At 41.8% G+C, this 281,113-nt stretch overlaps 4 protein-coding genes, 1 long non-coding RNA gene and 1 pseudogene across 10 annotated transcripts; 2 read left to right on the forward strand and 4 right to left on the reverse strand.

The window, feature by feature from the left end:
• Positions 1 to 7,798: 7,798 nt before the first annotated feature.
• Positions 7,799 to 182,616, reverse strand: hip1rb (huntingtin interacting protein 1 related b). Of its 5 annotated transcripts, XM_072247668.1 has the most exons (45): positions 182,487 to 182,613; positions 179,862 to 179,955; positions 179,695 to 179,735; positions 178,656 to 178,814; positions 175,310 to 175,502; positions 174,493 to 174,659; positions 174,291 to 174,392; positions 173,158 to 173,329; positions 172,590 to 172,691; positions 169,062 to 169,150; positions 165,457 to 165,557; positions 162,364 to 163,317; positions 161,162 to 161,339; positions 159,954 to 160,094; positions 97,794 to 97,858; positions 96,123 to 96,264; positions 94,385 to 94,441; positions 86,567 to 86,647; positions 84,596 to 84,672; positions 78,582 to 78,643; positions 65,252 to 65,392; positions 56,120 to 56,177; positions 54,886 to 54,961; positions 53,135 to 53,278; positions 49,277 to 49,350; positions 49,115 to 49,187; positions 46,718 to 46,901; positions 44,885 to 44,973; positions 37,856 to 37,972; positions 28,147 to 28,248; positions 26,137 to 26,331; positions 25,180 to 25,327; positions 24,023 to 24,109; positions 21,067 to 21,174; positions 19,828 to 19,964; positions 18,402 to 18,512; positions 17,581 to 17,639; positions 17,449 to 17,479; positions 17,113 to 17,175; positions 15,785 to 15,885; positions 12,977 to 13,082; positions 12,135 to 12,258; positions 11,968 to 12,029; positions 11,220 to 11,414; positions 7,801 to 8,779 (listed from the first exon to the last, which is right to left on the reverse strand). In XM_072247668.1, exons 1-45 carry the CDS (start codon positions 182,535 to 182,537, stop codon positions 8,729 to 8,731), a joined length of 5,664 nt encoding a protein of 1,887 aa, XP_072103769.1. In that variant the 5' UTR covers positions 182,538 to 182,613; the 3' UTR covers positions 7,801 to 8,728. The 5 variants fall into 5 exon arrangements, with proteins under 5 accessions (XP_072103770.1, XP_072103769.1, XP_072103771.1 ...); XM_072247669.1 differs by lacking the exon at positions 37,856 to 37,972 and having other exon boundaries at positions 7,799 to 8,779; positions 182,487 to 182,616; XM_072247670.1 differs by lacking the exons at positions 165,457 to 165,557; positions 173,158 to 173,329; positions 174,291 to 174,392; ... (4 more) ...; positions 179,862 to 179,955; positions 182,487 to 182,613 and having other exon boundaries at positions 7,811 to 8,779; positions 172,590 to 172,681.
• Positions 182,440 to 215,711, forward strand: denr (density-regulated protein). Of its 2 annotated transcripts, none has more exons than XM_072247674.1 (8): positions 182,440 to 182,922; positions 190,735 to 190,840; positions 191,550 to 191,569; positions 198,006 to 198,090; positions 205,652 to 205,729; positions 210,084 to 210,200; positions 210,638 to 210,777; positions 215,320 to 215,711. In XM_072247674.1, exons 2-8 carry the CDS (start codon positions 190,744 to 190,746, stop codon positions 215,362 to 215,364), a joined length of 582 nt encoding a protein of 193 aa, XP_072103775.1. In that variant the 5' UTR covers positions 182,440 to 182,922; positions 190,735 to 190,743; the 3' UTR covers positions 215,365 to 215,711. The 2 variants fall into 2 exon arrangements, with proteins under 2 accessions (XP_072103775.1, XP_072103776.1); XM_072247675.1 differs by lacking the exon at positions 182,440 to 182,922 and adding an exon at positions 190,276 to 190,379.
• Positions 215,712 to 238,709: 22,998 nt separating this feature from the next.
• Positions 238,710 to 275,855, forward strand: LOC140190797 (uncharacterized). Its single transcript, XR_011883686.1, has 4 exons — positions 238,710 to 238,828; positions 249,094 to 249,236; positions 249,624 to 249,669; positions 275,267 to 275,855. It is a non-coding gene; the product is annotated as an uncharacterized lncRNA (long non-coding RNA).
• Positions 259,839 to 260,870, reverse strand: LOC140190795 (hydroxycarboxylic acid receptor 2-like). The gene has a single exon (XM_072247641.1). The coding sequence runs from the start codon at positions 260,868 to 260,870 to the stop codon at positions 259,839 to 259,841; it is 1,032 nt and encodes a 343-aa protein (XP_072103742.1).
• On the reverse strand, positions 270,201 to 272,477 carry LOC140190780 (hydroxycarboxylic acid receptor 2-like). Its single transcript, XM_072247614.1, is given in 1 exon segment — positions 270,201 to 272,477. A coding segment is annotated over 1 exon segment (1,047 nt). The 5' UTR covers positions 272,435 to 272,477; the 3' UTR covers positions 270,201 to 271,387.
• A 1,666-nt stretch (positions 275,856 to 277,521) lies between the features above and the next one.
• LOC140190714 (hydroxycarboxylic acid receptor 1-like) lies at positions 277,522 to 278,491 on the reverse strand (annotated as a pseudogene).
• Positions 278,492 to 281,113: the final 2,622 nt, after the last annotated feature.

Here is a 281,113-nt window from a genome sequence, read left to right on the forward strand (position 1 = left end):
CAATGAAACTTAATATTAATTCTGACCAATAACTCTTTGAAAACTTTTTATATATTGAATAATCGTGTGTGTATATTTTTTGAATTTTTATATACAGTATATTAAATTTATTGATTTCCATCTTGTTTAACATTTACCTGCTGATAACTCTTTGTATAATCCAGTTTTTAGGCAAAATATCTTTCCAGTAAGCTTGGAACATACTAGTGTTTATGTGAATTGAATCTTCAAGTGAAAATGAGAAAGAAGATTTTCCTTTCAAAGTCTTCACAATTATGCAATGAAGGGTTAAAAGTAAAAATTCTGATTTCAAGCTGTGTATTGGGTAGTTGCACGAATCACGAGGTAGAATGTTGTAGCAATAGTTTTCATTGTATATTTATCTATCTTTTGATGTAAATGTTAATGTCAACTTGATGTTTTTTTTAAAAGCAACTATTTTAAATTCTAAACATTGACTACAGAATCACTACAAATTGTTTTAATTGAAAGTTATTAAAAAAAAGGTTGCATGTCCTTTGTACAAAGTACTGTTGTCTTTAGAACCTAAGATGCTTGGATCTTTTATTGCTTGATCATAGTTATAATTAGAATGTTATAATTATAATTAGAATGTTGACATTCTCATTACAATTGTGGTTGACGCAAGAGATTAATCATACTGGGTTACACGAAGGCTGTAACTTACAACTTGGGTGGTATGAAATTGCCCATAGTTCATTACCATTAAAATACTGATGCCCCTTCCCAAAGTTCATAAAGAATATCTTGTCTGTGAAGTTTAATGAAAGTTGTAAACCTTTTACAAAGTTATATTTCAGATATATAATTTAAGGTTTGTGTTCTCTGCTTCACTTTCGCTACCAGCACCAAACCCCTTCCTCCAACACTGCGGGATTGATTTCAACAACGTTTATTTGTATGGTACCAATGTAACAACATAATTTGATCCTGATTCGGGTCTTTTGGAAGGTGGTTGGTTGATTTTTATCACCTAATGTTACTAAATGAGGTGGAGATTTTTTAAATGGTCTTTTTAGGGTAGATTTTATCTATCAAATGTTTAATGTCCAAAAGGGAGGCTAGTGGTGGATGATAATGTTAGTTAAGCTGCAATGTGGGAGCAGTGCAAGAAAAAAGATGCAGAAGAATGACGGGTAGAAATTAAATGGGAGAGAATTAAAAGTACTTCTGTAATCCATGTTATTGAGTTACTTTAGAGCAGGGGTTCCCAGCCTAGGGTTCACTGACCCGTTGATTAATGGTAGGGATCCTTGGCAGAACAAACAGTTAGGAAGCCCTGCCTTAGAGGTTAATATTGCAAAGAGGAAAGGATTAAATTTCATGTGTCTGCATGGTGATGCTGCCTTTGAGATTAATATTATTGAGGCAAGTAATGTTAGAATATTCTGAGGAACCAGGATTATCTCAATGTTGAAGATGAGGGAAGTCGACTGGATTGTGTCCTGAATGAGACTAGTGGGAGGAGGCAACACTTGCAGGAAATGGGGAAAATGAGATAAATAAACAGCAAATTCAGTGTTTGAACACTCGGGATTAAATACGGTTGTTGCACCTGAGCTAGACATAAAAGGGGAGTAAAAATGTAAATCCTGTAGATCTTTATGTAATTCCTGTTGGAAACAAATAGGTTGACGTGGTTGATCGGGTCTTCACCCAGCAATAATCAGGGCAGTAAGGCCAATTCTAATTCTTTCTACTTGCCAGGGATGGCAAGCTCGCAGGACTGCATTTGAACATTGGACTACACCCAATTAGGTGTACGTATTACCCACTTTTCGTATGGCTAATGAGTTTCAGATTATTTATAATGCTGTTATACAACAATTACAAAAATGGAGAAAATGTAGCTTTAATTATTGTGGAGCCATTATAACTGTTTGCCAGGAATGCAAGTGTCTGCTTCAGAAAATGCATTCTTTTTAATGTTGTGCCAGTAATAGAATTTTTTTTTCTGTTCTAATTTCATGGGGAACCTGTACTCAATAATTCCAGCTGATGAAATATAGGCAATATACAGATTCTGAAAGATTTGTGTTCACTGTTAACAGATCTGGAATTGAGTGCATTTAGGAGCTGCTATTGGCTCTAGTAGTTTAATGCTAGGATTAATTCCTGTTCCCATTTCCATTCCGAAATGTCAGTCCGTGATCGCCTCTTCAGCCACAGTGAGGCCACTCTCAAGCTGAAGAAACGACAACTCGTATTCTGTCCAGGTAGTCACCAAACTGATAACGTGAACGTCAGTTTCTCCAGCTTCCGTTAATCTTTCACTTTTATTCAATTCCCCACTCTGGGTTCTTCCCTCTTTTCCTCACCTGCCTATCCCATCCCCTTCATGCCCCTCTTACTTCCCCTTCTCAAATTCCTCCTTCTCCAGCCATAAGACACAGGAACATATTTGGGCCATTCGGCCCATTGAGTCTTCCCTGCCATTTCATCATGGCTGATCCATTTCCCTCTCAACCCCATTTCCTGCCTTTCTTCCCATACCCTTTCATGCCGGGACTTATTGAGAATCTACCAACCTCTGCTTTAAATACTCCCAATGACCTGGTCTCCACAGCTGCCAAGGGTAACAAATTCCACAGATTCGCCACCCTCAGGCTAAAGAAATACCTTCTCATTTCCGTTCTATGTGGACGTCCCTCTATTCTGAGGTTGCGCCCTCTGGTCCCAGACTCTCCCACAACAGGGAACTTCCTCTCCGCATCCACTCTATCTTGGCCTTTCAACGTTCAAGCAGCTCCAATGAGGAACTTGCCCTCGCCCCCCCCCCCACCCCCATCTTCTAAATTCCAGTGAGTACAGGTACAGGTCAAACACGCCTCATGCGATGAGCTGTTCTTTCCCAGAATCATTTGAACCCTCTCCTATGTCAGCATATCCTTTCTTAGATAAGGGGCCCAAAACTGCTCTCAATACTCTTGAGGCCTCACCAGTGCCTTGTAAAGCCTCTATGTTACATCCTTGAGTTAATATTCTAGTCCTCTCAAAATGAATGCTAACATCACATTTACCTTCCTCACCACCGACTCAACCTGCAAATTAACCTTTAGGGAATCCTACAAGAGACTCCCAAGTGCCTTTGCTCTGCAGATTTTTGAATTTTTTGCCGGTTAGAAATTAGTTTACACTTTTATTCCTTCTACCATAAGTGCATGATCATACACTTGTATTCCATCTGGCACTTATTTGCCCATTCCAATCTGTCTAAATCAAGGATTCCCAATGTTTTTATGTTATGGACTCCTACCATTAACTGAGGGGTCCATGGATGTCAGGTTGGGAATCCCTGGTGTAAATCCTCCTGCAGCCTTCCTTCTTCATCAAGGCTCCCTGTCCCTCCACCTTTCTTCGTATCGGCTGCAAACTTGGCCACAAAGCCGTCAGCCGCATCATCCAAATCATTGACATACAATGTTAAAAGAAGTGGGCTCAACACCAGTCCCTGTGGAACACCACTAGTTGCCAGCAGCCAATCAGAAAAGTCCACTCTTTGCCTTCTGCTAATCAGCCAATGCTCTAACTATGCTAGTATCTTTCCTGTAATACCACGGGCTTGTACCTTGTTAAACAGCCTCGTGTGTGGCACCTTGTCAAAGGCCTTCTGAAGATCCAGGTTCGCAACATCCACTAATTCTCTGTCTATCCTGCTTATTATTTCCTCAAAGATTTCCAACACATTTATCAGGCAAGATCTTCCCTTAAGGAAAACAAACTGACTTTGGCTTTTTTATCGTGTGGCTCCAAGTGCCTGAAACCATCTTTAACAATCGATTCCAGTATCTTCCCAGCCACTAAGGTTAAACTAACTGGCCTATAATTTCCTTTCTTCTCCTCCCTTAATTCTTGAGTGGAGTGACACTTGCAATTTTCCAATCCTCCAGAACCATGCAAGGATCTAGTGATTCTTGAAAGATCATTCCTAATACCTCCACAATCTCTTCAGCTACCTCTTTCAGAACCCTGGTTTGTAGTCATTTGGTCCAGGTGACTTATCTACCTTTGGAACTTACAGTTTCTCAAGCACCTTCTCCCTTGTAACAGCAACTGCATTCACTTCTGCCCCCTGACTCTCTGAAGCTTCTGTCATACTGCTAGTGTCTTCCAAAGCGAAGACTGATGAAAAATATTATTCAATTCATCCTCCATTTCCTTGTTCCCCATTACTACCTCTCCAATGTCATTTTGTAGTGGTCTATCCACTCTCTCCTCTCCTATACTCATTAAAAGTTAGAAAAACTTAGTATCCTCTTTGATATTATTGGCTAGTTTACTATCATATTTCATCTTTTCACTCCTTATGACTTTTTTAGTTGCATTCTGTTGGTTTTTTTTTAAAAGCTTCCCAATTCTCTAACTTCCCACTAATTTTTGCTGTATTATATGCCCTCTCCTTTGCTTTTATATTCGCTTTGACTTCCCTTGTCAGCCAGTTGTGTCATCCTTCCCTTTAGAATACCTCACCTTTGAGATGTATCTATCCCGCACCTTCCGAATTGCTCCCAGAAACTCCATTCATTGCTGCTCTGCCTTCATCCCTGTCAGTATCCCTTTCCAATCAACTTTGGTCATCTCTTTTCTCATGTCTCTAATTCCCTTTTACTCCATTATAATACAGATACATTTGACTTGGCTTCTCCCTTTCAAATTTCAGGGTGAATTCTATCATATGATCATGACCTCCAAGGGGTTCATTTACCTTGAGCTTCCTAATTAAATCCAGTTCATTACACAACACACAGTCCAGAATTGTGCTTTCACCTAGTGGGCTCAACCAGTCTGCTCCAAAAAGCCATCTTGTAGGCATTCTACACATTCTCTCTTGAGGTCAGCACCAGCCTGATTTTTCACAATCTACTTACATATTGAAGCTCCCCCACTGACTGTCATAACATTGCCCTTTTTATCTGCCATCGTAATTTGTAGCCCACATCCTGGCCACTGTTCGGAGGCCTGTACATAACTCCTATTAGCGTATTTTGACCTTTTACATTTCAGGAACTCTACCCACAAGGGTTCTATGTTTTCTATGCCTATGTCATCTCCTTGATTTAAGTATTTTTTTTTACCAGCAGAGCCACCCCCCCCCTCTGCCTTCCTGTCTGTCCTTTCAATATAATGTTTATCCTTGGATATTAAACATCCAACTATAAACTTCTTTCAGCCATAACTCAGTGATGCCCATGACATCATTTCTTTAAATCTCCAGCTGTACTAAATGATCAACTACCTTATTCCATATATTGTGTGCATTCATATACAACAAAGTCCTCTATTTGTCATCCTTTTTGATCCTGTCCCCCTGCTACACTGCAATTCATCCCACTAACTGCACTTTTGCCCTATCGTCTGCCTCTCCTTGCTAGCAGTCTCCCCACACACTTGACTCTTGTATACCAACTGCCCCATTCTCAATTCTATCACTCAGTTTCTCATCCCTCTCAAACGGTTCTAACCAACCTGCCTGCAAGGATACTGGTTCAAATTGGGTTCAAGTGAAACCCATCCCTTTAGTATGTCATACTTTCCCCAGAAGAGTTCCCAATCTGAAACCCTGTCCCCTGCACCAATTCCTCAGCCACACATTTATCTGCCAGATCATCCTATTCTTAGCCTCAATGTTGCATGGCGCAGGCAGCAATCCAGAAATTGCTATCGATGAGGTCCTTCTTTTCAACTTTCTACCTAGCACCTTAAATTCTTTCTTCAGGACCTCCTCACTTTTCCAACCTATTGTATGTCATTGGTACCAATATGTGCCAAGACTTCTGGCTGCTCAGCCTCTCTGTTTAGAATGCCTTGGACCTGATCCAAAACATCCTTGGCACCCAAGAAGCAACTTACCTTTTGGGTGTCTTTATCGCATCCACAGAATCTCATGTCTACTCCTCTAACTATGGAATCCCCTATCACTTCTCTTCTTCCCCCTCGCCCCCACCAAGCCACCTTTCCTATTGAGCCACAGTGCCAGAGACCTGGTTACTGCGGCTCCCCCCCCCTTCGTAGGATGTCCCCTCAACGGTATCCGAAGCGGTATGCTTATTATTGAGGGGAACAGGCACAGGAGTACTCTTCATTGGCTGTCCATTTCCTTTCCCTCTCCTGGCAGTCACCCAGGTATCTGAGGGTGACTACCTCCCTGTAGCTCCTGTCCATCACAGTGTCCTGTGTCACTTCCCATTTTATTTCATTCCCCCCCCCTTTTCTCCACCCACCTGGCTTCATATATCTTCTTGTTTTGACCCATACCCCCACCACCTTATTTTGGCAACACACACAAAATGCTAGAGGAACTCGCCCGGCCTGGCAGCATCTATCGGAAAAAAGTACAGCTGACGTTTTGGGCGGAAACCCTTTGGTAGGACTTTATTTTTCCATAGATAATGCCTGGTCTGCTGAGTTCCTCCAGCATTTTGTGTGTCCAGCATCTGCAGATTTTCTCTTGTTTGTGACCTTATTTTGGCTCTTCTCCACCCTGATGAAGCATCTCAGCATAGATGTCGACTGTTTATTCCTCTCCATAGATGGACTTGATGAGTTCCTCCAGTGTTTTGTGTGTGTTGTTCAAGCCTAGACACTCATTCCTTATTCTGGCAATTATTTAGAGATCTGTATTGGAACTATATGCAACAGCAATATTGCACTTTACATATAAAAGAAAGATTTTTTTTGCTTTTTAAAAAAAAAAAAAATTCTGTTTTGTATTGAAAATTTACCCTGGTGATTTTTGGCTGGATGACTGCCAGAAGTCTTCCTGAACTAATCCTATGAAGGAGCAGGATAAGATATTTAAGACAGGTTAAAGTACTGGTCAGAGAAACATCATTTTGGGTTTAGAAATACCTATATTCTTTAAAATTAGTTTATTATTTGATTAGGATTAGAATATAGTGCACACAGAGTATGTATTTGCTGTGGTTGTGTGAATCCAGTTTCAAACTTGTATATTTGCCATTGTCCAGCAACTCCTTCATGATTGGTAGGGCTGTGTAACCTTTAATTTTTTTTTTCTTCATTGGTCCTCTGCAATATATTCCAACCATACCTAGAGCTGGAAAGAACATCAACTTGATAGAATAATAGTAAGTTGATAAATATGCAATTTTAACACCTTTTCAGAGCTGCAAGAGCTCCAGGCCCTTCAACTTGTGATAGAGCACCAGAAGCTCGGTTGAGTAGATTTCAAGTTAATGGGTCAAGGTGGGAACCAGATATTTAGTGCGTGGTTCATTAAGGTATGATAGCCTTTGCCTGCTTTTGCAATGACATAGTCAAGGCGGCAGACTTTGAGATGCTTAAATCTTGGTGGTTCTTCGGATAAGTGTGAACAAGGATTAATTTGAAAATTATTTGGATAACAAGAGCCACAATAGATGAGGCCAAGGAGATGTATAAATATTAGTGTGAGCAACAGAAAATGCTGGACCTCCTCTGCTTGGCCAGTAGCCACAGTGGACAAAATTAATAGTAGGAATGAGCAGTGAGAAGGGACAAATGGAGAGTAGAAGGGAAATACTATTCGCTCTAGTTGAAAAGGGTTGAGGAAAAATACAGGAAATAGATATGGTTGAGAGTCCTATCAAATATAGCAGTGGAGAAGCCTTAGCTAAAGTAAAAGATAGTGCAATCAAAAACAAGTTCTACAACTCCGCAGAAACTGGGAGAGAACAATTCCTTCATCTGAATAGTGCTTTTTTTCTCTTTTCTCTTCCCCCACCACCCCCACCCACCCATTGTTTTTCTGTCCACCCAAGGTTTGGGGGCATTCAGTGCAACTTGAGCGAAATAAGTCAAATATTAGAACCATTGTTTATTTCTGAGTCCCGTGCAAATATAAAGCTCTAGCCCCAACTCTTTCCACTATGTGAGGGAGAAAATAGCAAGACCCCTTGAGGCAAATGGAAAGTTGGATTGGTTTATTTACCTGCTCTCAAAATTGACCTATACTTAATTTACTTCACAGGCAGGAGGGCGGGTGGGAGGCATAAGTTAGTTATTGAAGTTTAAAGTTCAAAAATCAAAATAAATCTTAAATTTAAATGTATGTAACAGTAATACATTCTTATGGATACAAGATTTCTTTGACTGTTTGAATCTTTGGTTACATCTGATATACAAAAACAATACATTTACTCAGTTTATTTCAAATTTTACATTAAAATTCAGTTCTCAAAATTGAATACAACTAAAGAAAATGTTCATAGGGCAAAATTTTCTATTGCTAATAAATACAGCACACCTGTTAAAATTTCCACATACATATAAAATACTTTAGATTTCCCAGAAACTGAGTTAAAATTATGTACAAAGCTTTTGAAGCTACTTAATCTTTACTTAAGGTTGCTGGTGCTTGCCAACAACTAAACAAATATTTTAGCCCAGTAGGAAATATACAGTGCACCTAATTAATCTTCCTAACAAAAAAAAGTCTGATTCTTAAAGGACTGATTGCAAAAGGTTAAAATGAATGGTTATTTCAACCACTGATCCCCCATTTCATCTTGTATGACCAATTTGAAAACATGCATATTAATGTATGAACTTAGCTCCTACAATTCTGCTTTTCATTAATTCATAGGGGGCACATCGAAAGAGTAAAGTGAGCAAGTTTATGGAATGTAGCACTGCCATCTGATGGGCTTGACTTGTAAAGGATGCAGAGCGACTTGTTCTCTGGTCCAGCATACTGCAGCCACCAGGTTTATTGAGAGTTCCGTAAATGAGAAACGTAGTTTGGTTCAGATACATTTAACTGCAAAATATTGAATAGTTAAAGTCAGAAGTAACCCATATTAAGCTTTAAATACAAGGGATGCACATTTTTTTTTACAATTTTAAAAACTGCCTTCCATTTTATTCTACATTATTAGCAACTAGATCACCCAGGACATGCCCTCTTCTCGCACATTCAGTGATTCTGGAACAGCTTCTTCTCTGCCATCTGATTTCTAAATGGGTATTGAACCGATGAACACTACTTCACTATTTTATCATTTCTGTTTTTGCACTTTTTAATATAAATATGCACTTACTGCAATTCATTTATTTCTATATTTATCATGTATCGCTGCTAAGTTACCAAATTTCATGACGTATGCCAGTGATAAGTTCTGATTCTGGGGAGGGTTTAAACTAGATTTGCAGGGGGATGGGAACCAGAGTGCCAGAGCAGATAGTGGAGCGGGGGTGAAAATAAATGTTAAAACTTCATGCAAAGTCACAAATAGGAGGGTTGTGTGTGGTGGTAATAATCCTCTGAGGTGTGTCTATTTCAATGCAAGGAGTATTGTGGGGAAGGCTGACGAGTTGAGGGCGTGGATTGACACCAGGAATTACAACATTATAGCCATTAGTGAAACTTGGCTATAGGAAGGGCAGGACTGGCAGTTTAATGTTTCAGGGTTCCGATGATTCAGGCGTGATAGAGGCAGAGGAATGAAGGGTGGGCGGGGGGGCGGGTGGCATTGTTAGTCAGGGAAAATGTTACAGCGGTGCTCAGGGAGGACAGATTAAAGGGCTTGTCTACCGAGGCCATATGGGTGGAGCTGAGAAACAGGAAAGGTATGACCACATTAATGGAGTTGTACTATGGACCACCCAATAGTCAGCAAGAATTGGAGGAGCAAATCTGCAGAGAGATAGCAGACAGCTGCAGGAAACAAAGTTGTGATAGTAGGGAATTTTAATTTTCCACATATTGATTGGGATTCCCATGCTGTTAAAGGTCTAGACAGGTTAGAGTTTGTAAAATGTGTTCAGGAAAGTTTTCTAAATCAATATATAGAGGTACCAACTGGAGAGGATGCAATATTAGGTCTCCTATTCGGAAATGAGTTAGGATAGGTGATGGAAGTGTGTGTAGGAAAACACTTTGGTTCCAGTGATCATAACACCATTAGTTTCAACTTGATCATGGATAGAGATAGATCTGGTCCTTGGGTTGAGGTTCTAAACTGGGAAAAGGCCAAATTTGAAGAAATGAGAAAGGATCTAAAAAGCGTGGATTGGGACAGGTTGTTCTCTGGCAAGGATGTGATTGGTTAAGTGGGAGACCTTCAGAGGAGAAATTTTGAGAGTGCAGAGTTTGTATGTACCTGTCAGGATTAAGGGCAAAGTGAATAAGAATAAGGAACCTTGGTTCTCAAGGGATATTAGAACTCTGATAAAGAAGAAAAGAGAGATGTGTGACATTTATAGGAAACAGGGAGCAAATGAAGTGCTTGAGTATAAAAAGTGCAAAAAAAACTTAAGAAAGAAAGCGAGAGGGCTAAAAGAAAACATGAGGTTGCTTTGGCAGTCAAGGTGAAGGATAATCCAAAGAGCTTCTACAGGTATATTAAGAGCAAAAGGATAGTAAGGGATAAAATTGGTCCTCTTGAAGATCAGAGTGGTCGACTATGTATGGAACCAGAAGAAACAGGAGAGATGTTAAATGGTTTTTTTGCATCTGTATTTACTAAAGAAACTGGCATGGAGTCAATGGAAGTAAGGACATAGGTGAAGGGGAAAAAGTTTAAAGGGAACATGGGGGGGGGCGGTTCTTCACACCGAGTGGAGGGAGTGTGGAATAAGCTGCCAGATGAAGTGGTAAATTAAGAAAAACTTGGACAGGTACATGGATAAGAGGTGTATGGAGGGATATGGTCCAGGTGCAGGTCAGTGGGACTAGGCAGAAAAATGGTTCGGCACAGCCAAGAAGAGCCAAAGGGCCTGTTTCTGTGCTGTAATGTTCTATGGTTCTAAGTGTTTAGAACACAAATTCTTGCCAGAGTCATGCACATCCTAAAGAAGCTAGGTTAACAACTTAATTCTTGGTCTAGATCAGGAGTTCCCAACCTGGGGTCTACAGCCCCCTCAGTTAATAGTAAGGCTCCATGCCATAAAAAAAAAGGTTGAGAATCCCTGGTTTAGATCCTTGGACTCCATTGGTCACTCGTATGTTATCAAATACCAGTTTGTTGTTCCTCTCTGCACCTTGTGGCACATCAGGTGGCAAACTTTTGCCATTTCCTTAGCATTTTAAACAAGGCTAAGTTGCTAGCTTGGTGCTCAACCCAGCACTGATGGAAAGTATGCAAGGAGCCAGCCGGATTTGAACTCGGTATCACTTGCCTCAAAGTCTAGAGCGGATGCTACTACAACACTGGCCTCGATTACCAGTTGCAGTACAGATTGGACGAGATTAGACTTGCCTGGGGATCTTTCTTGGGTGGGATGGTTGGTTTTTGGGACACTGGCGGTTTCTTTGAAATTTCAGGTTTTGGAGGTAGCTTCTCGTCTTCTAATAGTTCATCGTGTGTTCCTCCCAGCTCATAATGTTTCTTCCGGAGATCTCCAAGCTTCATCCTCTCCTGCTCCAGTTTATTTTCCAGCTCCAAAACTTTCACCTACACAAAGCAGTTGATATACAAGAAATCAGGCTTCATACTCCATCACCAGCCCTGTATCTGTTGATCCCCTTAAATTTTTTTTTTTGAGAAATATGCCTTGAAAATGGAAGAGACAGAGCTTCCACAGTTCAAGTAGAAGATTTCATAGATTCACGTGAGAGTGTGTGTGTGCGTGCGCGCATGCCTTAAATTGTGAATAGCCTTTAAAACTCACTTCCCCGTTGCAGGCTTTCAAACCATAGAATCATCCTTTCAAATTTGCCTTCAAGAACTTTGTACAAGTCTATAAAATCAGCTCTTAATTTGAGAGTATTAGACTTTTGTCTCCCAAGTCATCTCCATGCAAGAAAGAAAGCTAACCTTGTGTTGCATGATAGCACAGCTCTAAGTAGGAAGTCTCTTAGAATGGAGCACAATGGGGCTTACTGGAACTAAATATACAATGACTATGCTGAAGGAAAAAATCACTATTCCATCATAAGTGCTGTCTCTCAAATGAGTATAACACTTAGTTATTTTAATAGGCAACTATTGAAAGTAGTAACTTTACCTGTGTTTCAATTTCCTGCTTTTTAAGTTTAATCCTTGACATTCCAGAAAAATCCATAGTATCTGGAAAATGGTGGAACAGTAATCTCAATACTCAAACAAACAAATGAACAATGCAAGTATCAAACTGCAGACAAAACTCTGCTAAACCCCATGGGGTCTGGTTACCTTTATCTTCAATCTGTTCCTGTCCAGATTTTGTCGATGCGACCACATTAGCAGCCATCTCATTTACGTGCCTGGAGGCTTGTTGCAACCGGGACAGGTTTCTGCTGCTCCGGTCTGCCTTCACCTGAATGGAGAAGTTCACCATTTCAGTGAGTAAATGTCGCTGGGGTCATTTTAAACAGGAATAGTGGAGGCCGGAGTGTAGCAAGGATTTGGAGAGGGATAGGAATGGAGCTGTTCTAGTGTCAGAAGATGTGGTGGGTTACAGTGCAGATAAACAAGATGAAATCCACTTCAGCAGGATACACTGTCACCACTATCTGTCTGATCCATCATTGTATTTCAGATGTTCCCTTCACGCTGCTTTGTTTTCTATGAGGGGGTGATCAATAGGTTTCAACGGGTGCATTTAATGTCAGAGAAATTATACCATATACATGCTGAAATTCTTCTTCTTTTCAGACATCAAACAGAGGAGTGCCCCAAAGAATGAATGACAGGTAAAACATTAGAACCGCAGAGCCCTCTCCCCCCCACCCCCCCAAGCAGCAGCAAGGCAACGAACCTCCCCACCCACCCCCACCAGCAAAAAAGCATCGGTGCCTTCCACCAAGCACTCAAGCGTGCAACAAAGCATCAGTAACGACACAGGCTTGCAGTACCCCAAAAGCTACCTGTTCACCTGATAATTCAACATAACACAGGCTCTCTCTCTTCCCTAATAAGGAAAGAAGTGTCCCCGTTTCCCTATTCCTCCTTTTAGTTGTACTGACTTCTCCATCTACTCCCTTCCCTTGTTCTCTCTTGCGTGGGTAAGCTGTTGTTATTACGAGTCTCCTCACCTTCGATGCAGCCACAAGCTGCGCTGTGCTGGCTCCAACCTCGTGTGAGCAAACAATCAACTCCTCGTACTTCCCGGTCTTCAGGACAACCTTGTCAGCTGAATCTCTGGATTCCCAAAAAAAAACAACCACAAAAACATTCCTTATAGATCATTTCATCTCCTTGATCCTGGAACCAGCCCTCTGCTTGCCCCAAAATCTGATTACTGAAAGTGTGAAAGAAAATTGCAGCGTGTCCTGTTAGCTGCTACAGTGAGAAAGGATGGTTACGTACCCTGGCAAAGGGAAAAAGCTTGCTTATCTGTCAACCTGTTACAGTTTCATCAGCTAGCTCAGTGGTCCCCAACCACCGGGCCGCGAGGAAACGATACGAGTCAGCTGCACCTTTCCTCATTCCCTGTCACACATTTTTGAACTTGAAGTAACCTACCAAATCATACCAAATAACACACAAAACCTAAAATAACACTAAGATAATAAAAGCAGGAATGATGTGATAAATGCACAGCCTATATAAAGTAGAAATAATGTATGTACAGTGTAGTTTCACTGAATAGAATTGGGAAGATTAAGCCAAAACCGATTTGTAGAAAAAAATTGGCACATACACGTATGCGCACACAGGTGTCCACGCAAAGCTTCATGGTCATGGTAGTCTTTCTCAGGGTAAACACAACTGTCCCGTATTTGACTGCTATTTTTGTCCCTTATTTGGGAGTGAGAAAGTTGGCAACCCTACTTGAACACCCCCCGCCGTCGGCCGGTCTGCAAGAATATTGTCAATATTAAGAATATTGTCAATATTAAACCGGTCCGCAGTGCAAAAAGGGTTGGGGACCCCTGAGCTAGCTAATCCACAACATGATTACTTAGTGTTTCTTTTATAATCCTGAATGCAGGGGCTTGGTGAGGCTGCACCCAAAGAATGTATGTGGTTTTGGTCCCCTTTCTGGAAAAGACCTACCGGACTGGTGGGTTCACCCCACGTGATTGAGTGGGCTCGGCTTGTGATGTTTTAGTGTCTGAACTTCACAGGACGTGTGCAAATGTAGAAGGACGTTGCTCCTCTATGAGCTGTTTAATGTCAGGGCTCGCTATGGGCAGCTTATTCGGCATGAAGGTGAAAAAGCTTCACTCATCTTGCTTCTCTGGTGACTGTAGGGGCCAAGCTGAATTCATTTGTGTTTCTGGATATTAGGGGATTCGAGGACTATGGCGATTTGGTGTAGTAGATCAGCTATTACCTAGAGCTGACAAAGTTCCAGTCCAGACGGTCTACTCCTGCTCCTGGAACTTCCTGCTTTAGTTCAACAGGAAGGAGGATAGGAGCTGGAGGAAACTGTATCCAGACATACTGCTAGTTAATACTGGACACATGGGTATGAAGAACAAAACAACTAACCTGAACTCAATTGAAGGTTCCTAACAGGTAGGCTAGGAATGTTGATTGAAGGTTTCATGGAAAAAGCCCAAAGGAAATCGCACAAGATTTTGCCCTGTGCAATCCCCTGCAGCAGCTTTTCTCATGAGAGCAGAAATGAATTTTTATAAAGTTCCTTGTTTCCTGACAGCTCCACCTCAACTCACCACTCGAGCCTTGGGATATATTCCAACAGTGCGATTATCTCTGGGTTTAAAGTATGCTGGGTTCCATGAGGAAGGGGTGTGGGGGGGGCAGAGGGAAGAAAGGTGGTCTGAACCCATACAAATACGATTTCAATCTACATTTCAACAACCATGTCTATTACACAAAGTGGTCATAGGTGCTGTTTCCATAGGCTGCAGTGTATCTAATATCAATGACAAAACCTGGAAGAAGATGGTCAATAATTCTCCTAATAAAGCTCCCTGCTGGGTAAAAATTAATAGCAGCAGAGACACTTCATACTGTATGCAGTGCTTCTCAATCTGGGGGCCACAGACCCACCCTTCCCCAGTAAACAGTGAGGCTCCTTGGCATTAAAAAGGTTAGGAACCCCTGCTGTATAATTTCAAATGTAACATGGTACAAAGAACAGAATACTTCTCCCTAAACAATTCAGATCATACTGGAAGCCTTCAACAACAAGGCCTCGGCACAGATTAGTTAATACCAAAGCAGCCAAAAAGTGAATCATGGGGAAAACTAATTTCTTTGTCCAGCGGCTGAGCTCACCTTTCAGGGTTGGGTACAACGCTAGTCTTTTAAATTTGGGCTAGGAACTAAGCTTAGCGTTTGAAGCATACAGCCTGATTTGCACAGAGAAATCTTAATAAACTCATTGTATTGTTCTATGATGGGGAAATATGGTGCAGTAGAATTTTACTGCCACCATTGCCCAGTGCATGAACTAAGCTCGTGTTCATGTATTTAAAAAAAGGACTAATGCGGTATGTAATGCAGTTTAAGTGAAACCGATACTAGATCAGCATCTGAGCTGAAGAAAAGGAAAACAATGTAAGGAAATGAATCAGAATTGTTGAAGAATCTTTGCAACCACAGACCACGATCAGCCTTTTGCACTCTAGTTTATATGCATCAGGATACAGAATAAGATTCAAACTGAATTCTAAGGATTCCCATAATACAGGGAGCAGAAATTTACTTGGTGTCTGAGATGGGGAGTTTATACAGTGCCCCTGTGTCATTATTTGTTACATGGTCTATGAAATACACCATGCCTTTCTATTTTCCAACACACTTTCCATCTAATACTACCCCCACTATTAGACGTAGGTATTTTATCCATTACTAGTGATACAGGGACTAAATTGCCACAGCACAAAGAACAAGAAAGCAACTACCTAGAGGTTGCAGCCAGTACTTACACCAACTGTGTGGCACCCCATCCAACAGCTTTGGAGGCAGAGATTAGGCCCTCTGTCCAGCGAGAGTTCTTTGCATAGAATTCTTTTGGAGTTGCTGCCCCCTGTAAATGAGTTATTTCTTCATTAATCAAGTTCAAAAATCATCACTTTCATGCATGTCAAAAGACACAACTGGCTTTGTACAAAACTCTCGGGTGTTTTCCTTGAATTAGCTTCAGATTATTTTGCACTTCAGTCCCTCCAAAGTAACAAGTGCTGGAGGGAGCATCCATCCTCCTGGCCATGTGTTTGAGTGGGGAAGGCCCAATGGAATGGAAACGAGAGAGTGGAAGTGCTGGAATCTGGAGCAACACCTGAGCTGCTGGTGGAACTCAGCAGGTCAGATAATATCTATGGAGAGAAATGGACAGTTGACATCCTGGGTGCCCAAGTTATGATTGTCCTAAATTGCAGAAACAAACTAACAGGTCATAATTTTAAAACCATGAAGTCGATAAATCAACAAGGAATGTTTCCAACCATCTACTTCAGAACCATCACAAGCATATGTAGGGAGTTTTCTGGAGCTCTGTGAATATAGCAGATATCAATTTTTTTAAAAAGTCTTCAGTTCTCAATGTACATTGCAAGCAGTAAATTAAAGTTAAAAGTACAGACTATCCCACAGACTACGAGATTACGGTTAGCAAAATGGTGGTCATGGGATGTATGCATAGGCTCCGCCAAACGTTAAGACAATCGGGTTGTGTTATTTGGCCTGCAACAAACCAGGCAACATGGCTAGGTTATCTGCACCATTGTGACTTGAGTACAAGCTGGCAGACCAGGCTGAAGTTTCCACATTGCAACTATACCTGTGGCCATGTTAAAGACGCTATCAATAGCTGATCAATTGTGTATTCAGAGTCAACTCACACTGACACTAATCTTGGGCATCCAGCTCTCTGTCTTCAGAAGTTTTTAGACTATCTGTGTCAATTAGTGTGTCCCAGCAGGGATGTTTGAACATTCAGAGGTGTCTCCCACTGTGGATAAGTAATTCAAAGGAGGCATTGTCAATCCAAATATTCAAATAAACTATGTCATTGTAACTACTGAAATGTCTTGTATCACTGTTACCTTTGGCCTGAAAGGTATAGAAAGGTACCTTGGAGTTTAAGACTCTACATTGAGTGTCTACAGAAGGATGCTTGTTTGTTGGGATGAATAAAGATTTCTATACCACCAGCTTCAGTGGCCCTGTGGTGACTTCAATCATAGTCACAAGAAGCAGTAGTGAGATGCTGGTGTTCCTCTCTACTGGATTGGACAATGACTTTTATGCTTACCCTGCCACTTTCCACAATCTCTTTCTGCAAGCTCGTTGAGGCCATCACCAGCTGCCTTATTGCCTGAGAAGAAATGCAGATTGAAGTCAGTGAGAATTGTTATCTGATGAGACAACCATGAATTCTAGATTCAAAGGTGGCAAGTCTAACAAAGCAGTCTGCCACAGACAACATTTGTTTAAATGAACCAACAGCTCTTCAGCGAAGTGTACTGAAGTCCCTTTTTACATGCAGAAAGCAGAGAATTTGTTCAATGAAACACTGTCAAAAGTACAACTGGATTTTCTGTCTGATAAACTGATTAGCGTCAGAAGACCACAATGCACAGATTCTTACCTTCATGAGACTGGTGCAAGAGTTTAGAATTCTGAAACAAAGATAACAGGAAAACCTCAGTGTACAGCGACAAAAACACTATCAGTTTTTAAGTAAACAGAGTTCTGAGCCTGATGGTGGAGATTCACAAACCTTTCGTTAACTTCAAGTTTAATCCCAGAGCTTCCTTGTCTGGCTTGCTCCATCATTTCCTGCAAGGTGGAACATTGAATGTTTTCAAATCTTGACCAGAGATTCAGAATGTACTGCAGAGCTCCACACTCCAGAAGGTGAGAACTCTAAGATCTTTAAACACAAGGTGGGCGAACACTTCCCAGCTGGAATTTTTTAAACCATTAAGAACGCCAATCATACTTGCCATGGAAACAGAACAAGCTTAAGATCTATATCTGAGTTTTGTTCATTTGATTACAAGGTACATCTTAAATGCCTTTAATACAAAAAGTGCATTTCTAAATGACTATTGAGATCCAACTATATTCATGTGCCACAATCCATACTGAAAGTTCACCATGAGCAACACATGATCTACTAGTCCTTACAATTAAAATATAGCAATCCCTCTCACCTAATAACTAGTGAAGAACAGTAATTAAGTACAGTGGTTGGTTGCTTCCAATCAGTCATGGGCTCATCAAGCCTGGCTGAAGTGCACAGGAACACAACAACTGATATCATCAGTAGCAACATGTTTTAGAACATGCAGAAAAGCTACTTACTCTCCCTACCTGGGATTAGACCAAACTGAAAGTAACAACCTACAGGAAATTGCCCAGAAAAGTTTGTAAAGACATCTCAAGAGATACTATTCTGTAATAAAACTGATTAGTCATCTGATAGTAAGAATATGAACCAAAGAAAGTGTAAATCATTTTAGTCATAATGATATTGCACAAAATTAGGGAAACTTACAATGACCTTTTGCTTTCCACAAAAGGTCGACTCTATCCTACCTCAATTCTCTTTACTGCGTCGTCAATGGCTGCTGATGTTGCCACCATCTCTTTATCCACCATGTCGCCAAGCTCTTCCTGTCTGACGTCCATGCTCTTGGGCCTCAGCTCCTGAGGGGAAAAAATATAATTAAAGTCTCTACTCCAGCTACAATTTTAAAGATTGAAAACATCTACTGAAGATTGCTTAATATCGTAAGAATTTCTGTTTTCTCAAAGCTACTATTTAACAATGAAAGCAAATGCATTTGTCTGAATATAAATTGCAATTGGCATTTATCCTCCTGGATAAAGCTGCAGTATTTCTAGGGCTGGAGATGCTGGAGGAACTCATTAGGAGAGAGCTCATCAATGGAAGGAAATGAACATTTGGCATTTCAGGAGAAGACCCATGAAGTGCCTTGATCCAAAATGTTGACTGACCATTTCCCTCCATATATGCTGCCTAACATTCTGAGTTCCTCCAGCATTTTATAAGTCACTCCAATATTTCCAGGGCTCTCAGGATTCAGTTAACCAGCCATTTTTCCTCTTCAAACTGTTGTAACCTATGTTTTATTCTCGTAAAGTACTGACCCCAAGTCAGATTCCGACCAGATTCAAGAACAGCAATACACGGAATCCTCCCCAGGTTGAAGGGTCCTACAGTCTAAACTCTGATCGGATTCAGTGACAAATCTAGTTTAAAAACAGAAGCAGTTTACTGAGGATTTAGCACAAATTTCAAAGAGGAATATTGATTTATTTCCAAGGTAGAGGGTTCAGCTGCTGTTTTGCAAGCTGAAAGGAGAAGCCAGTTTTCAGAATGCAGAAGGCTTCCAGCTGCTCCACAATCACTTTGATAGAGAAACAGCACTATATAATGGAACTCTGGAGGGCAGATGATCAAGGTGCAATTAAATGAGGCAGTGGTCTTGCTGTTGCTTCTAGTCGTACGTTCCTAATGGACCTCCCTGACCACTGGAGCCGTCACAGTACCAGATTATCTGCTGCAATTACAAGTTTCAATCAATAGCATAGGGATTCAGCACTGCCAGCTCATGGGGTCAGAGAGTCCCACCTCCAGAAGGGTAAAGATGGAACTTCTTGATACACGTCAGTGATTTCTCATTGAAAGCAGAGTGAACCTGCTGAGTGCAGGTCGGTGGGACTAGGTGAGAGTAAGAGTTCGGCACGGACTAGAAGGGCCGAGATGGCCTGTTTCCGTGCTGTAATTGTTATATGGGTACGGTCAACAGCTGGATCTTCACCTTGCAAAGAAATCAGTGCTCCTCCTTGAGGTTTATACCACATCTCCAGTGCAATGAATTGAATTCTGCAGCTTTTCGTGTGGAAAATGATCAAATCTCTTGGGAGTTGGCATACATCCAGACTTGGGCTTTCCTAGGACCACTTAAGAATATGCCTGGTCAGTTGAAGGTCGTACCTGCCCAAGGTCAAGGATTTTCTGAATCGCTCTCCGAGCAGCTGTGGGGTCTGCATGCGCAACTGACTGCTTATCCTTCAAGTGACCCAAATAGCATAGGCTCTCCTTCCCACACTCTCTGCAGCTGTCTGTTAGTTCTGTGGGGTTGGAAAAATATTTTTATGAGAACAAGCTGAAAATCATTTTAACAGGCTCCAATGTTCCCCAGGGAAGACCCTGGAAAGTGATTACTTTGGAACAATACTCCCACAAGTGATTGCATCCTGTACATCCTGGTCCCAGCGAACTGATGCTTAATTATTAAAACAGTATTTTTCTTAGCCACACACAGAATGCTGGAAGAACCCTGCAGATCAGGCAGTATCAGTGGAAGGAAATGAGGAGTTTCCAACAACCAATGATCTCACTTTTGTGTGGAGCGTGGCCAAGTGGTTAGGGTGTTGGACTAGCGATCTGAAGGTCGTGGGTTCGAGCTTCAGCCGAGACAGCGTGTGTGTCCTTGAGCAAGGCATTTAACCACACAATGCTCCAGTCTACCCAGCTGAGAATGGGTACTGGCAAAAGTGCTGGGGGTTAACCTCGCGATAGACTGGCGTCCTATCCGGGGGTGGGGGGGGGTGGTCTCATACTCTCAGTCGCTTCACGCCACGGAAACCGGCATAAGCACCGGCCTGATGGGCCACAAGGCTCGTGACAGATTTTAATTTTTTTTAAAAATGATCTCACTTTAAGAACTCTTCATCTCATGTTATTATTTATTGCTATTTATTTATATTTATCTTCTGCACTCTGGTTGATCTTTCATTGATCCTGTTGTAGTTACTATTCTATAGATTTGGTGAGTATGCCCACAGGAAAATGAATCTCAGAGTTGTATATGGTGATATATGTGTACTTTGATAAAAAATTTAACTTGAACTTTGAGTTGATAATTCAGGCCTAGACCTTGCATCTGGACTCAAAGCATCACCTGTCCATTTTCCTCCAAAGGTGCTGCCTGCCTGGTTCTCAGAGTCCCTGCAGTATTTTGTTCCAGCAGGAAGCGTACAACCAAACTGCAGAGAAACAGCTCTAGTGCCCACAGAGCTCTGTCGAGACAGACTCCAGGAAACCGCAGGAGGAATTCTTAAGTATTTCGTCTGCAGTCTAAGCTCTGCTGCTGAACGGTATGCCGAGACTGCTGTTAAGTGTTTAAGTTAAATATCTTTTCCAGAGTCTTCAGATACACTCAATACTCACTGTCAGCGTGATCAGTTGGTGCCAGATGCGAGGTGGCACTGCCATTTACTATGGTGTCCGCAGCCAAATGTGCAAACCTGGTCAATGCCTGCAAGAGGCTGCTAGCATCTGTGGGAACCAATGGAAGAGTTTCAAACTGAAGGGAATAATTCATTGAACACGCGAAATAAAGAGGATCAGCAAATTAAGGGCAAAATGCACATCTTATAAAATGATTTGCACAATACTTTCTAAAGGCTTCAATGTGCAGAACACTTAAAATGAGCCTCCTCAACACCCACAACATGATCTTTAACAACTATTCTATTAACCCCAAATAAGGTCATTTTGATATTGATATGACACCAAGTGAGGTCTTAATAAGTTCAGGCTCCTGAATCACTGAGTTTGGCACTAAGGCATTCTCATCATGATTTAACTCATTTGAACACACGAACACGGAGTGGAGAAAGCCACTCGGCCCCTCAGTCCACGTAAGATCATGATCAACCCTGTATTCCCATCTGCCCTTTCGCCTCTTTGACTGTCACACACCTACCTACTCCACCCAGTGTTTTACGAATGTTCAAGAGTCCTGCCACCATTGTCCTCTGTGGAAGTTTCCCAAAGACTAATGACATTCAAGAAAAAATACTTTCATTTCATCTGAGTCTAAAATGTGGAACTCATTTTTAATCTGGGTCTCCAAGTTCTAGGTTATCCCACAAAAGGAATCATTGACTGTGTAGCCCACCGCAGATTCTTATTTTTAAATCATCTCCTGCTCAAAAGCTTGCCAACCTGCCCATTCCAGTCCAATAATCTTTTCCTTGAACGGATGCAATGCATTAAGACCCTGCCCTAAATATAGAGTACTCCAGAATAGGTCTCAACAATCCCCTATATAAATGAGACATATCCTCCATTTGTACTCAATTCTTTTGACAACTATCTTTTGTTAGTCTTCATAATTACTTGTAGCACCTGCATTTACAAATTGTACACTGGACACTTGGATTTTTCAGCATCTCAAAGTTCTGCAAACTCATCATTTCGATACCATGTTTTTTTCCCCCGCTAAGATTCGCACTTTTCCACATTAAGTTGCACTTGGCCAATCTTTGTTTCTTCACAATTTGTTATCTTCACAATCTACTTTGCTAAGTTTTCAGAAAATAGAAAGATAGCAATTTTAACTCTGGTACCCTTCATACAAATACTGAGGCCCCAGCACAGATCCTTAACACTTATTACATCTTGCCAGTAGAAGAAGACTCAACTGACCTAACTAACCAGGTACATCAGATCTAGTCATATGTTACTAACCAGGTACATCAGATCTATAGTCATGTGTTAACCCCCACAATTTTAGCTCTTAGTCTCTGCAACAACTTTCGATGCAATACCTAAACAAAAGCCTTTCGGAAATCCGTCTAGATTATGTTACTTTGTTATGCTAGTCAATTTAACAGAGCTTGATTTCCTTTTTGACTTTGCCTGATTAACTTAAAGTTTTCTAAGTGCCCCACCACAATGGCTTTAATAACACCTTCTACCATCATCTTTATAAAGAGTTGTTAAATGTAACTCCTATATTCTTCTTGAAAATAGGAGTTGCATTTGATATTGTTCAATGTAATTGAACTTTCCTCAAATCCATGGAATTGCAGTAAGTTGAAATCAACTATCTCATTCGTTATTGTCTCCAAAATTCAGGAATGAAGTCCTTCGGGATAGGAACTTGTCAGCCCACAGCTCCAACCATTTGCTTAGCACAAATGCAGGATGGCAGTGATACTGCTCTTGCCATTGCCCCAGCACACCACCGCAGAGGAGATTGTGAAGGAAAGGCCTGCATACTCCAAAGGACCTCAGTCTCCTCAGGAAAGAGGCGACTCATGTGCTATTCTGGGACCACCATGAACTCCTCATTTTCTGTCTGACTTCTCTAGTCTACAGATTAAAATCTTTCCTGATTGTTGCTGTATCTTTTAGACAGGCTCCAACTATTTCTCCCTTTGCACCCTGCCCTGCTGTGTGGTTACTGACAAGTGCCCCACACAGCACATTCACAAGCCTTTATTATTTCACATCTGCACGGTAAATGTTTCCACATCACAGTGAACTGTGGGATCCTTAGTTACAACAGGTCCTAATAACCATGGACATCGGAAGCAGCTGAGCCTCAAGTCCAATAACCCTCTGCACAGTCATGAACTGAAGACCTTTGTAAAGTTGGCCTTGACATTGTCAATATCCACGGTCACACAATCTGTGACCTGATTGTACAACTTGAGTAAGAAACTGCTCCAGGGTAAGCGGTAGGGGGTGGAGATACGTCTCTACCAAAGGAGGTGTAAGGTGCTCCTTCCCTCACTGGCCTGCAGGTCACCTTGGGCAAGGTATATAGCGGCTGCTTAGAACCCCGATCAGGGTCATGTGAAGCCATGGGAACAGTGGGGGATGGTCGTATGAGCAGCTGGTGCAGATCACAAACCCTGGTTATGCGACCACTGACAGCAGGCAGACAATCTCTGACAGAGTATTGATAATGGCTGGGGTCACCCATCTTGAAAAGACACTGCCCAGAAGAAGGCAATGGCAAAGCCACTTCTGTAGAAAATTTGCCAAGAATAATTACAGTCATGGACCAGGTCGTATGACACGGCACATAAAGATAATGATAGGATAAACATCCTGTGAATCTTCACGTGGCAAAATGCAACATGATAGGACAGTCTGTAATCTCTACAAACCTTTCATAACATTTTAAGCCCAAGCAGACCGAATAGTACTAATGAACAGTTGGAAACGGGCACTTATCCAGACTCTCAGCTGATAGGAAAATCCCAGAAAAGTGAGGGAGGAAAATATTTAAGAGCTAGTAATTCACCTTTACAGCAAAGGTGAGCTCAGCTTTCAGAATAGCCACTGAATAAAATGTGGCCATTTGCGATTGAGACGGAGGTGACGGTACCTGCCATGTTCTTTATGTACTGGGAGTGTCCTTGCTGCATCAGGTTCACCGATTCCAATGCTGCCTCTGCCCTGTTGATTAGGTAATCTATAAGAGACGGAAAAGTCAGTTCTTCCCTTTAAAGTGCAAACAAGACGCGTCCTGGGGCTGTCCCACCATTATACAATACCAGCCTGCACATAGCCATCACAAAGCCCTGAAGGGCACTCAACGCGGGTTTAACGCTGTACTTTGCAACTGTGGTCACGCCCGCAGATAATGACCATAAACTCAGAGAACAAACATTGCCGACAGAGCAGGGCACAGCTGTTTCTCCAAACTTTATCACTAATGGATCTCCGGAGCAGATTTCTAATTGTGAAGCGGAGAGCAAGCTTGCTTCATTAACAGGGGCGCTACAGCGTTTCAATTGTTACTTGGGCAACAAGCTGCTTATTAGAATGTGGTGCAGTAACCCAATATAGGACAGAACTATATTATATGTGTTTAACGTTAGTCCGCAAAATTAGAGTGGCGCGTGGTGGGGTAGAAGATAAAAAGGGAAGAGTGGAAATTGATTCATTGAAGAATATGAAAACATTCATAAAGGTGCAGTGGTGTCATTATAAGTGTTGGGAAGAGGAAGGAGCCACAATGATTGCCCCTTTATTAGGGAGAGAGAGAGCCTGTGGTATGTTGAATTGTTTTTGTTGTACTGCAGATCATGGTCTTTCTTGCGGGCTTTGCTGTTGCTTGCTTGGTAGGTGGTGGGTGCTGGTGCTTTTTGCTGTTGTAAGTGGGGGGAGGTTGACGCTTGTGCGTGGGAGATAGGAGTGGGGGACTTTGGGGTTCTAACGTTTTTACTGTCACTCATTCTTTGGAGCACACTTCTGTTTTCATGGATGTCTGTGAAGAACAAGAATTTCAGGTTGTCTATTATATACATTCTCTGATATTAAATGGAATTATTGATCGAGTGCCCACGGTTACAACACAGCACAACCTCTTGATATGATTCTTGTCACAAAGTCATAGTTTACTGTAAAGTATATTCCTGAACAACTTTTATCACAAGCTGCTTCAGAACATCATTATATTGTGTTCTTGTGCGCTGTTGTTCTCCCCAAGATGACAATTTAACAGAAGCCCCATGTTTAAACCCCAGGGCATGATCCTACCTGGTGAACTGGTGCACCGGATGTGCAACGGATCGTCCAGTTTTGCAATAGCATCTTGAATGATGCTCTCAGCTTCCCTCACAGTGCCCTGGACCATGTGGAACTGCTCGTCTAGAAGTTTCTGCTGAAGCTGCTGCTCTTGGTTTGTCTGAAATACAAATCAAAAGACATGACGCAGCCATTTGATGTTCAGCAATTACTGGAGGGAAGGAAATACAGTTTTCCTGCCCTCTGCCTTAGACCATAAGACATAGGAGCAGAATTAGGCCATCGAGTCTGCCCCACCATTCTATCATGGCTGATTTTATAATCTCTCTCAACCTCCTTCTCCTGCCTTAACACTTTGACTATTCCCATTTTTCTCAGTAGCTGTCTTTCGTGTCACCATATCAGCACATCATCCATAATCACTGTACACCAGCAGTTCCCAACCTCTTTCATGCCACGAATCCCTAACATTAACCGAGGGGTCTGTGGACCCCGAGTTGGGGACCTCTGCTGTACACTGTTTTTCACAAAGTCGCTTTGTATTCTTCCAGTCAACCCATCTGAGATGTGTACATGTCTGCTCTTCCCACCGACACTTGCATTTCCTATCACAAATGGTGCTATAATGCTGTAATGCACTGATACTACAAATAGCAATGGTAAAATTAAAGAGAAATCAGTAATGATAGATGGCCAGGATCCCTGCTCCTTTTCTGAATTGTTCCCTGGGATGTTATGCCTATCAGAGAGGGAAGGTGGTGCTTCGGCTCTAAGCTCCACCTAAAGATTTCACCTCAGATAGAGCAGCTTTCTCATAGTCTTGCACTGGTTTCAGGTTCGAAGTTGCACTTGTGAACCCATAAAACTTCTGATTCTGTGACGGAGCTAATACTGCAGTGTGACAGCCGAAAACTATATAATCACCAAGCAGGCGGCCAGAACTTGGAATGATAATTTAAAGACCCTGACCTTCTCCATGAATTTTCCCTGGAGTTCTTCCAGCTCCCGTGAGGCTTTGTCCTTCTCAGTGCGCATCGCCGTCTCCTTCTCCTGAATCGCGTTCTTCAGCGAGTAAGCTTCGGCCTCCTTTTCCGCCACAGTCTTCCTCAGGTTGTCCTTCTCTGCCTCGAGGCCTTGCAGTCTTGCGTTCATCTCAGAGCCTGCCTGTAATTCAAGCACCCAGTGCATTAGTGAATAAAATCCCGGGATCCGTTCGTACACCCTGACTGATAAAGCACGTTACTACATGAAATGTCAGGATCCATTCAGATAGGTGGAGAGCTATTTATCAGAATACAGAATTCGACCAATCTGTCCTGACAAGAGCAAAGTCCCCTTCATATCGAATCCCAGCGTCATGAAGGAAGCCATTTAGGACCCTGTGCCCATGCTGGTTCTTTCAAAGAGTTATCCCACTCTTTTCTCTTTCACCACCACTCTGAAAATGTCTATTTTAATACTGTTTTTGTGAGTGATGCTAGTCACCCGGGTGCATTGGAGCAGGATACCTTTCCTTTGTGCTGTTGTTGAACTATAAACTCTCCAGCTGTTCATAGGAAAACAGTCATCTTATAACAGTGACACTGGAGGCTTTGTTACACCATCCGGTGTGAAGACAAGCAATATGGTTCGAGCATATTTCTAACTGCCCCTCTTTGTGGAAACAACAGTTCTTGGTGCCCCTGAGATGGCAGTGGGGTGGGGGGTGGGGGGTGGGGGGAAGGTGGGGAAATGATATTAATCACAGTTCCAGGATTGCTATTCACTGCTTGGAGGTGGAAAATGCATTCACCTAAATTTACGTCTGAGGAGTGGCCATCTAGCGCAATTGTCAACAGCCACTTAGCTGTGCCTTGTCACGAGTCGGCACATCCCAGCAAAGAGGGGAAGAAAACGGAATGAAGACGATACAACCTGTGTATTAGCACACGCGCTCCCCTCTACCCTGTACCCGTGTAATAGCACACGCGTTCCTCTCTACCCTGTACCCGTGTAATAGCACACGCGTTCCCTCTACCCTTTACCCGCGTATTAGCACACACGTTCCCCTCTACCCTTTACCCGCGTATTAGCACACGCGTTCCCCTCTACTCTGTACCCGTGTATTAGCACACGCGTTCCCTCGACCCTGTACCCGCGTATTAGCACACGCGTTCCCCTCTACCCTGTACCCGCGTATTAGCACATGCGTTCCCCTCTACCCTTTACCCACGTATTAGCACAGGCATTCCCTCTACCCTGTACCCGTGTAATAGCACACGCGTTCCTCTCTACCCTGTACCCGTGTAATAGCACACGCGTTCCCCTCTACCGTGTACCCGTGTATTAGCACACGCGTTCCCCTCTACCCTGTACCCGCGTATTAGCACATGCGTTCCCCTCTACCCTTTACCCACGTATTAGCACAGGCATTCCCTCTACCCTGTACCTGTGTAATAGCACACGCGTTCCTCTCTACCCTGTACCCGTGTAATAGCACACGCGTTCCCCTCTACCCTGTACCCGTGTATTAGCACACGCGTTCCTCTCTACCCTTTACCCGCGTATTAGCACACGCGCTCCCCTCTACCCTGTACCTGCGTATTAGCACAGGCATTCCCTCTACCCTGTACCCGTGTAATAGCACAGGCGTTCCCCTCTACCCTGTACCCGCGTATTAGCACATGCGCTCCCCTCTACCCTGTACCCGCGTATTAGCACACGCATTCCCCTCTACCCTTTACCTGCGTATTAGCACATGCATTCCCCTCTACCCTGTACCCGTGTATTAGCACACGCGTTCCCTCGACCCTGTACCCGCGTATTAGCACACGCATTCCCCTCTACCCTGTACCCGTGTAATAGCACACGCGTTCCCTCGACCCTGTACCCGTGTATTAGCACACGCATTCCCCTCTACCCTGTACCCGTGTAATAGCACACGCGTTCCCTCGACCCTGTACCCGTGTATTAGCACACGCGTTCCCCTCTACCCTGTACCTGCTCGGAGTTGCGCAGTGAGCCCTGGACGGTAGCCAGCTCTTCCTTGCTCGCCTCCAGTTCCCTTTTCAATTGTTCCATTATGAAGCTCTGGTCCTCCAGCTGTGAGTGGGGATAATAAGCACAATTAGACTTCAGAGACCAAGCAGACATAGGAATTCAGGAAGAGTCCATGAAAATAATACTAGTCAGCGACCTGCTAATCAGTCCAACTCCATATTATAGGGGAGAACGCACGACGATTACCCGTTCCAGATTATGTGCCACATGGAAAATTAATCCAAAGCAACCGTTGTTGAAAGATACATCAGGATTTTTTTTAAAAATAATATTTATTCACCATTTACTTCAACTATAAAATATTTTCATTTATTTAGCGACACACAGTGTGGAATAGGCCCTTCAGGCTATTCAAGCCGTGCTGTCCAACAATCCCCCGACTTAACCCTAGTCTAATCACAGGACAATTTGCAATGACCAATTAACCTATTAACCGGTACGTCTTTGGACTGTGGGAGGAAACCGGAGCACCCGGAGGAAACCCACGCGGTCACGGGGAGAACGTACAAACTCCTTACAGGCAGTAGAGGGAACTGAACCCTGGTCGCCTGTACCGTCAAGCGTCGTGCTAATCACTACGTTACCGTGCCGTCCCACTAATGAACAGAGTTAGCTCCTTTCTTCCCCAATCGGATTATTTAGTTACTCTTCATATTGAAGAAAACATTTCTGAAAAAATGAAAACTGCTGGGACAATCACTAGTAGTGATAGAGGCGTCTATATAAAGGAGAGGCATTTCATCAACTTGGTGTGAAAACTTGGGCTACTAAATAAATAACCAGATGAACCATCCCTGCTAAGTTTATTTCACTCATAAGTCTTCAGCAGCTGGAAAATAATGACTTAGTCACTTAGCCCATTTGTCAACTCCGTCTAATAAGCACAGCTAACGTTGGAACTCCATTTACTACACAGGGCTGCAGTCTCTTGTTTCATTAGTGGATCATATCAAACCTGACTTCACACATTCCTCCAACTCCATGAGTTGTTTGCAAGTTGCATTAGCAGTTATGCAAATGGAAGCAATTCCTCATTTAGTGAATTTTCACCCCCTTGAAAGCATTTGGAAACACATTTTAAGATATAAAATCTATTATGGAAAAGTTAGATTTTGGGTCATTCAATAAAATTTAGTTAAATGCATCAATGAAATTAAATATCCACTCAATGAGGTTGTGTGTTAGAAATTCAGTCCATGGAAATATTTTGCTGCATCTCAACTCTAGGGGGCGCCCTAGTACGTATTAAGCAGACCATGGGACAAGGTGATCTAGCTAATTCAATCAGATATATACGGAAAAGAAATCAAAGCATATTTTCATATATATATTCCTATTTCCTGAGGAGACTGAGGTCCTTTAACATCTGCCGGATGATGCTGAGGATGTCCTACGAGTCTGTGGTGGCCAGTGCAATCATGTTTGCTGTTGTGTGCTGGGGCAGCAGGCTGAGGGTAGCAGACACCAACAGAATCAACAAACTCATTCGTAAGGCCAGTGATGTTGTGGGGATGGAACTGGACTCTCTGACGGTGGTGTCTGAAAAGAGGATGCTGTCCAAGTTGCATGCCATCTTGGACAATGTCTCCCATTCACTACATAATGTACTGGATGGGCACAGGAGTACATTCAGCCAGAGACTCATTCCACCGAGATGCAACACAGAGCGTCATAGGAAGTCATTCCTGCCTGTGACCATCAAACTTTACAACTCCTCCCTTGGAGGGTCAGACATCCTGAGCCAATAGGCTGATCCTGGACTTATTTCCTGGCATAATTTACATATTACTATTTAACTATTTATGGTTTTATTACTATTATTATCTTTGGAGCAACTGTAACAAAAACCAATTTCCCCCTGGATCAATAAAGTATGACTATATATATAGTGCTAATATATTATATACATATATTAGCACAGTATAATAACATTATATTCACATATAATTTATAACTAGTTACACTGTTTACAAAGAATTTTCATAAAATGACAAAATAAATGCCATTTTGTAACAATTAGATCAATTCACAAATTAGTTTGAAAAACTTTATGACAGTGAAGCTGAGGAATGTACCATGCACCAGAATTTGTTTACATGTATTTATAGACAAGACAGGCATGGTGTTGTATATTTGAATCCCCAAGTTACTGAAACATAATTCACCCTCACGTTCGACCTCAATCAGCTAAACTTTTGACACAGTGGGTCACATTATTCCCCTCAAGCACCATCTAACAGGGTAGAAACTCACCGGCTGCTATTATCCTTTCCTATCCCCTTGCAGACAAAGAGTCACTGACCATGGGCAACCTTGCCCTTCACACGTCCCCTGCTGGTGTTTCCCAACGACCTAGGTCGTGCTTCACACCTATTTCTCACTTGCCCCCACCCCCCCCCCCGCCAAAGTGCACACTGACTCAATGAATGAAAAAGCAAAAAGCTGCAGAAGCCGGAAATCTAAGGAGGGAGAAAAGGATTAGTTTTATAAAGGTCAACACTGAACTCCACCTTGTCACCACTCTTTCCGCTCCTCCAATCACTTATCTGTCAGACTGAAAGGAATGTTGCTCTGGGTATTGGGAAAACCAAACCTTCTAATCCCATCACAAACTGCACTCCCTGGTCGTGAATGTCATCTCTTTCCCTAGCAATGTCAGGTACTGAACTAGCTAACTTACCATCTTAGCATGTTTGAAAATTCTTATGGGGCCAGACTGTATACCAGTGCCACCTTTAAAATTATTTTCATCTATATAACACCTACATACCTCCATGGCCAATCCTTAGTTCTTTTACTGAACACTTTTCCGCAGGGCAGCACAGTAGTGTAGTGGCTAGCACAACGCTTTACAGTACCAGTGACCCAGGTTCAACACCCAGCACAGCCTGTAAGGAGTTTGTACGTTCTCCCCGCGACTGCGTGGGTTTTCTCCAGGCTCTCCAGTTTCCTCCCACAGTCCAAACACATACTGGTTTGTGGGTTAATTGGTTGTTGTAAATTGTCCTGTGATAAGGCTAAGATTAAATTGGGGGGTTGCTGGGCGCGTAACTAACTCGAAGGGCCGGAAAAGCCGATTCAGTGTTGTACATCAAACAAATAAATAAAAATCTCCATTGCTTCAAGGCAAGACTGCTAAATCATATGTGGACAGCCTCCTGCACTGCCCTTGGGAGTCAGAGAGCATCCAAAACTGTGCTAACTCACAATTCGATCAATGTCCCTTGGCTCACTGGCCCATAATGTCTTCTGGCCAAACAATACCACACAGTCATTATTCTTGATTAGAAAGTCTCTCCTGGCCTCATTATTCTCCAGTTCTAGCCCAACCATCAAGATCTGCTCTCCTTCTATCCAAACTTGTTAACTACTATTTATTTGCTTGGCTGTTGGCAGCTGGGCCATCGGCTACCATGAACCAAGGATCTAAAGCAGGAGTTCCCAACCTTTGTTATGCCATGGACCAATACCATGAAGTAAGGGATCTGTGGACTCCAGGTTGGGAGCCTTGAATTCCCTGCTCCTCTTTTCTCCCCCCCACTGAATCTCTCAAACCCCACCCAAGTTTCTAGTCATCAGTCTTTACACTCAGAGGCCACTTTATCAGGTAAGGTCTAATAAAGTGGCCTTCTGCTTTATGTGATCTTCTGCTGCTGTAGCCCATCCACTTCAATGTGTTGTGCATTCAGAGATGCTCTTCTGCACACCACTGTTGTAACACGTGGCTTTCTGAGTTACTATCATGCTGCTGACAACTGGAACCAGTCTGGCCATTCTCCTCGGACCTCTTTCAGTAACAAGACGTCTTCACCCACAGAACTTCTGCTCACTGGATGTTTCTTGTTTCTTGTACTATTCTCTGTAAGCTCGACTGGCAGCGCAAAGTTCTAAGATTCTGTTGTCTTAGACGTGATAGGGGAGGAGTTATTAAAGAGGGAGGGGTGGAATTACTAGTCAGGGAAAATGTCATGGCAGTGCTCAGACAGAACAAGCTGGAGAGCTTGTCGTCTGAGGCTATATGGGTGGAACTGAGGAATAAGAAAGGGGTGACCACATTAATGTGATTATATTATAGACCATCCACCAGTCCATGGGATTTAGAGGAGCAAATTTGGAGAGAGATCACTGTTGCAAAACAAAAATAAGGATGTGATAAAAAGGTGTTTTTAACTTTACAAGCACTGACTGGGGCTCCCATATGGTAAAAGAGCTGGAAGGGTTAGAGTTTGTGAAATAGGTTCAGCAAAATTTCCTTAATCAATACATACAGGTCCCAACTAGAGAGAGTGCAATACTAGATCTCCTATTCGGGAATGTGACAGGGCAGGCGACAGAAGTTTGTGTAGGGGAACACTATGCATCTAGTAATCATAATGGCATTCTGGGCCTCCACTGATTTACTAAGAGCAAAAGGATAGCAAGGGGACAAAATTGGCCCTCTGAAAGATCAGAGTGGTTGTCAACGCATCGAGCCAAAAGAGATGGGGAAGAGCTTAAATGGACTTTTTGCATCTGTATTTAATCAGGAGATGGGCAGAGTCCACAGAGGTGAGGCCAAGCAGCAGTGAGGTCATGGTCCCATTAGAGATTATGAAGGAGGAGGTGTTTGTTGTCTTGAGGGAAATTAAGGTGGATAAATCCCCAGGGCCTGACAAGGTGTTCTCTCGGACCCTGTGGGCGGCAAGTGCAGAAACTGCAGGGACCTGAGCAGAGATATTTAAAACGTCCTCAGCCACAGGTGAGTGTAATAGAACAAGGGGATCTGGAAATCAGATTCATAATTCCTTGAAAGTGCATCACAGGGTCATTAAAAAAAGATTTTGGCATATTGGCCTTCATAGATCAAAGTATTGAATACAGGAGTTGGGATGTTACGTCGGAGTAGCAGAAGACGTCTGGGAGGCCCAATTTGGATATTATGTGCAGTTTTGGTCACCTACATACAGAAAATGTATGAATAAGATTGAAAAGGTGCAGAGAAAATGGACGAGAATGCTGCCAGGACTTGAGGGCCTGAGTTACTGGGAAAGGTTGAGTAGGTTGGGACTTTATCCCCTGGAGCGTAGGAGAATGAGGGGAGATTTGATAGAGGTATGGAAAATTATGAGTAGGGTAAATGCAAGCAGGCTTTTTTTCCGCTGAGGTTGGATAAGATTCAGATTAAAGGTCATGAGTTAAGGGTGAAAGGTGAAATGCTTAAGGAGAACATGAGGGGGAGCCTCTTCACTCAGAAGGTGGTGAGAATAAGGATCGAGGTGGCATCAACAATCATTCCACGATCAAAGTTACTTAGATTACATTTTTTCCCCATTCTGATGGTTGGTCTGATCAACAAATGAACCTCTTGACCATGCCAGCATGCTTTAATGCACTGAGGTGCTGCCACGTGATTGGCTGATTAGATATCTGCATTAACGAAGTGTACAGGTGTCCTTAATAAAGCAATCAGTGAGCGTACATTTACCCGTGTGGCTTATTATCAATCTTTATAGCAGAGCATTCTGGGATGTTCCAAAGATGCACTTACCATGTTACAGACTCAATATAAAGACGTCGTCACCTGTCTTAGCAAGCTTAATGTTGGATTTGGAAAATGATTCCTTCTGAAAGACTTCGGATGGAATTGATCTCACTACGTTTAAAACCATTAGTGGAAGAATATGCTGTGGAAGAATGAGTGTGCTTGCATTTCAACTTCTTTACATGTATTAGTGACAGCTCCCCTGATGATAAGGGGTTGGATAGATTTATTGAAATATATGTGCTCTGTGCCCGCTAATATGAAGAACTGATAAGCAAGGCTTTGGGCCTCCTCCAGGCTTCTCTGGGGCTCGGATCTGAGGACTCAATTTGGTTCGGAATGCTGTTGTTCACTTCAATTGTTTACACGGTTTGTGTTTCTTTCCCCCTTTCTCTTGCACATCGGGTGTTGGTCTTTTATTTTCTTCCCTTTAATTGGGTTCTTTCGGGTTTCTTGCTACATGGCTGCCTGTAAGCAAACAAATCTCAAGGTCGTATAATTTCTACATCTTTTGATAATAAATGTACTTTGAATCTTGAACTAAAGACTGCAGATGCTGAAAGGCCTTAGCAGTTCAGGCAAAAGGGGTAGGTGAGCGAGACCCCTGCGTCAGCACTGAGATGGAGAAGGAGAAGGTTGCCAATATAGATGACTGGGTGGGGAGAGGGTACAGTGGGACAGAGGCTGATACATGAATAATAGAGACGGACGAAGAGCAAATGGAACCAGGTGGGGTGAGAGGTGAACAATGAGAGAAGAAACGCGGTAGGCAGGCGATATATGTGGAAAGAGAGCACAGCGGGTGTCGGTTACCTGATATTGGAAAATGCAGATGCTCATAGCATTGGGTTATCAGCTGCTCAAGCAGAACATAAGATATTGCTCTTCCAGTTTGTGTTTGGCTTCTCTACAGCTGAGGAGAAGATGGAGGGCAGACAAGTCAATGTGGGAATGGGAAGGGGAGTTAAGATGGCATGCAACCAGAAGATGTACTACATGACGTCACGTTGACCGTCATAATCTCTGGTTCATCCTTGGCCTGGGTTGTTAACTGATTTTTTTAAAAAAGAGGCAACATAATTTCACTGTGTCCTCCGACTTGAATTAAAATCTTGACAAGATGGCTAGCTCAAGGCCTTTCATAATCCCCTTCATCCACCAGCAAGCAGCGTTAATGGCTATTGATCGGTTTGCAGAAGGCTGTGGCATATTTATCATGTTATGAAGGAATTCATTTGAAGAGACTCCAGAAAATTGTCCGATAAGTGAATTAAAGGTTAAAAAGGCTTTCAATGGAATCTATATAGATCTTAATCTATTGCTGTGATTGCTTTGTTCAATAAGTTGTTTAATCATTAATGCCTTGAAACTCCATAAGTGTTCTCCTCCACCACAGTAGCTTCAAAAAGGCAGCATTATTATTAAGGCCCCGCATCACCTAGCTCGTGCCTCATTCTCATCGCTTCCACCCGCAAGGAGGTACAGAAGCCCGAAGGCTCACACTCGATGATTCAGGAACAGCTTCTTCTCCCTGCCATCTGGTTTCTGAACGGACAATGAACATTGAACCCATGAACACTGAACCCATGAACACTACCTCACTACTTTCTTATTTCTATTTTTGCATTGCTTACAAATATATACACATGCATACATATATATATATATATATATATATATATACACACACACATATAAACGCCAGCAATATTAAACCTGATCCTGATTCAGCAGGACTCCCAGATGACTCATATTCAGACTACATTCCTTTTTAGAGTTATATCAGTCTCCACCCAGGAAAAAACCTTCACAAAACCTCCAGGCTAAAGGTTGACAAGTCATCACCATTCCATCGCTGGACAGATCAACTGGTAACCCCATCAAGTTGAGTAACCCCTGCAACAGATCCCACAAACGCTGATATGCAAGTTGCATCATTTAAAAAGTATGTCAGCTTTATTTTTCGGTTTGGTGGTTCGAGAATGAACTTCACTGCTATGGGCTCAGAATAATCAAATCTTTCAATTCTCAGAGATTGACAGCAATCTCTGACAAAATGCTGGAGGAACTCGGCAGGTCGGGCAGCATCTGTGGGAGTGAACAAACAGTCAATGCCTCCGGCCGAGATCCTTCTTCAGGACTGCAAAGGAAGGGGGGAGACTGAAAAGGAGAGGGGAAGGAGGTGACAGGTGGTCAGGTGGGTGGGGAAGGTGAAGGGCTAGTGGGGAAGAAATCTGATGGGAGAGGAGAGTGGACAGCAGGAGAAAGGGAAGGAGGAGGGGACCTGGGGGAAGGGATAGGCAGATGAGAAGAGGTAAACAGCCAGAGTGGGGAATAGAAGAAGAGGGGAGGGGGAGGGGTGGGAAAAATTAGCGGAATTTATTGCCTATCTCCATTAAATTATGTTTTTTCACCTTTCAGAGATGCAAGCATGTATAAGTAACAAAACCTCTTGCACTTTGCATTCACAATTTCTACTCCATTAGAGACAAGGCCACACATTGCATCCAGCTCCAACTTCATACCAGAGAAAGTTAAAATCTCTCTCAAATCCCATCGTTAGATCCTTCAGCAAGAGCTCCAAAGGACCATGTACATTATCCATCGCTTCAAGTGACTTATTGCAACAGTGCACCGCATCCAAATTCCAGACAAGCAAATGGGAAGATCTGACACTGTCTTAGAGCTGCCGGTCTTACTTACCAATCAACATGGCCTACCAAGTTCTGATCACAATGTTTCAGCAAAAGAAATCCATATCTACCAAGATCAAGTTGTCAAGATTCAATATTAAACAAATAAGGGGAGGCAAACTCTTGTCTAGGAATAGAATTTCATCTTTTTTTTTGCTGTCCGAACCACATGCACCCGTACTCAGTCAGAACCTGCACAAATTTGTGAATCAGCCAAATGTACTGCAAGCTCAGTGCTACAATACCTTACATCCCAAACCCTACTTAACTACAGTAGCTGGGCAGTCCCCAACTGGACAAAAACTTGGCAACTGTATGTATATGGCACGTAATTGCTACTTGGAATGGTTAGTTGGAGAACTTTAAAACCATCGCTGCACTAGTGGGCTGTGGAGAAGCTGCTTGTGTCTTCACATTGGGGACACTAGTAAAATCTAATTACTATAAATAGGCTAATTTAAAATAGAGTTCTGTTTATTTATCAGTTTAAATATTGACTAAGTTTGTCGGTTTAGAGTGAAAACATCCGTCAAGTAGGGGACCGTGCACAATTCTGATTTGATGGAGACAGACATGAGTATGGAGGAACATCTGGAAAACTTCTGAAATGCCCGCTTCTCTGCCGCTGCTACTGTGTGGTAACCGGAATCTCCGGAGTAGGAGGCCCCGGATCCTTGGCTTTGCTTGTTTCAGCGGCTGGGGCGAGGTTGAAGGTGCTCGGCAGAGGAAGGCGCTCGGGAGGCTGTATCGGAGGGGCTATCGGAGGCTCAAAGTTTTTGGACGGATGGACTCAGTGTCGGCTGTGGTCGGCTGCTTCCAAGGCATCGGCAAGTTGACGGTGCCTGGAGGTTTATGGCAGGGAGTTTCTCCTTTATGCCGCCTGCTATTGGGGACTCGGGAGTCGATCGACTCGGGGACTTTGAGACTTTTTTTACTGTGCCCATGGTTTGTTCTTCATCAAATTATGGTATTGCTTTGCACTGCTGTAACTATATGTTATAATTATGTGGTTCTGTCAGTGTTAGTCTTTGGTTTGTCCTGTTTTCTGTGATATCACTCGGAGAAACATTGTATCATTTCTTAATGCATGAATGCATTTCCAACTGACAAGAGAAGAGGACTGAGTGTTCTCATAATCTAATCTAAATCATAATCTAAAACTGGGATTACACTGCAGGCATGGAAGTCTCGTGGCAACAGGTCTACAATAGGCACAGCTCTCTGATGTTAAGGTCTCAATACATTTACCTGGACATCAACCAAATAGCAAAATCCCCTCTAACTCAAAGAAAATGCCCATCACTGACTGCATCATTGGCCATAATTAGAGTGCACTCATATTCTGATACTTAAGGTCATTGACACATCGGTAGATGCCAGGTCAGATCAGATATGCTTCAGAGCAGGATGACAGACGGTTACCACTCAGTATTACCTTCATCTCCGCTTCCCTTTTGGCTTCTTCCATGGCAAATTCAAGCTCTTGTTTTGTACGGGCCACTTCCTCTCGAGTTTGCTGTGTAACTGTCAACTGCTTCGATGTCTCAGCACTCTGCATGTATCAAACAAAGAAAGGATAGAGATTTGATCCCTCTCCTAGTCTAATATTATACTCTAGTTTACTCTCTATCCAGTGTAAACTGCATTGCGCAACAGAGAGATCTATGGATAACTCTATTATTCGGGTGCTAATCATAATGAACTTTATCATGGATACTAGAAACTCGTAAAACTCGGGGCAAATCATGCAGACTTCAGAAAGAGGAGAACAAGGGAACACAAACCAATCCTCACAGAGGGATCAGAAGTAGGGAGAGTAAGCAATCTCAACTTCCTGGGCGTCAATATCTTTGAGAACCTAACCTGGGCGCAACGTATTGATGCAGCTACAAAGAAGGCTGGACAGCAGATATATTTCACTCGGAGTATGAGGAGATTTGGTTTGTCAACTAAAACACTCAAAAACTTCTGCAGATGTACTGTGGAGAGCATTCTGACTGGCTGCATCACTGTCTGGTATGGGGGGGGGGGGGGGTCCAAGCAAGTTGTAAAATTAGTCAAGCTCCATCATGGTACCAGCCTCCGAATTACTGAAGACATCCTCAAGGAGCACTAACTTAACTATTTAATAGACACATATATTCTTAATGTAACTCAGGTTTTTTTGTTCTCCATATTTAGCTCTGTTTTCATTGTACTGCTACCACAAAGTTAACAAATTCCACGACATATGCTGATGATATTAAACCTGATTCTGAAATAGAACACAAACAAACACTTCCTTTTGCGCCACTGAAAAACGCATGAAAATATACTACATCGCAAGAGCCATACGTATTCGACCTCAGGTTTGTCTTCCTTCTGTCACCAGTCGACCATCTCTGCTGCCTCTTGTCCCTGTCACAACATTTGCAAATGTTGATGCTTTGCACACCGGTAGTGATGGGGCCAATATGGTGGTCAGTTCGGTTAAAGAGTAACAAGGGTACCGGTTCAAGTTTCCTTTATTGTTGCTGTAGAATGCTTCAGCCAGGAAAGAATTTGTAGAGTGAGATCGGGTTTCGCCCATTGCAAGGTCAAACAGTTTGTTGAAACTCAGCATAAACACAGAGGTTGCTTTTTGCCAAGTTTACGAAGCAGGCCAATTCGACTCAAAAATCTAGAAGTTGCTGAATTGACTAAGTTTTTGAAACATCCACCATGGAGTGGAAATCAGAATTAACCCTCCAGGTGAACGATCTTTCATCAGGATTAGGAGATAAAAGTCCAAAAAGAGAGGTGGAATGAAAAAGAGGAATGCCTGTGTCCGTGTGGAGGTGAGGAGACAGATGGCAGAAGAATGGTGCTGAGAGCTTGTTTATAGTAACTAATGTGTTGTGGACATGTGAAGAGAAAGCAAGCATAAGAGCGAGAAACTGTACAAGATCCAGAGATGGAGGCGGCTCCTAGAAAAGCCCAGCAGGTCAGGCAGCATCTGGAGTGGAGAAAAAAAAACTGGCATACAGTATCACAACTGGCCAGTGATTGAAAGAATATTAAAAAACTACTAATGCTAGAAAACTGAAACAATGATGATACTGGATACACTGAGCTGGCTTGAGAATTTGTCTCTTCATTGACTCAGGACCTTTGAAGTTGTTGATAGTCAGTCTACTATTCATCGTGATCAGCAGAAGCTGCAGATTAATCTGCTGATCCTTCCCAATTATCCAAGAGCTTCCTTAAGCAAGGGACAGGAAACAATAGAAAATAGAGCTGGTGGTCAGCATCAGAGCAGTAATGAGTTTTCATTAGCAGCACAGGCTGGGCTGGGCATTGACAGTAATATGTGGGTAAGGCTACACCATATTGTAGGGTCACAGACCTTCAAACCTGTGAAGTACCTTTGAATGTCTTACTGCAAGACAGACAGTATGTAAAAGAAAGCAGTTATCATTTCAACAATGATTTTAGTTCATCCAAATCCATTATGGTTCTGGATTTTTGACTGAAAATAATTCTGGACCTTTAGTACCACACACACACAAAATATTGGTGGAACTCAGCATGTCGGGCAGCATCTGTGGAAATGAATAATTAATCAACGTTTAATGCCAAGACTCTTCTAAAACTGAAAAGGAAAGGGGATGATGCCAGAATAAAAAGGTCTTTCATCATACTGAACGCAAACATGAGGAATTCTGCAGATGCTGGAAATTCAAGCAACACACATCAACCCTGACGAAGGGTCTCGGCCTGAAATGTCGACTGTACCTCTTCCTAGAGATGCTGCCTGGCCCGCTGCGTTCACCAGCAACTTTGATGTGTGTTGCTTCATCATACTGAAACTATGTTTGTATCATGGACCTGGATTTGGTATTGAGTACTTATGCTGCACCAAAACCTCTCAAATTTCAACTGACACTACTTTGCAGGCTGCTGTTTGACACTATTCTAGAGAAAAGGAATCCAGCTGGAGGATGAACCACCTGATCTAACTTACTCCCTTTGCAAATAGAATAACAACACATTTTACTCAGTCGTTGGATGAGTAGATTTTACTGCAGTTCAAAGAAAACCTTGTAAACTCGGACTAGTTTGCTAGGAAATTATTAGCAGCAGCATAGTGTGTAAAGGTGATTATAGGAAGCCTTGATCAGCCTGGGCAAAAGCTGGTACAGAAATTAAAGCAGAAAATGCCAGAAATACTCAGTAGGGCAACTAAGAGCTGTGGGCAGAGAAAACGATTTAACATGTCAGATCAGTGCACGTTCATCAGAACTAGAAACAAGAGAGACAGGTTTATTTCTGAGGTTTCCAGACTGAGTAGAGGAATGATGACAAGAAGAACATCAATGAAGCACAAGTGGAAAGAAATGAACAGTTCTCTTCAATGCTTGGGTCCACAGCCAGATAATTGCTAGAAAGAGATAGATAGACAGATCAAGCAAGTGGGCCTCAGCATGAGATCTTAACTTCAATGCACTGAAATATTTTAAGACGACATCTCTAAAGAACAATGCTACTCAACCTAGTGCTTAACCTTGAATATTGACCAAATTGTTGAAAAGATTCAGCCACTTTTACGTCCTGATCCACTAGCATGTTTACCTATTAGAAGTGTATTAATGCTTTTATATCGCTAATTTTGTCTGGCCAATAAAGTTAAAACCAATATTCTCCTCAAAGATTTGCAGACTTTTTGTCTACCATCTGACAATGCCTGGCTCCTGGGCTTGGGGGGCAGGAAGGTGAGAATCTGGTGCCTTGCTCCAGCAGTTGGAAATTTCGCCATCCTCTGCAATAACTGATTGGTTGATTGTTGTCACATGTACCAAGGTAGTGTGGAAAACTCTGTTTAGCCTGCCATCGTACTGAGCATTTCACCACAGCAGTACGTTGAGGTAGTACAAGGGAAAAGCAATAACAGAATGCAAAATGTAGTTACTCCAATTCAGAGAAAGGGCAGCGCAGGAAGACAATAAGGTGAGATACGTGAGGAGGTCAGGGACCCCATCTATTGTACAACAGCTCAGTTCATTATCTTATAACAGCTGGATGTTCTTGAACCTGGCAGTATGTTCTTTCCAGTTTTTGTATCTCCTGCCCAAACGAAAGGAGCTTGAGAGAGAGTCACGAAGAAGGTCCTCAGCCCAAAACGTCGGCTGTTTACTCTTTAACTCTTGCCTGACCTGCTGAGTTCCTCCAGCATTCTGTGTGCATTGCCTTGGATTTCCAGTATCTGCAGATTTTCTCATGTTTGTGAGGAGGAGTGCCTAGGGTGGGAGAGTCTATGATCATGTTGGCCTCTTTTATGAGTCAGCGAGAAGTGTAGACAGGAGTCCATAAGACCAAAAGACGTAGGAGCAGAATTAAACCACTTGGCCCATTCCATGGCTGACTTTTTATCCCCCTCAACCACTTTCTCCTGCCTTCTCCCCGTAGCCTTTGACACACAGACTGATCAAGAACCTATCAACCCCTGTTTTAAATACACTCAATAACTTGGCCTCCACAGCTATCTGTGGCCATGAATTCCACAGATTTACCCCTCTCTGGCTTATGACATTCTTCCTCATCTCCAATCTAAATGGACGTCCCTCTATTCTGAAGCTATGCCCTTTGGTCTTGGACTCATCAACAACAGGAAACATCCTCTCCACATCCACTCTGTCTAGGCCTTTAAATATCCTTCTAAGCTCCAATGAGTACAGGCCCAGAGCCGTCAACCACTCTTCACACTTTAACCCATTCATTCCTGGGATTATCCATATGAACCCCCTCTGGACCCTCTCCAATGCCAGCACATCTTTTCTGAGAGAAGGGGCCCCAAACTGCTCACAATATTCCAAGTGTGGTCTGACCAATGCATTATAAAGCCTCTGCATCACATCATTGCCCTTTTATTCCAGTCCTCTTGAAATGAACACCAGTGTTGCATATACCTTCCTCACCACCCAATCAACCTGCAAGTTAACCTTTAGTGAATACTGCACAAATACTCCCAAGTTGCTTTACTTTTCTGATTCTTGACTTTTCTTCCCATTTAGAAAATAGTCTAACCCCCCTTTGGTCCTTCCACCAAAGTGCATGACCATACACTTCCCGACACAATATTCCATCTGCCATTTCTTTTCCTTTCCCATTCTCCCAATCTAACTAAGTCCGTCAGCTGACCTCAACACTACCTACCCCTCAACCTATCTTTGTATCATCTGCAAACCTGGTCACAACACCATCAATTACATCATTCAAATCATTGACATATAACGTGAAAAGATGCAGTTCCAACACCAAACCCTGCAGAACACCACTCGCCACCAGCAGCCAACTAGAAGAGGAAACGAGTCCATGGAGGGAAGGTTGTTTTTCATGATGGATTAAGTTGTGTTTGTAACACTTGGCAGTTTCTTGCTGTCTTGGACAAAGCAGTTGCCATACCAAGCTATGAGGCTATCCATTGTGCACCTAGAAACTGGATAAAGGTGTTTTGAGTCATCTGTAGTTTCCAGAGGTTTCCTCTGGGGACCAAAACCTGTACAAATTCAAGTCTGACAACGTCAAGTTTCAAGCTTGGTTCTCTGCACAAGCAGGAAAGAACGTGGCCCTGAGATTTGATTCCATGTGATGATGCATTAGAAGGCAGTGAGATGTGTGTCAGCACTTTAATTCTCTAGGAAGAACTTAGAATAAGACAAATAGTTCAACTGACATTTCTTACCACACCCAAGCAATTAACACACATTACACAAACTTCACATTGTAAACCAGCTGGTTGAACCAAACATGCACCACCCCACCTAGTACAGCAGCTTCTGGGCAAGTTTTATTAGGTGCATATTCAGAAATTGACCTTATAACCCAGCCTCAAATGTTTTCAACATCAACAAATCCCAGAAAGCAGCTTTGGAAGGCAAATTTGGTCCCATTTCCAAACCTGTTCTGATTTCAATAGTGCAAGGAAAACATTTATTTTCAAGTAGCTGCTGCAAAGATTGGTGAAAAAATATCCAGACCACTATGAAACATCCGTAACATGTATACAAATTTCCAGCTATTCCAAGAAAATCAATGTAGCATGCCTGAATGATTGGCGCCCTGTCGTGCTCACCTCAATTATAAGCAAATGCTTTGAAAGGCTGGTTAAAGACTACATCTGTGGCATGCTACTACCCACACTGGACCCCCTACAATTCGCCTACCAACAACGCCATAGTCACAGCACCACACACCGTCCTCACTCACCTGGAGGAGAAGGATGCATACGTTAGAATGCTGTTTCTGGACTGCAGTTCAGCATTCAACACTATAATTCCCTCCAGACTTGACAGGAAGCTCAGAGACCTCGGCCTGCACCCCACCTTGTGCAGCTGGATCCTGGACTTCCTATCGGATTGCCGACAGGATGGGCTCCCTCACCTCCGCCCCTCTGACCTTCAACACAGATGCCCCCCAGGGTTGTGTCCTAAGTCCCCTCCTCTCCTCCCTTTACACCCACGACTGTACTACCACACACAGCTCCAATCTGCTGATCAAATTTGCAGACGACACAACTTTGATCAGCTTTATTCCTATTGGTAATGAAACAGCCTGCAGAGGAGAGTTTGACACCCTGATACAGTGGTGTCAGGATAACAACCTCTCTCTCAATGTCCAAAAAAACAGAAGAGCTGATTGTGGATTACGGGAGGAATGAAGACAGGCTCGGCCCGATCAACAGCAGAGAGTCTGCAGTTGAGAGGGTGAGTAGTTTCAAGTTCCTCGGTATACACATCACCGATGATCTCACCTGGACTGTACACACCAGCTGTGTGGCAAAAAAAGCACTACAGTGTCTCTTCCACCTCAGGCGACTGAGAAAGTGCAGCATGAGCCCCCAGATCCGCAAGACCTTCTACAGGGGCATCATTGAGAGCATCCTGACTGGCTGTATCACCACCTGATACGGGAACAGCACCAACCTTGATCGCTGGGCACTGCAGAGAGTGGTACAGACAGCCCAGCGCATCTGTGGATGTGAACTTCCCTCCACTGAGGACATTTACAGCAGCAGGTGCAGAAAGAAGGCCTGGAAGATCATCGGGGACACCAGTCACCCCAGCGGTAAACTGTTTCAGCTGCTTCCGTCTGGCAAATGTTACCGCAGCATTAAAGCCAGGACCTACAGGCTATGAGACAGCTTCTTTCTACAAGCCATTAGACTTAGAAGTTCACTTGTCTGTACATTGCCAATGAGTCATAACGCAAAGGTTTTTACTCCCTCATGTCGTGGGATGGATGTAAGATTTAAATAAATTCTAGTTTCTAACTTAAAGTCAAACACAACCGAGTGAGAGTAATCTCAGCCTCTTGTGAACCGGGATCACACTTTAAAGAAGGGACAAACTGCAAAAGGTTAATTACGGACAAGATGAGCAGAAGTCAACTGCAAAATAATTTTACTCATTTTGAAACGGACTGTGCTCAGCGAAACGCTCTTCCATACCTTTCTGAGGAGCTCCGCGTGAGTGTTGACAAGATCGCTGTGCTTTTCTTTCAGCTTATTGTAGCGCTGCTCATTCGCCTGCACTTTCTCTGTAAAAGCAATTTGAGTGACATTTACAGCAATACGGGACAGAACTGTTGATATATTGAGCCAATGTCTTGGCGTACATATCTTCATTTATGAGAATTTTGTGAAATCTAAATTGCTTGCGCTCTCAGAAAGATAACTAAATCCATAAATCCCTCTGCCATTCGATTTCAGAATGAAGATTGAATCCATGAATATTACCTCACTACTTTTTAATTTCTGTTTTTGCACTACTTGATTAATTTAACCATATATACATATGGTTAAATTAATCTATATATATATACACACATATACATACACTTTCTGTAATTCAGTTTCTTTCTACATTATTATGTATTGCATTTTACTGCTGCTGCAAAGTTAACAAATATTACAACATATGCTGGTGTCATATTTATTCAGGTTCTGATTCTGATATCTCCAGCTCTCAGGTGAGCTATCAGTGGCAATGTGCACTGGCTGGAGAGAAAACAGATAATAAATGAGCACTGTTCGAAGTACATTTATTGTCAAAGTATGTATACTATATACAACCTTGAGATTTGTCTTCTTGCAGGCAGCCACAAAGGAACCCAATAGAACCCGTTAGACATCGAACACCCAATGTGCAGAAAATAAAAACAAATCATACAAACAACAAAAGTAAATGAACTACTCTTCCGCTGTTCACCTGTTTGCAATTAAATAAAACATGCCAATAAATATATCACATATATTCTCACCATGGCAACGCTTCCAAGAACTAGTCACTATAAATAGCGTATTTGCAGACGTAACATCAGGGTCATTTACGTTCTCTGTGTCACTTGGCGCACAGGATTGTCTATTGATAAGGTGCATGCAGACAAGCACACACAATACACCAATTCCTTCATAAAGTTAGCCCCAAATTTCCGGTTATCGATGGCACATAGATTTCTCTGCCATTTAATGCTTCCTTTGAGTAAGGTCATTTCTGTGACTCAGGGGGAATGAGAGCATCAATAGGGTAGGTTTGTAAAAGCCTGGAGACACTAATCCTACAATCATTAAACAGATAAGGTGGGTTGTTTCCACTGGCAGGTGAGACTACAACTAGGGAACATAGCCTCAAGATTCGGGGGAGTAGATTTAGGATGGAGATGAGGAGGAACTGCTTTTCCCAGAGAGTGGTGAATCGGTAGAATTCTCTGCTCAGTAAAGCAGCAGAGGCTACCTCAGTAAATATATTTAAGACAAGGTTGGATAGAGTTTTGCATAGTAGGGGAATTAAGGGTTATGGGGAAAAGGCAAGTAGGTGGAGATGAGTCCATGGTCAGATCAGTCATGATCTAATTGAATGGTGGAGCAGGTTCAACAGACCAGATGGCCGACTCCTGCGCCTATTTCTTATGTTCTTATTCAAGATTATCATTCCCATCACAGACTAATAGTATATTTTTGCCTTGTAGAGGTCATGAAACCCAAGTACTATTCTGTACAGGAACAGGTTTCAGATGTATTAGTAATAGGACAGTCATAAAGTAGGATTGAAACTTAAGCACTGGCTTAAAATTCAGAGTATTAATGAACGGGAGTGAAGAATTTGCAGGGATGGGTTAGATTATGGCAAAAATGCACAGAGCGTGGGCAGGAACTGGAATGACATTAATTAGGCCTCATTGTGGTGCCAATTGAATGGGAAAGTCCCGCTCATTGGACAAACGCCCTGATGCAGGCAGTATTTTTTTTCTTCTGAATGAACGTGTCAAGAATACAACTCACTCTCTGCCTCAACTAGCAAGAACTGTACTTTGTCCGTATCACCCTTCTGCTTCCGTAGGCTTTCCAGCTCATCACGCAGCTCTTCGTTATCGACCAATGCCTTTTGCTTGAGCTTGCGTGTTTCCTCCAGCTCCGTCTCCAGCACATTAATCTGGGCTTTCAATTGCGCAATATACGTCTGGGCCTAGCAACAAGATAAAGCCAGCTGTAAATTCTGCAGATTTAAAATTTTTTTTAAAAAGGTTAAAACGCAAAAGATTCACTGTCAGCATTAGTGCTTCCCATTCCTTTAATTACGATGTGCCAAATCTGACTGCACACACACACTGCAACCAAACGTCGACACGACCCTGATTATCAAACCTGAAGCTGGTGTCTCACACGGACGTCAGCCAGCTGGGCTTAATGCCCACAAAGTACTGTACCAACATTTACGTAGCAGTGCTCAAAGAAGGTAAAGTTTGTTTTGTGTTTATATTCTACATGATCCTCGTTATGGTTGGAATTCAACTTGCAATTTTTGGACTTCCATTTCCATATGACACCATGTGCCAGCAAGAGTAGTGGATGTTCACCTATCACAAAGTAAACTTTATATTTTTTAGGGAGAACTTTTCAATTCAACAGGGACATAAACCTGATATATGAAATCAGGTTTGGAGTGCAAATCTTGCTGGAAAATATCACACATTTTCCCCCCAAGTAGAACGATACTCCAAACCCGACACTGAAGTTATGTTCTGTCATTATCCAGGATGTCTCAAAATGTTCCACAACCTCTTGAAGAGCAATCACTATTGTTTTGCTGTTTTGTACAGCAATGTATCCAACACAGCAATCAGAGGGCCAAACAGCTAATGTTGTTTTGGTGACATTAGTTGGAACTGTGTGGACTGAAATAAAGTTGAGAAGCACAAAATATTTGCAAATTGACAGAACACACCTGAAGACTTGGCTGAGCACCTCAGTCAAAAGATGGCACCTTCACCAATGCTGCGGTCTTTTGTTTCTGCCCTATATTAAGCCTGATCATGTCAGAAACACGGGCATCCATGTGTGCCTTCTGTAGGGGTCCCCACATTGTGAGTGCATGGCTGCAAATACCCTTGGGTCCTTACTGCTGTGATTGCTAAAGCAGTGCAGACTGAAGACTGGCACCCAACTGCCCCAATGGCCTTAAGTTTAGACTTAGGATTGCCAACTGTCCAGTATTAGCCGGGACATCCCATATATTGGTTTGTCCCATACGGCACTGCCCTCATCCCGTATTTCCCACGCTAAGGTAAAACGTTCCTATGAAACCATTCGTAAGCCGAAATGGCGTAAAGCGCAGAAGTAATTACCATTAATTTATATGGGAAACATTTTTGAGCGTTCCCAGACCCAAAAAATAACCTACCAAATCATACCAATGACACATAAAACCTAAAATAACACTAACATATAGTAAAAGCAGGAGTGATATGATAAATACACAGCCTATATAAAGTAGAAATAATGTATGTACTGTGTATCAGAATCGGGAAGATTAAGCCAAAAGCGATTTGTTAAAAAAAATCAGCACGTATGCACATGCGCACATCACGCATGCAAACACAGGTGCCCGCGCACGGCTTCATGGTCATGGTCGTCTTTCTCGGGGTAAGCACGTGTCCCGTATTTGACTGCTACTTTTGTCCCTTATTTGGGAGTGAGAAAGTTGGCAACCCTACTTAGACTACAATGACAGATCTTCCCTGTTCCTAAAATCTTTGTGGTCAGGGACACTTGCCAAATACTGAAGCACATTTAATTAAAATACATCCATTTAAAAACACAATCAACTAGTACAAAGAAATTCACCAAAACATTAATTAAAACAAATATTTAAAAACAAAATCTTAGCTTTGCTTCTCTTTTCCCTGCAGATCAGATGAATGGGACTGCACTAGTGGTGCCAGCCATGGCTGGTGTGGGCCCGAGGAGCCAGGTACAAAGGGCATCCTACTCTGCTGTTCAGACACACACACACACACACTCACACACACGAGGAAGCTGCTGACACACATACTGGAGCTAGCTGGCTGGCTACAGAATCACCGTGTTAGAAAGCGAGCAGGGCCATCAGGATCCAGGCCGGTTTACAGAGCCTGAGGCCTTGCAGAACAATCACCACAAGGAGGCCTCAAGGACTTCGGGAGCTGTGCGGTAGCAACATGAAGGTTACCTTCCTGCTGTCGGCCACGATTCATTAAGAGAGGCTGGATATTTCTTTTAAGAATGTATTTTTTTTGGATTTTACTAACATTAAATCAAACATTGAGAGTTATTTTAAGGTTGGTAAAAACTCCTTATGTTTTACCTTTCTCAATAACACTCCTTCCAAGTTCAAGGCGAAGTTTATAAAGAGGGTCTCACCTCTGCCTTTACTTTTTCGAGCTCTGCTTTCAGCAGTTCCACCTCTTTCTTCAGGTTGTCAATTTGAAGGTCTCTGCATGAACAATGCACAAAAGGAAATGTCAAACTCAAGCAGAACATCTTTTGCTGAACCCAGTCATTCACTCCCAAAGCTCAGCTTACCGATCATCCGTCAGAAAGCCATTATTAGTTGGAGGACCAAAAGCAGCATCAAAAATATCCACATCCACCAAATTCTAGAGAAAAAAAAGATATTCAGCTCTTTAATATGCAAAAGTCTCAACTTCTTAAAACCTACGAAAAGGAGCAAGCAGCATCATTGTGGACCCATCACACCCTGGACATCACCTGTTCCAACTCCTTCCTTCTGGTAGGCGCTTTAGATCACTGTATGCCAGGACAAATAGGCACAAGAACAGTTTCTTTCCGTACGCCATCAGTTTTATGAACACTTGAATTTTAGTCTATTGTAAACCAAGTCCACCTGTACATACACAGGTATACCTCATTGTATATAGTTCACAACTATTTGCACTATTGTTTTGTTTGCTTTTTGATTCTGTACAGCGAGAGCTCAGGGAAACTGGCATCAAATTCCCTGTATGTGTCCACATAACTTGGCGATAATAAAGGATTCTGATTCTGAAAAGCTGAAAGGGACAAATAGCTCTCATCCTTCAAAATTCATATTGTTCTCACCCCTCTTCTAGCCCCTTTGAAGATCGAGACCTCTCCCCTCCCACATATCTGTTCCACTGACCATCCCTGGATTTATTCAAAACACCACTGCCAGCCAGGACTTCAACTCAGGAAGGAAAGTTGATCTTAAAGTAGGTTCAAGGGTCAGCACAACATCAGGGGCTGAAGGGCCTGTGCGTGTGGTAATGTTTCTGTGTTTCTGTAATTAGTGAGAGGCAAAGTTTTAAGCTTGGGGTAAGAAAACAATCTGCGCAAGGGTGCTTACGTCGTGGTTGGATGATAAGGCCACTGCAACAATTTTGACTCATTATATCGTTTCAGTTTGGACTTCCCCACCGGTATGGTCGGTAGATGGGCGGAATCAGAATTGCTGCCACTGGGAATGCAAAGAAATCGCTGTCCATGCGAGGGGAGGGATAACAGAGGGCTGGTTGGGCAGGTATCATAATCACAAGGATCAACACAAATTCCAAACATCCCTTTGTGGGCTCCTCTGGACAATGGTGCTCTTCCTGGAAAACGCAGAGCAATTTTACACAATGTATTAATCCTCTTCAGGGCCTGAATCCACGTCAGAGCAAAAATGACCTGTACATGTTTGTGTGCAACCTGCATTGCCAGGGAATGAAACACCACTGGAGCCCAGATGATACAAGTAAGCTCTGACTGTTGTACTTTCATGACTATCTTGCATCATGGGTGACACAACTAACATGTTAAAGTAACACACTCTGACTCCGACCCCAACCCAAAGCACAAAAATGGAACTTGACTACAGACATTTCTGAAGGAGCTACTGAAATGGTCCGAAATTTTAAAGCTCAAAGTAAAATTTATTATCAAAGTCACCATATACCACCCTGAGATTCATTTTCCTGTGGGCATACTCAGCAAATCTATAGAATAGTAACTGTAAACAGGATCAATGGAGGATCAACCAGAGTGCAGAAGATAACAAACTGTGCAAATGCAAATATAAATTTATAGCCATAAACAATGAGAACATGAGATAATGAGATAAAGAGTCCTTAAAGTAAGATCATTGGTTGTAGGAACATTTTAATGATGGGGCAAGTGAGTTATCTCCTTTTATTCAAGGGCCTGATAGTTGAGGGGTAGTAACTGTTCTTGAACTTGGTGCTGCGAGTCCTGAGGCTCTTGTACCTTCTACCTCATGGCAGCAGTGAGAAGAGAGCATGACCTGGATGGTGGCGATCTCTGACGATGGATGCTGCTTTCCTATGATAGCGTTTCACGTAGATGTGCTCAATCGTTGGGAGATCTTTACCCCATTATAGAGATCAACATGTTGGCATCAAGTGGAGGCTTGTGTGCTTCAAGGACTCCAACATGTGATGCCAACTCAGGGCCTCCCACGCTGGAATGGCTGTGGATGAGATGCCAGACAAAGACTGATCCAACCCCAGTGCCGGAACAGACAGACTCTCATTGGCTCCTGGGCCAAGCCATATGAAACAACAAACCCTGTTATATACTGGGCCAAATCCATTACCTTTACTAGGATTTTCTGTTCAAGTGCATTGGTGCTCCCATAAACTATAGTGCTGTTTTTTTGCCACCAACGTAAATCCAACACCAACAGTACAAGTACTCCCTGTGCTCTCTAGGGTTCTTGCTCAGTCCTGGTCTCTGAGTGGCTGAACTGGTAGGGTCCTAGCCCAAGTTATACTGTAACGTGCTCACACAAGGAATTAAACAAAAGGTCTGTGTATGTGTTAATGATATTCATTTAAGCTTATGTTAACAACTGGTAATGTTGAATAAACTCTTCTCTGGCTTCCGGCCAGGCACAGGTATCAATTTTAACTGATGTTTCAAAGACAAACTCTGCTATTCTCATCAGGGGTGATGCCTGGGCATGTCTAGTCCGGTGGGATTTATACCCCCCCTCGTCCGTCCCTCCTGATTGGTTAGTCCTTAGCCAATCAGTTTTCCGCTGTCCCACCTATTTACAATCAAATTCCAGTTCTTACTTAGAGTGCGATTTGTCGTTATTAAAATTCTTTTTCTCTAGTCTTATTTCAACGGCTTCCTTCACCAGGTAGTCCCAAAATCCATTGGCATGGCACAGTAGTTTTGTGCTGTCGAAGTCAATCCTATGGATATTGTGAATGGAATGCCAATTTCTCCGGGTAACCCAAATAAACACATCACCAGGATCCTGAACAAGTAACAGAGTAATACCATCCACAAACACGCAAGGAAGCTCAAATATCAGCTTATGCAAGGTTAAAGATGACCTGGGACTCAGGCTGGCTGGCGTTTACAAGATTCCCTGTGAATGTGGAGCAGCATATATCGGCGCAGTGGAAACCCACATCAAGGAGCACAGGAGGTGTATCCGTTTGGGTTAACTGGAGAAATCGGCAGTAGCAGAATATTGCATCTGCAATGGCCACAGGATTGTCATCAATGGCACAAAACTACTGTGCCGCGCCAGTGGCTTTTGGGACGGCCTGATGAAGGAAGCCATTGAAATAAAACTAGAGGAAACTAATTTTAACAAAGCCAAAGGTCTCTCTCTCAGTAAGTCCTGGAATTCGATTGTAAACAAGGTGGGACAGCAGAAACCTGATTGGATGAGGGCTAACCAATCAGGAGGGAGCGCACAACGGGGTATAAATACCACCGGACTAGACAAGCCCAGGCATCGTCCCTGATGCAGATGGCAGAGCTTGTTATCGAAGCACCAGTCAAAATCGATACCTGTACCTGGATGGAGGCCCGAGAATTATTTATTCTTCTTACAAACTGGGAAAGCACTTGATCCTTTTTCATCTTGCAATGTTCATGCTGCTGCTGCAAAAAGCTAGTTCAATGCCTTATGTAGATATACACCTATGGCAATAAACTTGAACTTTTCTCAGAAGGATGCAAAAAGGAGGTCGAGCTATCTCCAGTGCCCTGGCAAAAAGAAAATCAGCCCTCACCTATTACTTGTTTAAAAAAAATTATATGGCATGATCCAATAGTTATTTGTGGGTTCTTTGTAGTACAGCAGTGACCCCATTTCAAAAATACTTCATCCTTTTCAAAGACTCTTTAGTACGACACAACATCAATGCATATCTTACTTTCCTCCTTACTGATCTAAATCCTTAAGTTGCTATTATTGTATTCGAAAGCACTCCTCCCCTTCACGCCTCAGCAGCCTAACAAGATCTGTCCTAAACCTTCATCTTGATTCATTGTCTTACTTTTGACGTCTCAAGTTGCATGCGATTAAGTCCGTCACATGCTATTTCAGGCAAACAAAAATTCCCTGCCAGAAGGATCTTCTTGGAAAAGACTTTTGCTTACCTGGGATTCAACCACAGGAGCGGCAGAAACCTCTACAAGACTTTCCGATTCCTCAATGTCATCTGCTGGGGCTTCATCGGGAATAATCACTACTGGTTTCACGTGCTCTGCCAGGGCAGAGGCTCTCAAAAAGTTTGGAGGACTCTTTCAAAGCAAAAGAAAACACATGATATATATCTGAATATTGTCCAAAGGTATTGATAATCCAGAGCAACACACAAAATGCTGGAAGAACTCAGCAGGTCAGGCAGCATCTAGGGAAATTAATAGATGGTCAACATTTCAGGCCGAGACCCTTCTACAGGATTGAGAAGGAAGGGGGAAGATGCCAAAATAAAAAGTCAGGGGGATGGGGAAAAGGCTAGCAAGAAGGTGATAGGCGAAGCCAGTTCAGCGGGAAAGGTCAAGGGCAAATGGAATGTTGGGCTTCATTGCTAGAGGGGTTGAACTTAGGAGCAGGGAGGTTATGCTGCAACTGTACAGGGTACTGGTGAGGCTGCACCTGGAATATTACATGCAGTTCTGGTCTCCTTACTTGAGGAAGGATATACTGGCTTTGGAGGCAGTGCAGGGGAGGTTCACCAAGTTGTTTCCAGAGATGAGGGGGTTAGACTATGAGGAGAGATTGCGACGCCTGTGATTGTACTCGCTGGAATTCTGAAGACTGAGAGGAGATCTTACAGAAAGAAATAACATTATGAAAGGGTTAGCTAAGATAAGAGGCAGGAAAATTGTTTCCACTGGTAAGTGAGACTAGAACTAGTGGACATAACCACAAGATTTGGGGGGAGTAGTTTTAGGACGGAGATGAAAAGGAACTGATTTTCCCAGAGAGTGGTGAATCTGTGGAATTCTCTGTCCAATGAAGCAGTGGAGGCTGCCTCAGTAAATATATTTAAGACAAGGTTGGATAGATTTTTGCAGAGTAGGGGAATTACGGGTTTTGGGGAAAAGCCAGGTAGGTGGAGATGAGTCCATGGTCAGATCAGCCTTGATCTTATTGAGTGGTGGAGCAGGCTCAACGGGCCAGATGGCTGACTCCTGCTCCTATTTCTTGTGTTCTGATGGAGAAGAAAGAATCTAATAGGAGAGGAGAATGGACCACAAGAGAAAGGGAAGGAGGAGGGGACCCAGGGGGAAGTAATAAGCAGGTGAGAAGAGGTAAAAGGTCAGAGTCGGGAATAGATGAAGGGGATGGGAATATGTTCATCAGAAGGGGAACAATCCATCTATGGCTCTATGAGTTATATGTGAATCCGAGTTTCTTCCTATAAATGCCTCATGATTCCCACATCTGGTCGCATCAGCAAATGATAGTTGTCCATGAAGAATATCCTGGTAGCTGTAACACAGGAGTTTCGGGTCTTCAACCAAGAGCATCGATTGTATCCCAAACCCAGATGATGAGAATGAACTTGAGAGGACAATTTCCCTCATCTTGATTCAGGAGAGATGGGAAGGAAATGCATTTAATCAAAGCACGTGCTGGCTGACCATGCAGAAATGCCAACATCATTAACAGAGAAAGTTTTGATTTACTTTAATCTATGCAGAAAGAAATTTAAAAAAAAATAATTTGCTCTCCAAGCAGCAGGAAATGGGTAACACTAACCATCTTCAGAAGCTGCAAAGGAGTCTGCATTAATTTTTCAGCCAATGAAATTGAGGTCACTAGTTTACAAGTTAAAACAAGCAGATAAAAGCCTTCATTAGGTAATCATATCACGCTAATATTCTAAGAAATCCCATACCTCAGGTAATTTTGGGATTTGGATGAGACGCTTGAAATATAACATGTCACGAGATCGGCTAAAGAAACTTCTTAAACTGCAACAAATTAAAAAGATGGAAAAATTAAACTGTCTGTGCATGTCCATAATCACTGTATAAAAAGTGCATTATAATGTATTACACATTATCCACCAAACGGTACCTTCCCCCAAATCTTTCCAAAGACTTTTACAATCTCCTTCATCAAGTTCCCACCCACTTTTGTGCTATCATTAAATATCAGGACTCACACCCAAGTCTATTTAAACATACATAGTACAAAGGTAAATTTGGCAATAATTCACTGCTTAAGCAATAAGATTGTCATTCAAGTGCCAATTGATTCATGACATAGCACAATTTTCCCAGGCATAGCACGCTACAGGCCAAATGTTTTTTTTTTCTTTTTTTTTACTGCCTGTTATACCACTGGCGTTTAGGGCAGCAATGCAAGTCCTCTCAGGGCTTCCTTCATCACGTTAGTAGCTTCCTCTCGGTGTTCACTACTGTCAGTCATGCAAGTCCTGGGTGGAGACTCAGGAATACCGTCACACTCAAATGTGGAAGGTTTCTTCATTGCTGTTCCCGTAACAATTCTGTTTTACCAGTCTGGGTTGTTATCCCTAAGCTGAACCTCCAAAGCTGGACCACTCTTAGTCTGTCCTCTACCCTTTGATCTGTTCCGCATGCGGGACCCCACCAGGAGCCAAAGCACAAGACCCTGACTCCAGCCAACATAGCCCTCCGGGTCATTGAGGCATGCAAGCCTCCAGACCCTACGACAAGGCTGTGGTCCTCTTGGAGTACTAATGTTGGTACATGGGAGTAACTTAGAGGAGTATTCGTTGGTTAGCATAGACATGATGATCCAAGGGGCCTGTCTGTGTGCTGTATGACTACAATATCACCCAGGTAAACAAGCTCAGTCTGAGAGTAGGTATAGACTTCATTGTTTGGGGCAAGATAGCCGTATAAAGCAACTTCTGGCACAACAATTACAATCTATTTACACTTTGTAGCACAATTCTACACAAAAGACAGCATAAATGTACTGTCTAAACTTCCCCTCCCTGTTACTACTTTGTTCAAACTTAGAATCAGTCTGCAGGAGATTAGAAGAAACTTTATAAATTACAGAACATTTATTTTTCACCCATCGCTCCAGCCAGAGAACCCTCTGCTGTTTGTTAAAATTATCAACAAGTTCTTTAGTACCTGTGAAATTCGTCATAGAATCGATCCCTATGTCCTTGCAAAGTGTCTGCTGGAAGACCTGGTAAAGAAGGCACACAACAATGCATGAATAACAACACTCTCACTTACAGCTCATACGGTAATTTAAAGCCTCCAGTACCAGCAAGTTATCAAACCCAAATTTGTTGATTAGAACAGAGACATCCTTTCAATAATTCACAAATATATCACACATGGTTTTGGAAAGCTTCACGCCAACTATTACACTACAGAGACTAGGTGTAAATGAGCATCTTGGAAACAGAGGAAAATAAAATAAAATTTGGTTGAAATTAATTTCAAGTTTATTGTCATCTGACTGTGCATATATACAACTAAACAAAACGACATTCCTCCGGACCACAGCACACCCATAATATATATACACAGCACATAAAACAAAATATTACCACAAAAAGAAGTTAATAAAATATAATTCAAAATGCATGTGAAGTGTGCAGCACGGGTAAACAGTGAACTGCTTGCTGTCCTAGTGATGGGAACACAATGGTGGCAGGGTGTTCGTTAGTCTCACAGCCTGGGGAGAAGAAGCTGTTGCCCAGTCTGACAGTTCTGGTCCTGATGTTCCTGTATCTCCTTCCTGACTGTAGTGGGTCAAAGAAATTGTGAGATGGGTGGTAGGGATCCTCGACAATGCTTTGAGCCCCTCGTATACAACGCTCCCAGTAATTGTCACAAATAGTGAGGAGGGAGACCCCAGTGATCCTCCCGGCAATTCTTACTGTCTTCCATAGGGTCTTGCGGTCCGATGTCTTATACTTATGTACCATACAACAGTGCAGCCAGACACCACACTCTCGATGGTGCTCTTGTAGAAAGATGTGAGAATGGGGGCAGGAGCCTTGCACACCTCAATCTCCTCAGAAAGCGTAGACACTGCTGTGCTTTCTTGACTAGTGAGGAGGTGTTGTGGTGCCAGGCGACATTGTCAGTTATGTGTTCACCAAGGAACTTCGTGCTCTTCACTTTTTTACAGCGGAATCATTGGTGTGCAATGGACAGCAGTCAGCCTTTGCCTTTCTGAAATACACAATTATCTCTTTTGTCTTGTCCATGTTGAGACTCAGGTTGTTGTTCTCACACCGTATGACAAACCTCGCCACCTCCTCTCTGTATGCCGACTCATCATTGTTGTTGATGAGGCCAGCCATTGTTGTATTATCAGCGAACTTGATGATGCAGTTTGGGCTGGATCTGGCAGTGCGGTCGTGAGTCAGCAGCGGGCTGGGCACACGTTCCTGGAGGGCACCAGTGTTCCGTGTGATAGAGCCTGACCTCTCTGACTGAATGGCATCTTACCTTCAAGATCCAGTTACAGAGAGGGGTCTTGAGACCCAGCGAGGACAGTTTACAAATCAGCCTCTGGGGGATGATCATGTTAAATGTTGAGCTGAAGTCAATGAACAACCTCCTGGTGTATGAGGTGGAACAGGATGGAGTGGAGGGCCAAGGCTATGGCATCATCAGTAGACTGGTTTGAGCAGTAGTCTAACAGGAAAGGGCCCAATGTAGCTGGAAGGTGGGATTTTATACGATCCGCTACCACCCGCTCAAAGCATTTCGTGACTGTTGAGGTTAGTGTCACTGGGCGGCATTGTCGCTCTCTCGGGCACCAGTACAACGGTGGCTGCCTTTAAACAGGTGTTTTGAGCACAAGAGATTCTGCAGGTGCTGGAAATCCTGAGCAACACACAAAATGCTAGGGGAACTCAGCAGGTCAGACACAATCCATGGAGGGGAATAAACAGTCAGCATTTCAAGCCAAGACCCTTCATCAGGAATCAACGGCAACAAAAGCCGTGTTGATTTTGCCAAACAAGATCCATAATTATACAGTCTGGGAAAGTTAGTGCAGTGGATTATTAAAAAGAGGAGAATGTTAATAGTCTTGAGTTCTCTATTAAGAACAAGTTTGTTCAGTGCAAATAGTGATGGTGAAACTCAGTGATTGTGACATAAATGCAAATGCACTTAACAATAATTGGATTTACTGCCTTAAACTCTTCCAAAATGCATATAAAACATGTCCTGTAAGCTAATATTTAAACAACAGAGCTGGAGGTGATTCTAGACTCTGCAGTAGATATTCAGTGAGCAAAGTCTGCACATGGCCCCGCGCGCGCACACACATACACACACGCACACAAAAGGATGCACATAACTGCAATTGATATTATTCTCAGTCTGAATGTTTTAAAAAACTGACTTTGCTTTAAGTTTCCATGAATTACAGCCTAAATAAGATTTTAAAAGAAATAAAAATAGCCTTTCGTCTGAATTCTTAAGAATTATTTTTATTGAGCATTTTCCATTTGCAGACATATTGGAAAAGCAAAATTGACAAAATTTGACAAATAATTCCATACAAAATGTTACTGTATCTTTACTTATGGGTTTCCTTATTTTATTCATAGTTCTGACAATTACAATTCCTGCATCTCTGGGTATGATTACAGCTTATATTGTGTTATCTTGGTGACATTACAGAGGAAGGTGTCTGTGTGTGCCTGATCTCTCTTTCCCTACCTCAAACTTCTTTTTGTTCTTTTTTTTTCCCTGTTTGCGCGATTTTTACTTCCAGGGCGCCAACATCACAGGCGACCCTAATAGCAGCTCTCATTGAAAATGATGGAAAACATCATTCTCGTTTTAGCCTGCTACGCCTATAGGCACTGAAAACTTCACCCAAATGAAGAGGCCACAGTCAGTTACGACCTTATGGGGGCCCTCAAGAAAGATCTAAAACCAGCCCCATTTTCTTTCTTGGAGTAATAATTAAGAAAGCAGAAGAGATAAATCCAACTTTTGCTGTTGCCTCAATTTGGTGATGTAACACTGGTCATCATAGTAATTTCAATGCTCTACCGAAGAAGACTGACTGCATCTATTACATTGTCAGAGAAACTCTTCTGGGAAAAGAAGGGAATACAGGCAGAGCTAGGACACTGAGACGTTGACCCCATAAGTACTACCTCACTACTTTTATTTTTATTTTTGCACACTTATGTATTTAACAGTTTAATTATATATATATATAAAAAATATATATATTTACTGTAATACAGTAGTTTTTCTATTATTAAATATTGCATTGCAAGACAATAAACTTCACAACATATGCCGATGATACTAAACCAGGTTTTGATTCTGTCTCAGTGGGTGGGGGCAATATAGTCTGTGGGGGGGAGGGGGAGAAACTGAGCCGAGAGGGGGAGGATGGGGAAAATGACGTAAAACCAGATCTGAGCAGGTGAATGCAGTTGCCTTTGAAGAGCACCGTACTCCGTCACACATTCCGTGGGTGTGCCACAGCATAACAGTGAGACATTGCAGACTGGCCAAACCGGATTTTCCAGACAGCTCCTTTCAGCTTTCAAAGAAAGGTCAAACTGACAAACGAGTCTGCATATGTTGGAATCTGGAACAAAAGAATTCAGGTTGCTGTAGAGGGCAGGATGGAGGTGACAAGTGGAATCAGATTGGAGAGTGGGAGAGGTGTTACCCTCCCACGCACTCCCCTGTCCACCTGGATTTCTTCTTCTATTCACCTTTAAATCTGTTCCCTGGATTCCTCTGCCCATTGTCCCCTCTACATCTGGCCCCATCCTATCAGCTAGCAGCATGTTTCCAACTCCACCTCTCGTATTGCTATTCATTGGCAATCTCTCCTCTCTCCTGAAAAGTCAGTTTATACTCTTTTGCCAGCACAGGCAGAGGGCCACAGTTAAATAGCGTCCTGTTGGCTGAGAGTAAACAATCATTTTTGGAAAAGCCTCACATTCATTTAACATGAAGTGCACCCAATCGTCGTCTAAACTGACCCATCCCACACTGATTTCAGAAGGTATCTGAGCCACAGCTATAGTGTTACACAATTACAGCAAGCAAAGCTTTTCCACCATCACCTCTGTCTCCAGGTCTACTTCATTGTCAAGGATTCCCACACTTTTCGCCAATGACCCCTTCTCTCGCTTTAAGCCCTCCTCCTCTTAGACACCTGCCTGCTGCCTGCTCTGGATCTTTTCACCTTAACTGCCAACAGAACGTTACTTATCTCATAATTACGTCTCCTCCCTCCTCTTCCATCCTGCCCCCGTCTGAATGCACTGCTCTCTCCACACTAATCCGAACCTCACCAAATACCAGGACACTGCTGTTCCAGTCTGGTGGACTTACCTCTAACTTGCCCAGGCCAGATGACTGCTCTCAGATGCTTCATCTTACCGACCCCTGAACTAGTACTCCACTGAGAAAATCAGGCATCTGTCTCCCACACCATCACCAACCTCTTCATCTCTGGAGATCTTTCCTCCGCAGCCTTCAACCTCAGTGTTCCACAACTCTACACTGCCCTTTTCTACCCCCAACCTAAGATCCACAAATCTAACCGCTCTGAAAGACCCATTGTTTCTGCCTGTTCTTGCCTCATTGAACTAATGTCTTCATATCTCGACACCATTTTGTTCTCCTTGGTTCAGACCCTTTCCACCTACATCCGTGACATTTCATATTCTCTCCAGCACTTTAATAATGATCATTTCCCTCAACCTGACCACCTCATTTTTTTTTTACCATGGATGTCCAGTCTCTACACACCTCTATTCCTTATTAGGAAGGTCTCAGGACACTGTTTTTTCACAACCAATCGGTTCCCCTCTGCCACCACCCTCCTCCATCTACTGACATTTTATAAACACACTGACTCCCACAGTTACCTTAACTACATTTAACATTGAACAGTACAGCACAGTACAGGCCCTTCGGCCCATGATGCTGTGCCAACCTTATAACCTACTCTAAGATCTCTAACCCTTCATTCCTTCATCGACCTCCATTTTTCTATCATCCACGTGCCAATCTAAGGGTTTCTTAAATGTCCCCAGTACATATCCCTCTACCATCAGCTCTGGCAAGGCGTTCCATGCACCTGCCACCCTCTATGTAAAAAAACCTACCCTGATATCTCCCTTTTACTTTCTTCTAATCTCCTTAAAATTATGCCCCCCTGTATTAGTCATTTCTGCCCTGGGAAAAAGTTTCTGGCTATTCACTAGATCTTTGCCTCTTACCATCCTATACACCTCTATCAAGTCACCACTCATTGGGTCTACGACCTGGAGCATCTGACCTGACATTACTCTGTGAGTAACCTCAACATCTTCCTTCACCATCACTGGGTCTACGACCTGGACCACAACATCTCCAGGTTGTAGACCCAGTGTTGGTGAAGAAAGATGTTGTGGTTACTCACAGAGTACTGGCAGGTAGGGTGCTCCAGGTCATAGACTCAGTGATGGTGAAGAAGGATGTTGTGGTTACGCACGGAGTACTGGCAGGTAGGGTGTTGGAAGGGGTGAGCAGTTTCAAGCACCTAGGCATCAGAGGATCTCTCCAAGATGCAATCACAAAGGCGGCACTTCATTAGGAGTTGGAGAAGATTTGGTATGCCACTAAAAAAAAAAAACTCCTGTAAATTTCTACAGATGAACGATGGAGAGCATTCTGATTGGCTGCATCGCAGCCTGGCACATGATTGCAAAAGGCAGCAGAGGGCTGTAGACACAGCCAGTCCCACTGTGGTCACAGCCCACAGATACAGCTCTTAATGATAGCGGAGACAAGGGATATGGGGAGAAGGCAGGAATGGGGTACTGATTGTGGATGATCAGCCATGATCACAGTGAATGGTGGTGCTAGCTCGAAGGGCAGAATGGCCTACTCCTGCACCTATTGTCTATTGTCTAAGCCACCCTGCCAGAGAATATATTCAGGAGGTAGTACCTCAAGAAGTTGGCATTCATCATTAAAGATCCAGGACTTCATATTATCAGCAAGGTGAAGACCAAAGCCCAATATTTTAAGAAAGCTTCTTCTCCTCTACCATCAGATTTCTGAACGGTCCATAAACAATACATTGCTATTTGTCTTTTGTATTATTGATTTTTGTAACTTACAGCAACTTTTATGTTTTATACTGGGTGCCTCAAAACAACAAATTTTATGATAAATGTCACTGATAATAAACATGAATCTGTGATTGTGTAGATTAATATCTGTTTGCTAGATTCAGACAATCTATTAAATTCCTGCTTGCCTGGTGACAGAATTTACAAAGAACCTCTTTTGTGTTGGACAGGAGGATTAGGGATCTGGGTGGAAAAACGCAAGCCTAATTTTGTAAGCATACAGACCTTTGGTTCTTCATCATGGACATCTATATGCCCTGTGAAGCCTATTTAGGCTGATTATGAGTGTTCTTGTGCGAGTATAAGTGTGGGCCGGGTATTCAGCACCATCTGCCTGCTTCTGGACTGGCCTCTCTCTCTCTCTCTATCCTTCTCACTCGTTGCTGCCGGAATCCTGGGTCTTGGGCAAGGTTTAATCAATGCAGTTTATGGTTTGGACTCTGCAGTTCAGGTTTCTGGTTATTCCCCTTTTCGGTTGCTATTTTGTCCGATTTTGATCGGGGCAGACCGGCTCTGCGGTCTGCAGTCAATGACCAACAGTGTTAAACTGAACTAAACCGAACTTCCCTGGGCTATACCATGACCCTGTGGTTTGCCATTTGCGTGATTTATTTTTTTGCGCGGTGGGTGTTCGACGTTTTCTTTGAATGGGTTCCATGGTGTTTCTTTGTTTCGTGGCTCTCTGTGGGAAGATGAACCTCAGGGTTGTATTATGCATACATACTTCGATGATAAATGTACTTCAAGTGTTTGAATATGTATACACAATATCTCCTTAACCTGTGCAGTCCATCCACTTGAAAGGAGTACCTCCTGAAAGCTGGTCTTATAGTACCCAACCTAACTAGCCAACCAGTGCAAGAGCAGCTTAACAGAGCTCCACTTCGTTAAAGCACTGGGAGTAGCTTGTTCTGTAATCTGTTTACCGAGCTAGCATTGAACACTTTTTTTTTCCCTGTTATGTAAGCTGTCAAACTAATGATATGTTTACTGCAAAATTAATGTGTAAATTAATGTTGTGGAAATGTTTTCTCTCAACATGTTGTGCAATGCAATTTTATTAGGCTTATCTGCAACGCAACTTTAATTATTCATCTGCCCTCAACAAACAAATCTCAAATATTAAGGACTGATATTAGATTCCAAATATTAATATTTATGGAGGAATAACATCTCAAGGCACTTTGTAAAGGTGCAAGGAAAAACTGAATGAGACATGGGTACAGTATGTAAAAGGGAAAACAAACTGCTATGGACACATTTAAAAGGAGAGGTTAGATCTGGAGTTAGAAAGCCCAATCCAGTTCTGATCAAACCCCAGAGCTGTGTGGTTCATCGAGAGGTGATGAGCATGTAATCAGTGGCAGACTGCAAGAACCAGAATGGCCAGACAATTTTGCCTCATTGTACAATGAGATGGACCCTTGACCTCGCAGATTACTTCATTAATATCTTGCACTTTATTGTTTACCTGCACTGCAATTTCTCTGTAAGCTTTTACGATTTATTCTGCATATTATTGTCTTACCTTATTCTACCTCAAAGCACTGTGTAGTGACTAGATCTGTATGAACAGTATGCAAAACAAGCTGTTCACTGTATCGTGGTACATGGGACAATCATAAAACAACATTAATACCATCCGGTCCATCTCCTTTATCTACCTTCAGGCCTCTCGCCTTTCCCAGCACCTCCTCCTTAATGACCACCACACTCACCTCTGCCCCGACTCTCCTTCAATTCGGGCACATAACTGGTGATTTCCATGGTGAACACTGATACCAAGAACCTCATCAGTTTCTCCACCATTTCTCTGTTACCCACTGCCATTTCCCAGTGATCCAACATCTACTCTTGCCTCTCTCCTACCTTCTACACATCCAAAAAAAAAATTAGATCCCCTCTCCTTCTTCCTTGGAATAATCTTTTTATACCCTGGGCTAGTTTTTAAAGTCTGCCACGAGCCTTGTGGCCCATCAGGCTGGTGCTTATGCCGGTTTCCGTGGCGTGAAGCAACTGAGAGTATGAGACTCCCCCCACCCCCGGATAGGACGCCAGTCTATCACAAGGTTAACCTCCAGCATTTTTTTGCTGGTACCCATTCTCAGCTGGGTAGACTGGAGCATTGTGTAGTTAAGCGCTTTGCTCAAGGACACACATGCTGCCTCGGCCGAGGCTCGAACCCACGACCTTCAGATCGCTAGTCCAACGACCTAACCGCTTGGCCATGCACCTCACGTGGGCTAGCTTTCCCTCATATTTAATCTTCCCCCTAATAACATCCCGAAGTTGTCTTCTGTTGATTTTTAAAGGCTTCCTAATCTCCTGGCTCCCTACTTTGTCATACCGTATGCCTTCTCCTATGCTTTTATACTATCCGAGACTTCCCTTGTTAGCCCATGAATGCCTCTTTCTCTCCTTAATATGCTTCTTCTTCCTTGGGATAAAATTCTACAGTCTCCCCCAAAATTATTCCCAGAAATTCCTGCCTTTGTTAGGGATTGAGTGTATTTAAGGCAGAGACTGATAGGTATCAGAATAGCCAGGGCATCAAAGGTTATGGTGAGAAGGTGGGGGAGTGGGACTAAATGGGAGAATGGATCAGCTCATGATAAAATGGCGGAGCAGACTCGATGGGCTGAATGGCTGACTTCTGCTCCTTTGTCTTATGGTCTTTGTTGCTCGATTGTCTTCCCTGCTAGGGTCCCCTTCCAATACACTTAGGCCAGCTCTTCCCTTATGCCTCTGTAGTTCCCTTTACTCAGCTGTAATACAATCACATCCAATTTCAGCTTCTTCCACTCAAACTCCAGGGTTTGGGATGGAAACACTCTGCCTTAAGTCCTTTGGTTTATTAAAAGGACAGTAATATGAAACTGGCCATCCAAAAACTACAGGGCTTCCAAGCATTATTTCTGCACTGAAAAATCACACAAGACACCACCACTAATAAAGGGAAATACTCCAGGGGGATTATTAATGGTGTCAGCAAAACTTAATTGAGATTTCTATCCAGCAATGATTAAGTGGCTTAAAACCTGATTAATATTCTCTGCAATACATTTATTTCGCAGTTCCTAGTTTCGCCAGGCATTTAAAAAGTGCTACAGCTTCGCTGGGTACTTACATGAATGGAGCTTGAACATTAACTTTACAATGTAGTGATACAGGTGGCTGCAGTCTTGAATCACCTGAATGAGAGGAGCCAGTCGACACTGACCAGATGGTGTCTGTGATACTGCGTACGAAGTATCCAGTGACCTGAATACTAAAAATAAGTGCAGAACAACAAAGTTAAAACGAGTGCTGTGTTGCTACCTAGTTATTACATTGCGTACTGGGGTCACAGGATGTAGGGGAACAGATTGGACTATGCCACATTAATTTTAAAAGGGCCATTAAATCAGAGAGGGAAATGAGAAATGAAAGTTGGTAAACAAACCTAGAAGCCTAGGTTTAATTCATAATCTTGCACAATCAGCTCCAGATAAAATGACCTGCTTCTATTTAACCATCTCTGGTTAGGTTTACATGGAAAAGTACTTAAGTGTATGATGTGAATAGAAGTGGCCCATTGTGCAATTGGTTCTGCAAATTGGACAGCTTAGCCAACATCAGATGCATTGCTGCAACACACTGAAAATGCTCCAGGAACTCAGCAGGCCGTGGATCCCAGCTCGAAACGTCGACTGTTTACTCTTTCTCTGTGGATGCTGCTGGGCCTGCTGAGTTCCTCCGGCATTTTGTGAGTGCTGCTTTGGACTTCCACAGCATCTGCAGACTTCTTTGTGCTCGTGAAACACATTGCTGTCCTCGTTCCAGGCATTGCACGCCACAGTTACGCTCGGGGCAAATTAAGCAGAATCTGTAATTGTAACTCGCACCACTGATCTGACTAACAACCGTGCACAGCCGTCAGTCCCCCCCCCATCATTTTCACATTCAGATTTAGATTTATTTATCACACTGAAACATTGAAATGTGTCACCCAATATCTTCCTTGCATTTTAAACAGCTTAAATGCTTACAACAGAAAAATCCTCAATGAACCAGCAGCTCATACTGACAGGATATGACTTTTAAACCACAATTACCGAAGCACTGTATCCAACCAAAAGGACGTGCTGTTCAAACTTGCAGAGCAGGAAGCCAAAACAAGAGAAAAATCAGCTGATGCTAGAAATCCGAGCAACACATGCAAAAATGCTGGGGGAGCTCAGCAGGACGGGCAGCATCTATGGAAAAAAAAATTTCCATAGATGCTGCCTGGCCTGCTGAGTTCCTCCAGCATTTTGTGAGAGCAGCAAGCCTTAAGTTTTTATCCCTTATTTAAGAAAAATTAACTGACCATACGGTAAATTTGCATTTGGATAATTACATCCTAAGGCATCTCATAGGAGCATAATCAAGAATTTCACAGCCAGCTAAAAGTGCTGCGAAGTGACTGAATGCTTGGTTAATTAGTCGGTATGAAGAAACGACATGGAAGTAGGGAGAAGTGCAGACGTAGAGCGGTTTGAAAGCATTCTATGGAATAGGACATTTCTCCTCCTGTGTATGTATGTGAGAATAAACGGGCTTTCACCATGCCCATCGTGGTTAAATAACCTGCTGATGCCCTCTGTAAGTCTCCTCTGAGCAAGGAAATGAGTCAATGCCAACACCCACAGAACTAGAGAGGAAGATCAGCCGACTTCAACCCTCAAAACTTTTCCCTGCCAACATTTTCTCAAGCTCTGTCAAGATGTTGTATTTATTCCACTATTTATTTACAAATACAGCCGTTTCTTAGACTCTTACTCTTGTCAATGGATTAAAGCTCCTGACAATCTCATTCTTCTCTTCATTGGTCCTACCCGGTTACATTTGCCAAAGTAAGCCCATGGTGTTGAACAGAAACCTTAATAACTACCACCTAGTGGCTGTAACATCTACCATCATAAGACTATAAGACCTAGGAGCAGAATTAGGCCACTCAGCCCATCAAGTCTGCTCCACCATTTCATCATGGCTGATCCCGGATACCACTCTACCCCATTACACCTGCCTTCTCACCATAACCCTTGATGCCCTGACCTATCAGAAGACTATTAATTTTCGCTTTGAATATACCCACGGCTGTCTGTGGCAGAGCATTCCACAGGTTCACTACCTTCTGGCTAAAAGAGATTCCTCCGGTGTGTACCGGTGTCATGGTACACACCGACTCCAGCGCCCTAGACACTGCAATGTTAAAGATTAAAGTCTTAGTATTGGAATTACAATCTGCTCAGGGCTATGCACTTGGCTCTACTTTAGGTTCCTCTCTTCCTTTCAATTTGAAACGCCTCAAACTGGTTTCTAACCCGATAGTTAAATATACCTTACGTATTTGGTTTCAATTCAGAAAATTTTTCAATCTTAACCAATTTGGGCTAGCGATCCCTATTTTAGGTAACATATTTTTTCCTCCCTCTTTCACGGATCGTGCGTTTCAAATTTGGAAGACTAAGAGTATTTCACGGTTTTTGGATTTATTTTTAGATGGTTCCCTTATGTCTTTGAACAATTATCTAATAAATATAATTTACCACGAATATTTTTTAGATATCTTCAAGTTAGAAATTTCCTAAGTACTATACTTTCTTCCTCTCCAATGCTTCCTCCTACATATATTTTAGATACTATAATTAACTTTAATCCATGTCAGAAAGGTGCAACGGCTATTATTTATAATATTATTATGAAACTTAGGAAAGCTCCATTTGATAAGATTAGGTCAGATTGGGAACAAGAATTGGGTTCTATTATTTCCGTGGATGACTGGGGGCAGATTTTACAATTAGTCAATACTTCCTCTATCTGTGCTAAACATTCCCTAATTCAATTTAAAGTTGTTCATAGAGCACGTATGTCCAAAGATAAATTAGCTCATTTTTATTCTCATATTAATCCTTTTTGTGATAGATGTCCAGGGCAGACAGCTTCCTTAACTCATATGTTTTGGTCTTGTCCTACTCTGGAAACTTTTTGGAGAGACATTTTTAATATTATCTCAAAGGTATTGAATATAGATATCTGTCCTCATCCTGTTACTGCTATCTTTGGATTACCTAAAATTTCCAGTAATCTTTCCCCTTCAGCCCGTAGAATGATTGCATTTCTTACTTTAAATGGCAAAAAGATGTATCTTACAACATTGGAAAGAGCCTAATGCTCCAACTACCTTTTTTTGGTTCTCCCAGACGATAATTATGCTTAAATTTAGAGAAAATTAGAAGTAATCTTTATGATTCCTCATTTAAATTTGAACAGACCTGGAGATCTTTTATTCAATATTTTCATTTAATGTAATTTTTTTTCCTCTTTTGTTTCATATTTATATTCCCTTCTTGCTTTTTTTAACTGTTTTTAATGGAGGTCAGGTTTGAGGACGTGATTTTAAGTTTTTTATCTCTACCTGTTTCCAAGTTAGCCCATTGCTTTGCCTTGCTTTTAGTTTAGTTGCACGGTGGGTTTTTTTTGGGGAGTTTTTTCCTTTTCTCTATTGATATATATATATATATATAAAATTAGTATACTATTATTTTACCTTAATATTTTATGTTTAAATTGCACTGTTTGTATCAATTTTTTTCTGTATTAATATCTCCTGTAATTTCTAACAGTGTATTAGTGCTTATATGGTTTACCTTTTGTATACTTATTTAATAAAAAGATTTAAAAAGAAAGAAAAGAAAGTCTGTCACAAGCCTTGTGGCCCATCAGGCCGGTGCTTATGCCAGTTTCTGTGGCGTGAAGCGACTGAGAGTACGAGACTCCCCCCCCCCCACCCCCCAGATAGGACGCAAAGTAAACCTCCAGCATTTTTGCCAGTAGCCATTCTCAGCTGGGTGGACTGGAGCATTGTGTGGTTAAGTGCCTTGCTCAAGGACACACACACTGCCATGGCTGAGGCTCGAACCCACGACCTTCAGATCGCTAGTCCAACGCTCTAACCATTTGGCCAGGCGCCACACAACACTGTAATGTGCCTACCACTAAAACAGGTCGACGGCAGACACCATTTCCCTAGCCATACACTCATCTCTCAGACACCTGGACAGTGAAGGGTTATGGTGTGAAGATGTCACACTATTACTTATCAACTACAGTTCTGCCTTCCATACTATGATTCCAAGCAAACTCATCACCAAACTCCAGAACCTGGGAGTTAATGCCTCCCTCTGCAACTAGATCCTTGGACATTCTGATTAGTGGTCAACAATCAGTCAAGATCGGCAGCAACACCTCCACCACGATTATTCTAAACACTGGTGCCCCACAAGGCTGTGTCCCCAGCCCCGTTACTCTACTCTCTGTACGCTGACAATTGCATGGCCAGGTTCTTCTTGAACTCTGTTTTTAAAGATGATAACCACTGGACCGTGTCACATATCAAATAACAATGAGTCAGAGTACAGGAAGGAGATAAGAGAGTTTAGTGACATGGTGTCATGACTACATCGTCAGTAAATGAGCAGGTTGTTAGCTTCGGAAAGGGGGGAGGGGGTGGAGTGCAATTGCTCCTGACCACATCAACACTGTTGAGGTTGGGACAGTAGAAAGCTTCAAGTTCCTTGGTGCAGACGTCACCGACAGCCTGTCCTGATCCAATCACCCCGACGTCATGACCAGGAAAGCACACCAACATCTCCACTTTATGAAGAGGTTAAAGAAACGTGCTAACTTCTCATTGACTCTTAACAATATTTATTGATGCACCACAGATCCGCCTAGGTGCAAACCAGCATAGTGCGGCAACTGCTCTGCGTGACTGCAAGAAAGTTGCGGACAAAGCGCAGCATGTCACAGGAGCCAGCCTCCCCCCCCCCCGTGGACTCCATCTGTACTTCTTGCTGCCTCAGTAATGCAATGATCTTACCCACCCTGGACATCCTCTCCCATCAGGCAGAAGATCCAGAAGCCTGAAAGCACATACCACAAGGCTCAAGGACAACTATCCTACTGTTATTAGACTCTTGAATGGATCTCTTCTGCCATAAGATAGACTGCTGGCCTCACAACCTACCTGGCTACGACCTTGCACTTTATCATTTGCCTGCACTGCACTCTTCCAGTAGCTTTTATGCTTTATTCCGCATTGTGATTGATTTGCCTTATTCTAGCTCAGTGCACTGTGTAATGGTTTGATGCGTATGAATAGGATACAAGACAAGCTGTTCCATCAGACCATAAGATATAGGAGCAGAAGTAGGCCGTTCAGCCCATCGAGTCTACTCCACCATTCAATCATGGGCTGATCCAATTCTTCCAGTCATTCCCACTCCCCTGCTTTCACCCCATACCCTTTGATGCCCTGGCCAACCAAGAACCTATCTATCTCTGCCTTAAATGCAGCTGCTCGTGGCAACAAATTCCACAGATTTACCATCCTCTGACTAAAGTAATTTCTCCACATCTCTGTTCTAAATGAACGTCCTTCAGTCCTGAAGTCATGCCCTCTTGTCCTGGACTTCCCTACCATGGAAAATAACTTTGCATTGTCTAATCTGTTCACTGTGCTTTGAAACATGCGGCAGGAACAAACCAAGAGCAGTAGCAATGGAAAACCTTTATTCAAATTGATTCAGCAACAGGATTTATCCCTGCCTTCACCGAAGACAGCTTTGATATAAAAGTCTGTTACGGAATGGACTCCTGATTAATAGACGATTAGAAAGTTAAAACTCGTGGGATTAATACAAACCAGGCTCCCGTGCTACATCATTTTTACAACTTGCAGATTTTTTTTTGAAAAGTCCATACTTCCCGGTCAAGAGTATATTCTTACAAGCAGGTCCTAAAATCTTGCTCCCTTTTTATTGGTCACATAAGGTGCCAATAAATTAGTCCAAACAAGGGCATATTTTAGCACATCTACAAGACATTCTAAATAAACTGACAGCCTTCATTGTTTAGAGAGAACAGCTGAGCCAACAAATGGCTACACTGCAAACATTAATTAATGCTAATTAATTAATTAGAGATTAATGTAAATGGATTAATCCTAACCAATGATAACATCAGGGATACCCGAGGCCTAGTTAGTCCACAATACAGAACTGCTTGGACTGCTGTTCAGATTATACGTTGTGTCATAATGGAAAGTGCAATGGTGAAGGAGTGGGTGGGGGACAACAATTGCAATAAACATCTTCACAAGAAGATGCTTGTTGCAATGACTATTGCTTAAAGAGTCTTTTCAGTGCATTTTCTAGATTACTATGCAATACATGTGGCGTATAGCAAACTTCTTTCAGGACGTCTCTGCGACCAGCTCCTGACAATTCGGCGTTACATAACCATGGCTAATCTATTGTCAATCACCTTATCACTTCACCCACATCACCTTCTTTCTGTCCCCTCATTCACCCACTCCATCTCATTGCATCTCCTCCCCCGGCTACTTCTATCTGCACCCCCCCACCTCACCTCCTTTATTTGGTTCCATGCTCCCCCTTTCTCTGCTTTCAGATTCCAACACCTGCTGCCCTTTACTGCCTCCACCCGTCTCCGAACAGCCTCTGCCACTATTTCCACTCTTCTCTGCTTTGTATGCCCACCACCCCTTCTCCGCACCTCTTTACATGGGCCACCTCCCCTCTATCTTTCACCGCAGATGAAATGCCTCAACCAAAACCCTTGTCCATTTCCCTCTGCAGGTGATGCCTCACCTGCTGTGCTCCTCCTGCTCTTTGCTGCTGCTCAAGATTCCCGAATCTGCAGTCTCGTCTCTCTGTAATGTCAACTTGCCATATCCTCCAAAAGAGCACAGGGCCCTGCAGGCGCACCCAATCTTGCTGGAGCTTTCACTTTTTCACGCCCCGTTCGAGTAAAAAGTATTTTTGCACTGCAACTTGCTGAAAGTCTTAAACTTAATACATGGCTCAACTGGGCTTATCGGGGGGGGGGGCAATGAAACTGAGTGTTTCCCCTTGATTAGATAGTACAACATTAAGAAAGACCGAGGAACAACGGGGAAGGAGGGTGAATTCTTGTCAAAAGTCAGGTACAGAAGTAAGACTGTAGAGAGCTGGAAGTGTGGGTGGTAAAGGAGGAACAACTGCCTCCTCCCTCACCCCCCATCACTGTTGAAGCTGAGGTACATTTTGGGAATTTATCAACTGAATAAGCGAGTCCCAGAGATGAAACTCCTCAGTTTCTGGGCTACAGATGGCAAATTTCGCTGCAGTAGTAATTGCCATGTTGTTAAATAGACGTATAGATCATTGGCTACCAGCCTTCTGTGTCAAATTAATCGTCAATCAAGGTGAAAATCCAGTTGAGTGGCTATGGGTAAATAAAGTATTTTAAGTAATCAATGTGTATTTACACCCCATTAGACAATAAACACACCTGTCATTAATAACAAAAAGATCAATTACAAATTCTAAAATGAGAAACAAATAAAAGTGAATATTCTGGAAATCTGAAATTAAGATATTCACAACATGAGAAAAGCTGCAGATGCTGGAAATCCAGAGCAATGCACACAAAATCGATTTCCATAGACACTGCCTGACCTGTGGAGTTCCTCCAGTATTTTGTGTGTGTTGTTTCAGATATTCAATTTAGATTGGCTTCAGCATTAGCAACAGAACTAAATGAGAATTACAAATCTGACATCCATTTGCCTTTCCACTTCTCACTTACAAAACTTCAATATCTTGATATTGCTATGGTTACAAATGATTGTGCTTTCATTGATACAAGTTTTTATTAAACACGCTGATACGAATGTCTTCTCCTTTCTCTGGTGTAGTGGCATCAGCACCAGACTTTGAAGGAAAGGGTCCTGAGTTCGAATCCAGCCAGTTCCTTGCATGCTCTCCATCCGTGCTGGGTTGAGTGGCAAGCTAGCACTAACTCAGCCTCATATAAAAAAAAGTCAAATGCTTAAGAAATGGCAACAAAAAAGCCACCTAATGCCCCTCAAGATGCAAACAGGAACAGCATCCATTTGGAACTGGACAAACACAAGGCCAAAAAAGGTCCCTTCCACAGTGGATTTCAAGTATACAAATTGGTGTAACACATGACTTGAGAAACCATGAAAACTATTATCTGTGGTGGGAGATCAACTTGAAACTGGCAGGAACCACGCGATCCACAACACCTTCAACCTTTGTGTCATCAGCAAATTTACTAACCCAGCCCTCCACTTCTTCATCCAGGTCATTTATAAAAATCGCAAAGAGCAGGGGTCCCAGAACAGATCCATGAGGCACACCACTGGTCACCAGCCTCCATGCAGAATATGACCCGTCTACAACCACTCTTTGCCTTCTGTGGGCAAGCCAGTTCTGGATCCACAAAGCAATGTTCCCTTGGATCCCATGCCTCCTTGCTTTCTCAATAAGCTTTGCATGGGGTACCTTATCAAATGCCTTGCTGAAATCCATATACACTACATCTACAGCTCTACCTTCATCAATGTATTTAATTTACTTTATACTTTACTTTATTGTCACCAAACAATTGATACTAGAGCATACAATCATCACAGCGATATTTGATTCTGTGCTTCGCGCGCCCTGGGTTACAAATCGATAATAAATATTAAAAATTTAAATTATAAATCATAAATAGAAAATAGAAAAGGGAAAGTAAGGTAGTGCAAAAAAAAAACCGACAAGCAGGTCCGGATATTTGGAGGGTACGGCCCAGATCCGGGTCAGGATCCATTCAGCAGTCTTATCACAGTTGGAAAGAAGCCGTTCCCAAATCTGGCCATACGAGTCTTCAAGCTCCTGAGCCTTCTCCCGGAGGGAAGAGGGACGAAAAGTGTGTTGGCTGGGTGGGTCGTGTCCTTGATTATCCTGGCAGCACTGCTCCGACTGTGTGCGGTGTAAAGTGAGTCCAAGGATGGAAGATTGGTTGTGTGATGTGCTGGGCTGTGTTCACAGTCTTCCGCAGCTTCTTCTGGTCTTGGACAGGACAACTTCCATACCAGGTTGTGATGCGCCCCAGAAGAATGCTTTCTACAGTGCATCTATAAAAATTAGTGAGGGTTTTAGGGGACAGGCCAGTGATATTGACCCCGAGGAACTTAAAGCATTTGACCTGTTCCACTTGCGCACCACCAATTTAAATTGGGTCGTGCAGTCCGCTACTCCTTCTGAAGTCAACAACCAATTCCTTCATCTTGCTGACGTTGAGGGATAGGTTATTGTCTTCGCACCATGCCACCAGGTTCTTAATTTCCTCTCTGTACTCAAACTCATCATTGCCTGAGATACGGCCTACAATTGTTGTGTCATAGTCACATCCTCAAAATATTTCTAAGCAATTTGACAAAAAAAGGACATCCAATTCAAGGAAGAGGGAACTCTGTCTTTCGTCCTGTTGACCGATCAATAGAGAAGTATTTGCTGCATTAGTTCACCTTGTGTACACAAAATAAAATGGTGGAACACTGAACCTGTTTCATAACATCAACTTAGAGTAAGAAACCAACTGTGTGTTGTGCAGTTAATATTTAAGTAAACTAGATATACATCTATTGGTTTATTAAGCATTCTTGTTCATTTAAATAACTCATATGGGTTATCTGTAAACAACAGGAATTCTGCAGATGCTGGAAATTCAAGCAACACACATCAAAGTTGCTGGTAAACGCAGCAGGCCAGGCAGCATCTGTAGGAAGAGGTGCAGTCGACGTTTCAGGCCGAGACTCTTCATCAGGATTATCTGTAAGTTTTGTTCTTGCATCATCCACGTCATGCGGTAAGAGATGGTGGGGGAATTCTGGCAGGTATTTTTCCCTTCCTATTTGAGAAGCAAGCACTTGTGAATTCTTGTTGAACACAGAATTGATGCCAGACAATCACCATGCTGTTGGCGAAAGACTGCCCAGCTAAGAGATCTGGTGAAGTACACAAAACTGACTCCGGGACCCAAGGGCTGAGAGCATCCATCTACCCAACAGATTCCAGAAGTGAATTGCTCTCAGCACCATTGGGTGACACCTCAAAGCTACTACAACCTGTCCCGTGCAATTGCTGTACTGACAGAACGCTCAGGGAAAGTTTCAGGTGACAAAAGAAACCCCTTCCAATTCATTCCACACTATTTCAAATTAGATAAACCTACATTCATCTTTTCTCACTGCCAGTTGACTACAAAATACAACACTTGGCACGACACACACCAAACCATAATAGATTCTAATAATGACTTCCTCTGCTGTCCTTAACGTCGAATTCGACAAATATATTTCAGCAACCTGAGCCACCCTCTGAAAGTGGCATTAGCTTCTTTCAAAATTGTCACCTTCAAATGCAAATTTTAAAAAATACACGCAGGAATTACAGAATAAATATAGGCTGCCAGAATTAGAGATCAGGAAAGTCCAAATATATTTGGTAAGGCAGACACATTTAGAATCAAGATGTCTGTGGGATTAAAACACTGCAGAAGACTGAAGGATTAATTTCACATTATAGAAAATAGGTCCTTTAAGAGTCTGGCGTTCTTGGAAAGGAACAGTGAGCACATGGGCTGAGGTTGGACCAATTTATGATTAAATTGGCATTGAGTTCAGTCATGGCACAAACCCAAGATTATTTATCAACTGCTACTTTGAAGCAAAGCAACAATTCAAAATGTATCGCAGAAGCCAAAATCAGAGAAGTGCGGGTTCTGAATAGAAGTATTAGGAAGCTCACATTAATTGTCATTCATTCTTACATGTATACAGCTAAAGGAAACATCGGTTGATCCTCTGGGCCAAGGTGCAAGACACAGTACACAGTGAGAGAAGGAGAGTTAAGATGAAGGAAAGAAAGTGACAGAGGGCCAGAAAATTTACTGGGGGGAGGATAAGGATTTTAGGGATAAATTTAACCACCGGACCTATACATGAATTACACTCTGACCTTGAGAGAATTTTTAATCTCCTTTTAAACTAGCCTACGGGATCTTTAACATTTCCCCCGTCACCCATCCAACACAATAGCAAAGAAATCCAGGATTATGAAATAACCATTAAAATAAGTCACATTAATTTTGAAAGAAACTTATTTTTAACCTCAAAGTGTTGAGTGTGGTAATACAGAACAAGTGACATCACATTAACCATTGATTTGCATGTTGTTGCACAAAACATCCAATATTCTGGCCATGGAATTAACCACTGTGTATAATCAGCAGATGATTAAATACACCCTGTTTTACTAGTCAGCCTTAATTTCTGCCCATTTATCTTAATGGTGCCCAAATTATACCTGATTTTGGGAACAATACTGCCTCAAGGTAACATCTTGCATCCAAGTGAAAGCCCAGTAAATATTCTAAGCAGAAGTGAGTTTCAAAGTTTATCTTTTTTCTGCATACATTTATAAAAGCAAACCAGATGTGCATTTTGCTTGCCAAGTTACAAACACAATTGGTTTTCTAATTCTCACACTTTCTGCCTGTGACTAGGAGTCAGATTCACATGCTTCCATGAACGGACTGTAAATGAGAGCGAAAACTGAGACACAGGCTGTGAACACAAGCCACACATTGGGGCAAATTTTCAATTTGCTACCAAGAAATAAAAGAGTTGTTGAAGATTGCCCGGTTGGTAACATATTCTCAAGCAATAAATATCAACCATGTTCTGTAAAGACAGCTAAAGAATAACATCACTATAGCCCTATAGCCCTCCCTTCCCAAAAAAAAAGGTAGAATTAGAGGAATAAGTCAGTATGCAAATTGCAAAAAGGTGCAAGAACTTTCCCAACAGTGAGTGGGGTTATTGGGTTGTCTAGTACAAGGAATTCATACAAACTTAAGTGTGTCCAAGAGAGTTTAAGACAGGGGTACAGGGGTTCCCAACCCGGGGTTCACGGACCTCTCGGTTAATGGTAGGGATTCATAGCATAAAAAAGGTCGGAGATCCCTGGTTTAAGACAACATGTAAACATGCCCACCATTACCTTAGGAAATTAAACTGGGCAGAGGGAAATACCCTTTGGGAACAGTGATTATAATTATGAAAGCTTCAATGTTGCTATGGAAAGGAATGGGGCTGGTCCTTAAGTTTAAGGTTCTCTACTGAAGCAAGTCTGATTTTAATAGACTGAGAGGACAGTGAAGGTAGACTGGGAGCAGGCCCTCAGCTGGTTAAATTGACATCTTTTAAAAGAGTAGAGCTCAAAACCAGCAGTAAGGTGAGAGGCAAGGATAGCATGATTAGAAAAAATTGGTTACAAAGAATATTGAAGGTTTGGTCATGAAAAATAAGCAGCAGGAATAGGCAACTGAAATCAAGTGAGTCTCTTGAGGAATAAAGAAGAGGTTGGAGAGAATTTCAGAAAGGAGGCCAAAAAAATGCCACAAGATATCCTTGGCAAATAAGACAATATGAGGATTAGGATGTAGACATCATCTATACTAACTAGAGAGAAATAGGTGTAAGATAACATTCAGGGAGGGGCACGTGGACGTTCTGGAACCACATCAGGATTGAGAAAGGGTAGGGCGTTGAATGTCATGGGTGAAGATACCAGCGGACCTGATGGAGATTTCTGAATGTTTTTTAGCCACTGGTGAGATACCAGGAGACTGGAGGGTAGTCAATGCTGCTTCCTTAGGACGTGTGCATTTCTGGTCGCCACACTTTCAGAAAGATGTGATTGTGCAGAGGAGAGTCACTGGGATTGGAGAAGTTTAGCTGGGGAAAGATTGGATAGGCTGAGCCGGTTTACTGTGGGGCAAAGACGGCAGAGGAGTGACAGGATAGAGTTATGCAATATTATGAGAGTCGGGGTAGATATAGTCAGTGTCTTTTTCAAAAGTAAAAGGGCATAAGTTCAAGAACGAGTTTCAGAGGGGATTTGAGGGGAACAATTTTGATATCAGAATCAGATTTAATATCATGGTAAAACGTCAAGAAATTTATTGTCTTTGCTGAAGCAGTACAATGCAATTAAACAATGAGAACATATGATGGTAACAATGAGAACAAGGCCTGACCTGGGTGAGGGGATCCTCAATGATAGATAAACACCACATTTTTGAGGCATCATTCGTTGCAGATGTCCTGGACACTACGGAGGCCAGTGCCCATGATGGAGCTGACTAAGTGTGCAACTCTCTGCAGCTTAATTCGGAACTCGCTGCCAGAGGAGATGTGGAATCAGGCACCAACATCAGCAAGTGGATGAATAGACAAGAAATAGACGGATACAGACCTAATAGGGCAAATGGGATTAGTGTAGATGGGCAAAATTGTCAGGCTGGATGTACTGGGCCCTTTTCAGAGTTGTAGAAATCTATAACACTGTGACTTGAAACTTTCTCCTCTGGAAGTTGTAGCAAGACAAGGGTTAAGATAACGTCCAGGCAAGGATAGTTCACAGAGACTGAGGAGTCAATCCAGGGAAGACGGTCATTAACAATCCAGACAAATGATGCAATAAAAATGTATCCAACTGAAAAATAATTCTTACCAGATTCAGCAACCTTCAGTTCACAGTCCATATAGTCAAACATTTCCACCGTGAGCTGGAAGCTGGAACAAAAATAGTTGACTCTAATAACGAATCTTCAACAGAGCTAATTCAGACATTTAGTAAGGCTTTTCTCTATGTCTAATTATTATTAACCAGTCTCTCAAATGAATTAATTGCAACAGGCACACAATGGTGTCTGACATAACCAACCCACCAACGCCCTCGCTCCACCTTCTTAATTTCCAGTTTGTTGTTTATTCAAGTTATATCTGTACTGTGAAGAGAGAACAGCACTCTCCGAAATATAATGGTTGGATCAATAACCAAAGTCATGCAGCAATCACAATAACCATCTAACACTGCCCAACACTGACAGCCAAGTGCACCATTGCCCCTTCATACATTAAGGCAGGAGTTCCCAACCTTTTTTATGCCATGGACCAATATCATTAACCCAAGGTGTCTGTGGACCCCAGACTGGGAATCCCTGCTTTAAGGGAAACAAACACAATACATGCACACCAGTCTGGAAAATCTTCAACATCACACACATAAACAATTACTTGCAACAAAAGACTTGGCTTCTCCTACAATGCACTTATCTAAAAGGAATATATTTGTTGAGCTTTCAGTTGAGAAGAATGGCAAGATATCAACAATCACCACATGACGGACCGGGCCTAAATGTATTTGGAGATTCCGAAACGCAACAAATACAACACGTGCTGTGCAAAGCCAATTCCACTTTTCTAGGGGTACAAATGCAGACATTAATAAAGATCATTTTTGGGACTCTATTTTAAAATCAGATTTTTTTTAAAGCGAACTTATTGGTCATTGCCCTCTCTCCAGAAACTTGGCAGTTCTGGAGGACCACCACACATGTTAAACTTGTCTTGTCATTTCCGCACGGCGGGAACTAGTCCTTCCTTTCTCCAGATATGCAATTATGATTCCAGAGGAAATAACAGTGCCAGTAATATTATACTGTCTTACATAAATATGTACCTTGCACTTTATGTCAACCTGTCAATCTCCAGGCCATGCCACTCTGGGACTAGTGCTAATTATTTTTGTGTTGGTATGTGCTGGTTCATAACTATATATACTGTGTTTTGCATCTTGGCCCTAGGGGAACATTGTTACATTTAGCTGTATACATGTGTATAGTTGAATGACAATAAACTTTAACTTGAACAACCTGCCCACATTGTTAATTTTAAATCCATGACCTCTTCTCCTGCCCAAACCCAGACCCCATCAATGCCATCAACGTAAGGCAAGAGGACCAAGGCATCTCTATTCTGCGATCCCTATTCGAAAAGCAGATACTCCACTGACATGACACAAGAACCGTTCTGCTCTATAATAGTAGAGTTACCGGAATCTTTGCTAACGTCAGGTAATCATGGTAGTAAAGTTAACGTTTTAAAAAATCTAATCTATTTAACAAATTTAGAATCTGAATGAATTCACTATACTAAGTTCAATATCAAAATGCAAACTAATAAAAAGTCACAATGAATTGATTTAAAGCTACCAGGGTTTGTGCTTGTTAGAAGCACTTGTTAAGCTGATGGATGCCACAGATTCCTATTTGGACCAACTTTGCTCTGGATGATGCACGAACAAAACTTGGTACTATTTTACTTTTGCACTCAGAATAATTTCCAGTCAATCAGCGAAGTTTATAAATGCAGGGTATGGGATCACTTTTCTACTGTTCACTCAATAGCAACTTCACAATCCCACACGTTCATGCATGCAAGATGCAAAAAGAGCAGGGAGCCATGCTTGTTTCGTCCACTCTGTGAAACCAACACAGGGTCTGTATTGTTCCACTAGCACCTGCTGTCAACGTAAAGGAACTTTGGCCACAGAAGAGACAAGCAGCACTGTGTGTGAATGTAATGTTGCAAGAAATAAATGTAAAACTATTCACCCAGTTGCCCATTAAGCACAATTTATAGTAGCTATGAGGAATGGTAATCAATAACAACTAAGAGCATTAATATTGTGCTCTTTCATCCTCAGAAAATCAAGGTTAACATTTACAAATTTAATGCCAAATGTATTAATATTCAGATAACTGCAGCATTTGAGAAAAAAATCTACCGAACGGTTTGTTTATATTGTCAAGATCAGCCCAAAAAGAATATAGATTAAAGGAAGCCTTTTGATCTACATACTATAATCGTTGAATGATAGTTCAATTAGGAGACCACCATTTAGGGTTTTAACCCAAAAGCAAGAATAAAATTCGGAGCAACATGCACAAAATGCTGGAGGAACTCAGCAGGCTGGGCAGCATCTATGGAAAAAAGTACAGTCAACGTCATTCTGCTGAAGGGTTTCAGCCCGAAATGTTGACTGTACTGTTTTCCATAGATGCTGCCTGGCCTGCTAAGTTCCTCCAGCATTTTGTGTGTGTTGCTCGGATTTCCAGCATTGGCAGATTTTCCCTTGTTTGTAATAAAATTCTGAGTTTCTGGTTGTAGTGGATCTCTGAAAGCCATGGTCTTTTTACAGTGCTTCCTGTAGAAAATGACATCTTGCAGTGGCAACATTCCAGTAATGTCAAATCATCTTCTTGCCTGCAGTGACAAGGTCCGAATAAGCTATGATAGCCCTGAATGCAGAGTGTGGGGAAGATGTAACAGCAAATATTATTACGTGAAACACACAATGTTAGTGAGATAAGTTGTCACTGAGAAAATGGCATCCAGTTATGTATGCTTTTTACAGCTCACCTCCAAAAAGAGAATAATGCTCTAAAAAGTACAAGAAGAATGGCAAGATCAATCACAAAACACAAATACTAGAGGGAATATTTTCCAGTGGTTCTGGAAGGATAAAAGAATTTCTTAATTTTAGGCATGCACTGACTGTTTCTACTTGCTATGGAGCTTAACAGGGATGCTTGCTTTTTACATAAAGATGGAAACAGCAGTCATTTCCACTCTTGTCCCTCTACCTAAATATATTTGGCGTTCAAGCTCCCTTGTAGCATTGTATGAAGTGGATGAAAGGTACATTTGAATGGAGTGAAGTACCAACAGTGCAAGGAGACGGAATTTCAATGTGAAAACAGTACTTTTAGAAACCTTGCACCATCCAAACCGCAGCAAAGATACTAAACTGAGGTTGGCCTTCTCAAGTGGGAATTTATGGTCCCTGTGTTTCAGCCAATATATCATCACTGTCTCTCATCTGTTCTCATGGTACGGGCGGTTATCAAGTGAGCCAATGGCACCACTTTGAGAGAACCATAATGTTCTATAATATGTCCAAGATTAGAAGATATTTAAGTATTTCAAAGAGAACCTGAAATTTGAATAATATTGGCCTTTTCTGCTAAAATGAATATGCTTCATGAACATCCCCAGATATGTAGAATATTTAGCACTCTCATAATAGCTTCTTCCAAAGAAAAACTTTCGGACAAGTACTAAGTTGGACAGGCTTGGATACAGTGTAAAACGGAAGAGCATTACACTAGAATGGAAGAGTTACTCCAAACAGCTCTTCCACATTCCTCAGTGATCATTTATACAGCAGCAGTATAAGCAATTTGTTCCTCTTGTTCAGATGTTCCATGGGCCGAAAAATCCGACCGGCAGAGAAGTCAAGTCTATATTTAGGTAAACAGTTTGCTTTTAAGAATAATGAGCACATTATTTCAAGGTCAGAATTTATAAATTATAAATCGCCTGAGATGTGCGCACAGTTCATTACTGAAACTACTTAGAGATTTCAACCACTTAATTCAATTTAAGAATTCGTAAAATGAATTAACTGGGTTGAGGATAAAAATATAACAACTCAGTCAAACTGGAAATTAATAAAAGCTTTCATTCCATCTGCACCAAATGTACATCGCTGAGGAGAGTCCTCTGAAATGTGGGAGGATATTGGGATTTGATTGAAAACCTTAGGGGACCAAGTGAATACTTCTTTCGCCATGAATCTCTCAGGATGTGGGCAGTGCAAGCACGGTCAGTATTTGTTGCTTATCTCTAACTACCCTTGAGCAGCGAGTGGGTCATGAACATATTGAATCAATTCTTCATTCAGATACTCCAACTATGTTATTGGACAGGTGGCTCTAGAATTTTGGCCCAGTGATGATCAAGTAAGTGACATGTTATTCTAAGTCTGGATAATGCAATATCAGACATCCCACCCTGCAAAAACTCATTTCAGGGAGGTAGCACTCCACCCCCACCCCCGGTTGACCTCCAAGGGCACATGTATATGGGACATTTGATTATGAAAGAGCAGAACAATTTATTTGACACATATTGAAACTATTTACACACACACACATATATATATATATTCCTTGTTGAGTATTTTGTTGGCAATGCTAATGCAAATAGTTTTTCTATTTCTTTTGCAAACTTTCCTTGTACTGTGATGTGGCTCTGCTGAAAAGAACTGTGAAATACTTGAGCAGCCTTCCCTGCGATTAGCCTCCCTAATATGTTGTGGTCCCTAAAAGAAACAAAAGCATAAGGTGTATCCTTATTATATTGTCTTATGTAATACTTTGTTTAGTGATTTTGTCTAATCTGTAAACCAATCTGTAATCTGTAAACTGGGTATATGCAGAGAATGTGACATGAAAATATGTATGTACTTATCATGGAGTCGTTTTTAATTCTATTACAACTTTAAGCACGTCTACAGGGAGTTTGGCCTCATCACGTAGGACGTCAATAGAGTAGCTCCTTAGCAGCCAGCCAGCTAGTTTAAATAACGTTAGCTATGCTAATGAACGAATGACACATGTTTAACTCACCTCAACATGTCTTTTACAGTCCTAGCCCACCATGGGCAACAGAAAAGTCACTGTTGCAAACAGTGCAGCGAGCAACACTGTCATTATTTTGACCCCGATTAGGCAGGGGTACACTTTAGTGTGCTCTGGGGTGAAGTGTGTTTTATATTTTCTTTTTTTGAAACACTCTGCCATGGCGGTGCAGGACACTAAACTGAACTGATGGAGAGACAGAGGTCAACTGTAAAGCCCGCCCATAGAGAAAACTGATAGGTCTACTTAGCACAAAGAGAGACCAATCAGGATGCTCGTTCCCGCTCCCGCTCTCCCTCTCATTTCCAGGATATTGTATATAATTTGCGGGCATCAGGGAGCTGCTATTAATATGCGGGAGACTCCCGGAACTTCCGGGAGAGGTGGGATGTCTGCAATATTGCTCTAAGTCATGTTGGTGCACAAGTCGGTGGGGTGCTCCCATGTGCCTGCTTCTCGGTAGTTGGGACTGTAGGATTCAGAGGTGCTAGCAGAGTGGCCTGGGCTATTAGCTGCAACACGTTTTGTAGATGTCCATGATTCAGTCAGACTGTGCTGGAGGTGGGGAGAATGAGTGAGAATTCAGGATGGTAGGTGGATGTTGTCAAGGTTAAGTTCTGGGGTAGCACTCATCCATTCCATCATGCTCATGAGATGCTCCTCGTAGAGAGTGGAAAAGCACTGGTGTGTCAGGAGGTGAGACACTCAGCACAGAGCACACAGCCTCTGGTAGATCCCCAAAACCAACACAAGTATGTGGCTGGTCAAGTGCCGCTTCTGGTCAGTAGGGATCACCAGGATGTTGCTGGTAATACTATTGAAGTCTAGACTGGGTGATCGGTCGGTCTCTTGTTGGAGACGGACTTGGCCAGGCACTTTTCAACGTGTTCCAGAACATCGTCTAAGTCTTACAGCATGCAGACATGAGCTGCTTTCTGAGGAACTGTGAACAGAGTTGGATATTGCGCAGTCGGAACGTTTTAGTCCTCCTGACAGATTGTGGGCCACCGTCGAAGCAGCTGAAGTGGATCTAAGACACTGCCCCGAGGAGCTCCTGGAGCGATGCCCTGGAGCTGGGATGACTGACCAACAATCGCAACACAACCATCCTCCAAAGGTATAATTCCAACACCTCCGACCACAGATCAGCGCAAAGCAAAAGGTATGCAAACCGTGGCTCGGTATTGATCGGACTTACATGTTATTTACATCCGTGCCAGAAGCTTTATCCAGAGCTTCATCAGTCACTTCCAGATTTGGTGGAAACTCGGAATGCTGCGCAAAACAGTAACAGCAAAGTGATGAGAAAGTAACCTTGTGTAGGAGTTGATGCACATTCCATAGAACCTCTTTCTCATCTACTTAGATAACATTCTAAAAAAAAGGCAGTGTCCTTCTCATCATGAATTACATTTAAAAATAATGGGAGAGAAGGCAATTACAGCCTCCTTGACGTACAATGTGTGGTGCGTGGCCAAGTGGTTAAGGCGTTGGACTAGTGATCTGAAGGCCGTGAGTTCAAGCCCCAGTCGAGGCAGCGTGTTGTGTCCTTGAGCAAGGCACTTAACCACACACTGCTCCAGTTCACCCAGCTGAAAATGGGTACCGGCAAAATGCTGGGGGTTAACTGGGGGTTAACCTCGCGATAGACTGGCGTCCTATCCGGGGGGGGGGGGGGGGGGGGGGAGTCTCGTACTCTCAGTCGCTTCATGCCACGGAAACCGGTATAAGCACCAGCCTGATGAGCCTATAAGGCTCGGGACAGACTTTAGCTTTAACTTGACGTACAATGATTTTTGGGTGTCCTTCTATATTAATCAGCAGTTAAGGAGGGAAACAGCACTCTGGCCTTCATTGTAAGAGGTTTTGATTATAGGAAGCAACACACGTAAAAGTTGCTGGTGAACGCAGCAGGCCAGGCAGCTTCTCTAGGAAGAGGTACTGTCGACGTTTCGGGCCGAGACCCTTCGTCAGGACTGGCAAAGGGTCTCGGCCCGAAACGTTGACTGTACCCCTTCCTAGAGATGCTGCCTGGCCTGCTGCGTTCACCAGCAACTTTTATGTGTGTTGCTTGAATTTCCAGCATCTGCAGATTTCCTCGTGTTTGCGTTGATTATAGGAGCAAGGATGGCTTACAGCAAAACCACACAAGGAGCATGTGTACAATTTTGATTTTCTTGCCAAGGAGATATACTGATTCCTGGGATGGTGGGATTACTGAATGAGGAGAGACTAGATTAACCCAGCGTTTAGAGATGTTATTGAAATGTGCTGGTTCAACAGGCTGACAGCCGGGAGGATGTTTCTGTTGGCTGAAGGACCTAGAACCAGGAATCACAGTCCCAGGACATAGGGCAGGGATTCCCAACCTTTTTTATGCCATGGGCCAATGTTCAGTGGACCCAGGTCGGGAACCCCTGTATTAGGGTTAAACATTTGGGACTGAGAAGAGAAATCTCTTCACTCTGAGGGTAGTGATTACTCCACTAGAGAGGACACTTTGTTGAATATATCTAAGCAGGAGATAGATAATTTTCAGTGACATGAACTGACTTAAGAGTGGCAAAGTGGTGTTGAGAAAGGTAATCAGGCCTGTTTATACTAAAGAGAAGTATGGCCTACCTCTGAATGGCTATTATTTTTCTTAATCCTTGGAGGATAAGTATTTGTTGCTAAATAAATAGCTTTATACAGTTGCTCAAAATATAGCCTTTATTTCCATTGGTAGGCAATATTCGGTGGCACTGAGCACGTGTGCAACTGGTAGGATCGGCATTTAGCTTGCAGTGCAGCTGCAACACTGGATAAACCACTAAACTCCAGCCTGTGGACTGTGGCCAACAATCCTCATCTGGAGGAGACACTCACTGCTTTCCAACAGCCACACATCCAGTGATCTTGAGCAAAGCTTTGGGAATATACAATGGAAATAACTTTCCGCATGAAAGGGCACCACCACTGACAACCCATCACTAATCGGCCAATTTCTTTTGAAGCCATATTAAAATGATTTCATGTAAACACACAAATAAAACGACATCTGAAGTATATGATTTTTAAATGTTCTTATACTAATAGAAGCCTAGTCCTAGTTCAGCTGTAGCAAGTGAAAAACATCTTGGGTTGAAGAAACACTTGAGATACAAACAGTATTGTGAGGGAGATGTACCTTTTTATGAAAATTGATCTTGGTGCTGAGAAGTTTGACGTAGACACTGGCCAACTGTCCATACCGATCATGCATATGACCCTATAAAACATTTAAATAAAATATTACAGTACAACTAAAAGAAAAAGTTGAATCTTCATTGGAATAGATTTATTTGTTTGGAACATGGAGTTTTTACATCATACTGTGGCGCACCGAATGAGCGACACACAAAGGAGGAAGATGGGTGGTAAATCCACTTAAAGAATCATTGTAGCAGCAGGTCACAGAGCTGGCAACTGCCTTGTCATGATGCACTGACTTTAGTGAAGTGGTCAGGCTTACAGAAATCTCACCACAACAAACACACAGAAGAGATGGGGTAAAAGAGGGGGAGCAGGGCTGTGCTGCTCTCCTCTGCGTCTGGACAGTCGGCACTTGCTGTGGCAAATGGCCTTAGGTGCCGGGCTCATCGAGGAACCTGGGGTGCAATTCCTTGCATGACATAGAGATAATTTGATCTCTGGACAAGCACATCCATAAGGCCAGTGATGTTGTGGGGATGGAACTGGACTCTCTGACGGTGGTGTCTGAAAAGAGGATGCTGTCTAAGTTGCATGCCATCTTGGACAATGTCTCCCATCCACTACATAATGTACTGGGTGGGCACAGGAGTACATTCAGCCAGAGACTCATTCCACTGAGATGCAACACAGAGCATCATAGGAAGTCATTCCTTCCTGTGGCCATCAAACTTTACAACTCCTCCCTTGGAGGGTCAGACACCCTGAGCCAATAGGCTGGTCCTGGACTTATTTCCTGGCATAATTTACATATTACTATTTAATGATTTATGGTTTTATTACTATTTATTATATATGGAGCAACTGTAACGAAAATCCAATTTCCCCTGGGATCAATAAAGTATGACTATGACTATGATTATCCAGCAGAGGTATGGGAATAAAAAACATCAAATGTAACAAAGAGTACCTTTTAGTTTCCAGTTCTCTTCCAATTTCCCGCGTGTTCCACCTATATTTTAGTGTGAATGAAAAACTGCAAGCCACAGGTTGCAATTCTAGAATCCAGTTTCTATTAGCACTCCGGGAAGCAAATTGCTGACTGTGGAACAGTATCATTAGAAGCGAGTGACGTGTCAGAGAAAATGTCAGGCAGGCCCAGCTGAGTCATGCTTGGAAATGTCTTAAGCCAATTAACTAACTTGGGACAATGGACAGCAGTAAAAAGTTGTTAATATTATGTTTCAATATTTCTGATGACTTGCACTCTATGCGATCCAGAACTTCAGTTGGTGAATAGAGCAGATGAGATACAAGAACAAACAATCCTCTCTGCTATTATAGATTGATAACCACATAACATACAAGTGGGTACAACATCAAGTAGTACCTCTCTTTCAAAATAACGATGAATTTATTCACAAATGTAATTCACCGAACCTAGCACAGGCGGACATTTAAAATCAATTCACCCCAGGAGCCTGGAGGCAGATTTCGTATTTATCAAAACCATCTTACGCGACTTCTTAAAGAAACTGAGATTAAACCATGAAATCGGAACTTCTATTCGGTGTTTGCTGAGGAATTAAAGCTTGGCAAAATCATAAGCTGAAGCTGTAACTGGGGATGCCAGAAGTACTCAGCTCAAGCAGCAGCTGTGGAAGGAGCAGCTGAGCCAGCAGGAAAAGTGAGAAAGCTAGCAATAGTGGAGACCAAAGAGAGAGAGTTAAAGTAAGAGGTGACTACAGGTCTGTGGACTGACTGTTGATGCCTCTTCCACTGTTCTAACTTTTGCCTATCGCAATCCTAATGGAGAACCTCCTGTCTTCCATACGCACCCCTCAAATTTAAATCCAAGGATCCATCTTTCTTGTTCTCTCTCCACAGCTCCGTCTGTGTTTCGATACCTTTCTTATCTTTAAGTGTTTTGCCTCTATTACCTTGATACCTTTAGGCAGCGCCCTATCGTAGGCATTCCCTCTGATCTTCCCAGGTACCACACCACGTTACTCTCTTTTCCAAAGTCAAAGCAAATTTAGTATCAAAGTACATATACATATGTCACTATATACTACCCTGAGATTCATTTTATTGCCAGCATTCCCAATAAATACAAAGAGACACCATAGAATCAATGAAGAACTACACACAACAAAGACGTACAACCAAGGTGAAGACAATAGTGCAAATGCAAAGAAAAAAAAACAACAAACAGACAAACAAATGAATAAATATTGAGAACATCAATTGTAGGGTTCTTGAAAGCTAGTCCATAAGTTGTGGAATCAATCCATTGTTGGGGTGAGTGAAGTTAACCACTCTGGTTCAAGAGCCTGATGGTTGAGGGGTAATAACCGTTACTGGATCTGGTGGTATGGGACCTAAGGCTCCTGTCCCTTCTCAGACATCCCACCCTGCAAAAACTCATTTTAGGGAGGTAGCACCACCACCCCCGCTTTTCAACTGGCAGAGCTCTTTGAATCTCAACTGCCCTGTGCTCACAGATTTTACTTTGGACAGCTTCCCCCAGAACTCATCAACTGGCAAGCTTTTGTAGTTTGGCACCAGTCCTTCAAGGTTAGTTGAGATATAAGTCACTGTTGCAAACAGTGCAGCAAGCAACACTGTCATTACTTTTGACCCCTGTTAGGCAGGGGTACACCTTAGTGTAGTCTGGGGTGATGTACATTTTATATTTTCTATTTTGGAACACTCTGCCATGACGCTGCAGGACACTAAACTGAACTGATGGACAATGAAAGAGAGAGAGAGAGAGAGAGGTTGACTGTAAAGTTCGCCCACAGAGAAAACTGATAGGTCTACTTAGCACAAAGAGAGACCAGTCAGGATTCTCATTCTCATGCTCTCATTTTTTCCTCTCCTTCTCCCTCCCTCCCCCTCTTGCTCACTCTCAAAAAGTTCTCGGACGGACTCAAGAGTCGGTTGTGGACGGGTGCTTCCAGGGTGCTGCATCGGCAAGTTTGTGGCGCTGGAGGTTCATGGCAGGAAGAGAGTTTCTCTTCTTTCTACCGTCTGCATGAGACAATAGGACTTTCGAGAGACTTTGAGACTGTTTTTTTACTGTGCCCATGGTCTGTTCTTTACCAAATTACGGTATTGCTTTGCACTGTTGTAACTATATGTTATAATTATGTGGTTTTTGTCAGTTTTTTAAGTCTTGGTTTGTCTTGTGTTTCTGTGATATCATTCTGGAGGAACATTGTATCATTTCTTAATGCACGCATTACTAAATGACAATAAAAGAGGACTGCGTGTCCTCATAATCTAATCTAAATCTAATTTGAGGGCTTCAGGGAGCCGCTATCAATATGCGGGAGACTCCCGGAACTTCCGGGAGAGGTGGGATATCTGCCTTCTTCCTGATGGCTGCGGCGAGAAGAGAGCATGGCCTGGATGTTTGGACGGTTGGATAGTTGGGGGGGGGGGGAGAGGGGAAATGTCGATGATAATGGACACTGCTTTGCTGTGACAGCACTTCTTGTAGATGTGCTCCATGGTGGGGGGGGGGGGGGCCTTCACCTGTGATAGACTGGACCGTTTCCACTTCCTTTTGTAATATTCTGTTTAAGGACATTGGTGTTTCCATACCAGACAGTATACTCTCCATCGCCCATGTATAGAAGTTTGTCAAAGTTTTAGATGACATACTGGATCTTCACAAACCTCTAAGATGGCGCCTGTGTACAACACTCCTTCGATTGACATCTTCTGGGTAGATCATCAGACCATATAATTCACTTCCTTTATGTTTTTTGCATTTGCTTTTCATTCTTGAATGTGATTCTGGGATTGTTGGAGCCTGTGATTTGCAGTTTGGAGATCGTTTGGGTTTTTCAGCGCTCTGCCGTCTCTGAGAGGCAGAGGCAGGGTGCGGGAACCTCGTAGCGAGAAGGCTGCTGGACAAGGCGCGAGCTGATGTTCAATTCCATTTCGCCAATTAAAGCTTCCATTGTCCACCAATTAAAGCAACGAGGGAGATTGAAACATCGAGGCGAATGTGGAAGGTGAGCACTGGCTGCCTGCTTTTAATCGCTGGGGGGGATTCACTCTGCTATCAGAGAGAGGAGACTGCCTTTTTATCACTGGTGGGATCACTCACTGCCAGAGAGAGACAGTCCTGCTGCTGTGCCCGGAGAATGTTACCCAGGTTTTCTGTGTCTTTGATAATGAGCTTGAACTATAGACGTTTTTCCAGTCTTTTTTTATATTCTGCGTTTTTCACTCGATCTTTCTCGTTTTTTGTGTGGAGGGGAGGGGGATTTGGGGATCAATGCGCCTGTTCCATTTTTGTTTTTTTTTGGGTGGGGAGGAGCGATCTAGGGGGTTGATGATCGCGCTGCCTTCCTTCTCTTTCCTGGTTTCGTGGCTATCTGGAGAAGAAAAATTTCAGAGTTGGAACACTTCGATAATGATTGAACCTTTGAAAGCAGAGGCACAAACTTGCCTTCTTTGTAACGGCACCTGCGCGCTGAACCCAGGACCGATCCTCTGAAATGCTGAGGAATTTAAAATTGCTGACCCTCTCCATTTCTGATCCCTGATGGTGACTAGCTCATGGACCTCTGGTTTCTTCCTCCTGTGGTCAACAATCAGCTCTTTTGTTTAGCTGACATTGGGTGAGAGGCTGTTGTTCTGGCATCACTCAGCCAGACTCTCAGTCTCTCTCCTATCTGCTGATTCATCACCTTTGATTCGCCCTACAACAGTGGTGTCGTCAGTAAACTTAAATACGGCATTGGAGCTGAGCTTAGCCTCACAGTCATAAGGATAAAATGGGTAGAGCAGTGGGCTAAGCACACAGCTGTGCATCTGTGGACAATTGTGGTGGAGATGTTGTTGCCAATTTGAACTGACTGGGGTCTGCCAGCGAGGAAATCAACGATCCAGTTACACAAGGAGGTACTGAGGCCTAGGTCTTGGAGCTTATTGATTAGTACTGAGGGGATGATAGTGTTGGATGCAGAGCTGTAGTCAATGAAGAGCATCCTGATGTATGCATCTTCACTGTCCAGGTGTCCCAGTGTTGAATGAAAAGCCGATTACATTGCATCTGCTGTTGACCTATTGTGACGGTAGTCAAATTGGGGCAGATCCAAGTCCCTTCTCAGGCAGGAGTTGACATATTTCATCACCAGCCTCTCAAAGTACTTCATCACAGTGGATGTCAGTGTTGCTGGACGATAACCAAAGAGGCAGGTTTCCATGTTCGTCTTAAGCACCGGTATGATTGAAGCCAGCTTGAAGCAAGTGGGTACTTCGTGAGCCTTCCTGTGTGTTCGCAATGGAACAAGGCTTAGATGAGGCCTTGGGAGTGGCTATGAAATGAATAAATTGCATATTTTTCCTCAAATTTGCACTTACAGCAAGTTAATTAAAATGATTTCACTCAAAAACCACATTACATGTCTCGCATGTAAATGAATCTCAAGGTAGTATATGGTAACGTATACATACAGTACTTTGATAATAAATTGACCTTGACTTTAACTTCCTTTCATAGTTAATTTATAATATGTAAAAGTTATAAAATCAATCAACAGTTTAACCTAAGCCTCCACATCTAGAATCTCATTTCTATTTTTAATATCGATCCAAGGCCAAACAAAACAACTTCCAAATTCTGCGAAGGTTTAAAGTTTTCATTCATAAGATGATTGGATAATGGTTACAACCATAAAAATGAACAGAGGAAGTTTGAGTAAACGAAACTCGTCAAGTCAGATCCAGCTTTCTAAATTATCTCATGCTTAGCTGAGTCATATCGAACAAGGTGGTTATGGCTCAGTTACTGACCTAGAAGGATTGCTTGGTTGTTTAACCCTTGGGTGGGTATCATTCTACAGAATCGGGAAAGCTCAGCAACACCCCTGCTTTCTGCCGAGGCTGGAGAGAGCTGGGCTACGCACAGCGATCCTCACCTCATTCTACAGGTGCGCAGTGGAGAGCATCCTGAAGCTGCATCACTATACGGTGCAGAAACCGCACTGCACCATACAGGAAGCCTCTACCACAGGCAGTCAAAACTGTCCAACGCATCACCGGTACCAGCCTATCTGCCATCAAGAACAAATATAGAAAGGTGCCAGAAAAGGGCCAGGAAAAACATGAAGGATCTCACCCACCCTCCTCATGGGCTGTTTGTCCCACTCCCATCACAGAGGCGGCTACATAGCATCCACACCAGGACCACCAGACTCAAAAGCGGTTACTTTCCCCAAGCAGCAAGGCTGATCAACAGCTCCACCCACTAACCCAGCCCTCCACACCCCCAACCACCACTACTTTATCACCTCCTGTCAGTCACCAAATCTATTTATACTTATTGTGCTTTTAATTATTATAGTATTCTTTATCTTACTGAATTTTCTTTGTGCTGCAGTGGATCAGGAGTAACGATTGTTTTGTTCTCCTTTACAGTTGTGTACTGGAAATTACATTAAACAATCTTAAATCTTTGGAGGTGTTATATTGACCTCAGCTACTGAACATTATGGAGATAGAGAAGAAGTATTATACCAGGATTCCTACGGAGAATGTACGAGGCTAGACTGAGGTTCAGTCACACGATCCTAGGGCTGACTGTACAGCCAACATTCAACATCAAACCAAACAAAATGGTTAGATAATTAACCGAAGTAATTAGTTCCTGGAGATTTCTAATAGAAAGGGCTTATTATAAAAGTCTTTGCATCCAGACTGTCAACTACTTTTATTGGTGAGAGAGTTTAGAACCAAGTGTAACAATCTCAGGATACAAGGTTTGTCAATAGGGATGGTGGTGGAGAGAAAAAAGAAAGTATTTCTTCACTCAGCTGTATTTCGTTTTCACACAGAGGGCTTTGGATTTCAATTTTTTTTTTTTGAGGCTATTCATGTCTATTTTGTTGCTCCTCTCCGCGCTTTGTGGTGCATCGGGCAGCAACCTCGCCATTTCTTTGGCATTTGCCTGTTTTTCACGAGGCCGAGTTGCTAGCTCAGCACTCAACCCAGCATGGATTCGTGCTGGATTCATTCAAAGTCTGCAAGGAGCCGGTCAGATTCGAACCCGGGACCACTCGCCTCGCAGTCCAGTGCGGATGGCACCACGCCACCGGCCGGCTATTCATGTCTGAGGTCGACATGTTCTTTTTTAGACACTAAGTGAAGCAGGGGATATAAAGAAAGAGCCAGGAAAGCCAAGCTGAAGTAGAAGATAATACATAATTTTATTCAATGTTGGATCAAGCTCAAGTAATGGAAAAAAATACTGTATGTGAAGTTAATGACCACACATTCCTCCCAATGTAAACTGCTTATGTAAGCTGGCCAGACAATAATTAAAAAACTCCTTCCTCCCAATGGAATGCACCCATCACCTTGTTACAGTTATATTTTCAACTGAGTAGTACCACAGAGAACTGTACTTCTGGTGAAGAATACTTTACATGGGCAGCTTCTTTATAAAAGCACACAAAAAATATTTATAATAAAAACAGAAAAGATGGAATATACCACTTCAGAGGGCCGATGGAATAATATTTGCACAGCCTGGTCCGCTCGACTAAACAATTTTCATTGAAAACCTGGATTTTGTCTGGACCTCAGGATTAGTTCTACGGGGACTAACTATCAAAAATCCTCCCCCACTCCTCCACAATTAAAACTTACCACCACATCTTATAAACACAGCATGTCAAATTTTTCCATTAGCGATTATTTTTGTTGCAGATTGAAAAACTCAGCAGAAAATACATTGATGTTGCTCAATTTTTTTAAATTATTATTAGAATGTCATAAATTTCAAGATCGAACATACCCATAAATTTCCCATGTCATGGATGTTACTTTTATGCCTGGTGAAGTCCTGAAGAACCTGAAAATAAACAAAAACTGATTTTTGTGGTAATACTCTTTTTTAATAGGGAAATAAAACCAACAAGATTACTAAATAAAACAAACATCATGAAAAGATGATCAATATTGATGTATATAGAGGGATGACTCCTTTACCCACACACACGAATGTTCAATACTCTACAGAGGACAATATTCCATTCCTAAACACAAGAAGTGTTGTAGATGCTCGAAATCCAAAGTAACACACACAAAATGCTGGAGGAACTCAGCAGACCAGGCAGCATCTATGGAAAAGAGTAAACAGTCGACATTTCAGGCCAAGACCATTTCTCAGTCCTGATGAAAGGTCTCGGCTTAAAACATCAACTGTACTTTTTTCCACAGATGCTGCCTGGTCTGCTGAGGTCCTGCAGTATTTTGTGTATATTCCATTCCTAATGAGCCGAACAGTATTTATAATTCCGTTTTTAACGTGTGGTAAATCCCACTGGCTTTCAAAAAAAATCAAAGTATGCAATTCTGGAGAACTGTAAATATTAGCAGTTTTGGAAATGATCATGTTTGGTTATGGCAAATAAATGTGCAGGTCACTCAGTGCAAATATTCTGATGGAAGGTTACTGACCTGAAACATTAACTCTACTTCTCTCTATACAGATTCTGCCTGATCTGCCGACGATGATTTTCAGACACTCATTTCTTTAACGATACTCCCCATGCTTTGCCAGGAATGCCTCCAATGCACCCGGAACACAAAACTAAACGAACTAGACAGAGGGACTTCAATATCAAGCAATGTCCACTGCTGCCTTACATAGAACTTCTGAAAGCTGACTTGGCAAGCTCCTCTTGAATGGAGGGGATTGTATAACTTTGAAATTTTTTACATTCGAGGGCTCAGTCATTGATAATATTCTAGGCTGAGACATATTTTATAAGGTTGTAAAATATGTATTTTATAAGGTTGTGTTTGTAACTACCAGTTACTCATGCAGCAAATACCATATGAACAAATGAAAACAATAATGTAAAGTAGGTAGGATTTATATTGTAGGCTTATAAATTAATTGCAGTTTACATATTAGTAAGTATAACACCTTCAATGGCAAACCATTATGGACAAAGTGTCTGTTCTCATTCTAAACTTGTACAAGCTCAACTGATTTAAAAAAATTGTATTGTATGTAATAAACAAAAATAGAATTCGGTTCAGCTTTCTTAATTGGTTCTTTATTTGGGTAGGGCAATCTTGTGCTGACCAATTATTGAATACTAAGGGAACCTCAGGATATGAAGTTGTAGAAACAAAGCCATCAATTGGTGGAGTGACTTTAAGGGCCTTATGTCCTTATGTTATTGAAGGGCTGTGACGCAATCCAAAATACCAGCCATTGGGCGAGATGATAAACCAAGACCCCTTTATTTACAGTACTACTTCAATGAAAAGCAGAGATTATTTATGTTTTGTAGGAAATATTCATTTTTCAATCAGCATCACACAAAGATGATTGGGTCATTACCACAAAGCCTGCCATGATTTCAATTATTACAGCAGAGACTTTAAACTCCCTGAAGCGATTTTTAAGCTACATTCAAAATGTTTTATACACAAATGTAAATTAAAAATTAATCACAAAGATTTTAACTTTCTTTCATTAGAGTCTTCTCAAGTAGTAGAGAGAGAAAAAAAAAACTTACATTTGGATGTCCATCTCTCAAAACTTTGTGTAGAACATGGCAGAATTTCCAGCTCATGATGGAACTGCTAGATAATGGAAGACCAACAGCATAGGACCAGAAGGTAAATGCTCCCTTCTCATGGTGTGTTCCCAATATAATTCATTCAGAAGGAGTAAAGGAAATTCACAAATAGTTGAGTTAACTATGACCCCGCTCAGTCCTGCCCACCCATAATGCAAGTTCCTGATTACAGGCACAATCACAAATCCTGCTTGCATTTACAGGGATCTTGGCAACACGGCATTTTCATTCCAATTACTCATCAGTTATTTTCAGCAGTTTAAGGTAGAATTAATTGTGCATGTAAGAGACATATTCAGGACCATTCTAATTTATAAAAACACTACCATGTTAATTTGTATGTTAAAATAACCTGCTCTTTGAAATTGGACCCAATCCAGCTCATCATATTGAAAACCTAATGATCAGTTTTCTTTTGTCTGAACAGCTTGGCAGAATGGAACAAAAAAATATTTCCACCTCTAATCATCAAAATTCATTAATAAGTTAACCATCAGAAAAATACGTATTTCATGAGGTTGTATTTGTGACTACCTGTTACTCATGCAGCAATTGCCATATGAACAAAGGAATACAATACTTAAAAGCAGGAAAGATTTATATTGTTGGCTTATAAATTAATTGCACATTACATATTAGCAAGCATAACACCTTCAATGGCAAACCATCATTGACAAAGTGTCGGTTCTCATTCTAAACATGTACAAACTCCATAGATTGAAAAAATATTGCATTGAATTTATTAAACAAAAATAGAATGTGGTTCAGCTTTCTTAATTGATTCTTTATTTGGGTAGGATAATCTTGTGCTGATCAATTATAATGAAAACGACGCAAAAGCTCATCAAGAGCAGAGTCTGGGTGAGTTATAAATATTGATGTAATCACTGTTCTATTTTTGTAAATGCAAATGAGGGTTTTTACTAATCTACATATCTCTGGGTAATTGTCATTCCCTTTGTATTCCTCTTTCAGATTGACAAGACAGGCAAGTGCAGAGCCACAAATGAAAAGATAGCTGAGTAAAAACAAATCAAAAGGGGAATGAGAAGAAACAGAGTTAACCTGCTTGAATTGAAGAGAAATTTTCATACATATAATGGAATGAATGACACATTCCTTTTCACTTCAAGCGCAGGGTTCTAAAAATGACTTATCCCATTGCCTATTTTAGAAGGTGTGCCAGCCCACTAACTCAGGTTTTTTTTTACCCTTTTGAGCAGTCAGCTAGGAACGGACGGTGTGAAAAATGGAAAGGGCACACTGAGGTGAGGTGTGTTTTCAGGATGGAACTCTGTTCATGCACATCAGGGAAAAGCTTTCCAATCACCATCAAGAGAAAAGCTGCAGATGCTGGAAATCCAAAGCAACACACACAGGAACTCAGCAGGCCAGGCCGCGTGTACGGTCGACGTTTCGGGCCGAGACCCTTCATGGGAAACAAAGTTTTGATCCTCACTTCGTAATAATCAAAGAGAAGTTTTAATACCTAGACCACTACATTACTCTTTTGACAGGGATGAGCGAAGAGTGCGACTTTATCAAGTCCAGTTAACCTGCTCAGTTTCATTTGCTTTACCTGTACTCTTACTTTTAAAAGAAAGGATACTGCGTGCATGCTTTTCTTTGACAGGTACCTCCTGGCTGTTTATAGCTTTACTGATACTGGCAGCCTAGGAAAGAGAGGAAAAGATAACAATTGTCAGCAGGATCTAAACACTGACATCAGCAAAATGCTGACAGACTATTTGATGCCATGGGAATAAAAGGTCAGCTAGGAACTGTAAACTACTGACTGTGAATTGATAGAAGCAGGTTCTTTAGTAGTTTCCTCTCCACAGCATAATTAACTGTTCAGTAAACGTTACCACTATTTACAATTATTGCCAACAGGAACAAAAGTTACTATATTTTACTCCTTTGGTCTGTGCACTTTATGTCTGAAAGTACCACCCATAGCGCCAGCAGGTAACAAAATTATACAACACATACCACTGAATATATTGTTCAGCACCTCCTGTGGGATGAGTAAAACCCATATCTTGAAGAAAACATCCGATTGTGATATCTAAAATATTGTCTGGGCACAATGCCATTCCCCATTCTTGATCTCAGAGACAGAACACACCAGTTCAAGCACATTATTAGCAGGAAAATTCCCTCTTCCCCTCAATTCTCTTCACTTTTAAAAGAAGAAATAAATGATTGTCTCATTAGGTGAGCCGACAAATTCTCCTTCGTGGTTCAGATCCAAGGGCACAATAGAAAGGATGCCCACAGACAAGATGCAATATATATTGTGGATACAAGGGGAATTTATAGGATTCCAGGCTATGAAATAATCATACAGTCAACTGGAAAGGAGAAAATCAGCCTGAAAACTCCTCACAAAGACAAGGACAAACGAAGGGATGATACGTATCCAACTCTAACTTGCATCCAATTTTTGGGAACAACTTATGTATCCAGCTAATGAGAATCTAGATATTGGGTTCAGCAGTTAAGGTTATATCTCCTAGCAGTAGAATAGAAGACATAAAAATGGGCTGTGTGTAGTTAGCTGGCTATACTCAAAAACTCCCAAACTAGTAATTTTACAACCATGGAACCTGACTACAATTACCAATCAATGCCACGATTTGGGAATTAGAGAACTGCCTTATACTGAAAAAGGCACGCACTATGATTGTGGCGACAGGTGTTACATTAAAAACATTTTAATTCAATCATTTGCAATCATTACAAAAACTATACTTTTACGAGTTTGTCACAGGTAATTCAGTTACACATTACATATTACATTGCATATTTGTTTTACAGCTAAGGAATAAATCCACAAAGGTTCCTGAAAATGTAATTTATGTTGGGTTATTTATTAAACAAGGATGAATATTCCAACAATTCCTGTAATATAACAGTAATTATATTCATTGCAGGGCATTTTGGGACATCTCAATGTCTTCTTGTGCAAGAGCATTAAAAAGATTAATATTCTTTCTTTTCAAATCTTTTTATTATTATTATCCAAAATTAACAAGAGTACATCGATGTAGGCAACACTTACAATGTTTCAAGAAAAAAAATTGTTTTAAAGATTGAAAAAATTTTGGTGACAAAAAAGAGGGAAAAAACCCTACTAAAGCAAAGAAAAGTGAGGAAAAAAAACCATTCGGTGTTCAACCCCAGAGCTATGTCTCATACAAAAAGCTTCTAAAAATAAACATAAAACTGCCAGCAAGAAAAAAAAGTGCCAAAAATTTACAATTAGATCGTGGAGGATCAATTAACTCAAATGATAGTAACAAGTAAATGAACCCCATCTTTTCTCAAAATCAAACATAGGTTCAAAGGTTCAACTTCTAATTTCCTCCAAACTAAGACAAAAGCATCACTTGAGAGACCCATTGTGACAAAATGGGAGCCCACATATCCTTCCACTTCAACAAAATGGCCCTTCTAGCTATCAATGTAACAAATGCAATAACAGATTGGTCAGACAAAGAGATATCATGGATATTTTGAGGAATTATTCCAAAAAGCACAGTTAATTTGTTAGGTTGTAGATTAATTTTAAGTGCTTTAGAAATTGTAGAAAAAACTGACTTCCAGAACTGTTCCAGTATAGAACAGGACCAAAACATGTTTCAGCGTAGCTGTCTCAGTTTTACATCTATCACAATAACTATCAACATTAGGAAACATTTTAGACAATCTCTCCTTCGTCAAATAGTAACAATGTATAATTTTAAATTGAGTCAGTGAATGCCTAGCATAGATCGAAGAAAAGTTAACCAACTTCAGAATCCGCATCCAGTCCTCCATCATAAAAGTTAAATTAAGTTCCGTTTCCCAATCTTGTTTAATCTTAAATAAAGGACACTTATCCCATTGTAATAGTAAATTATACATTCTTCCAACGAAACCCTTCATCAAAGGATTCATACTCGTAATAGTATCTAACAGGCCGGCATCCAATATGTAAGGAAAATTAAATATTTTTGTAAGAAATGTCTAACTTGAAGGTATTGTAAAAAGTGTAAGTATGAAAGAGAATATTTATCAACTAATTATTCAAAAGACATCAGTCTATCTTCTTTAAAAAAAAATCAGATCACTCAAAGAGGGCTTTAAAAAGTAATTTCGATAAATTAAACTACAAAGTTTAAATTTTTTAAGATTTAAAAAATTATGGAACTGGAGCCAAGTTCATAAAGAATGCTTAATCACAGGGTATAAATTTAAATTAGCAACTTTAGCTAATTGTATAGGTAAAGCAGCTCCCAATAACAAGGTTAAATAAAACTGTTTCACAGCTTTCAATTCCAAGTCTACCCAAATTGGCCGATCGTTCTTGTCAACCCAGTGTAACCAAAAGGACATATATCGCACATTAACAGCCCAGTGTTAAAGTGTGTTGGCGCGTGGCCAAGTGGTTAAGGTGTCGGTCTAGTGATCTGAAGGTTGCTAGTTCGAGCCTCAGCTGAGGCAGCGTGTTGTGTCCTTGAGCAAGGTACTTAACTACACATTGCTCTGCAACGACACCGGTGCCAAGCTGTATCGGTCCTAGTGCCCTTCCCTCCGACAACATCTGTGGCATGGAGAGTGGAGACTTGCAGCATGGGCAACTGCTGGTCTTCCAGACAACCTTGCCCAGGCCTGCGCCCTGGAAACCTTCCAAGGCACAAATCCGTGGTCTCACGAGACTAACGGATGCCTATATATAAAACAGCCCAGTAATACATTCTTAAATTAGGCAAAGCAAGAAAGATTAATATTCATGCAGCACATTAATATTAATATTTTTGATACCCTGGCACAAGAACACTTGTTCTGACATCCTACGGCTACAGTCCATGGATATAGAATGCATGTTACATTTAAAAGATTTTCAAAGATTAAAACATTCAGCATTATTTAATGGTTCTGAACACCCTATAAAGATTTAGAGCCTGGTACTGTGAGAATATGGAAGCTAGACCCTCATTCAAAGTCATTAGGCGTCATTGCGCAAGCTGAACGTAAAATTTCTGTGATTGGCCCTCTGAATACAACTCATAAGAGCCGTGCTAATTCAGCTGAACTTACCAGGTAATGAAACAGCAGGGACTGAAGGCGCCAAACTCATTGGCACCATGTGCTTAGAGACAATCTCCAAGACCATCACGTACCAACTGGCCAGTAAAGCTCAGCCACCTATTATTTGCAGTACCTTTCATAACCCGCCGCTCAGAACGTACATCAATGGTAACTGCATGAATGTGAAAGAAATGCAAGGAAATGCGAGGGGTGATTGATAAGTTCGTGGCCTAAGGTAGAAGGAGTCAATTTTAGAAAACCTAGCACATTTATTTTTCAATGTACTCCCCTCCTACATGTACACACTTAGTCCAGCGGTCGTGGAGCACACCGATCCCTTCTTTGTCAAAGTGGTCCACAGCAGGGGTGATTGATAAGTTCGTGGCCTAAGCTAGAAGGAGATGAGTTATCAACTTCAAACTTTCTGCATTATCACTCAAAGAGTTGAACTGCACGTGCATGTAACGAGAGCGTCTTGGATCTCCAGGTGGTCCACAGTAGGGGTGATTGATAAGTTCATGGCCTAAGGTAGAAGGAGATCAGTTATACAGCTCTCGCTACATGCACGTGCAGTTCAACTCTGAATGAAAATGCAGAAAGTTTGAAGTTAATAACTCATCTCCTTCTACCTTAGGCCATGAACTTATCAATCACCCCTGCTGTGGACCACTTCTGGAGGTCCAAGACGCCGACTTCTACAAAGAAGGGATCTGTATGTTCCACGACCGCTGGACTAAGTGTGTAAATGTAGGAAAAATAAATGTGCTAGGTTTTCTAAAATTGACTCCTTCTACCTTAGGCCACGAACTTATCAATCACCCCTCATTGGTTATATATGTAAATTTTTTTTTAGTGACTATGTTCTTAGAAAAAGTTATTTCAATGCCAATTTGACTCAAAGTTTCTTTTGGTGAGCTACCAAAAAAAATTTCATTATGCAAAATTTAATAGAATTAACATATATAAGCAATATGTGCTGACATTGGAGAGGGTTCAAAGAAGTTCACGAAAATGATTCCAGGACTGAATGGCTTTCATATGAAGAGTGCTCAATGGCTCTGTGGCTGTACTCACGGGAAAGTAGAAGAATAAGGAGTGACCTCATTGAAACATATCGGATGTTGAAAGGCCCCAGTGGAGTGGATGTGGAGAGGGCGTTTCCTATGGTGGGGGAGAGTTGCGGACCAGAGGACACAGCCTCCTTTTAGAAGGGAGGTGACGAGGAATTTCTTTAGCTGCAGAGTGCAATTCGTTGCCACAGGCAGCTGTGGAGGCCAAGTCATTGGGTATATTGAAGGCAGAGGCTGATAGATTTTTGATTAGTCAGGGCATGAAGGGATAGGGAGAGAAGGCAGGAGATTGGGGCTGAGAGGGAAAATGGATCAGCTGTGATGAAATGGCAGAGCAGACTCGATGGGCCACAAATGGTCTAATTCTGCTCCTACGGTCCAAACATGCAGATTGATTCCTTGAGTTGTCAGAGGAAGTGGCTGAGGCAGTTAGGTTAAAAATATTTAAAAAGGTACTTGGCTGGTACAGTTTGGATAGGAAACTTTATAGGGATATGGGTCTCACGCAGGAAAATACAACTAGCTTAGCTGAGAATTTTGGTCGGCAAGGAACAGTTGAGCCAAAGAGCCCATTTCTGTGCAGTATGACCTCATGGCTCAGGAGCTCAACTCTCCACAGTGCCACGGCAGGAAAGGCATCGTATTCGTTCAAAAAATGTCAATCAAAATGAAATTCTGAGGTCCTAGGCAAGGAAATCAAATGGAACCAGTAACTACACATCTGATTCTTAGAAGTTAGTTATTCTGATGCTTAACAGCGCTCGCAAATTACTCTCATCTCCAGAAACACAATCTGCTCGCATGGATCACGCCGAAGGATATCCTTCCACGTGAATCATACGTACAGAGTGTGTTGCAATGTACCGTAAACTGACAGAAAGAAACAAATAGACCGGAAAGCTTTCTACAATGCGATGAAGCAAGTTTTAAACCCACAGCTGGCTCTGGATCACCCGGAACTCTGCAATTACTTTCCGGAATAAAGGTTAGAATCTGAATCAGGTTTAGGACAAATGTCGGGAAATTTGTTGCGTTTTGCAGCAGGACTGTGCAATATATGTATAAAAAATATAAATTACAATTAGAAATAAATATAAAAAATAAATTAAATAAGAGTCAAAAAGAGGGTAATATAGTGCGACAGCGTTTATGGGTTAGGCATCGTCCATTCAGAAATCTGATGGCGGAGGGTTAGAAACTGTTCATAACATGTTGAATGTGTGTCTTCAGGCTCCTGTATCTCCTCTCTGACAGTAGCAATGAGAAGAGGGCATGTTCCAGCTGATAGGTTCCTTAATGATTGATACTGCTTTTTTGAGGCATTGCCTTTTGAAAATGTCCTGATATTGGGCAGGCTAGTGCCCATGATGGATCTGTCCGAGCTTGCAACCCTCTACCATCTTTTTTTTTCCCCAATTCTGTGCAGTAGCCCCTCGAAACGATGTAACCGTATAGAATGCACTCCACAGTACATTTGCAGAAATTTGCTAGTCTTTGGTGACATACCAGATCTCCTCAGATTCCTAATGAAGCAAAGCCACTGGCACACTTTCTTCATGATTGCATCGATATCAATCCTCTGAGATGCTGAGCCCAGGAACTTGAAACTGTTCCCCTTTCCACTGCTGATCCTTCAATGAGGTCCAATATTCCCTCTAAGGTGTGGGCATGCGTGCGCAGACATCTTTTGCCATGAATGCACAAAGGAATTCACACTGCGCACAAAAGGTTGTCACCCTCTAACTCGCTGGCATGTTAAGTATATCTCACAATCGTACACAATCAGATTTCCTTTTCCAGTTTCTGATGCGGACAATGTTGACAACATGGAGTTTGCAATGACTTAGAAGTGACTTATTTATACTGTTTTTATTGAAGAAGTTATTCAGCACGCACATATTGTTGTCACTGGGCAAAAAATTGCACAGAACAAGATTTTTGTGCACACTGGTCCTTGCAAGTTAGAAGGAACATTGTTGAGGACTGTTGTGAGTTCCCCCAACTTCCCATTCCTGAAGTCCACAATCAATTTCTTGGTCTTACTGGCTGTTGTTGTGACACCACTCGACCAGCTGATCTATCTCACTCCTGTACATTCCTTTGTCACCATCTGAGATTTTACCAACAATGATTGTGTCATCAGCAAATTTATAGTTGTCATTTGAGCTGTACAGTAATGGGTTTAAAGAGAGTAGAGCAGTGGGCTAAGCATGCATTCTTGTGGTGTGCCAGTGTTTATTACCAGCAAGGGAGAGATGTTATTTCCCATCCACACTGACTGCGGTCTCCCGATGAGGAAGTCCAGGATCCGGTTGCAGAGGGAGGTACAGAGGCCTAGGTTTTGAAGCTTGCTTAATGCACTGAAGAAATGATGGTGTTGAACACTGAGCTGCAATCAATAGACAGCCGCCTGATGCACTATTATCCAAGACCAAGTGGAGAGGCAGTGAGATTACCAGGTTGTAGATATTGACATAATTGATCATCACGCAATCTTCGTATCACGGCAACGTGAGGCAACCTTGATGTATTTGAGACTTTCCAAGTCTTATTTAAAAGCCATTGTACTGTAGAGAATCTCAAGCCTTTAAACCAGGATCCCAAAGCTTGGGCTTTTTGGCCATGGTTTGGATAGCCAAGGAAAGCCTTGTCTATCAAAGGTTAACATTTGGTGCTGTTTATGGATTTAAAACATGATATTCTTAACCTGCATGTTAAAATAAATAAGGTATCTAAAGGCAAAAACCTAAATGTACACATTATTATTATTACCATGGAACGAATTATTTTCAGACTTGTGACAGATCTTTGCTTCTCCTGTTACGTGGAAGTAAGTTCCTAATATAACTACCACGAATAACCTAAAGAGAAATATCTGACACCAATTTTGAAAGATCATCAACGCCTACCATATGCAAGTAAATAGGGAGCCATCACTAAACTGCAGGTGGTTAAAGCTAAACAGAAACTGGTTAACAACTCAATAAATGAATCAGACAAGAAGGTGTACTCAGCCCCCACCGTACACCCATGATTGTGTAGCCAAGTTTCCATCGAACTCAATATATAAGTTTGCTGATGACACCACAATTGTAGGCCGTATCTCAGGTAATGATGAGTTGGAGTACAGAGAGGAAATTAAGAACCTGGTGGTGTGTTGCGAAGACAATAACCTATCCCTCAACATCAGCAAGACGAAGGAATTGGTTGTTGACTTCAGAAGGAGTAGTGGACCGCACGACCCCATTTACATTGGTGGTGCGCAAGTGGAACAGGTCAAAAGCTTTATGTTCCTCGGGGTCAATATCACAAATGACCTGACTTGATCCAACCAAGCAGAGTCCACTGCCAAGAAGGCCCACCAGCGCCTTTACTTCCTGAGAAAGCTAAAGAAATTTGGCCTGTCCCCTAAAACCCTCACTAATTTTTATAGATGCACCGTAGAAAGCATTCTTCTAGGATGCATCACAACCTGGTATAGAAGTTGTCCTGTCCAAGACTGGGAGAAGCTGCGGAAGATCGTGAACACAGACCAGTACATCACACAAACCAATCTTCCGTGCTTGGACTCACTTTACACCGCACGCTGTCGGAGCAGTGCTGCCAGGCTAATCAAGGACACGACCCACCCAGCCAACACACTTTTCGTCCCTCTTCCCTCCGGGAGAAGGCTCAGGAGCTTGAAGACTCGTACAGCCAGATTTGGGAACAGCATCTTTCCAACTGTGATAAGACTGCTGAACGGATCCTGACCCGGATCTGGGCCGTTCCCTCCAAATATCCGGACCTGCCTCTCAGTTTTTTTGCACTACCTTACTTTCCCTTTTCTATTTTCTATTCATGATTTATAATTTAAATTTTTAATATTTACTATCGATTTGTACTCCAAGGAGCACGAAGCTCAGAATCAAATATCGCTGTGATGATTGTACGCTCTAGTATCAATTGTTTGGTGACAGTAAAGTATAAAGATGAAGGGCTAGGAGAAGTTACTAGCTGTCTAGGAGCCGTGGACAGCATGGACTTGCTGGGCTGAAAGGCCTGACTCTATCCTGCATTGCTATGAACGTACAAAAATCAGAAGACCAAGTGGGACCAGCTTAAATGGGAACCTTGGTAGGCTTGGACTAGTTGGGTTGAGGGGCTTGCTTCTGTACAGTATGACGATAGGAGTCAAAGCAGAATTCAGAGACACTGGAGTTCAAAGCACAAAATCCAGTTCTCAGCCCCCAGAGGGACTGGATATTACACTGTCTTGTCTGTTTCCGTGATTTACTGCACAAAAACACATTTAGAAAGGGCTATTTTAAGAATTGGTGGCACTGAAAGGGGTACTGAAGTCAGGTATGAGGAAGAAAATGCAGGCCTACAGACGGTGGACAAATCAGACTGCAGAGAGCTCCAGCTGACCACAGCATCAAATATTTACATTAATGACACAAGCTTCTGTTTGTTTTGGTTTCGTGCCCGAAACTGGCTAGATGAAACAGTTCATGAAGGAATACAAGAACCAGCTTGATTTTTTCCCCATTGCATTTTCAAAGTTTGATCTTTTGAATAAAATAAAATCTGTAACTCAGATCAATTATTACCCAGATTTTTGTCCTGCAGTACAGCACGGATACTAAAAGGTGGGAAGTCTGTGCAGAGAAGCGTATCACACTGGATTTTAGGATTGCAGGTGGACAGAAGGAAGGAGAGGAGTTCTCCTTCAGTTTTGAAGATTAGGTATGTAATTTTGCTACTATAGCTCAGATTACATTCTTGCAGTACAAAAACACCACATGGAACTAGCTCACAAGTTACTACATTACACACTGATTACCACCTTTCCTCAAAAGATGGCCCACAGCTCTCACAAATGTTGGCGAACTGAGGCCAATTTGAACTGGCGCCATCACTTGCAGCAGAGCTTTTCACAAAGAACCTTATTCACTTCTGTCCTGATTCCCCTCCCTCGCCCTCAGCAGGCAAAGCGCCTTTCATTTACACACTGATTCCTCAGGCCAGAGAACAAACATGACTCAGTGAGGATAGACAAGCTAGCTCCTTTCTCCTGTCAACCATGATGGGCTATGCAAGTGTGGGTAACGGAAGCAGAATGTAACCTCAAGTTCGTCTGCATGCTTCAATACGGATGGATCCCATTCGAAAATAATTTTAAAATGTTGGAGCACTACCCTATTCATGAAATAAGCACTATGGTTAATTGGAAAAGCATTCCATCCCACTTTGCTGCTGATGACCATAGTTCCCAATGTTGCTGACTCAGAGTTAATTGATAAGACATAGGAGAAGAATTAGGCCATTCAGCCCATCAAGTCTGCTCTGCCATTACATCATGGTTGATTTATTATCCCTCTCAACCCTATTCTCCCCATAACTGTTCATGCCCTGCCTTATTAAGGATCTAGCATCCTCTGCTTTAAATACGCTCAATCACCAGGCCTCCACAGTCGCCAATGGCTACAAATTCCACACATTCACCACCTTCTGGCTAATAAATTCCTCCTCATCTCTGATCTAAGTGGATGTCCCTCTATTCTCAGGCTATGTCCTCTGGTCCAAGACTCCCCCACTATAGCAAACATCCTCTCCACGTCCACTCTATCTCGGCCTTTCAATAGACAATGAGATCCCCCTCATTCTTCTGAACTCCACAGGGTAGAGGCCCACAGCCATCAAACGCACCTCATATGATCAGCCTTTCAATCACAGAATTATTTGTGAGCTTCCTCTGAACCCTCTCTGATGTCAGTACATCCTTTCTTACATAAGTCAAGTGAAGTTTATTGTCATTTAACTTTATACATATATATATATAAAACATATATAATGTACATAGAAAGGTTCGAAGAAACCTCTGAACTCCACAGAGTAGCGGCCCAGAGCCATCAAACGCACCTCATATGATCAGCCTTTCAATCACAGACCTGTTCTAAAAGACTGACAGGCACGTATGGGGATTGCACAACCATTTCCAAGCACAAAACCTCTAAGCCACGCCCAATGTCGCTAAGCTGATTTCTGATATCCTTTATGTACATTACACTAACCCAGAAGCACTGATGATATTCCCTGTGGAAAGGGGAAAATGCAAAGAAGGCCGACTGCACTGATATCACGTTATGTTCTACAGTATGATACACTAAAAACAGAGTTGATCTTTTAGTTAATAACTTACTTGTAGTTTGCCCACTAAGGTTGACAGATCCCCAACAGGAATGAGTCAATAAGGGCATACGAGTCAGATAACAATGGCCTTTGGACCCTGATATAGGCAATTTTTAAAAGCAGAGACCGATGTCATGGACTGACATCCAAGTAGATATTGGTGTCCAGCGGATGTACTGTAGGTCCCTCCCTGATCTTTCTCACTATACAGAACTAACAGCCTTTCAACAAGCTGATTTGGCCAAAACTCTGTATGTAGCAGACTATAAGACTGCAAATCCTTCTAATGATTAAGCATTATTCTCTCCAAAAGAAAGATGATACGAAAAGTGTTTTTTTTTAGTGATAAACGATTTTATGCACATTACCTCATCAGCTCAAATTTGTGTATGTGTTATTTGCATTACAATTAACCTCCCATCCATTGATTCCGTCTGTGCTTCCTGCTGCCAGGGAAAAGAAGCTGATCTAATCACTGTCATCCTCCCTGCTCCCATCTGGCAGAAGATACAAACGTCGGAGAGCGCTAACCATCAAGGTCAGCTTCTATCCCACTGCCATCAGAATCCTGAATGGTCTCTCTCACATACTAAAAGATGAATTCCTGATCTCCCAGTCTACCATGTTGTAACACTTTCACTTTATTGGTCTACCTGCATCACATGATCTTTGTAATTGCCAGAGTCTATTTTTTTACCCAAAAGTAATTCTGTGTGGCACGATCTGTCTGGATGGCACAGAAAGCAAGCTTTTCACAGTACCCTGATCACTAACATTTTTCCTTTGCTCAGTCTGCACAATACCATTCGCTTAAATAGAACATTTATTTATTTATTGAGATTCAGCGTGGAGTAGGCATTTCCAGCCTTTTGAGCCGCGCTGCCCAACAACCCCCGATTGAAACCTAATCTAATCACAGGACAATCTACAATGACCAATTAGTTTACCAATCTGTACGTCTTCGGTCACACATGACTTCACTTAATACAAAGTAATTTATGTGTCCCTCCACAGCTCTTATTCAGAAATCTGCATTTGGCTTCAACTTACTTCTGAACCTTACCTTACCACTCCAGCTGCACAGCATCTATAAATCATTGTGCGAGGGACAGTAACCAAGACAAACCCCAACAATGAGCTATTGTGCATCTTCTACCAACAGCTGGGATTGCTTTCAAAGCTCTATAACTCATTCAGATTGTGCCCGGCCTCTCTATTCACTGAGATCTGCCAAACTGTTACAGTTGCATGGTTATATATGGTTTGATACATTGCTAAAAGCTAAAACCAAAGCAATTCTTATTTTGAAAAGTTGCCCTCTTAGGCTGATCATTTTATTGTACATTAAAATTGTCGTATGCTTAACTGTGTTCTCTCTTTACAGTCTGATTGAAACATTTTCTGGAATTCACCTTCCTGGTCATATACTATTTTCTCCCTCTACACTCATGACAGAGTGACTAGACACAAATCAAATGTCATCTATAAATTTCCTGATGACACAACTGTCGTTGGCAGAATCTCAGATGGCGACAAGGAAGCGTATAGGAATGAGACAGATCGGCAGATTGAGCAGTAACCTTGCGCTCAACATCAGTAAGTGATTGTGGACTTCAGGAAGGGGAAGGGGAAGTTGGGAGAACATTCACTGGTCCTGATTGAGGGGTCAGCAGTGGAAAGGGGGAGCAGTTTCAAGTTCCTGGGATCAACATCTCAGAGAATTCACCCTGGGCCCAACATATTGATGCAATCATGCCAGTGATTACACTTCATTAAGAGGTTGGGGAGATTCAGTGTGTCACCAAACGCTCAAGTAAATATCTATTTGTATCTGTAGAGCAGGAGTTCCCAACCTTTTCAACACCATTAACCAATACCGTTAAGGAAGGGGTCCACGAACCCTAGGTTAGAAAGCCCTGCTGTAGAGGATTGCAGACTCTGCCAGTTTGATTATGAGCACCAGCTTCCCCACTGTCAAGGACGTCTTCAAAAGGTGGTCCCTCGAGGAGGCAGCATCCATCATTAAGTACCCTCACCATTCAGGACGTGCCCTCTTCTCATTGCTATCATCATGGAGAAGGAACAGGTGTCCTGAGGACACACACTCAACATTTTATAGGAGTTGGGATGAAATGATGAAATTGTATAAGGCATTGGTAGGGCCAAATTTGGAGTATTGTGTACAGTTCTGGTCACCAAATTATAGGAAAGATGTCAATAAAATTAAGAGAGTACAGAGGAGGTTTACTAAAATGTTGCCTGGGTTTCATCTCCTAAATTACAGAGAAAGGTTGAACAAGTTAGGGCTTTATTCTTTGGAGCATAGAAGGTTGAGGGGGGACTTGATAGTTTAAAATTATGAGGGGGATTGATAGAGTTGACGTGGATAGGCTTTTTTCCATTGAGAGTGGGGAAGATTCAAACAAGAGGACATGGGTTGAGAATTAGAGGACAAAAGTTCAGGGGTAACATGAGGGGGAACTTCTTTACTCAGAGAGTAGTAGCTGTGGGGAACGAGCTTCCAGCAACAGTGGTTGAGGCAGGTTCGCTGTTGTTGTTTAAAGTTAAATTGGATAGATATATGGACAGGAAAGGAATGGAGGGTTATGGGCTGAGTGCAGGTCGGTGGGACTAGGAGAGAGTAAGGGTTCGGCACAGACTAGAAGGGCCGAGATGGCCTGTTTTCATGCTGTAACTGTGATATGGTTATTTTAGCAACAGCTTCTTCCCCTCCACCTTCAGAATTATGAACAACTACCTCACCTTTTTAATCTTTTTTTTTGCATTTGTTGTTATATTTTTCTTATTGTAACTTACAATAATTTGCATTTATATTGCACTGTACTACTGCCGCAATAGAACAAACTTCACTGCATATATCAATGATAATAAACCTGATTCTGTATTCTGCAAATGAGATGCGTAGCCAGCTGAACGCTGTGTGATAAAGCCATGCAGGGAAAGGCCATAACATCCATTCGCAGTGTAAAAAGGACCAAAGAGTGAACTACCCCAAACCTCCGTCGCTAGATCAACAAGGTACCTTCAACCCAAGGCACTTCACAGAAGTGTTACCAAACAAGATGGATGGAAAGCCACATCAGGAGATAACGGGCAGATGATCAAAGGTTTGGTCAAAGGGAAAGGGTTCTGAGCAGATTATTGAAAGGTAAGTAAGAAATCAAAGGGAGTGAAGGACGAATTTCACAATCTAGAGCCTTGGCAATTAAAAGTAGGGTCACCAGAGTGTGAGCAATTAAATTTAAAGATGAGGGAGACTAGAATTGATGGAGTACATGTTTCTTTACTCACAGATAAAGAAGACAAGATAAAGAGAAGTCAGGCCATGTAGGGATTTCAAACTTTTAAAAAAATCAAGCCGTTGTTAAAGCGGTTGAACAAAAAGAAAATAAAAATATATAAAATCCAATCTCAAGCAATCAACATTAGGCCTTAATAGGGCCTAATAAAGCTTACTAAATTTTGTCTTTTTGTCTTTTGCATTGCTCTTCAACTTGGATGTTACTATTATATTTGTATTAAATCATTGAAAAGTCTCAAAGGCTTTAAAAGTTGTCTAATAATTTTTAAATATTATACTTTTTTGGCTTCTCGCTCTTTCCAAAATGTCACGACAGAATGGGAAATGGGAACATCCTTAATTGTATACCTTATTTGTTACTGAAAGTAGGACAATACCTACATGCTCCAAGGCGATGTATATTGACGTAATGGGATAGCATGCAGTAATGAGTGGTAAATAGACAGATGGGTCTCTCAAGGATTCTCAGAATGTCTCACTATGAAGCTAACAAATGTCTTCTTTTAAAGCATAATCTCTGAAGGTTTGTGGACAAATAGAGCAGCCTATGCACTCGGAGGCAGGTCCCATGAAGAGCAAATAAGATGAACAAATGATTCATTTATTTGTAGCAGCTTTGGTTAGGAATATTTGCAGGCCAGACACTGGCAAAACTCCCACGTTCTTTAAATGCTGTCGTGATATCTATTAAGTTCAACTAAGTTAATTAGACCACAGTTCAATATCAAAAGCATGTTCAAAGGTCAAAGTAAATTTGTAATCAAAAAACATATGTCACCATATACTACCTTGAGATTCATTTTCTTGCAGGCATTTACAGGAAAATAAAGAAATATGATAGAATTTTTTTAAAAAAACTATATATAAAGACTAACAAACAACCCATGCGCAAAAGAAGACAAACTGAGCAAACAAAAATAATACCGAAACCATGAGTTACAAAGAGTCCTTGAAAGCGAGTCTACAGGCCACAGAATCAGTTCAGATAACTGGTGAGTGAAGTTATCCACGCCAGTTCAGGAGCCTGATGGTTGTAGGGCAATAAATGTTCCTGAACCTGGTGGTGGGGTAGCTAAAGCTTCTGCACCTCCCGCCCGATGAGAAGAGGACACGACCTGGATGGTGGAGATCTTTGATGATGGATGTTGCTTTCTCGGGGCCTTGCTCCATATGAGTGTACTCAATGGTAGGGAAGCTTTGCCTGTGATGGACCAGGCCGTATCCACAACCTTCTGTAGCCTTTCCTGTTCCTGGGCATTGGGGTTTCCATACCAGGCTATGGTGCAACCAGTTAGGACTCTGTCCACTGTGCATCTATAGAGGTTTATTAAAGTTTATGGTGACATGCCAAATCCACACGAACTTCTAAGAAAGGAGAGGCTTTTCATTGTAGTGACTCTTATGTGCAGGATCAGCAATATAGCATCTGAGATGAAGAGCCCCGGCCCAAAACGTGGACTGTTTACCCTCTTCCATAGAGGAGGTCTGGCCTGCTGAGTTCCTCCAGCATTTTGTGGTTGTTGCTCAACAATATAGTATTTCCTCGGGTGTTGGGGTGGAGGGGGGGTGGTATCTCAGTAAAATTCATCCTCTTTGCTTTGTCAGAAAGGTCACAGGGACCATTCAAAAAATTGACTGCAAATCTGATCGGATACCAAGTGCAAAACTAATGGAGTGATGCCTCTGGGATGAGATGTCGAACCAAGGCCTTCTCGGAGACGCAAAAGTTCCCATGATATTGAGATTGAAAAGCAAACAGTTGGAGGAACTCAGCTGGTCAAATAGACAAAGGAACGGCAATGTGTTGAGTTAAGATCGTACATCATGACTAAGTATAGCGAGGAGATAGCCAGTGTACAGAAGTAAGAGGGGGATAATTCAGGGCTAGGATATGCAGTGGGGGAAATGAACAAAGGTAGTGAGAACCTAGGACGTGTTATTCTTCCAGTTGACGTTTCAGCTCGCCGTTGAGGTGGAGAAGTCTGAGGAACATGAAGAGGAGGCCACAGTGCAAGCACTAAGTGCAATAAATAAGGTTGCAGGTGAGGTGTGAAAGTCTGCCTCATCCGGAAAGGTCATTTGGGTCACTGGATGGTGAGAGGCAAGGGACAAGTGTTTCGGGGAAAGTGCAAGGGCGCAAGGAGATTGGGTGGGAAGGGATAAATGGGCCAGGAAGTCACAAAGAAAATGGTCCCAGCAGGAAGTAAAATTGGGAAGGGGATGGTGATGGGAACATGGGACTTGGTGGGATCCTGTTGTAGCTGACAGAAACGGCAAAGGATAATAAGCCAGGTCTGTGTGTTAACGTGGTATTAGATGGAAGACTACCAGCGATGCGGGTTCGATTCCCACCGCTGCCAGTAAGGAGTTTGTACGCTCTCCCATTACCATGTGGGATTCCCCCCCCCCCCCCCCCACAGTCCAAAGACGTACCGGTTGGTAGTTAATTGGTCATTATAAATGGTCCCATGATCAGGATACAGTTAAATTAGGGGTTACTGGGTCACGTGGCTCACAGGGAGGAAAGGGCCCGTTCCGAGCTGTATATCAATAAATAAACACAAGCAGAGGAGTAACCTTGTACCTTAACCAATGCTTACAATCAACATCACTAAACAGCTTTTATTGCCATCTGTGGCTACTGTTACTGTGTACAAAGCAACTGGCATTTCCCCCACTTCAAAAGCACTTCATTTTCTGGATAGCTACTTGATGTTTTGAAGAGCACTACAGTGTCTTTGTACAGAGTTAGCTGATATTTTATGATCAGGAACAGAGTACAGCTTGTATTATAACCTTCTGTCTCAGGAAACAAGGACTCTTATCGCTTATGTAAGTTGACATGTAGAATTTAAAAGTCAAAATATCCATGGAGCTTCACTTTTATTATAAAACCATAATATCAAGGAATAAAATAATGCAAACTCATACACAATGCCATGGCCAAAGGATTATCTCACCTCAGCTGGTAACATTCAAATCAGAAGTTCAAACCCACTCTACACAATGTTCCTTCTAAGGTGCGTGTGTACAGCCATCTTTTGCTACTAACACACAAAGGAATTTAAACTGCGCGCAAAAAGTTGTCACCCTCTACCTCGTTGGCATGGTAAATATTTCCCTATCGCACACAATCACATTTCCTTTCAGCAGCTGAACGAGAGCAAGAACGACCAAACCCAGAGGAGATCAAAGTTCTTATTGACAGTGTTTTGCTAGCTGTTAAAATGAATACCTCTATAAATAAAATGTTGTTGTCACTGGGCAAAACACGAGATTTTAGCGCACACTACAAATTATAGGGAACATTGACTCCAAATGTAAGCAGGCAATCCACTCCTGTACTATGGAACTGATGCATTATTTAAGATCTGTACACTTTATAAATTCACATTTGACACCAGTGTTGCTAATAAAATCTGGCCGAGTGTCATCAAGATCAAGGAATTGATTATGGGCTTCAGGAACACACACCGGTCCTTACTGAGGGGTCAGGGTGAGCAGCTTTAAGCTTCTGGACTTTAACATCTCAGAAGACCTGTCCTGGACCCTAACACAGAGGCACATCAGTGGTTCTACTTGGTTAGGAGTTGGAGAAGACTTCCTATGTTATCAAAGGCACTTGTAAGTTTCTAAAAATGTGTGATGCAAAGTATTCTCACTGGTTACATCCCAGCCTGGTACGGGAGATCCAATGCACAGAATCGCAAGAGGACACAGAGGGTGGTAGTTCCGCTCAGTTGCTCTCCGATCTTGACAAGTCTTCGCTTGCAAACATTTTGTCACCATATGAGAAGACGTCATCAGTGTTAACATCATCGCTGTTAATTTGTCTTCAAGAGACGATCGATAAGGAATCTCACCATCTGGGACATGTCCCCTTCTCTTTACTACCATCAGGGAAGAGGCACAGGAGCCTGAAGAGCCACACTCAAAGATTCAGCAACAGCTTCTTCCCCTGCACCATCAGATTTCTGAACGGACGATAAACTCACGGACATTACCTCATTATTCCTATATTTTTGCACTGCTTATTTGTTTTGTGAAATATTTTAATTTTATTGCTGCAACAAAATAGCAAATTTCATCTCATAAGGCAGTGATAATAAAGTTGATTCGGGCATCATCATTTGCCTGGTTCAGTGTCTGTGGTCCCGCGACGTTTACTCGGCTCTGCGCTGAACTGAGACTGTAGCTTGCTCCAGCTGCAGTGATGCCTGGCTTCGGGTCTGTCGTAAAACTTCCCTTCTGAATGCTATATACTTATTTTATTGCTTGCTCAATTTGCTTCTTTTTCTCTCTCTCTGCGCTTTGGGTGTTTGATGGTCTTTTTTTTAAAAATGGGTTCTTTTGGGGTGTCTTTGTTTTGTGGCTGCCTGGAAGGAGACGAATCTCAAGGTTGTATAATGTACACAACACACATACAAAATGCTGGAGGCACTCAGCAGGCCAGGAGCATCTACAAAAAAAAGTACTGTCGACGTTCCGGGCCAAGAGGGTTCCTGCTGAAGGGTCTCGGCCCGAAACGTCGTCTGTACTTCCCCCCCACCCCCGTAGATGCTACCTGGCCTGCTGAGTTCCTCCAGCATTTTGTGTGCATTGCTTGGATTTCCAGCATCGGCAGATTGTCTCTTGGTTGTATAATGTTGACATACTTTGATAATAAATGTACTCTGAACTTTGAACTTTGAGGTTACAGTGCCGGCAGCCCAGGTTCCATTCTGCCACTGTCTATGAGGAGATTGTATGCTCTCCCTCTCCCTTCAGAGTGTTCTGATTTCCTTCCACAGTTCAAACACTTACAAGTTAGTAGGTTCACATGGTTGTAATTCGGCAGCACAGGCTTGTTGGGCCAGAAGTGTCTGTTAACACCCTGTATCCTTAAATAAATAAATAAACCCATACCAACATGTTTCCTGCTTTTCCTCTCACCGAATTTTAAAGAGAGGCATACCTATAAGTTAATTAGTTGCAGGATCTGTCTGCTCTCGAACAAACTGGCACCCACATTTACCGAAGTTTCACAGAGTCACTGCCTGGTGTGCTTTGAAGCATCTGTGTTGCTTCACAAATATTCCCTTTTCAAGTTATATGAACATTTGTTTTCATTCCATGCTTCAAGTCCTAGTATCAAAGGCAATTTCATTCTAAAAACACAACAAAAATGACCTTGTTACAAAGTCAGTGCTGTAGTTGTACAAATATCTTCAGTACACAAAATGAAACAATCCCCACAAACACCCACAGTCCCTACATACACAGCCTTGTCGGCTAGTTCACTGTAGAAACACTATCCAACTGTCACTAATCCAGTCATGGGGACGAGCTGGTACAGAGACTGCATTCCACAAGGTCACTGTGCAAGCTACGCATGCCTTCTGCCTCAGTCCGGTAACAGAGGCCGACAGATCCACTCCTTGGCTGTTCTGCCTGTGGAAAAAAGATCCAGGGACGTTCATCCAAGATTCACACAAACACGTCACAGAATTTAACAGACAACGGTGCCTCCATGTTTTCATTATATTATTATTGGTCAGAATCTACAGGCTGCCAGGCTCCTGTTTCTAATTTATTTATTTACTTATTGAGGTATAGTGTGGAATCGGGCCTTTCGGTCCTTCGAGCCACACCACCCAACAATCCCCCAAATTAATCCTAGCCTAATCACGGAACAAGTTACAGTGACCAGTTAACGTACCTTCATTGCACTATTACTACCATCATTACTAACCTACCAGTCTTTGGACTCTGGGAGGAAACCAGAGCACCCAGAGGAAATCCACATGGTCACGGGGAGAAGGTACAAACTCCTTACAGGCAGTGGTGGGAATTGAACCTGGGTCTCTGGGACTGTAAAGCGTTGTGCTAACCACTACACTACCGTGCCGAAATTGGCAAGTGCCTCAAATGGGAATGCTGGAATTGGTTCACCTGATAGTGATTCTTCATGCTGCACACTCCAAAGGTGACTCGCCCCAGAAGGGAATGGCATGAGCAATCACAGCCAGCAGAATGGCAACAAACAAACAAACAATTGGCCCGAACATTTCCAGCTGTGACTCACATTAATGCATCCAAGCCTCTTCACAGCAACGTGACGTTAATCATCATGCAAAGCACCTTTTACCCTTTGCACCTGAATATAGAGCTCCCAGAAAACAATAATTATTGAACAATCACAAAAGTAGTGGTACTAAAGGTGAATAAACCCTTCTCGGGCTTTCAGTGGGATCCAGGTGTCGATTATGACTGACGTGTCGATGGCAAACTGCCATCTTCATCAGGATGTGTGTGTGTGAGTGTGAGTGTGAGTGTGTGTGTGTGTGTGTGTGTGTGTGTGTGTGTGTGTGTGTGTGAGTGTGTGAGTGTGTGTGTGAGGGTGAGAGGGTGAGAGAGAGAGTGTGTGTGTGTGTGTGTGTGTGTGTGTGTGTGTATATATGTATAAAATTCATCCACCATGTTTTGTCAGAAAGGTCACGGGTACCATTCAAAAAACGTCAGTGATAATCAATACCTGGAAGCCCGAGAAGAGTTTATTCATCATATACACCGGGAAAACACTAGATCCTTTTTCAGCGGTACCAAAGAGTCACTTTGCTGGTGACAAAACATGAGCACAACCGCATAACTCCGCGTGGAATCAGACCCCTAAACAACCCAAAATGTTCAGTCTGTGCTCAAACAGCATGCGTTCCGGTGAACGCAATTAATTTATTTCACGATACAGCAGGGTACCAGGTCCTTCCAACCCAGGAGCCATATCACCCACTTTCACACGTGACTCATTAACCTTCTAACCTGTACTTCTTGCAATGAGCAAAGAAATTGGAGCATGGAAAAAGCGTAACTCCTCACAGACAGTGATGGTATATGAACCCAGGTTATCGATACTGCAATGGCGTTTCGCCAGCGTGCCACCATTGTTACTAACAAAATAACATTGTTTTTGGTTCAGTGAGCACCTTTCAGGGAGGCTGGTCATGGTACTTACTGGGTATCACAGGTGAGTCACGGTGAGTCGCTGACCTTTGTGCAGGAGGAGACACAAATGTACAATCGTAAAGAGCCTCTCCCCCATGGCAACCTAAGTGCCGGGGGTGTCCCCCTGCTACAAGTAAAGTGCGGCAGGGAAATTCATGGGAGCTGTGCTACACCCGTCCACACCTGCACAGGTAACAAATAAGGCAGCAATTACACTGTTTGCATGCATCCTTAACCAATTTTATGATCTGTTTGAAGGACCTGATCTGATGCCAATGCTACACACAACACAAAAGTGCACAAAAAAGTTGCAAATTAAAGTTCTAGGTACACCTTCTTCAGCTATGAAGGTATTCGAACCAATAAAAGCGTTTGAGGGAAAGTGCAATGGACTTTTCTCAAGGGCAAGTAAGATCTACATTAGTTTTTATAACCTTTACACATGAATAGATTCCACTGCATTTCCACTGCATCATTTCTCAATTAACTAACTACGGAGTCAGTATTTACAACTGTAGATGTCACGGTGTAAAACAGTACTGTAATCTTTTCACAATGATTCTAGAAATTAGTTGTGTTCACATGTGTCATATCAATACAGCTTAATTTATGTTATATAATACTTTTTTAAAAAGAAATCCAGTTTTTTTTTGGCAACACACTGAACCTAGTTCAAGTTCGGTGTTTCCTGGATTTATGCAATTAATTACTGGGGGAAAGCAACCAAACAAGTTAAGTAACCAGCTCAAGTTTCTCATTGAAACAGAAAATTGTTATCCGAACTGGTTAAAACTCCTTAGACCAGGTAACTGCCTTAATTCTTCTTTTAGGCAATCAACTTGAAAAGACACACCCTGTCTTTTCAAAATGATTGAAATCACATTCAACACCAGAAATAAGCAAAACTTTTGCAAAGGGTAGACTGCTCTATGCACAGTGGATTTCAGCTAATTGGGACAGCTGCTTAATTGGAACAACTCTTAAAGAACAAAAGCTTGGTTTATTTGGGACCCTTGCCGCTTAATTGGGACAGGAGATTGCTGTCGAATAGTTTCTAACTAGCATCAGTCGCTTGCACTTGTGTGGCCGTTAGACACTAAGCTGTGCTTAGAACAAGCTGTTTTTAAATGGCGGGCGTCAATTGCATGTGTTCGTGTCAGGTCATCCATTTGGGCCAACGGACGCCAATTCAAAAAGCTGCGGGAATACAAAGACAAGGAAAGTGATGAAGAAGACACATCTGAATTTGAGTTAGTGACTACACAGGATGCCGGGAAATTTATTGTTGGATTATGTCACTATTTCATGCAGGAAGGCAATGAAGGCAGCCAATTATTTGCAATAGGTGTCTACACTGATTTTGCTCATTTATAGTCAATCAAAAGAACATGGCAATGTACACTGTCTGAATTACCCTGTTGTTAGCTATTAGGAACTAACTATAGTTTTATAGTGTTCCAATTTGTTCTGTATTTCATTTAAATACATAAGTAGTTACTCCAGTAGTTCGTCTTTTTTTTAAATCTTTTTAACAATTTCCATGAAACTTCCGCTAATTGGGGCAGCCACTTAACTGGACCAAAATGTACCAGTCCCAATGTGTCTCAATTAAACAGAATTCACTGTATTTTAGAAGTCAATTAGCCTGATGTCTCAATGGAATCTGCCTTGCTGGTTACATTTACAATTACTTTTAATGAATGGTTCTTCACAATAGCTCCAGTGTTAACACAATAAGTGGGGGTAACATTTTATTTCAGCCCATTTTCTCCCCCAAACAGTATTCTCTTCATGAAACATAATTTATAAAGAACACGACCTTAAATGAACTCCTTTAATGATCTGTAATAATTACTGGTGTTCACTGCCAAACTCAAATGAATAAACTATGATAAAAATGTGTATTTTCAGCAAAAGTGGGTTTAGTGATTGAAATAACATTATATTATTCCTCCCTTCCCCCCCCCGCCCCCCCCCCCCCCCCCCCAAAAAGCAAGATTTACTCTTGAATAATGGATTTGGGACAAAATGATGGAAAAAATAAGCTGGTGAAAAAAAAATTGTCATGTCCACACCTGATTTCCACTGCACAAAGACACTTTTGAACTTTTGATGCCTATGGATACTTGCGTCACTAACACTACTCCGTCAATTATGACTGCTCCTTTTCACGTTTCGGAAACACCAATCTCTTTCAGGAGACCGAGGTCTTCATTGTATTGAAAGTGCGTGTTAAAAACTGGTCTGCTCGGGTATTTTTGTATACAGAAATAGAGCAAAACCTGGCACATAACAACATTTGAATGTTGCATACCCAATAAGTGGCTACCGGCACCGTAGCGTAGTGGTTGGCACGACGCCTTACAGGACCAGTAACCCAGGTTCAACTCCTGCCGCTGCCAATAAGGAATTTGTACGTTCTCCCCATGACCGCGTGGGTTTCCACCGGGTGCTCCGGTTTCCTCCCACATTCCGGTTGGTAGGTTAATTGGTCATTGTAAACCATCCTATGATTAGGCTAGGGTTAAACTTGGTGACTGCTGGGCAGTGTGGTTCAAAGGGCCAGAAAGGCCTACTCTGCCAATTTAAAAAATGTGCAATTTCCACTGTTTCTGTCAGCAAGATGGTAAATTCAGCAGACAGGCTGACGCTTCGCTGTGCTTGAAGGTTCCCAATGCAACTCGATAGCGATTACGCATTATGGAGACAGCTCTCAAATTCTGAGGGGACATTTCATTATCTCTTCTTTGTGGAGCAGCTAGAAACAATTTTTTCATTGTTAGTAAGTATTCAATAAAGGAAGTCTGTTTTAATTGGACTAAGTTAAATTGGAAAGTGATGGCTTTATCTCAGAGCAGTGAATTGGAAGAACTTGCCTGATTCTTAAACCTTTTCATGCTTAGTGCGCATGCGCCGGTCGTGCATGCAGCCTGGTACAGCCGTCCGATCTATTCTTACTTTCTTCTTACTTTTTAATTTACGTTATTTTTTGTTTTTTTTCTCACGGTAACACGTCGAAGCTGCACCCTCTCTAACATGCTGGTAGAGAGAGTTTTATTTGGGTTTTCTTTAGCGCTGGAAATGGTTACGTCCCGACACGCGGAACAGAAGCAAGGTCGCATTGTGTATTCCACAGACCAGCAAATGTCGGCCAGCTTAGCGAACAGAGCGACGGACACCCCTGCTGAAATCCGGAGGAAAACACACAGAGGATGCAGAGGGGGATCACAAAGCCGAGGAAAGAGGACCAGGTCGAGACAACAGGGACTTTTGGAGAAGAGGAGTTCGGTGGGTAATACTGTTCCGCCTGACCGGAAGTGCACCGAGAGCGGTAAGCGTAAAGGAGTTGGGTGCTTACTGTTCTGGTTAACAACAGATGGTGCAATCCGGGGCATATTACTATCAAGGAACGTGTTTGCAGACTGGATATTGAACTTTTTACTGTTGGACTTCGGCCACATTCCACCGTGATACAACACTCGGCGGCATGGGAGGTCATTCCTGCCTGTGGCCATCGAACGTGCAGCTCCTCCCGTGGAGGGTCAGACACCCTGAGCCAAATAGACTGGTCCTGGACTTATTTTCCATCTGGCATAGTTTGCATTTTGTTGTTTGATTCTTGGGGGTTTTTTGTATTGCTATGTCTACACTCTATTCTTGGTTGGTGCAGCTGTAACAAAACCAAATTTCCCTCGGGATTAATAAAGTATATCTATCTATATAGTGTAGCCAAACTTGATGGAGTCAATGTGCTGCAATTCCTAGACATCCTGACAAGTTGTAAACACAAAATAATCTGCAGATGCTGTGATCAAAGCAACATAGAATTCTTCAACTTCCGGTAATTCCCTCCCCCTACCCTTCCTCTATCCCTATTTCAGTCTACCCCCTCCCCCAGTGTTGCTTTGACCCCAGCATCTGCAGATTATTTTGTGTTTACCCTCCCCCAGCTCCCTCATGGTTCCACCTCCTTCTTCTACTACCCATTGTTTTCAGGGCTATGACGTCAATGCTTCCCCTTCCCCACCCGTTTGTCTTTCAAATTACTGGTCTTTCAACTGAAGCTACAAACATTCTTCAAATCCTTCCCCATCTTTCATTCTTCAGTCCTGACAAAGGGTTCCGGCCTGAAACGTCGACTCATCGTTTCTAACTGATGCTGCCCGACCTGCTGAGTTCATCCAGCGTACTTCAGCTTGATTTAGCACATTTTACAAACCTGCAAGTTTTTTTCTTGATGCTTCACAGGTATTGTTCTTTCTCTTGTGTGCTTGTGTGCATCAGAACTTTTAGCACAATGTCTGTTCTTTTTAGCTCAACACTCAACCAAACACGTATGGAGAACCTGCCGGATTCGAAACCAGGACCACTGGCCTGAAAGTCCAGTGCGGATACCACTACACCACCGGCCGGTGCTTTCAATCATTAGATCAGAATGAAGAACACATCTCTTTGTTGTCTTTTCTGGGTAGTGTATGACCTAGGGTAGGGACATGCAGGCATTGACATTTTGATGGTGATGGCGTTCCTGATCTTTTTGATTGCAAGTGTTGACAAAGTATCAGTTTAAGTAACACCTGGAAATAACTAGCTGCAAAGTGATTTTAAGGTTACAGAGATAAGGATCCTGTCCAAGCAGTCAATCCAACTTTAAACAGACAATAGCCATGTGATGAGTGAAATGCAATAGGTTCAGGTACAATATGTACAATGAAAAGTTCATTAGGTAAGGCAGGATTTTCAAAAACTTGATCATTTTAGAGGATGCCAGATAAGAAGTGTCATATTTCATTAAATTATTAATGATACAGCAGTATTATCATTGCTTCTCCAATATCTTCAGAATCATTGATTATTCCCAGCACCTAACTCACCATAGTTCATTTCATTATTTTTTAAAATATGGTTTCAAGGACAGAGGCACAAGTTCTATGCATGAGCTTATCGTGAAGGATTGCTTTAATTTAGAAGGCAGATGTTTCTTTTAAACTTAACACAGGAAATGCTGGGGGAAAAAAATCAGCAGATTAGGCAGCATTTGTGAGAAGAAAAATGGTTATTATTTGGGAGCCTTTTTTAAATTTCAAGCTTCTTCAGTTAGTTAATTTTCATTTTTTAAAATCTCATTTTATGTACAAACTCCAGGCAGCAGCTGAACATTTGAAATTAGATTAGATTAGATGAGATTTGATTCAACTTTATTGTCATTTGCGGCTTTCTATATATTGGCGAGACCCGACGCAGGCTGGGAGATCATTTCATTGAACGCCTACGCTCTGTCTGCCAGAGGAAGCAGGATCTCCCAGTGGCCACACATTTTAATTTCATGTCCCGTTCCCATTCTGATATGTCTATCCACGGCCTCCTCTACTGTAAAGATGAAGCCACACTCAGGTTGGAGGAACACCACCTTATATTCCGTCTGGGTAGCCTCCAACCTGATGGCATGAACATCGACTTCTTTAACTTCCATTAATGCCCCACCTCCCCTTCATACCGCATCCGTTATTTATTTATTATTATATATTTTTTTCTCCCTCTGTCCCTCTCACTATACTCTTTGCCCATCCTCTGGGCTTCCCCCCTCTCCCTTTCTTTCTCCCTAGGCCTCCCATCCCATGATCCTCTCATATCCCTTTTGCCAGTCAACTTTCCAGCTGTGAGCTTCATCCCTCCCCCTCCTATCTTCTCCTACCATTTTGGATCTCCCCCTCCCCCCTCTCAAATCTCTTACTATCTCTTCTTTCAGTTAGTCCTGACGAAGGGTCTCGGCCCAAAACGTCGACTGTACCTCTTCCTATAGATGCTGCCTGGCCTGCTGCGTTCACCAGCAATTTTTATGTGTGTTGCTTGAGACAGTACAATATGGGTGTAATACTGCTTAGAGCTGTGATGTGAGGTTCAGCAGGGTCACAGCCTCAGGGAAGAAGCTCTTCCTGTGCCTGCTGGTGCGAGAGCGAAGGCTCCTGTAGTGCGAGAGTAAAAAGTCCATGCTTAGGGTGAGATACATCCCTGATAATGCTTTTCGTCCTGCCCAAGCAGCACTTATGGTAGATGTTCTCAATGGTGGGCAATTGGGTGCCAATAAATCCACCCCCAAGTAGCACAATAACCAAGCTTATATTGCAATTTTTAAAGGTTGCTTCACAGATTTTTAATTCACTTATATATGTATCAATTTAAAGCTGAAGAACTACCCTCAACTTTATTGAACTGAGGTGAGAAACCAAATTCTGGAGGATGTGGGTGTGAAGTATAACAAGTATGCAAACAAAAGCTGTAGATCTGTGGCAAGATGTCCTCAGGGCATTACATACAGCTCAATATGCTATCATTTCCTCGTTTCAGTAATTCTGAGGCTATGGTCAACAACGTTTGACAACTTTATGCTTTGCTGGCTATGGCAAACCAATATTTACAGTGGTCAGACATGAGAAAAAGCAACATAAGGAATGAGAAGCACGTCTGAAACCTTTCCTCACAAAGCTGCTATAGACCTCAACCAGTCCAACCCCCACTAGCTGCCCAAAGTTAGCAGAGTTTCACTGTTCCATCTCAAGTATTAAATCTTTTCTTCCAGTTTAACCTCTCAGCAAGCGGATGACTGACCAGAGAACCGTGGAGATCTATAGTACAACAGGAGGGCCTCTCCTCACTGTATATCCACCATCTCTTTGCCAGTAGAGATAAACTGTAACTGCCCTGGGTATTCAGATTAAAATTGTAAAATTGAAGCAAGAGGAAAAAAATGTTTGTAAACACAAGAGATTCTGATGCCGGAACTCCAGAGGAACACAGAGGAAAATTTGGAGGAACTCAGCAGGTCAGGTAGCATCCATGGAAAGGACTAAACATGTCTTGGACTGAGACCCTTCATTAGTCCACAAGACTTAGGAGCAGAATTAGACCATCTGGCCCATCGAGTCTGCTCCGCCATTCAATCATGGCTGTTCTTTTTTTTTCTCCTCCTTAACCCCAGTTTCTGGCCTTCTCCCTGTAACCTTTGATACCATGTCCAATCAAGAACCTATCAATCTCTGCCTTAAAGACCTGGCTGCCACAGGGTTCACGTGCCTTGGTATTCAATTTCCAGTGTTATTCAATTAAAATTTGATTTTTCCATGAGTAAAGCAAGATAGCGTTCTGTCAGTGGTGGGCAAACTATTGGAGATGGGTCTTAGAAACAGGTTTGTGCAAGCATTTTGAGAAGCATCATCTGATTAGGGACAGTGAATATAGCTTTGTGAGAGGCAGATCATGCTCACAAGCCTGAAGGAATTCTTCATGGAAGTGACAAAACAAATTGATGAAGGCAGAGCAGTGGACGTGGTGGATATGGTTTCCAGTAAGTCATTTGACAAGGTTCCCCACAGTAGGTTTATTCAAAAAGTCAGGAAGCATAGGATCCAGGGAAACTTGGCTGTGTGGATTCGGAATTGACTTAGCCACAGAAGGCAGGGGGTGGTGGCAGATGGAATATATTCTGCTTTGCGGGATTGAGCTCAAGAAGTGTGAGGTAATGCTGCAGCTCTATAAAACTCTGGTTAGACTTCACTTGGAGTAGTGTGTTCTGTTTTGGTCATCTCATTATAGGAAGGATGTGGAAGCTTTAGAGAGGGTGCAGAGGAGATGATTCGCAGATTAGAGAGCATGTGTTATGAGGACAAGGTGAGTGGGCTAGGACTTTTTCTCTTTGGAGAGAAGGACTTGATACAAGATGATAAGAGGCATAGATAGAGTGGATAGCCAGAGACGGTCCCCAGGGTGGAAATGGCTAATAGGAAGGGGTATAACTTTAAGGTAATTGGAGGAAAATATAAGGGGGGGGGATATCAGAGGCAGTTTTTTTTTACACAGAGTGGTACGTGCATGCATCATGTGGACATGAAGGTGATAGACGCAAAGGCATTTGTCACATTTTTAGGCACAATGATGAAAGAAAAATGGGGGGTTATGTGGGAGGGAAGGGCTAAGTCGATCTTGGAATTGGTTAAGCGGTTGGCACAGCATTATGGGCTGAAGGGCCAGCATCGTGCTGTCCTGTTCTATAGCAGATATTTCTGATTCGTCTGTGTCTGCACTTCCTTTTGAAGATCACACTTAAAAAAAGAACACAAAACAATTTCCACATCCAGGCCACACGGCCAAGCATCATTCCTTACAGACATTGAAGGCACCTTTCACAGGGCACCCCCATTCCTTTGAGCACAGCACCCACCCAGCCCCATGGCAGAGCACAGAAACAGGTTCTTCGAAGTATTGTCATGCGAACCATCAGGTGCCCATCACTGTGAATCCTATTCTGCAGCTCTTGTTGTTCCTCAACACGGTGTTCCAGGGGTTCGTCTAAAATTTAGATTCTAAATGCTTCTGAAATGAGGCAAGGGTTCCTGCCCCCACCACCCCTTAGAAGGTGCTTCCTGGTTTCAACTTCCCCCAGGGTGAGCCAATTCTTCCTTGCATCCACCCACTTACAGATATCACAGCTAAAGGGAAAGATCTGTCACACGAAAGCTCCACATAAATTTGTCAGGACACCCCCCTCCCCCAACCCACTTCAGTCTTTTCCACTTCAAAGAAAACAAACCCAGTCTCTCCAAAAAAGGTTGAATGGCCCACAAATCTGCAGCTTATATCCACTTCCATTAACCTGAGCAAAATATGTAAATGTAATGCAAAGGAGGTCATAATTACCAGCAGATCCTTCTCTATTATTTCTATTTGTAGTTGTAAACACGAAGCAGCTATCTCCAGTCTCTTACTTGTTACTTCTGGATGAACATCCAAATACGTAAATGTGAATCAGGAGCCAGTTTTACTTGTTTTTAAGAAAATGACAAACTTATTTACTGTGCAAACACGAGGAAATCTGCAGACGCTCACTTACTGCTTCTGTTGCAACACAGCTGGAGTACTTATTCCAAAATAAAATGTGACAACAGACCATAAAGACAAGTAGATGGTTTCAATCAATGCAACACACACAAAATGTTGGAGGAACGCAGCAGGTCAGGCAGGATCTATAGAAAAGAGCGAAGAGTTGACGTTTCGGGCCGAGACCCTTCTTCAGGACTGAGAGGGGAGTGGGGGGGGGGGATGTCTGAATTGAGTGGTGGGGAGGAGGGGTATGGTTTCAATCGACTCCCGAGCAAACTAAATTAAGTCCAAGGCACTTGCAGTGGTCACAGAGGGTTCCTGATTTCAATCACATTAGGGAGCACCTGCTGACTGGAAGAGCTTCCGCAAAGTAAAGAAAATAATGGTCCAATTAGAGCTAACGCAAACTACTAGAAATCAACACAATCGGGGCTCGGGGGCAAATCTCAATGGAGCACGCAGAACACCAAGGTTCTAAAGGCGGAAGGTGAGTCAAACGAAACTCTACTGCCCTTCATTTATCAAATAACCTTATGGACATGAAGGATAATGGCATCTTATTTTTTTTTAAATATGGAAATGCATTTTAGAAAGGCACACAAGGTAGATAATGTTCAAAATGTAAGAATGAAATTGCCTTCTTTATTATAAGAATACACAGCAAAGCAAACAGTTCTCTGTAAATACAGCCAAAAATCACCAGAGTGCTTTTCAGAATACGAGTTCAGAATCAGGGTTGGTATCACTGTCTTATAGAAAACCATAAGATAGGGGAGCAGAATTAGGCCATTTGGCCCATCAAGTCTGCTCCGCCATTTCATCATGGCCTATCCATTTTCCCTCTCAGCCCCAGTCTCCTGTCTTCTCCCCATATCCCTTCATGCCCTGACTAATCAAGAACCTATCAGCCTCTTCCTTGAATATACCTGGCCTCCTCTGGCAACGAATTGCACAGATTCCCCTTTCTCTGGCTAAAGAAATTCCCACACATCTCTGCTCTAAAAGGACAGCGCTCTATTCTGTGGCTGTGTCTTCTGGTCTTAGATTCTCCCACCATAGGAAATGTCCCCTCCACATCCACTCAATCAAGGCCTTCCAACATTTGACATGTTTCAAAGAGATCTCCCCCTCATTCTTCTGAATTCCAGCGAGTACAGGCCCAGAGATATCAACCACTCCTCATACCATAAGCCTTTCGATCCTGGAAACATTTTTGTGAACTTCCATCTGGCCATCTTAAAGCACTTGGTTAGGTTTAATTGGACCATTATTTATTTTGCGGAAACCATATGACGTGAAATCTGTTGTTTTGCGGAAGTTGAACAGTGCAAAGGCATAAGATTGCTATAAATTGTACTTTAATTTCTTGATGCTTTGAACTAACCAATTCCTCAAGAGAATAACTATTTATTTTCATGTAGAATCTAATCACCACCTGTACTTAGACGAATACTATCAGCTTGACAATAAATAAACCACTTAGAAGTTCATACATCATATATCGTAACTGTTGTAAAACTGAACAAAGTACTAAACTGCCAAAGAAAGTGAAAGAGTAAAACTCTACTGACGCCTAGCAGATTTAAAAAGTTAGTTAAGTCATGAAAGAGCTTAAGTTGCCAATTTTTAAAATCATTGCATAACTGTAAATCAAAACAGTTGCAATTAAACTATAAAAGTTACAGCAAAAGTTACTGTCACATTCTACATTGAACAATACAGCACTGCGAGCATGTCCATCGTGCGAGTGGTAACGACCACTGACGTCCTTGAGTGGGTGCAGTGGTTACTTGTGCGCCCGGAGGTGACTGCTAAGTCCAGTCCGGGCTAGGAGGTACCGCCCCACACCGTAGGGCAAGCGTGCGAAGCTTCTGTTGTCGAGCTGCCTGCTGCCCGTTCTTCCCACTGCCGCCGTCCCGTTTTTGTTTCAGCGTTGCGATTCTTTGCACCGTTATTGAGAAGGCTGCGCCAGGCTCACTGTATGGGCTCTTCGGCCCGTGACGTCGCTGATGATGATCGTCTTTAATTATTAACATGTAATTGCAGAGGTTCTAATAATTATTCACACTATTACTAGTTGTGCGCATTACTAGTTGCACAGCACAAGAGCTCTAATGTGCAACTGCAGTGCCTACCTGATTTATCCAGCACCAAGCACGACAGTCACAGCAGACCAGGAATGGTGTATCATTATCTACAATTAGTTCTCCACTCCTGAACCTGAGCTCAGGAGGACGGTGAGGAAAAGAACAGAATTTGAAGGGGTGATTGGGGGTTGGCCCTCACATAAGGCATGCAGTGTACATGCACTGCAAGTCCCCCAGCATTGAGGGACCAAAGTTATTTCTTGCTGTCCCAAGCAAGTCCAAATACGAGCCCCCAAGTTCCCGGGCAAACACCACTGCAAAAAGAAATGGTGATGCCCCTGCTATCTGATGCAGGAAATAGCAAACACAGCGGTCATACACATGCACCACGGCAGCAGGGGAATGTTAGTGGGATTTTCCATGTGACTTGAAATGGCGCCCCCCCCCCCCGAATTGCCCCTGCGCGCATTCAGCTCATGCAAGAATTCAATTTTCACCTGCAGAAAGATGAAACTGCTTTGAGAAGGTGTACTTCCAAGGAAGTATCCTGTACGTGGAACAACATTTTCATGGTGCTTCAGAAATTAATAAATCAACAAAAGTGAAAAGCGTGACCAAAGGGGCGGGTTTTTAAAAGGAGCATCTTAAAGCAGGAGAAAGACAAGAGGTGAAGAGGGCGTTTAAAAAGGGCATCACAGAGCATAGAGTCTAGGCAGACGTGGCAAGCAATAGCAGGGTAAAGAGAAAGTGAAACACAAGGTCACAGAAACAGAAAATACAAATAAAATTAAGCTGGGAAGAGATTACAGAGTTAGGGAATGATAAGGCAAGATTGTTTATTAAATTAAAGGCACCAGGATCTTTGCATTGGCTAGATAGAGAGTGAACAGGATACAATCAGCACGCAGCTAAAGCAGTTGAAGTTTACTGCCCAAAGGGGTAGGTGACCAGCTAGGACAACATTGGAACACACTCAGTGGCCATTGTATTAGTGCACCTGTACTCCTGCTCATTAATGCAAATATCTAATCAGCCAATCATGTGGCAGCAACTCAATGCATAAAAGCATGCAGACACAGTCAAAAGGTTCAGTTGTTGTTCAGACCAAACATCAGAATGGGGAAGAAATGTGATCTAAAGTGACTTGGACCGTGGTGCCAGACAGGACTGTTTGAGTATCAGAAACTGTGAATCTCTTGGGAGTTTTCACGCTAGGGTTTACAGAAAAAGGCGCGATACACAAAAATCGTCCAGTAAGCAGCAGTTCTGTGGGAGAAAATGCCTTCTGTGAGAGGTCAGAGGAGAATGGCCAGACTGGTTCAAGATGACAGGAAGGCAACAGTAACTCAAATAACCACGCGTTACAAGAGTGGTGTGCAGAAAAGCATCTCTGAACGCACAACGCATCGATCCTTCAAGTATTGGGCCACAGAACAGAAGACCACGAACATGCAACTCAGTGGCCACTTTATTAGGTACCTCCTATTCACAACAAAGAGGTACTTGAGTGTAGGTATGTCCAAATATGATGAAGCCATAGATAAAAGGTGAAATGGCATGGAAAAAAGCAGCAGACTTATATCAAAGAACATGCAGGATGAGGGTGAGTAAAGATAATTCTGAGGAAATGGGTAACAGACAAGGAAGGGATCAAGCAATTCACTGGCTTCAATAATAATAACCCATTATCAACACATACCATTCACAAATCAGAGCTGTTCTCCTGCCACTTCTAGAAGTGCTAGAGATGCCAAAAGTAATTCTTCGAAAGCTTTCCTTCATTTGCATAAAATTAACCATAAATCACTATATTCTATAAAAATAGTTGAGAAGAGATCAATATATTATAATTTAACAGAATCAATCTGCATCTCATCACCTTACAGTGAAGCAAATTTAATTTTCAATGGTTTTCCTGTTTAATGTGGGTTTACAGCTGACCCTAAGGTTTACAATTAAGATTTAAAATCGGCTTGTTTCCTGCAATTTGACTAGATCTCAGAACTTAATTTGATTGTTGGTAAATTGCGAATGTAGTGAGGGAACTGGCTCTGAAATACTGTCAGCTCAACAAAACAAGAGAGCCAAATTAAGAGCATTAAAATGACAAAAATCATTGAAGCATCCTGAGTTAATGACTCCACCTTGTTGAATTCTGTCCTTGTCTACCTCAGGAAGCCTGCCAAACTAGATTCCCATGAGGGTTCAAACAAAACAGTCTCAAAGACTCAACAGAAATAAACAGGAAAAACAGCAAATCCCAAACCAATTTTTAAAAATAACTGCACAGTCTTTAAAAAGTCTATTCCAATATTTCACTTTTAAACATGTATCTTTGCTAGCTAAATCCTTTCGAAATATTTTGTCAATATCTGTCCTATTTTATCATGGTTTCTACTATAATGTCAAAGTTTCAGGAAGAGTGATCACAAACAGAATATTAAATGTCTTTCGCCTCCTCCCAAACCCAGGGGCAACAGGGTTAATTGGATCACACCAATACTCTACTGCTCCAGGATGAACCTAGCGTCTTCGTTGTCAGGTTTAGTCATGTCACACTGCATCTCCAGGGACGTTTGCTTTCACACTGCCTCAGTAACTAATGTCAACTCTTAGAAAGACTGCTCACACAATTTCCAATACAGAGAAAATGAGAGAGAGAGAGAGAGAGAGAGCAAGCAAATGAGAGAGAGAGAGAGAGAGAGAGAGAGAGAGAGAGAGAGAGAGAGAGAGAGAGAGAGAGAGAGAATGAGAGAGAGAGAACGAGAGAGAGAACAAGAGAGAGAGCGAGAAAGAAAGAAAACAAGCAGGACAGGGACAGCGAGACAGAGACAGACACAGTGAGACACAGAGAGAGAACATGAATGAACCAGACAGAAACAGAGAGGGTGTGACAATGAGGGAAACAACATTTTGTACAGAAGTTTAGTTTACAGAAATATCAGATTTCAAACAACTCCAGCAAAACAAAAAAAATCATTGGGCACAATTCAGGCAAAGGATTCTTGCACCATAGTATTAACTGCAACACACCTTTGTGAATAGCTACAGCCACAGGAAGTCTAACCAAGACACTCATTCCCTTTCATTTGACCCCTCCATACTCCAGGAGATGACAGCACACCAATACCTTAATCATGTTCATAATATCAATTGGGTCACTTTATAAATTGTACTCACATCGCAGAGTTTAAACTTGCCCAGGTGAAAGTGGAAATCTTACACTCATTAAAAGAAAGAGGCTAAGCCATTCCTAATCATGTTATAAAGCTGTCTGTGTGTAATTTATAAATGTAAAGGTAGAATTTCCTGCACTAATTCCATCTGAGCAAATGTCGTCATGTAATCTGCATTCAACAGTCCTCTTTGCACCATTGTAACCAGTTAAAAATGATTCCATTATGTCAGAGAAAAATTGATTCAATTGCATTACCTTCAATGTACAATATCCTCTAATTCACCTTTCTTTCTGAAGCACACCTTAAGCTATCTAAGCAACAGGGGCAAATATTTTTCTCCTATACTTCAGAATGCACAATAACAAAAATGCAGAAAAGGTTGGTAGCTGAATCATTGTTGTGTAGAAGGAAGGAAGGATATATCTGAAACATTAGCTGATTTTTCTGTATTTCCTCAAACCCTCAGCACATCTGTATGTGTGTTGGAAGGAGTAGAGTACTGAAACTACCCTTATGAATTTAGGATTTGGCTCAGCTGTGACCTGACATTCATCACAAAGTGTGTCAATAAAATATTGTTAACTGGGTGAAATCCATGAGTGTATGCATTGGCAATGGAAGTTAAAGTATTCGGGCAGAGTAACTGAGCAAAGTGATAAAAGACTAAATTTATTCTTATAAAGAAAACATTTTCAGTTGAGTTGGTTTTGCCTCAGAATTACTTTTGCCATCATACTCAAGCTAATTGTCACTCATAACTTTCAATTTCTCTCATTTCTTCTCACAGAACAAAGGTTAAAATGTCATCCACCCACCACTTAACCAGAAATTATTTTCTTTTGGTTTAACTGGCACTGATAAGAGTTTACTATTTGCGTCATGGCTAGTTCACTACATACATGCAACCTTCAAAAACTGAAAGCAATTATCCTTTTAAAATTCATTATTCAGCTTTTTCTACAAAATTATTTTGCAAAATCAAAATTCAAGATAGGGCAACTAAATTTCACTTAAATTTACCTTCCTACCATTACAAAAATGCACACGCACGCACACACACACACACACACACACACACACACACCCACCCCCATTTGGCCCATTCATAATAAATGAACCTTGAACTTTGAATCATTTCAGAGACAAGCATATTAACATTCCCCCAAGTAAGTTGTATTTATACCTACACACCAAAAAGGGAAGTAAAATTTACAATGTGAAAACTATATTCAACATTCATTCCAAAGTTCCTATTTCCAACAACAGCATTTTTACAGTACTCCCTTGAAAACACAGAATATCTCCTCTTCCATGAAGACGAACATAAAAGAGCAAAGAGCAAAGGTTTACTGATGAGGTTGTATTACACTTGGCGGATTAGAAATGAACAACAAGGAGGAACTGGACCGCTATTTTTTTTTTTGAGTCGCAGGAAGTGTGCAGAATTACATAGAGAGTAACTCAGGGTACAACGGGTTTATGTAACCTGCAGTTTGTAAAGTTAGGTAGGGGTATGGTGACTGGCAAGAAATATATTTGAGATAGGGACTCGTGAAGGAATTAATGCACATATGAAGGCTGCAACATCTGACTGGAAATGCAAAGATGGAATCTGGGTAAGCAACAGTCTAGTAATAAGCTCCATGGTAGTGTAGCAGTTTCTAAGTCTGTCACGAGCCTTGTGGCCTATCAGGCCGGTGCTTATGCCGGTTTCCGTGGCGTGAAGCGACTGAGAGTACAAAAATCCCCCCCCAGATAGGACGCCAGTCTATCGCGAGGTTAACCCCCAGCATTTTTGACGGTACCCATTCTCAGCTGGGTAGAATGGAGCATTGTGTGGTTAAGTGCCTTGCTCAAGGCCACACACGCTGTCTTGGCCGAGGCTCAAACCCACGACCTTCAGATCGCTAGTCCAATGCCCTAACCACTTGGCCACGCTCCACAGAGTGGAGCAGTTAGCATGACACTATTACAGCTCAGGGCGTCGGAGTTCAGTTCTAGCGTCATCTGTAAGTACATCTGAATGTCCTTCCCGTGTGCGCATGGGTTTCCTCCGGGTGCTCCGGTTTCCCGCCACGGTCCAAGGGCATACTGTTTAATAGTGTAACCCCCAGGTTCGGCCGGCGGCTTTTGTCTAGGGAAGACAGTCTCTGGCCCCGTCAGGCATGTGAAATCTGAGGTGCAAGACCTCTTGACTGTGTGGATGCTGCTTGATGGCTAAGACATTCACCATGTTGCTGACATCTGGCTCACTCCATCTTCTGCCGAACCAAAAGACCTAGAACAACTCGCTCTCAGGCCCACAACAAGGAAAAAAAACACTCCCTTCATTGGACAGCGCACATTCCAAAGCCCCCGTTATCTCTAGTCATAACCCAAACACTGCTGCTGCAGAACAGCCATTACATTAGCAGTGAAACCTTTCCCAGGGCGTTATAGTAGGTTAATTGGTCATTGTAAATCGTCCTGTGATCAGGCTAGTGTTAAATCGGTGGGTTGCTGGTCAGCATGGCTTGAAGGGCTGTGGGGTCTGATCCACGCTGTATCTCGAAATAAAGAACGCAATACAACAGTTCTTAAAGTACAAGAACTGCAGACCAGTAATGTGGCAAAGTGACTACTGGAACTGAAGATTACCATTTTCAACATGAACAGGTAGTCATCACTGGAAAGAGATCGAGGCACATTGGACTCAAAATCACAGAAATGATTAGGTCCCAATTTACTATATTTCGGCAGTGAAGCAGCATTAGCCTTGTTCAAGTCAACTTAGAATTAAAAATCCATTACAAATGTGACAGGAAACCATGCTTTTTGACAAGTCATTGTTGTTGCGTGAATGAAGTCACCAGAGAAAAGTACTGGTAGATACAAAGCAGCTTCTTTATTCGACAAAACAAGGTACAGCAGGCATTATACAGAGACACTTTCAGTCGAAAGGTCTGCTGGCCCAACGTGGGGCTCGATATTTTATGTGCCAAACGTCAAAGCACAAGTCCATATTTACAATGTATGGACAATGCCACACACAAACCTCACACCTCCTGATTCACATCCACACCACAGACATCCAAATGAATTTTAATCGGCATTGTCTGGACTGGGATTCACGACTTTCGGAACCCACTGTTCAGAGCTAGAGTCCAAATTAAATCCACAATACATATTCAGATGTGAAGACTGGTAGTCAAGGTCAATTGCTAATTGTATATGTCCTAAACACAAAAATCACTCTAAGAGTTATCAAAATATGCATTACTTTAATAAATATACTTTGAACTTGGAATCCTCCTATATGATGCCAGCATTGTTTATACAATCATGGATACATTTTACATCAAAAATGGGGTTTCTAAAGCATATTCCCCAACATACAATATACATAACCACAGGAACAGCTGAGAAAGCGACAATATGGGTGACTGATTCATGCCACACTCTATTTATAATAGGTAGGCATTAGTTGTCCTCTGTGCAAACCACTAAGATTAATTCCAATATCCTCTGCCCCTGTCACTAATTACTTAGAATGTATTTCAGACCTCATCAGGGCAGGCAACCATATTCACAAGACTAAAAATATCTACATTAATTATAAAACCAGGGTCACCAGAATCTCCTCAAGTTATGGACATTAAATGAGAACTTTTGTTCAATCTCCTCAAGTGGGTCGAGGATCACTTGCTTCTATCCCAGTTGTGTAGGTCTGAGGTATTCAAAGTGCCTTGCCTAGCTTCCACGGGCTCTGACTTTGGCTGAGCAGGTGATAGTGATGGGGCAGATGGCATTGTCCACTCTTTCAGATGCTTATGCGCGTGTCCCATCATATACTCTAGCTGATCAGTGTCCTTCCTGATGTTCCTTCTCCATCTTAAGCAGCTGCAGGTCAGTCTACAAAGCTGTTACCCTTCTTTAATGAGGTTTAGAGAATGTCCTTTAGATGTTTTCGTTGTCCTCCTGGAAATCTCTTGACATTACCGAATTCAGATGTGATCATTGGTTCTAGGGTCTGATGTGAGGTTTGCAACAGCTGGCTGAGTGTGATCACATCTTCAACGTTGGTGATATGGTCTTATTGGAGATGACTCTCCTGGTCCATCCACCCTGCCAATGGATTTTGAGGAAACAACATTAGTCGTAATTCTCCTGTTTTGGGACATCCAGCAAAATCTCCAAAGCACATGGGACAGTAGGAACCATAACTACTCAGCATGCTGCCAGATCTGAAGTCTCTTTTCCTCAAATGGCCAAAGACTAAACTGGCATACTGAAGGCAGTAGTGAATTTCAATGTCTGTCTTCACCGAGAGCTGCTTTCCAAAATAGGAAAATGTTCTATAGTTTTCAGGAGCTCACTCTCATTCTTAATCGTCGGTAATTTTTCAACGCCGTTGTGGTTTGGTGCTCTGTATTCTGAGTTTTAGGCCTTTTTTTTGCCATTTGCACAATTTGTTCTTTTTTGTGCATTGGGGGTTTGATGTTTTTCTTTAAAATGGTTCCATGGTTTCCTTTGTTTCGTGGCTGTCTGTGGGAAGATGAATCTCAGGGTTGTATACCACATATGTACTTTGATAATAAATGTGCTTTGAACAAGAATTGACGAGGGGCAGGTTGGTAGACCACCTGTATCTTGACCAAACACCACTTTGGTAGAGGAGATACTTATGAAATACCCATCATCTTGTGTGTTTCTGTGTGTCAGATCCCTTGTTCCACTAAAATGATGCACACTGGACAGAAAAGTAGGCTCCCAAAACGAACATAGGATGTTAATTAATACTTATAGTTCAAGAAAAAAATTGGAACAGTTTGATGATATTATTAGCACGGTTGACCTGGCATTTCACCGCATAGTAGTTATATAAACGATTTATTTCCAACAGTATAAGGTGACTCCAACTTATTTCCTCATGCCTGGGACATATATTCACTATAATTCATTGTTAATCAAATGCAAATATGCAAGTGCCACAACTCCCAGATAATCTCTTGTGGGGCAGTGAAGGACATCTCCCCTGCTATGGAAAACTTGACTGGGTTACAATATGTAACAGTGGAGATAAATATTGTATCCTTTGTGTAATTAACCTTCAGTTTGACTATTAGCATTCTTAATTGAAGATAAGATGGTTACTTCTAAAAAATATTCCTGACTCATTGCAGTCATGCATACTTTGCAGAAGCAAAGTTTCTCTGCATCTATTCTCTGAAATCGATTTATCTAATTTAAACCATTATATTTCAAGTACCTTGACAAGACAATTTCCATCAACCTTCTAAACCCATAAAAGTGTGCTAGTGTGTTGCCAACTATCCTTATAATTTTGATCTTTAAACCTTTGAAATAATTACGGTATATCTGAAACATCCATTCCAAAACCAATTAGATTTTCCCAAGCAACAGGAATTCTGCAGATGCTGGAAATTCAAGCAACACACATAAAAGTTGCTGGTGAACGCAGCAGGCCAGGCAGCATCTCTAGGAAGCGGTGCAGTCGACGTTTCAGGCCGAGACCCTTTGTCAGGACTTCGGCCTGAAACGTCGACTGCACCTCTTCCTAGAGATGCTGCCTGGCCTGATGCGTTCACCAGCAACTTTTATGTGTGTTGCTAGATTTTCCCAAGGGTTGCTACTCAGATACAAAGTATTCTAGATATTCTGATCATGGTTCTATATATCATAGAACTTGTTCACTTTTGAACTCAAGTCCATTTGAAATAAATGACAACAGTACATGAACCAACCAGTGGGGTGGCACTGTAGTGTAGTGGTTAGCACAATGCTTTATGGTACCAGCAATCTGGGTTCAATTCCCGCCACTGTCTGTAAGGAGTTTGTACGTTCTCCCCATGATCATGTGGGTTTCCACTGGGTGCTCCGGTTTCACCCACAGTCCAAAAATGTACCAGTTAGTAGGTTAATTGGTCATTGTAAATTGTCCCATGATTAGACTAGGGTTAAATCGCGCTTGCTGGTTGGCATGGCTCGAAGGACCTATTCCGTGGTGTAGCTCAATAAATAAATAATGCAATGAGTTCTTCAACCTTTCTGCCAACTTTTTGTAACTCGTTTACCTGAGCCACTAAATCACTTTGTTCCTTAACAATTCCAGTCTCTCACTGTAACATGCAAGTCATGTGTAACACCAATAACATCTTCTACTTTAGTACTCTCACTCTTTCAGGGATTATTTCTGGTGAATAACTGTTCCAACAACCTTGGCTTTGTAAGCCACTTCATTAGTAGGTACCTTTGTTAACCACTTAAGTTATTGACCATTTCAAGAATAGAAAATTAATAAGGGTAAAAAAACAACCTGAAGGGCACCAATTTGTATTTCTGAATTCCAAACATGAAAAATGATTGAACACAAAACCTACTAGAGTTTATCCAACCAACACACATCAAAGTTGCTGGCGAACGCAGCAGGCCAGGCAGCATCTCTAGGAAGAGGTACAGTCAACGTTTCAGGCCGAGACCCTTTATAACACCCTATGTTTCCAATTAATTTGTCTGCAAACTCAGATGTACAATTTCCTGTTTCTTTATCTTCATTACTAACATACTAAGAAACAGAAACTGCACATGGCAGGAGATACACCAAACCTGGTGTGGCCAATTGGAGAGCACACTTCCTCTATGTCCTATCAAACATTTCTATGATTTACAGGATTTCTTGTTTACACTAATGACCTTAGTGTGAACATCAAATACCTCCAGGAAGTCAACATGCATAAGCATCTCGCCAGTCACCTCACCAGGAGATGGAATGCATTGGCCAGAAATGACCTGATTTTCAGGAAACAAATAAGCATCAATTCTGAGCCACTGCTTCTTCATACTATTTTTTTCTCCCTCCATTCTCAGTGCAATCCGCTCACCGCAACTGAAACTAAACTGCAGGTTTTTGTTCACTGGTCTTTCTCAAGCTCTCCTCTCAGAAATTAAACGCTCCAATCCGAAAGTGGTTCTTGAGTCCACAGAGATTTCGGAAATTACAATTAAAAAGCTGCACTTTTCAATCTTTTTCTATAAAATTCTGCCATGGGGAACCAATAATATGTCCATTTGAAGTTCTAGTGTTTCCTTCATTTAAATCTATTCAGAGTCCCCAACACACCACCACCCACTCCACTATTTTTTAATTTTCTCCGCTGTGAAATTGGATGAAATATTCTTGGTTAATAAGTGTGCAACTTTCCTCACTATGAGCCACAATTACATCATATTTAAATGGACTCTCAGTCTTTTATACCACTCTCCTATTGATCTATTCATCAATGTTTGCTATTAGCTTTGTTTTTTACTCATTCACTTTTAGTCCCTCCTACTAGTTTTCTTCTGTATCTGTTTGTAGCTTTTTAAAGGTCTCCAGACTGCCAGATTTCTACATGTGTATTTATCTAGCTCTCTTTTAAAAAGCTTCATGCCATATTATACTTCATTTGTGCACCTTGATTGTAAAACTACAAATTTCTAAAAGGCACATACAGACATATGAACATATCAGACAGTTCCTCCTCAGCTCCTTGCAGCTTAACTGGCAGGTTTACCTATCGACAGTACAGCCTAGTTTACTGTGGTCATTTTGTTTTACTGTGTGCTTTCAAAACTTTCTTTATTTAAAATTCAAAATTTTTTTTAAGTCTCCCTTGAATTCAAATCCAGTCAGATGCTGCCTGACCTGCTGAGTTCCTCCAGCATTTTGTGTGTGTTCCTTTAGATTTCTAATAGCTGCAGAATTTCTTGTGTTCACGTTATCCTAATTTTTAAGATGATCCTTGTCATCAAATTGTTCATGAATTCTGATTTGACATTCATTAAAAATTCAATCTAGCTTGCTTACAAATGCTACAAACAAAATTCTTTGTTATAAATTGCACTGTACTGACCATTAAAATAATAATTTACCCCAATACTAACAATAAATAACTCCAAGGAGGAAAGAAAGTATTGGGCATATGCTAGCAAGACAGGAAAGTTCCATTTTCACCTGAGATGATAAATAGCCTCTACGTATATAGTAGCATCTGAATATGCCTCCCAGGAATACAATCTGGTTCTAAGCCTTCACGGAATGATTACCAAAAGCTTCAGAGAAAGGTGTTTTAAGAACCGTCTTAAATAAAAGTAAGGTTGATTGAGAAGCATAGAACTGGGTAGAAAATGTCAGACCTAATTCAAAGTCAACATTAAAATGCCCAGAAACATAAGGGAAATAATGGCAAAAGATACCACACAGACGTAACCCTAATCAGGTTAATACCAAAGCTGAGAATTCAAAAGTAGGCAAAAAAAAACACAACTTCATTAAAGTCAACCATGGAAAACAGATACTAAAGGAAGTGCAGAATTCTTTATCACATACTACTGGGCATTAAAAGGAGATCTAACTTTCAACTACAAACAAGAGAAAATCTGTAGATGCTGGAAATCTGAGCAACAGAAACAAAATGCTGGGGGAACTCAGCAGGCCAGGCAGCATCCAGGAAAAGAGTACAGTCCATGTTCTGGGCAGAACTGGAGAAAAAATGCTGAGGAGTAGATTTAAAGGTAGGGAGAAGGGAGAAGGAAGCACAAGGTGATAAGTGAAACCTGGAGGGGGAGGGATGAAGTAAAGAGCTGGGAAGTTGATTGGTGAAAGAGACAGAAGGTCATGGAAGAAAGAAAAGAGGGGAGGAGCACCAGAGGGAGGTGATGGGTGGGCAAGGAGATGAGGTGAGAGAGGGAAAAGGAGATGGGAAATGGTGAAGGAGGGGGTGTGGGGGGCATTACCAGAAGTTTGAGAAATCGATGTTCATGCCATCAGGTTGGAGGGATATAAAGTGTTGTTCCTCCAACCTAAGTGTGGCCAGTGGGGCAGGCCAAGGATGGACATTTCGGAATGGGAATGAGAAGTGGAATTAAAATGGGTGGCCACTGGGAGATCCCGGTTTTTCAGGCGGACAGAGCGTACGTAGGTGCTCGGCAAAGCTTTTTCTTTCAGCTTTTTTTTTTCTTTTTTTGCCTGTTCTCTTCTTAGAATCAACTACAGCTTCTCATGCTCGGAGAAAATCCACCTAATCTTCACATGGGCTTTTTCGAGTCATAGAGAAGCACAGCACAGAAACAGGCCCTTTGGCCCATCTAGTCCATGCTGAACCATTTAAACTGCCTACTCCCATCGACCATATTTTGTGTAATATTGTTCTGGTATTAATCTGCATCTATTTCATATCTTTATTGTGCTTCTTTAATGACATTTATTGTGTTTCTTCGTATTCACTGTGAATGCCCTCAAGGAAATGAATCTCGGGATGGTATGTGATGCCATATATGCGCTTTGATAATCAATTTACTTTTAAGAGTTCATAGTTCAAAGTATGTCTATTATCAAAGTAGGTGTATGTGGAAATGTCTGGCCTGGTCAAAGAGATAAGTAAGTCTCTAAGTCAAGTAAGTATTTCCAGACATACAAATCCATTTCATATACTAAAGCAGGGCATGCACTGAAATTTAAATACTGTACACACACATTCTTGGGCTAGGCTCAAGCACTCCAAAATTTAATGACACAGCACTCTGACGCAGATCCCAACTTTGATTACCAACCCGCGCCGAAGTTTCTCATCTCTTGTGGATCGGGCAGCCTCACGGATCTAAGTCCGGGTACAGCAGCAGTGCCACTGGGCCATTCGTGCGCTTGCTTGCTATTCAGTGACTTCACGGGGAGAGGGATATACGCTCAGGCATCGTAGGAAGTGCCAAGCACTGCATAGTACTGAAAACCCAACAATATAACAGCCTCCCAAGTAAGGTGCTAGAAGATCTCAATTGCCCAAGGACAGGAGTCAGCAAAACTGGTCAAACACCACATAGACGTGTAGAGGTTAAAAATAATGCGCATCACATCGCAATAGATTAGTCGTATTACATCACAGAGGATCGGAGCGGGTATTTGTACAGTACTACTTTCCTTTAATGTGTAACTTATCCACCACCAGCTCCCCCTAACCGATGACTTTTGAAATTGTCTCCCTAAAATACTACTTTTAAAAGCCAGCACTGCAGGTAAAACTTACGATATTTTTTAAAACTTCGTTCAACCTTTCAGTCCGAACACGCTTAGCAGCTCAACCCAAATATAAAGTCTCCATTTGGTTCGATAAAAAAAATCATGGCTTTTCACATCCTCATTTAAAAATATCTCGCCAAGATATCACATGCTCTGGGGCTTATGTTAGTTCACTGTGGCAATGGACGGTATACTCTTACAGGCGACATTTGTCGGCGCTATCCTCAGACGTGAGGGGAGACACTCCATGAAAAACACGGGCTGACAGACCCAACAGGGACTTGTCTAATTAGTCAATTCCCGTCCAGTTAAACCACACCTGATCCCAAACATCCCTGGGACGGAAGACCAGCAGGACTTCCACTCCCCTCTGACAGCAGAGCCGTGTTGCGGAATTAAAGGGCCCGACAGCGGCCGCTCGGTCGCTTCCGAGGTGTCACCTTCACTCAGGTGGCTCGAATCCAGGCAAAACATTTCCAAGTGAGGCTGGCTCGCCAGGTTGCAGCCGATAAGTAGCGGCGGCGGAAAGAGGCGTTAACGCCACGTTCACAGGTTTACGGAAATTTTAAAGAAGCTGATCGCGGTTTCGGGGCCACTACACGTAAGATTCGAGTGCCTCCGCCACCCCCAGCAATCTGCGCAAATACAAATTCCATTCAACCTTTTGGAACCAAGCGATACATTTGTACGTTGATTCTAACAAGAGCCCCGATCTCTCGATACGCGCTTAGACAAGTGGTAAATGTTAGACTACAGAAGGCAGCGATGTAGTGAAAGCTGGAGACCCTGGTTGGAGAACAAGAATACATTCTTATTCACCGGCAAGCTACTTATTCTCTCTTTCTCTCTCTATCCATTTTTTGCATGGATTCCCCCCTTCATTCCCTGGATTTATTTAATAACAATGACTGTCTGTGCTCTACTCTACGGAGCTTCCTACCCCAAACGCCTGTAGTTATCCTGATGCACTGCTGCCTGTGCTTGCTCTCCAAACATTCAAGTATCGATGTATTCTTGTCTCTGGGCTCTCTCTGTACTGTACCTGCTTCCCGAGCTCCCCCCCCCCTTCCTGCCCTCCATCCTGCTGCCTGAGCTCTCTCCCTCCCTTCTGCCCTCCATCCCGCTCTGCACTGTACCTGAGCTCTCTCGCCCTCCTGCCCTTCTCCGCTGCCTGTGCACTTTTCTGCACTGTACCTGCTGTCCGAGCTCTCTCCCCCTCCATCCCGCTCTGTACTGTACCTGCTGTCCTCTCTCCCTCTATCCCGCTCTGTATTGTCCCTGCTGCCCCCTCTCTCTCTCCCTCCATCCCGCTCTGTACTGTACCTGCTGCCCGAGCTCTCTATCTATCTCTCTCTCCCTCCATCCCACTCCGCACTCTACCTGCTGCCCGAGCCCTCTCCCTCTCTATCCCTCCATCCCACTCTGCACTCTACCTGCTGCCCGAGCCCTCTCTCTCTCTCGCTCGCTCCATCCCGCTGCCTGTGCGCTTTCTGCACCGTACCTGCTGCCAGCGCCATCTCTCCGTGTTTTACCTGCTGCCTGTCAAACTGCTCCCGCTCCGCTTCCAAACTGTGCACCGAGCGGCGGTGCAGCACCTTGGCCGGCACTTGTCTGATGGTGTTCATCGGGAGCTCCGCTCGGTCACCGTGCAGCCGCTCAATGCCACGACCGCTTCCAGCTTTCGGACCTCAGCTTCTCCCCCGGGCGCGCACACGCTAGCTCGCTCGCGCGCCCGCGTGCATGATGGGAATAAAAGGGGCGGGCACTACGGCGCCTGGCAGCGCCTTGTCTGCTGCAAGAGGGTTGGGTCGATTGTGGTGATGCCAATGAGGCAGACTACCACATCCCGCGGGCAAATTGGTGACTACTTTTCTGATATGCATTCAAAATATTGCACTGTCGATTTTTTAAATGACCAAACTCGTAAGTATTTACCCCGATACTGATTTATTCTCTCTATCGATAAATTAATTTTTTCCCTACCTACAACTCTGCTTCTTTGAACTACAGTCCCACAAATGAAATAATAGCTTAAATATTTGCATATCTCACATACAAACAAAACAAATGCAAAACTGTTTCCTCGACGGCAACAGGATGGTCCATGTGGCATTGGCTGTCATTATCAGTTCAGTCAAGGCACACTAATGCTAAATTGAAGTTCAGCACTTGAACACTACTAGTTAATCAGGCATAGAGGATGAAGCACTCATCACCCTAACCTGGGCCATATAGTTTATTTCCAGACTTTCTTGTTTTTATTCCAATTTTATTCTAATTTGAATTCAAATTTCCAGCACCTGAATTTTATTGTATCATCATTTTGTTAATCAAAGTAAGGGCAGCGTTTGCAGAAGAAAATAAACTTCCTAAAAGACAAAACTCAACCTGCAGATTTGTGTACATCAACATAAAGGATACTGGGGATAATGAAATTATGTTCCCAAAGTTAGAAATGACTAAATAAACTTATTTTCAGGAAAGAAAACAAGGGAGGTTGATTCTGCAGATGCTGGAAATTCAGAGCAACATGCACAAAATACTGGAGGAACTCAGCATGTTAGGCAGCATCTAAACAAGCAGCCGATGTTTTGGGCCAGGACCCTTCATCAGGACTGGAAAGGAAGGGGGAAGAAGCCAGAATGAGGTGAGGGGAGAGGATGGCAAATGATGGGTGAAACCAGGTGGAGAGGAAGGGGGACATGTGGGGAAGGGAAGGGGGATAAAGTAAGAAGCTGGGAGGTGAGAGGTGAAAGGGGTAAACAGCTGAAGAAGGAGGAATCTGATAGGAGAAGAGAATGGATCATGGGGGAGGAGGAGGGGCTGCAGAGGGAGGTGATGGGCAGGTGAGAAGAGCTGGGTAAGAATAGAGAATACAAAATGAGAGAAGGTGAAGGGATGAGAAATTACCCCAAGCTAGAGAAATTTGTGTTCATGCCATCAGGTTGGAGTCTGAAAGTTCAGCAAACATGTTGTGGCAAAGAGTAAGGACGCATACATGAGAGGACTATCATGGGATATTATTGCATTTCGTTGTCCAAGTATCACTGATGATGACGATGAACAGAGATTAATGGGATTATATAGAGTGATGGGAACCTCGACAGATAACTTAATGGAGAAATTTTAAAAATTAAGGAACTGGTGACATTTGTTGAAGAATCACTTTAACCTAGAGTCAAGCAACAAAGTGCAAATGTTTATGTTTTAGTCATGGCTAATAAAACCTGTCAAAACAAAGACCAAACGTAGCTGAATTGAAGGCTACAGATATGGCAACACACGATTACACATATTTAGGGACAAGCGAACCAAAGGCAACCAGAAGTAACAGGCTTTGATATCACAGTTGAATTGCACCATTTGAGTTTTCAATGAGAATTGGCCATTAAATGAAATGAGCAGACAAGGATTCACCAGTGAGACAGGTAGCTCCCTGTAACAGCACACACAAAAACACAGCCAAACATACTGCCCTGAACTTATTTTAGGTAAACAAGAATGTGAAGGGAAATAAGTGCCATCTGAACACTTGTCTGTGCTTTAAAAGGCATCACCGGAATCTGTAGGAATAAGTATGATGTAAAGCTAGTAGGTAAAATGAAAGTTTAAAAAAATGAGTTTGAAATTTCCTAAGTTTCCAGCATCTAGAGTACATGAAAAGAAGCATGAAGACAGAAATGGTTTGCAATGTTTAACAGTAAATAGACTGACATATGGACACTGATTATTGTCAAAAAGTCCATTATTAAGGACTCCCAGCACCCAGGGAATACCCTTTTCTCATTGTTACATCAGGAAGGAGGTACAGAAGCCTGGAGGCACACACTCAGTGATTCAGGAACAGCTTCTTCCCTCTGCCATCCTATTCCTAAATGGACATTGAACCTTTGAACACTACCTCACTTTTTCAATATATATTATTTCTGTTTTTGCACAATTTTTAATCTCCAATATGCATATACCGTAATTAATTGATTGTTTGATTGATTGATTTATTTTTTTTCTCTCTTATATTATGTACTGCATTGAACTGCTGCTGCTAAGTTAACAGATTTCATGACACATGCTGGTGATAATATACCTGATTCTGATTCTAATAGAGAAATGACATTTGACCTTAACACTGATGCAGTGTTACTATCGAACCAGACTGAGTATGGAGTTGGTACTCTGCCTGAAGTCAGGAAGGCACAGCTAAATCTGAAAACCTAGGCTGTGAAAACACTAGTTGGACTCGTTGGAATGACTGAAATATCAAAGACACAGATAAACTTTACCAACAAGAGTTGTTTCAGGCTCTGGCCCAAACTCCTTGGGAAGAAATTCCCCTGGAATGCGCAACAGTAATATCAAGATGAGTGAAGCTGCAACATTGCAGGAGGTGTTAGACCCATGGAGGGCGTTTTAAAGTTGACCTGAGCACATTGAAAGGCACTGACCAGATGCCACACCATATCTCTTCAAGCCCAGGTCACGTCTTATTCAATTAAACTAAAATTAGAGCTGAAATTGACAGACTTCTCCTAGAGAAAATAATTAACGTATCAAATATTCAGGGCAGCCATCCACTGTACAAAAGCACAATCAATCCAACAGGGTTCATGGAGGTTAAATGATTGTCAGTCAAATAGCATCCCTGGAATAGTACCCCATTTCGAAAATAGAAAAGCTGTCATTTTATTCGGACAGCACATCACCACGTCCAATAGCAATATATAGATTGATCTGTCAACACTGACTTTTTGACAACACCCACAGGGGCTTGTCTGCAATGAACCAACCAAGACTATTAACTTGCACGTCATCTTTCAGTGAACCTGTCAGGGATGGCTGCAGCGCATTCCCAAGGCTGTCTTTAATGTTTTCATCTTGCCAGAAAGCAGAGGTGGACCAAGCGCAGGGATTTCAGAGCGGAGGTTGCCACTAACTAAATGAATTCCACTGCCAGGGTCTGTCACGTTGGAGGGATTTCACTCCCCCCAGTGGTTCATCATCCTTTAAGTATGTATAGTATCTCATGTAGTAAATTGCCTGGCATTGTAGTAAAAGTTCATTTTTCTACCTGCATATATTAGACCCGGAGTAGCCAGAGAGTCACTACAGGTCAGCGTGGGCTGTGGACTGACCACTTGGGTTCCCGACTGTTTTGTATGACCCATGTACCAAGGGCCGAATCAAATGATATACTGAAATTTAAAAAAAAACACAGAAAATGCTGGAGGCCTCTACAGAAAGACAAGCTGAGTCCTGATGAAAAGTGCCAGATCTCTTTCCACAGATACTGCCCAATATGGCAGTAAGACACAGGAGCAGAATTAGGCCCATCAAGTCTGCTCCACCATTCCATCATGGCTGATTTATTATCCCTCTCAACCCCGTTCCTCATGCTTTCTCCCCATAATCTTCGATGCCTTTGCTAGTCAAGGACCTATCAATCTCCACTTTAAACATACCCAATCTGCTGAGCGCATCCAGCACTTTCTATTCAAATTCCCTGCATTTCCTAATTTTCAAATCAGATGCTGCTTGTATTGGAACAGAGTATCAGACCGGACACACATCATAGTGAGACTGGGATGGAAGATTAGTGACAGGCAACTGTCAGTTCAGGATCACACCGGCTGACTGAACGGGGAAGTTCTCCAAGGCAGTTGTTCGGAGGTGAAATTGCTGTGAGCATGGATTACAATGTACTAAAGTAGAAGGAAGAGAAATAAATGAGTCACTGCATCAGCTGAAGGAAAGAGCAGCGAGACGAAAGGAGTAGCTATTGCAACTCCGGTAATTAAAAAGATGACAGAAGAATGGGACTGGGTACTGATAGTGATGAAGGAGTGAAGCAGGAAATATGAGAGGAGGATCTAAATGCTTGAGGAGGGAGGGGAATGTGCTTCGGGTGAACGTAGCAAAAAGCTATAAATGAGGACCTGTTGAACACAAAGTGTAGTGGCATCAAAGTTGCGTAAGAAGGGAAATCTGTCCTTGACCTGGGTGCAGGAAATAGAATCAATTTGCTTTTGATCCTTGTTAATTATGCAGTGGTTGAGGGAAAGGGAAATGGAGACACCTCTGAGGAAATGAATGGAGTGCAAGTCATTTACTGTGAGAAGTTTGGCTAGGCAAAGCAGGGCAAAGGTGGGGGGCGGAAGTGACCTGGTTTGGCACTCTGTTCAAGGAAGAATGCCATTCCGCTGTGACCTTCAGGTGGTGTATTAAGCCAAGGCTTTACCTGGCCTCTCAGGTGACACGAGTAGTCATAGTCATACTTTATTGATCCTGGGGGAAACTGGTTTTCGTTACAGTTGCACCATAAATAATAAATAGTAATAGAACCATAAATAGTTAAATAGTAATATGTAAATTATGCCAGTAGATTATGAAATAAGTCCAGGACCAGCCTATTGGCTCAGGATGTCTGACCCTCCAAGGGAGGAGTTGTGAAGTTTGATGGCCACAGGCAGGAATAACTTCCTATGACACACTGTGTTGCATCTCGGTGGAATGAGTCTCTGGCTGAATGTACTCCTGTGCTCAACCAGTACATTATGTAGTGGATAGGAGACATTGTCCAAGATGGCATGCAACTTAGACAGCATCCTCTTTTCAGACACCACCATGAGACAGTCCAGTTCCATCCCCACATCACTGGCCTTCAATGAGTTTGTTGATTCTGTTGGTGTCTGCTACCCTCAGCCTGCTGCCCCAGCACACAACAGCAAACATGATAGCACTGGCCACCACAGACTCGTAGAACATCCTCAGCATCGTCCGGCAGATGTTAAAGGACCTCAGTCTCCTCAGGAAATAGAGAAGGCTCTGACCTTTCTTGTAGACAGCCTCAGTGTTCTTTGACCAGTCCAGTTTATTGTCAATTCGTATCCCCAGGTATTTGTAATCCTCTACCATATCCACACTGACCCCCTGGATAGAAACAGGGGTCACCAGTACCTTAGCTCTCCTCAGGTCTACCACAAGCTCCTTAGTCTTTTTCACATTAAGCTGCAGATAATTCTGCTCACACCATGTGACAAAGTTTCCTACCGTAGCCCTGTACTCAGCCTCATCTCCCTTGCTGATGCATCCAACTATGGCAGAGTCATCCAAAAACTTCTGAAGATGACAAGACTCTGTGCAGTAGTTGAAGTCCGAGGTGTAAATGGTGAAGAGAAAGGGAGAGCAAGTTTGAAACAATGGAATTATCCCTGCTCCTCCTGACCAACAGTTATCCTTCAACCAACATTTAAATACAATTTGATAATTTACTACATTGTTATTGATCTAAATTGGTTACACTGAAACAATTTTTCTGTTCATCTTTTGCTGGTTATATGACTAAAACTTCAGATTACTTAATTTTTTGGAAGCACCGTATAGTGTCGATCTCCCTTTTTACCCCAAAAAGAAAGTTTAACATTTACAATGTGATATCCAGCTTGGTCAACTAATTATAATTGTGACCTTTGAGCTGGAGTGGAACCTCGAGTTTCTTACTACCAAGACTGATGTACGCTTTCGCAAGTACCACAACCGTACACTTGTTCTCTCATAACATACATTCACAATAATGCATTATGAGACATAAATTCATGGGACCTGCTACATTAAATTTGATGCTCAGGAAAGAATATCCTTTTTGTCTTCCCCAATTGAGTAAATTACTGGGACCGGTGTTTATGAGATTGCACCCCCTTGTGGACACTGTAGGCATACCCTTTCTGCATCCTTCCCAATACCCAAGTTTGCATTGATTGTACCAGTGCAGGTCAGTCCTGGGAGTCAGAAACCTGAGGTTCCACTCTAGCTCAAACATCACAGTTGTGGTTTGGAGACCAAGCTGGATATCATATTGTAGAGATCAAGCATTCCTTTTGGGATTAAAAAAAGGAAGATTCACACCACAGGCTTTGATCGTGTAGATGGCCAGAGGCTTTTCCCCAGGGCTGAAATGGCGGCATAGTTTTAAGGTGCTTGGAAGCAGGTACAGAGGAGATGTCAGAGGTAAGTTTTTCACAGAGCAGTGGGTGTGTGGAAACGATAACGGTGGTGGGGGCAGATATAATAGGAATAGGGTCTTTTAAGAAACCCCATGGAGTTTAGAAAAATAGAGGGCTATGCGGTAGGGTAATTTGAGGCAGTCTCTAGAGTAGGTTACATGGTCGGCACAACATTGTGGGCCGAAGGGCCTGTAATGTGCTGTAGATTTCTTCCATGTTCTATATGTTGCTTGCAAACTTCAGGCAATTTGATGGTTTAATCATATAGATCAGTTCACAAAGGTGAGCAAAAAAGATAGGTTGCTGCGCAGTGCAATACAGATGTCTTCTGTCAGACCTGAAATTAAGCTGTGCGATCATTTCACCTTTGAATTAGCACTACTTTGAAGGAAAATTGGGCAGTTAATATTCTTCAACCAGCACATAAATACAAATTTTTTGACCATTACCGTGTTTCTGTTTGCAGTAGATAGCTGTACACATGAGAAAATATCCAAACTACTTCAGTAGCTGTGAAGTTCTCAGATTGTGAAAATGGGAGAGGAATATACTATCTTTTGTTAAAAAACTTCAACAGCTCCAGTACTTGTATCTCAAACAAAATATCAGCAACTATTTACCATGGCTTTAGTTAAAGAAAAGCAAGTCAAACAAGTTCACAGAAATATTACCAGAAAATGTTTCAGCAATGAGTCATATATGATGGGTGAACATACTTGTCTATTTACCATAACAACTTGGCCATATGGTCTAAGCCAGATCTCAAGGGAACAGGGACGATCCCATCGTCCCTATACCCTCTGAGATTTCCATTAATCCTACAATGTATTTCCTCTCATAGTCCCACCAATTTTCCTTTAATTTTTCGGACAGTTACCTACGCTAAGGAATAACTAACATTGCCCAAGTCATTAACAAGGCCATCTTTGAGACGTGGGAAGAAGTTACAGCACTGGCAGAAACCCACATAATCACAAGTAGAAGGTATAAACTCCATTCACTATCAGGACCAAACCTCAGTGCTTGGAGCTGTGGGCAGCTTGGCCAATATAGTAGGTTTACCGAGTACCTTAAAGGATGCTGCTCCTTAAAAACTGACCACATAAACTATTAGTTGGTATTATTTAAACCCATAACAAGACATTGTTAAATCAACGTCTTCTCCTGACTCCCAAAGCCTTTTCACTATCTACAAAGTCAGAAATACAATGGAATATACTCATCATTTCCTCCAATGAGTGCTGTCCTGACAACACTCAGAATCTATAGACAACACAAACAGTTAATCCATTCCCTCCTCTTTCAGCATACAGTATGTACTCTTTACAAATCACAGGGTGGTTACTCACCAAAGCCACCCGAACACACCACTCTAACAGCGTAAAGGGCAGCAGGCACACAGGAACAGTACTGTACCACTACAAGGTTTCCTCCCAGCTTACAATGTTTCTTATTTAGAAACACACTCAATGGACATTTTATGAGGTACTCCTTGTACCTAATAAAGTGGCCACTGAGTGTAGGTTTGTGATCTTCTGCTGCTGTAGCCCACCCACCTCATGGTTTGACGGGTCCTGCATTCAGAGATGCTCTTTCGCACACCACTGTCGTTAACACATGGTTATTTGAGTTAATGCCACGTTCCTGTCAGATTGAACCAACCTGGCCATTCTCCTCTGACCTCTCTCATTAACAAGGCATTTCCACCCACTGCACTGCTGCTCACTGGATGTTTTTTGGAGGTTTTTTTGCCCCATTCTCTGTGAACTCTAGAGACCGTTGTGCATAAAAATCACAAGAGATCAGCAATTTCTGAGATGGCCAAACCACCCTGTCTGGCACCAACAATCATTCCAATCAAAGTGACTTAGATCACATTTCTTCCCCACTGATGTTTGAATAACAACTGAACCTCCTGACCTTGTCTGCATGCTTTTATGCGTTGAGCTGCTGCCACATGATTGGCTGATTAGATGTCTGCATTAACGAGGTGTACTGAACGACCTAATAAAGTGGCCACTGAGTATATGTTGCTGTTTATGTATCACCAATGGAAATGAGTGTTAGAATTCACTACCGCCACTGCAGTACTTCCTTTACTAAAACTGCACCAGTTCATGACAGCAGCCCACCACCAAAGCCTCCTCATGGACAACTTACAATGTAAAATAAATTCCTGACAGCAAACATCACAGGCAGTAAAATTATTAATATTAGTTTTTTTTTAAATAGAAGGATATGTCATTGAAACAGAAACCACAAAATAGCTTAAATGCTTTTTCCTGGGAGAGTAAAGGATACACTCCAATCCAAAAGGGCAGGAAATAAACAGACCAACCTGTTTATTTATTCAGCACAAGACTAAAAGCAGGTTGCTGTACTGTGACCAAAATACAGTACATCACTGTAATTTTTTTCCCAATAACTAACTTTATCTTGCCTCTACCATCTCAAATTAAAGACCAGACTTTATATGAAGATAACACAAATAAAAAGTTGCATATACACGAAATACTGGAGAAACTCGGCGGGTCAGGCAGCATCTGTGGAGTGAAGTGGGCAGTCAGCTTTTCAGGTCTCATTGACGGTCTGTTTCCTTCTAAAGATGCTGCCTGACCTGCTGAGTTCTTCCAGCATTTCGTGCGTATGCAACTTATTATTTGTGTTGTTCAGCATTTCGTGTGTATGTAATTTCTGTGTACAGCTCCAGATTTCTTGCATTTTGGAGTCCTATTAGTTTTGTGAAAATTCGCTTATTTTTTCATCGAATTACTTTAGAACTCTTTTACATTTACTCAGACTATATGGAAGTGGACTTGGTTCCATATACAATTCATTCCTTATCATTAGAGACTGCTGGAAAAAGCGAAAGGAAAACATCAGTGGTATTCCACAAGTGCAGAGTATCAGAATCTTGAAAGCAATGAGAAATAAAAATGGAATATATCCAAATATACACAGATTCTTTGGTTTATCACTATGCTAATTATAACCAGACCATTCAAAGAAAATCTAGTAGTAGAGTAGGAATTTTGGTACAGTACTTTTTATCTTTTTCCCCTTCCATACTATCACAGCTGACACAGACTATTATTTCCAGTACCATCTTTATATGGCTCTAGAGGTAGAGGATATAATCAGTAGCAATGAGGAATAAAGCAATAAATGTACACTTTTTTCATACGTAAATAAACTTTTATGTTAAAAAATCCCAAGTACAAAATTTGCAATTACATTGCTACAAAGTCAGTTTGCGGAGTTCTCGGAAACTCTTAAGTTAAAAAAAAGTTAATTCTATTGGTAGAACTATTATAAATGTGCAAATAAGGACTTTGACCACCTTAGTTAAACTATAAATGCATTGGAATATAAAATGGAATATATCCAAAAAAGATACAAAATGACATACATGTAGTATTTAATTAAATACAGAACGATAAATATTATTTTGTTGTCCCGTGCAATAAAATACCTTCATGATAAATATATGCATTGTTGCTCAAATGTTCTGTTTTCCAATGACATCCTTCAATTGGGAAGGAAAGGCTGGTGAAAATTAACCTTTACCAGTATTGGTAATGTTAACCCAAGAAGAGGCTCAATTCCCTATGGGATCATTTGGCAACTTTCCTTCCAGTTTACCTCTCTCTCATGTGGTGACTGCTCTGCCATTTCACACACACTAGCATTCTAGCAGAATCTGTGACACTTCCCTATACAGTGGAGATAGTGTCCTCATTCTAGTTGATGTTATAAACTCTAATTGAGTACTCCATTTCTAGAAATACTGGTTTGCTTAAAAATGTAAACTTAATATATTTTCTAGTAACATGGCAGGATGCTTAAATAAAATGGTGCATACACACTGCTAATATAAAGAAAACTCAAATTTGAAAAAAGTTGAGAGGGACAAGATTTATATTAATCATTAATGATAGTAAATAGGTATATGCAAGATGAATGAGGAATATATTAGTTAGACAATAGAGGGACCACCAAATTATAAAAAAAATACAACTTATACAATTAACTTAAAAAAAATTAAAATAGTTCAATATTTACAGGTCAATATTTAAAGGCTCATATTTGAATAAAAAATAATTTGACAGAATATCCTTCCTGCATGATTTTTTTTTTATAGTAGAATTAATTCAGTGTTCTACCAATCTACCTAGATGAAAGAATCCTTTAAATCCCTACACATGCTGATCTCTACCAGGCCAATAATTGCCTTCTCTGCTACAGCAACATCACTGCTGATCACTACATAGCACTCATACTAAACTCATAGTCATAGTCATACTTGAAGTCAAAGTGTGAATTGGAAGTGACCAGAGAATTCAGATTGTACTTTGCGGCTTTTTCCTTTCATTTGCCCAAAAGATTGATCAACTTTTCATGGGAAGTTCACTGCTTGGGAGCGGGCCTCAGGGCGCTTATTCTGTTTGCTTTCCTTGGCTGGAAAGTCTATAACAAGGAGTCATGGGCTCCGGATAAGGGTTACCTGTTTAAATTTGACAAATTTCTTTACAAAGGGTTCTGAATTATTTGTAATTCACTACCAGGTAATCATGGTTTTTATTTGTTGAGTAGATTCAGGACCAAGATCTGTGAACTTTTGGAATGTAGGGGAAGGAATAAATATGCGGGAGTGGAGTTTAGATGAAAGGTTGCCAGAGATGTATTTGAATTTCAGAACAACCTTCAGGGTTATTTGCCTGCTTCGGTTCTGATACCTTCTATAAAAGCAAACATACTTCAATATAAATTACAATTTGCTTACAGTACATATAAAACATGGAGAGAACTATAATTATTCTAGAAACTGAATGCTACTTGATGGCCTAATGATAAACTTACAATAAATACTTGACAGATCAAATGTACTTCAGAAATTCTCTATAATGAATTGTTACTTTAAATTCCTGCCTTTCTATATTAGATTCCTTGTTTGAAGTTCTTTCACTGTGCATCAGAAAATGTTCAGAACTGTCAGAAAATGATTGAGAAACTCAAATTCACTGGGCTTATATTACAACTATACAAAATGTGGAATTACAACAAGGTTTTTTAAACAAATGCTACTAAAATTTCTAAACCTCTAAAAAATTATTCTATCCAGTCCAGAAGCATTCAAAGTGAAAAAGGCCAAGTAGATCAGGAACATTTGACACTATTTCACATCAATCATCCACTTCCTGAAATATTTACCTGCAATGAAATTCATCACAAATGCAAAAGAATAGGAGATTCCTCTTCATGTTCGTGGTTCACTGGAGTTTTATTTTTTTTTATCTGTCGCTACCACTTGCATTTCATACCTATGACTGAAGCTGAGCATCTTGAAAGAGAATGCCCACATACTGAAACTAGCTGGCTTATTTATGCTGTGGTGAAAGAAAACTCTTCAATGCTTCTCCTCTCCCATTTATGACACTAAATAGTGTGGAGTGTTGGAACTGTTATACCACAATCCCTGAGCGTTATGATTTAATCAAGCCAATGTACCTCGGTCTTTATACTTTTTAAAAAATTAGCAGGATTGGGAATTTTTAAATCCATACATTGAGAATCTGGTTACTTTTGTTCAGGTCTGAATGCATTTGCCACAAATGGTTTGAAGGATTTTGATTTAGTATCAAACAACAATTTGTAGAAATAATACCAATTTACTCTTCTCTTTGTAGAAATTGAGATTTCACTCAAAGCACCATGCTGAACATAATTTTCACATCTACTTTCAGTAGAAATGCTATAGTTAACTTGACCAAATATACACGTGAAAATGTGATGTACACATGAAAATGAAGCGTGTAATTTGAAATACTATTTCAGTCATTCTGCAAGAACAATTGCTTCCATTTATTTTTTTTTCCAATTTTCATATCTGCATCCTCTAAAACAAATCAGTACCTGGTCCATTGGTAAATATTGTGTAATTGTAATTCAGCTTGAATTTCCTTGCAGTCAAGAACCATTTACTCCGCTTTGAAAATTTCCTGTCATTATACCTCATCAAGCAGGAGTAACATTCACTGAATGGTATTTTCTTACTTTAGAGTGAACCACCATCCTGCAAAAATAAAATTCTGTAATAAGAATTTAACCAGGAATTATTTAAATAAAGCTTATAGAACACTGAAATTGACGACATGTTGAATGATGCAACCTGACCTTAATTATAACCAAACTTAAACAGCCTTGTAATTTTTTCCTTTATAATAACTCAATTGTGAATATTTCAACATCTCACCTGTGTTTTTGTTTCATTAAATGTGAGAGAATAATACTGGGCTCACTTGTTCTGGGTCTGGCTCACTGCTGGACCCTCCATTCACAGCTTTCACCTGCTAGCACTTACATGGGCCAGTTACAAAGTGTAGAATGAGTTACCAATAGCCCCCTCCCCACCACCAAACTCAAGTCATGTCCTGCTGCTGGATTGTATAATAGATCAGAATATCAATTACTCCATCCTAGATACACAACAAGTCCTTGTATGCCTGGGACTTACTAACTTACGGGAGTCTGGAGGACAATAATTCTCTTCACAGCCCCAAGTTTCTACCAGCTCATCTTGGCCAGTTACAAGCAGAATATTCATCACAAATTGTAAATAAGAAAAGGACAAATTCCTCTATAATGCAGGGCAGTATTAAGCTGAGAGTGAGGAGTGAAGGTTTAATTTCACCCAAGATCACATCTGAGAAAGGGGGCCGAATAGAAGAAAGAATTAGTTGAAGGATATGTAAATCCTGCCAGTCCCTTGGACTGTTTGTATTTGATTTTACAATTCATCTGACAAAAGAATCTTCAGCAAACAAGTCAGTCTTACTGTGCTTTCCATTTTGGAAAGCTGACACAGAAAGCAGGAAAGGAAAATGAATAGAGAAGAGCCTTTAAGATAAGATTAAGTCAAGCATAAGCCACACACACGTTTATCAATTTCAGATACAATTCTCCGCATAGCTCTGCTCTAGCTAGATTACAGATCAGGCTGTTTCATCACTCCTATACTTCATAATCTGGATGAAACTTTAGAATCAAGATTTTGCAAACCACAGAAACCAAAAGAAGCCACCAATTTTAGAAGCTGAGAAAAAGAATAAAAAGGTTCATCTCCTTCAGGTGGATTTATACTTGAGCAATGATTTCAAAGAAGTCATACCAAAGGCAGTTCACAACGATTTCACAACAGATTTTGTTTACAAGAAACACAAATTCAGTGTAAAAAAAAAAGATCTACTTCAAGACAGAATAGTTTTGTCTTTTATTTTCTGCAGTGATTTTCAGAGCCACACCATGAGGGTGAAGTTTTTTTTTCCTTCAACTCCTCTCTAATCCTTCCATCAAACCTCTATCAAAGGATAATTCTGCCTTTGTCCAATGCTTTTCCTTCTACTTCCTTTGATCCAAAACAAAAACAATCCTCACCTGGTCACAGTCTTCCCATATGGCAAATTCTCTAGCCCTGGATACATACCTTGTAAATCTCTTCCATGCCCTTCCTATCTCAGTTTTCCTGCAATGGCGACACTCAGAAATGTACAGAACACACGTTTTATACAGTTCTAACATTACTTCCCTATATGCCTTTTCCAATGAAGGTAACTATTCTGAAGTCTTCCATCCATCCCAACACCTTCAGCAACAAAATGAACACACACACTCCAAGATCTTCCTATTCCTCTATACTATTTGGTATCCTACCATTTGAAAGGAAGAAAGCAAGAGGAAGACAAAGACAAATGATGACGGAGACAGCAGCCAGAGAACTGGAAATGAATACCAATGAAGTGATCCACTTGACCTGAAAAAGGAGTGTGTGGGCTATGGCAGTCAAAGCTCAAACTGGGCACGGCACCTGATGATGATGATGATGATGATCCTACCATATATCATTTTCTTTTACTGCAAAAGCATTACCTCATATATTTCTAGGTTATCCTGAAAAGATATTTTGCAAATAAAATTTGCCTTAATTTGTACAGTAAATTATTTCAATTTTATATCACCAGAGCAGAGGTTTGTTTAGACAATGACTGGATGGCACTGTGCAATTTTCAGGAATGTAAGGAAACTGATAAGGTTGTTAGTGATGATGGCATTTATGCTTTGCTCATTAATAACGTCTTAAAAAGTATGAAAAAGTCTTAAGTGAGAGCAGAGGTTGACCTTGAATCAGAATAAATAGAGCAGTGACATCTTTACAGCCAAATCATTAGAACAATGATCTTGAACTCCATCAATTTTCTTTTCATTATTTTTCAATAAATCAAGAAAATCCAATTTTTAAACATTTCCTCCTAAGTAATCCCATGTGCAAGTAATCTGTACCCGTTTTCATTTCAGGTCCTAGTCTGATAACAAATAATATCTCCATAGTGAGGACCACATGAAACCTGTGGTTTGAGAAAATTGGGATCTACATATTGATGATAGGATGACAAGTTTTCCAAGTGAAGAAACGGAGGTTTAAATAGATGCCCTGAAACCATCGCAGTACACCCAAATGTTCACCAGTAAACAGCTTTCCCTGCTTTTACTTGGGATGGGAAGAAATTCATTGGAAACTTGCACTTTTTTCTGAGAACAAGTTATCAGGGAAATTAAGTGGCTATTAAACCTTCACTACCCTGTGTAATGCAATTCATTGACAAGCATGCAAGTGGTGACATTTGATCTCACAATTACACAGCAGCAATGACGGTTTAACCAATGTGTGTTCTCAGATCCAAGGAAATGAACATAATACTTTAATTACAGTATAAATACAACAGCAACCAATTTCTCAGCACACATTAATTTCTATGCTTGAAGAAGACAAAATTATATTGTGAGAACTATGTTTTATTCTCTAATTACGATAGACTTTTCTACCAACGATGTAATGTATCTAATTTTCACTCTTAACTTTCAAAAAACAGAAAGCTTGAGGAAGCTCAACTCACCCTCGCCTTGCTGTTGTTGGTGGGACAGGATGACAACCCGAGAGGAAGCTGAGAGTTGCGGTCCAGACTAGCAACCATCTGTCGAGATTCAGCTAGCAGGCGTTGCAGTTTACTAGTTGGTGAACAGTCATCTCGGTAAGCCTTGTAATAGTTGACATAACAAACGTTAGCAGCTTTCGTTGACAATAGACATCATAGATAATGAACACAAGTCACTTTGTAATAAGCCATGCTATACATTCTTACAAAAAACAGGACACATATCTTACCAGGTTGAAATTCATGGATATCAATGCCAAAAGTATAATTTAAAGATGGTGAATGGAAGTACTGCTGTGAACAAAAATGCTGAACCCTTCCCATTGGTGAAATGTTGATATCCAGTAGCATTGTTTTCGTAGTCACTAGGGTAACATGAAGTTGATGCTAATGCAGTTTAGAACTCCAAATGGTACAAAAGCTTTTCAAACATATCATAGTTGGCACATCTACAAGAAATGCTGTCGTAGGAAAGCATCCATCATCAAAGATCCTCACCACCCAGGCCATGCTCTTTTCTCACTGCTGCCATCAGGTAGAAGGTACAAGAGCCTCAGGACTCGCACCACCAGGTTCAACAGCAGTTACTACTCCTCAACCATCAGGCTCTTGAGCAAGAAAATGCTTACACTCACCTATTGAAATGTTCCTACAACCAAGGATCTCACTTTTAAGGACTCTTTATCCTGTTATTTCATGTTCTCGTTATTTATTGGTATTTATTTATATTAGCATTTGCAGTTTGTACGCTCTACTTGACCTTTCATTGATCCTGTTATAGCTATTATGGATTTGCTGAGTATGCCTGCAGAAAAAGGAATCTCAGGGTTGTATATGGTGTACGTGTCTGATAATAAATTTTACCTGGACTTTGATAATAAAGTAGAAATTAATTGCTAATGTATTCTGGCTGTTAGTTTACACATAACATGTTTACTACAAAATGGAAATGGACCTGATTTCAGATTAGTAACAAATGGAATTTTACTCTATTGCTGTTCAAGCATTCTCCACATTGTATTTGAAGATTGCCGTGTTCATTGTTCTTGAAAATTCCCTATGGTTGATCTTCTTAAACATGAATATCAGAGCCAGTGAAAGTTCCTAATGACCGAAATGGTTTCCTCCTCCAGTCATAAACCTTCATTCAATAGACTTTAGCAACTTACATTGTTAGAAGACTTCATTGTATTGTCCTCAGTGGAGCTCAGTCTTGCTGGTGAGTCATTTACACAAAGCTCATCATGGAGGCTGCTCTTTCTCCTGGGCATTTCCTTCACTGGTGTAGAATTCTTGGAACGTAGTGGCGACTCCAAACCATATGCATTCACTTCCAGCCTTTCGTCACTGTTATTGGCACAGCATAAATAAATGAAAAAGAAAGGAGTTTTGAAACACAGATTTCACTAAGTTCTAACCTTTGCAGAGTGAAATCTAACCCATTAACAATCCAAACAAAATAAGCAGCAGCTGGAAATGTCCCTGCAACATTCACGTGAAGAGAAAAAGAAAATCAACATTATTATCTAATTGATCGCTAGTCAATGATTCTCTCCATAGATGCTGCCTGACCTGCTGTGTATTTCCAACATCTGGGGGATCTGGGGCGGGGGGGTGGTAGACTGGACAGCAAGGAAAATTATTAAAGCTTGCAGAGGGATCTCAAACAGCTGGGCTGAAAAAGAACAGATTGGAATGTAATGCAGAGAAGTTGTATTTTGGAAGGCCAAACCAGGGTATTACTTACACAGTGAATGGGATGGCTCTGAGGTGCCCAAAACTGACCTATTAATAAAGATCCATAGTTCCTTGAAAGATGCATGACAGGTAAATGGGGTTGGAAAGACAGCCTTTGGCACAATGGCCTACACAAATCAGGGTATTGAGTATAGGAGTTAGAACGTCATGCTGAAATTGTCATGGTCCAGGTGCAGGTAAATGTGTCTAGGCAGAAAAGTAGATCAGCACAGACAAGATGGGCCAAAGTGCCTATTTCTGGGCTGTAGTACTCTATTACTCTAATTTTACATTTCCAATATTTGTGCTTTTTTTTTTAAGTCAGGTAACATAATTTTTTAAGCTTTATTTTCTCTCAATGTTCTTGTTGGTTGTTAAAGTGACAACCCATAGAATAGAATTTCAGATTCTCAGCAATGTAGAAATGCCCAAGTATTCTTTTCTAATATGCAAAACAACAGGATATTCAAGGTTTAGTAAATATAACTTGCCCAAAATTTCTAATTACTGAGCTAGCAAAGTCTCCAGAGAATAACTAGCCAGCCAAATCAGGCACCTAAGACAACAGGCGGTCAAAACAATTCAACAATTCCTTTTCTAAAGAATGTAGAGAAAAATAAATTGAGTGTCACACCTTTTTTTTTCCACACCAATAGGAGTACCTAACCCACACGAGGATCCTGAGCCATCGTTGAGATACAGCCACCACATATCTTTCACATCAACAGCCCGCTCATAGAGCTTCATCCAATTTTGTTCTGACATTGAAGCCTCCTGGTCAGTTTCATTCTCTGCAGGCAACAGAGGCATTTCTTCATTTAGTCCACATTCAATCATTTCATTACTATATTTGTCTTCCAGGTTATGATTCTCAGAAGCCTTTCCCGATTCTTTTGTTGATGCAACAGAGGTTGCACTTAGCTTTGAACAAAGAGAGTGATGATTGTCCGTTGATGTGCTGACTGTGCCAGCTTTGCAATGGGAAGAGGTGCCGCAGCTGGGACTGCGGTGATCAGTATTCATATATGCTACATTCTCATGTTCCATCGTGCTGCCATCCACAAGTCCTTCAAATCTCCACTTTTGCTTCCGTGACACTTGCTGCATGCCGCTTTCTCTTCCCTGAGGTGAGCCACAATCACTTGCTTTTGTATATCTGCAGTCTTGCTTTGGCTCAACGTATTTCGTAGGATGCTTATTAGGCTCGTTGGTGTTAAAGTGAAGACTCCTGGTCTTCCCTTTCTGATTTGCGTTTGTACACTGATCAAACTCAAGAGGAAAGGCAACTTGACCATTTGCACAATCACCATTTGCAAAATCTGATGAGCTATAATTTCTACAGTTGAGAGTATTGCGATCTTCTGTGGCCGATAAATGGCCCTGTTCTTTAGTACCAATTGGAATAAATTCAGCGTCAAGATTCTGAGTTGACTTGGCTGCTGCTTCTATGTGTCTATTGGGTATGGATTCTGCTTTAAAATCTTTGGTCGACTCCTTTGTCCATTCTTTTAAAACTATGTTGTCCTGATGTTCTTGCCCCTTTACCTTATTCTGTCCATTGTTGTTCTGTGAGAAAAATCTACCAGAACTAAAAGAAAAAAAGTATAACAGTTATAATGGATAGGCTAAATTCTGGTGTTCCCTTCAGTTTTGTAAGTGTTGATGCCATTAAAATCTTGAAAGGAAAGTCATGCCAGACATATTTCACCAAAAGGTCACCGAATCTTGGGACTTCCATTAACATTATAGCACCACAATATGTAATTACAACAGTGGGTCATGAAGTACATTCCCATAGCTAAACTCCATTCACTCCCTTTTCCCCCACCCAAAAGTCTTCTATATCTTTGGTGAACTGAGCTTAAAAATTTCAATACTCTCAGTATCAACTATGTTTTGAGGAGTCTTCAGGATTTCCACTGTCCTTGTGGGGAAAATGGTTCCTGGTTTTACTTGTAATTGAGCTAGCTTTCATCAAGATCACATTCCCTATTCTGAACTTCATATCGCATGAAATAGCCCCTCTGCACTTCCCCAGCCTGTATCTTTTAAGCAACCTCATTGGATCACAAACTTAGTAAAAATGGAAGAAATCAGACAGGAATATATAATAAACCACCCCACTTTCCTGACAACCGTTGGTCATGTAATCCAATCACTGACAGATCAGATGTAAAGACTACTTCAAAAGAAACACTTTATATTCTTTTGCCCTCTTACATATGAAGATACTCAAAATCAAACACTCCCCCAGTGTCATTAAATGAATGAAACTTCTGTTCTAATGTGGCTGAAGAAACCTGTTGTTATTAAAACATGAAAAATGTCACACGAAAAGCCATAGCAATGCCACTTTTTGAATGTATTACAAATTATCCTTTCAGATAAATAGAAGACCTAGATGGGATTGGAGGTGTTAACATCAACAATATAAGATATGCAGATGATACCACCTTAATAGCAAGTGCTGCAGAAGACCTACAAATCCTCCTAGACAAAGTAGTACAAACAAGTGCAGATTTTGGTCTAACTGTCAACTGTAAAAGAACAAAATGTATGGTAATATCAAAACAGCAGGATATTCCCAACTGCCAATTGTACATTGGTAACCAAGAGATTGAACAAAAGACCAGCTTTAATCACCTTGGTAGTTTTACACCACAAGATGCTAGAAGTAAGGTAGAAATAAAAAGAAGGATTGCCATTGCCAAAACCAACTTATAAAAAAATGAACCCATTTTTACCAACAGACACATTTCTATGATAACAAGGCTTAGGCTACTAAAATGTTACATGTCGTCAATCTTGCTGTATGTTTCCGAAACATGGACTATAACACCAGAACTCCAAAGAAACTTAGAAGCAACAGAAATGTGGTTTCTTAGAAGAATGCTGAAAATATCATATAGAGATAGGGTAACTAATGAGACAGTACTCCCAATGTGCCCATACAAAAAGATCTTAATAAGAACATTAAATGAGAGGAAACTTATTTCCTGGGCCATGTCATCAGAAAGGGAGAAATGGAATGCCTTACATTACAAGGCCGTATGCCTGGGAAATGCAGTAGAGGAAGGCAAAGAAGAAAATATATGGACACTGTGGAAGAACTAACAGATCTAAGTGTGTGAGATAGCACTGACACTGAGAGGGATCGTTCAATGTGGAGAGCCATGACCGCCCAAGCTTGTAACGCGCAAGGCATATGAAGAAGACAAACTATCTGACTGAAACCAAAGAGTAGAACACCAGTGAGGAAGATGGAGAGGCACCAAATACACTGCACCAAGCATTAACAAAAATTCAATATTACGAGCTTTCATTATATTGAGAGTAGAAGCTACATGCTTGCCCCAAAAAGTAAATCAAATATTAGTCACATTAGACCTGACATACAAATCTCCAAATAGCTTACCCCAGAATACTTTTCAGACCACACTTCCTGACACTTTCTTCATCCAAGATGCATATCTCAATCAGATTATTTAATTATCTTCTAATAAACAATCCCACTATAAATCTGCCACTTAAACTTCATAACTTACATTTATACAAGGGGTAACACACTGATACATATTAAGTAGCTTGTGCTAGTTTCAACAAAGACACAGTTATGATGAGTCCTTTCAATGTATTAAGCAAAAAGATATTGGGTTGATGACAGAAGGGGTGGCACTGGTATATGAAAGTGATATTTAAAATGACAAAATCAATTGTTTCTGCCTACCTAATTTCAAGAATTTTCTCTTCCTGCCTTTGAATCAAATCCTGAGAACTTTCAAGATTCAAATGAAGGAGCTGCAAGTCATGTTGTTGCTTTTCATTTACCTGATCATAAGATATGGAATGGCTACATATCAAATCATAGTTAAAGATGAGATAAATGCATATAACTTTTTATACAAACATCTGTTAAAGGTACACTATATACTAGAAAAATATTGTTCATTAATTTCATCATAATTTTGATTTGTGAACAAGGAATCAGTTTCTGCACACAGTCAAACAACGTAAGCTTGTTTCAATGCATTGCAACCATGAACAATTGTAATATTTATTTTTTATCAGTTTAGCTGAGTAATTGAAAAAATTGAGAAATCATTAACTACTGAATCCTATGTGCTCCATACAGAGTGGATATGCAGAATGCTCAAAAGACACCTGTAGTGCAAAGGGAAGGTTAGATAAAGGTAGCAAAAGCCCAGATTTCAGAAACTAATTAACCTACATGGATATAGCAAGACATCCAATAGCTGAAACTGCACAATAAAGATTCAATGGTTATTGACTTCTCAGAATAAGACCATAAAGCAGGCAACTGAAATATGACCATTCTTCTGATACCAAAGAAGCCACCTTGATTTGAGTAACAACTTGATTATGTTATCATAACAAGACTTGGTACCCCTACTTAACATAAAAGAAATCTTTCAATTTTAGAGAACGACTGAGACAAGGATCCTAGTTCAATGTCGGATATGTAGCTTGGGTGGTTAATGGTTGGGTTGAGTCGTTCTCTGATCTTGGCAATTTACTTGCAAACGTTTCATCACCGTCAATGTCTCCTCGCACGGTGACAAAACATTTGCAAGTACATTGCCAAGATTGGAGAACAACTCAACCCAACCAGTTTGAGGACTGTAATAACTTCCCCCTGGTGTCACAAACCTGTTGGGCAGCACAGCAGCAGGCCCCACAGATGAGCCTAAGGAACATATTTCACCGTGTTTTTGGACACATCTCAGGGACCACAAGCTTAATCCACTTTCTGCTCACTAACCAAACCACATGCTCTCATTATTCAAGGAAAAGGGCATAGTAATTTAAAAATACTCATTCTATTTTTTGTGCACTGGAATGCTTGGTTTAAATACTAATTGGGCTTTTATGCTCAGCATCTTAAATGATAAATCTGTGTCATAAATTGAAAAAACATCAACCAACAGTGAATGATTTATCTCCCTAAGTATAAAGGAAAGAAAATGAAAAATTTAAGAAATACAGAAGACCAAACGAAGAATAAGAGTCAAGAGAAAAAGAAAAGCAATGAAGAAATTGAAAACATTAGTAAAAGTGAGCAAAAGGTAAGCAAACCTATTCATCCTTGAGAAGTTAGCTCGATGGGTAGATATGGGAAATACATACATAATTCTGATCTATAAACTGTAAAACGAGTAGCCCTGTCATGATCAGAAACGTGGAAAAGGTCTATGTGAAGCTTTTCTACCATCCACAACTCAAAATGACACAGATGTAAAGAGTGAAGAAATAATGGGAAAGCTAAAGTACTTTCATTTAGGTAAATCCAAACTGTACCAGGGGTTAAAGGGTTAAATTATGGCCTACAGCATAAACTTGGATAGTTTTCAGAGAATACAGCTAATGATTATGGTCCTGCAGATAATTAAGCATGTGCAATAAAATCTGTTCATCAATAATACCTCCTTGCCAAAAATGATCAAAAGAAAACTTATGAGAAACAAGTTAAAAGTTCATCCAGACACAAGAGGCTGCTGATGCTGGAACTTGCAGCAACATACAGTCGGCTGGAAGAGCTCAAGCAGCATCTGCCCATCCAGAGCAACACACACAAAATGCTGGAGGAACTCAGCAGGTCGGGCAGCATCTATGGAAATGAACAAACAGTCCACGTTTCAGGCTGGGACCCTTCATCATGACAGGGATGGAAGGGGGAAGACACCAAAATAAAAAGGTGAGGGGAGATGAAGGAGGACAAGCTGGAAGGTGATAGGCGGGTGGGAAAGGTAAAGGGCTGGAGAGGGACAGGAAAGTGGATCTTGGCAGAAAGGGAAGAAGAAAGAACACCAGGGGAGGAGATGCCGAAGGCGGTGCGGCGTGGCAGGCATCCATACTGGGTTGGGGGCTGCCCTCTCCTGTTGGTGCTGCCCTCCGGTGTTCACTCAGTGGAAGACAAATTGGATTGCGTTCATCTGCAGCTGCACCAGCACGTGATGATGGGACTCCTGCGAGCTTGTTCTTGCAAAAACGTGGCTCCAGGACAACGTCCCATGCACCACCAATCTACAGAACTTGACACTCAGGGACTTGGATTAAAGGTTTTGATGACCATATGCTTACTGCTCTGTAGTTATACATGTTATATGTGCCTTGTGCTGTGTGTAACTGTTGGTACTGTGCTGTGCATCTTGGAACCGGAAGAGCGCTGTTCGCTTAGCTGTATCATGTATGGCTGAATGACAATTAAATTTGAACCTGAACTTGATTGTAGGTGACAGACTGATATAACACGACCCAGTTAGGCACGTTTCTCTAACTCTTAGTGAGATTCTAAAGCCATCCAGATTTATTAATCTTCCAATGGCGTGCACTAAGTGAGAACCTTTACACTGCAGTTCATGGAGTCTTTGGTCAAGCTAATTATCCGGCCCAACAGCCGTGATAGAAATAGTCTGTAATAATGAACGTCGCATGGTAATGATGGGCTTCACAGAATCTCACTGCTTTTGCCCTTGCCAGAATGAGGGTGGTGCAAAATGCCTAGCAACCTGTGCAAGAATGAACCTTCTCGGGAGGGGGAGGGGGACACACCTCTCTCCTAGTTCAATTTCAGGCTCAGAAAACATGTTTTACTATTACAGTACTGTATATACTCTGCTTCAAATTCCTCTTAAACTGACGGTGATAAATGGCACAAGAAGTGAGCCTTCTTCTGATTTGGGTCTCTCTACTACATAGCAAGTCACATGATCATGATCAGGAACTTTATCAGCAATGATTCCAGGGAATAAAACTATGTCTATATAGCAGGGGTTCCCAACCTGACCCCTCAGTTAACGGTAAGGGTTCATGGCATTAAAAAAGGTTGGGAACCCCTGGTCTATAGCAAAGTCTATGATGTAGAAGCCTAATGAATATTATTTTGCTCATCTATAAAGGACTATAATTTTTGAGATCAACCATTATGTTTCAACCACAATGGCACTCCATTTATCAAAAATAAAAAAAAAAGTATCAGGAATTTACAGACCTGTCAGTTTAACATCAGAAAGATGCCAAGGATTATTTAAATCATTTAAATTGTACTACGTTGTTTTCAGAATGTAAAAGGGTAATAGAATGGTCCACTTAAAATAATCAAAAGATCTGAAAAACTGTGTTCACATTCCAATGACACCCAGTCTTGGTAACTAATCTTGCTGAGAATTCATTATCTACATATCCATTTGTGTTACATGTTCAATCACATTACCACATATTCCATTAAACCTGCAGGTCAATTTTGGTATTCTAACTATTTCATGGCAAACTTGTGTAAATTTGATGGAATTAACAGGTTTCCGATGACCTTACCTGCCGAAGACCATGCAGTTCAGTATCAGCTCTCTCCTGTTTAGATCTTGCCAGTTCCAAAATCTGATCTTTCCTCTTCTCCCGTTCAACTGAAATAAATTTGCAAAACCATATAAATATATTATATTCTTTAATATAAATGTAGCATGCAAAATTACTAAAAATATTAGAAAATTAAATGTAAATACTGTCAATCAATACTTTGTATTCTACATACACAAACTGTTACAATATTCACATTAAAATTATTTAATATCTGGGTAGATGAAAATCACCCTCCAAGGGTCACAACCTTGTCGTGGTTTGCAGGCTTGTGTGCCTCAATGACCCGGAGAGCCATGTTGATGGAGTCAGGGCTTTATGCTTTGGCTCTTGGTAGGGTCACGCATGCCAAGCAGGTCAAAGGGTCCTGGCCAGACTGAGTGGTCCACCGGTCCTCCAGGTTCAAGGGTTCAGCTCAGGGCTAACAACCCTGACTGGTAAAACGAAACTGTTACGGAAACAGCAATGAAGAATCCCTTTACATCTGAGTGGGACGGTATTCCTGAGTCTCCAGCTGGAACTGGCACGACTGACAGTAGTGAAAACTGAGAGGAAGCCACTGATACGATGAAGGAAGCTCTGAACATCACCAAAGGTGGAGGACTTTCATTGCTGCTCTAAGCACCAGTGGTATAACGGGCAGACAGACAGAGGGATGAAAGTCAAGTTTAAACATTTGCAAACAAACACATATTTGAGTATTGGTATTAGGGGCAGGAGTAAGCCCCTTTGCCCCTTTCTGAATTTTCTCCAACTGCTCTATATTGTGGCTGAGTCTACCTGTAGTAACTTTTCACCTCCTTGCTAATCGAGACACTGCTTCCACCACCCTTTGAGGAAGTTCCCATAGTTCTAGCTGCAGCCTTAATAAAAAATTCTCCACATCCACCCTATCAGGATCCTTCAAAATCTTGAGCAATCACAACTTCTTCCAAGCTCCTGCAGATACAAGCAGAACTTGTATAATCTTTCCTCATAAGAAAACCTACCCATTCAAGGTATTAGTCCAATAAACTTTTACTGAACTGCTTTCATTGCATTTCAACTGCTGAACTGTGGCCACTCTCCTTGTATGCAGACAAAAAGAGATTTCTGTGATCATTGGACTGTACTTCAATTGGTTTCCTTCTGGTTTTTGGCAGTTTCTTTCTTGCAGGGTGGGGGTTTTCATGCCACTGTCACTGTTCCTTTCTGCAAGTGAGGAGGTTGGGGGTTGTTATTGTCACTGTTTTTTTTCCGTGGGTGAGGGGGTCGGGGATTGTTATTGTCGCTGTTTTTTCTGCAGGTGGGGGCAAGGATTGTTATTGTCCAAAATATTGCGGAATATTGGTAGCTCGGGTTGACTATTTGGAAGTTTGGTCGATCGCCAAGAATGGCAAAATGTTTGCAGACATCTCAGCTCCAATCCAGAAGCCATCATCAGTGCACAGTTGAGGGTATTGTCTCCTCAGAATGCTGACTTATATACTCCCCCGGGGTCCAAATGGATATTGATTAGAGGTCGGGATGTAGTGGGCTGCTTCAGAACACTGTGAACAGTTTAGCAGTAGAATATCCTGATTGGCTAGCTTCGGGGGAGGTCCACTGGGAGTGTCTGCTTCGCTGTCCAGATCCCAAGAGAACTGGCGATTCATTGATTGTTGACATCGCCATTTCTCTTTTCTCCATAAGGGTTCACATAATAGATCTATGTCGATGTGTTTGTTGATGGATCCTTCTGTAGAGAACCACGCTTTGAGAAATTCTCGTTCTTTTCTTGTTCAAGACTCTGGCTGCCTTCCAGTTGAAACGGTGTCCTTCGTCTACATGACCTGACACTAGTGAGAGTGGATCGTGCCTTCTGCTCGCTAGCAGATGCTCCTGCAGCCTGGTCGATAGTTTTCTTCCAGTTTCACTAACATAGTACTTGTTGCAGTCACTACAGTGGATTGTGTAGATAACATTTGTTCTATCAGTCACATTTTTGTTGCAGGTTGAGTTTTGATAGGTTCCTCCACAAAGTTGAAGTCAGTTGATGCAGGCTACACAAAATCAGCTAGCAAGCTGAAGGCACGATCCACTCGCATTAGTATCAGCCCATGAAGAAGATGATGGACACCATTTCAACTGAAGACAAACATCAGAGTTGTACTGTACATGCATATTTTGACAATAAAATGCATATTTCGAACCTTTGCATTAACACTCTTAAACTGTCCACGGTACTCCAGATGTGGTTTGACCATTTTCCAATGTAACTGAAGAGTAAACCCCCTGGTTATGTACGTAGCTCCCTTAACAACAAAAAACAATAATCCATTAGCTTTAGTTACCTGCTATTACTGTATACTCACCTTTTGTGAATCGTGCACTAGGACATACAGGTTGCTCTGTATTTCAGAACTCTGCAGTCTCTGTTGTATTCTACATACATATTTTGATAATAAAATTAACCTTTGGGCATTCTTCATTTGCCTGATCTTCACCCACTCACTTAACCTATCTATCTATTGCCCTGACCTCATGTCCTCTTCACAACTTACCTTCCTACCAATCTTTTTGTTGAAAAGACATTGGTTTTCAGCTGATTTAGCAATTCAATTCCATTTACTTTTGAAGCAGATTCACAATAATTGCTCAAAAATTATGGAAGGTATTGTGTTCAGCTTAACCTTTTACTGTGAAACCAAAGACACAGAGCGGAGCACAGCTTCACTGGGGCAAAAATTTAAAAACCTTAATAATTCTTGATTAAGCATGTCCTTTGTTTGTGCTGATGAGAATGTTCAAGGTATAGAAAAATACAGCACAGGGTCAGGCTCTTTGTCAGATGGTGCCTGTGCCAAGCCTGATGCCAACGTAGGCCAAGTCTCTGCTGCCTTTACATGTCTGTGCCAAACCAGATGCCAACATAAGCTCAGTCTCTGCTGCCTGTACGTGATGTCTGTGCCAAGCCTGATGGCAAATTAAAGTAAATCTCTGCTACCTGTACATAATCCACATCCCTCAATCCCTTGCCTATTCATTTTTCTATCTAGCAGTGTCTCAAATGCCACTATTGTACCTGCTTCCACTACTACCTCTGGCAGTCATTCCAGACACCGACCATTTTTTGTGTAAAATAAAACTTCTCTTCTCACCTTTGCTTAATGTTATTGGTTCACGACATTAAAAAAAAGGTTGGGAACCCTGAGTTAGATGCATCTCCTTTGGTATTTGATATTTCCACCCCAGGAAAGAGACTCTGGCACGTTTTATGAACTTCTATTAAGGAAGGAGGAACATCACTCCTTAGCTGTTTGATCACCAAACAAGAAATTAGGTGCAGAACACTCCATTTTTCTCTCCCAAATACCTCAAATACAGGGCTACACCCATTGATTTACTGATATCGTTGGTAGGATCAGCAACAGTACACCAACTTGGAATCCATGATGAGTTACAAAGTAACCTTCAGCAACTAAGACAGGTGGAAGTACTATCTTTTCTTTAAGATTATTTGCTTACCAGCTAAAGTGAGCTCATTTCCCAGGTACTGTCTTTCTTGTTTAAGGCGAATAATTTCTTCCCTTTGCTCATTATTTTCTACTGTCTTTTCATCCAACTCATCTAAGTAAAAGAAAAAGGATAAAAAGTGACAGTGGATGGTGAAGATACAGCAAACAAGACAAAACAAATCATGTTCAAAGTGGTGGGAAGCTGTGCAGTTTGATGTTTATATCATCTGAGACTATCTCTAAAACATCAGCTTTATTCAATTCCAGGCAACTATTGATAAACATATTTACAATTTCAATTTGCTCCCTTGATTTTTCTCTCCATCTATTTTGGATGGGGTATCACATTGCCCCTTCCTTCTGAATTTATAATCCGAACCATCAGAGGGGAGAAGGGAAGAGAAATAAAATAAAATCTAAACGATTCAGCGATAGAAATAAAAAGACACCAGTACATAAATAATCACTTGATACTACAGAGTGAATGAGCAATTGTATAAATACTTAAATGATGCATTGCTATCCTCCAGAACACATTTATTAATGTCAATTCCTAAACAAATGTAATTTACACTTACCCTTAAGTTTGCAGATTTCATGGCGTAATTTCTTTGACTGCTGCTTGCAATCGTGAACCTCTTTCCTTGAATTTGTCTCATTTAGCCTGGCTTCTCGTAGTGCACCCTCCAAGGTTTTAAATCTAGCTGTAAGGTCCATGATGTGATTGCTAGCTTCAACCATGTCTTTGTCCTAGACAAAATGTATTAGCACCATGGTTATTGCAGCATCATGCAAGAAAACATATAGAACAACTTCAGGATAGTTTATAGCTTCTTAAATGCCCCAAATTTGCATGTATTCAAATGATTTTTATTGCTTGTCTCAGAAAAAGCTACAAAGAAGAGGAATGACTCCTGGGCAACAACTTCAAGATTTCTGTGTTCGACTATACATGGTAGGAATCTTGGAGATATGCCTTTTTCAGACTGGTCATGTGGCAGATCAACTGTTGTCGTTGTTGTTGGTCCCAAATCTAGATCTTGGATGCCACAGTAGCGCAGTGGTTAGCACACCGCTTTACGGTACAGGCGACCCGGGTTCAATTCCTGATGTTGCCTATGAGGAGTCTGTATGTTTCCCGCGTGATGGCGTGCGTTTCCTCCGGGTGCTCAGGTTTCCTCCCACAGTAAGAAGACTGTGCTTGGTAGGCTGAGTGGTCACTGTAAATTGTCCTGTGAGAGGGTTAGGATTAAATTGGGGGATTGCCAGGAGGTGCAGCTCGAAAGGCCAGAAGGGCTTATTCCGGACTGTAGTTCAATAAATAAACAAAGGAAATTTTACATTAATGGGACATATAATATAAAATGCTGGAAATACGCAGAAAGTCAGACAGCATCTGCAGAGAAAGACAGTTAATGTTTCTGGCTAAAGGACCTTTGTCAAAAATGGAAGACAAAGAAACCAAAGGGAGCGATGAAGAAAGACTGGGAGCAAGAGAGAAGACATTAGAGACAAAGAAAACATTACACAGAGCACAGTACGTTAATAATCCTTTTGCAAAAGTATATAAATCAATAATTAACTTAATAATTACACACCTTTCATTCTATTTACAGTACTCTTAGTGTTCTACCAGGAATGGAAACGTGTAAGATCTGCTTATAGTTGAGAACACAGGTTTATTATGCATTCCACTGATCACTTTTAATACCTTTAATTCTAGCATTGTGGTGAGCTCCTGTTCCCGTGCCTGTAACTGCCCCACCTGGGCAGACAGCTCCATCACAGAGGAGTTCAGACTTTTGTTCCTGTCCTGGTTGGGGCAAGCAGAATCCATCAGTTGAATTTAAAAAGGCATTTAAGGGACAAAAATGTGAATAATATGTTTTTTTCTTCCCTACTGTCAGTCTTACCTCCAACTCTTTACAGTTTTTGACATACTCTGCTGCTTTTTCAGACATTTCCTTCAGCTTTTGTTGGGTACAGTTGAGTGTTTTTATGCAATCAGCTTGTTGTGATTCCAAAATCTTTTGTTGTGTATTTAAATTTCTGATCATCTCATTCCTGTTTCGCAGTTCATCTGTTACATACAACATCATTAGCTGTTTATATACAAATCTATAAAAGGCACATTAATGTATTTTCTCAAACAAAAGCAAATAACAGGAATTCTGCAGATGCTGGAAATTCAAGCAACACACATAAAAGTTGCTGGTGAATGCAGCAGGCCAGGCAGCATCTCTAGGAAGAGGTGCAGTCGACGTTTCAGGCTGAGACCCTTCGTCAGGACTAACTGAAGGAAGAGTGAGTAAGGGATTTGAAAGTTGGAGGGGGAGGGGGAGATCCAAAGTGATAGGAGAAGACAGGAGGGGTCCAAAATGATAGGAGAAGACAGGAGGGGGACTGATCTATGATTACTGCCATGAAGAATGGTTTACTTCTAATTGTATTAAAAGACTATAAGGTTTAGAAACAGGTAGCTACAGAAATTCTGTATATACTATTTCTATGTGTTTTCCTAAGTGCTTGGTATATCCGCATGTTAATTTTATGATCCATGAACAGCATATTTGTATCAAGTTAAAAATCCAGTTCTACTTTTCCCAACATAAATAATCTCTTAAGTTCTCTACAGCCAACCATTATTGAGTGTCTCAAGCCAATAACACATCTCAGAATTTGCCAATAAGACACTGAGACACAGTCTAAATTTTCAGAAATGGTACGAACACTCCACTTTGGCACATCTCTCCTCTAAGCTGAGTATACGCAGACGATCCTCCTCCCACGCCAGGAGCTGCTTCTGATGAGCAGCCACCATTTCATTTAACTCCTTATCCCGATCTTTCAGTTCTGCCACAAGCAGCTGTAACTCATTACGTTGTTTCTGAATGGTAGCATTCTCCAGATCCGCATTTGTATTCTGAGAATAAAAAAGTAATGTCAGAACAAAGATTAATATAGTATTTTTTCTTGTATTTGAAACAGTATTGTTAAAATTTTCTTTAGAGAAAATAAAATATCACTGATTAAAACAACACATGAATCCATAATCCAATTAGAAATCAGGGCAACTCTATTCACTGTTCTCTAATAAGGAGAATCACTTACTTTACCAATATATTTTCATTACAGAACTGTAGAGCACAGTACAGATCCATTAGTCCCTGATACTGTGCTGACCTATATAAACCTGCTCCATGCTCAATCTAAGCCCTCCCTCCTACACAGCCCATAACCCTCCATTTTTCTTACATCCATGTCCCTATCAAAGAGTTGTTTCAATGTGCTATTGTCGTGATTTGGAAGCTTGCATGCTTCGATGACCCGGAGAGCTATGTTGGCTGGAATGAGGGCTTTATGCTTTGGCTCATGGTAGGGTCACCCATGCCAAACAGGTCAAAGGGTAGAGAGGCCAGACTATGAGTGGTTTACCGGTCCTCCAGGTTCAGGAGTTCAGTTCAGGGCTAACAACCTTGACTGGTAAAACAAAACTGTTAAGGAAACAGCAATGAAGAATCCTCCTACATCTAAGCGCAATGGTATTCCTGAGTCTCCATCTGTAATTTACATAACTGATGGTAGTGGAAAACCAAGCTATAGACACGATGAAGGAAGCCCTGAACACTGCCAGAGATGGAGGACCTTCATTGCTGCCCTAAACGCCACAGTGGCATAACAGGCAGTAGAATAAGCCTGTACTACTGCAGTGGGTTCCAGGCACCTATACCTCTGGCATCTCTCTTTAAAGGATTCCTCTGGTATTAGCCATGCCACCCTGGGAAAAAGGCGCTGGCTGTCCACTCTATTTGTGCCTCTTATAATCTTATACACCTCTAGAGAGGGTGCAGAGGAAATTTACCAGGATGTTGATGGGTTAGAAAGCATGTCTTATGAGATGGGTTGAGTGAGCTACAGCTTTTCTCTTTAGAAAGGAGGATGAGAGATGACTTGGCAGAGGTGTACAAGATCGTAGATGATATGTAGGTGGGTAGGGTCAGATTGATCTTGGAGCCATTTAAGGGTTAGCACAACATAGTGGGCCAAAGAGCCTGTATGGTGGTGTACTGTCCTTGGTTCTATATTCTATGTTTTATGTTCCATCAAGTTGCCCCTCATCCTCCTTCACTCCAGAGTTCCAGCTTGCTCAACCTTTCCTCATACAATATGGTCTCCAATCCAGATAGCATCCTGGTAAGTCTCCTCTGCACCCTCTCTACAGCTTTCACATCCTTCCTATAATGAGGGGACTAGAATGGCACACAATACTCCAAGTGTGCTCGTAATAAGGGTTTTATAGAGCTGCAACATTTCCTTGCAGCTCTGGAACTCAATACCCCAAATAATGAAGGCCAACACACCATACATCTTTTTAAACAGCCTACTGGCTTGCATGGCAACTCTGAAGCGTCTTCGGACTTGGACACCAAGATCCCTCTTTGGCTCCACAATGCTAAGGATCCTGCAATTAACCTGGCACTCTGCCTTCAGGTTCGTCCTTTTGAAGTTTATCACTTCAAATTTTCCTGCACTGAACTCCATCAGCCACTTCTCAGCACTGGCCTGCATCCTATCCATGTCCCGTTGTATCCTACAACAGCCTTTTACACTATCCACGGTACCACCGACCTTCATGTCATCCGCAAACTTACTAACTTTAGGAATGTAAAGAGAGAGAAAGAAAAACTGGATCAGAACAGAGGGAAAAAAGAAAACGTAAAACAAAAAGTTGAATTTCAGTTTTCTAAAACCTCTATAAACCTGCAGGAAGTTGATTGCCACATTCAGAAAAGCCTGACCAATTTCTGAGCCAGACAGGTGGATTGGCAGTTCAAGAATAGGTTTAAAATCATTAAACAACTACCTAATTTACACACGTAAGTATGAGGGTCCTCAATGACTATAGACTCAATTGGACCAACTTGGCTACAAGAGCATGTCAGCGTACCCCGTGGAAATAACTCCCTCTGGAAAATGACACCCAGAAGGCCATTCCATCATCTACAAGACACAAATCAGGATATGACAGAATACTCTCTACCTGCTTGGAGAACTCTCCACTAGCAGTGCCAACAAACCTCATGAAACTCAAGGAAACACACAGAAAATGCTGCAGCAACTCAGCAGGCCAGGCAGCATCTAGGGAAAAGAATACAGCAGACATTTCGGGTCAAAACCCTTCATCGGGACTAAAAAGAAAGAGCAGAAGTCAGAGTAGAAGATAGGGGGAGGGAAGGAAGAAGTACAAGGTGGTAGATGATAGGTGAAACTAGGAGAGGGGGAAGGGGTGAAGTAAAGAGCTGGCAAGTTGATTGGTGAACCAGATAAAGGGCTGGAGAAGGTGGAACTGTTAAGACAGGATAAAAGACCACGGAAGAAAGGGAAGGAGGAGCACCAGAGGGAGGTGACGGGCAGGTAAGGAGATAAGGTGAGCCAGGGAATTAGGAATTGTGAAGGGTGGGGGGTGCAATTACTGGAAGTTCAAGAATTCAATGTTCATGTCATCAAGTTGGAGGCTATCCAGACAGGATTAAGGTGCTGCTCCTCCAACCTGAGTGTGGCCTCATCACAGCAGTAGAGGAGACCGTGGACTGACCTGTCGGAGTGGGAATGGGAAGTAGAATTGAAGTAAGTGGCTACTGGGAGATCCTTCTTTTTCTGGCTGACAGAGCAAAACTCAACACCATCCATGACAAAGTAGCCTCCCAACCCACCCATCCATCCATCTTAGAAATCTCATGCAGTTTCTTCTACAAAATGCATTGCAGCTACTCACCTGTAATAACCCAACAGCATCTCCCAAGCCTGCAACCTCTGCATCATAAAGGACAAGTGTAATAGGTGCAAGCGAACAGTAATGCCTAAGGGACCTGCTCTAAGAGCACACAAACCTGACACGGAAATTTAATCACTGGATTCAAATACTGGAACTCCCTGCCCAACAACTCTATGAGAGTGCCATCACCAGAAAAACTGTAGAAATTCAAGGATGTCACAACCTGCTCAAACTAGGCATTCTAAAGCATGTTCTGCTGGGCAAAGTGCAATCAGGCACACAAGAGGAAAAATTACTCACAGTTTTGACAGAGCCATTCAGTGTTGGAAGTGCGTGAATAGCTTTTGTAGGAGTGGTTTTATATCTTGCTGTATTTGCTGAAGCAAACTCTTGCATTTTCCCGAAGTTCATCTTTGAATCTCCAATGGATTTTGCACAGGTAACATTATCTAATGAAGGCTGAGAAATAAAGTACAAGTATTAGATCAAAACAGTTTTTTTAAAGTAAACCTGAAGAATACGAGAAGGGGTGGAATGTTCTGTTCACCATTGTCCTTGGGACAATTGCAGAAGATTTAATGGGCAGAGTTTTCTTTTTAATTAATTATAACAAAGAAACAACACTATCTAGATATACAGATCAAAGTTCAAAGTTTTAATGTATTTTAAAAAGTAGGCAAAAATTCTGACTCCACAGTCAATACAACCACTACCAATCTCTGCTATGTTGCTGGGATGAGATACAGGTACTGGTTTTAAAGGGTACTCAGCCTGCAAATTTCAAAGTGGGCTATAGAATTGGAGATACCAGGGACATAAGGCCTGGCAAATTTTCATGGAAAGACGTGAACATTGACAAAGAATTTTGCAGAGTATTATCAAAATCCAGACTGGAGCAAGACAGCCCAGACAATGCAGCCAGACATTCCTGGCAAAGAACCTCAGCACTAAGCAGAAGGGATACTTAAAGGGGAACAATGTTTGAGAATGGGATAATTATACAACAATTGTACAGAATGTGCCTCAACTCTACTGAACATTGGCAATAATGCAATGGTAGAAGACACAATAGGTCAACTTAAGACTAGTGTTTATCATTCCCATGCATCATTGGGTAAGAGAAAGAATGGCCACGGTCGAGAAAGAAAAAATCAAGGTCATTGAGTTGAAGACAAACAAAGGGCTGTCAAAAGTAACCTTAGGCCATCAACTATTTCAAGTAACATGAATTTGCTTTACGCTCTTATCAGTTGACAAAAATTAAATACCTAGCACCATACTATAAATAAGTGATAGAGAAATAATACATTCAACGTTTATTTTAGCTTATCTTTCTTACTTTAAGTTTCAGCGTGCTTCGCCGTTGTTCAGGGTGACTTTCTAAAAACGGATATAAATACAATATTAACACCTAAGTGAGTTATTGTTTAGAAATTTTCACTCAATGGTACAGAAACAAATATACAAAATATTTCAAGTAAAGCTTTATCATGCATCATACAGTACCTGAAGCAGAACCTGCTGTATTTACTGAATTCCTGGGGTTAACAGGGAGTGAGTCCCCTGAAGGGAGGTCCCCTTCCATTTCAACACCTGGTGCCTAACAGACAGAATCACAGAATATTCAATGAGGTAAAAGATATCTTAAGTCAAGTTTTATAAAATATTTGAACGGTACGATTGTAACTCTCTAAGCAAGTAATTCAAAATCCAAGCCTAAAGTGCATTAAGACCTCAGCTTGCATTTATATATTCCTTCCATGCCAACATGCGCTGTATAATTGTCCACAATTTTCCAACAGCATTGTGGCAAAGTATGTTTTTCTTTAAAAAGAACTTAATAATTCTTCCCAAACTCAGAGGGCACCACGATACCGTAGCAGTTAGCATAATGCTATTACAGCATGGCACAATGGAGTTTGGAGTTCAATTCTGGGGCCAGCTGTAAGGAGGCTGTACATCCTCCCCATGGGATGAGTGGGTTTTTCCTGTGTGCTCTAGTTTCCTCCCGCAGTCCAAAGACATACCAAGTAGGTTAATTGGTCGTCGTAAGATTGTCTCATGATTAGGTTAGGGTTAAACAGGGTTACTGGGGTGGGGTGGCTCAAAGGGCCAGGTGAGCCTATATTGCTAATGAATAATTAGATAGACCGATAAAAATTAGCAAGCCACCAGGCAAATTTGAAAGAAAAACATTATTCATTTAAAAGTTTGTGTATAATACTAAAAATATGATATACATATATTTACTGAGCTTTGCTTTTGTAAACCATTTCACTGAGGAGTTTCTCAAGCATTGACGTTTCAAGTGAAGGGGGAGCAACAGGTTAACAAATGGAGCAAAAATGGAGAAAAAAAAGTAAACAAAGTGGAGTTATTTTAGTGATGAATTAATAAAGAACATTCTAGTGGAAATTCTTGAAGCAAGATGGAACTAAAGTGAAGATTATCTTTAAATGCCAAAGGAATGGTGTCCTGAATGGAAAAAGTATCTTACATTAAATTAAACAGGATATTTTATTTACTTGTTCCAAATCAATTTAAAACTCAATCATAAACTATATAATCTTACCTGATCTATTTCCTTCTGATTACCTGGTTTCAATCATTAAAAAAAATACAATGAACCTATAGAGAAAATTAACCTGCTCATATCTAAACCTTGATATTAATAGACTGTTAAAAGACAACCATGCATCAAATGGGTCCTAATCATCAAACACATTCATTGCCATGTTGGCTCATAACTATCATAATCAGAAAAGATAATCAATCCATTATAAACACTCACCATTTAGCCAAAAATAAAGGCTGCGTAATTTAAAAATTCCCAAAGATAAAAATGGATCGAGGTTAAGCTATAAATATACGTGCATGCACACAAAATAGTTTGCTGTGTAGCGATGTGAGTTTATTTGACCAAATGATGCAGGGATATTTTACAAATAATCACAACATGATGTGTTATCACTTCAGTTATGATGCCATAGTAGTGCTAGCCAGCCAATCAGCTCACAGCTATCCTCAGTTCAGGTTCACATGGGTCAACCCTCTTTCTAGCTAGCAATATTTTGCCATTAACCTTTCTGAATTAATCATCAACACCACCACCACCTCAACAAAATTAATAAAATGTGTACAGGTAAATCAGGCTCAATACTAGACCTAGGCTAAGCTGGACAAACATGTTCTCACATGTAAACATTGAACTGAAGGATAGTAGAATCAGGAGATTGTCAAAAGTATTAAATTAGCCTCTCCCCCACCCAAACTCTAGACCCCATAACCAGCAAATCACATCATCACCACTATCATAAACAATTTACCAAAAGTGGGGCTTTGGTCCAACACTGGCTCTGGCCCTTAGAGCTGAATGAAAGCACAGGACCGTGTGAATAGCTGTTTTTATAAAGCTTAGAAGCAGTATATTGTGTACACTTTTAGTTAGACCAGAACTTGTGTTTAAGACAAAAAAAAGCAAAAACATGTTTTAGAAAACTGATAAAATGAAACATTAGTTAGAATCTAAAATGAATATTATTAATGATTATGATTCTCATCCAATACTCTTCGTATAAAACTGGGTAGTCTGTGGGAATACGGAGAAATTGATCTTTGAACAGTGGAAGCAGAGATAATAGGACACAGGTTCAAAGCAATGAATGAGATTGACAAATGGGTAGAAGCAAAATCCTCTCAAATAACTATCTAGTGAGAAGAGAGTGTGTCTGTGTGAGAGTGAGGTGAAAATTTGTTAGGATGAGCGTGTGTTGATTGATATGGCAAGTATTGATTTGGAGGGAAGGAATTATCTGGAAAATAAACTTCATACGCTGGAAACAGAAATATTGGTACGCTGGCTCAAACCGATGGATGAGCATGATGCTGAAGGAACTCAGCGGCAATAGAGGGAAATAGTTGACGTTTCGAGCAGAGACACGGACTGACAGGTGGCTAGATGCGAAATCCTTTCGACGGACAGGTATCCGGAGTGTGGGCGGGGGGCGAGGAAGAGAATTTACGACCATAGTGACCGCCACCGCCGCCTTGGAGCTCGAAGTGAGCTCACTGAGAGGGGCTGTTCCGATCACGGTGTGAAGGCGTCTGTGACAAACCAGAAGGAATCCGTACCGTGTGTCGCGGCGGCGGCGGCGGCGGCCCAGCCCGGTGTCTGGGTTTCATCCCGGCAACCCGAGCTTCGCTCCGCTCGGCGCCGCCATTGTCAGTGACGAAGGGTCCATCACAGGCACGGTTCCGCCTGAGCAAACTTCCAGCAACGATCCCTAACAGTAACCTCCGCGATCAGCACCTGTTTATCTCACCGGTATATTGCCCTCTCACAAGCGTACAAACATAGATTCTGCCTCAATTTTACAGGAATCAGTTCCGGCTCTGCTTTCAGCTGCCCATTTCGTGCGCTATCGGCGTCAGCTGGAGAAGAGGGCCCTGGCGACGTGCGTAGGTCTGTGTCTGGCCGAATGGTTCATTGAGTCAGTTTGATTCATTTTATGAAGAATAAACTACCGGAGTTTCATGATTACACTGGAATTTGACAAAAAGCACAAAGGTATGTAGCTTGTGCAGCTCACTGTAAATAAGGGGCTTTCCACCTTTTTCTCCGGATCTCATGGGGACTAGTGATGATTCCCAGCTGCTGATCAGGCCACTCGTTGCTGGAATTATCTTAGTTTATTTCAGTCTTTTTTTTCCCTCTCTCTCTCTCTCACCTAAATAATGTTTTCCGTGCAGTTTCAGATCATTAACTGCACTGGATGTGCGGGGTTGTTGTTCCAGTTAGTTTGCAGTGATTCCATTAGGACAAGTGTGCACAAATCAATAATCTACTCGTGTATATTCTTCATTATGTCCCAAATGTGTTATCAGCCCGTGAAGTAGTTTTTTATTTTGACGTATAGTCATGGTTGTGCGATAGGCAACAGTTCTCACCAGTTTGCACAAGCAGGAATACAAGAATGAACAGATCTGTTCTTTATAATCCTGAATCGGACTCTGAAAATAGCTCCCTGCTATCATCAAAATATGCAAGGTAAACTCCTGTAATATCCCAGTCATTTTTTAAGTATTTTGTTCAATTATTCTAAAACTATAGTGGTTGCATTTAACTAGATTACATGCTTCCCCCCTTCCTCTTTCTTGTCTATATCATGCATGGGGTTACACAGCTAATGGACCTGCAGCCTCACAGTGCCCGAGACCCTGGTTTGGTTTGTCTGTGTGACCTTGGCTGCTATCTGGAGCTGCCTGTTATTCCTGTGACCATGTGGGTTTCCTCACACATTCCAACGATTACGAGTTGGTCAATTAATTGGCCAATGTAAATTGCCCCTGCTGTGTAGGTGAATGGACAGTGGTGGGAGTCAACTGGAATTTGGAATGTGGGGGGGGGGATTTTTTTTTAAAAGAAGGAGGATGTAGGATTAGTGTAGATAAGTAATTGATGGACAGTGTGGCTTTTATGGCCTGAATGACCTGTTTTCATGCCCTATCTGTGACACAAGCTGTGAATCATAGATACAGTGCTCATGTTGGGATGACAGCAAGCTGTGCATGATCACTGCCACTCTTGATCCTTGCACCAGGTTGTTTAAGCTGAGTAAAAATGTATCCCAATTAATTATCGAGAAGGCTAAGCACACTGCCATCACTCCTTGTCATGACCTCTGTTCTCTCACCTCTGACTGTTCCTTCTGGAGCCTGTCAAAATTGAGCATGACCATTCTTTATCTTGTTGCCATGTGTGACCTTAAGTTGATTGTGATTTTTGGATCACAATTATTATGACAATAAAAACAGTTATAATAATGTGCCATTATTATGCCGTTCTACTTCCTATCCTATGCCATGGCCTGGCTCCATCATCCCCAATGCATTTGTTAGTGATCCAGTTATCTGAGCCTTTTCTCCCTGGATTTATTTAGCCAGTGCATTTTTTTTTTTGGCCAGCCTCCCTCTTTATTTATTTCACGGCCTTGTGGTTATCCAAAATTCCTCTGCCTAAGTGCTAACTTGCCCAAAGTGCCACTTGCCTATCCTTTTGTGCCTCCGATTAAGCAAGCTTAATGAGTTGTCCATCTGATTAAGCAACCTTCATTTTTGAGATTTTATGTTCTTTATTAAAAATCTATCCGTGATCTCACCCCTCCTAATCTAAACCTTGCCTCTTGTAATCGTTCCACTATTAATATCGTTATCTTCAGTTGCCAAGCTCCACGAATCTGCAACTCATTCCACAAAAATTATACTACCATACTGCTCTTTTTTTCTTTAAATCCCTAAGTATAAGACGTTGGTGAGGTCTGATTTGGAGTATTGTGTGCTAATTTGGTCATCTACCTACAGGAAAGATGTAAATAAGGTTGAAAGGGTACAGAGAAAGTTATTAAATGGATGTTGCTGGGAATGGAGGGACTGAGTTATAAGGAAACAAGTTCTCTTACTTGTTTTTAAAGCTCATAATGATCTGGGCCAGGAGTCCATCACAGAATCATTTTCGCTTTATAATCCTGCTCAAGCTGGGAGGTCTTCTGCTGGTCTCTTAAATTTAAATTATTTCTCTCAACTTTTTAGAACTACATTCCTAAGCTGTGGAATTCAACAACCAAAAACTGTAAGGGATGCAGATTCAGTTGATACTTTTAAATGCCAGACCAAAACTTACTTACTTAAACTTGCATTTAACTAACATTTTTTTGCGTTTTATTTTCATGTTTATTCTCAATATAATTTTTTAGTGTTATTTTCATGTTTGCACTTTATCCCATTGTAAAGCATTTTGAATTATGCCATCTGTATGAAAAGTGGTCTGTAAATGGTGAGGGTCTCTGTTGGTCAGAGTTGGCCATGGATATTGTGACCTAGCCGTCTAGATACGCAAGCCTGGGTAGTACGATATGGAGAGCAAGCTGTTGCCCATGTCGCAAGCTGCCCCTCTCCACGCATCTGATGAACCCAAACGAACAGCAGGGACTGATGCAGTTTAGTACCACCAGCGTCACAGGAGTTGCCCATCAGCATTGAAGCATTGAATTCAATGTAGGACTGCCTCAGGGGCTCCAGCTCCGGATTTTTTCCTCAGGTTTACTCCTGAAGGCTTCCTTATGGAGGCCAAGAACTTGACTTGGTTGTCAGAGGCTATTTGAGGCACACGCCATTAGGAGCATTTAATAGGTAGTGGGAGCTTGTCCCATTATCACCGCCAGCTATAACAACCTTAAGGAATCTTATAAATAGGTTATTATTATCTAGGTGGCAGGCTCGAAATATATCTCAAGGCGTAGGGCATTCCTTCCCAATGCTGGCCTGCAGGTCACCCTTGGGCAAGGTGTAGCACCTGCTCAGCCCCCTGATCAGAGTCACATGAAGCCATGGGATCAAGTGGTGGATGGTTACATGAGCAGCTGATGCATATCGTAAGTCCTGGTTGTGCGACCACTGACGCCAGGCAGACAGTCTCTAAAGAGTGTTGTTAATGGCTGGGGTCACCCGTCTTGTAAAGACACTGCCCGGAAGAAGGCAATGACAAACCGCTTCTGTAGAAACATTTCCAAGAACAATGATGGTCAAAGACCATGAATGCCCACGTCATACGACATGCGGGAAAAAGGATGATGATGGTTATTAATATTACCAGCCACAATCATCGAGAACGGCAGAATGAGTTACATTTACTATCACTGACTTGTATGGCGTGAAAGTTGTTGTTTTTCAGCAGCACAATAGAGAAAGAAAATAGAAAAGTAGAGTTTATGGACTGTTTAGGAATCTGATAGCGGAGGAGAAGAAGCTGCTGCAGGTTCCTGGGCTTGAGGGGACCGGCAGCCTTCCCTTGCTCCTATTTTCATCTGCTCTTGTACCATCCTTTGCTGCTAAGTTTAAAATCTTAATTATTGTTCCTGGCAAAAAAAATATGGTTCTACCTATACAGATCACAAGATTCCAAGTCAGACTGGTGATCCACTGAAAAGCATCTGGAAATGGGTGTCGTGATGAAACTGGAGGAGTTGGGTAGTGTACCGGTTACTGCAATACCATTACGGCTCAGGGTATTCCAGGGTTCAGAGTTTAGTGCCGGCGGCATCTGTGAGGAGGCTGTACGTTCTCCCCCTGAACCGCGTGGGTTTCCTCTGGGTGCTCTGGTTTCTTCCCCGCAGTCCAAAGGCCAGTTAGTAGGTTAACTGGTCACTGCAAATTGTCCTGTGAGTTGCCAGGTGGTGCAACTTGTTGGGCTGGAAGGGACTTTTCTGCACTTTATCTCTAAATAAAATAAAATAAAACTTTAGGCCTGCCTGATTTGATAGGTAAAGACCTGAGCTGGGAGCTGGGGATTATGGACAAATCTAGGCTGAAGGCTTTGTGTGCCCTGGTAACATAGTGCACAAATTTATTGTCCAAATATTTTCTTTTCTTGCTGGCGGTTTGATGTTTATTTTTAGAAGCTTTTTGTATGACACATGACTCCAGGGTTGTACACCTAATGGGTTCTTTTTTTTCCCTCATTTTTCTGCTTAGTAGGTTTTTTTTGTTATCACAAAATTTTTTTTAAATCTTTAAGATGTTTTTTTTGAGGCATTGTAAGTGTTGTTACTTCGATGTACTCATGTTATTTTTCCTGTATATAACAATAAAAAGATTTGAAAAGAAAGAAATTTATTGTCCAAATCTGAAGGCCTAAGGCAGAGTGTAAACTTTGAATAGATCTCCAAAATCATACTGTAACCTCAATCATTAGTGGGAATTATAATTAACCTTTAATCATTATCAGCATCATCATCATCATCATTATGTGCTGTGTCATATGGCATGGGCAGTCATGGCCCATGACCGTGATTGTTCTTGGCAAATTTTTCTACAGAAGTGGTTTGCCATTGCCACCTTCTGGCAGTGCCTTTACAGGACGGGTGATTCCAGACATTATCGATACTCATCAGAGATTGTTTGCCTGGCATCAGTGGTCACGTAACCAGGACCTGTGATCTGCGCCAGCTGCTCATGCGACCATCCACCACCTGCTCCCATGGCTTCACATGACCCTGACTGGGGGGCTAAGCAGGTGCCACAGCTTGCCCAAGGGCGACCTGCAGGCCAGCGGAGTGGAGGAGCACCTTACGCTTCCTTTAGTGGAAACGTATTACCTTTCTTGCCCCAGCAAAATGTGCTTTTTATTTTGGAATGTGAAAGCAGTCATATCATGGGTTTCCCCAACAATCCTGATGTTTTCAAGCAGATGCTACATTAAAATAACTGAGCAAATCCCAAGATACCGTTTTATGTAATAACTAACACTTGGGTTGTTCTTTATTGAAACAACAGTCTTTCTTCCTTTGGCTCTCAAGGTATTTTTATATGTCAGGCAATAAATAAGTATTGTTAATCTATATAACACCTTTCACAATGGGTTTTAGAAGCAATTAATTACATTGTTTATGCATAATTTTGTAGATTAAAACAAGTTGATATTTTTTTCTGTACATGTTATCTACAGAATTAGGGATTAACAGGATAATGAGAAATTATTTCTGATGATTGAAGAATCTAGGGCTGGGGGCATTGGTCTAAAAACTGTAATTTTAAAATTAAGGGTGGAAAAATGTATACATGCAATGAGTAATAGTGTAGCATTTTATAGGATGCTCAAGATGTGTTCCTAGAATTGAAAACTCGAGTTGAACCAATGCTAAAAGAGTTAAAAGGGTCTAAATGAGATCACTGGGTGGAAAGAAAAGTCTGGGAATATCAATAACTGTGGCGCTTCTCTTCCTAATGAACTTAACATATCCTACGCAAGATTCGAACAGAAGAGGAGCGTCCCACTCCCTCCGGATGAACCGGACCTGGTGGCATCGAGATTCATCGTCACCGAGGAGGACGTTAGAAGGGCCTTCCTGAAGATAAATCCAAGGAAGGCGACAGGCCCAGATGGCGTCCCGGAACGGGTTCTCCGGGCCTGTGCAAGCGAGCTAGCTGGAGTGTTTGCTGACATCTTCAATGCTCCTTGATTCAGTCTTAGATCCCCTCGTGTTTTAAGAAGGCAGCGACAATCCCGGTGCCGAAGAAGAGCAAGGTGGCATGCCTGAATGACTATCAACCTGTGGCTCTGACATCAATTGCTATGAAGTGCTTCGAGAGATTGGTTATGACACACATCAACCACAGCCTACCAGTCAACCTCGACACTTTGCAGTTCGCCTACCGGCGCAACAGGTCAACGGCAAATGCCATCTCTCTGGCCCTACATTCCTCCTTAGAACACCTGGAGAATAAAGACGCATACGTAAGGCTCCTATTCATTGACTACAGCTCTGCCTTTAATACCATCATTCCAAATAAACTGATTCCTAAGCTCCAGAACCTGGGCCTTAGCACTCAGATCTGCAGCTGGATCTTCAATTTCCTCACAGACAGGACCCAGGCTGTGAAAATAGGGGACAAGCTCCCCTCTACAATCACTGGTGCCCCACAAGGCTGTGTACTCAGCCCCCTGCTGTACGCACTGTACACCCATGATTGTGTAGCCAAGTGTCCATCAAACTCAATATATTTAAGTTTGCTGATGACACAACAATTGTAGGCCGTATCTCGGGTAATGATGAGTTTGAGTACAGAGAGGAAATTAAGAACCTGGCGGCATGGTGCGAAGACAATAACCTACCCCTCAATGTCAGCAAGACGAAGGAATTGGTTATTGACTTCAGAAGGAGTAGCGGACTGCACGACCCCATCTACATCAGTGGTGCACAGGTGGAACAGGTCAAAAGCTTTAAGTTCCTCTGTCAATATCACAAATGACCTGACTTGGTCCAACCAAGCAGAGTCCACTGCTAAGAAGGCCCATCAGCGCCTTTACTTTCTGAGAAAGCTAAAGAACTTTGGACTGTCCCCTAAAACCCTCACCAATTTTTATAGATGCACTGTAGAAAGCATTCTTCTCGGGTGCATCACAACCTGGTATGGAAGTTGTCCTGTCCAAGACCGGAAGAAGCTGTGGAAGATCGTGAACACAGCCCAGCACATCACACAAACCAATCTTCTGTCCTTGGACTCACTTTACACCGCACGCTGTCGGAGCAGTGCTGCCAGGATAATCAAGGACACGACCCACCCCGCCAACACATTTTTCGTCCCTCTTCCCTCCGGGAGAAGGCTCAGGAGCTTGAAGACTCGCATGGCCAGATTTGGGAACAGGGTCTTTCCAATTGTGATAAGACTGCTGAACGGATCCTGACCCGGATCTGGGCCGTACCCTCCAAATATCCGGACCTGCCTCTCGGTTTTTTTACATTACATTACTTTCCCTTTTCTATTTGTGATTTATAATTTAAATTTTTATGATGATTACTATCGACGTACTCCAAGGAGCCCGAAGCGCAGAGTTAAATATCACTGTGATGATTGTGCGCTCTAGTATCAATTGTTTGGCGACAATAAAGTAATTAAGTAAAGTAGCATAGCATTATATACGTTACAGAAAGTGCCAGCAGCTTCTGTTAATCACTGACAAATGTTTAGCACTGAGCAGCCACATAAATGATGGGGTGAGAGCAGCTTCTGTTAACCCTTTGATCACTGACAAATGTTTAGCGCTCAGCAGCCACAGAGATGAAGGGGAGACAGCGGCTTCCATCACACTTGCTGAGCAGGAGGCCAAAGGACCTGGGCTATCTGTCCACTGACCTGCAATCTTCATGATGTGCTACGTCTCAACACAGAGCAGCTGCATGGCTCACGTCAACCCACCCAGCGGCAACCACCTCTCCACACTGGGCGGCCCTTTCCTTCAGAACTGCTCACAGAGACTATAGCTGTGTTTGCAGCATGCAACCCCTGAGCATACGTCTTTTTCTGAACGGAAATAGATACTTCCTGCGGTTTTGAACTGGAGGCCCAGTGAATCAGCACATGGCAGTATAGTGTTAATCTGGATGTCAGTGTGAAAGCATCAAATGTTCCTCCGGGGTGACAAATGAGCTGGCATAAATTGCTAATTTTAAGTCAAAGTTGATATTTGTAAGTAAAGGCACACAGAATATAGGGAAAGACCAGATACGAAATTACAGCCCACTTCAGCTATGAAATTTTCCAACATCAGAAGAGACTCTATTTATGGGTTTCTACTCTTACAGGTGTTTTCTGCCATTCAGTTGGATTCTGGCTAATCGTTGCTTCAACTCTTTTTAACAATACTTTTCCAAGCCTATCGTCCAAATCCACAGCATTCTGAGAAGGAAATCCATTGTATTGACACAAACTAAGTGGTGTCAGATTCTGAACGCCTCATAAGTAATTCTTGTGCTTCAAATTTATGTTTTGAGTGGGTTTGAAAAGTTCATTTATCTTGTTTGTTTTGGCCAAACCTCTTTAGATTGATGAGATGGCCACTACTGAAAATGCTGAATCAGAAAACAAAAGGGAAGAAAAACCAGCCAGCAATATGGTGCAGTGTCCGTTAAAAGTACTCTATTGTGGAGGTAAGTTTCTCAGAAACAAAACTTGTACTGTGGTGCGATGCTAGCATGAGGAGGACTTTATTATTTCATTGTAACAAAATACAGCGGGATAAAATAGTATTGCTTGTTTGAAATTATATCTTTAAACAGTTTCTCTTCTGCAACAATATTAGATCGTAGTTATATTGCTGATAATATGGAAATGCATTGCTCTATGTGAAGAGGAAGAAAGTGAAAATGTGACCATGTTTACGCAGGACAAGATTCATAGTAAAGTTTGGAGCTCGGACTGTTCTTGTTTTAGTGAAGGAAGTGCAAAAAAATGTGGGGGTGGGGTGGGGAAGAAATAACTGAATGCGATAAAGTTCAACTAAAACAAAGCTTGCCCAGAGCAATGATATTCTCTGTTATGGAGTAACTTTATGTTAACTTGCAAGCTTGTATTTTAATGTAACTTAAAGATATTCAGAAAAAGTATTTGGTAATTTTTTACTCCATGTGTATGATTCTAATTAGGCATTGAGATAAGAGATTTTCTCCTTGAATTCCATTTGCTAAGTTTGGCACTTCAAAAATGTGTATTATTTTAATCAATTAAGTTAATTGATTTAATTGTATACAAGGATTTCTCAGCTTTGTGCATTTCAAAGTTTCATCATTGTTTTTTGAGTTAAATTATGCTTATTACAATTTTGACCTCAAAAATTAATGTTTCTTTCCCCGTTTCTAGTCTGTTCGTTGCCAACAGAGGTAAGTACAATCAATTATATCAAATTCAATCACCTGTCTTGTTTCTTTTTCCTATTTTTCTTCGTCCATTGAATTTACCTTCATTTTGCTTTAGATGATATTTTTGTAGAATCCTATTTGAGCCCCTATTGACTTGGGTGTGAGAATATAACAATTTACAGTTTGTTTTCCACAGATTTACTACTTGAAAGAAAAGGTATAAAGAGGGGGCAGTTATACTGAGATTTAATTAAACTGTGATGCACCCATATTTTTATTTGTATAGAGTCATTGTATGCTACACCACAGAAACAGGACATTTGGCCCATCTAGTCTGTGCTGAACTGTTATCCTGCCTAGTCCCATTGATCTTTACCTGCATCCTCCATACCACTCCCATCCTTCTACTAATCTAAACTTCTCTTTAAGTTTTGCAATGGAACCCACATCCACTACTTCCACTGCAGCTTGTTCCACACTCACTCCATACTCTTGAGTGAAGAAGTTCCTCCTGGGGCTCCCCTTAAATATTTCACCTTTTATCTTTAACCAATGATCTCTAGTTGTAAGCTCACCCAACCTCAGTGGAATAAGCCTGTTTGCATTAACCCTATCTATACCCTTCATAGTTTTGTAAATCTCTATCAAATCACCCCTCAGTTTCCTACACTCCAGGGAATAAATTCCAACCTATTCAACCTTTCCCTATAACTCAGGCCCTCAAATCCTGCCAACATCCATTTTTAGTCTTTTTTTAAAGTGCTTTTTGCAACTGCTTATATCTGCATTTAACTCTGACTCTACAAATTTTAATTTGTAACAAATAAAGTTGCAGTGAATAACTAAGTGGGGTGGCTAAGTAATGTAATACTGTTACAGAACGAGCAACCCGTATTCAATCCTGACACTGTCTGTACATTCTCCCCATGACCATGTGGGTTTCCCCGAGGTGCTTCAGTTTTCTCCCACATTCCAAAGACGTAGGGGCTCAAAGGTTAATTGCTCACATGGGTGTAACTGGGCGGCGAGGGCTCATTGGGTTAAAAGAGTCCGTTTCCGTGCTCTATCTGAATAAAATAAGATGTTATCTTCTTACTGCATATCACAGTTACCGAGACTCAACTGATAAATTATTGATGATTTCATGCCTGCATCATTGTCAGTGCCGTATTTAAGATATGCAGCATATTTGTATATTCAGCCTGAAAAGTGAAAATGTATTAAAAACTAGTCTCTCTGGATCTGTTTACAATGGGCTGGTGATGTGATTATTGCTGGCTGCCATGAACTCCATTGTAAGTGGATTTGAATAGGCAGCATATTCATATCCACTAATTTCTAGTTATTTATCAACAGATACAGTATTTCAGAATCAGGTTTATTATCACTGGCGTGTGATGTGAAATTTGTTAACTTAGCAGCAGTTCAATGCAATACATAATATAGAAGAGAAAAAAATAAAAATAATAAATAAGTAAATCAATTACAGTATACATATATTGAATAGATTAAAAAACATGCAAAAAACAGAAATAGTGTATATTAAGAAAAGTGAGGTAGTGTCCAAGGGTTCGATGTCCTTTTAGGATTTCTCAACTTTAAATAACGTAACAACTGAGACAAGGATCCTCACTACATCCTTCCAGCCAACCATACTCTGTTCTAAACCTACCATGCTGGCAGCCGTGTGAGTAGTCAATCCACCCATGATCCCAACAGAACTGACTGACCAGTTTACTTCCCTAACTGAAGCCCCACTCTCAAAGTTATGGAAATCCCCAACTCATTGACACTTTATTGCAGCTGGCCAGCATAATCCCACCACGTTCCGTTAAATTTATCAAGGATTGTGCAGTAATTAGAATGCCTTATTGGACCAACGTTAATACAATTATTCTAAATATTTGAGTGTCCTTTCTCATCTATCCAACTGTGTGTGCAAAATCGAAGTTAAACCATAAGAGAAAGGAGCAGAATTAGGCTGTACAGCCCATTGACTCTGCACTGCCATTTCATCACGGCTAACCAATTTTCCCTCTCAACCCCGTTTTTCTGCCTTCTCCCATAACCTTTCATGTCTTGACTAATTAAAAACCCATCAACTTCCACCTTAAATACACCCAATGAATGACTTGACCTCCATAGCCGCCTGTGGCAACAAATTCCACTAGTCACTGGCAGCCAACCAGAAAAGGCTTCCTCTATTCCTACTCTTTGCTTCCTGCCAATTAGCCAATCCTCTGTCCATGCCATCTTTCATATAATACCATGGGTTCATATCTTGTTTTTAAAAGCTTCCCAATCCTCTAACTTCCCACTAACTTTTTGGTCTATTATATGCCATATCTTTTACTTTTACATTGGCTTTGACTTCTTCTTTGGGATGTATCCTGTGCCTTCCAAATTGCTCCCAGGGGCTCCAGCCATTGCTGTTCTGTTGTCATCCTTGCCTGTGTCCCCTTGCAATCAACTTTGGCCAGCTCCTCTCTCATGCCTCTTTAATTCCCTTTACTCCACTGTAATATGGATTATATCTGACTTTAGCTTCTCTCTCTCAAATTGCAGGGTAAAGTCTATCATTATGATCACTGTCTCTTAAGGGTTCCTTTACCTTAAACTCCCTAGTCAAATCCAGTTCATTACACAATACCCAATCCGGTATAGCCTTTCCCCTAGTGAGTTCAACCACCAGCTGCTCTAAAAATCAACTTTGTAGGCATTCTACAACTTATCTCTCGTGAGATCCAACACCAGCCTGATTTTCCCAATCTACCTGCATACTTGATTATCGTAATATTGCTCTTTTGACATGCGAACTCTACCCACAAAGATTCTACATTTTTCAATCATATGTTACCTCTTTCTAATGATTTGATTTCATTTTTTGTTACCAACAGAGCCACACCACCCCCTCTGCCTACCTGCCTGTCCTTTCGAGACATTGTGTATCCTTGGATGTTAAGCTCCCAACAGTGATCTTTTTCCAGCCATGACTCTGCTTGCATTCAAATATAACACATCAGTCCTGTATTCGTCATCCTTTTGGAATTTGTCCCCATGTTATACAGCAATTTTGCCCTTTCATCTGCCTGTCCTTCCTGACAGTCTCACTGCACACTGCATCTAGTTCTAAAGCAGCTGCCCCATCCTCAACCCTATCACTCTGGTTCCCATTCCCCTGCCAAATTAGTTTAAACCTCCTCTAAACCTCTATCAGACTTGCCTCCAAGGTTATTGGTCCCCTCAAGTTCAGGTGTAACCTGTCTCTTTTGTACAGGTCATACCTTCCCAGAAGGAGATCCCAATTATTCAGAAATCTGAAGCCCTGCCCCTTGAACCAATTCCTCAGCCATGCATTAATCTACCAAATCCTATTCTTTTACTCACTGACATGTGGCACAGGCAGCAATCCAGCGATTACTACCCTGGAGGCCCTGCTTTTCAGCTTTCTCCCTAACTCCCTAAGTTCTCTCTTCAGGGCCTCCTCTCTTTTTCTACCTAGGTTATTGGTGCCAATATGTACCAACTCTTCTGGCTACTCCAGCTCCCCCTTCAGAATGCCGTGGAGCCGATCCGAAAGGCCCGTGACCGTGACATCTAGGAGGCAACATACCATCCAAGTGTCTCTTTCACATCCACAGAACGTCATGTCTACTCCTCTAACTATGGAAGCCCTTATCACTACCGCAATTTTCTTCTTCCCCTGCCCCTCCCAACTTTACTTCTGAGCCACAACGCTAGGCTCAGTCCCAGAGACACGGTCGCTGTGGATTCCCTCCCACACAGCAGTATACTTATTAACGAGGGGAACAGCTTATAGGAGCACTCTACACAGGCTGCTCTTTTACCTTCCCTCTCCAGGCAGTCACCCAGGTACCTGCCTCCTGCAACTTGGGGGTGACTGCCTCCTGTAGCTCCTATCTATCGCCTCCTCGATTTCCTGTATGAGTCGACGGTCATCTTGCTGCAGCTCCAGATCCTTAACACGTTCTCAGAAGAGCTGCGGCTCGGTGCACCTGGTGCAGATGTGGTTATCCAGGAGACTGAAGGTCTCCTAGAATTCCCACATCTCTTATAAAAAAAACACCACACAGCCCCTGGAGCTATTCTCACTGAACTAATTATCCACTAACAGATGAAGAACGAAGAAAGTTATCAGAAACTTACATTCCCCAAGCCTGTTGAGCCAAAGCTTCCCCACTCTAATACTGGTCCACTCCATTAATGGCCACTCCACTTGTCCTTAACTTATTGTTATTTGCCTCCTTTCGATTTCATTGGGCCTCCAGAAAAAGTTGCACAAAAAATGACTTGGTATATAATTTTAAAGATTGTCATACCATGTAAGACTGTGTCATTTTACAAGTACAGTGAGGCAAACTTGTTGGTAGTTCAAACTTCATAGCAATTGAAATGTTCTTGATTACTTGGGAGAAATTTGAAAAAAGCTTAGGAAATCACTGGCAAGAGGTTCTAGGCTTCTGCAATCAAAGTTCAAAGTAAATTTATTTTCAAAGTACGTAATGTCACCACGTACTACAACACTAAAATTTGGGGGGTGGTTTTCGGGCAAACACAGTAAATCCAAGAATATAATAGAATCAATGAAAGATGAACAAACAACCAATGTGCAATAGACAACAAACTGTGGAAATCCAAAAGAAAAAATAAATAAATAAGCAATAAATATCGAGAACATGAGATGAAGAGTCCTTGAAAGTGAGTCTATGGGACCAGTTCAGTCATGGGGCCAGTGAAGTAATCCTCTTTGGTTCAAGAGCCCGATGGTTGAGGGGTATTAACTGTTCCTGAACCTGGTGAGTAGGTCCTGAGGATCCTGTATTTCCTTCCTAATGGTGGCAGCGAGAAGAAAGCGTGGCCTGGATGGTGGGGGCCCGTGATGAAGGCCCCTGTTCAATGGCACATTCATAGTTTAGAAGTTGCTAAATGTTTCACAATGTTATAATATGAATGCAGAGTTTATCAGCCTTTGCCATTGCAAGTTCCAAGCTATTAAGGCTTGGGATAATTATTTGTAATTATCGTAATTACAATACAATAAATATAATCTTTACAATCTCTGTAATTATTATCTAAATGGGCTCTAGTGCCAATGTTCTGTCATTAGGGGTCAGTATTGTTTCATTTAAATTGGTCACCAAATTACAGGAAGGATATAAATAAGGTTGAAAGAGTGCGAAGAAGGTTTACAAGGATGTTGCCGGGACTTGAGAAACTCAGTTACAGAGAAAGGTTGAATAGGTTAGGACCTTATTCCCTGGAGCGTAGAAGAATGAGGGGAGATTTGATAGAGGTATATAAAATTATGATGGGTATAGATAGAGTGAATGCAAGCAGGCTCTCTCCACTGAGGCAAGGGGAGAAAAAAACCAGAGGACATGGGTTAAGGATGAGGGGGGAAAAGTTTAAAGGGAACATTAGGGGGGGCTTCTTCACACAGAGAGTGGTGGGAGTATGGAATGAGCTGCCAGACGAGGTGGTAAATGCGGGTTCTTCTTTAACATTTACGAATAAATTGGATAGATACATGGATAGGAGGTGTATGGAGGGATATGGTCCGTGTGCAGGTCAGTGGGACTAGGCTGAAAATGGTTCGGCACAGTTTTTCTAAATCATGTAGGAAGCAGGCCATGTAAGTTATTGATAACGGTAAAAAGTCAACACCTCTGCTTTCAGAGTGGCCAGTTTGTCTAAGCCAACCTGATTTCCAAATTTTATACCAATTGTATTTATTCAGCTTTAACTGTCCTTAAACATTAATAAAACACTTTTGTAGCATTCTCAGTTAAATGGTGACTTTTTATTGTTTTATACTAAATAGTTTCCTGTCCTATTGCTGCCGTTTTCTTACATATTTTCAAATTGTGCTATTTGAAAAACGGGTAACAAATGTTCTGAAGAGTCCTGAGCAAAAATAAATATAAAAGAAATCCTAACTGCTAAATTAAAATGGCAGAACAGAAAACAATAGATACTGAAATCTTGAAATTAAAAATAAACAAAACTATGACAAGTCATCAGTAGGTCTGCGAACATCTGTAGACAGAGAATTAGTTAACATTTTCAGTCAACGATCTTTCATCAAACTTTATTGTACGTGGGCTGTTAAATGCTGCATTTATTTTGAATCCCCACCGGCATCTTTGAACCACAGTAGTTTTGCTGTTATGGTGCTGTAGCTTCAAGTTCCTCTACCAAGTGTTTAAGTTTTAACATTTGTTACTCTGACCTTCACGAATTGTGGTTCAACAAGTGTGATTTCTCTCCAAAATTTGTATGACTTGTGACCACTTGTAACACACTGGTAGCAAACCACATCAACATTGGTTAACTGATTCTTCTGTTGGTATTTACAACAGCGACTCTGAATGAGGTACATTCATTAATAATTTGAAAAACTTAATTGAGTTATAAACATGTGCTTTTGCTTTTACAGTATTGTGAATATATGCCCCAGTATACAAAGTGCAGACAATGGCTGGAGAAGAATTGCCCAGAAGAATTTGCAAAACTCAATATAGGTAAAAAAAAAAGCAAGCATTTCTTGTAGGATTTTTAAATGTAGATATTCTGTGCTTCTGTCTGTTGATGTCAGCTGCTTCTGGGAAACTTTTTTGTAGCTTAACACCAGTTTTATGGTAAATGGTGCATATGCTATGTACTGTATCTGTTCAGAAAATATTGACGATTTTGTGATTTTTCTGTAGTGCAACACTCACCTTATTACCAGTCACTGTAGATATCGCTACAACAAAATTGTCATGAAGGACTAGCTTGTCCACTGGGCTTCCCTCTTATCAAAGAACTCGGCTTTAAGGTGTCCAATATTATATGTGTTTATTCCTTCTACCAAAGTGCATGATGATACATTTCCTCACACTGTATTTCATCTGCTACTTCTTTGCCCCTTCTCCTAATCTGTCAAAGGCCTTCTATGGACTCCCTGTTTCGTCATCATTACCTGCCCCTCCACTTATCGTCTGCAAACTTGGCCACAAAGCCGTCAATTCTGTCACCCACATCAATGACACAAAGTGTGCTAGGAAGCAGTCCTAACCCCGACCCCTGCAGATCAACATTCGTCACTGGCAGCCAATCAGAAAAGGTTGTCTTTATTCCCACAAACAGTCGCTTTTATTTCCACTCTTTGTCTCCTGCCAGTCAACCAATTTCTATCCATATTAGTATCTTTCCTGTAATACCACGGTTCTTATTTTGTTTAGCAGCCTCATTGGCAGGACCTTGTCAAAGGCCTTCTGCAAATCCAAGTAAACAACATTCACTGGCTCTCCTTTGTCTATCCTGCCTATTATTTCCTCAAATAATTCCAACAGATATGTCAGGCAAGATATCCCCTGAAGAAAACAATGCTGCCTTCGGCCTTTTTTTTTATCATATGCCTCCAAGTACCGAGAAACCTCATAATGTATAATGGGTTAATTACCAACCACTGAAGTACAGCTAACTGACCTATAATTTCCTGTCTTTTACCTCCTTCCATTCTTAAAGAGTCTAGTGACATTTCAATTTTCCAGTCCTCCGAAACCGTTCCAGGATCTAGTGATTCTTGAAAGATCACTACTGATGCCTCCAGCAACCTGTTTTCAAAACCTTGGAATGTAATCCATCTGGTCAAGGTGACTTGTCTACCTTCAGATCTTTCAGGTTTCAAAACACCATCATAGTAATAGCAACTCCACTCACTTCTGCCCTTGACAGTTGAGTTTCTGGCACACTGTTGGTGTCTTCTACAGTGAAAAAATGTGCAAGGTACATATTAGTTTCAACCACTGTTTCCTTGTTCCCACATTGTTAACTCTCCATCATCATTTTCCAGCAGTCTGAAAACCTCTTTTGTCTCTCTTTTACTCTTTTATACATATATCTGCAAAAAAAGACTTTTGGTATCCTCTTTTATATTATAAGCTAGCTTACCTTGATGTTTTATGTTTTATCTCCTTATTGTTTTTTAGTTGCCTTCTGTTTGTTTCTAAAAGCTTCCTAATCCTCTAGTTCCCCACTATACTTTGTGACATTATATGTCCTCTCTTTTGCTTTATGCTGTAGTTGTGCCCTCTGCCAGCAACAGTTGCATGATCCTCTGTTTAGAATACTTCTTTGGGATGAATTTATCATGTACCTTCCAAATTTCTCCCCAAAACTCCATCCAATGCTGATGTGCAATCATCACTGCTAGTGTTCCCTTCCAATCAACTTTGGCCAGCTCCTCTCTCATGCCCTGTAGTTCCCTTTACTCCACTGTAATACTGATTATATCAAATTTTAACTTTTCCCTCTCAAACTGCAGGGTGAATTCTGTCATATTAAGATCACTGTTTCCTAAGGGTTCCTTTACCTTAAACTCTGGTTTGAACCAGACAAAACAGCTTTGAAATTGTTTGAGCTATCTGAATCTGGTTTCACCTAGCCGAATTTGGTTCTATCCAAGTGAAACTGGTAGGCATACTAGCTGGAAGGGGATAGGTGAAGCCAGGTGAGTGAGAACGGGTGGTGGAGGGGAATGAAGTGAGAAACTGGGTGACGGCTGGAAAAGGTAAAGGGCTGAATAAAAAGAATTCTGCTAGGAGAATCGTGTAACCATGTAATCTCATAAGAGAGGTAAATGATAAGCCACTTTGCTGGGGAGAGGGAGAAGAAACAATTATTTTGTTGCTGACAAAAAAAAGACTTCAAATATTTTCCTTTCAAAGTTTGAACTCATTGCTATCAATTGAATGGAATAACAGAAATATTGTGTATTTCTCCAAAACGTCAGCTAACTGATGTTTTAATCATTCTGTTACCTGTTTCTCCAGTGTGATCATATTGATACTAAAAATAGACACAATAAAAATATAGGATGTTCGTCACAAATTAACAATCATGATAAATTTAGAAATGGATCACATCAAATCAATTCACCACGTTGTATAACACACCACATTCTGAACTTTGCTCGAAATCCATCTTGAATAAACGGGCAACTTGCATGGGAATGAACATTCTGTTTCCCAGGTGCATCTTCTGACAGCCTAGCTAGGGGTGTCCTAACTCTTATCTCATCTTCAGTTTCTCCAGTTTCAACCGCTCTTTGTGACCCTTCCTGTCTCCCCTGTCTGCCACTCGTACTTCCCTGCGGCTCAGGTCCCCCGCTCCATGATTGAACTTAGCTTCCTTCAACTTAAGCAGCTACTGCTGAACATCTTCAAACTTTGCTCGTGTTAACCAGCGAGATCTCTCTAGGAAAGGGATGTCCTTGGTCACTCTAGTAGTGTGGCAAGTACCTTTGGAGCAACCAACATCAGACTTGCCAGTAGAGAAGGCATCTTTGCGTTCCAATATCTTCTCAGTTAATCATTTCCATTCCTCGGGCATCAATGAGCCACCAAAGTTTCACGACTTTGATGTCACCTTACTCAATCCAGCTTACTGTTGCTCTTCCATTTTCCCTGGAAAACGAGACACTACCATCACAGGAAGAAGAGGGGCAATCGGCATCCCACGTCTCGGGGTAACATCTCTTCCCGAGGTGTTCCTGCTAATCACTGTCATCCTGTTTACATGCACAAAGTTTTGGGCAGTTCAGGTCTCACCAGCACTCCTGCAGGTAAGCATGACTCTTCTTCCTGATCATCGGAAGCTTCCGTCCTGCTGGGCATTCCGGCAAATTTGGGGGTTCCTGTCACTATTCCTCCAGGAAGTAACATGACAGGTTTAGACTGGATGTACCACACCGTTCCTCATTCCTGCTCGTCCTCCTGCTCAGGAGGAAATTGCACCTTCTTGAAAGCAGCTCCGAACACAGGGTGAATGGACAAGGTTTTCAAGACGTTTTCTCGATTTCTCTCCGTGCATGCTTCCATGGCCCTTCTCACAATGGAAGCATCCATTCCTGCAAGAATGGAAGCTGCACCCTTTTTAGCTAGATCTGGACAGACCGATGCTAGCCTCAGTTACTCAAACACCTGCTTCTAAAAACTCCAGTTTCAACGACAAGTAACCAGGGTACGGGTACTCATCAGTACTAAGCCGCCAAATCTCAAGCGTACTGAGTAGCATCAATGGTAAGTGCGTCAAATATCGGTTGTAAAAGAATCTGTAAAGCAAAGTAACTTGAGAGCCTGTGTCAAGTATAGCACCAGCATAAACACCTTCAATCTGTATGGCTACATCAGAGCTTAGTTCCACTAAACCTTCAGGAGTAATATTTCCCTTGATACACTGATTGGAGCGTACCCTCTCCAAGACACCAGCCAGTTCGTTTACTGTTCCTGTCCCTCACAGCCTCACTTTAAATATCTGTCTTCTCCACAGTTATAATAGAAAATTCCAGTCACCCCTCTAGCCAGGAGACCCTTTTCAGCTGCAGTTCGCTGCGTCGTAAGTCCTATAAGTGGGTCAGGTTTCCCAACGGACGCATCATGTTAGGCTGAAACATTAGCAAGCATCCATCAGATCAGCTCAGCTCAAAGGTTTTCCACCTCATTCCTCAAAAGCTCTATGTCCGTAGCATCAGGGGTCATTTTAGCAACAGAAGCTGCCACTGAAGACACTACTCGGCTTTTGGAAATGTCCCACTTCTCAATCATGTTTTCCTCCTCTCCAACTTCTTTGAGTAACTCGTTAAAAGATGGAAGAGTGCGCATCTTGGGGGTCATTCGAATATGTAGAGCAATCGTGTCTTGTGGTGGCGTGCCCTTCACAACCTGCTCCACTCTCAAGAAATTTCTCTCAGACAGTTGAATGTCCGCTTTGTGGCGCAAACAATGCAGCAGTTTTGCTAATCTAAGTCCTGCCGAAGGGTCTGGGCCCGAAACGTCGACTGTACTTTTTTCCCATAGATGCTGCCTGGCCTGCTGAGTTCCTCCACCATTTTGTGTGTGCTTGCATTGGATTTCCAGCATCTGCAGGTTTTCTGTTGTTTGTGAAAATGTAGACTGACAGCTTCTCTCCTTCCTCCTGGAATGTGTGCCAAAACGTCTTCATCAAATCGGCTGCACTTTCAGCAGTTCCAAAAGCATCTTCCAAAGCTTGCAGGTAATTAGCTGATGTGCCTAATTGGTTTTCTGCCTTTAGGAACATCACCATATCTCGCACCGGACCCTTTAAGCTCTCTATCTGTTTTTTTCATATTGTCTGAGCACTGCTATTCATGTTGTAACTGAGGTGTCTGCTCAGCCCAAGCCTCATACATTTGTTCCCCATTGGATGTGGGCTTGACTCTGGAGAACACTCCCAGCCTACGATAACTTTGGCTGTGTGCAGGTACACTTCTGCACTGATCAACCAATGCTGTAATAGTCAAAACCGGCACAGAATTTAAATCAACTGCTGAAGGACCCATCAGAGCTTTCACATCAGACAACTCTTTTCCCTCACTTTGCAGAAACGAGAACAACTTGCCTTTAAAGTCTTTGCCCTCTGCTACATGCTCCCCTTCTCTAAAAATATGGACTGCCCATAGCCCGCCTCTCCAGGTCTCCCATCCTATCAGGCAACGCGACTTCAGTCACATCACAGCTAGTCTGGACTAATTTCACATCCTTACCAGTTGACTGGTCAAAACGCCATTCAATCAGTGTAACTTTCCCCAAAACTTTTACAGAACTCAGCACTCTGAATAATGGATCATCGGGAATTCAGACATCCACCCCACTCAAAGCATTATTTGTGGATAATCTCTTTGAATCACACCAAACCTTAATCCCTGTGGCGTATAATAAAGTACCTTTGTCCCATTCCCCATCACTAGTTTAAACACAGGCTTAAACACACAAACTGCTTAATCAATTCTAAAACAGCAGTCACACAGCATTTGAGAAATCTCCAGACGAAGCTCCCACAAATGTAGCCTCCTCACCAGGCTTGTAGGCAAACTTGGCTCGTTAGCCAGCTCTGTTAACAGCCATAGGACCCGGCAGTGAGAAGGTCACCTTCATAAACAATAAACATCAAGGGTTGGTATGATTTGGGATTCAAACGAATGGGAATGTGGTGATGTTCCAATGAAAGAAACCTCAATTTGAGCGAATGCTGTGTAAATACTGGCCATACACAATAGTCAACAAGAAATAACAGATCGTACACGGCATAAAATTATAAAGTAAATATATTCACAAATTTTAGCTTTATCAAACAGTAAGAAAGAGAAAAGAAAAAAAAGGCCCATTACGGTTAAACTAGTCCAAATGTGCACACAAAGTTGGAGCTCATCCTGGAGTTGTTGTTTACTTGCGCTGGACCCCTGGTCACACCACATTCCGAACCTCGCTCAAAATCCATCTCGAACAAATGTGCTTTCCCTCCAGAGTTTTGGACCTTCCTCCTTGAAGCTATTCATCTGCACAAAGAACTTTGTACAACAAGGACGCTCCTTCCAACGGCATTCTGAGGCAACTTCCCTCCTGTCCTCTCTGTAGGTGTCACAAAAAAAAACGACCCCGAACCAGACTAATGTCTGTCACAAATCTCTCTTCTCCCCCGCTCTCTAGAACTTTCTCCTGATTCTACCATCCTGATTGGCTGACGCATTCATTCCTAAGTTGAGCAGCGAGGCTTCTTCGGTCTAGCCAAAACCAAAATTTTCCACCAGCAGGACACGGTGTAAACTGCTAAAATGAAATATCTACAGCATAACAATAGAAATCTTGACCAGGGCATTACAAAAGTTTGCAGGTGGTATGAAGTTGGCCATGTGATTGATGGGATCAGTTCGGGTGCCAATACAGATGGCCAAGCCAGGTGGGTGTAGAAATGGCAAACAAAATTTAATCCAGAGAGGTTACACATATAGAGAATCAAAACAGCTTGCTTTACGTTTTAAATGGAACATTGTTGAGTAATGCGGAGAAGCAAATGGTTCTGTCAATCAACCTTCCAACATTAATTTGGTTAAAATGATGAATAATTTTCTTTGTTAGCTGAAGTGTAGAACGTACGAGATGAGTGGGACCCAAGACTCCTGCCCAACAGTAGTAGTGAGAAGAGAAGGAGACACGTCAAACACAGCCAGGCGACACTGAACTCTTGTTCATTTTTCACTCTCATCCTCAACAATTTTTATCTTGCTCGATGTTTTAATTGGCACGGAGTAATGGAGCTGACCATGGGTTCTTCGTCTGCCATCGGATCTCAATGCAGCTCACACCCCCAGCTTGGCCGCTCTGGCTGGGCCTGCACTCTCAAGATTCTCGCTTCCCGAATCCCCCAGGAGATTGCAAAAGTGCCAGACCGTTTAATCAGTACAAAAGTATGTCCGTAAAAGGAAAATTACATGCTGCTGACTGCAGCGATTGCAGTTCAGAAGAAGTGTATCTACTAGAGTGTTTAGTAGTTTTGTGAGCTGTCTGCAACAAATCGCCATTAGTCACAGGTAACACACACAAAAGTTGCTGGTGAACGCAGCAGGCCAGGCAGCATCTCTAGGAAGAGGTGCAGTTGACGTTTTGGGCCGAGACCCTTCGTCAGGATGCTGCCTGGCCTGCTGCGTTCACTAGCAACTTTTATGTGTGTCGCTTGAAATTCCAGCATCTGCAGATTTCCTCGTGTTTGCTTTAGTCAGGGGAGCCACCTGGTGCAGAAAGGGATCTGGAAAGAATGAATAAGAAGGACTTTCCTTATAAGGAATCAGATAACACAGGCTAAAAGTAAGAGTTTCAGGATAGAGGACAAAATGTTTTCATCAGCAGAACATGGTAAGAATCTGGAAGTTGCTGTTTGAAAGGGTGGTAGAACTAGAATCCTCCAACACATTTTAAAGAGTAGTTGGGTATGACTGGAAGAACTATGAACTATATACTGCCTGAACCTAATGACCCTATGAATAATACAGAATTTGTAAGAGTGTGTTTGTGAACTTCTAGTTCAATATTAACTCTTTCAATCATTCTTCTTCCACTTTACACTGATGAAAAGACTATTGAGTAATTCAACAGTTTTATTTTTAAAATGTCTTGATCAACCAGCCTATGTCGACCTAGTATACAGTTTAAAATCTGAACCTTTTATTGTTTAAAAATTATGAGATGTGATTTTTTTTTTTCCATTGAGAATTAACTTTGATGTTTTACTTTTTAAAAACAGATCAGTCCCCACAGCAGGATTCAGGAGGAGGAGAGCCACCATCTGGCGAGGAGGAAGAAAAGAAAAAACAAAGACGAGGTTGCTTCACCTATATATGAATTTTTACAAATACAGTGAATTCTAGTTAACTGGGACACATTAGGACCAGTACATTTTAGCCCAATTAAGTGGGCCAAATTAGCTAATGTTTCATGGAAATAGTTAGAAATGTATGAAAAAGAGAAATTAACATTTAACTGAGTAACCAATTATGTATTTAAATGAAATACTGAACAAATTAGAACACTAACAATGTTACTACAGTACTATAAAGGTGTAATCCCTGACAGAGCAAATCATACAATGTACGCTGCCGTATTCTTTTCATGAACTATAAATGAAAAAACTCCATTCCGGCACTTAGTACAGATATTGGACTACCTTTATACAATGCTTTTGACGATTGCATCCTCCAAATTCTTCATCGTTCCCAACTTGTTTAAGTAGTGAAATCGTTCCATTTTCACCCTTGTGTGTTCTGGCATCCCCAAGCCTGAATGCTTGAAATCACAGTGGGCTAAACTGTTCCAAATTGCCTTGCTGCTTATTTTGACTGCTGCTGGTTAGAAACTTCAACAATAGTCTTCTGTCCCAATTAAGCTTCATAGTGTCAAAGGGAATCCTGGCTATTTTCTTAATTAATTTTTGTTCTTTAAGAGTTGTCCCAAGTAAGCGGCTACCCCGATTAACTGGAATCTACGGCATTAAAATTGACATAACCTGATTTGAGAGAATCAGCTAATATACACCACTAAATTAGCCATCAAAGCCAATTGTTTTTCCAAGGATTTATTTTTAAGAATCTGTTGAGATTGCTAAGTAAGTAATGAGAATATAGATCATTTTATTGTCACTGAGGTACACAGTTGTAGTGTACATCCTGAATTTAAATGCAACTTCTGTTGTTAGAATGTAATTGTTCATGCAAGAAAACTGTCTTATAAATCAGGGGTGCCCAACCATTTTTGCACCGCGGACCGTTTAAGATTGATAATAGTTTTGTGGACCGGGGCGGGGGCGGGTGGTGGTTGGGGGATGTTCAAGTAGAGTTAAACTCACCTCAACATGTCTTTTACATTTAGGGTTGCCAACTTTCTCACTCCCAAATAAGGGACAAAAGTAGCAGTCAAATACGGGACATTTGTGTTTACCCTGAGAAAGACTACCATGACCATGAAGCCTTGCGCGGGCACCTGTGTGTGCATGCGTGTGCGTGCCAATTTTTTTTCTACAAATCGGTTTTGGCTTAATCTTCCCAACTCTGTTAAGTGAAACTACACTGTACATACATTATTTCTACTTTATATAGGCTGTGTATTTATCATGTCATTCCTGCTTTTACTAAATGTTAGTGTTATTTTAGGTTTTATGTGTTACTTGGTATGATTTGGTAGGTTATTTTTTGGGTCTGGGAACGCTCAAAAAAATTTTCCCATATAAATTAAGGATAATTGCTTTTTCGCTTTACACCATTTCTGCTTACGAACGGTTTCATAGGAACACTCTACCTTAGTGGGGGAAATGCGGGACAAGGGCAGTCCCGTATGGGACAAACCAATTTAGCCCATTGTACGGGATGTCCCGGCAAATATGGGACAGTTGGCAACCCTATGTTCAAGTTCAACAGTGCGTGACAGGGAATGAGGAAAGGTGCAGCTGACTCCTATCTTTTCCTCACGGCCCGGTAGCACATGCTTTGCAGCCTGGTGGTTGGGGACCACTGTTATAAATTCCCCCCTATATGCTGACTAACTGCAAAACACATTCTATCCATTTAAATTAAGCTCCTCTTGAACTCCTTTTTATCCATCCGTACTCTAAATTTCTAGGAAGAAATGAGTCATTTGTGTAACTTTGAATAGCTTCAGTTTAAACAGACGTATTAGCACCAAACTGCCTACACATCTATCATATAATTGTGTTAAAGTCAGCTATGTGCTAATGGCTTATTTTTGTTTTGCTGGTAATTTGGCTTTATTAATACCATTGCTTAACCCTTGATAACCTGCATCTTCTCTGCAAAACACCAGTTGCAAGAGAAGAATGATTGGAATGTTTTAGGCTTGCATGCATTTTCCATTTGTCACTTTTCAAAGCAAATTTTTTCTTGTATAATCTGATGCTGTTACAAGTGAGCTTGGTTGTCAGAATGCAGCTGTCTTTCAGAATATTACAAATCGGAGTTCTGTCTTTCTGCATCTCAGTTTATTATTTTCTCCTGAAGATGAAGTTGTTGACCATTTGCTGAATAGAACCATAGAACACTACAGCACAGGAAACAGGCCATTCGGCCCTTCTAGTCTGTGCCAAAACATTATTCCTCTAGTCCCATTGACCTGCATCAAGTCCATAACCCTCCAGACCTCTCCCATCCATGTACCTATCCAATTTACTCTTAAAACTTACGAGTGAGCCCACATTTACCACATCAAATGGCAGCTCGTTCCACATTCCCACCACTCTCTGAGTGAAGAAGTTCCCCCTAAACCTTTCCCCTTTCACCCTAAAGCTGTGTCCTCTGGTATTTATCTCTCCTAATCTAAGTGGAAAGAGCCTATTCATATTTACTCTGTCTGTACCCCGCATAATTTTGTAAACCTCTATCAAATCTCCCCTCATTCTTCTACGCTCCAAGGAATAAAGTCCTAACCTGTTCAATCCTTCCCTGTAACTCAACTCCTGAAGACCCAGCAACATCCTAGTAAGTCTTCTCTGCGCTCTTTCAATCTTACGGATATCCTATAGTTAGGTGACCAGAAACGTACACGGTACTCCAAATTTGGCCTCACCAATGTCTTGTACAACCTCCCCATAACATCCCAACTCCTATACTCAATACTTCGATTTATGAATGCCAGGATGCCAAAAGCCTTCTTTACAACCCTGTCTACCTGTGACGCCACTTTCAGGGAATTATGTATCTGAACTCCCAGATCCCTTTGTTCCTCCACACTCCTCAGTGCCCTACCATCTGCTGTGTATGTCCTACCTTGATTTGTCCTTCCAAAATGCAACACCTCACACTTGTCTGCATTAAATTCCATCTGCCATTTTCTGGCCCATTTTTCCAGTTGGTCCAGATCCCTCTGCAAGCTTTGAAAGCCTTCCTCGCTGTCCACAATGCTTCCAATCTTAGTGTCATCAGCAAACTTGCTGATCCAATTTACCACATTATTATCTAGATTATTGATATAGACAACAAACAACAATGGTCCCTGCACAGATCCTTGAGGCACGCCACTAGTCACAGGCCTCCAGTCTGAGAAGCAATCATCCACTACCACTCTCTCCCACACAGCCAATTTCAAATCCAGTTTACAACCTCTCCATGGATACCTATTGTCTGAACCTTCTGAACTAACCTCCCATGTGGGACCTTGTCAAAGGCCTGACTAAAGTCCATGTAGACAACATCCACAGCCTCTCCTACTTTCTTGGTAATCTTCTCGAAAAACTCTACAAGATTCGTTAAACACAATCTACCACACACAAAGCCATGCTGACTATCCTTATTCAGCCCTTGGCTGTCCAAGTACTTGTATATCCAATTTCTCAGAACACCTTCCAATAATTTGCCTACTACTGAATAGATAATCTCCAATGCATGGACCAAATCGCAGTTATTGTATGTGAACCTAAGAGTGAACGTTGGCAGTTCAAGTGTAAAGAAGGGTTTGATCGAGCCTATTACTTTCCTCACTTATCATTGGCATTTAAGTAGTTCCATAGGTTCACGGGATCATAACCAGAAGTTTAAGGTTAATGGCACAAAGGAGAATTGGATCACCACATTTAATTTTCTTAAGTTGTGATTAGGAAAAATTACTACAGATACTGAAGTCTTCAAGAGCTTTCTTGGTCTTGCAAAGCCCATCTGCTTTAATAAGACTTGAAAGCAATCTCTACATCATTTGTTCTGCCTCAAGAAATTATTTTATATTTGAGCAAGACCAGCAGATCTGTAGAAATCCTTGTAACCATTTTGTGATTTTGTTTTTAGGAATACACGAAGTCTTTCTATAAGATAGTAATAACTCTTGATATGTTGATGTCTTCAAAGGGAATCTTGCGCAGCCTTTCCATCCATTTTCTTTGTAAAACGTAGTTTTAAAGATTTACTGTGATAAACCTTGCTGATATATCATTTTCTTCCTCCATATATAAAGCTTACTTTAAAATATTTAGCACAGACATCATGATTTGCACTTAAGTGATAAATAACTTAATGTATCAATCAAAGATGCTGCGCAAAGCTAGTTTTGATCCAACCCTAAGTGAGTTTGGATTTCCTAATTATAATTTATAAGGTGTGATCTATCCATAAATAAAACAAACTTAGCACACGGGAAATGGAACACATGTCCTAAGTTAATGTTTACTATTCATGTTTAAGGTGGCAGAGGTATAATTAAACAAAAAAAGAAGACAGCACCTCAAAAGGTTACAATAGCAAAAATTCCGAGAGCAAAAAAGAAATACGTAACAAGAGTCTGTGGCCTTGCAACTTTCGGCAAGTATTTAATTTTATTTATGTTACTGTCATTTTAATATTTCCCTGTGTATAAAGTGAATAAAAATTGATGTTTTCTGTACATGGCCTCTAATCTATTTTCAATGTTTGCCTCATAATTTTAAAATTTCATGGCAGTTGAGCAAAAAATATCATATAATAAATTACAGACAGAGAAAAAGCTCATGGATTAACTTTCATTCTTGCTATTATCCCATTCCAATCTATGTTCAATAACATTGCCTCTTCAAAATAAAAGTATTTCATGGCAGTTGAGCAAAAAATCGTATAATAGTTTAACAGACAGAAAAAAACTCTTGAATTAACTTTCATTCTTGTTATTATCCCAGACAGCATTATCCTAAACTTGGAATCTTGTTAATTCAGCCCAAAATCTTAATTGAAATAATTGTTAATGGTTACTTGCATATAAACAGAGATTGAACTTAAAGAAGCCCAACGATTCTTTGCTCAGAAGTTCTCCTGTGGAGCATCAGTTACAGGAGAAGATGAAATCACAATTCAGGGTGATGTTACAGATGATATCCTGGATGTTATTCAAGAGAAATGGCCAGAGGTAAGACTTAATGTTGCTTAGATTCAGGAAAACTCTTCCCTTGTTTCTGGGCTTGTGATTGTCAAAATGTCTGAGAATGAAGCTCTGAGTGTTGTCCTCAGAAGGAAGCTGTTTGGTGTTTGTGGGTGTTCAAAGCCTGAGATTTTTGTGCATTACAGTACAGAAGAATTTCTCGGCATGAGTCTTTCAGCATGTAACTAGGAAAACTCTTCTGGATGTCTCTAAGTAGGTATTTGGAACATGTGATAATTTAAAATTCTAGCTAATTAGATTTGGTCATTATATGTTGGAGTAAAACCGTATCTTAGAGTTCAGGGTTTAACAGTGGTGGTGGAAGCACAGAAATTATTTGGATAATGTTGAGTACATTAATTATTTGCAGATGCATTTTTTCGTATAAATTTGTTTATTTTGTTTCTTTTAAATGCAAAGCTTGAAAATGCTTTCTGGTTGTTTTGAGAATTTGTTCTTACTAGAGTAAGTAACTGGAAAAGGTCTTGGTTGGAGTTTCCTTGATTTAACCAGCTTTTTGGACGTGGAAGACTTTCCACACCAGACAGGCATCAGGTGAGGTAGAGTGGGCTGCAGTGGAGACAGTACGCTGTTAAAGGCAAGACCCTTAATAGTGTTGCTCAGTAGAGAGATCTCGGCGTCCAAGTTCATAGCTTCTTGAAAGTGGCTGCTCAGTTTGATAGGGTGGTTAAGAAGACTTATGGAATGCTTGCTTTTATTAGTCGAGGCATTGAGTTCAAAAGTCAAGGCTATCTTACAACTTTTTAGAACACTGGTTCAGCCATATCCGGAGTACTGTGCACAGTTCTGGTGATAGAGGCAAATACATCAGAGGCTTTTAAGAGATGTTTAGATAGGCACATCGATATAAGGAAGATGGAGGGATATGGACATAGTGTAGGTAGGAGGAATTAGTTTTTGTTTTTTTAATTTATGTTTCAGCTGGTTTGGCACAACATTGTGGTCAAAGGACCCGTTCTTCTACTGTACAGGGCCTGTTCTCTGACGGCAGTGAATAACTCTCAGGCATTTTGCACTGGAGCAGCTGTCAATTGCTTTTGAATTGGTTTTAAATGTTTTTGGTGGTTGAATAATCAAATTTTTAAATGTCAAAATACAATTACATATAATTGAAATGTTTTCCTGCACTTTTGGCACAAAGACAGCAATAGCCCTCTCTAGTTCACAACTAATGAGCTCGTTGGTAAGTACGGTAGTGGGGCAGGCAGCCAGCTGAACGTGTCGGAAATGAGCTAATCAGCAGTTGGCCTATTGCTGGCAATTCCTGTCAAACCGCATGATTCAGCACACAGCTTAACCTCCACTTTATTAAGCATTCATTGAAAAACAGTTTATCCAGCAAGTTTCAGCAGTTTTATGTTTTCTCCTCGAAAGAAACATTTTTTAAGCATTTGTAGATGTTAGTCGCAATAGAACTTTGTCCTTGATTTTGCAGTTGTAATGGATTGAAGTGAATTGACTTTATTTCTTACATCCTTCACATACATGAGGAGTAAAAATCTTTACTCAGTCTAAATGTGCAATTTAGAGTAATTTTTAATAAATAGTATGTACAACAGGATAGTCAATATAACATAGAAATACAGTTGTGTCAGCATGATTTAAGCAGTCTAATGGCCTGGTGGGAGAAGCTGTCCTGGAGCCTGTTGGTCCTGGCTTTTATGTTGCAGTACCGTCTCCCGGATGGTAGCAGCTGGAACAGTTTGAGGTTGGGATGACTTGGGACCCAAGTGATCCTTTGGGCTCTTTTTACACACCTGTCTTTGTAAAAGTCCTGAATAGTGGAAAGTTCACATCTACAGGTATGCTGGGCTGTCTGCACCACTCTCTGCAGGGTCCTGCAATTGAGGGAAGTACAGTTCCCACACCAGGCAGTGATGTAGCCAGTCAGGATGCTCTCAGTCGTGCCCCTGTAGAAAGTTGTTTGGATTCATGGGCTCATACCAAACTTCTTCAACCATACAAGGTGAAAGAGGCGCTGTTGTGCCTTTTTCACCACACAGCCAGTATGTACTGACCACGTGAGATCCTCGGTGATGTTTATGCCAAGGACCTACTTTCAACCTCAGAACAATTGCTGTCAGGTAGCCTGTCTCCATTCCCCCTGTAGTCCACAACCAGCTCCTTAGTTTTGCGACATTGGGGGAGAGTTTATTTTCTTGGCACCACTGTGCCAGGGTGATGACTTCTCTGTAGGCTGCCTCATTATTATTTGAGATTAGGCTAATCAGTGGAGTGTCATCAGCATATTTAATTCGCAGATTGGAGCTGTGGGTGGTGACACAGTCATGGGTATACAGAGAGTAAAGGAGAAGGCTTAATACAGAGCCTTGAGGGGCAGAGGTGAGGGAGCCCACTCTTACCACCTGCCGGCGATCTGACAGGAAGTCCAGGATCCAGCTACACAAGGCAGGGTGAAGGCCGAGGTCTCTGAGCTTCTTGTCAAGCCTGTAGGGAATTATGGTGTTGAAGCTGATCTGTAGTCCAAGAACAACATTCTCACATAAGCATCCATCTTGTCCAGATGCGTAAGTACGATGTGTAGGGTTGTGGCCATTGCATCATCTGTTGATCAGTTGTGTCATTAGGCGAATTGTAGGGGGTCCAGTTTGAGTGGTAGCAAGCTGCAGATGTAGTCCTTGACCAGCCTCTCAAAGCATTTGCTTATTATTCAGATGAGTGCGACAGGACACCAGTCATTCAGACTTGTTACCTTGGTCTTTTAGGTACCGGAACAATGGTAGATGTTCTGAAGCAGGAAGGCACTCTATACTGGGAGAGGAAAAGATTAAAAATGTTTGTAAACACACCTGGAGTGGCACCGTAGCAGTGAAGCTACTGGATTTTGCTATTATGGAATCTTTAAACTGACAGCAGCTTCAAGATTTCTGCATTCGTGTGATCTAACTGGGAATCCTAAATTTTCTATCAGTGTTGTGGTCTCCATCCACCCAAGTAAAATTAATTGATCTGACTAGAACTTCTGCTATAAAATGAATGTGATTTGCTACAAATTATAGTATAAACTTTGTCCTTAAGGTCTGATAGAGATTTTAAAACCATCTGGCTACTTGGTCAGATTGATATCACAGTAGCCGAAATCCTGGAACAGATACCTGACAGCAACAGTTGGAAAAGGGGTAAACCATTTGACAAAGGTTTTCCAGGTCAACAGTGTGCTGTTGCATTTTGTAATTAGCAGTGGAGGAACATATTTCAAATAATGTCGTGGTTGCTGCAACTCTTGAGTATTTATACATTTATATTGAGTATTTCAAGCACTTTTGTTAGAAATGCTTAGTAGATAGGTGTTAACCATGGAAAGAGGAAGTCAAAGCTAGCATTGCAAATTAAAAATATTGTAAGCAGAAATGGTCAGAAAGCTGAGCAGCTGAAGATATTGAATAAAATAGAAAAATGCGAGTGTTTGGATGGCAAGCAGGAGCAATTGTATCAAAAAGTTAAAAAAGAATGTAAGAACACAAAAGAGCAAGAACAGACAACTAGACCCTTGAATCTGCTCCACTATTCAATTGAATCATGATTGATCTGATTACAGCCTCAATTCAGCATTCCATGGCGATACTTAATACCTTGTATATCAAGTATCCATTTACCTTTGCCTTAAAAATGTGTACTATTTCCACCACACTTTGAGGTAGAGAATTCCATAAATTGACTTTTTTTTTAAATCACTCGTCTAATTTGTAGCCCCTTATTTTAAACAATGAGCCCTTGTTTTAGTTTATCTTCCATCCACTTTAAAATCTCTTAACAAAGTGGATGTGGGATAATCTTCCAGCTTACCAATATCCTTCTGTAAGTAAGGAGAGCATTGCTCCATGCAGACATTATTGTGGTCTTACTGATGCTCTATATAACTGAAGCATAAACTAGGTTATATTCCATTTCCACCAGCAAAAAAAAAAATAAGCATTTTGTTAATTTTCTATTTATCTGCATAATTGCCTTTTGAAAGTCATGCAATATGATACCCAGATGTTTTTACATCTCAGAACTCTGCAGTCTCTTACCATTTAGGTAGAATCACTGACTTATTTTTCCTAACAAAGTGGATAATTTCAAGTTTTCCCACATTGATAATTTAGCGTATTTGCTCACATATTCAATCTATGTCCTTTTGTTGCCATCGCATTTCCTCTTCTCAGTCAGATATCAGCATGAGTCAAAATTCATTTCTGTGAAGTTGGACTATAAGATAACTGTTCTCACATCAGCACAGAAGCATTATAGCAACAGTGGGTGTAAGGTTTGGAAATCTGCTGTCTTAGTTCCTTTTTTTTTTATCCTTCCTGCTAAAATAGCTACAAAGCTTTATCACTTGACTGTAGGCGGTGATAGATAAAACTTCAGCGAGCAGAATATTTCCTTCTCTTTTTTAATTTTTCCATGCTGCAAAATTCAACACAGTCCAGTAAGTGACTTGTTCAATCCGCTATTTTAAACCTCGTCAATTGTCTTGTTTCTGAATGTTGATTATTCTTACAGGTGGATGATGACTCCATTGAAGATCTTGGAGAAGTGAAGAAGTGATCTGCACTTTTATTGCTCACTTCACCTGGCAGAATAAACTTTGGCCAACAGTGAAAAGGCTTTTTATTACAGATATCCTCTCTAGTCAAACACCCTCAATGGATTTGAGGCTATTTTCTTGTACTTTGGTTGCCAAAGCTCCTGTGAAAATTCTGGATTATGTTTTTAAAAAAACATTGTGTGCACTAAGATCCTTAGTTTAATAAAATATCTGTTTTGATCTCTTGTGGATCATTGTATTTCAACATTGTTAGTTTAACACATTGTGGTTCTGTGTCACATATCAGACAGCACAAGGATGTGAATTTTGTTCATACATGCAAATACAATAAATGAGAATACATTAACCCTTCCAGTAGAATTCTTGTACTGTGGGAGTTAGGTAATTGGTTTATAACTGACAGCTGTGCATGAAAGAGTGGTCAGTGAATTGGAGTTATGGCAAGGGTGATCGTTCATTAGCAAATATTGTACCTTTTGAAGAGTGAAGTTTAAGCAAAGGCCAAGATTGTCACTTTCATTAAATGGCTGCCTGAAGGACTTCCAGCAAAATGGAACGCAGTGGCAGAGAACACCACACAAGGAGTATCAGTAAATGACGGTCTCACAAAATATTCTGCTGAGTGTAATAAATGTATTGTAGAGGACTAGCACATTGATAAGCATTGTCCTTGCCCACAACTACCTGCACATCCTTCCCTGAGCAGCACTTATATAGTTTTTATCTGCTGCATTCATCAGTGATAGACAGAGTAATTACTCACCTAAATAATAACTATCAGCAGTAGCCAACAGAAACTGCAACAATAGAATTAGCTCTCCCATTTGGTGAATGCTTCTTCAGTACTAAGTTGTCAGCTGAAGAGATGGTGGCTCTGGACAGAAACTGATGAGTGAATCTTCCAGAGTAAGACCTACTGTTCCACCATGTTTAAGGAGGTAAAAGGTTTGTGGGAGCAAATCAAGAAAAGAAAGGAGGGGGGAGCATCACCTTAAAATCAGAGCTACATTGAACAGGGTTGATGTCAGGAAGCTTTCCTTCCTATGTCTTATGACTTACTAAGGGTGTCAAATGTTACGGGGGGAAGGCAGGAAAATTGCAAGGGATAATAAATCGGCCATGATGGAGTGGTAGAGCAGACCTATAGGCCGAGTGGCCTAATTCTGCCTCTGTGCTTTATGGTCTTCGTCAATGCTGAACTTGTACCGGTGAGGGGGCCATAAATAAGGAATGAGGAAGCCTGCCATCCAGCAAATGTAGTTGAGGATGAATCTTCCTGTGACAGATACATCAGGAATTGTCAGGACCCTTTTGTGGTATCCAGACAACACTATCCACAATAACACCATTCTAAATGTCATCTGCAAACTTTCTAACCCACCCCTCCACTTCCTCCTCCAAGTCATAAATAAAAATTACAAGGCAAATATAAATGAGGCATGATGATGAAAAAGGTCTGAGGTGTGCATGGTTAGCTGTGGGAGGTTGGCAGCCAGGTAGAGCTATCACCTCACGGCTCTAGAGACCACAGGTTCAATCCCAACTTCCACCAGATAGAGTGGATGTTTCCAATAGTAGATGTAGCGGCAAAACCAAAGCAATTGCTGCTGCCTGCAACCCTACGGATTTGGTGTACTTGCATGGTGCGCCACCAGCTCCAATGTTTGCTCCGAAAGTCAAATCCTCTATTAGCAATTAACAAACATACTATCTTGAAGCGCTGAAAGTTAAGCATACCCAAGTAAGCTACGTGCAATTGAATGATATTGAGCGGTCAGCAAAAGATGCACCATCTAGGGGTCCAAAGCTACAAATTACAACAAGCAAAGCACAAATATGTGTCTTATTCCCTTTGCTTTTTCCAAACCCTCACTCCTGACTAGTTACCATAATAAGCATGCAACATAGAATACACTGCAGATAGAGAACAGATCCATTGCTTCTGCAGTAGGGGAGTCTAGGACCAGAGGACACGGTCTCTGAATTGAAGAGTGTCCCTTTAGAACAGAGACGTGAATGAGCTTCTTTAGCCAGAGAATAATGAATCAGTGGAATTCATTGCCATGGATGACTGCAGAGGCCAAGTCATTCGGAATATTTAAAGATGGAAAATCTAAATCATCCATGATCAAATGGTAGAGCAGACTCAATGGCCTAATACTGCTATATCTTATGGTCCTATATGCTCATAAGTACCAACTGCATGATACTTTATTGCAATCAGTCACATTGAACAACCAAACTAGATACTCCTTTCATTCTCCAACAACTCAGGAGGGTTCTAACTAGTGCTACAGGGAGCTGGGAACTGGAGCACCAGGTCAGTAAGTGAAGGATTGGACAGGAAGGTAGATGTAGTGAAAGTATTGATAAGCAAAATCAAAATAACAGGTATGATGGGTCAGATAGTTTGAAATGTGTGTATTTTAATGTTAGGAGTATTATGGGTGAAGATGATGAACTTACAGCATGGATCAGTGCATAGAACTATGAAGTTGTGGCTATTACAGAAACTTGGTTGAGAGGGATAAGAATGGGTGATTAATGTATCAGGTTTTCAAAGTTTTAGAAAAGGTAGAGAAGCAGGTAAAAGGTTGGGGGTGGGGGGGAGAGGGTGTAGCACAAGTAATCAGTAATAATATCACAGCTGCACTCGGGAAACATAATGGAGGGTTCAGAAACTGTCTGTTTGGGTAGAACTCAAGAATAAGAAGGGTCTAATCAAACGGATGGGATTGTACTACAGACCCCCTAATAGCCTCTGGAACATTACAGAACAGATACATAATGAGATTAAGAAAATGCGTAAAAAAGTAGGGTTGTTGTCATGAGGGATTTCAACTTCCTTAATATGAACTGGGATCTTAGTGCAAGAGGTTTAAATGGGGCAGAATTTGTTAAGTGTATCTGAGAGGGTTTTTTAGATCCATATGTAGACAGTTGGATGAGAGGAGGGGCTGTACTAGACCTGGTGTTGGATAATGAGCCCTGGTCAGATGACTGACCTTTCAGTGGGTGAGCAGATAGGGAACTGTGACCACATTTTAATTTTCAGGATAAAAGATAAATATGATCCTTGCGGGAGAGTCTTAAATTGGAGTGGAACAAACTACGGGGGCATTAGGCAGGAACTAAGGCGAGTTAGTAACACGCCGGAGGAACTCAGCAGATGGGTCAGCATCTGTGGAAACGAACAGTCAATGCTTCCGGCCGAGACCCTTCGTCAGGACTGAAGAGGGAGGGGGCAGGGGCCCCCCACCTTCTTTATTAGGTCTCAGCCCGAAGCGTAGACTGTTCGTTTCCACAGATGCTGCCCAATCTGCTGAGTTCCTCCAGCGTGTTTTTTTTATTTCAAAATATACTTCATTCAAAAATAAAATTATGTACAATAAACCATTCAATGATTCTCAATCCTTTACAGATGTTTCCATTACGGTCTACATTTCCACACTTTTAGCCACTCATGTGGCACTCTGTTATTGTTTCATCTTTCCACACCATTGTTGAGGGGTATACTCCCCGCCACCCAACTCTTCCCACTCCCGCGGGCGAAGAACCCTAAACAGTGGTTCTTCCCCACCGGGCCCTTGCGGTGGCTGCACCAAGTTTCAGTGCATCCCTCAGCACGTACTCCTGCAGCCGAGGATGTGCCAGTCGACAGCATTCTCCCACTGACATCTCCATGTGCTGGTAAATCATCAAGTTTTGGGCCGACCAAAGAGCGTCTTTCACCGAGTTGATGATCTGCCAGCAGCACCGGATGTTTGTCTCCGTGTGCGTCCCCGGGAGCAGCCCGTAGATCAGAGGGTCCTCTGTTACGCAGCTGCTGGAGATGAAACATGACACTAGCCTGTCCATCCTCCTCCACACCCTCTCCGCGAACTGACAGTGTGCAAAGAGGTGGGTCACAGACTCCTCCTCACTGCAGTCCTCCCGTGGGCAGTGGGGTGTGGAGACGACGTTCCAAGCGTACAGGAGGGATCTGACTGGGAGGGCCCTTCTCACCGCCAGCCAGGCGAGGTCCCGGTGCCTGTTGGTGAGATCTAGCGATGAGGCATCTTGCATGTTGCTTTGACCCCAGCATCTGCAGAGTATTTTGTGTTTACTAAGGCGAGTTAATTAGGAACACCCTTTTTTCTGGCAAGTCCACATCAGGCACATGGAGGGTTTTTAAAGATCAATTGTGCAGACTACAGGAAAGGCACGTTCCTATTAGAAGGAGGGACAGGGATGGAAAAATATGATAAGGATGTCCAGAGAGATGATGAATTTAGTCAAGAAAAAGGAAAAGTATGTAAAGCATTCGGGGTTAGGATCAAATGGAGCACATGAGGATTATAAAGAAGTCAGAAAAAAAAACTCAAGAAGGGAATTAGGAAATTAGGATAGCCAGGAGGGGCCATAAAAAGTCCTTGACAAGTAGGATTAAGGTGAATCACAAAGCATTCTGTACGTACATCAAGAGCAAGACGATACCTTGGGGAAGGGTAGGACCACAAGGATAAAGAAGGGAACATTTGCTTGGATGAGGAGAATGTGAGTGAGCTCCTTAATGAGTATTTTACTTAAGTATTTACCAAGGAAAAGGACATGAAGGACCAGGCAATTAGTGCTGAGTGCATTTAGAAGTCAAGTAGGAGGAAGCAATGGGCCTCCTAATGAGTATTAAGTGACTAAGTCCCCAGGACTGATGGGATTTACCCCAGATTATTGAAAGAGGCAAAAGACGAGATTGCTGGAGCCTTGACCATGGCCTACGCACGGGCAACGTCCTAGAGGACTGGCAAGTGGCTAATCTTGTTGCTTTATTTACGAAGGGAACAAGGAAAAATCCTGGAAACTATAGATTGCTGAGTCTCACATCAGCTGTAGGGAAATTGCTGGTGAAAATTCTTAGCAACAGGATATATGGGCATTTGGAAACCAACTCCTAATTAAGGAGAGCCAGCATGGCTTTATGCATGGCAGGTCATGCCTTACTGGCTTGATTGAGTTTTTTGCCAAGGTGACAAGGGAGATTGATGAAAGTAAGGCAGCGGATGTTGTCTACGTGGAATTTAATAAGGTGTTTGACGAAGTCCCTCATGGGAGGTTTCACAGTGAATTAGCTGTTTGGGTTCAGAGCAGGCTTGTGCATAGGAGACAGAGAGTAGTGGTTGAAGGGACTTACTCCAGCTGGAGCCCTTCAGTCCCTTAACAGTGTTGCTGAGCAGAGAGATCCTAGGATCCACGTTCATAACTCCTTAAAAGTGGTTACATAGGTCAATAGTGTGGTTAAGACGGTTTAAGGACTGCTTGCTTTTAAGTAGTCAAGGCATTGAGTTCAAAAGTCAAGAGGTTATATTGGAACCTTATAGAACTCCAACTCGGCCACATCTGGAATATTGCATACAGTTCTGGTCATCTCATTATAGGAAGGGCGTTGAGGCTTGGAAGAGGGTGCAGAGGAGGTTTACCAGGGTGCTCACTGGTTTAGAGGGCATGTGCCATCATGAGAGGCTGGGTAAACGTAAGTTGTTTTCTCTGGAGTGGCAGAGGCTGAGGAATCTCTCTACCATTTCATCATGGCTAATCAAGAACCTACCAACCACTGCTTTAAATATACATGAAGACTTGGCCTCCTTGGCTGCCTGCGGCAACAAATTCCACAGATTCACCACCCTCTGGCTAAAGAAATTCCTCCTCATCTCCGTTCTAAAAGGACACCCGACCCCTCTATTCTGAGGCTGTGTCCTCTCCCACCATATGAAATATCCTCTCCAAAACTACTCTATCATGGCCTTTAGAAACGCAAACACGAGGAAAACTGCAGATGCTGGAATTTCAAGCAACACACACAAAAGTTGCTGGTGAATGCAGCAGGCCAGGCAGCATCTATAGGAAGAGGTACAGTTGAGGTTTCGAGCCGAGACCCTTCGTCAGGTGTCTGGGCCTGCAACGTCGACTGTACCTCTTCCTAGAGATGCTGCCTGGCCTGCTGCGTTCACCAGCAACTTTTGTGTGTGTTGCTATCATGGCCTTTCACCATTCGATAAGTTTCAATTAGGTCATCCCTCATTCTTCTGAATTCTAGTGAATACAGACCAGAGCCACCAAACACTCTTCATATGACAAGCCATTCAATCCTGGAATCATTTTCATGAACTTCCTTTGAACCTTTTCCAGTTTCAGAATGTCTTTTCTAAGATAAGGGGCCCAAAACTGCTCACAATACTCCAAGTGAGGCCACACCAGTGCTTTGCACATGAATGTGAGGAAGATGGAGGGATATGGGTATTATGTAGATAGGAAGGGTAAGATTTTGATTTTTTAAATTTACTTTTTAGCTAGTTCAGCACGACATTGTGGGTTGAAGGGCCTAATAACTGTGTTCTAAATTGCACAGCAAGCAGAAATGGTGAGAAATTAAAAGTATTATTTCCTGATCACTCCACCATCAACCACAATATAATTCACTGAGCAGAAGCTTAAGAGAATATAAAATATAAGGGAAGTGTCCTTGTTTCTGAAGAAGGTTTAGTAGTATGCATAAAAATAATCTGATGCTGGAGGAGTCACAGCTGCAGATTATGTTTGAAAGTATTGAACATTCAGCAGAAAGTTCTTAGATGTGTGCCCTGCCAAATCACACCAGAGTGTTCTTAAAGAGCAGAAGAGTGCAAAATTATATAAAAGCATATCCCAGCTACCTAAATCAGGGAGCTGGGATTATGAAGACAACCAGTAGCTGTTTTCGTGCTAATATCCCACAATGATTTAGTAAAATATTGTGCCACTTGATTAGGTAGCCTTCAGACCAACTGAGGAATTATATATTAGAAAATAATTACAATCAAAATCCCAGTGCCAGAGTCTGAAGGGTCCAATATACAATTCACATAGCATGAAGGTTCAGGAACCAGCCACTGGGATATACCCATGATACTGATGAAAGCTTTCCAGTCAGCCCCCTAAGGTGCTGATTGTAAACCAGGATTTACGGTGGAGTGGGACGGGCAGGGTAACAGGGTGGTATTGGAGTTGGTGCCCGTGGTCTCCTAACAAGGAAAAGTTTTCAAGGTGTAATAAAATGCTTGAACCGCTGGAATCTCCCAAGTAAGGCAGAAGGTTTGTCTCAGGTTGCCCAACAGCCAACGATCGTGTCAGGCAGTATCCATGGAAAGAAGCAGATTTAGCCCCACTTTACTATTTCCACCGCTTTTGTAAGAAGAGTTTCACGCTTGACTGGACCTTGATTGTACTTCGCTTGGTCTGGGTGTGTCCAGATCACTGAAATGTCATGGAAGTGAACAGAACTTCACAGTGGGTGGCGCAGTGACATGGTTGTTACAGGAACCCTATTACAGCACCAGCGACTAGAAAAGAAATGATTGAGGCATAATTACATTTATTAATTTAAAATCAATCCAACAGTAGAAACATAGTTGACTTCAAAATTATCCAATCATTCATACCTACCAGGTAATAACATTGTCACCTAGTTTTCATATCCAACTTTATTCTTACATTCATATTCTTGTGCTTATCCAAACCCATATGCGACCTGGGATCAATTCCTCAATTCAATTCAATAGTTCAGAGAAGTGTGTGTTATGATGTTGTCCTAACTGAGAACCTAATGTTATTGAATTAAAAGTTGTGCTTGCAACTTCAGACACTTTGATTATTCATGATAGTCTTTTATTACCAAATCAGCCTTTCAATATAAAAGGGAGAACTTGAACACCAAAGTAACTGATACGTATCAAGAAATTATTCAAAAACTTGAACTGTACTGTATATCCAGCATTGCAGAAGCACTAAGTAGAAATTTAGAAAAGGGAGTAAAGTAAATAGAAAAAGACTTAGGTCAGGTTGTGCTCAAATAGGGAAATATGAGCTAAGTTGTCTTCCAAGAAGAACACTTTTAAATAGTAGGATATCAGGAAGGGTGGAGAACCGAAAAGAACTAGGTGCGTGTGACATCTACCATAGTTCCCCAAGTTAAGGAAATCGAGTAACCATAGGGAAGCCAGTTTGACCCTTCACCCCACCAAACTATATCATGCGTCTTGACAGTGAGGAAGGGGAATCCCACATTAGTATGTTAGCATGGATTATAAGAGCAGGAATACCCAAACAGTTCACGACTGAGTTCCAGGCCCCTTACAATAAAAATCTTAATAAAACTCTATCAGGGCCTTGCAGTATCCAGTACATTTTAATGAGAGAGTCTCATTCTTCTGAATTCCATCATGTACAGGCCCAAAGGCACTAAGTTCTCCTCATATCTTAAGCCTTTCATTCCTGGGATTGTTCTTGTGAACCTCCTCTGGACCCCCTCCAGGGTCACCATGTCTTTCCTTAGATACTGGGCCCACAATTAATCATTATTCCCAACGTGGTCTGACCAACACCTTATAAAGCCTCAGCAGTACCTTTCCAAATGAATGCTAAAATTGTGTTTGCTTTTCTTTCTACTGACGCAACCTGCAAATTAACTTTGGTGGTATCACAGAAACCCAACAGGGAAAGTTGTCTGAGCATGGTTGACAGGATAAATGAAGTCAATGAAAGGTAACATGCAGTTGTGACACAGAATTGAGAATACAAATGATATGCTGGTCTTTTTTGTGAAAGGGTTTAAGTACAGAAATTTTTAAAAAATGTAGTACTGCAATTATTTAGAAGTTTGGTATGACCACAATCTGCATTTGTGGTCTCCTTATCTAAAACAGTCTTGTCAGATAAGGCATGCAATGTATAAATTTGTCCCTATCTTATACGAGGGGTGATTGATAAGTTTCTGGCCTAAGGTGGAAGGAGTCAATTTTAGAAAACCCAGCACATTTATTTTTCCTACATTTACACACTTAGTCCAGAGGTCGTGGAGCATACGGATCCCTTCTTTGTAGAGGTCGGCGTCTTGGACCTCCAGAAAGTGGTCCACAGCAGGGGTGATTGATAAGTTTGTGGCCTAAGCTAGAAGGAGAGGAGTTATTAACTTCAAACCTCCTACATTTTCACTCAAAGAGTTGAACTGCGCGTGCATGTAACGAGAGCTGTATAACTCATCTCTTTCTACCTTAGGCCACAAACTTATCAATCACCCCTGCTGTGGACTACCTGGAGATCAAAGACACTCTCGTTACATGCACGTGCAGTTCAACTCTTTGAGTGATAATGCAGAAAGTTTGAATTTAATAACTCATCTCCTTCTGCCTTAGGCCACAAACTTATCAATCGCCTCTGCTGTGGACCACTTCTACAAAGAAGGGATCCGTATGCTCCACGACCGCTGGACTAAGTGTGTACATGTAGGAGGGGACTATGTTGAAAAATAAATGTGCTGGGTTTAGTAAATTGACTGCTTCTACCTTAGGCCACAAACTTATCAATCACCCCTCGTATCTACAGTGCAGTGCACGTGTGCTGTGAGTGTGAGCTTATTCTGTGGGTCCACTCTTACATTTTCTCTGCCATCGGACTCCAGAATAAAAGTAGCTCTGCATTGGGCTCTGTCCATGGCAAGCCACAAGTGGGAAAATGGAGAAAATGCTTTCAAGATGTCCCCTTCAGAGAAATGGAGCAACTCCCAGGAAAAGCCCAAGGTGGGCGAGGTGTGATGAGATGCAAGGTTGCATCATCTGCTCAACCTACTTGTCAAACTTCCCCACCACAGTGGTGCCCCGCACCTTCAGCAAGCTTCCTGCTGGAGTGAAACTAACATACAGAGCAAATGAGAAACTGTTCAGCCTACGTGGTCTCACTCCAACATTAGAATGCAGATAGGCATACGTTAGGAGGCCAAGCTGCAAGACATGGATAAATCATACGAAAGGATGGACCTCACACTAACATCTGCAGAGCTACGGTGTTCTACGCACTGGCCCATGCAGTACATTCCCATCCCTGACTATAAAAACCCGCAAATATCACTCAGGAGTCATTTCCCCTATCTTGGCAGCCACCACTGAGTGGAGGCAGATATGGAAGCTGAAGTTTACTATTGACTTTGGGTGTCTGAGATAAATAGCACTTGAAGACTTTGAACGCAGGATAACCTTCAGGATTAACACACAAGATGCTGGAGGAACTCAGTAGATTTGGCAACTTTAACGGAGGGAAAAGGACAGTCAATATTTTGGGTTGAGGGCCTTCAGCTGAACTGAGAAATAGAGGGAGAGAGCCAGTATTAAAAGGTGGAAGGAAGGAATGCAGCAAGAGCTGACAGGTAATACGTGGATTCAAGATACTGGCTAACAATAATGCCTGCCTTCCTATATGCTTTTGAGATATCAATCACCTGTAGTGGGTACCTCAAAACAGAGAATAGGTACCACCAATACTTCCTATGCAAAATTGTCCAAATCCACAAAAACCATCAACAGTCTCTCCAGCACCAAAGCTCTAATTACCTTCAGTCGACTCCAATACAGTAGACAAATGTTCCAATGAGATTCACATCCCTACATCGGACCCCCTAAGCGAACATTCTATCGCTAACCCCGTCACGGCAAGAGGTCAGGAAGTGCAGAAGAGGAAGTGATTCAACTTCTGTAATCTCTGTGGAAGTAATATGTAACATCCCCTCCAAGTCATGGGGATCCCTGCCGCCAAACCTTCAAAATGGGGAAGTAACATCTGAGCTGGGATTGAGAACCTCAAGGCTATTTTTCAGCAGGACACCTCAAATTGTGAAGGATTGCACCATTTCCCTTCTCTGCTCGCTCCATCAAGCACATCCTGCCTCAACTATGACAGGGGACCTGTAGGTCACGTATTATCTTCATTAGTCCCACGAGGCCCACAGCTCTGGAGCGAAAGCAACTCACCTCAATCCTAACACCAGGAGTTCTGCAGATGCTGGAAATTCAAGCAACGCACATCAACGTTGCTGGTGAACGCAGCAGGCCAGGCAGCATCTCTAGGAAGAGGTGCAGTCGACGTTTCAGGCCGAGACCCTTCGTCAGGACTAACTGAAGAAAGAGTGAGTAAGAGATTTGAAAGTGGGAGGGGGAGGGGGAGATCCAAAATGATAGGAGAAGACAGGAGGGGGAGGGATGGAGCCAAGGGCTGGACAGGTGATTGGCAAAAGGGATCCCTCCCCCCCCCCGCCGCTTTCCACAGGGATCGCTCCCTACGTGACTCCCTTGTCCATTCGTCCCCTCCATCCCTCCCCACTGATCTCCCTCCCGGCACTTATCCGTGTAAGCGGAACAAGTGTTACAGATGCCCTTATACTTCCTCCCTTACCACCATTCAGGGCCCCAGACAGTCCTTCCATGTGAGGCGACATTTCACCTGTGAGTCGGCTGGGGTGATATACTGCACCCGGTGCTCCCGATGTGGCCTTCTATATATTGGCGAGACCTGACGCAGACTGGGAGATCATTTTGCTGAACACCTACGCTCTAGCCACCAGAGAAAGCAGGATCTCCCAGTGGCCACACATTTTAATTCCACATCCCATTCCCATTCTGATATGTCTATCCACGGCCTCCTCTACTGTAAAGATGAAGCCACACTCAGGTTGGAGGAACAACACTTTATATTCCGTCTGGGTAGCCTCCAACCTGATGGCATGAACATTGACTTCTCAAACTTCCGCTAATGCCCCACCTCCCCTTCATACCCCATCTGTTACTTATTTATATACTCACATTCTTTCTCTCTCTCTCTCTCCTTTTTCTCAATCTGTCCCTCTCACTATACCCCTTTCCCATCCTCTGGGTTTTTCCCTCCCTCCCCCTTTTCCTTCTCCCTGGGCCTCCTGTCCCATGATCCTCTCGTATCCCTTTTGCCAATCAGCTGTCCAGCTCTTGGCTCCATCCCTCCCCCTCCCACTTTCAAATCTCTTACTAGCTGTTCTTTCAGTTAGTCCTGACGAAGGGTCTCCGCCCGAAACATCGACTGTACCTCTTCCTAGAGATGCTGCCTGGCCTGCTGCGTTCACCAGCAACTTTGATGTGTGTCACCTCAACCCTGAAGTGTTGCCAACAAAAAAGAATATCTGAACTATGATGTCATGTAAGCTATAGACTTCCGAACTATTTGAGATTAAAACAATGGTATGTGTGGGTAAGAAACACAGTACAAAACAGCTGCTACAATGATTTCATTTTTCATTTTATTGAGATACAGGAGGAATAGACCCTTCTGGCCTTTCGAGCCAGGCTGCCCAGCGATCCCCTGACTCAGTTCTAGCCTAATCATTGGAGAACTTACAATGACCACTTAACCTACTAACTGATATGTCTTTGCATTGTGGGAGGTAACTGGAGCACCCGGAGGAAACCCCAAGTGGTCACAGGGAGAACGTACAAACTCCTGACAGGCAACAGCGGGAATTGAACCTGCACCAGCTGTACTGTAGTGTTGTACTGACCACAATGCTACTGTGCCATCCCAATATCACAAGCTTTACTGCTCATTTCCATTTAATCACACCTTTTTCATCTACTTTGTTTCCAGAATTGTTGACAATCTGTAGAAGTTGCATTAAAGTCACATTAATAGGTGCAAACAAATTGTCAGAATGCATGCCACTTTCAAGGAATGAATGCTACCTACACTGCACATTTTTTAGACATCTTGCTTACTTTATAGTGAGGGTGGATCACTTTAAAATAGTAATTGAATGCCATAACCATAATAAAATTAACACTCTCTACCCAGATTAGAAATATTGTGGTCATCTGCAGATTTCTGCGGTGTTACATGGCTCAAATTAGGGCTCTTTCACAGGGCTGTAACTTTCGATCTCATGCATGCTATCTCTGCTTTGTGCTGTGTGTGACTTTTAGTACTGTGTTTTGTATCTTGACCACGGAGTAGCACGGACTCATTTGGCTGTATTCATGGATATTCATGTATAGTTGAATAACAAATAAACTTGAATTGAATTGAATTTTATCGAGAATATCTTCAAACAACATGCAATGTCACCGAAATTCCTGTTCCTCCACTTAATATTAAAATCTGCTTGAAATTGTAGGTGGACTGAGTGAATATGCAAAGTTCAGTTTGAAGGAGGTGATATACAAATGGAAGATCCTCAAAGCAATGGCAATTCAAACAAATCAGAAGGTAAATGCTAAAATTTGTACTGGTATATTGTTAGATTATTGTCTTCAGTTGTAGGACATAGCTTAGGTTTTATTGTTCATTGTGGAAGGAATTGCTGAAAGTTCTATCACTTTGATAGAGAAATGAGAAAATTAAGTGAAAGGTGCACAGCCTGTTATTGATGTTTCCATGTTATATCACAGTTCTGAGTGAGGCTATAACAAAACCAGTGTTAAAGTTGTATTGTAATCATTTCAGCAATTCACAGTGTGTATCTGAAATGTGTGTACACAAATCATTCAGTTTGTGCAGCAAAGCTTATGAAATATATTTGACCAGAAGTGTTATCAGAGTATAATGGCCCTTCTAGTGGTTCTATTCAGTTTCCTGCCCTTTTCTTAAAAGAGGAAATGTTATTTTCTTCCTTTTTACCTGATCAGTTTGTAATCATAAAGAAGAATTTGTGAAAAGCTATAATGAAATCAGTGATGAATTTTATGTGATGATGAACTCACTTTCCACTTGGACTTGAACCGACTTGACAACTGCAATATCTAAGTCAGGATGCTGTTTACTCATCTCAGCTCGGCAGTCAACACCGTCATACCCACATTACTAATCAAGCTTCAAAACCTACCTCTGCAACTGGATTCTTGACTTTCTTTGTTGGGAGACCACAGTCAGTATGGTTCAGAAATACCACCTTCTCACTGTCCCACTGACAGTCAACACTGGTGCATCTCAGGGGTGTGTGCTTAGCCCACTGCTCTACCCTCTCTGCACCCATGACTGTGTGGTTAGGCGTAGCTCAAATACCACCTATGAATTTGCCGATGACACAACTGTTTATTGGCAGAATCTCAGATGGAGACGAGGAGGTGTACAGGAGTGAGACCAACTGGTTGAGTGGTGTCACAACGACAATCTTGCAGTCAATGTCAGAAGTACCAAGAATTGATTGTGGACTTCAGGAAGGGTAAGTTGAGGGAACACACAATAGTCCTCATTGAGGGGTCAGCAGTAGAAAGGGTGAGCAGTTTCCTGGGTGTCAACATCTCTGTGGACATATCCTAGGTCTAACATATTGATGCAATTACAAAGAAGCTATGCCAGTGGCTATATTTCATTAGGTGTCAGAGGAGATTTGGTATGTCACCAAAGACTCTTAACAAATTTCTACAGATATATCATGAAGAGCATTCAAACTGGTGCATTACTGTCTGGTATGGAGGGGCCACTGCACAGGATTGAAAAAAAACTAGAGGGTTGCAAACTCATCCAGCTCCATCACGGGCACTAGCCTCCCCAGCATTGAGGACATCTTTGAAAGGCAATGCATCATGAAGGTGGCGTTCCTCATTAAGGACCCCCATCAACCAGCCAGGACATGCCCTCTTCTTATTACTACCAAGAGAGAGGAGGTGCAGGAGTCTACATTCTAGGAGTAGCTTCTTGCCCTCTGCTATTAGATTTCAGAAGGACAATGGAACAACCCATGAGCACTATCACATTCCCCCAAGGCTTTGTGCTTAGCTGCCTGCTCTACCCACTTTGCGCTTACGACTGTCACAGCTCCAGTGCTACATCTAAGTTTGCTGATGACTCCACTGTCGCTGGCCGAATCATAGGTGGTGATGCACTTTGCACATTGCACATTTAGACGGAGGCTTAACGTAAAGGTTTTTACTCCTCGTGTTTGTGAAGGACGTAAGAAATAAAGTCAATTCAATTCAATCAGCGTATAGGAGGGAGATTGAAAATCTGGCTGAGTGGTGCCACAACAACAACCTCTCCCTCAAGGTCAGGAGCTGATTATTGACTTCAGGAGGAGGAAACCAGAGGCCCATCAGCCATTCCTCGCCGGGGAATCAGAGGCGGAAAGAGTTAGCAACTTTTAATTTCTCAGTGTTATCATTTCAGAGGACCTGCACATAAGTGTAATTATGAAGAAAGCATGGGAGCACCTCTACTTTCTTTGAGGTTTGTAAAGATTCGGCATGATATCTAATTCTTTGACAAAATTGAATAGATGTGTGATGGAGAGCATATTGGTTGCATCACAGTCTGGAAACACCAGTGCCCTTGAACAAAAAATCCTACAAAAGGTAGTGGATACAGTCCAGTCCTTCATGGCTAAAGCCCTCCCCTCCATTGAGTACATCTACACGGAGTGAGGAAACCAGCATCCATCATCAGGCCGTGCTCCCTTCTCGCTGCTGCCATCAGGAAGTAAGTACAGGAGCCTCCGGACTCACACCACCCGGTTCAAGAACAGTTACTACCCCTCAGTCATCAGGCTCTTCAACCAGTGGAGATAACTTCATCCAACTTCACTTGCTCCATCACTGAACTGTTCACACAACCTATGGACTCACTTTCAAGGACTCTTCATCTCTTGTTCTCGATATTTATTGATGATTTATTTATTGTTATTCTTATTTTTTCTTTCTCTTTTGGGTTTGCAGAGTTTGTTGTCTTTTGCACATTGGTGTGATGGGTGTGGTCTTTCACTGATCCTATTGTGTTCATGGATTTGCAAGAAAATGAACCTCAGGGTCGTATATGGTGACATACAGGTACTTTGATGATAAATTTATTTTGAACTTGACTATCTTTTTGCACTACTCATTTAGTTTAATGTTTGAATATATTTCTTATTGTAACTTATAGTACTTTTTATGTATTGCACTTCACTGCTGCCACAAGACAACAGATTTCACATCATATGTCAGTGATATTAAACCTGATTCTGATTCCGATTCACCTGAACCACTGGTGAGTTTGGACAACCTTTGAAACATAAACATAGAAACATAGAAAATAGGTGTAGGAGTAGGCCATTTGGCCCTTCGAGCCTGCACTGCCATTCAGTACGATCATGGCTGATCATCCAACTCAGAACCTTGTAACTGCCTTCTCTCCATACCCCCTGATCCCTTTAGCCACAAGGGCCATAACTAACTCCCTCTTAAATATAGCCAATGAACTGGCATCAACTGTTTCCCGACATACCTGGCCAAAACTTTTCCATGGAGGGCGTCCAGACCGTTCGGGCTATCCAGAAGTGCACTGAGAGCGGTAAGCATAAAGGAGGGGGGCTTGCTGTTCTGTTTAACAACGGATGGTGCAATCCTGGTCATATTACGATCGAGGAACATGTTTGTAGCCCGGATATTGAACTTTTTGCTGTTGGACTCCGGCCATATTCCACCAAGATACAACACTGGGTACAATGGGAGGTTGTGCCTGCCTGTGGTCATCGAATTTTGCAGCTCCTCCCATGGATTTGATTGACTAAGTAAATGATTACTTGAAGACAAAGCCTCACCTCGACCAAGTTCATGGTCTTCAATGCAGTACAGGTCCCTAAACTCTTGGGTGCTTTGAACACCTGGATAATTTTATTTTATTTTATTTTAAAAATCTTATTTAGAGATACGGCGCAGAACCAGCCCTTCCAGCCCAAAGAGTTGCCCAGCAACCCTAGCCTCATTATAGTATGAGTTTACAATGACCAACTAACCTACTAACCGGTATGGCTTTGGTCTGTGGAAGGATACCAGTGCACCTGGATACCAGAAACTCATGCGGTCACAGGGAAAATGTACACACTCCTTACAGGCGGCACCAGGATTGAACTCTGAATTCCGATGCCCCCAAGCTGTAAGAGTGCCACACTAACTGCTAAACTATCGTGGTGTCCCAACACGTTCAGAAGGCATCTCAAGATGCAGGAGGATGTTCGCCAGTCTTATGTAGCTCTGAAAAGTCCTACAAGCCCATTGACAGCACAAATTCTTGGTACTTTTAATTCCATCTTTTACAGTTTCATTGGGCTACAGGGTCTTGCATCCATATTGTGTTGCTCCTTGACTCTATCACTTCATGATATAAAAATGTGATTCATTTATCAGAGCTGGTAAAGCGTGATTCGAACCCAGATGGCACAGGCATCGACTTGGGGAGATTATTTGTGCTGTCAATGGGCTTGTAGGACTTTTCAGAGCTACATAAGACTGGCGAACATCCTCCTGCATCTTGAGATGCCTTCTGAACGTGTTGGGACACCACGATAGTTTAGCAGTTAGTGTGGCACTCTTACAGCTTGGGGGCATCGGAATTCAGAGTTCAATCCTGGTGCCGCCTGTAAGGAGTGTGTACATTTTCCCTGTGACCGCATGAGTTTCTGGTATCCAGGTGCACTGGTATCCTTCCACAGACCAAAGCCATACCGGTTAGTAGGTTAGTTGGTCATTGTAAACTCATACTGTAATGAGGCTAGGGTTGCTGGGCAACTCTTTGGGCTGGAAGGGCTGGTTCTGCGCCGTATCTCTAAATAAGATTTTTAAAATAAAATAAAATAAAATTATCCAGGTGTTCAAAGCACCCAAGAGTTTAGGGACCTGTACTGCATTGAAGACCATGAACTTGGTCGAGGTGAGGCTTTGTCTTCAAGTAATCATTTACTTAGTCAATCAAATCCATGGGAGGAGCTGCAAAGTTCGATGACCACAGGCAGGCACAACCTCCCATTGTGCCCAGTGTTGTATCTTGGTGGAATATGGCCGGAGTCCAACAGCAAAAAGTTCAATATCCGGGCTACAAACATGTTCCTCGATCGTAATATGACCAGGATTGCACCATCCGTTGTTAAACAGAACAGCAAGCCCCCCTCCTTTATGCTTACCGCTCTCAGTGCACTTCTGGATAGCCCGAACGGTCTGGACGCCCTCCATGGAAAAGTTTTGGCCAGGTATGTCGGGAAACAGTTGGTGCCAGTTCATTGGCTATATTTAAGAGGGAGTTAGTTATGGCCCTTGTGGCTAAAGGGATCAGGGGGTATGGAGAGAAGGCAGTTACAAGGTTCTGAGTTGGATGATCAGCCATGATCGTACTGAATGGCAGTGCAGGCTCGAAGGGCCAAATGGCCTACTCCTACACCTATTTTCTATGTTTCTATGTTTATGTTTCAAAGGTTGTCCAAACTCACCAGTGGTTCAGGTGAATCGGAATCAGAATCAGGTTTAATATCACTGACATATGATGTGAAATCTGTTGTCTTGTGGCAGCAGTGAAGTGCAATACATAAAAAGTACTATAAGTTACAATAAGAAATATATTCAAACATTAAACTAAATGAGTAGTGCAAAAAGATAGTCAAGTTCAAAATAAATTTATCATCAAAGTACCTGTATGTCACCATATACGACCCTGAGGTTCATTTTCTTGCAAATTCATGAACACAATAGGATCAGTGAAAGACCACACCCATCACACCAATGTGCAAAAGACAACAAACTCTGCAAACCCAAAAGAGAAAGAAAAAATAAGAATAACAATAAATAAATCATCAATAAATATCGAGAACAAGAGATGAAGAGTCCTTGAAAGTGAGTCCATAGGTTGTGTGAACAGTTCAGTGATGGAGCAAGTGAAGTTGGATGAAGTTATCTCCACTGGTTGAAGAGCCTGATGACTGAGGGGTAGTAACTGTTCTTGAACCGGGTGGTGTGAGTCCGGAGGCTCCTGTACTTACTTCCTGATGGCAGCAGCGAGAAGGGAGCACGGCCTGATGATGGATGCTGGTTTCCTCACTCCGTGTAGATGTACTCAATGGAGGGGAGGGCTTTAGCCATGAAGGACTGGACTGTATCCACTACCTTTTGTAGGATTTTTTGTTCAAGGGCACTGGTGTTTCCAGACTGTGATGCAACCAATATGCTCTCCATCACACATCTATTCAATTTTGTCAAAGAATTAGATATCATGCCGAATCTTTACAAACCTCAAAGAAAGTAGAGGTGCTCCCATGCTTTCTTCATAATTACACTTATGTGCAGGTCCTCTGAAATGATAACACTGAGAAATTAAAAGTTGCTAACTCTTTCCGCCTCTGATTCCCCGGCGAGGAATGGCTGATGGGCCTCTGGTTTCCTCCTCCTGAAGTCAATAATCAGCTCCTGACCTTGAGGGAGAGGTTGTTGTTGTGGCACCACTCAGCCAGATTTTCAATCTCCCTCCTATACGCTGATTGAATTGAATTGACTTTATTTCTTACGTCCTTCACAAACACGAGGAGTAAAAACCTTTACGTTAAGCCTCCGTCTAAATGTGCAATGTGCAAAGTGCATCACCACCTATGATTCGGCCAGCGACAGTGGAGTCATCAGCAAACTTAGATGTAGCACTGGAGCTGTGACAGTCGTAAGCGCAAAGTGGGTAGAGCAGGCAGCTAAGCACAAAGCCTTGGGGGAATGTGATAGTGCTCATGGGTTGTTCCATTGTCCTTCTGAAATCTAATAGCAGAGGGCAAGAAGCTACTCCTAGAATGTAGACTCCTGCACCTCCTCTCTCTTGGTAGTAATAAGAAGAGGGCATGTCCTGGCTGGTTGATGGGGGTCCTTAATGAGGAACGCCACCTTCATGATGCATTGCCTTTCAAAGATGTCCTCAATGCTGGGGAGGCTAGTGCCCGTGATGGAGCTGGATGAGTTTGCAACCCTCTAGTTTTTTTTCAATCCTGTGCAGTGGCCCCTCCATACCAGACAGTAATGCACCAGTTTGAATGCTCTTCATAATATATCTGTAGAAATTTGTTAAGAGTCTTTGGTGACATACCAAATCTCCTCTGACACCTAATGAAATATAGCCACTGGCATAGCTTCTTTGTAATTGCATCAATATGTTAGACCTAGGATATGTCCACAGAGATGTTGACACCCAGGAAACTGCTCACCCTTTCTACTGCTGACCCCTCAATGAGGACTATTGTGTGTTCCCTCAACTTACCCTTCCTGAAGTCCACAATCAATTCTTGGTGCTTCTGACGTTGACTGCAAGATTGTCGTTGTGACACCACTCAATCAGTTGGTCTCACTCCTGTACACCTCCTCGTCTCCATCTGAGATTCTGCCAATAAACAGTTGTGTCATCGGCAAATTCATAGGTGGTATTTGAGCTACGCCTAACCACACAGTCATGGGTGCAGAGAGGGTAGAGCAGTGGGCTAAGCACACACCCCTGAGATGCACCAGTGTTGATTGTCAGTGGGACAGTGAGAAGGTGGTATTTCTGAACCATACTGACTGTGGTCTCCCAACAAAGAAAGTCAAGAATCCAGTTGCAGAGGTAGGTTTTGAAGCTTGATTAGTAATGTGGGTATGACGGTGTTGACTGCCGAGCTGAGATGAGTAAACAGCATCCTGACTTAGATATTGCTGTTGTCAAGTCGGTTCAAGTCCAAGTGGAAGTGAGTTCATCATCACATAAAATTCATCACTGATTTCATTATAGCTTTTCACAAATTCTTCTTTATGATTACAAACTGATCAGGTAAAAAGGAAGAAAATAACATTTCCTCTTTTAAGAAAAGGGCAGGAAACTGAATAGAACCACTAGAAGGGCCATTATACTCTGATAACACTTCTGGTCAAATATATTTCATAAGCTTTGCTGCACAAACTGAATGATTTGTGTACACACATTTCAGATACACACTGTGAATTGCTGAAATGATTACAATACAACTTTAACACTGGTTTTGTTATAGCCTCACTCAGAACTGTGATATAACATGGAAACATCAATAACAGGCTGTGCACCTTTCACTTAATTTTCTCATTTCTCTATCAAAGTGATAGAACTTTCAGCAATTCCTTCCACAATGAACAATAAAACCTAAGCTATGTCCTACAACTGAAGACAATAATCTAACAATATACCAGTACAAATTTTAGCATTTACCTTCTGATTTGTTTGAATTGCCATTGCTTTGAGGATCTTCCATTTGTATATCACCTCCTTCAAACTGAACTTTGCATATTCACTCAGTCCACCTACAATTTCAAGCAGATTTTAATATTAAGTGGAGGAACAGGAATTTCGGTGACATTGCATGTTGTTTGAAGATATTCTCGATAAAATTCAATTCAATTCAAGTTTATTTGTTATTCAACTATACATGAATATCCATGAATACAGCCAAATGAGTCCGTGCTACTCCGTGGTCAAGATACAAAACACAGTACTAAAAGTCACACACAGCACAAAGCAGAGATAGCATGCATGAGATCGAAAGTTACAGCCCTGTGAAAGAGCCCTAATTTGAGCCATGTAACACCGCAGAAATCTGCAGATGACCACAATATTTCTAATCTGGGTAGAGAGTGTTAATTTTATTATGGTTATGGCATTCAATTACTATTTTAAAGTGATCCACCCTCACTATAAAGTAAGCAAGATGTCTAAAAAATGTGCAGTGTAGGTAGCATTCATTCCTTGAAAGTGGCATGCATTCTGACAATTTGTTTGCACCTATTAATGTGACTTTAATGCAACTTCTACAGATTGTCAACAATTCTGGAAACAAAGTAGATGAAAAAGGTGTGATTAAATGGAAATGAGCAGTAAAGCTTGTGATATTGGGATGGCACAGTAGCATTGTGGTCAGTACAACACTTTACAGTACAGCTGGTGCAGGTTCAATTCCCGCTGTTGCCTGTCAGGAGTTTGTACGTTCTCCCTGTGACCACTTGGGGTTTCCTCCGGGTGCTCCAGTTACCTCCCACAATGCAAAGACATATCAGTTAGTAGGTTAAGTGGTCATTGTAAGTTCTCCAATGATTAGGCTAGAACTGAGTCAGGGGATCGCTGGGCAGCCTGGCTCGAAAGGCCAGAAGGGTCTATTCCTCCTGTATCTCAATAAAATGAAAAATGAAATCATTGTAGCAGCTGTTTTGTACTGTGTTTCTTACCCACACATACCATTGTTTTAATCTCAAATAGTTCGGAAGTCTATAGCTTACATGACATCATAGTTCAGATATTCTTTTTTGTTGGCAACACTTCAGGGTTGAGGTGACACACATCAAAGTTGCTGGTGAACGCAGCAGGCCAGGCAGCATCTCTAGGAAGAGGTACAGTCGATGTTTCGGGCGGAGACCCTTCGTCAGGACTAACTGAAAGAACAGCTAGTAAGAGATTTGAAAGTGGGAGGGGGAGGGATGGAGCCAAGAGCTGGACAGCTGATTGGCAAAAGGGATACGAGAGGATCATGGGACAGGAGGCCCAGGGAGAAGGAAAAGGGGGAGGGAGGGAAAAACCCAGAGGATGGGAAAGGGGTATAGTGAGAGGGACAGATTGAGAAAAAGGAGAGAGAGAGAGAGAAAGAATGTGAGTATATAAATAAGTAACAGATGGGGTATGAAGGGGAGGTGGGGCATTAGCGGAAGTTTGAGAAGTCAATGTTCATGCCATCAGGTTGGAGGCTACCCAGACGGAATATAAAGTGTTGTTCCTCCAACCTGAGTGTGGCTTCATCTTTACAGTAGAGGAGGCCGTGGATAGACATATCAGAATGGGAATGGGATGCGGAATTAAAATGTGTGGCCACTGGGAGATCCTGCTTTCTCTGGTGGCTAGAGCGTAGGTGTTCAGCAAAATGATCTCCCAGTCTGCGTCAGGTCTCGCCAATATATAGAAGGCCACATCGGGAGCACCGGGTGCAGTATATCACCCCAGCCGACTCACAGGTGAAATGTCGCCTCACATGGAAGGACTGTCTGGGGCCCTGAATGGTGGTAAGGGAGGAAGTATAAGGGCATCTGTAACACTTGTTCCGCTTACACGGATAAGTGCCGGGAGGGAGATCAGTGGGGAGGGATGGAGGGGACGAATGGACAAGGGAGTCACGTAGGGAGCGATCCCTGTGGAAAGCGGGGGGTGGGGGAGGGATCCCTTTTGCCAATCACCTGTCCAGCTCTTGGCTCCATCCCTCCCCCTCCTGTCTTCTCCTATCATTTTGGATCTCCCCCTCCCCCTCCCACTTTCAAATCTCTTAGTCACTCTTTCTTCAGTTAGTCCTGACGAAGGGCCTCGGCCTGAAACGTCGACTGCACCTCTTCCTAGAGATGCTGCCTGGCCTGCTGCGTTCACCAGCAACGTTGATGTGCGTTGCTTGAATTTCCAGCATCTGCAGAACTCCTGGTGTTAGGATTGAGGTGAGTTGCTTTCGCTCCAGAGCTGTGGGCCTCGTGGGACTAATGAAGATAATACGTGACCTACAGGCCCCCTGTCATAGTTGAGGCAGGATGTGCTTGATGGAGCGAGCAGAGAAGGGAAATGGTGCAATCCTTCACAATTTGAAGTGTCCTGCTGAAAAATAGCCTTGAGGTTCTCAATCCCAGCTCAGATGTTACTTCCCCATTTTGAAGGTTTGGGCGGCAGGGATCCCCATGACTTGGAGGGGATGTTACATATTACTTCCACAGAGATTACAGAAGTTGAATCACTTCCTCTTCTGCACTTCCTGACCTCTTGCCGTGACGGGGTTAGCGATAGAATGTTCGCTTATGGGGTCCGATGTAGGGATGTGAATCTCATTGGAACATTTGTCTGCTGTATTGGAGTCGACTGAAGGTAATTAGAGCTTTGGTGCTGGAGAGACTGTTGATGGTTTTTGTGGATTTGGACAATTTTGCATAGGAAGTATTGGTGGTACCTATTCTCTGTTTTGAGGTACCCACTACAGGTGATTGATATCTCAAAAGCATATAGGAAGGCAGGCATTATTGTTAGCCAGTATCTTGAATCCACGTATTACCTGTCAGCTCTTGCTGCATTCCTTCCTTCCACCTTTTAATACTGGCTCTCTCCCTCTATTTCTCAGTTCAGCTGAAGGCCCTCAACCCAAAATATTGACTGTCCTTTTCCCTCCGTTGAAGTTGCCAAATCTACTGAGTTCCTCCAGCATCTTGTGTGTTAATCCTGAAGGTTATCCTGCGTTCAAAGTCTTCAAGTGCTATTTATCTCAGACACCCAAAGTCAATAGTAAACTTCAGCTTCCATATCTGCCTCCACTCAGTGGTGGCTGCCAAGATAGGGGAAATGACTCCTGAGTGATATTTGCGGGTTTTTATAGTCAGGGATGGGAATGTACTGCATGGGCCAGTGGGTAGAACACCGTAGCTTTGCAGATGTTAGTGTGAGGCCCATCCTTTCGTATGATTTATCCATGTCTTGCAGCTTGGCCTCCTAATGTATGCCTATCTGCATTCTAATGTTGGAGTGAGACCACGTAGGCTGAACAGTTTCTCATTTGCTCTGTATGTTAGTTTCACTCCAGCAGGAAGCTTGCTGAAGGTGCGGGGCACCACTGTGGTGGGGAAGTTTGACAAGTAGGTTGAGCAGATGATGCAACCTTGCATCTCATCACACCTCGCCCACCTTGGGCTTTTCCTGGGAGTTGCTCCATTTCTCTGAAGGGGACATCTTGAAAGCATTTTCTCCATTTTCCCACTTGTGGCTTGCCATGGACAGAGCCCAATGCAGAGCTACTTTTATTCTGGAGTCCGATGGCAGAGAAAATGTAAGAGTGGACCCACAGAATAAGCTCACACTCACAGCACACGTGCACTGCACTGTAGATACGAGGGGTGATTGATAAGTTTGTGGCCTAAGGTAGAAGCAGTCAATTTACTAAACCCAGCACATTTATTTTTCAACATAGTCCCCTCCTACATGTACACACTTAGTCCAGCGGTCGTGGAGCATACGGATCCCTTCTTTGTAGAAGTGGTCCACAGCAGAGGCGATTGATAAGTTTGTGGCCTAAGGCAGAAGGAGATGAGTTATTAAATTCAAACTTTCTGCATTATCACTCAAAGAGTTGAACTGCATGTGCATGTAACGAGAGTGTCTTTGATCTCCAGGTGGTCCACAGCAGGGGTGATTGATAAGTTTGTGGCCTAAGGTAGAAAGAGATGAGTTATACAGCTCTCGTTACATGCACGCGCAGTTCAACTCTTCGAGTGAAAATGTAGGAGGTTTGAAGTTAATAACTCATCTCCTTCTAGCTTAGGCCACAAACTTATCAATCACCCCTGCTGTGGACCACTTTCTGGAGGTCCAAGACGCCGACCTCTACAAAGTGAGTAGAAGATGAACTGATCTCCAAAAGTCATAAAGTTAAAGATGAAACATTCTTTTCAACATTTTAAGCATGATTACTGTATTATTTTTGTTTTGTACAATTTTAGAGTGGAAAAAAAGGAAAGGAGCACCATGCAAAAGTTTGGATGGTGCTCCAAGAGATTTGAGCTCTCAGATAACTTTTACCAAGGTCTCAGACCTTAATTAGCTTGTTAGGGCTATAGCTTGTTCACAGTCATCATCAGGAAAGGCCAGGTGATGCAAATTTCAAAGCTTTATAAATACTCTGACTCTTCAAACCTTGTCTTCTTAGCAGCTACCTAGCACTCTGAAAATTAAAATAAATGATGCCCACAAAGCAGGGGAAGACTACAAGAAGATAGCAAAGTGTTTTCAGGTAGCCATATCCTCAGTTCGTAATGTAATTAAGAAATGTCATTTAACGGGAACGGTGGAGGTCAAGCTGAGGTCTGGAAGACCAAGAAAACTTTCCTAGAGAACTGCTCGTAGGATTCTAGAAAGACAAATCAAAACCCCCGTTTGACTGCAAAAGACCTTCAGGAAGATTTAGCAGACTCTGGAGTGGTGGTGCACTGTTCTACTGTGCAGCAACACCTGCACAAATATGACCTTCATGGAAGAGTCATCAGAAGAAAACCTTTCCTGCATCCCCACCACAAAATTCAGCATCAGACATTTGCAAAGGAACATCTAAACAAGCCTGATGCATTTTTAGAAACAAGTACTGTGGAATGATGAAGTTAAAATAAAACTTTTTGGCTTCAATGAGCAAAGGTAAGTTTGGAGAAAAAAGGGTGCAGAATTTCATGAAAAGAACACCTCTCCAACTGTTAAGCATGGGGGTGGATCGATCATGCTTTGGGCTTGTGTTGCAGCCAGTGGCACGGGGAACATTTCACTGGTAGAGGGAAGAATGAATTCAATTAAATACCAGCAAATTCTGGAAGCATACATCACACTGTCTGTAAAAAAGCTGAAGATGAAAAGAGGATGGCTTCTACAACAGGATAATGAACCTAAACACACCTCAAAATCCACAATGGACTACCTCAAGAGGCACAGGCTGAAGGTTTTGCCATGGCCCTCACAGTCCCCTGACCTAAACATCATCGAGAATCAGTGGATAGACCTCAAAAGAGCAGTGCATGCAAGACAAAAATAATACAGTAATCATGCTTAAAATGTTGAAAAGAATGTTTCATCTTTAACTTTATGACTTTTGGAGATCAGTTCATCTTCTACTCACTTAACTATTCACAGTAACAGAAATTTTGACCGGGGTGCCCAAAAATTTGCGTGCCACTTTATACAAGTCACTCAAATATTACTGAAATATTAAATACACAACTCTTCCCTGCTTAGCTATAAACTCCAATTCAATAGAGAATGCATCTCAGCTATACACACTGTATACAATATAATACAGCTACTGTATACAGACATCCGCAGCATAGTAAATTTTAAATTGTCCTATTCAGACCTAGAGATTTAATCACTGTGGAGGATTTCTTCCTTGTGGGATAACATCATTCCTGACAAGCAAGGTCACTCTGCTTGGCCAATGAGATGTCGCTATGAAAACAATCTCACTCAGAGGTGATTGTAGGAGTTGACTTTAAGACTGCAGGAAGTGATACTTTGATCCCTTTCCTTTTCTTTCTCATGTTCCTTCTCCTTTTCTCATTCATATTCTTTCTCTCCATCTCTCCCCTCTTCTTTTTCTTCTTCTTTGTGCATCTTGATCTTGGAAAGGTGCTTTTAGATCATTGGAGTATTCTCTTACTAATTCTTCTATTGCTCCCTTTATGATCTGATCTCTCTTCTTTGTTTTCTCATCCACAACATCATCTGGTGAATCCTTTGTTTTTTGTATCTTCATTAATTCCTTTCGTTTTGGCCTTCCATTCATCCAGCTGGGCTTTGGTCTTTGCATCTGCTTTTACAAGCAGCTTTTTGTCTCCCATTTGATGTTCATGCAATAACCTTAATGCATGCAGAGTGGATTCTGGTTCTTTATACTCACAGAAGCCGAATGCTTGCAACTTTCCTGAAGCTCCTTGAACTCTTTTCCAGCTAAAATCCAAGCCACATTTTGCTAGTAATTGCCTGATTAACATATCAAGAGCTTTCTCAGGCACGTAACCTACAAAAATTGTTGTAGTTGGACCACTGCTTTCATCTCTTCACCTCGTGCTTGATTCCTCTGAGCGGCATGGTCCTTTCTTGGTCCAATATGCTTTCCAACCAGAGGCCCAGAGGTTGGCTCCATCACCTGTTTATCCTCTGTTGGGCAAAGGTTCTTGACAGTTATGGCATCATCCTGTACCTTTTTAAATTCCCTTTTAGGTGGCTTCATTGCAGGGCAAGTGACATGCAAATGGTGGATGGATCTCCAAACAGTGGTAGTTGTCTCAGCCAATTATGCCTGCACAATGCCGGCCCTTCTGTATTTTCCACATACAAATTCAATGTGGCTTGTTGGCCATTGCATCTAATTTCATGAATGCCATTCCCACAGGAGTTATCTTTTCTCCAGCATAAATTCTTAATTGGATATCAGCAGGCTTCAGCTTAGTATCTTTGAAAAGCCTCTCAAACGCAATTTATGGAATGACTGAAACAACCGAACCAGTGTCCAATTCCATTTTAATTAAATTGCAGTTAACTTCTGGTGTATGTCATATTGTTTGTCTATTGTTAATTTTCACACTGCAAATCTTAAGGCTACACAATCTTATATCAGTCACATCTTACCAGATTTTTCATCTGTGGCATGCAGTTTAATGCTCTCTTTGAAACTGCAACTTTACTTTTTATCTCCCCTGAGCAGTCCATTTACTTTTGTCTTCCTGACATAGTCTTTGTCTGTATCCTACTTTGTTGTATTTTCTGCAAGTTTGCCTTTAAATCTACATTTGTTTGGTGTATGTGAGCCCCTGCCACAATGGTAACACAATTCGATTGGTTAAGCTGGCTTCTGTTTAGATGCTGCAAGTTTATGCATGCTCATTTTCAATTCTGAATGCAACTCAATTGCATCGCTGTTTGTGGTTTCCATTGAAACAGCAATTTCCACTGCTCTTTTAAATGTAAGTTATGCTTCAGGTAGGAGCCATTTATGAATGCTTTCTTGTAAGAATCCACAAACTAAATGATCTTTTAGTGTATCATTAACCCACATTACTGAACTGAAAACGCTTAATCTTTTCAATTCAGCCACATATGCTGAAAAGGACTCCCCTTCCTTTTGATTCCACTTATAAATTCTGCAATCAACAATGGATTTGATTCTAAATATTCCTGCATTACTTCTACAATATTAGCAAAGCTCATTTCTGCTGGTTTGGTTAGAGCAGTCAAACATCAAAGCAAACTGTATGCCTTTAATCCCAATGCACTGAGCAAAATTGGCACTCGCTTTTCACTGGCTATTTCATTTCCTTCAAAATACTGTACAATAGCTCAGTATATATGAACTAATTACCCATTGAGAAATCAAACTCGTCAATTTTGTGGACACAGCCAGCCATTTCTTCTCTTTTTTTTAAAAATGATGATTATCACCGGGTACTCATTCTTTATGAATCCATGAATTCTGCCATTTACAGCCTTATTTAAAAATTGACTGTGTTTCTCTTCCAAATAACACATGCTTTCTGTAACTTGACCATTCTTCGATCCAATTTATTTTATTTCAAACGTCTCGCTGCACTGTAACAGGCTGGTAGCCGTGTTGGATTTGTTTTAACTTCGAAACATTAAGCTAATTCAAAGAAAGGCACAGAAGTCCGAAAATATGGGTGTGTAACTTCTTTACTTTAAGCGAGGTGCGCACGCAGTTAACGTATTTTTACAGATAACTCATAATTAATTATTTAAATGAACAAGAATGCTTAATCGATTAATATGTGTACAAGATCACTCCAGTATTATTGAAATGTTGAATACACAACACCTGCCTTGACTACTGGCGGCTCATTCCACATACACACCACCCTCAGTTACAACTGAGGTCCATTTTAAATATATCCTCTCTCACCCTGACTCTATGCCCCCCACTTTTATTCGCCCTAATTCTGAAGAAAAGACTGTTAATTTTAAGCATTTCTAAAAGATCACCTCTCATTCTCCTATATTTCAAGAAGTAAGGTCCTGGCCTGGCCAGCCTCTTCCTGTAACTCAGGCCTTCTAGCATCCTCAAATCTTTTCTGTGTTTCTTTCCCAATTTAATCACATCCTTTCAAAGCTGTACAGAGTACTCCAAGTGCAGCCTCACCAACGATTAATACAACCGCGACGTAGCCCTGACTGCTGAGTGCCAGTGTACTAAATGCTCTTCTCACCAGCCACTCTGCTTGTGACGCTTCTTTCAATGGATTAATTAATTGTCCTCTTAATGGTACTTCTGTTCCATTGCTTCCCCCATGCCCTACCAGCAATAGTGTAAGTCCTGTGTTAGTTTGACTTTCCAAAATGCATAACGTCATACTTATCAGTATTGAATTCCTTTTGCCACTGTCTGGACCACTTCCCTAACTAATCAAGATCCCCTTGTAATCTATGATTATCTTCTTCCCTGTCACCAACACCTCCGAATTGTGTATCATCACAAAATTATTGATAAAGCCTTCTGCGTTCACATTCAAGTTATTTACATAAATGACAAATAACAAGTGTCCCAACACCAAGCCCTGAGGCACACCACTAGTCTCCAGCCTCCATTCCGAAAAGCAACCTTCAAGCACCACTCTCTGCTTCTTACCTCTGAGCGCACTTCTAATTCATCCAACTAGCTATCCCTTCATTCCGTGGGACCAAGCCTTCCAGACCAGCCTACCACCTGAGACCTTGTTGAAGGCCAAATAGGCAACATTCACTGCCACACCCTCACCTACCTTTTTTTGGTTATTTCATCAACACTCTAAAAGAGACATCAATCACAGCCTTCCACACACAAAGCTATGCTGAATCCATCTCGTCAGACTGTCTATCCAATTGCCTGTCTTGTCCTTGCTACACTTCTTAAGGCATCACACAAGTAACTTTGAGCTGCATTTGTGCCAAGTGATATAAAGAGACCGATAAAATGTTTATTGGTTAAAACATTATCCAATCATCCTTAAAAACAGATAACATCTGCGCTAAAATATGGGAACACCTGGCCCCAGCCACTCAGAATACAGAAGGAGATCTGGAAACACAGACACAAGAAAATAGGAGCAGGCCTAGCCATGAGGCCCTTCAAGGCTGCCACGCCATTTAATACGACCATGGTTAATCGAAGCTGGCATCATCTCTTCTTCTGTGCCATTTCTCTCTATTCCTTGATCTATCAAAATTTTATCCACCTCCTTTTTAAATACTTCTGTTACGTACCCCGTAACTGGGTTGCCAAACCAGCAGAAATGGATCACTCAGTTGGAGTCTGGATTACTAGAACTAAGAAAGTTTTATTAAAGAAACAAGCAACACAGTACTCTAATCAAAAGGATAATGAATGCAACAGTTCAGCAATGATAAACACACATGTACACAGAATTAAGATAACAGGATCAATCAAGCTCTATCGTTGTCTAGGGGTAAATGACCAGTTTCAAAGTGACGCAAAGTTCAGTTCAATTTAGTTCAGTTCAGTTCACAGTAGTCGCTGCCGTGGCGATGGACAGTGGGGTGGGGGGAGAGAGAGCAAAACGAATGAATATTCAAGGCTTCCACACACAGACCTTCACAGTCAGCTGTCGGGCGAGTCCTTTGTGATGTTATCTGAGGTCACCGACCGTGACCCCTCCGTTTCCAGATACTATCGTTTCCCTGCGGTGAACCCAGCACCCAGGCAAGGGTGGACACACACCAGGTTCCCACCGACCGTGCCTTTCCACCCTGTGCATTTATGGCCCGGTACTTCCCACCAACTTGAGAGAGACGCACCGCTTCCAGGGTCTTGTTACCTCAGGTGTCGTGTGTGTCCTGCCTTAGCGAACCTGTCCCTTTTTATCCCCCTGCTGGGGTATCACCTGTCCATCACTTCAAACAGTTCAAGGTTCAAAGGGGGAGCCGCTCTTGACAGCTCCCTCCTTCTGTTACTCTCTCTCCCGTCCCTTCATTACACATCTCCAAATGCTACTCCTTTGTTTTCCTTATCTCTCTCTCTCCTGAAGACAGGTGGCAGACCAACTGCTGATCACACTGGACAGCTAACATCTTAATCTATGTGTATTCTTGTCACACTTCTAATGATCCAACTTCCATCACCCAATGGGACTGAGAAGCCTAGAGAATTACCATCCTCTGCAAGAAGAAATTTCTACACACCTCTGTTTTAAATGACCAGCTCCGTTTCTTGGCAGAACCCTTAGGATCATATATATTTGAAAAGGGTCATCCCTCAATCATCTAAACTTCCATGAATACAGATTCAAGCTATTTAGTGTCTATCGGGAGCACAACCTTCTCATCCCATGAATTAGCCCAGTGAACCTCCTTTGTACTGCCTCCAATGTTTATGTATGTTTCTCTAGGTAAAGAGACCAAAACTGCATGGAGTAGTCTAGCTGAGGTCTCAATAACATTTGGCAAAATTGCATCAAAATCTCCTTATTGTTAAACTGTAATCCCTTTGCAATGAAGACCTGATGACTAGTTCTTTGTGATTCATGCACTAAACTGCTGGAACTATCTGCAAGGTACCAAGGACTTTGGATCTCAAAGACAGGAACATGCAGAATCCAAGTGTAAAAAGCAGAAGGAATTCTAAATAGCCCATACACCTATCCATCAGCTCCTGTCTGGCAAAACCTCTCCTATCTGTGGTACTGTCTGGATATTCTACACACCTCTCCTAGATTGCAAAGAACTGGAGAGAGATCAATGTCCTGCTGAAGGGTCTTGGCTTGAAACATCAACTGTTTACTCTTTTCCATAGATGCTGCCTGGCCTGCTGAGTTCCTCTGAGTGTGTGTTGCTTTGGATTTCCGGCATCTGCTGATCTTCTCTTGTTAGAGACCAAGTTATCCTCATCCTGAGAAGTAAAAAAGGAGAAAATGAAAATGAGAATGAAGACTAGAGAGAAATATCCAACTGAAATCTGTGACGTATCAATCTTCAGAAGTACTTACTTAAGTGTTTTTGCCCCTTTGATGATAGTGGAAGAAAAAGCCAGTGTAAATATGACAGCAGTTTTAACAGCATTAACAACCAGCTCCTTTTCCTACAATATTCCAAAACCACAACACAAAAATTAGGTCATTACCTTTTTCTCATATTCGCTACACCCTACACATAATAGATGAAGGATATAACTTACCCGCAAAAGTGCATGTTGCACACATTCATTGTAATGGACTTGTTATATTGGAGGTGAAATAAATTGTGTTAATTTTACAATATTATTGCAAAAAGGCACTAATTTGGTAGATGGATGCAGGACAAATAACCCATCCAGGACTACCAATACTGTGGCAATGAATTTCATAGATTCACCATTTTCTGGTTAAAATATTCCTTCACATCTTCATGCGAGATGAACATCTGTCTATTCTGAGTCTGTGCCCTCTGGTGCCACCCTCCTCCACTATAGGGAACGTCCTGGATGGTGCCACTGCAGTGTTCAAGGATGTCATTGGAAAACTCAAATGTACCAAGGGTAAAATAGTGTTAAGTGAAAATGCCACATCTGAATTTTGCAAAGCCCGTCCAGTTCTTTATCTATTCATGATAAAGTAGCTAGTGAGCTAGATCACGTGGATGCTGAAGGAGGTCTTTCCAAGGTTCAGTAGAGTCCATGGGCAATGCCAGTGGCTCTAGTAGCCTAGAAGTCAAGATCTGTGGTCATTTTAAGGTGACCATTAACCCAGTACTGAAAGAAGAGCAATGTCCTCTGCCCACAGTGAAGGATATCTTTACAAACCCTCTCCAATGTCAACACATCCTTTCTTAGAAACGGGGCCCAAAACTGCTCACACTACTCCGTGAGGCCTCACAAGTTCCTAATAAAGCCTTATCATTAGATTCTGTTTTTATATTCTAGTCCTCTCAAAATGAATGCTAACATTGCATTTGCCTTCCCCACTAGTGGCTCAACTTGCAAGTTGACCTTTAGCCAATCTTTCACATTTTACAGCAAGTCTCACCAAAGTAGGGGAGGCCACATCGGGAGCACCGGACACAATAGACAACCCCGACAAATTTGCAGGTGAAGCGTTGCCTCACTGGGATGAACTATTTAGGGCACTGAATGGAGATAAGGGAGGAGGTGAGTTGGCAGGTGTTGCATTCAACACATTATTCTCCACAACATGAGCCATCTTCAACGGGATGCTACCACCAAACACATCTTTACCTCCCTCTCCCCACACAACTCTCCGCTCTCCATAGGGATCACTCTCTCCGTGATTCCCTTGTCCTTTCATTCCTCCCCACTAATCTCCACCTGGCACATATCCTTGCAAGCCACAGAAATGCTTAGCTTGCCCATTTACCTCCTCTCTTACACAATTCAGGCCCACATTTTTATTCTGGTGTCTTCCTTTCCAGTCCTGAAGAAAGGTCTTGGTCCAAAACATCGACTATTTATTTATTTCCTTAGCTGCTGCCTGACCCACTGAGTTCCTCCAGCATTTTGTATGTGTTGCATTAATTCTGCTTCTTTTTTCATAGATGCTGCCTGACCTGCTGAGTGCTTCCACAACTTTCTTTTATCTCAGTTAACTTGATTCCTCCTTGTCTCTCCTCAGATGTGTCTCCGAATTTCAACGTGTCGTCACAGAACGCCAAGAAAAGTGGACCCATGAAGGGGGACCTAGGTGATAAACCCGGGCTCAAAGTTGCATCATTTCCTAGACCCTCACCATCCGGGACATGCCCTCTTCTTGAGAAGGTGAGTGAGGGCCTAGAACTCATTATTACCTTCTCGTTCCACCATCAGGGTGGAGGTCCAAGAGCCTGAAGGTGCACACTCAATGTTTTAGGAACAGCTTCTTCCCCTCTGAGGAAGGGCCACTACTTTGCTATTCCTCTGTAGCATTATTGATGTATTTACTTTTTATTGTGATGTATAGTAATTTTTAATGTCTTACACTGTAGTACTACCACAAAGCTAATTGCGCAACCTGTGTCAGTGATAATAAACCTTATTCTGTTTCTGATTCTGAAGGTACAATGTGATCTGCAAGAAATAGATCTATCACTATTGAGCCTCCATACTGTACATGCCAGCAATGTCATTTTAAAACATAAGAATCATCAGTTTTCCTTCTATTCACAGAATAAATAAGAACCAAGAGGCATTGATTGGGAGCAGCTGCCATGTGGTAAGTCCATGTATGATAACAGATAACTTCACTCAACTCACTTGCCCCATCACTGAAATATTCCCACAAACCATGTACTCAGTTTCAAGGACTATACATCTCATGTTCTCAATATTTATTGCTTATTTATTTGCTATTATTATTTTTCTTTCTCTTCTGTGTATGCACAGTGTGTTGTCTTTTGTACATTGGTTATTTGTCTGTCCTGTTGAGTTCAGTCTTGGATTTACTGAGTATGCCCACAAGAAAATGAACCTCAGGGTTGTATCATGTGACGTATATGTACTTTAATCAGAAGCTTACGTTGAACTTTGTCTTCCAAATTTTTCCTATAAAATAACCTTCCCATTCCAATTACCAGTTGAATAAATTTCTCTGAACTACTTCCAACACATTAATATCCCTAAATGAGATCAGTACATTGCAGAATTCTCCAAACATGGTCACACCATTTAGCAATTTAAATGACTCATATTCTTCCAACATGAGCGTTGAATTCCCCTAGCAATAAAATAATAAAGCTCTGTGGTCTTCTCCTGATTCGTTGTTACACTTATACATAAATGCAAAGTTCACCATCACAGTCAAGTGCCCACTCAGTCTTTGATCCACTGAAAGAGGATTCTTTGAAGGCAAGTCCTCATATTATCTCTATGCTCAAGCCTGCCATGATTCCCACGCACTTGTGTGCCTTGGAGTAGACACTTGAAAGCACTAAAGAAGTAGCATTAACATCATCTCCACAAAATCCTCCAAGTCCAGCACAGAACAGATGAACCAGTCTGGTCTCCCCAGTGTCCTCACCTGGGCAACTTCACCAGCCCTGAAGCTCTGATCACATTTAGAATCAAATTTCTGTTGCATGCCAGTCTCTCCAGATGGGCAACATTGCTCTGAGCTGGAAGATTAGATCACATGGAATTCAGAGGGAGCTGGCGAGGCAGTTCAATTCTTTGAGTGGGGGCCTGCGACTAGTGGGTCAATGTTGCAACACTGTTATTAATTATTTATTTACATGATTATGAACAGTTTGCTATTCATAATAAAATAGGGGGTCTTGTTCAAAGTTCCACAAGTTCAAAGTAAAGTTACCATCAGAGTACATAAATGGCACCATATACAACCCTGAAATTCATTTTCTTGCAGACATACTCAATAAATCCTTAATAGAATAATAACCACAATAGAATCAAAGAGAGACCGCACCAACTTGGGTGTCCAGACAGTGTGCAAGAGATGCAAACTGTGGAAATGCAGAAGGAAAGAGAGAATAATAATATTGAGAACATGAGATGATGAGGATTATATGTAGCTCTCAGAACATTGCCGTGGTTCACTGGTGCCATCTTCATGATGGACAGTGAATTATTGATGGTGAAGCATGTAACAATGAATGAATTACAAAGAGTTAAGGAGATGAACTGAGGAATGGCAAATGGAGTTCAACCTAGATAAGTGTGAGGTAATGCACTTTGGGTATTCAAACAAAGGTAGGACCTATACAGTGAACAGCAGGACTCTGACGAGTGCTGTGGAACAGAGGGACCTCGGGGTATAGTTCACTGAAAGCACTGTGCAAGTAGACAGGATGGTGAAGAAGGCATTTGGCGTGCTGGCCTTCATCAATGAGAGCTTTGCTGGAGAGACAGCGCTTGGGATATTGTGTAAATTTTGGTCACCGTGTTGTAGGGAAGACTTTGTCAAGCAGAAGAGATCTACAAGGATGCTGCCTGGACTAGAGGGACTGAGATATAGGGAGAGGTTGATCACATTGGATCGGTGTTCCTTGGATTGTAGGAGAAGGAGAGGGGACCTTAGTTTAGAAAAGCATGAAGGGTGTGGATAAAGTGCATGGTCATTGTCTCTTTCCCAGGGGAGTCCAAAACTATATGGGACAGATACAAGATAAGAGGAGACTGATCTGAAAGAGAAGTAACTTCTTCACACAGAGGGTAATGAGCTGCCAAATGTAGGTACAAGTGCAACATTAAAGAGACATATGGATAGACACATGGAGAGGATGCATTTGCAGGGTTATAGAATTAAATAAAGACAGAAAATACTGGAAACACTCAAGCAGGTTGGACAGTACCCGTGAAAAGAGAAACAGAGGTAATTTTTCAGTCTATTGCACTGAATGATTCCAGCAAAGAATCCCTGCTCCTTCCTGAACAATAATCTCGTCGTCTACAAATAATGACAGCAAACCACACAAGTACAGTCAGCTGGGGTAAAATGCCATGGGCTGTCTAACTGTACCCCAAGGTGGACACAGAGGTACTTAAGCATCAAAGCTCAAGGATCAACTTTAGTCGTTATATACACTTACATGTATTAGGAATTTGCTGTGGTATGTTGGCGCGACATGCAACAAAAATTCTTTGAGGAGATTACAAGTAGGGTAGATAAAGGGGGTGCAGTGGATGTTGCATATTTGGACTCTCAGAAGGCCTTTGACAAGGTGCCACATATGAGGCTGTTAACCAAGTTAAGAGCCAATGGCATTATAGGAAAGTTACTAATATGGTTAGAGCATTGGCTAATCGGTAGGCAGCAGCGAGTGGGAATAAAAGGATCCTTTTCTGGTTGGCTGCCAGTGACTAGTGGTGTTCTGTAGGGGTTGGTCGCTTCTTTTTATGCTGTGTGTCAATACTCTAGATGATGGAAAGTTGGCTTTGTTGCCAAGTATGCAGATGATATGAAAAGTGGCGGAGGGGCAGGTAGTGTTGAGGAAACAGGGAGGATGCAGGACCTAGACACATTAGGAGAATGGGCAAGAAAGTGGCAAATGAAATACAATGCTGGAAAATGCATGGTCATGCACTTTGATAGTAGAAATATTTTCTTGACAGGGAGAAAATCCAGGAATCTGAGATGCAGAGGGACTTGCGAATCCTTGTGCAGAACACCCTGAAGGTTAACTTGCAGGTTGTGTCAGTGGTGAGGAAGGCAAATGCCATGTTAGCATTCAATTCAAGAGTTCTGGAATACAAGAGCAAGGATGTGATGCTGAGGCTTTATAAGGCACTGGTGAGGCCTCACCTTGAGTATTGTGAACAGTTTTGGGCCCCTCATCTTAGAAATGATGTGCTGGCATTGGAGGAGGTCCAAAGGAGTTTCACAAGAATGATTTCAAGAATGAAAGGGTTATCATACGAGGAATGTTTGATGGCTCTGGGTCTGTACTCTCTGGAATTCAGGAGGATGAGGGGGATCTTATTGAATGTTGAAAGTCCTAGACAGAGTAGATGTGGAAAGGATGTTTCCCATGGTGGGAGAGTCTAGAACAAGAGGGCACACATTCAGGATGCAGGGGCACTCTTTCAAAACAGAGGTGCGGAGAAATTTCTTTAGCCAAAGGGTGGTGAATTTGTGGAATTTGTTGCCACATGTAGCTGTGGAGGCCAGGTCATTGGATGTATTTAAGGGAGAGATTGATAGATTCTTGATTGGACATGGCATCAAAGGTTACGGGGAGAAGGCCGGGAACTGGAGCTGAGGAGAAAAAAAATGGATCCGCCATGATTGAATGGTGGAGCAGACTCAATGGGCCAGATGGCCTAATTCTGCTCCTTTTGTCTTATGGTCTTAAAAAACAACAACATTCAACAATTATTGAATGGGTCCAGAGAGGTTCATGAGAATAATCCTGGGAATTAAAGAATTAATATATGAGGAGTACAATTATTGAATGGGTCCAGAGAAGTTCATGAGAATAATCCTGGGAATTAAAGAATTAATGTATGAGGAGTATTAAATAGCTCTGGGTCCATATGTGCTAGTTTTGCAAAATGAGGGGAGATCCCATTGAAACCTAATGCATATTGAAAGGCTTAGGTAGAGTGGAGGAGAGTAAGTTTCCTATATTGGGTGTGCCAAGGAGCAGGGAGCACACCTTCAGAATAGAAGGGTGTCAAATTAGAAGACAGGTGAGAAGGAATTTCTTTAGCTAGAGAGGGGTGAATCTGTGGAATTCACTGCCACAGATGGCTGTGGAGGCGAAGTCGTTGGGTATATTTAAAGCCAAGATTGATAGGTTTTTGATTAGTAAGGGCACCAAAGGTTACAGGGAGAAGGCAGAAGAATGGGGTGGAGAGGTAAAACCGATCAAGCCATGATTGAATGAAGAAACAGACTCAATGGCCTAATTCTGTTCCTATGTCTTATGTTCTTACAGTCTCATTACAAAGAATTATATAAAAATGAAGTTACATATATTGTGTGTATGTGTGTGTGTGTGTGTGTGTGTGTGTGTGTGTGTGTGTGTATGTGTGTGTGTGTGTGTGTGTGTGTGTGTGTGTGTATGAATACCTGCATGTGAACAGCACTATAAAAAGTGGCTTAAGGTGTGTACAATGCAGTGTAGAGATTGAGGTAATAGATAGAGGAGCAACAGAGTTGTGAGCGAGAATGATCAGATTACTTGCCTGGAGAAGGAACTTTTAAGATGGTAACACATAAAAAATGCTGGTGAACGCAGCAGGCCAGGCAGCATCTATAGGAAGAGGTACAGTCGACGTTTCGGGCCGATACCCGGTGTGAAGTTTTTGTTTTAATATCTCTATAGCACTTTTCAGATAGCAACATTAGAAAATGGTGGTTTGCTGCGTGGGTGGTGTCCGCAATTATTTTTCCTATCTGCTTCTCGGTCCTGCACACATACAAGTCCTGCAGTAATGGTAAATCACAGCTAATGACCTCTTCTGATGTCCTGAGAGTTCGCTGTACCTTTTCTATATTGTTAGAGGATACTGCACCAAAGCAGATGGTAATGGGGTGAGGATGGTCTCCATGATGCAGTATAGAGCTGGGAATAAATTAATTATTTACCCATACCATTCCATGTTCTCTTATCGTTATTTATTCAGAGCTTTTAAAAATTGTAGGATCAAAAATACCTTTTCAAATCTCCCTTGACCCTGCAAAACCAGTAATTCTGTAATTAGTCCAACCTCTCCCGGTCAAAGGTAATGAATTCACTGTCACTCTTTCCAGAAGTGTGAGTCACCTGTTAATATTTACCCATACTGCTGCCCGGCTGATATAATTAAGATTTTCTACTGGGAGGCAATGCTGCAAGGCTTGAGCATGGCTATCACCCCTGAAATAGAAATAGTAGGGGACAGAGGGTCCAGTGAGATGGAGGAACTGAGGGAAATACATGTTAGTAGGGAAGTGGTGTTAGGTAAATTGAAGGGATTAAAGGCAGATAAATCCCCAGGGCCAGATGGTCTGCATCCCAGAGTGCTTAAGGAAGGAGCCCAAGAAATAGTGGATGCATTAGTGATAATTTTTCAAAACTCTTTAGATTCTGGACTAGTTCCTGAGGATTGGAGGGTGGCTAATGTAACCCCACTTTTTAAAAAAAGAGGGAGAGAGAACCCAGGGAATTATAGACCGGTTAGCCTAACATCGGTGGTGGAGGAACTGCTAGAGTCAGTTATCAAAGATGTGATAACAGCACATTTGGAAAGCGGTAATATCATCAGACAAAGTCAGCATGGATTTGTGAAAGGAAAATCATGTCTGACGAATCTCATAGAATTTTTTGAGGATGTAACTAGTAGAGTGGATAGGGGAGAACCAGTGGATGTGGTATATTTGGATTTACAAAAGGCTTTTGACAAGGTCCCACACAGGAGATTAGTGTGCAAGCTTAAAGCACACGGTATTGGGGGTAAGGTATTGATGTGGATAGAGAGTTGGTTTGCAGACAGGAAGCAAAGAGTGGGAATAAATGGGACCTTTTCAGAATGGCAGGCAGTGACTAGTGGGGTACCGCAAGGCTCAGTGCTGGGACCCCAGTTGTTTACAATATATATTAATGACTTGGATGAGGGAATTAAATGCAGCATCTCCAAGTTTGCGGATGACACGAAGCTGGGCGGCAGTGTTAGCTGTGAGGAGGATGCTAAGAGGATGCAGGGTGACTTGGATAGGTTAGGTGAGTGGGCAAATTCATGGCAGATGCAATTTAATGTGGATAAATGTGAGGTTATCCACTTCGGTGGCAAAAACAGGAAAACAGATTATTATCTGAATGGTGGCCGATTAGGAAAAGGGGAGGTGCAACGAGACCTGGGTGTCATTATACACCAGTCATTGAAAGTGGGCATGCAGGTACAGCAGGCAGTGAAAAAGGCGAATGGTATGCTGGCATTTATAGCAAGAGGATTCGAGTACAGGAGCAGGGAGGTACTACTGCAGTTGTACAAGGCCTTGGTGAGACCACACCTGGAGTATTGTGTGCAATTTTGGTCCCCTAATCTGAGGAAAGACATCCTTGCCATAGAGGGCGTACAAAGAAGGTTCACCAGATTGATTCCTGGGATGGCAGGACTTTCATATGATGAAAGACTGGATGAACTAGGCTTATACTCGTTGGAATTTAGAAGATTGAGGGGAGATCTGATTGAAACGTATAAAATCCTAAAGGGATTGGACAGGCTAGATGCAGGAAGATTGTTCCCAATGTTGGGGAAGTCCAGAACGAGGGGTCACAGTTTGAGGATGGAGGGGAAGCCTTTTAGGACTGAGATTAGGAAAAACTTCTTCACACGGAGAGTGGTGAATCTGTGGAATTCTCTGCCACAGGAAACAGTTGAGGCCAGTTCATTGGCTATATTTAAGAGGGAGTTAGATATGGCCCTTGTGGCTAAAGGGATCAGGGGTATGGAGGGAAGGCTGGTGCAGGGTTCTGAGTTGGATGATCAGCCATGATCATACCGAATGGCGGTACAGGCTCGAAGGGCCGAATGGCTTACTCCTGCACCTATTTTCTATGTTTCTACGTACAAAATGAGCAATGTTGACCATAGAGGCTAGTTCAAAATGTGCTATAAAGCTGACATTTGCTTCTGCTCCCCATGTCTACACATTTCCTCAGTAAGCTCACCCACATTCAAATAGCATCACTGCTATGGGTGTGTTTCATTGGAGGAGAGAAATAGTTTGAGAAGATCCTCCCTAAAATTTCCAATTTGTGCAGATCAATGCTCTGATAGTAAATGTCACATCTACCAAATAGTGTTTGTGCATAGGGTTGGGGATGCAAAGCATGATTTATCCACTGATGATGTTATTGTTTTAGTACCATCTGAGTTTCTACAGGGAGAAAGCTAAAGCAAATTGCAAAGTTAATTTTCTGCTTCTGACGTGGGAGGTGAAATTCTCCAGTTCGAGGTGCACCCTGTTTCCAGAGGCTTCTACTGATCCTGATAATGGCTGCAGCTCATAATCCTCAGTCTAACTTAGCCCAGTTGTATGCTGAGTGCATAATTTGAGTGTGCAAGTTGAGTATGAACCCCAGGCTCCTGAGGGAGTGTGCTGAGCAGTTGTGTGGAGTTCTCCAGCTCTTTTTCCGAGTCTCAGCCTGGAAAAGGTCACAGCTGTGTGGAAAATATTATGTGTGGTCCCAGTACCCAAGAAGGGCCAACCAAAATGTAACACCTGTGTAGCACCGGTCTTATCGTGTGTAACTAGTCACCGCACTCTTTGAGAAAATCAAATTACATTAGGTGCTAGTAGGCCATCAGAAGATTCTAGGTATCAGAAGGAGGAAGTGAATAGAAACCACACACTCTGGAGATAAGGTTGTTTGTAAGAAATAAAACTATATGTACAAAATATTTACATGAGCAAGAACAATTCAAAATTCCAACATTCTCTTTAGGTTCCAAATCTTAAATATCAAACCACAACTAATTCCTTTTTAATTAGAATCAGTGAGATTCCTTTATTACTCTAATCTCTCTAACAAGTGTTATTCCCTATTTAAAGTTTATAGACTAAACTTTCCTTTTTACTTACCCCTAGTTAGTTAGAAAACTATTTATAATTCCTGTTCTCAAGTATTATAGTTAACTTCAGTTTCAGTTCCAGGCAGCATACCTACAAGTTTGAATTCAAATTCAAAAAATATATATCGATACAGCTTAACTCCTTTCACGACAATTCTCCAACATCTCAATTCTTAAATAAAGTAAATCTCACTCAGTAACTAATCAAAGCTTTTGCAAAAATAATCAGTTCTTGCAGAAAATCAAATTCGGATTCTTTGAATGAAAATATACTTATACATCTAACCGAATTAAATCCTCTACATCATTAAACATTTTGTTCCTACGCTGGCTCGTCTTCTGGTTTCTTGCGTCGCCATCTTGTTTCTTGGTCCATTGGATTGAAATAGTTTATAATCCACGGTAAGTCAGTTCACAAACTTGTACAAAAACTTGACCGAATCCCTTGGTATGGGCAATGGCGTCAACACAGGTGATGCCAACAGGCTCAATAAACTGATTAGAAAGGCTGGCTCTGTTATAGGAGTCAAACTGGACACACTGGAGGCTGTGGTAGAACAAAGGACCCCATGGAAAATCCTGGTAATTCCGGACAATGTTTCTCACCCTCTGCATGCCACCTTGGCTGAACAGAGGAACACTTTCAGTAATAGGCTAAGGCAGCTGTGCTGCTGCAAAGTGCGCTATATGGGGTCACTCTTACCCTCGGCCATCAGGCTCTATGATGAGTCAACCTATAGCAGGGGAAGAGATGACCTCCGCCTGTAGACTGTTTAAGGTAACTTATTTTGTATATCGGTGCACATAATGTTACTGTGACACTGTAATTTCCTTTGGGATCAGTAAAGTATCTATTTAATTGGAAAAGTAGAGCTGTGGTAGGCTAATAAGGGCATGGAGACTCAGTTGATGATTGCGTGACAGCAGTTGTTCTGCCATGCCTAACTTCACATGTGAATCACAGATAAAATCATATGGCTTACCTACTTTGAATTGGAGGAAAGAGTAAAAATTAAAATTAATCAAGTAGTTTTATTATTTGCATATTCATATTTAGATAATTACAACTCGTGTCCAGTTCAAAATGCAAAGTAGAAATAAATTGAGATATGTCTAAAACAGCCTTGATAAGGTTCTGATGTGTAAATGACAGCCATTCATTATTGAGTACATTAAAACTATCAGACACTGAGCAGTTCACATATATGACAAATTAATCATTCTAGATGTCTTATCCAAATTGTTTTAAAATTAAACATATGACAATAGTGTTACTGGTATTCAGTTGTACTGACAGTTCCAGATGGAGGATTATCCAGCACGACAAACTTAGGCACGATGGGCTTGGTGTAGCTACTACACCAGTTAGAGATGTCTTTGACTAGTTTCAGCCATCAGTAAATAGAAGTGCCCAATTTCTGAATCCATGCAAACAAGACATAGATCTCCCAGTAGGCTCTGCCACACATTAGTCCAAAATATCTGAAAGCACATCAGTCACAGAATACGATTTGGCCAACAGAGTATGAGATTCTGCAGATGCTACAGATCTTGAGCTTCACTTGTCCTGATGATGGGTCTTGGCCCAAAATGTCAACTGTTTATTCCCCTCCATCGGTACTGCCTGACCTGCTGGGTTCCTCCAGAATTTTGTGTGTGTTGCATATGATTTGATAACTTGCCGTAATCACTTCTAGAGGGGGAGAAAAGCTAGAGGCAGCGTTATGGAGAAGAGGCATAGCACAGGTTGGAAATTTGTTTTAAAGTACCGGCACAGGAGGAACGCGTTAACTGGCATCTGTGCATTACATATTTCAATGAAACAGCAGCAGAAATGAACCAAATTCCCCAAAGTGTTAGATCAATAACAGGAATGCATACACTGATTACAATCTATTCGAAATGCTTTTATAGTTTGCAATGAACAATTGGTTATAAAACAAACTACAACAAACTTGATTAATTAATGAACAAACTTTTTTTAATAGAGATGATTGAAAGTGTAATATTAGGCAGATTTCCCTTTTCAAATCTTTCTTTATCAAAAGTGTTTTTATCAAAACACTCATCCTATTTCTTTACAATGTCCACTTTGATCCTGACAAAGTTCCACAGAAATCCATCATGTGATCAATGAGCTTGTGCGTATGTTGGCATCATATTCTCCAGCAACACGTAAATGAGCTAAATGAGTGTAGCTGGTTGTGGGTAATCTTAGAAACTTCATCCTTGAAACCTGAGGGGTCAACCAATGAAAGAGAGATAGGATAAATGCAAGTAATTTCATACAGCACATAATTGCCACATCTGTTCCTGAGGAAATATGAAAAAATTACGCAGGTAACTGGCTGAGCTTCATATATTCCCTGTTCACTCCATTTGAAAGTGATCAAAGGTGTTGCAGACTGAAGACCTTTCAGGTTCAACGGCTTGTTGGATTTCTTGCTTTGGATGTAATGGTTGCTTTGTCCCTGATCTGAAGAGTCTGAGATTATGAGTAATAAGAGCTTTCTTCAAAGTTTCTTTAAATGTTGAACTTGAGAAGTAGTAAATAACTGGGTCCAGCACACTGTTAAAATAGGTTATGCACAGTGTATTGTAGAATATCTGAGCGCAGATGTCAAATAACTTACAGTCTTCTAAATTGCTTGAAATTAAAACGGCGATTACAGCAATATTGGTGGGTAGGAAGCAGATGAGAAACACTACCGCCACGGCTATCACAAGCCTCATAGCTCGTTGATATTTAACCCTCATTTCAGATTTCATCTGCTTTAGCCTCCAGATAATACAGCACGTGGAGAACAGGATCACTAAAGCCGGTAAAATAAACTTGAAAACAATAAATATAATACTGGTCCAAATTGCTGTGGGGCTTAGAGGCTGAGTTACTTTAAATGGCTCACAGTGAGTTACATTGTGATGTGTGAAGGTACGAGGTTCTACCAGAATGTGCAAACAAATCAACATTGTTAGAAACCAGAGAACGAGTGATACCTTCACTGCAGTCCTGGTAGAGATCTCGCTCACTTTATGGTGAGGATGGATCACTTTGAAATAGCGATCAAGTGCCATAACTATAAGGAAAACAACGCTCTCTGTCCGGTTCAGAAATATCAGGAATACCTTCAGGCGGCACGCAACATCACCAAATATCCAGTTCTTCCCACGTATGTAGTAATCGGCTCGAAATGGCAGACAGCAGATCAGCAGAGTGTCGGCAATCGCCAGGCACAGTGAATAGACGGTGTTCGGTCTCCAGGATTTAACATGAAAACAGAAGATCCACAAAGCAATCATATTTGCAATTAATCCAAAGATAAATGTTAAAATAAGTATCGGTGGATTGTAGGCTGAATAAATGTCCTCCACTAAAGGGCACAAATGAGTTTCGTTACCCATCGTGGAGAGAGTTGCAAATGTTGCAAGAGGAGTGGGAGAAAGCAAAAGGATGCGGTCTATTAAAGAGTATTTCCACAACGTGTCATAGTTTATGGGTGTAGCTAAAACAAACCCAGAATATTCAGGAGGTTTTATCTGAAGTTAGTGGTTATTTGTTCACGTGGTTGCTGATTGCGAACCGGAACCAACAGCTCCTTACTAAACTCATCCATTTGCAAAATGAATCCCTACAAATTCTGCACATTGTACAGAATTTCGGAGTTATCATAATGGAAGTGAGGCAAGTTGAGTGTTGCAGCAGCAGCCTAGAAGGTAAACTGCTCAGATGGTTTTCAGGACTTTACAAATAGAGTGGCATGCAAAAGTTTGGGCACCCCTGGTCAAAATTTCTGTTACTGTGAATAGCTAAGCCAGTGAAAGATGAACTGATTTCCAAAAGGCATAAAGTTAAAGATGACACATTTCTTTAATATTTTAAGCAAGAAAACTTTTTTATTCCTATCTTTTACTGTTTCAAAATAACAAAAAAGGAAAAGGGCCAGAAGCAAACGTTTGGGCACCCTGCACGGTCCGTACTTATTAACACCCCCTTTGGCAGGTATAACAGATTGTAAACGCTTTCTGTAGCCAGCTAAGAGTCTTTCAATTCTTGTTTGGGGGATTTTCGCCCATTATTCCTTGCAAAAGGCTTCTAGTTCTGTGAAATTCTTGCACCGTCTTGCATGCACTGCTCTTCTGAGGTCTATCCACTGATTCTCGATGATGTTTAGGTCGGGGGACTGTGAGGGCCATGGCAAAACCTTCAGCTTGTGCCTCTTGAGGTAGTCCATTGAGGATTTTGAGGTGTTTTTAGGATCATTATCCTGTTGTAGAAGCCATCCTCTTTTCACCTTCAGCTTTTTTACAGACGGTGTGATGTCTGCTTCCAGAATTTGCTGGTATTTAATTGAATTCATTCTTCCATCTCGCACTAAATGTTCCCCATGCCACCGACTGTAACACAAGCCCAAAGCATGATCGATCCAACCCCGTGCTTAACAGTTGGAGAGGTGTTCTTTTCATGAGATTCTGCACCCTTTTTTCTCCAAACATACCTTTGCTCATTGTGGCCAAAAAGTTCTATTTTAACTTCATCAGTCCACAGGACTTGTTTCCAAAATGCATCAGGCTTGTTTAGATGTTCCTTTGAACTTTTTGAGTAGAACTTTTCGGCCGCAATGAGCAAAGGTATGTTTGGAGAAAAAAGGGTGCAGAATTTTATGAAAAGAACACCTCTCCAACTGTTAAGCACGGGGGTGGATCGATCATGCTTTGGGCTTCTGTTGCAGCCAGTGGCACGGGGAACATTTACTGGTAGAGGGAAGAATGAATTCAATTAAATACCAACAAATTCTGGAAGCAAACATCACACCGTCTGTAAAAAAGCTGAAGATGAAAAGAGGATGGCTTCTACAACAGGATAATGATCCTAAACACACCTCAAAATCCACAATGGACTACCTCAAGAGGCGCAAGCTGAAGGTTTTGCCATGGCCCTCACAGTCCCCTGACCTAAACATCATCGAGAATCTGTGGATAGACCTCAAAAGAGCAGTGCATGCAAGACAACTCAAGAATCTCACAGAACTAGAAGCCTTTTGCAAGGGAGAATGGGCGAAAATCCCCCAAACAAGAATTAAAAGAGTCTTAGCTGGTTACAGAAAGCATTTACAAGCTACGATACTTGCCAAAGGGGGTGTTACTAAGTACTGACCATGCAGGGTGCCCAAAACGTTGTTTTGGGCCCTTTCTCATTTTTTGTTATTTTGAAACAGTAAAAGATGGAAATGAAAAAGTTTTCTTGCTTAAAATATTAAAAGTAATGTATCATATTTAACTTTATGCCTTTTGGAAATCAGCTCATCTTTTACTTGCTTAGCTGTTCACAGTAATAGAAATTTTGACCGGGGTGCCCAAACTTTTGCATACCACTGTAAGCCTGAAATGACATCTGCAATTTGCCTCTCCACAAAGGACAAGCAGGAAGTGACAACACTTTTAGGGGAACGGTTAAACAATAAACAAGAGGAGCAAGAGTAGGTTATGTAGCCCAATGTGCCTGTTCTACTTTCAGTGAAATCATTATGGACTGTTTCTTCAGTGCTCCGTTCCTAGGAATGGAGTTAGGCCTGCTTCAGTATGTCTTAAGGTCACGACTGATTGGTTTGTAAACTTTCTTCCGGTATACCTGTCTAACTGCAGCAGCATTTCAAACACGTTTTATACTTCTCTGCTTTAAAGTTACTGAAAAGCTCAGCTTTCAACAGACTTTGAGGAAGGGAGTTCAAAGATTCATGGGCTTGAAAATGGTTGCACCATTTTGTCTTAAGTAGAGAAAATCTTAATTTTAAAAAGTTATCTCTCGTTCTGGATTCTCATAATGAAGAGATGTCCCTTCCACAGTCATCCTGTCAAGACCACGTGAGCTCTTATCTTTTTAATCAATTCACCTTACCCTCTTCTAAACTCCAGCAGATAGATTCCAGGTCTTCCGACCTCTACTTATAAGATAATCATCACATTTCAAGTTTTAGTCTAATATACTTTCTCGGAAACACTTCCAAATCTTTCAAATAAGAAGATCCGCATTATACTCCATCCTCCTGTTATAATCTCAACAGCTGCCCATATCAATGAAGTATGATCTCCCAACATTTGTGTTCAATTTCCTTGGCAAAAAAAAAGAGTGACATTGTGATATTTCCCTGATTACTCCTTGTACATTCGTTTAAGCCTTTAGCAAATCTGCAAAATCCGCCAACACCTTTAATGTGCTCACTCATTCCTTGGTCCACAGAGAGAGGATCATTTGAAGGCAAGACTTCATTATTATTCCATGCTCAAATTTACCATGATTCCCAGCTGCCTGTTTGTCTTGGAGACATGGACAACCTACAGGAGGCACTTCAAAGTACTGAAGAAGTCGCATCAATGTGGTTTCCATAAAAATCCTCCGTATCCTGCACAGAATACTATAGGTAAATCGATGTGTTCTCCTCACCTGGACAACTTCACCAGCAATGAAGCTCTCCTCGCGTTTAGACTTCTCCAGTGAGTCAGCCTTATCTTTTCCATGCCAGTCTCCCGAAATAGGCAACATTATTCTGAATGATTAATTTTTCAAAAAAAATTCAGGGACCTTCTCAAACTCTACTTGAGAAAGTATAGATTCCCCATCAATGCATGTGAATCCTTGGCCCATCACTGTTCAAAATGGAGAGGGGCTTCTCAGGGGTACTGAGGACAAGTGTATGACCAAAGTATGTGGTGACCAAGCATAAACAGTGAAAATAACACAGAGCATCCTAAACAACTCATCATTCAACACCTGCTTTTTTGTCTGTGGGAAAGTTTGCATTTCTCATGGTGGGGCTCTTCAACTATCCCGGAACCCAATTAAGCGGAACAGAAATGAGTCACCCTCAACTCAAAGAGGAAAACTAGAATTAAAAAAGTAGAGAAATATCAGTTAAAAATCTGCAATATTAAAGTAGATATGCCTTTTTTGTGCCTTTTTATCAATATTCCAAAATAAATATGAAGCATTTTAACAGCTAAACACTTAGCTAATACTAGTGTGCTATCCAGAACCGCAGCATGGAATTTCTTTTATTTAATCATTTTGTCCCACCCCTTTACCCAAAACATTGGTTATTTCTGGCCCTTCCTCAGCTGCTTGTGTGTAAGGATGATGTGCTCCAAAGCTTTGATTTGATGAAAAACTCCTGTGTTTGGTTTGAATGGACAACCCTGCAAAAGTTAGTGGATACGAGCCAGCCCATCACAGGTAAAGCCCTCCCCTCCATTGAGCACCTCTACATGGAAAATTGTCTCAGGAAATCAGCATCCATCATTAGACAATGGACAATAGGTGCGGGAGTAGGCCATTCGGCCCTTCGAGCCAGCACCACCATTCACTGTGATCATGGCTGATCATCCACAATCAGTATCCAGTTCCTGCCTTATCCCCATAACCTTTGATCCACTATCTTCAAGAGTTCTATCCACCTCTTTCTTGAAAGCATCCAGAGACTTGGCCTCCACAGCCTTCTGGGGCAGAGCATTCCACATATCCACCATTCCTTGGGTGAAAAAGTTTTTCCTCAACTCCGTTCTAAATGGCCTACGCCTTATTCTTAAACTGTGGCCTCTGGTTCTGGACTCACCCATCAGTGGGAACATGCTTCCTGCCTCCAGCATGTCCAATCCCTTAATAATCTTATATGTTTCAATAAGATCCCCTCTCAGCTTTCTAAATTCCAGAGTATACAAGCCCAGTCACTCCAATCTTTTGACATATGACAGTCCCACCATCCCGGGAATTAACCTTGTGAACCTACGCTGCATTCCCTCAATAGCAAGAATGTCCTTCCTCAAATTTGGAGACCAAAACTGCACACAGTACTCCAGGTGTGGTCTCACCAGGGTCCTGTACGTCTGCAGAAGGACCTCTTTGCTCTGATACTCAATTCCCCTTGTTATGAAGGCCAGCATGCCATTAGCTTTCTTCACTGCCTGCTGTACTTGCATGCTTGCTTTCAGTGACTGATGTACAGGGACACCTAGATCTCGTTGTACTTCCCCTTTTCCTAACTTGACACCATTTCGATAATAATCTGCCTTCCTGTTCTTCCCACCAAAGTGGGTAACCTCACATCTATCCACATTAAACTGCATCTGCCATGCATCTGCCCACTCACCCAGCCTGTCCAACTCACCCTGCATTCTCATAACATCCTCCTCACAATTCACACTGCCACCCAGCTTTGTGTCATTGGCAAATTTGCTAATGTTACTTTTAATTCCCTCATCTAAATCTTTAATATATATTGTAAACAGCTGCGGTCCCAGCACTGAACCCTGCGGTACCCCACTGGTCACCGCCTGCCATTTCGAAAGGGACCCGTTAATCACAACTCTTTGTTTTCTGTCAGCCAGCCAATTTTCAATCCATGTCAGTACTCTGCCCCCAATACCATGTGCCCTAATTTTGCCCACTAATCTCCTATGTGGGACTTTATCAAAGGCTTTCTGAAAGTCCAGGTACACTACATCCACTGGCTCTCCCTTGTCCATTTTCATAGTTACATCCTCAAAAAATTCCAGAAGATTAGTCAAGCACGATTTCCCCCTTCGTAAATCCATGCTGACCCGGACCGATCCTGTTACTGCTATCCAGATGTGTTGTAATTTCATCTTTTATAATTGACTCCAGCATCTTTCCCACCACCGAAGTCAAGCTAACCGGTTTATAATTCCCTGTTTTCTCTCTTCCTCCCTTCTTGAAGAGAGGGACAAAATTAGCCACCCTCCAATCCACAGGAACTGATCCTGAATCTATAGAATATTGGAAAATGATTACCAATGCATCCACGATTTCTAAAGCCACCTCCTTAAGTACCCTGGGATGCAGACCATCAGGTCCCAGGGACTTATGAGCCTTCAAACCCAACAGTCTATCCAACACCATTTCCTGCCTAATATAAATTTCCTTCAGTTCATCCATTACCCTAGGTCCTTTGGCCATTATTATATCTGGGAGATTGTGTCTTCCCTAGTGAAGACAGATCCAAAGTACCTGTTCAACTCGTCTGCCATTTCCTTGTTCCCCATAATAAATTCACCCGTTTCTGTCTTCAAGGGCCCAATTTTGGTCTTAACTATTTTTTTTCCTTTTCACATACCTAAAGAAGCTTTTACAATCCTCCTTTATATTCTTGGCTAGTTAACCTTCGTACCTCATTTTTTCTCCACGTATTGCCTTTTTAGTTACCTTCTGTTGCTCTTTAAAAGTTTCTCAATCCTCCAGCTTCCCACTCGTCTTTGCTATGTTATACTTCTTCTCTTTTATTTTTATACTGTCCATTACTTCCCTTGTCAGCCACGGCCTCCCCTTACTCCCCTTAGGATCCTTCTTCCTCTTTGGAATGAACTGATCCTGCACCTTCCACATTATTCCCAGAAACACTTGCCATGGCTGTTCAACTGTCATCCCTGCTAGGGTATTGTTCCATTGAACTTTGGCCAGCTCCTCCCTCATAGCTCCATAGTTCCCTTTGTTCAACTGTAATACTGACACTTCCGAGTTTCCCTTCTCCCTCTCAAATTGTAGATTAAAACATCATATTATGGTCACTACCTCCTAATGGCTCCTTTACCTCGAGGTCCCTGATAAAATCCGGTTCATTGCACAACACTAAATCTATAATTGCGTTCTCTCTGTTAGGGACCCCCACCACCCAGGACATGCTCTTTTCTCACTGCTGCCATCAGAAAGAAGGTACAGAAGCCTCAGGACTCACCCCAGCAGGTTAACAAATAGTTATTACCCCTCAACCATCAGGCTCTTGAACCAAATGGAATAACTTCACACAATTTCACCAGACCCATCGTTGAAATATTCTCACAACCTATGGACTCACTTTCAAGGACTCTTCTTCTCATGTTCTTCCTAGTTGCTGCTTACTTGTTTATTATTATTTCTTTTGTTTGTTGTCTTTCAAACACTGGTTGAAATGTTTGAAGTTGGTTCGGTCTCTCATTGATTTTATTATAGTTATTATTCTATTCTGGATTTAGTGAGTACATCTGCAAGAAAATGAATCTCAGGATTGTATATGGTGACATGTATGTACTTTGATAATAAATCTGCTTTGAACTTCGAACTTTTGAACTTTGCCTGTGCGACTTTCTCCAGGGTGATGATCATCGTCATTGTCAGATCACTGGAGGGTAACCATGTAACCCCTGTCAGGAAGTACTGCAGCTGCTGAAGAATTGAAGGATGCCCACTGTAACGTTTTAACCCATTCCAGTTTTGGAACTATAGAAACTCAGCTGAGTGAGAGATTTACTTTTAGTAGTTGCTGCCTTCAGTGCAATAAATGATACCTACATTGAACTCGAGATTCCTACAATTCACAAATACAAATATCTGTGCAGGCAGGAATTCAACTCTCTTACCCTGTGACAGCAATCTAATCATCCTCCATATCATGCCCAGAGTCCAGGACATTGTTATAATGGTTTCATTCTCTGCTCCTGAATATTCTCTAATACCTTTTTAATTTTATTCTATTTAGTGATACAGTACGGTAACAGGCCCTTCCTGTTAGGAAGCGGACCCAAGTGCAGGACACAGGCACAGAGACTAGACACAGAGGCGGACTTGGACTTGACTTGAACCCGGAGCCAGGACTCTGACTAGACTTGGAAACAGAGCCTGGACTTAGACTAGACTTGAACACAGAGCCAGGACTCTGACTAGACTTGGACTTGACTGGAACACAGAGCCTGGACTTGGACTGGGACACGAAGAGACAGAATTCCCAACTCAGAGTAGCGGCAAACGGCCGAACCTAGCTGGAAATGAGACGACTAAACCTAACAATAACAGACAATATGCATCTTGACAAGGAGAAACTCATGAAGCGCCAAACGGCCAGCAATCACTTGACTGGGACTCAGCGCCTTGACTTAGACTCGGTCTTGGAGCCTTGACTTGGACTAGGACTCAGGGCCTTTAAAACAAAATGACAGACCATTGCATCCCGGCTCGGAGCAGCGGCAAAACAACAGGCAACACTCAGCTGGACACGAGACGACAAAAAGCAATGACAGAGCACTCTCATCCCGGCTTGGAGCAGCGGTAGAATGGCTGGCAACACTCAGCTGGACACAAGACGACAAAAACAAACAACAACAGACACTATGTATCTTGACACGGAGAAGCTCATGAAGACGGTCCGTTATTCTTGGTGGCTCGGAAGATGGTCCCTTACTTTTGGCAGCTCGGAAAGTTCATCGCTGCCCTGACTACAGTGACGGACCCGCCCCAAGTAGCTGTAAACCGGGGTTTTTATACTGCCAGTTCAGATAAAGATCAAGTGCCCTAATCAAGGAGCCCGGTGGAACACGGGGAAAAGGAAATTAAGTGAAATGAGTCGTTAATGGACCGGACCATGACACTTCCAGCCCGACCAGCTGGCACTGCCCAATTACAGCAATGTAACCAATTCATCTACTAATCCGTAACTCTTTGGAATGTGGAAGGGAAACAGAGCATATTGGGTAATCTGGTTTAAGGACATTGCACTTTCGTAGAATCAGGCACCACGAGAAGGCCAGTCAACCCATCATGCAAATGCTAGCACTTTTAACAGATTTCCAGTAACTACCACTCCTTTTTACCAGAATCATGTCAAGTTACTCCTTTTTAAGTATATCCCCAGGATTCTTCTGAAAATGATCATTGGAGACAGCACAATATATTCTGTGAATAAAGTGCTTTTGGATATTTTGAATCTCCAATATGCACATTTCTCAATCTGGTAAAATTTTACTTTATTACACATAGTTCATCTCCATGGTACGCAGGGCTCCATTCCTGTCAACTGTACATAACCCAGGCAGTTCACAAGCTGACAATGCAGTTGCAGAATGGGTTCCTGAAGATTCCAGCAGCCAGAAGATCCATCCCACCAGTCTCACAAACACTGTCCCTAATTTATGGACTGGCAATAAATTGTGTTTCATAGATGGGTTTCTTTCAATTCCGTTCAACTTTGTTGCAAACCTATAATCATTTTTTTAAACATTGTGAAGAGTAGAAACATCTCAATGTTCTAGTTCACCACCCCACCCAACCCCACTCCACATTCCAAATTCAGAGGTTAGGGTTAATGAGTTCTGGGCATGTTATGTTGGCAGCAGAGGCATGGAGGAACTTGTGGACTGTCCCCAGCACCTCACAAACGATTACGCAGACAATGAGTTTCACTGAATGTTTCAATGCACTGATGTACATGTAACAAATAAAGCAATCTTTATCTTTATTTTTGTACTTGCTACAGAGAGATTACAAACCGCTTGGTAAGCTTAGAGACATTGGCAAACTTCTCGATCTAGATAAATTACTGTGCAACTGGGTGTTGGGTTTCTTAACTAACAGACCTCAGGTAGTCAGGAAGCACATCCCCGTTCATCTCCTCCTTCCCCATTAACTTCAGGACCAGTGTACCCACCCCGAGCTGTGTGTTAATCCCACTGCTGACACTCTGCTCAAACATGACTTCAAGGCTCAACATCCGGGTGATCACATTGTCAAGATCACTGCTGACATGACAGTGGTGGGTTTCATAAACCAGTGATGATGAAATGGCCTACAGAGAGCAGGCGGAAGAGCTCATGGTCTGGTGCCAAGTAAATAACCTCTCCCTCAATATCTACAATACAAAGGAGTTGATTATCGACTTCAGGAGAACTCGCACCATGCACACACACCTGTGGCACATTAGTGAAACTGCGAGCAGCTTCAAACTCCTGGGAGTGCCCATCTTGCACAAACTGTAATGCTCTAAAATTGAACATATGACAATAGTATTATTGGTATTCAGTTGTACGGACAGTTCCAGACAGAGGATTATCCAGCACTGCAAACTTTGACACAATGGCCTTGGTATATCTACCACACCATTCAGCTGACTTTGACTAGTTTCAGCCATTAGTAAATAGAAATGCCCAATTTCTGAATCCATTCAAGTAATACATAGATTTCACAGTAGGCTGTGCTATACATTAAACCAAAATATCTGAAAACACACCGGTCACAGGATATGATTTGGTCAACAGAATATGAGATTCTGCAGATGCTACAAATCTTCAGCTTCACTTGTCCTGATGATGGGTCTTGGCCCAAAATGTCAACTGTTTATTCCCCTCCAGCGGTACTGCCTGACCTGCTGGGTTCCTCCAGAATTTTGTGTGTGTTGCATATGATTTGATAACTTCCCATAATCACTTCCAGAAGGGAAAAAAAAACTAGAGACATCTTTTTAAAGGAGAAACACAGCAGCGTAATGGAGAAGAGGTGTGGCACTGGGTGGAAATCTGTTTCAAAGTACCAGCGCAGGCAGAATGCGTTCTCTGCCATCTGTGTGTTACACATTTCAATGAAACAGCAGCAGCAACGAACTAAATTCCCCCAGTTGTTAAGTTAATATCAGAAATGCATACACTGATTACAATCTATTCAAAATGCTTTTATAGCTTGCGACAAACAATTGGTCATAAAACAAATTACAACAAACTTGATTAATTAATGAACACACAACTTTTTTTTAGTGGAGATGATTCAAAGTGTAATATTAGGCAGGTTTCCCTTTTCTTTATCGAAACACTCATCCTATTTCTTTACAATGTCCACTTTGATCCTGACAAAGTTCCATACAAATCCATCATCTGATCAATGAGCTTGTGTGTATGTTGGCATCATATTCTCCAGCAACACGTAAATGAGCTAAATGAGTGTAGCTGGTTGTGGGTAATCTTAGAAACTTCATCCTCGAAACCTGAGGGATCAGTCATCATAGGCCCAATGGAAGAGAGATAAGATATTACAAGTAATTTCATACAGCACATAATCGCCACATTTCTTCCTGAGGAAATATGAAAAAATTTCTCGGATAACTGGCTGAGCTTCATATATTCCCTGTTGACTCCATTTGAACGTGCTCAATGGTGTTGCAGACTGAATATATTTGAGGTTCAACAGCTTGTTGGATTTCTTGCTTTGGATGCAATGAATGCTTTGTCCCTGATCTGAATAATCTGATATTGTGAGAAATAAGAGCTTTCTTCAAAGTTTCTTTAAACATTGAACTTGAGAAGTAGTAAATAACTGGATCCAGCACACTGTTGAAATAGGTTATGCACAGTGTATTGTAGAATATCTGAGCACAGACGTCAAATAACTCACAGTCTTTTAAATTGCTTGAAATTAAAACGGTGATTACAGCAATATTGCTGGGTAGGAAGCAGATGAGAAACACTACCGCCACAACTATCACAAGCCTCATAGCTCGTTCATATTTAACCTTCATTTCAGATTTCATCTGCTTTAGCCTCCAGATAATACAGCATGTGGAGAACAGGATCACTGAAGCCGGTAAAATAAACTTGAAAACAATAAAAATAATATCAGTCCAAAATGCTGTGGGGCTTAGAGACTGAGTTATGCTAGATGGCTCACAGTTAGTTACATTGTGATGTGTGAAGGTACGAGGTTCTACCAGAAAGTGCACACAAATCAACATTGTTAGAAATCAGAGAACGAGTGATACCTTCACTGCAGTCCTTGTACAGATCTTGTTCATGTTATGGTGAGGATGGATCACTTTGAAATAGCGATTAAGTGCCATAACTGTAAGGAAAACAACACTTTCTGTCCGGTTCAGAAACATCAGGAATATCTTCAGACGACACACAACATCACCAAAAATCCAGTTCTTCCCACGTATGTAGTAATCGGCTCGAAATGGCAGACAGCAGATCAGCAGAGTGTCGGCAATCGCCAGACTCAGTGAATAAACAGTGTTCGGTCTCCAGGATTTTACGTGAAAACAGAAAATCCACAAGGCAATCGTATTTCCAATTAATCCAAAGATAAATGTTAAAATAAGTATCGGTGGATTGTAGGCTGAATAAATGTCCTCCACTAAAGGGCACAAATGTGTTTCATTACCCATCGTGGAGAGAGTTGCAAATGTTGCAAGAGGAGTGGGAGAAAGCAAAAGGACACAGTCTATTAAAGAGTATTTCCACAACGTGTCATAGTTAATGGGTGTAGCTAAAACAAACCCAGAACATTCAGGAGGTTTTTTTTATCTGAAGTTAGTGGTTATATGGTCACGTGGTTGCTGATTGCGAACCGGAACCAACAGCTCCTTACTAAACTCATCCATTTGCAAAATGAATTCCTACAAATTCTGCATATTGTACAGAATTTCAGAGTTATCATAATGGAAGTGAGGCAAGTTGAGTGTTACAGCAGCAGCCTAGAAGGTAAACTGCTTAGATGGTTTTCAGGACTTTACAAATAGAGTGGCATGCAAAAGTTTGGGCACCCCGGTCAAAATTTCTGTTACTGTGAATAGCTAAGCCAGTGAAAGATGAACTGATTTCCAAAAGGCATAAAGTTAAAGATGACACATTTCTTTGATATTTTAAACAAGAAAACTTTTTTATTCCTATATTTTACAGTTTCAAAATAACAAAAAAGGAAAAGGGCCCAAAGCAAAAGTTTGGGCACCCTGCACGGTCCGTACTTATTAACACCCAATTTTGGCAGGTATAACAGATTGTAAACGCTTTCTGTAGCCAGCCAAGAGTCTTTCAATGTTTGTTTGGGGGATTTTCGCCCATTATTCCTTGCAAAAGGCTTCTATTTCTGTGAGATTCTTAGGCCGTCTTGCATGCACTGCTCTTCTGAGGTCTATCCACTGATTCTCGATGATGTTTAGGTCAGGGGACTGTGAGGGCCACGGCAAAAGCTTCAGCTTGCGCCTCTTGAGGTAGTCCATTGTGGATTTTGAGGTGTGTTTAGGATTATTATTCTGTTGTAGAAGCCATCCTCTTTTCATGTTCAGCTTTTTTACAGACGGTGTGATGTTTGCTTCCAGAATTTGCTGGTATTTAATTGAATTCATTCTTCCCTCTACCACTAAGTGTTCCCTGTGCCACTGGCTGCAACACAAACCCAAAGCATGATCGATCCACCCCCGTGCTTAACAGTTGGAGAGATGTTCTTTTCATGAGATTCTGCACCCTTTTTTCTCCAAACATACCTTTGCTCATTGTGGCCAAAAAGTTCTATTTTAACTTCATCAGTCCACAGGACTTGTTTCCAAAATGCATCAGGCTTGTTTCAATGTTCCTTTGAACTTTTTGAATAGAGCTTTTTAGCTGCAATGAGCAAAAGTATGTTTGGAGAAAAAGCGGTGCAGAATTTCATGAAAAGAACCCCTCTCCAACTGTTAAGCACGGGGGTGGATCGATCATGCTTTAGGCTTGTGTTGCAGCCAGTGGCAAGGGGAACATTTCACTGGCAGGGGGAAGAATGAATTCAATTAAATACCAGCAAATTCTGGAATCATACATCACACCGTCTGTAAAAAAGCCGAAGATGAAAAGAGGATGGCTTCTACAACAGGATAATGATCCTAAACACACCTCAAAATCCACAATGGACTACCTCAAGAGGCACAAGCTGAAGGTTTTGCCATGGCCCTCACAGTCCCCTGACCTAAACCATATCGAGAAGCTGTAGATAGACCTCAAAAGAGCAGTGCATGCAAGACCACCCAAGAATCTCACAGAACTAGAAGCCTTTTGCAAGGAAGAATGGGCAAATATCACCCAAACAAGAATTGAAGGACTCTTAGCTGGTTACAGAAAGCGTTTACAAGCTGCGATACTTGCCAAAGGGGGTGTTACTAAGTAGCGACCATGCAGGGTGCCCAAAATGTTGCTTCGGGCCCTTTTCATTTCTTGTTCTTTTGAAACAGTAAAAGATGGAAATGAAAAAGTTTTCTTGCTTAAAATATTAAAAGAAATATATCATATTTAACTTTATACCTTTTGGAAATCAGCTCATCTTTTACTTGCTTAGCTGTTCGCAGTAACAGAAATTTTGACTGGGGTGCCCAAACTTTTGCATGCCACTGTAAGCCTGAAATGACATCTGCAATTTGCCTCTCTGCTAAGGACAAACAGGAAGTGACAACGCTTTAAGGGGAACAGTTAAACAATAAACAAAAGGAGCAAGAGTAGGTTATGCAGCCCAATGTGCCTGTTCTGCTTTCAGTGAAATCATTATGGACTGTTTCTTCAGTGCTCCGTTCCTAGGAATGGGGTTAGGCCTGCTTCAGTATGTCTTCAGGTCACGACTGATTGGTTTGTAAACTTTCTTCCGGTATTCCTGTCTAACTGCAGCAGCATTTCAAACACGTTTTATACTTCTCTGCATTAAAGTTACCCAAAAGCTCAGCTTTCAACAGACTTTGAGGAAGGGAGTTCAAAGATTCATGGGCTTGAAAATGGTTGCACCATTTTGTCTTAAGTAGAGAAAATCTTAATTTTAAAAAGTTATCTCTAGTTCTGGATTCTCATAATGAAGAGATGTCCCTTCCACAGTCATCCTGTCAAGACCACGTGAGCTCTTATCTTTTTAATCAATTCACCTTATCCTTTTCTAAACTCCAGCAGATACATTCCGGGTCTTCCAAACTCTCCTTATAAGATAATCATCACATTTCAAGTCTAATATACTCTCTCGGAAACACTTCCAAAACCTTCAAATAAGAAGATTCGCATTATACTCCATCCTCCCGATATGATCTCAACAGCTGCCCATATCAATGAAGTATGATCTCGCAATATTTGTGTTCAATTTCCTTGGCAAAAAGAGAGTGACATTGTGACATTCCCTTGATTACTTCTTGTACATTCATTTAAGCCTTTAGCAAATCTGCAAAATCCGCCAACACCTTTAATGTGCTCACTCATTCCTTGGTCCACAGAGAGAGGATTACTTGAAGGCAAGACTTCATTACTATCTCCATGCTCAAGTTTACCATGATTCCCACCTGCCTGTTTGTCTTGGAGACACGGACAACCTACAGGAGGCACTTCAAAGTACTGAAGAAGAAGCATCAATGTGGTTTCCATAAAAATCCTCTGAATCCTGCACAGAATACTATTGGTAAACCGATGTGTTCGCCTCACCTGGACAACTTCACCAGCAATGAAGTTCTCATCACATTTAGACTTCACCGGTGAGTTAGCCATATCTGTTCCATGCCAGTCTCCCAAAATAGGCAACATTATTTTGATGGGTTTCTTTCAATTCTGCTCAACTTTGTTTCAAACCTGTAATCATTTTTTAAATATTGTGAAGAGTAGAAACATCTAAATGTTCTAGTTCACCCCACCCCCCCCCTCCCCACTCCACATTCCAAATTCAGAGGTTAGGGTTAAAGAGTTCTGGGCATGTTATGTTGGCAGCAGAAGCATGGAGAAACTTGTGGACTGTCCCCAGCACCTCGCAAACGATGACACAGACAATGAGTTTCACTGTATGTTTCAATGTACTGATGGACATGTAACAAATAAAGCGATCTTTATCTTTATTTTTTTACTTGCTACACAGAGAGTACAAACAGCTTGGTAAACTTAGAGACATTGGCAAACTTTTCGATCTAGATAAACTACTGTGCAACTGGGTATTGGGTTTCTTAACTAACAGACCACAGGTAGTCAGGAGGCACATCGCCATTCATCTCCTCCTTCCCCATTAACCTCAGGACCAGTGCACCCACCCCGAGCTGTGTGTTAAGCCCACTGCTGACACTCTGCTCAAACATGACTTCAAGGCTCAACATCCGGGTGATCACATTGTCAAGATCACTGCTGACATGACAGTGGTGGGTTTCATAAACCAGTGATGATGAAATGGCCTACAGAGAGCAGGTGGAAGAGCTCGTGGTCTGGTGCCAAGTAAATAACCTCTCCCTCAATATCTACAATACAAAGGAGTTGATTATCGACTTCAGGAGAACTCGCACCATGCACACACGTCTGTGGCACAGCAGTGAAACTGCGAGCGGTTTCAAACTCCTGGGAGTGCCCATCTTGCACAAACTCTCATGCTGTAAAATTGAACATATGACAATAGTATTATTGGTATTCAGTTGTACGGACAGTTCCAGACAGAGGATTATCCAGCACTGCAAACTTTGACACAATGGCCTTGGTATATCTACCACACCATTCAGCTGTCTTTGACTAGTTTCAGCTATCAGTAAATAAAAATGCCCAGTTTCTGAATCCATGCAAATAATATAGATTTCACAGTAGGCTCTGCTGCACCTTACTCCAAAATATCTGAAAACACACCAGTCACAGGATATGATTTGGTCAACAGAATATGAGATTCTGCAGATGCTACAAATCTTGAGCTTCACTTCTTCTGATGATGGGTCTTGGCCCAAATATCAACTGATTATTCCCCCCGCCCCATAGATACTGCCTGACCTGCTGAGTTCCTCCAGAATTTTGTGTATGTTGCATATGATTTGATAACTTCCCAAGATCACTTCCAGAAGGGAAAAAAAAAACTAGAGACATCTTTTTAAAGGAGAAACACAGCAGCGTAATGGAGAAGAGGTGTGGCACTGGTTGGAAATCTGTTTCAAAGTACCAGCGCAGGCAGAATGCGTTCTCTGCCATCTGTGTGTTACACATTTCAATGAAACAGCAGCAGCAACGAACTAAATTCCCCCAGTTGTTAAGTTAATATCAGAAATGCATACACTGATTACAATCTATTGAAAATGCTTTTATAGCTTGCAACAAACAATTGGTTATAAAACAAATTACAACAAACTTGATTAATTAATGAACACACAACTTTTTTTAGTGGAGATGATTCAAAGTGTAATATTAGGCAGGTTTCCCTTTTCTTTATCGAAACACTCATCCTATTTCTTTACAATGTCCACTTTGATCCTGACAAAGTTCCACAGAAATCCATCATGTGATCAATGAGCTTGTGTGTATGTTGGCATCATATTCTCTAGCAACACGTAAATGAGCTAAATGAGTGTAGCTGGTTGTGGGTAATCTTAGAAACTTCATCCTCGAAACCTGAGGGATCAGTCATCATAGTCCCAATGAAAGAGAGATAGGATAAATGCAAGTAATTTCATACAGCACATAATTGCCACATTTGTTCCTGAGGAAATATGAAAAAATTACGCAGATAACTGGCTGAGCTTCATATATTCCCTGTTGACTCCGTTTGAAAGTGATCAAAGGTGTTGCAGACTGAATATCTTTCAGGTTCAACAGCTTTTTGGATTTCTTGCTTTGGATGCAATGATTGCTTTGTCCCTGATCTGAATAATCTGATATTATGAGAAATAAGAGTTTTCTTCAAAGTTTCTTTAAATGATGAACTTGAGAAGTAGTAAATAACTGGGTCCAGCACGCTGTTCAAATAGGTTATGCACAACAGCAATATTGGTGGGTAGGAAGCAGCTGACAAATGCTGCTGCCACAGCTATCACAAGCCTCATAACTCTTTCATGTTTAACCCTCATTTCAGATTTCACCTGCTTTAGCCTCCAGATAATACAGCACGTGGAGAACAGGATCACTGAAATCGGTAAAATAAACCTGAAAACAATAAAAATAATACTAGTCCAAAATGCTGTGGGGCTTAGAGGCTGAGTTATGCTAAATGGCTCACAGTTAGTTAAATTGTTATGTGTGAAAGTATGAGGTTCTATCAGAATGTGCAAACAAATCAACATTGTTAGAAACCAGAGAACGAGTGATACCTTCACTGCAGTCCTTGTACAGATCTTGTTCACTTTATGGTGAGGGTGGATCACTTTGAAATAGCGATCAAGTGCCATAACTGTAAGGAAAACAACGCTCTCTGTCCGGTTCAGAAACATCAGGTATATCTTCAGACGACACACAACATCACCAAAAATCCAGTTCTTCCCACGTATGTAGTAATCGGCTCGAAATGGCAGACAGCAGATCAGCAGAGTGTCGGCAATCGCCAGGCACAGTGAATAGACGGTGTTTGGTCTCCAGGATTTAACGTGAAAACAGAAGATCCACAAGGCAATCATATTTCCAGTTAATCCAAAGATAAATGTTAAAATAAGTATCGGTGGATTGTAGGCTGAATAAATGTCCTCCACTAAAGGGCACAAATGAGTTTCGTTACCCATCGTGGAGAGAGTTGCAAATGTTGCAAGAGGAGTGGGAGAAAGCAAAAGGACACAGTCCATTAAAGGGTATTTCCACAACGTGTCATAGTTTATGTGTGTAGCTAAAGCAACTCCAGAATATTCCGGAGGTTTTTAATCTGAATTTAGTGGTTATTTGGTCCAGTGGTTGCTGATTGCGAACTGGAACCAAGAGCTCCTTACTAAACTCATCCATTTGCAAAATGAATTCTTACAAATTCTGCACATTGTACAGAATTTCAGAGTTATCATAATGGAAGTGAGGCAAGTTGAGTGTTGCAGCAGCAGCCTAGAAGATAAACTGCTCAGATGGTTTTCAGGACTTTACAGATACAGTGGCATGCAAAAGTTTGGGCAGCCCTGGTCAAAATTTCTGTTACTGTGAATAGCTAAGCCAGTAAAAGATGAACTGATTTCCAAAAGGCATAAAGTTAAAGATGACACATTTCTTTGATATTTTAAGCAAGAAAACTTTTTTATTCCTACCTTTTACAGTTTCAATATAACAGAAAAGGAAAAGGGCCCGAAGCAAACATTTGGGCACCCTGCACGGTCTGTACTTATTAACAACCCCTTTGGCAAGTATCACAGATTGTAAACACTTTCTGTAGCCAGCTAAGAGTCTTTCAATTCTTGTTTGGGGGATTTTCGACCATTATTCCTTGCAAAAGGCTTCTAGTTCTGTGAGATTCTTGGGCCGTCTTGCATGCACTGCTCTTCTGAGGTCTATCCACTGATTCTCGATGATGTTTAGGTCGGGGGACTGTCAGGGCCATGGCAAAACCTTCAGCTTGCGCCTCTTGAGGTAGTCCACTGTGGATTTTGAGGTGTGTTTAGGATCATTATTCTGTTGTAGAAGCCATCCTCTTTTCATCTTCAGCTTTTTTACAGACGGTGTGATGTTTGCTTCCAGAATTTGCTGGAATTTAATTGAATTCATTCTTCCCTCCACCACTAAGTGTTCCCCGTCCCACTGACTGCAACACAAGCCCAAAGCATGATCGATCCACCCCTGTGCTTAACAGTTGGAGAGGTGTTCTTTTCATGAGATTCTGCACCCTTTTTTCTCCACACATACCTTTGCTCATTGCGGCCAAAAAGTTCCATTTTAACTTCATCAGTCCACAGGACTTGTTTCCAAAATGCATCGGGCTTGTTTTGATGTTCCTTTGAACCTTTTGAATACAACCTTTTAGCTGCAATGAGCAAAGGTATGTTTGGAGAAAAAGCGGTGCAGAATCTCATGAAAAGATCACCTCTCCAACTGTTAAACACGGGGGTGGATTGATCATGCTTTGGGCTTGTGTTACAGTTGGTGGCACGGGGAACATTTCACTGGCAGAGGGAAGAATGAATTCAATTAAATGCCAGCAAATTCTGGAAGCAAACATCACACTGTCTGTAAAAAAGCTGAAGATGAAAAGAGGATGGCTTCTACAACAGGATAATGATCCTAAGCACACCTCAAAATCCACAATGGACTACCTCAAGAGGCACAAGCTGAAGCTTTTGCCATGGCCCTCACAGTCCCCTGACCTAAACCATATCGAGAAGCTGTAGATAGACCTCAAAAGAGCAGTGCATGCAAAACCACCCAAGAATCTCACAGAACTAGAAGCCTTTTGCAAGGAAGAATGGGCGAATATCGTCCAAACAAAAATTGAAAGACTCTTAGCTGGTTACAGAAAGCGTTTACAAGCTGCGATACTTGCCAAAGGGGGTGTTACTAAGTAGTGACCATGCAGGGTGCCCAAAATGTTGCTTCGGGCCCTTTTCATTTCTTGTTCTTTTGAAACAGTAAAAGATGGAAATGAAAAAGTTTTCTTGCTTAAAATATTAAAAGAAATGTATCATATTTAACTTTATACCTTTTGGAAATCAGCTCATCTTTTACTTGCTTAGCTGTTCGTAGTAACAGAAATTTTGACCTGGGTGCCCAAACTTTTGCATGTCACTGTAAGCCTGAAATGACATCTGCAATTTGCCTCTCCGCTAAGGACAAACAGGAAGTGACAACGCTTTTAGGTGAACGGTTAAGCAATAAACAAGAGGAGCAAGAGTAGGTTATGTAGCCCAATGTGCCTGTTCTGCTTTCAGTGAAATTATTACGGACCGTTTCTTCAGTGCTCCATTCCTAGTAATGGAGTTAGGCCTGCTTCAGTATGTCTTCAGGTCACGACTGATTGGTTTGTAAACTTTCTTCCGGTATACCTGTCTAACTGCAGCAGCATTTCAAACACGTTTTATACTTCTCTGCATTAAAGTTACCCAAAAGCTCAGCTTTCAACAGATTTTGAGGAAGGGAGTTCAAAGATTCATGTGCTTGAAAATGGTTGCACCATTTTGTCTTAAGTAGAGAAAATCTTAATTTTAAAAAGTTATCTCTAGTTCTGGATTCTCATAATGAAGAGATGTCCCTTCCACAGTCATCCTGTCAAGACCACGTGAGCTCTTATGTTTTTAATCAATTCACCTTATCCTTTTCTAAACTCCAGCAGATACATTCCAGGTCTTCCAAACTCTCCTTATAAGATAATCATCACATTTCAAGTCTAATATACTTTTTCGGAAACACTTCCAAAACCTTCAAATAAGAAGATCCGC

This window comes from Mobula birostris, chromosome 31 (assembly GCF_030028105.1).
Source record: "Mobula birostris isolate sMobBir1 chromosome 31, sMobBir1.hap1, whole genome shotgun sequence".
Taxonomy (NCBI): domain Eukaryota; kingdom Metazoa; phylum Chordata; class Chondrichthyes; order Myliobatiformes; family Myliobatidae; genus Mobula; species Mobula birostris.

Bases quoted from the DNA above. Each gene is read 5' to 3' on its own strand.
- denr (XM_072247674.1), top strand. From the start codon at position 190,744: ATGGCCACTACTGAAAATGCTGAATCAGAAAACAAAAGGGAAGAAAAA. The intron at 190,841-191,549 runs GTAAGTTTCTCA...CCCCGTTTCTAG, and splicing joins AAAAGTACTCTATTGTGGAG to TCTGTTCGTTGCCAACAGAG. The intron at 198,091-205,651 runs GTAAAAAAAAAA...TTTTAAAAACAG, and splicing joins ATTTGCAAAACTCAATATAG to ATCAGTCCCCACAGCAGGAT.
- hip1rb (XM_072247668.1), bottom strand. From the start codon at position 182,537: ATGAAACCCAGACACCGGGCTGGGCCGCCGCCGCCGCCGCCGCGACAC. The intron at 163,318-165,456 runs GTAGGCAGAAAC...TTTTTCTTTTAG, and splicing joins GAGAAAATTCTTGAAATTAG to TTCTGGTAGATTTTTCTCAC. The intron at 25,328-26,136 runs GTCAGGGTCTTT...TTTGTATTTCAG, and splicing joins AGGGAAAATTCATGGAGAAG to ACAAACCAAGAGCAGCAGCT.
- LOC140190795 (XM_072247641.1), bottom strand. From the start codon at position 260,870: ATGGGTAACGAAACTCATTTGTGCCCTTTAGTGGAGGACATTTATTCA.